The 288,358-nt window shown below is 37.9% G+C and overlaps 1 protein-coding gene across 1 annotated transcript; it reads left to right on the plus strand.

Annotated features, from left to right (window-relative positions):
* The first annotated feature begins 54,640 nt into the window (after nucleotides 1-54,640).
* LOC149235385 (zinc finger (C2H2 type) family protein) lies at nucleotides 54,641-243,292 on the plus strand. Its single transcript, XM_089372096.1, has 5 exons — nucleotides 54,641-54,826; nucleotides 55,008-55,116; nucleotides 55,205-55,267; nucleotides 196,031-196,157; nucleotides 242,721-243,292. Exons 1-4 carry the CDS (start codon nucleotides 54,742-54,744, stop codon nucleotides 196,149-196,151), a joined length of 378 nt encoding a protein of 125 aa, XP_089228222.1. The 5' UTR covers nucleotides 54,641-54,741; the 3' UTR covers nucleotides 196,152-196,157; nucleotides 242,721-243,292.
* The last annotated feature ends 45,066 nt before the right edge of the window (nucleotides 243,293-288,358 follow it).

A 288,358-nucleotide genomic window follows, 5' to 3' on the forward strand; every position in this document is an offset into this window, starting at 1 on the left:
TGGAGTTTCTTCCTCATAGGGAAGTGGAATTTTCTATTGAGTTGGTACCAGGGCCAACACCAGCATCAAAGGCACCGTATAGAATGAGCACTCCAAATTTATTGGAATTGAAGTTGTAGCTGAAGAAAATGCTTGACAAGGGGTACATTATGCCAAGTGTACCACCTTGGGGTGCACCAGTGTTGTTTGTGAAGAAGAAGGATGGTACTCATAGATTGTACATTGATTACAAGCAGTTGAACAAGGTGACCATCAAGAATAAGTATCCATTGCTAAGACTCGATGATTTGTTTGACCAGTTGAAGGGAGCAACAGTGTTATCAAAGATTTATTTGAGATTTGGATATCATCAAGTATGCATTAAAGAAGAGGACATCTACAAGACTGCTTTTCGGACCAAGTATGGGCATTATGAGTTTGTTGTAGTTCCTTTTGGTTTGACTAATATTCCAGCTACTTTTATGTGCTTGATGAATAGTGTATTGTATCCTTATTTGGACAAGTTTGTTATTATATTAATTGATGATATATTGATATATTCTAAGAATGAGGAAGATCATGTTGAACACTTAGCAAGCGTATTGAGATTGCTAAGAGAGCATCAATTGTATGTCAATCTTAGTAAACATAGATTCTTTTAGACAAAGGTACATTACTTGAGACATGTTGTTCCCTAGGAAGGCATAGGAGTGGACCCGGAAAAGATATGGGCTATCATGGAGCGGGCAACTCCTAAGAATGTGGATGAGGTCATATCATTCATAGGGCTAGTAGGTTATTATAGGAGGTTCATCAAGAACTTCTCACAGATTACATATCCTATTACATCATTGTAGAGGAAAGAAAAAATAAAATTGAATGGACAGAGGAATGTGCAGCAAGTTTTGAGCAATTGCTTGCAAATGATCCAATGTTAAAGATTGCAGATCCAGATAAAGAGTTCATGGTGTGCACAGGTGCTTGCAAGAGAGGACTTGGTGGAGTCCCAATGCAGGAGGGACAAGTGGTGTGCTATGAGTCACAGAAACTAAATGATCACAAGCATAACTATGTGACACCTGACCTTGAGTTAGCAACAATCATTCATGCATTGAAAATGTGGAGGCACTATATTCTTGGCAAGAGGTTTGTATTGATGAGTGATCATAGTGGCCTGAGGTACTTGTTTGACCAACCAAATCTAAATGTTAGGCAAGCTAGAGGGTTGGCTACTCCAGTGAGTTTGAATTTGAGATCTGATACATTAAGGAGAACAGGGTTACAGATGCTCTCAGTATGAGAGTGCAGGTAAACCATGTTGCAGCTGTGAGCTATTATGGGACAAATTTACAAGATCATATTTTACAGGCAGGACAACAGGATGACAGATATCAACAGATTAGGCACATGTTATAATAGGGTACAAGTGATTAGGATGTGGACTATTGCCTCACATCAAATGGCTTGGTCAGATTCAAGGATAGGATGTATGTGTTGGATGATAGTGAACTCAAAAATATTTTCTTGAGGGAGTTTCATGTCAAGCCATATTCAGGTCACCCAGGATGTGAACAAGTTCTACTATTGGCCGAATATGAAGAAGGAAGTGGTAGATTTTGTTGCTAGATGCTTGGATTGTCAGCAGGTGAAAGTTGAGTGTAAGCACCCAACTGGTTTGTTACAACCTATTCTAATTCCAGAGTGGAAATGGGAGGTCATTTCCATGGATTTCATTACAGGTTTGTCGAGGACATCGAAGCAGCATGATTCCATCATGGTTGTGGTTGATAGGTTGAGCAAGGTAGCTCACTTCATTCCAGTGAAGTCTACTTATTCATCTAGTGAGGTGGCACAGGTCTTCATCAGGGAGATAGTGAGGTTGCATGGTGTTCCGAAGAAGATTGTGTCAGACAAAGATGCCAAGTTCACTTCTAAGTTTTGGAAGGAGTTATTTGCAGGATTGGGTACAAAGTTGGCCTTCAGTATAGCTTATCATCTATAGACAGATGGACAAATAGAGAGGGTTAATATGATATTGGAGGATATACTAAGGATGTATGTCCTGCATCAGCAACGGAAGTGGGAAGAGTATCTTCCACTGGTTTGTTGAAAAGTGTAACTAGGTTCGTTCTTCATAATGACATGTGTAATTGTGATATTGTGTAATTGATGAATAGAAGAAAAATAAATTATTTTTAGTATTTGAATCATAGGTTTCATGATCAAGTAATTTTATATTAGTTAAGTTTCCCATTGTGAACCTTTAGGTTTTTTCATCTAGTTATAAAAGTCAATTTGAGTCAATGTCATGAAGGACCCTTCTTGGGCATGTTACATTTTTATATGAGTCATTAAATGTTTAAGAAGGACCTCCAAGATCAAGCAAGGCATGTCCTACAAGTCAGCTACAAGATGGAATAAAATATCTTCACCAAATGACATGTCGGCTCACCCTCTAACAAGTCGGCCTAATTGATGGGGAAACAACTATAAATAGAGCAACTTGGATTTCATTTAGAGTAGAGATTTTCGGCCAAGCAAGTCTACAATTAGGAGTGTGAGAATAACTTAAAAAGAAGTCTCATAAGCCAACAAAAGGAAGGAAGGAAGAGTGAGGATTTTTTGGGTATGTTTTAGGGTTAATCTTCACTCACACGTGCGAAGAAAGGGACTGTTTTTGTTGTAGAAGAGGGCAAAGTATTGCAGTTCCATAGGAAGGTCAAATCAAGAGAAGACAAAGGTGTATCTCAAGTCGAGTTACCAAGGAAGACACCTCTGACTAAAGCAAAGGAAATAAAAGGACAACAGAAGGTAATATGCATGAGTTAGGGTTTTTGAACTAGGGCCGAAAAAGGTTACAGGTATGAAGCAGTGTCAAGGAAGCTGAAATTTTGAAGAGTAGCCGAGAAGAAGGAAGGAGGAAAGTTTTGACTAAAGTAAGAAGGATCTCATCAAGGAAGCTTTATGACTTGGCCTTGGAGTGGAAAATAGGTCAAGGGTCTTGGTCTTGGTATTCATCAATTGAAGTCTCTATAAGAAGAAGAATTTGTTCGGGTTTTCCTCTCAAGTGGGAGAGGCTTTGACCTTAACTGCTAGCCTATATTCTGTGTCTCTTGTCTCTTTATGGTTTATGCATTAGTAGTTGTTTGATGAAGAATAAAACTATAATAACATAAGTAAAAGAAGATCCTAATCTAAGAATTAAAAAACATTCACAAGTAGTTATCTATCATAGAGAAATCACCTAATTTCCATGCCCTAGATTTCTCAACATGGTATCAGAGCTAAGGTGACAAAGTCAAGGAAGGGCATCTTATCAAGGGACACTCAGGGATCAAATCTCAAGGAAGGCATCAAAGGGAATCTAGATGATCATCATGGAGTCAAAATCCACAGAGGAAGTATCAAAACCCTAGTTCAAATAAAGTCTACACCAACAAGAATCCTTGGAATCCTCAATTCATCTGAAGAGACCTCAAACACCCTAATCAAGTGTAATGACCAAAAGTTGTATACGCAAGGGAAATATTTAAAATATTTCGTAGGCAAAGACATCCATCGTAGGATAGTAGTTGTAAATTATATATTGTATAAGAATTGATGTAGGATGATACAAATGAGAATTAGGGTCCTGTATATATAGCCAGGTAAGTACCCTTTTCACTAACTGTTATGTCCTTAGGGACATACCTTTTCATTAATTGCTAACTAATTAATCATTAATCTTATTTGTTGTCTTTTACATTATTTGTGTTTATTTTTTTATAAATGTAGTTTGTTACATTGCCTTCCCCTTCAAAAAGTTTTGTCCTTAAAGCTTACTGATGAAGGATCGGTTCTCTTCCATTGGTCAGAATATCTTCTTATTTCTAAGCTTTCATCTTTGTTGATACAAGACAATATGATGTTTTGAGTGATAGACAAAATTGTTTTACTGAAAACAGATCAGACCATCCTAACTTAATATTTTGGGAAATATTCTAACCCTTTGAGATGTCTGGTGAATAGTTATCGTATGAATGGATTGAGCTTATTTCAGTATTATTCAAAACATAATTTTGCTTATGCTCTACATGATATAGATTTGTAGATTTATTAAGGTGTCTACTCTTGTGATTCGGATGTAGATAAGGAATTTTTCTTGTTTGAACTTCCTTAAACGTTTTTATAGAAGCTTCCTGATTTGCATCAGGCATTATTGTTGTTGACTTAATTACTGAATCTTTATTTGGGGTGTCCTCTATTTGAACGACAACCTCTGAGTACATTTTTGCTTCAATGGGATTTGGATTTTCCTGAACTGCGATATTAGTGGTATTAATGTTTGTTCCTTCGGTTTGGACTGCTACATCTAGAGATTTTGATGCTTCCTTTGCGACAAGTTCTTTGAACCTATTCATCTGTGGTGCATGTAAATTCTCAGTGCAAACACAAACAATTCCTGTAGCCCGAGAGAGAGGGTCTAGCCACAAACAAACAATCTATGGAAAATCTCCTTAATCTAGAATCAATTAAGAGGGCCTACCTCTTAGAATGCTATTCCGCTTGGTGATGGTCCTGATTCCTTACTCCAGCTATCTTTCATTTCCTTCCTTCGAATAGCTGAAACAAGCAAACAACAACAACAACAAACGTGACAACATGTAATATTGTATTCAACCTACTTAATAGGTCAAGGAACATTAAGCCATAAGATGTAAAATGACACTTCATGTAGGAAATCAATCTATAGTTGCATTAATATAAATCAGAAAGAGATTACAACCAGTGCCTTGACATTGCTGGTCTCCTCTGACGTATCCGGGTTCCCACACTTCTGCTAGCACTTCATGGATAGCCTCAACAAATGAAAGTTTAAGGTCTCTTTCCCTCTAGTCTCAAACCAAACCAAAATCACACTATTCTCCCTCAAACACACATTAGAAAGCTATAAGCTATAAATGACTTGCTGGTTATTCACACTTGCTCCAAAATTCCAACTAGCTTTTGCTTGGGAAAAAGAGAGACTTATATAGCTTGGATGGAGGGGAGATGATTCCTCTTATCATGGGAGAGGCCTTATCTCTTGGGTTGGTTCCATCCTAATAGGGGAAAGAAGCCCAAATTGACTTCCTCGGCTCCATCCAGCCCAACCATTTACCGGAATTCTGTTACGAAGATTCTAGACCTGGAAGCTTCGACTCCATATTTAAAAAACTTGCCAAAACAGGGTCGACGCGACTGAGAAAAGGCTCAGTAGCGCGGATCGGCGCTAGTCCCAATGTTAAACTCTGCAAATCGGCGCGAGGAGAGAATAGGTCATTAGCGTCGGTCTTGTAAACAGAAGTAACAGGAAGATTCTTGGGAAATGATGCAAAAGGGAATTGTTCTACTCATGAAGAGCGACATAATGGGAGTTTCTTCATGATGGGAAAGCATGTAGGATTAACTTTAGAGGTCCTCTAAGATCATGGAACGGGGAGTATAGGGACAATGACAAAATGTTGTGTAACAGATGCCCCCTAAAGGGCGAAGGCTGAACTAGAGTGAGGGGTGAAATGCTTTATAAGTGGAAGCAGGGTACCGAAGTCCGTCATCGGAAAACCTACAAGCAAGCATAGATACATATGCATCACTAAAAACTCTGAATAATGATAAATGAATCATGGTATGGATGCAACTATCCAGAGAATGACCATGTAAATGGATCCAAGGTATAGGCGTAGCCATCCAACAGAAAGGATCATAATGAAACCAAGATATGGTCGTACCCATCCAATAATGAGAAGGATCACATATAACAACTCATGGTATGGTCACAGCCATCCATCTGAAAGAGACATGTATATTGACATGACCATGTCACATTGCCTCGCAACCTGGACTTGTGTAATCTTAGCCCAGGGTCTTGTGCTCCAAACGACCCGATCAAAGTACAAAGCCTAACATGCAAATGAATGTGTTGAAGTTGAACATGTTAGGAATTCGCTTGATTATTGATCAATGATGTGAACCGTTAACAAGCACGAGAGAAACCACCAATAATGACAATGGCTCTCAAGGTACTAGCAGCACATTTCATGGAATGTGAATAAAGAAACTAATGTCGAACACTCGTGAAATCACCCGATTGAAAGCCAATGATGTGAACTTGTCATCAAGTGCGAAGAACTTGCCATTAGGGAATGCAAGCTCAAAGGTAATGGAAGGGAGTCTCTCGGCCAGCTTCCTAGATAATGAGCTAAAGTTGACAGGAAGTGACCATGTTGAAGGAGGGCCATGATGTGTCCCACATCATTGACATGATACAAAGGGATGCAAATGATGTCAAATGATACAGAGAATTAGGAGTAAGTATAACTGTAGAGGGACTCACTTTTGAACATATCGAGGACACGATTCCAGAGTTTGGTAGCTTTTGGATCCATAGGATTGGTGGTCATGATGACGTGGCAGAGATAAAATGGAAGGAAAAGATGAATGGCCCAACCCAGGAAGGTCAATGATGAAAGGAGGATATCCCAACCCGACACAAAGCAGAAAGTGTCATGTTCAAGAGTGAGTTGCCGACACGACTGACCGAATTTCCAAATTTTCCCCCACCATTTCTGGCAGGTACCCCAATTATTTTTTTATCGCAAGCTTGAAGGGGATAACATATGCTTGCACTGTAAGTTCATCCTTCGGATGAATCCGACCTAATAAGTTTAATAAGCCCTAGGAAGGAGAAGCTCACATTTGTCATGGCGACGAATCCAATGTCGTTTAATGTTTTAACGAGTTCGATAAAGGTGCAACTTGGTATCTTTTTCATGTTTAGAGAGTTTGAAAAAAATATGGAAAAGAAAACTCCACATGGTCCCTATTCGTACATTTGTGTCTTTCGAGCCCGAAAAGGTAGAAAACGATGCTCGAGAGAACCGCTTGACCATTTCAGTCAAGGAATACCATTTTCGTAAATAGTGAATCCCAGCCCAAAAAAGGGGTAAGTGTATACTAGGGGCACAATGTTTCGCAGCCTTTTACGAGTTCAAAACGTCAAGAGCTCAACAATATTTTCGTGTTTAAAGAGTCGAAAAAGAGCTTAAAAGCGTACCCCAATTTTTATTCTCTTTTACGAGTCAAAAAGGGAAAAATACTCGGTGATCTTTTCATTTGATTTACGAGTCAGAAAAGAGCTTAAAGGTGACTCGTCCTAGAGGAACGAGTGGTATAAAGGGTAGCAACTGGTTCCGTCAATGGAGGAACTACTCAAAACATGTAATGGTCAAGAGGTTGGATAATAAAACCATTCATTGTTGCGGTTCCTCAAGAAAGGAAAAAACAACAAAGTGAAATCATATAATCGGCCAAAGAGATGGTGGCAATGGAATAAAACAACCAAGGCTCATCTAGCAGAAATCAGCTGATTAAAATGACGATCACAAGATGTAAATTGGGCATGGGTTCATTTTTACAGAAGCTTGAACCATGGAGAACTCTACTTGGATTTAGTTTCATGTTTACACAAGTTGAAACGAAAAACTATGCTTGAGATAAGTTTGCATGCCCCCAGCATAATGACTCAAACGAGTTACATGCCCCCCAAGCTTCATTTCATTCAGTTAGGTGGATGGAATGAAGGTTCACTTTCGAGATCCAAGAAAGACTCGACTGGGATTTTATGAGATCGTAATCAAATACTCGATTTGGAAAAGGGAGTTGGTTCATTTTTTAATGAGGTTTACACAGTAAAAGAACTATCCTCGGACATCTGTTTCACTTTTTAACGAGGTAGATACAAGAAAAAACTATCCTCGGACACCTTGATTCATTTTTTTAACAAGCTTGACACAAGACAAGGAACTATGCTCAACATCCATTGTTTCATTTTTAACGAGGTCGACACAAGACCAAGAACTATCCTCACGACTCCTTGTTTCATTTTTCAACGATGTTGAAACAAGACCAGGAATTATCCTCACACATATGTTCATTAACCATATGATAACATGGCTCCCAAGAGGTCTTCACTAGACGGAAGAACCATGCTCCGGTAGGAATACATGTCATTTGGTACCAAAGACAGATCGAGTTCCAATGCCCCTAGTACATAATGTACAATACCATATGTGTGATCATCAACATATGTGGAGACGGAATGGGTAGCCACATAATTGACCTGTGGCGGGGAAGGTACTGCTTACAAACAAGAGCCGATAGGGGACGATGGTTGCAAAGGAGGCAACTGGTGACAAATGAACGTTAATTTATCAATAGTCACAATTCTCCCTTCGTGCGGAAAACAAACCACATGGAAAAGTGAAGAAACAAGAGCTCCAATGACATAAACATAGCCGCGTCCAAGGAGAATATTGAAATCTAACAGACCTTGGATTACGATCGTGTCTATATAGACAGTGTTTCCTCCCAAAGTAATAAGGAACTTCAGAAGGACCCTTAAGGTTTGACTAGTTCCTCTGTTGAAAGCCAACAGATTCTAATTGACAGGCACAAGCTGTGGGGAACCCAAATTTTTCCAAGTAGTTGAAAACATGATGCTAACAAATGCGCATTCATCTAATATGGTGCCATGTACTACCATATTATAGGCTTGTACTGTGATCTGGAAAGGCACATAAGATGGAAGGCGGAAAACATTTAATTTAATCCAATCAAAAGAAACGACAGAACTACTTGGTGGAAGTATCATATGATTCCCTCCATGCTCTACAGGAATAGGAGAAGGACTCTCCTGAACAACTGGGACGGGGGGTCACTCTTCGATTCATGAGAATCTGAGGAGACGAGAAGAACATGGGTAGTATGATCACTACTCTCTTCGAGAACAGAGTGAACAACTGAAGGTGGAGCCAAGTCGACACTCTTTCCGACCAATGGTTCGTCAGGAATAGACATAAGAGAGTCATGCTTAGGAAGAGCAGGATGGGCAAGAGATGAATCCAAGTCAATCTCTTTCACATAACCTACATGGGAATCTAATCTTCCCCTTCTTGTTACAATTGCTAACCAAAGGTGTAGCATCAACATGATCTCTAGAGGTCGACGGGGATGGTCGATTTAGGTCTTAAGACCATACCTCTAAGACTCTGGGAATGCCAGGACAGTCTCAAAGGAGATGGTCACCCTCACACAGCTTGCAAGGGAATCTGACCTTCTATGGAGGATTAGAAGGTTTATTTACAGGATGTGCATTTGAAGTAACAACTGCATGGTTGGCCTCTCACTTATTTGACTTCTTCTTCTTCTTCTTAGCCTCCTGGTTACTAGATTTGAAACTTTCACCAGGCGAAGTAGAAGAGGAGGGTGAAGAAATGGGGGAAGAAGGCGAGGGGTCAACCTTAGAATCATCATGACATGATTCGAATGAAGGAGACGTTTGGACAGGATTCGGGACGCTCGGGACCACCGAGGTCGAAAACAACCAGACAGGTAGACCAATGGTTAACCCAGGAAGGGACAACGTCGCCATATAAGGAGCACTAGCGTTTCCAAAAGAAGGAAAAGGACCAGGATTCCCATCCGAGGGGAACCCTTGACTGGTAGACTCTGGGAATGTTGCCATTGGAATCGAATTTTAAAGAAACACTAAGGAAGATAACTTTTACCAGGAATATTTCGTGGGTAGTTAATTTTAAAACGCTAAAACAAAACTTTGCCTTTTCATGTTTTAAGAGTCAAGAAAAGGATGAAAGGGACTCTAGTTGCTTTCAAATTTAAAACGAGCTCGAAAGGACAAGCGCTCAGTGATCATTTAAATTTAAAGAGTCAAAAAGGCCAAAATGAATACTCAAGATAATCTAGGCAAAAGGGATTACCAAGTAACTGTGACCTGCAAAACACCTCACGGCAAACCGAGAAGTACGGGCAGGCTATCTCCCCGAATGTTGTGTTCGGTGTATCAAGTTTACAAGGAGGAAGACTCGGCTTCCTATGGATAAAGGATTGCAAACCTAGTGGGGTCTCCCTTTATATACGCGATGGTACGGGGAATACAAGTCTGTAGTAGTGCTGTCTAATGCCGAAGCGAATGACAATTGCTAGATTTAAAGACGTCAGAACACGTCTGTAGCTTAGACCACTAAATGTGAGCATTAAGTTTCAATGATTCCTTAGGTTAATTCAATAAATTTTAACTGTTGATCCTGAATTAGGTTTCAATTTCAATGCCCTAACGATGTCATCTGAAAACTCCTATATGCAGTTGTATGAGAAAAGAAATCTTTCTTCGATGAAAGTTAACACTAATTGAGGGATAGAGAGCAGACAATCAATGCAACAATAAAAGAATGAAAACTTTCACTTATGCATGTCCCAAATGCACTTAATCTTCCCTTAACAACAAAATAAGTTTCATTTCATTTCCATGCCTATGATGATGCAATTATAGCTTCTCAATAACGCTACTAATGCAATAGTTTCGCTTAAGTAAACTAGAATGATGTTCTTATTTTCATAAAATGCAAAATGAATCTTCCACATAAAGCACTTGAATGAAAGTTTTCACAATTTCGAACAAACAAGCATTGATCAAATCCGAAGCATGATAAATGAAACTAAAACTAACTTCTTCTCTGAATCAAACAATCCAAACACATAAATGCTTCAATGGACAAACCAAGTAATGTAATCTATGCTCGGAACGAGAAAAGAGACACTCGAAATAAGGGAATAAACGAGACTCTTTCACTCATTCAATTGAAAATGAAGTAATGAAGATGTTGCGACTGAAAGATGGATTAAATGAAGCAGAAAATTAGAAACTTGACACAATGAGTAAACAAACAAATGAACGGTAATTGACCTAGATGGCCTACGGTCATAGAAACCATCTAAAAGACTCAAAAAATCAAGCAATGAAACTTCAAGCCAATCAACCAATCAAAACCAGAAAACAAAGCATCCTAGTCACTTCTGGGTGGAAGAAGAGAGTGTGAGGGTCAAGACACACTGGCATTGGAATAGGATAAATTCTGATTTTTTCTCAACTCAGAGACAGAGTGATTGCCTAACTGACAACTAGTACCGATCGGCACGACCGACACAACTGGCTAGACTACAACTAGCGCTAATGGGCTGACCATCGCGACTGCCCAGGCTACAAGTAGCGTTGATCGAGGGATTCAAAGAAAAAATAAAAAAGAACTTCACACAGGGCCAAACTTAACACATCAGAGGGTGGGCTAAACCAAACAAGCACACAAACTAAGCTAATGAAGCTTTCCAGTCAGGGAGAACATAGGCAAAATGAGCTAAGAGGCAGAAATTAAGAGGGCAAGACACACTGGTTATGATCTAGGGTAAACCCTTATCTTCACCTACAGGAATAGGCGCAACTGCGAAATTGACAACGCATGCCAAAAGGGGGTCGGCGCGACTATTTTTGAGAAACTCGCGTTGATCGGCACGACTGTTAGAAAAATAAACACGCTGACTGAGGATTCAAGGAAAAAAAATGATTCAAAGGCTGAAACCAAACTTTCCACTACAAATTTCAGACTCGGAACAGTAAATCAGGCAAGGCAGAGAAAACTAAAGGGAAATGGTGATACTAGAAAAGTTCACACAAAACCATGAAATGGCAATCAATTAAATAGAAGGATTGGCTCCCCAGCGGAGTCGCCAATTTGTGGTGCAGGTAAATTCTTAGTGTGGACGCAAACAATTCCTCTAGCCCGAGAGAGCGGGTCTAGCCACAAACAAACAATCTATGGAAAATATCCTTAAGCTAGAATCAATTAAGAGGGCCTACCTCTTAGAATGTTATTCCGCTTGGTGATGGTCTTGCTTCCTCACTCCAACTATCTTCTGTTTCCTTCCTTCAAATACCTGAAACAAGCAAACAACAACAACAACAACAACAACAAACGTGACAGCATGCAATATTGTATTCAACCTACTTAATAGATCAAGGAACATTAAGTCATAAAGATGTAAAATGACACTTCATGTAGGAAATAAATCGATAGTTGCATTAATATAAATCAGAAAGAGATTACAACCAGTGCCTTGACGTTGTTGGTCTCCTCTAACGTATCCGGGTTCCCACTTGTTGGTTATTCACACTTGCTCCAAAACTCCAACTAGCTTTTGCTAGGGAAAAAGAGAGACTTATATAGCTTGTATGGAGGGGAGATGGTTCCTCTTATCATGGCAGAGGCCTTATCTCTTGGGTTGGTTCCATCCTAATAGGGGAAAGAAGCCCAAACTAACTTCCTTGGCTCCATCCAGCCCAACCATTTACCGGAATTTCGTTACGAAGCTTTGAGACCTAGAAGCTTCGACTCCATATTTAAGAAACTTGCCAAAACAGGGTCAGCGCGACTGAGAAAAGGCTCAGTAGCACTGATCGGCACTAGTCCCAGTGTTAAACTCTACAAATTGGAGTGAGGAGAGAACAGGTCATTAGCATCGGTCTTGTAAACTGGAGTAAAAGGAAGATTCTTGGGAAATGATGCAAAAGGGAATTGTTCTGCTCATGAAGAGGGACATAATGGGAGTTTCTTCATGATGGGAAAGCATGTAGGGTTCACTGTAGAGGTCCTCCAGGATCATGGAACGGGGAGTACAAGGACAGTGACAAAATGTTGTGTAACATCGTCAATGATTTATTTTTGTCCCTAAGTCTTTTAATCTGTTTGAGCAGATTTTGATTATGATTTTTGAGATGTAAGCATTCCTCATTCTCTGAGTCAACTTTATTTTGGCCTTCACGCCTCTTGTCTTTTAAACACTTGATTTGTTCTACTAATGTTTGGTTAAGGCTCTTTAAACGTAAATTTTCTTCTTCTTGTTCTAATAAATGCTCCTTGAGTTCCTTCTTTGATGCTTTAGCTGTCTTGACTTGTTTGAGTAGTTTTTCTTGGTGATCTCCGAGGCGCGAAATTTCTTTGTCTTTGTTGCAGGTGACTTCTTCAAGCTCTTTTTGCTTCTTTGATATAGTTTTCTCGTTATCTTGAAACATCAAGTCTGCGATATCCTTAAGGTCTTCTAATGAAGATTTTATTGATTTTGATTTACTTGTTATGTCTGGAAACGCAAGCATCTTCCCTTTATAAGGAAACATCAAAACTTGTTTCCTTATGTTTAACATGAATGTACCCAAATCCTTAAACCAGGGTTGACCGAGTATGATGTCAGTCTTTTTATCCGTCCTTACAACATGAAATTGAGATATGTACTCATAATGACCTATTGTCACTTGTAGATCACTAATTTTATACTCCTTTTGGTCAAAATTATTTTTCTTTATGCCAATTCTTAGTCGTGGAATTAATAACTGATTTTCCAAGTTCATGTTGATATCAATTTTATCGTTGTTTGGGTTGATGGTGACATTAACTTCTCTTCCTTGGATACTTCCTTTTAATGTAATTACTCTGTGATCTGTAACTGAAAGACCATTATAGGAAAACCTTTCTTCCTTTGTCATTTTAGAATTGAGTTCCATCATTTTTTTCAATGATTGATCCCATTTGTTTTGACGAGATGACTTAAGGTATTATGTAATTGCCCTTTGTTTTATTTCCCACTCATTCACTATGTGTGGGTGACTTTTTTTTTATATAGTGGGTATGTATCTGTCAATAATTAAAAACTAAGGAAACAATTAAAAATATATATTGTTTTTTATATTTTAAAAGGATTTCATTCAAATGTTTTAATTTTGTGATGAAATGCAACTGTATGGTTGGTCACGAGGAGTGGAAAACGACATGAATGAACCCCTCAATCCCCTAGCGAACGAGCACATAATGCATATGATAATTTTTTGTGGCGAGTTTCTAATCTTATGGAGTGACTGTCGTGTTGTTTTATTAGTTAATTTTTTTCTCGACAACAAATGTGTATTTCCGATGAATTCCCCGTGGCAATGTGGCTGATAGAGTAAAAAAACAGAATTTATAGCAGGATGGTGGTGGAGAAAAAAGTGGTTGCCTGTGAGTTGTGTGTTATGGAAGTGCATAATGCAACTCAGTGTGTGATCTGAAAATGGGGCACTTAGGCTCCTTGAATGTTCCCAAGTCTTATTGATTAACCAATGCAGAATTGATAATATGCTTGAAAATAAAGGTGTATGCTTGTGTTTGGTTTTAAACTGTTTATATACTGTGAATTGATTTGCTTAAACTGATATAAGGCATATAACATTGGAACAATGCAGCCAACAACAAACACACATAAGACAGCAATTTAATACGGAGTTCACCCAAAACTCCTGGGCTACATCTCCTTGAGCTCTAGTCAACTCAACTAGGCTCTCTGGGATTATGGTCTAAGTTCTTTTTACAAGCTCTTGGCTCAAATCCACTGTTTTACACAGAAACAATGGGTTTAGACACCATTTTATCCCTGGCTCTAAAGCTCTCAACTTTCTAGCTCTAGTTCTCGCTCTAGCTCTCACTTTGGCTCTCGGCTCTGGCTCTGGCTCTTCAGCTCTGGCTTCTTGGGCTTTGGCTTTGTCTTTCTGCAACCTTCAGCTCTTTGGCTTTTCACTTGATCTCCAAGTGACCCCAAAGGCTCCCTCGACTGCTCTGCGCATTAGATTTTTGCTCTCTCTTCTCTCTCATCTTTGCATTTGCTTTCAGCATTCAGCTTGCTACTCAATTGAGCTCTTTTGGCTCCTTTGAGGCCATCTTTTCGGCTTCCCCAACCGTTTCCCTACGTTCAATCATTTCTCTTTGCCTCTGTGGCTTCTCTGCATTGTCCATTCGACTGGCCATCTGGCTCTGTGGCTTTCAAAAGCCTCATCATCTGCCAAAAACGCCCATTTGTAGCGTGGAATGATGAAAAGGAGCTGTTACAAGGGATTAGGGTTGTTTCATAGGCAAAAACCCAAAAACTGGAGAAAATTTCATTACACAGAGATTTCTAGAAAATACATTGTCGGACGTGAAATTCCATTCAGTCGCCCCTAAAATCCCTCTCGGGTCCGCCATTAGGCATTATATCGCATCGCATTAGTGTATTGGTCAAAATCCAAAATACACGGGAAAACAATGAAAACCCCGTTAAAATCCTTTTTATCGGACTTCAAATATTATCGCATCCACCCTATAAACACATTGGGTCCACCTTGGGCCGCTTTCACAGCTCCACCGTCGATCTACATAATATCCGATCTAACAGTCCTCATTCAATTTCGGGCAGCTTAAGGATACAGAGGTTACCCGCCCGAAAAATGCAGTTTCCCTGTTCCTCTACCAAGCCACGCGTCGTTCATTGGCTGGGATCGGGCTGAGCCAACCCAAAACCATTTTTCGCTTGAGGCCTACCCGAAATCCGCATTTACGGAACTCAAAATTTATGCAATTGGGCTTCGAATTCTCCTTTGGGTCCATTTTTATCGCTTCAGCGTCTTTCCTTTGTGTTTCAGTTTTTTACATCGAAAAGCATTAATACACAGAAAAGTCTTGTTTACCGGAACTCAAATTTTATAAACCCGCGCCTATAGAATCCATCGGGTTTGGCTATCGCAAGTCATATGTATATCGGCCCCGCTCTGTTGTACTGCTTTGACGCGATATTGTGATGTGACTTGTCGCAATCGCATATCGCAAAGTCCCAAGGTCTTTCCATATGGCATCGCCAATCCGATCATCGATGATCCGCATATCGCATGATCGCAATCGTCGATACCATGGTTCCAATATCGCATATGTGTCTGCCTCTGATCCGATTGATCGGATCAGAATTTCCTCCGCCTCTGCTTAAATCCGGCCTTTGCCTTTTTTCGATGCGATTTCCCTTTTTAAGGGTTTCTTGCCATTTTTAGGGGTTTTTGCCTCTTTTTCCAAAGAAATGAGGCATCTTCTTTCTGCGCTAACTTCTGCACCCTAAGTCCATTTTAGCCCATTCAACTTATAGTAGATTCAGAATGAAAAGATCTCTAACATGGGGCTATTTCCAGGAACTTCCTTGGACTTTCATTTTTCCTCTGTGAGTAACACTTAGACTTAGGAGTCTATCCAAAATCCATCTTGGATCACGCCTTCCCACTAAAAGAACTTTTGGTCTCCAAAAGACTGATATACTGATCTGAACAGTACCTGAGAGTAACAACACCCTCTTCTTTCAGCCTCCACACACTTGCCTTGCATAGTGCCCTTGAACCAAAGTCTCTGACCACTTCCCTTCTTGGATGGGCTGGTCTTCCTGGGAAGAACTGTCTTCCTCCTTGCCTTCCTGTAGAACTTCTGTTGAAATGGTCATAGAAGGTGGTTTGAACTTCTTTGCCTTGATCATTGATCGAAGGTGGCTCAAACAAATGTGAAGTTCATCTGCTCCACAAACTTTCATTTGTATATGTTTGACAAGCTGTCAACAACAACTGTTAACGACAATAGAAATACAAACAACAACTGGATGGCCTAAACTCCTGCTTCAACAAAAGAAACAGATTTCACAGCTTGTGAACACCTCCATGTCTTACATTTGCATACAAATGATGGACTAGATAACAAGCCCATAAAACATCCCTTTAAACAAATGACCCTTCAAGTCAATCATGTAGAAAAAGACCATTAGGAGTCTTTTTAAAAAAATGAAACATTTCATCATTATCTCCATCTTGGAGACCAAGTTAACTTCTCCCAAGTCAACATTGCATCACATGCATGTCAAAGCAATCAACCCTGCAAGTTAATTACACATACATGTTCAAAACAAGGAAAACATCAACATCCCTATGTCCATGCACATCATGCTCATGCATGCATCTCATCCTTCAACTTTCACTTAATTACAGTGTACTTTCGAAGCTGAAATGAAATACAATGTAGATGCATCAATAGACATGAAATCTTAATCGGATAAGAACTCTAACCGTTTCTTACCAATCCCTTTCAAAGGTACTACCTTTGTCTGCACATCAGCATCATCATGTGAATCATTCTGAGACACATCATCCATGGAATCTTCCTTTCCATTTCTGCCATCTTCTCTTTCCACTTTCTTCAACTTTTGTGGAAGCATTGTTGGATTCAAAGTCCAACATTTTGCAGCAAGATGTCCTTGCTTATGGCAGTAAGTGCACTGCATGTGCATCCTCTTGACAGCATGATTTGCCTTGTCCAATGGACCTTTGGCTTCTTGCTTCTTTTCCTTCAAAAGTTTCCTGTATGTGGCCATTCTCTTCCAACATCTAGAAACATTATGGTTATCCAAACCACAAAAGGAACAAGCAATTATTTTCCCATCTCTATGTGGAAATTTATCATGCTTTGCACAATCAAAAGGAAAATGTTTAGAACCATATTTATACCTGCCTCTTTCACCTTTATTGCCTTCATGAGGAGGTGAATTGAATGAAGAAGTGGCTCCCTTTGGAACACCATCAATCTCTTCAAGGCTGTTAGAGTCTCTCCAACTCTCTGGTTCAAGTGTGTGCTTCGGAACACTTGCATCCTGCAAACGTTGTCTCAAGTTATTACATTCCTCCTAAATACAATCTTCACACTCTGCAATGCAACCCCTTCTTGGAGCTGTTTTAATGGCCTTCATGGCAGCTTTGGAACTTTCTCCATAAGCTTGTCCATAGCCAAGACCCAAATACTTAGGCCTTTCCTCAATCATTATTGGCTCAACAATACCTTGTGCATGTCTACCCAAGCCTTTTCCTTCATAGCCCATCTTGGACATTAACTTGGAACCTATGCCTTTGATATGTTTTTCAAAAGAACCAATATAAGCATCCTTAGAGGAATTTGAAGAAAAACTGGAATGGTTTACCTCTTCTTTAAGCTGATACTTGACTAAGGCTTCTTGGGTAACAAAGAGTTGTGTCTCCAACTCATGCGTCCTTCTCAGGTTCATATTTGCAATATGAAGTTGCCTCTCTATTTCCTGCAATTTATCAGAAAGCAACTACTTCTCTTCCTTCATGGAATTCAACTGCTCTCTAAGTATGCTGCTCTTTCTTCCATCCTCATACATTTCTCTCACCATATTCATCATGGTGGACAAGTGTTGCTTCAAGCCTCCATCATAGAGTCTTGTGATGAAGGAGGAATTTGAGGATTCACTTGTAGAAGTTGTCATTATACCAATAAACAAAAGAACTTCAAACAAGATTAACAAAGAGCTTATTCACCAACCTTTTGCAACAAACCTCTTGTGCTCCAAGGATTGCCTTGAGGCCCTTTGGGATAGAAGAATGCCTTCAGCCCTTCTTCCTTCTTGTCCTTCCTAGACTGAGCTATCAATAGCTTTCCCTTCACCTCTGCAATATTAAACAATAGTCAGTCTGCAAAACAAGCATACAATCAACCTCTGGCTGTTTAAACACCTTTTAGACAAGCAATATTTGCTTTTTCAATCAAGCATTCTGATATAACCTTCTTTGAAGGTGGGGTTAATCAATTTCAGGCTCTGATACCACTTGATCTGAAAATGGCGCACTTAAGCTCCTTGTCTAACTTACAAGGACCTCTCCCACTTCCAAAGCTTAAATATTCCCAAGTCTTATTGATTAACCAATGCGGAATTGATAATATGCTTGAAAATAAAGGTGTATGCTTGTGTTTGGTTTTAAACTGTTTATGTGCTGTGAATTGATTTGCTTAAACTGATATAAGGCATATAACAGTGAAACAATGCAGCCAACAACAAACACACATAAGACATCAATTTAATATGGAGTTCACCCAAAACTCCTGGGCTACATCTCCTTGAGCTCTAGTCAACTCAACTAGGCTCTTTGGAATTATGGTCTAAGTTCTTTTTACAAGCTTTTGGCTCAACTCCACTGTTTTACATAGAAACAATGGGTTTAACACCATTTTATCCCTAGCTCTAAAGCTCTCGGCTTTCTAGCTCTAGCTCTCACTCTGGCTCTCAGCTCTGGCTCTGGCTCTGGCTCTTGGCTCTAGCTCGTGGCTCTGGCTCTGGCTCTGGCTCTGGCTCTTCAGCTCTGGCTTCTTGGGCTCTGGCTTTGGCTTTCTGCAACCTTCAGCTCTTTGAATTTTCACTTGATCTCCAAGTGACCCCAAAGGCTCCCTCGGCTGCTCTGCACAGTAACTTTTCGCTCTGTCTACTCTCTCGGATCTGCAACTACTTTCAGCATTCAGCTTGCTACTCAATTGAGCTCTTTGGGCTCCTTTGAGTCATTTTCCCATCTTTTCGGCTTCCCTAGCCGTTTCCATGCGTTCAATCATTTCTATGTGCCTTTGTGGCTTCTTTGCACTGTCTGTTCAACTGGCCATCTGGCTCTGCGGCTCTGTGGCTTTCAAACGCCTCATCGTCTGCCAAAAACGCCCGTTTGTAGCGTGGAATGATGAAAAGGAGCTGTTACAAGGGATTGGGGCCGTTTCATAGGCAAAAACCCAAAAACTGGAGAAAATTTCATTACACAGAGATTTCTGGAAAATACACGAACGTGAAATCCAGACGTGAAATTCCATTCAATCGCCCCTAAAATCCCTCTCGGGTCTGCCATTAGGTGTTATATCGCATCGCATTAGTGTATTGGTCGAAATCCCAAATACACGGGAAAACGATGAAAAACCTGTTAAAATCCTTTTTATCGGACTTCAAATATTATCGCATCCACCCTATAAACACATCGGGTCCACCTTGGGCCGCTTTCACAACTCCACTATCGATCTACGGGATCTCCAATCCAATGGTCCTCATTCAATTTCGGGCAGCTTAAGGATATGGAGGTTACCCACCCGAAAAGGTGGTTTCCCTGTTCCTCCGCCAAGCCACGTGTCGTTCATTGTGTGGGATCGGGCGGAGCCAGCCCAAAACCATTTTCCGCTTGAGGCTCGCCCGAAATTCGCCTTTACAGAACTCAAAATTTATGCAATCGGGCTTAGAATTCCCCTTCGGGTCCGTTTTTATCACTTTGGCGTCTTTCCTTTGTGCTTTAGTTTTTTACACCAAAAAGCATTAATACATAGAAAAGTCTCATTTGCCGGAACTCAAATTTTATAAACCCGCGCTTAAAGAATCCATTGGGTTCGGCTATCGCAAGTTATATGTATATCGGCCCCACTCCGTTGTATTGCTCTGACACGATATTGCGATGTGACTTGTTGCAATCGCATATCACAAAGTCCCGAGGTTTTTCCATATGGCATCGCCGATGTCGATTCGTCGATCCAATCATCGGCAATCAACGTATCGCATGATCGCAATCGCCAATTCTATGGTTCTGATATCGTAGGATCGATGGATCGAAATTTCCTCTGCCTCCGCTTAAATCCGGCCTTTGCCTTTTTCCAATGCAATTTCCATTTTTAAGGGTCTTTTGCCATTTTTAGGGGTTTTTGCCTCTTTTTCCAAAAAAACAAGGTATCTTCTTTCTGCGATAACTTCTACACCCTAAGTCCATTTTAGCCCATTCAACTTGCAATAGATTCAGAATGAAAAGATCTCTACCATGGGGCTATTTCTAGAAACTTCTTTGGACTTTCATTTTTCCTCTGTGAGGAACACTTAGACTTAGGAGTCTATCCAAAATCCATTTTGGATCAGTGTGAGACGACATATTTAGGTGTCAAATGATAGCCAAAATGGTCACAAGGGTTTTCGGTAGTGAACGAATAGTGAGGACAACAGATACAGTGACTGGGAAGGCGATGGCGATAATTATGGTATGTCGGGGCTCGACCAGAGGTGGTCGATGGTGGCTATGCGATTATTGGGCGGTGGCTATACAATCGTGGACTGTTGTTGTAGCTAACTGTGGGGGCACTAACTGTGATGCAGGCGATGTTTTCTATGCAAGCTGCGTGTAGTGAGGGTGTGCGCATAGGCTGCGTGTGACGAGGGTTGCAGAGAGCTGCAATAGGTAAGGTGGCGACTCGAGATCAGTGACGGTGGATGGCCACTGTGGTTGGGGCAGATGTGGTCGCTGCCATGGGTAGCATCATCCCGATAGGTACTTTGTTATATATATAATATAATAATAATAATAATAATCCTTTTTATGTAAACTTTTTTTCCTTTTTCTTTTTTTTTTTGGTTATGAATTCATATATATTTTTTTAATGGGCAAAGGCCTAACAACAAGCTGAAGAAACTCCAAAACTAGTAGCGAAATGCTAGAATCACGATGGAAACGCATTTGACGATAGGTTGATGGCCAAAGGCAAGATCAGACGAAGCTCTGATACCGATGTAATGACCAAAAGTCGTATACACACCCGAATTATTTAAAATACTTCGTAGACAAAGACATCCATTGTAGGATAGTAATTGTAAATTGTGTTAGGTCCCTATACTACTAGTGTAACCTGTTATTGCTATTACTACAACCCCCTTATTATATTTTTGTGACCATGTAGTCCCCATATTGTTATGATTGTGCCCCATAGAAGCCCACTATTGTTATTATTGTGCCCTTACATTATTATTCTTATGTCGGCTCTGATTATATTATGACCCCTTAGACTCCGATATATAGAAAGGAGGTCTTGTCATTTGTATCATCCAAGAATTGTTCATTTGTGTAATGTAAAGGAGGTTGCCCCCTCAAAGAGGCTGAATTCTGAGGTTTTTATCTTTCTTTTCTATCTTTTTATGAGCTGGTTTCATAACATTTGGTATCAGAGCTTTGGACTTTAGGGTTTCGCTGCTCCAAATAGGTCATTGTGGAATTTTCGCTATAACTTTTTTATCTACGACGTTTCAGAAGCTAACAAAAAAACCCATTTGAGACGAAATCTCGTTGAACCTTGGGTCTGAATTTCTGATCTTATCTGATTATATTTTTAGATATATGATATGAGGAAGTTAGGGTTTTTGCAGACTCCCAAATTACATCTTAAATAGGTGACCTTGTGAAAATCGTCATAACTTTCTCTCTCTGCATCAGATTGAAATTTTGTAAGAAGTCACAGAAAGAGGATGAATTGTAGTTTTCTATGTATATTTTTCAGATCTGAAGGTCAAAACAGTGACATGTGGCACTTCATACAAGTTCACTCTTCTGAAAAGGTATATAACCAGGTCATCTTGGGAGATTGTGCATAACGCTTTCTTGGAGAATCCAATTTCGATCAGATTGGTGGCATTGGAAAGAGGACACAGAGGGTTACGGAAGGTCGCGATTTCAGAACTGAAAGATCCGAAATTACAGAGTTACAATCATTTCAAGATCGAGCTCCTAAAATCAAGAAAAGGCAATATGAGGAAGTTTGATGGCAAGGATCTGGTAAATTGGATACTACAAATGGAACAATATTTTGATCTACATAAGGTGCAATTATTACAAAAGGTACGTATTGCATCTTCATATTTAGAACCGGATCAATTTTTATGGTATAAAGGGCTTTGTTCTCGTAAACCACTTGTTACGTGATCAATTTTCACGGAGGAAATGATAGCACATTATGAGGATACAAAGAGAAACACCTTCTTTAGCCAATTGATAAATCTCAAACAAAAGTGTTAAATGGCAGAGCACATTGAGGACTTTCAAAAATTGAATATAAGGAAAAATGATATTCCAGAGAAGCAGAGGATTGATGTCTCCATAGGGACATTAAAGGATAACATTCAACATGAGGTTCGTCTTTGGGAACTTGATTCATTGGAGAAGGAATTCAGGTTGGCAAGAAAAGTTGAAAGCAAAATTATGGCAACAAGGAATTCTACCTCTCAAAACTATAAAGATGGAAGTTTTGTTTCTCCTAGCCTTCCACAACCTACAAGGGTGACACCACAACGATTGGAAGAAAAAAGAGCAAAAGGACTTTGTTACAATTGTGAGAACAAATACATTAAAGGTCATAAGTGTGCTGAGAAGAAATTATTTTACATTGATTGAAAAGAGGAGGAAAAAAAGGATCAAGAAACATCAAAAGAAGAGGATATACACCAGGAACCAACCCTAGAGAAAGAAGAAATGAATCCGACCATATCTTGTAAAGCATTGGCAAGAATTACCACTCCTCAAACTCTCAAGATAGAAGGACATATCAAGAAGATAAAGGTTCAAGAAGTGAAAAATCACATCGAGAAAGAAGAAATGAATCTGACCATATCTTGTAATGCATTGGCCGGAATTACCACTCCTCAAACTATCAAGATAGAAGGACATATCAAGAAGAAAAATGTTCAATAAGTGAAAGATCACATCGAGCATCAAGAAATGAATCTGACCATATCTTGTAATGCATTGGAAGAAATTACCACTCCTCAAACTCTCAAGATAGAAGGACATATCAATAAGAAAAAGATTCAAGAAGTGAAAGATGACATCGAGCATCAACAACAAGTTCTCTAACTTTTAAAGGATAACACCACTTTGGTGCAGAATCAAACGAAACAACAAGCAAATCAACATCGCAGTGAAAGAAGTTTTGATGTAGGCGATTGGGTATTTTTACGGCTACATCTCAAGCGAGCTATTTATGAGAAGGAAATGTTGGAAATACTACATGCACTTAAGAAATGGTGACCTTACCTAATGGGAAGACACTTCAAGGTAAAAATGGATCATGATAGCCTTAAATACTTTTTAGAACAAAGATTATCTTTAGAAGAACAAAAAAAATGGGTCACAAATATGTTGGGTTATGACTTTGAAATCATATACAAAAAAGGAAAGAAAAATGTTCTTGCATATGCACTCTTGAGAAAGGATGAGGATGTGGAAGCATTGTTTTGTGTTATTTCTATTATCCAACCAGATTGGATAAACGAAGCAAGGGATGAATGGAAGAAGGACGAAGAAGTTTGGCCACTCATTCAAAATTTGTAGAAGATCTCAATTCAAACAATATTGCCAGAACTTGACGAGGAAGGAAAAATCATATTGGAACCTGGAGGAGTCACAAAAACAAGAACCCGACAGCTGCGAAATCGATCAATTTTAGAGTATCTCATCAAGTGGAAGAACTTACCCGCTGAAGATTCCACATGGGAGGACAAGAATTTTATACAGAAGCATCAAGAATTACTCAAGCGTTGAGGACAACACTTTTTGAAGGAGAGGGGCATGTTAGGTCCCTATACTACTAGTGTAGCCTCTTATTGTTATTAGTACAACCCCCTTCTTATATTGTTGTGCCCATGTAGTCCCCATATTGTTATTATTGTGCTCCATAGAAGCCCACTATTGTTATTATTGTTCCCTTACATTATAATTGTTATGTCGGCTCTGATTATATTATGACCCCTTAGACTCCTATATATAGAAAGGAGGTGATGTCGTTTGTATCATCTAATAATTATTCATTTGTGTAATGTAAAGGAGGTTTCCCCCTCGAAGAGGCTTATTTGTAAGGCGCTGATCTATCTTTTTTATCTTTTTGTGAGGTGGTTTCATAATAGTGAGACTATCCTTTCCTGGTTCGCAGTGTATGTTTATGCTATGCGAAATTTATGATTATGGACAAAATTAATTTCCCTGGACCTAGTGGAATGGTCTAGAACAATAGAAGGCAAAGAATGTAGAGTTTTCCTTAGAGAAATTGAAGAATGGAAAGAAGCATTGTTTTGTGCTATTTCTATTACCCAACCAAATTGGATAAACGAAGTAAGGGATGAATGGAAGAAGGACGAAGAACTGTGGACACTCATTCAAAAGTTGCAGAAGATCCCAATTCAAACAATATTACCAGAACTTGACGAGGAAGGAAAAATCATATTGGAACTTGGAGGATTCACAGAAACAAGAACCTGATAGCTACGAAATCGATCAATTTCAGAGTATCTCATCAAGTGGAAGAACTTACCCGCTGAAGATTCCACATGGGAGGACAAGAATTTTATACAGAAGCATCAAGAATTACTCAAGCGTTGAGGACAACACTTTTTGAAGAGAGGGGCATGTTAGGTCCCCATACTACTAGTGTAACCCCTTATTGTTATTAATACAACCCCCTTATTATATTGTTGTGCCCATGTGATCCCCATATTGTTATTATTGTGCCCCATAGAAGCCCACTATTGTTATTATTGTGCCCTTATATTATTATTGTTATGTCAGCTCTGATTATATTATGACCCCTTAGACTCCTATATATAGAAAGGAGGTCTTGTCATTTGTGTAATGTAAAGGAGGTTGCCCCCTCAAAGAGGCTGAATTCTAAGGCGTGTATCTTTCTTTTCTATCTTTTTGTGAGCTAGTTTCATAACAAATTGTATATTGTATAAGAATTGATGTAGGATGGTACAAATGAGAATGAGGGTCCTGTATATATAGCCATGTATACCCTTTCACTAACGGTTATTTCCTTAGGGACATACCTTTTCATTAATTTCTAACCAAATAATCATTAATCTTATTTTTTGTATTTTACATTATTTGTGTTTATTTTTATATAAATGTAGTTTGTTACATCAACCTAAAGGACTTATACATCAAGCAAGGCCAAGAACGTCGTCATCAATATTCTAAAGAGATCTCTCTCTCATTGAAGCAAGATCCTTACTATTGAAGACATCATCAATAATTCATCACTGATCTTCATCAACAAAGACTCCACCATCAAATGATCCAAAGGAATCTCCCTCTCTATGGGATCAAGGATCACTATTGAAGAAGACTATCTTCATCAAGGAGAAGTTTTATATTCTCTATATCGTCATCAACATCAAGGAAGCAACAAGGAGAAGGCGCATCCTATCAAGTAAGTATATTTATGTCCACATCTGAATTTGTCAAAATGTCTTTTTGTAAGGAAAGCAACAAATTGGTTGGGGCATCAAATTATCTTGCATGGAAGAAAAGAACAAATTTGAATCTCATTGAAAATGAGGTTATGGAACATATCAAAGGATCTATCACCAAACCAGCAAAGGAAGATGCTTAAGCACTTGCAAAGTATATGAAATGGGAAGTTAGGGCTCAAAGGATTCTCATAGAATCCATCAAGGATCCCCTCATCCCATATGTATCAAAACTCGAAACTTTTAAAGAAATCTATGAGTCTATGAAAAACTGCTAGAGTTGTATTCTGTAAGCACCATTGGAGAAGTCATCTCATTAAGGAAAGAACTCTACAAGCTAAATATGTCAAGGGAAGATGGAAGAGCCTCATACTTTATGATGATATCTGAAATCAATGATCAACTTTTGGATATGGGTGAAGTCATGTCTGATAGAGAAGTGACTACAGTTCTAATAAATGCACTTCCGGAGGAGTGAGGTAACTTTACTTCAAGTATTTATGGGAAGAAAGAAGCTACTCCATTCCAAGATCTATGGTCACTATGCAAGATTGAAGAATCTAGACTAAAAGTCAAATCTGATGTGCGAGCAAGTGAGCAAAATCAAGCTTATGTTACAATGACAAGAAGAAAGGGAAAATTTGGAAGGTCTGGTTCTCGAAAAAGGAAAATGGACATGGCTAAGATTCAATGCTATGGGTGTCAAGAATATGGGCACTACAAAAGAGAATGTTCTAAGATCAAGAAGGACAATAACAAAAGAGGAAGAGAAGAAGTCCATATCACCGAAGAAGTGGAGGAAGCTGAAAAGAAGAAGTCCAAGAAAGAGGAAGTAAGATATCTCTACTATGAATGAGATAGTATTCCTCACCTAAGTTCTTTTCAAGTTCATAAGTCTTATGTTGTAAGATATGGCTATCACGATTCACTAGGAAAAAATAATGAGATGCATCATGGCATCATAAAAGCATTAAAAGCAAGAGCTCGTGACATCATCATAGAGAAGCATGAAAGATGGTTGAAATTGAATATATGGTAGTCAAGTATGAAGGATATAACTCTTGGGAACCTCATTGGAAACATGGCACTTATGGAAAGGAAAAAGTCATCTAGGACAAATATCATCATACATCAGTCAAAAGGAAACATATGTTGGGTGGGGATACTCTAGATCCTCAAGATTCTTTGATGGAATCTTCATTGAAAGGTTCACCGATCAAGAGGGGAACCAAGTGTCTTATTAATAATTCCAAACATGTGGAATTCATAGGATGATGGTATGATGACATAAGAGGCAAAGCAAATTAAGGGATTGAAGTTCTTTTCAATCAAGGAAGTTGTTGAAGGAAGTCTTGATGACATAAAGGAAAATGAGGTATGTATGCTTACATTCGATATTGTAGAGTCTTGTCATATGGTTGCAGGTAACATGGATAAATGCTTTATTATGAGAGCATAAACAAAAGGAAGGATCTCCTCCTTTGAAGGAATACAAGAATGCATGGGTCACACATTCACTAGATGAAATCAACATAATATACCCTCATATGTAATATGAGGTGGTTGACAACAATTGAATGAATTTTGATTGGAGATTCCTAGGAATGAAATGTGTGAAGAAAGGAAGGAAGAGATCATGGAATATGCAACCATGGAAAATGCAATCAACATCCAAGAACTAAGAAATTTGACTAAAGTATCTCCATGAAAGATATGTACACTTTGATGAAGTCTGAAAAAGAAAGAGACCCTTGACAATATATATCTTTGGGAGATGTGTCGACATGTATGCAGGGTGTTGATGCAAACGAGAAGATGTCACAATGAAATACCATCACAAAGGTAATTTTGATGTAATGTTCATTTCCTTATTTTTGAACAAATATCTGGATGGGCTTATGCAGGGTTGCTGAGGGAAGATCTATGGATATCTTCCACCACGGATGCCCATGTAGTAGGATGAGATATCCTTAAGGAAACATGGCATGAAGAAGGTAACATGGCATGAATGAAGGCAAGATATGCACTAATGTATCACTTTCTGATGATGACATAAATAACTCATGGATGGAAGTGATGGACAGTCTGTGCCCTATGAAGAAGTCCCAAACATTAAGACTCTTGAATAAGAAAAGAAGTTCATGACATTGTGAGGAGGAGTTCTTCAAGCATCTAGTTGTCCCATCATCTCGACCTGAGGAGCTACTATAGGTCCCTAATTAAGAGGGAGCATGGAAACAAGTTTCTTACTTAGAAGAAACTTGGAAGCAAAATTCCTAAGCCAAGAGGGAACTTAGGTACATTCCTTCCGTAGGAATGAGTACATTCCATTATTGGAATAGATATGTCCTCCCTAATTAAGAGGGAGAGATAGACACATCATTATTGTCTTCACTTGGGAAGACAAAATGGAGGATTGGGTAAGCTTTTAGCATCTAATACTCTTTGAGGATGATTTAGGGCATCCAAGATAAGAGTAGTCGTAGAGGACTGGGAATCCAAGATAAGTATAGTCCTAGTGGAACACACCCTGAGAACCTGGGTGAGGTATGTTCTAAGAGAGACAATGATGAGGATGTTTATACATCATTGGTCTCACCAATATTGAGCTCAGATCTCGTGGAGAGATAAATTTGTTAGTCAAGGCATTGCTATGTTACAATGCTGGTTGATATGATTCTAAACAGATGGGTTACCAATCTGACTCTTCTTATGAGAATTCTTCAGATTGAGAATGACCAAGTACCATTATGAATACCTCCGTAGTTAAGAGGGAATGTTGAAAAGTGTAACTAGGTTTTGTCTTCATAATGACATGTGTAATTGTGATATTATGTAATTGATGAAAAGAAGAAAATAAAATTATTTTTAGCACTTGAATCATGGGTTTGATGATCAAGTAATTTTATTTTAGTTAAGTTTCCCATTATGAACCTTCAGGTTTTGTCATCTAGTCATAAAATTCAATTTGAGTCAATGTCATGTATGAAGGACCCTTCTTGGGCATGTTACATTTTTGTATGAGTCATTAAATGTATAATAAGTCCCTCCAAGACCAAGAAAAGGCACCTCCTACAAGTCGGCTACAAGATGGAATAAAATATATTCACCAAATGACATGTCACTTCACCCTTTAACAAGTCGGCCTAATTGATGGGGAAAAAACTATAAATAGGGCAACTCGGATTTCATTTAGAGCAGAGTTTTTTGGTCACGCAAGTCTGTAATTAGCAGTGTGAGAATCACTTAGAAAGAAGTCTCATAAGCTAGCGAAAGGAAGTAAGGAAGAGCGAGGATTTTTTGGGTCTGTTTTAGGGTTAATCTTCACTCACATGTGGGAAGAAAGGGATTGTTTTTGTTGCATAAGAGGCCAAAGTATTGCAGTTTCATAAGAAGGTCAAATCAAGAGAATACAAAGGTGTATCTCAAGTCGAGTTACCAAAGAATAGACCTCCAACTAAAGCGAAGGAAATCAAAGCACAAGAGAAGGTCATATGCATGAGTTAGGGTTTCTAAATTAGGGCCGAAAAAGGTTGTAGGTTTGAAGTAGTGTCAAGGAAGCCGAAATTGTGAAGAGTAGCTGAGAAGAAGGAAGGAGCAAAGGTTTGACTAAAGCAAGAAGGATCTCATCAAGGAAGCTTTGTGACTTGGTCTTGGAGTGGAAAATGGGTCAAGAGTCTTGGTCTTAGTATTCATCAATTGAAGTCTCTATAAGAATAAGAATTTGTTCAGGTTTTGCTCTTAAGTGGGAGAGGTTTTGGCCCTAATTGATAGCCTATATTTTGTGTCTTTTGTCTCTTTATGGTTTATGCATTGATAGTAGTTTGATGAAGAATAACACTATAATAATATAAGTAAAATAAGATCTTAATCTAAGAAGTAAAAAGCATTCACAATAAGTTATCTATCATAGAGAAATCACCTAATTGTTATGCCCTAGATTTCTCAACATGGTTGAGTTTGCTTATAACAATGGTTATCAAGAGTCACTGAGGATGAGTCCGTTTGAGGCAATATATGGGCAGATTTGTAATACTCCCATCAGCTGGAGTGATCTAGTGAACATGGCACTTATTAAACCAGACATTTTGGTAGACATGGAACAGGAAATGCAGATTATAAAGAAAAATTTAAAGGCAACGCAGGACAAACAAAAAAGTTATGCAAACCAACACAGGGCATTTAAGGAGTTTCAAGTTGGGGAGCATGTGTATTTGCGCATCAAGCCCAAGATGAGCTCCTTGAGGATTGGGTCATGTGCCAAGAGTGCACCTCGATATTATGGGCCTTTCCATATCCTGGAGAGGATTGGACCAGTGGCCTACATACTTGCGTTGCCTCAGACAGTAAAAGTCCATGATGTTTTCCATGTTTCATTACTTAAAATATATGTAAAGGATGTTGATCATGTTATTGATTGGATTGTATTGCAGGTGGAACCAGAAGGAGAATTCCAACTGGAACCTCAATGCATATTGCAACGGAAATATCTCATGCTCTAGAAGAGAGAAATCGAGCAAGTTAAATTGCAGTGGAAGCGTTTTGGGCCCGATGAAGCTACATGGGAGATGGCTGATTAGATGTGGGCTATGTATCCTTCATTGTTTCTTGGTTGAGGCAAAGCAATTTTGGTATATGTACATATTAATGTATAGTTGTTATTGTAAATACTGCAATGAGTTGTGCTATAAAGCTCCAATAAGCGGTATGGTTGTCATCTTTGTCATGATGGTTTTTCTTTTGAGAAGGATGTTCATTATAAATACTACAATGAGTTGGGTTATGAAGTTCTATGGGTAGTATGTTTTGGTTTTCAACAGTTTTTGGTTGGTTGTAGGTGTCATAGAACATTGATGATGGTGTTCCCCTAAGGGGGAGGGATCTGTAACAACCCCGAGTTAAAATGTCATGTAATAAAGTTAATAAAGGAAAAATAAGACCAAGGTCATGGGACACGTATTCCAAGCTGAATGTTGGCCCAATTATTCTATTGGGCATCACTTGTTGTTTATTATGGCTAAGGGAAAACTGGCAAAGGCTTTAAAAAAGCAAAAAAGCATTATTGGCATTTATTTTATGAAAATAAAGGAAAATATGAGAAAAGGAAGGTGAAAGATCACATGTTGCATGTGAGGAGGAAATTGAAGGAAAATGGAGGAAACATGACGAAATCAGAGGCATCAACAATAAAAAGACATCAAAGCATTGGTTTGGGGCCTTCTGTCAGTTCAATTTCAGAGTTGGTTTCAGAGAGGAGAAGAGCACCAAGAGGAGAAGGAAACCAAGCAAACAAAAAGGAAAGTGAATGAAAGAAAGGAGAAAGCAAGGAAAGGTTGGATCAAGCATCTTCAGCAAGAAGACTTGCGGGTAACATGTTGCATGTATGATTCCTAGCCAGTTTTGGCATGCATGGTATATGCATGTGTGTATTTGGTTCATTTCTTATCATTGGCATGGGTTTTGTCAGGTTTCAACAGTGGTTTTAGCCTTGCCTTGCCATTTCCGGATAGGCATGGTGTGATGTGATTCATTCTTGGTTGAGCTTTGGATTGTCAGAAGGTTTTGGATTTGGGTGAGGAGGTCTAAGGAAAATCCCAAGGATTGGGGGTGGAAATGGTTTTCTCCGGGAAGCCTCAACAAGTGGGTGGAGACAAGAAAATCCCTGAAAGGATGGTGAAATAATTTTAGGCATCTAAGCTCGATTCGGTTTTGTGATCTCAGGACTAGTTTAGGTGAGATCACGGTAGTGTGAGGGTGGTGGTGGTTTAACCTCTAGATTCCCTTGGTTGTTTTTGGAATATTTTATCCCATGAGATCCCACATTCATGATTGGAATATGGCAGAAGGGTGATTGGATGAAAGAAAGATTTGGTTTAGCCTAATCTATTGTCGGGTAGTACGTGGAAGTCCCTAACTTGGTTGGTTTTTGCATATGGTTAATAAGAGCTAAGCTCCTCTCGTCTTTATAAGTAAATTCACTTGTTGTTATGTGGATTTAATGGTTATTCTATCATTGTTAATTATCTAGTTATATGCTGGTTATAAGCATGGTTCTTATCACCTTTTAATTAATGACTGATTAGTTAATGAATGCACTACCTAATTGATATCATGACAACTATTGTGAGAGGGAATTAGTCCTTCTTCGTAAACCTCAAATAATTTTTAGATCTCTATGTTCATATATGCATTCATGGCATGTAGGTTGCATGTTCATTGTGTGTTTGATGGAATGACTATCATGGTTAGACTTGGTTAGGTCAAGTGCTTCAGTAAGTATTGCATTGGAGCCTTTGTCTCCACGTTATTTATAATTTATGGAAGTTCCATTAAGTTTTGGGTAGAGGTCTAGATCCTAGTCCTGAAAAGGTGGCTTAGATATCACGGTCATTGGCATAAAACTGCTTGAAAGAGATTTCAATCGTTGGGAAGCAAGCCTATGGGAGTGACTGGAGGGTTAGAGTTACTTGGAGGCGTTGTCATGGGAGCGATTGGGGGTCTAGTTCACTGAAAAATAAAGTTATCTCAAGGGTTGGACACCTGGAATGGTTGGTTAGTTTCTAGGGGTCCTGTAGAACTCGAGGGAAGTCAGTAAGGTCTTGTTATGTCAACTCCATTTCCTTAAGGTCATCTAGGAGGTTGAGTCATGTCATGTTTACCCCAAGCAAGCAGGTGAAAGTGGGTAGATATGAGAGGAGGCACATTACAGTTGACCAGAGCCCCTAAAAAATGAGAAGGGGGATATAAATGAAAGCTTTGTTTGACCCATATTGCGCCCATGCCCACCAAGAAATTACATTGGAATCCCCCTGCCACATAGACTTCTCAGCTCAAGTTGAAGGTGAACAACATTCTAGACTCCTTATTATAATGGACAATGAACAAAAAGGTGGGCCATTGATTCCTCTTCATTATTGTAAAAGGGTGCACTAGCTTGGCCCCTTCAATTTTCTTTTTCTAATATTATTCCATGTGGGAACTTTATTCTTCCAGAGACACCACATGAAAAGATGAGATTTCACTGGACTCCTTATTTTCCAAAGGGGTTTCCACCACCATTGTTGTTCTCCCCCAATCCAATTAGAGTTGTGTGTATCCCAACTTGGGGGTGTAATCCCCAAAGGGAGAGAAGGTCCAACATAACTTGTCCAAGTCTTCTGTAAGCCTGATATGTGAACTTATGAGATCATTAATGTAGCCGTTCCAATTGTCAACAAAAGACTTTCGAATGTCTAACATTCTTGTTGAGGCCCATCCTTGCTACTAAATATTCATGGAGAGCGAGCTTGGAACTTGGTTAAGAGTGAAGACCGCTTTGTTATTTAGGAACCCAACCAGATCATGTGGAAGATGATATCCTTGCCCAACACCAAACCATGGATCTTGCCCAATTTTTTACCTGTTAAAGGAAATGATTCAAATATTCCTTTTCAGATGACAAAGTTACTAGAGTGAGGCTTGTTAGGACTTCTGATCTAACCCACCATAGAGTTTGGAAGGATATATTTGTTGAGAACCACACTAGCCCAGAGATTGTCTATGGAAAGGAGTATCCAACCAACGTTTTCTGCCAAAGCCTTAGCAAAAAATGGTATATTTTTAGCCCCCAACCACACCAGGCCTTTGGGATGGCAATTCGATCCCATTTAACCGAAGGAACTACATATTTCTCTTTTGTTCCTACCCATAAGAACCTCAACCAACTCTTTTGAATCTTCTCCAATATCCCTTTGGGAATCCATGAGATAGACATCTAGTAAACCCAACTAACCTCAAGCACATATTTGATAAGGACAAGCCGACTCGCTCTAGAAATCCATTTTAGACTCCATGATTTAAGCCTCTTTTCTAACTTTGCTAGCAACCAGTTCTAGTCTGGTTTCAATAGGAATTGGGCTTCAATTGAAAGTCTGGATGCTTTAAGTTGTCCTCAAAGGCATACCTATTAAAAGGAAAAAAATATTTAAGTTTGTAGCATTAGCTTCTTCAATAGCATGAGGAGAAATGGAGGATTTCTACCTGTTGATTTGCGTTCCAATTGCATGGCCAAAAAGATCCAAAGACGAGTTTAAAAAATTGAGAGAGCACCATGCTTTGTTGCAAAATACCATAATGTCATCTACAAAAAGTATGTGTGTAATTGTAAGATTGTCCACAACCTCAACCTCTTTGAATTCACCCCTACAGCCTGCTTGAGCCTTCCGCCACCAGGAGAAAGGAGGGGGGACAAGGGGCACCCTTGCCTCAAGCCCTTTGATCATAAAAAATCCCGACGTAGAACCATTGATTAAAAATACGAAGGAGACTGATGTGAGGCATCCGATGATCCATGAAATAAAGGGAACCTCGAATCCCGGATGTGTTAACATTAGTTGAAGGTAAATCCAACTCACCTGATCATAGGATTTTGACAAATCACATGTGTAAGACTCTAGACAAACTAAAGGGGAATACCTAAATTAGTTTATCTTTGTTTGAAGATTATTGAACTCTCTATTGACAAAGGCCAACCATATGAAGATGGGACCTCATCTCCCCTACCCCCCGCCCCCCTGCATCACTCTCAATTCCTCGACCTAATTTATCTCTCAAAAAATAATTGAAAGCGATATAGTAAGATCCATGCACAAAAGTTAGGAAAACAAAATTGCAGGTATATGAAATAAATAATGTGTATGTAGATATGTGGATTTTCACATACGAAACATGTGAGATTCAAATATAGGAAGGTATCAAAACAAAATTTGTAGCAAAAAAATAGTTTATATTGATAAATTTGATCATCAAAATACGTTTCCATTATACATGTTTCTTGTAATATATACAATCAATTCTTTTTATGTTTCCCAGTTTGTATAAATTTCATGATTGGCACGTCCATTTCTCGATTCTCTTCAATCGTTGGGCCCTCCTTGGTGTTGATTGAATATGCATGCTCTGCTCTAACATGTTGTATGTCTAGTCATGTACTCTGCACGACATGTAGTCTATTGTAAAGGGGCATTAGATGCAATAACAAAAAGGGTTAACTTGATATGGTTAGTTATTATTCATAGAAGTAATTCATTAATTCAAATATCCTTACAATGTTCTTTACCAAGTCAACGAGTCAATAACATTGGTTTGGATAACATGTATTCTTCTTCTTGTCAAGCATCCTCATTTACATGGTCTATCATTGAAACAAGAAAAGTTATAAGTACATCACCTACAAGTAAATATTAGTAATCATAATTCATACTTTTGATTTTATAGCCATAATATTGCCATGGCCAAGCTGCACTACACCATTGTTGGGCTATTGTCCATCATTAGCCTCATTATTGTTGTTGCTATCATGTTTAAAACAAACAAACACGTTAATTTTTGGGTGAAATAAATCGTGAATATAATTTACAAGTAACCAACAATTAAAGTTCGTTCATTTTTAATTTACCATGTTGTCCAAAGGAGCAGATTGTGTTTTTACCCATGCTTTGTCGATGTTCAACGACAACTTGAAATTTGAACTTGAAAGCAAATGTGAGATCTTTTTCGATGATTATAGTTTTGAAGTGAACCCCCTTAATTACATAAGATCACAAATTTTGCTTATTGTATGCAATTAAATAAAAATTGGATGATGAGAAAAAATGGTATTCTTTAATTATTTGGTACTTACAACTTGTGTTTTTAGTTACACATAACCACCCTAGCCATGTTTTTCTAATCTTTCCTTTGTTGCTTTTGACATGTCTAAGAGCCTACAAAAAGTTTCGAATAGGTTATATATCAAATTTTTTATGTAGAACTAAAGAAAATTAGCATATTAAATTCAAAATATCATATACCTTTTTGGACCAAGTGGCTTTTTTCCTTCTTTTCTCATTTTCTTCTTGAAGATTTGCACAAGATAGAGTTTTATGATGTAAAGGGCAAGATGAGTTGAGGATGGCAAGCCATGCAAACTTTAGTTCAATATCATTACTATCAAAGTGTATTCATAGCGATGGCTGGACCATCCCTACACAAAGAGAAAACAGATTTTGCATTTGAATCCCAATATGGTATAATTTGTGTGTGATTTTTTTGCCATTCTATTTTACTGTGGTTTGCTAGCTACCTTCAAAGAGATAATGAGGGGTGCCCAACATGTTCAGTGTGCAGAGGATGTTGACATTGTGCAAGGGATTTGGGCATTGAGAGGGTTATAGTATAGCGTTTGGATACTTCCAACTATACCATGCAACAAACCCTACGATTTATAGAACACTATATAACACAAACTATAATTTTTGAAATGTAGTTGATAGGTACATATGTATTTTGTGAGACCAAAGGAAAATGACGAAGTGTGCTTTCATAGAAAATAACTTACTATTTGATATGTTGGAGTGTGTTCGAGTACATAATTCTTAATTAATAGCAGATTTAGTCAAAAAACGAGAATAAGCGAGCATGTTGGGTTTAATAAAAGGAATTATCTCTTTGATGTGTTCTAGCTTGTTGGACTACATAATTCCTAGTTCTTAGTAGTAGATACATCAAATTTTGATACGTTTAGACTAAACACTATCTATTGTTTTTAGAAGGGCTCTATTGAGACTCTCAACCATAATGAGAAACAAAAGTGGAGACAGAGGGAAACATTGTCTAAGGCCCTCTTCCATGTCTTAACACTTATGATGCAGATTCATTGAATAATAATTGAAAAGATATCCAAAAGTCCATCTTTACCCGTTTCACCAAATGCAAATTGAACCCCAAATGAAGCGACATCATCCTCGAAAAGAGCCAGCTTAATCGAATGCAACTTTTTGAAAGATATAATTTGATAAGTAGGGCATGAATTTTTTCCAACAACGCCATGAATTTGCCTACGAGAAAGAAAACCAAAAAAATCATTGGATTTTGCTTTTGGAAGAAGTTTCTTAACCCTCATAGCAAATACTTTTGAAATAATTTTATAAATGCAAATGCATAAAAATATAATTGTGTATTGATCAATAGACTTTGGGTTATTGACTTTTGCAATCAAAGCAATAAAAGTAGAATTGAAAGTTGCTAACATTGTGCTTGAAATTCTAGATTCATTTAAATCTCTCAATAAATCTTCCTCCATTCATTCGTAGAATCCCAAGAAGTTTCTCTTTATTGTTTTCTTCTAAAAACATATGATTTTCATCATTTATAAAACCTAGAGAAAGGGTGGTCCATCGTAACCACCTCTAGAATAGTCACTTGTTTCTCTTCACTGTACATATTTTGAAGGTGATCTACCTCAAAATGAGCAAATGTCATTCAAAGACATGCCGATTGAACCATCCCATTTAGGCATCTGTCAAATGGTATTAAAATTCTTATGATGATAGTCATACTTATCAAATAACTTATTAATATTGCCCTTTTTTAAGCCTCTTTAGTGGCCTACAATTTTCTTCTTCATTAAATCCTTTACCTTCTTTCTAAAATCCTTATTAGAAAAGATTTCCAAATTAGACGAATACATTTCCTATTATTGTGATTCCACATTCAAAAGAACTTGCATTCCTCAACCTTTTTTCTATGAACTCGTCATATTGAGACATGCTCAACTTTTTTAGATTTCCAAGAAATTGTAGATTTGCTGATTTTGGAGGAGTGCCTTCAAATCTACTCAATCCTTTATAATCAACTCCACGTACTCCTTATCCTCCAATTAATTACCAATAGAGCTTGAATGATCAAGAGAGTCCTCACTTCTTCCATTGTCATATATCTCCTAAACATTTTGCCTCCTTTCCAATTAAAATTTTGCAGATAAAAACCAATTTAATTCTTTGCTAGAAGAATGAATTACCTCTAAAATCTCTTCCAAAATAGCACTAGGAGACTCCAAATGTGTGAATGAATATATATATATATATATATAGAGAGAGAGAGAGAGAGAGAGAGAGAGAGAGAGAGAGATATAGAGAGAGAGAGAGAGAGAGATATATATATAGAGAGAGAGAGAGAGATATATATATATATATAGAGAGAGAGAGAGAGAGAGATATTCATTCACACATTTGGAGTCTCCTAGTGCTATTGTGGAAGAGATATATATATATAACGATAGGCATTATATTGTGAGGTTCTTGTTGGTGACATTGTTGAGATTCATCGTCCTCAATAGGTGTCGCAACCTCTGCATTCAATTGGGTGTTGTGTATCTTTTGCTTGTCGATTGACAGACACAAACTCCCATCGTGTGCTAGATCATTCCACTGATGTAAAGGGGTACTATGCCTTAATGGTAGAAATGGTCTTAAGATAGGACCTCTCTGAGCACCCTCTTCGTAACGCGTGGCCCTTCTTCGAACTCTATTTCATTGGCATGGCATGGGGAGCATACTACTATAAAGAAAGAACTATGAAGGCACCTATGCCCGACCTAAGTTACCAAACAGGTAAGATGGGAAATCTGAACAACTGCTTAAAGGATGACACCAAGACCACCAGGCTAGCCACTAGAGATCACAAGGAAATGAAAAACATAAGAAAATGGGGAGCTACCATAGGAAACATCAACCAACAATTCCCCACCCAACACCCAAGAACACCATTCACCGAAAATGAACAAGACCAATATTTTGAAGAACCAATGGAACCAATATGAACATATATAGTTTATTGTTGATCTTGCTTGCCAGGAGACCTGGTTTTCAAGCAAGATCCATGTCTAACTGCGATGGTTGCCTGATTTTCACAACTAGACTTATTCTTTTCTTTATTCTTTTATTCATTACACTATCCTTTCTTACTTGAAAAAAGAGCATTCAAGTATAGGAGTACTCCCAATGAAGCAATGTGCATAACATGATAATATATATGCTCATACTCGGATTTGAGAGATAGGCTTCAATGTATACCAAAGTATGAAAGACTAGCTGCTTCAAGTAATGTTGTGTCAGGAGTTTTTGGAGAAGAGAGTGCTGCTTTGATATGATGGTCGTTTGGAACTAGTTTTCAATGTAGTCATAATATCCTTGGTTCCCTTGCTCATCCATATCCTCTTTTATTATTCCATGTAGATCTATTACTCTCAGATGGTTGGCCTCTTGAGCGCAAGAGGGATTCGTCGGTAGGCATGTTGAGAACTCCTTGTTCCCAGTTTTTGTTGATTGTTTTGCATCGAGCTAGACCCATGACTTAGTCTCCTCAGTAAATCGTCAAAGATGATCATGAAGGCTTCTAGATCTTCTTGTAGGGATGGCTCATGGGTCTTTTTCTCTTCTACCACCTTAGGAGGGGAAACTATATTATTGACTACTTCCAAGGTTTGTTCTTCCTAAGAGGTAGATACACCAACTGCTGCTAATATTTGAAAAAACTCTCGAGTAACATTCTCCAATAGATTCTTGAAAATTGTTGTTGCTTTTTTGGTTGGTAACTTCGGTCAAACACATGGATTTGTGTATGGGGGGGTCTTATAACACCCAAAAGCAATTGAATTTTTGACTTCTAAACTGTTGGGTCCCTATAATACTAGTGATTACCCCATTACTATTGTAGTTATACCCCTTATTTATATTGTTGTGCCCCTATTACCCCCATGTTGTTATTTCTGTGCCCCATAGAATCCCTCTATTGTTATTTTTGTGGCTTTATATTATTATTGTTAGGTCGGCTGGATTATATTGTGACTCCTTAGACTCCTATATATAGAAAGGAGGTTTTGTCATTTGGATCATCAAAGAATTGTTCATTTATGTAATGTAAAGGAGGTTGCCCCCTCGAAGAGGCTGAATTCTAAGGCGTTGATCTATCTTTTCTATCTTTTCTTGAGTTGGTTTCATAACATTTGGTATCAGAGCTTTGGATTCTAGGGTTTCGCTGCTCCAAACAGGTCATCGTGGCATTTTCGCTATAACTTTTTTTCTGTGACGTTTCAGAAGTCGCAAAAAAAACCCATTTGAGAAGAAATCGCGCTGAACCTTGGGTCTGAATTTCAGAGCTTTTTGCGTGATATTTGCGGAGATATGGTCTGAGGAAGTTGGTCTTTTTGCAGACTCCTGAATTACATTCAAAACAGGTGACTTGGGGAAAATCGTCATAACTTTCTCTCTGGGGATCGGATTGAAATTTCGTAAGAAGGCACAGAAAGAGGACGGACTGTATTTTCTTGTATGTGTGTTTCAGATTCAAAGGTTGAAACAGTGACTCGTGGCACGTCGTACAAATTCGCTCTACTGAACTAGTCTAAAAGCAAGTCACTGTGGGAGATTTCACATAACTCTTCCTTGGAGAATCCAATTTGGGTCAGACTTGTGGCATTGGAAAGAGGACACAGAAGGCTACTACAGGTCGCAATTTCAGAACTGGATGATCTGAAATTACAGAGATACATCAGATTCAATATCAGGCTTCTATAAAGTGAAAAAAGGTGTGTAGTTTTTATTTTTATTTTTGTGTAAGCTTGGTTTAACGGAATTCAAAGGGCATAGTAAAGCATTATTATCGGTAACTGATGCCCCGAGGAAAGAAAATGCAAACACCTAGTAAGGAACCTAAAAGCTCTAGCATGACTCATGAAGAAGAGGAAGAAATGCTACATGATATATCAAAATTACAAGAACAAGTGCAACAAATGTCACGCTCACAAAAGCTAACAGAAGCTAAGATAAGTGGCGTGGAATCTAAGATAAATGGCGTGGAATCTAAGATAAAGGGCATGGAAGCTAAGATGGATGATTCGAAGACAGATTTGAAGAGAGACATGGCAGATTTGAAGACAGATTTGAAGACAGACATGGCAGATTTGAAGACAGATTTGACAAATTTTCTACAAGAAATACTTACTAATGGTGAAAAGGTTGTAAGGAAACTCATGATGTGAACAAAAGAAATGTTAATCATGATTCCATAGACGCTAATGTTGGATCGAAGACCCACCATATTCCAAAAATCGATATGAGGAAGTTTGATGGCAAGGATCCCGCCACATGGATATTACAGATGGAGCAGTTCTTCGATCTCAATAATGTGCAAAACACACAAAAGGTACGTATGGCAACTGTATATTTGGAACCAAATCAGTTTGTATGGTATCAATGGCTTTGCTCTCGTAAAAAATTTATCACTTGGGCAATTTTTACAGAAGAATTGATAGCACATTATGAAGATACAAAAAGCAACACTTTTTTTAGCCAATTGATAAGTCTCAAACAAAAGGGTTCAGTAATGGAGCACATTGAGGAGTTCCAAAAATTGAACATAAGGGTAAAAGATATTCCAGAGGAGCATAGGATTGATGTGTTCATAGGGTCTTTAAAGGATAATATCCAACATGATGTTCGCCTTTGGGAACCTGATTCATTAGAGAAGGCATTCAGGTTAGCAAGAAAAATGGAAAGCAAAATTATGGCAACTAGGAAGCATACCACTCACAACTATAAAGACGGAAGTGTTGTTTCCCCTAGTCTTCCACAACCTATAAGGTTGACACCACAACAATTGGAAGAAAAAAGAGCAAAAGGGCTTTGTTACAGTTGTGATAGCAAATACACTAAAGGTCATAAGTGTGCTGAGAAGAAATTATTCTACATAGATTGTGAAGAGGAAGAAGAAAAGGAGCAAGAAAGGTCAAAAGAAGAAGATATACTCCAGGAACAAAGCCTAGATGAAGAACAAATAAATCCAACCATATCTTGTAATGCATTGGCGGGAATTACCACTCCTCAAACCATCAAGATAGAAGGACAAATCAAGAAGAAAAAGGTAATAGTGTTGATTGATTCAGGAAGCACCCACAATTTTATTCATTGTAAGGTAGCAAAAGAATTGAATTGCTTCCTATATCCAGCACCAGAGTGTCAAGTGATGATTGCAAATGGAGGAACAATAAATTGCTCTGGAAGGTGCCATAATATCAAGCTATCCATGGGAGAATATGTATTGACTAGCCCAATGCTTTCCATTCCAATGGGAGGTGCTGATGTTGTACTAGGAGTCCAATGGCTACAATCCTTGGGTACAATAGCTTTTAATTTTCAAGAACTTTTCATAAAATTTTCTACGGAAGGAAAGGAAGTTGAATTAAGGGGTATTTAGGGAAACCAGGAAAGATAATCAGCTCTAATGGTATGACAAAGCTTCTAAAAAAGGAGCAAAGAGGTGTAATTGCACAATTATGTTCGCTAGATGTTTCCACATCGGAATCATCTATTTCTCCAGATCTCCAAAAAGTCCTGGACAATCATTCCAAGGTATTTGAGACTCCCAAAGGTCTCCCACCTATGCGTGATCATGATCATGCTATTCATCTGATTCCAGGAAGTGTTCCTCCAAACATCAGGCCGTACAGATATCCCTATGTCCAAAAAAGTGAAATTGAACGTATGGTTGCAGAAATGCTAGAGGCTGGTATAATTCAACCAAGTCAAAGTTCTTTCTCTGCTCCAGTAGTATTGGTGCACAAGAAGGATGGATCATGGCGCATGTGTCCGGATTATAGGGAGCTCAACAAGCTCACTATTAAAGATAAGTTCCCCATTCCTGTCATTGATGAATTACTGGATGAATTGCATGGATCAATTTACTTCACCAAGTTGGATCTTCGTTCGGGATATCATCAAATCAGAATGAAGATTGAAGACATTCCGAAAACGGCATTTAGAACTCATGAGGGTCATTATGAATTTTTGGTCATGCCTTTTGGCCTTACCAATGCACCTTCAACATTTCAAGGTTTGATGAATTCAATTTTCAAACCATTCCTTAGAAAATTTGTGTTAGTATTTTTTGATGATATACTAATCTACAACAAGTCTTGGAAGGATCATGTTGAACATGTTGACAGGGTGCTACAACTATTGGAGGAGAAACAATTATATGCAAAAAGATCCAAATGTTTCTTTGGAGTCCAGGAGGTGGAATATTTGGGTCATATTGTATCTCATGAAGGAGTTAAGGTAGACCCTAGCAAAATTAAAGCCATTAAGGAATGGAAAATCCCCACATCCATAAAGCATTTGCGAGGATTTCTTGGGTTGACAGGGTATTATCGCAAGTTTGTTAAGAATTATGGGAGAATAGCAGCACCTCTAACAACATTATTGAAGAAAGATGCATTTTCATGGACTCCGGAAGCAACAAAGGCCTTTGAACATCTTAAAGAGGCAATGTGCCAAGCACCGGTCTTAGCTACACCGGACTTCACAAAAACCTTTATTGTGGAATGTGATGCTTCAGGAAATGGAATTGGTGCTGTTCTAATGCAAGATGAAAGACCCATTGCTTTTGAAAGTCGTCCAATCAAGGGAAAGTTTTTAAGCAAAGCTATTTATGAGAAGGAAATGTTGGCAATACTCCATGCACTTAAGAAATGGCGACCCTACCTAATGGGAAGACACTTCAAGGTAAAAATGGATCATGATAGCCTTAAATACTTTTTAGAACAAAGATTATCCTCTGAAGAGCAACAAAAGTGGGTCACAAAGATGTTGGGTTATGACTTTGAAATCATCTACAAAAAAGGGAAGCAAAATGTGGTGGCAGATGCACTCTCAAGAAAGGATGAGGATGTGGAAGCATTGTTGTGCGCCATTTCTATTATCCAACCAGATTGGATAAACGAAGCAAGGGAGGAATGGAAGAATGGTGAAGAAGTGTGGGCACTTATTCGAAAGCTACAACAAGATTCCAGTACGTCTGATACATTTAGCTGGCAAAATGATTCATTATGGTACAAAGATCGCTTATACCTCTGTAAGAATTCCCAGCTAAAACAAAAGATTCTTATGGAATTGCACACTTCTCCCTTAGGAGGGCACTCGGGATTTTTAAAAACTTACCACAGGGTTAAGAAGGAATTTTTTTGGGATGGCCTTAAATCAGATATTCAAAAGTTTGTGGCGGAATGTTTGGTTTTCCAACAAAATAAAGTTGAAACAATTAAGACACCGGGTCTATTACAACCTTTATCCATTCCAAGCCAACGTTGGGAGGAGGTTTCAATGGATTTTATCACAGGTTTACCCAAGTTCGAGGGAAAGAGTGTCATCATGGTGGTAGTTGACAGACTTACCAAGTATGCACATTTTTGTGCATTATCACATCCATTTAAAGCCAGTACAGTTTCTACTGCATTTATGGAAACAATTCAAAAGCTACATGGAAACCCAAAGATTATTGTAAGTGACAGAGATCCCATTTTCACTGGAAATTTTTGGACAGAATTATTTTCTTGTCTTGGTACTCAGTTAGCTCATAGCTCATCTTATCATCCTCAATCTGATGGGCAAACTGAGATAGTAAACAAATGTTTGGAAGGATATCTTCGTTGCTTTGTATATGATAAACATACACAATGGGTCAAATGGTTGCCTTTGGCTGAATGGTGGTATAACACTTCCTTCCATACAGCAACAAAAATGACCCCATTTATGGCACTTTATGGGTATCAACCACCATCCATCACATCATATTTAAGAGAAAATTCTAAGGTTCAGGCAGTGGAACATCACATCGAACATCAACAACAAGTCCTCCAACTCTTAAAGGATAACCTCGTGTTGGCACAAAATAGAATGAAACAACAGGCAGATCAACATCGCAGTGAAAGAAGTTTTGATGTAGGTGATTGGGTATTCCTACGGCTACAACCATATAAGCAAATGTCCCTAAAGCAAGCTAAGAAGGATAATAAATTATCACCAAAGTATTATGGTCCGTACAAGGTGTTGCAAAAGATTGGTACTATGGCATACAAATTGGAGCTTCCTGCAGCTTCTCGATTGCACCCAGTTTTCCATGTTTCATGTTTAAAGAAGGTTATAGGCGACAAGCTCCCATTGCAAACAATATTGCCAGAACTTGATGAGGAAGGAAAAATTATATTGGAACTGGAAGCAGTCACAGAAACAAGAACTCGACAGCTACGAAATCGATCAATTTCAGAGTATCTTATCAAGTGGAAGAACTTATCCGCTGAAGATTCCACATGGGAGGATGAGAATTTTATGCAGAAGTATCCAGAACTACTCAAGCGTTGAGGACAACACTTTTTTGAAGGAGAGGGGCATGTTGGGTCCCTATAATACTAGTGATTACCCCATTACTATTGTAGTTATACCCCTTATTTATATTGTTGTGCCCCTATTACCCCCATGTTGTTATTTCTGTGCCCCATAGAATCCCTCTATTGTTATTTTTGTGGCTTTATATTATTATTGTTAGTTCGGCTGGATTATATTGTGACTCCTTAGACTCCTATATATAGAAAGGAGGTTTTGTCATTTGGATCATTAAAGAATTGTTCATTTATGTAATGTAAAGGAGGTTGCCGCCTCGAAGAGGCTGAATTATAAGGCGTTGATCTATCTTTTCTATCTTTTCTTGAGTTGGTTTCATAACATAAACCAATGAATGAACCTGAAGCAGTCACAGAAACAAGAACTTGACAGCTACGAAATCGATCAATTTCAGAGTATTTGATCAAGTGGAATAACTTACCTGCTGAAGATTCCACATGGGAGGATGAGCATTTTATACAGAAACATCCATAACTACTCATGCGTTGAGGAAAACACTTTTTTGAAGGAGAGGGGCATGTTAGGCCCCTATAATACTAGTGATTCCCCCATTACTATTGTCATTGTAGCTCTTATTGTTATTATTGTGCCCCTATTGTCCCTATATTATTATTAGTGTGCCACATAGAAGCTCACATTGTTTTTTTTTTAACACAGTCGGCTATTTTTTTATATTGCAAAAGAGAAAAGGAGTGAGCTCCTTGTACATTTGGAAGGAGGCTGGTTCAAGTGTAGTGCACAAAATGGGAGTGCAGTCCCAGCATCCGCACTTGTAGCCTTAGTTCTATAAAAATAAAAAACTAGTATGGCATATTGCCTTACAAACTGTCCTAGGAGAAAACTATATTTGCACTGCATTAAACGAAAGACAAGATCACCAGAACTGATTTACTGATTCCTCTTGCTGAGGGCGATGCTTCTTGCTGTTCCTGGTGGATGTTTCCCCTTGCTGGCTTTGATTGAGGGTCTTGATGTACTCGACTATTTCTTCAAGATGCTTGCATTTGTCTTTTAGATCTTCTATTTCAGCTCTCTGTTTATCTATGTCTCTTTGCATGTACACATTGGCTGTCTTCATTTCTGCCCTGAGGTCCTTTAAAGCTTGGTTAAACCTTCCAATCATGAACCTATTGGCCCTGCAAGTTGGGCAACTATCGTTCTTTTCTGCTCTCTCTAAAGGATTGCAAGCCATTGTATTGCTTTGAGTTGTTGTAGAGGTTGTCTCTTTTTTGATCCCTGTGATGGCCCTCTTACTTTGATGTGCTCTGTTTTTTCCTCTGTTCTTGATGGCAAAGTTCTGGCTGATGGAGTCCACTTGATGAAAGATCCCCAAAGCTCTGAGAGAACCAAAAGAGCACTGATCTTGCTTTGTGTTCCAATAACAATCCAAGGAGTTGTCTTGAGATGAGTAGCTGGCCAGAAGATATTGATTATGCGAGAGGTAGAGGGTGTTTAGAGAATTTGACTCATGGAAACCAGAAGATTGAGGATGTTGGGGAGATGATACTGCTCTCAAAATGAGGGTAATTCTTAAGAACCAGAACCTATGAATTAAACAGAGGGGGGCAGCGCAGAAGTGGAGAAGGGCTATTATGAGATTCTGAGTGTTTGGAGTATGAGCGAGAGATATACCAAAGGTGCAATCAGCTGGGGGAGAGCACTGAAGAGCGACTAATGACAACAAAGTTATACCACGCTGAGGTAGATTGAGCCTGAATATACGAATTGAAGGGTCGAGAGAAAGAAGTTGGTGAGCTGTTGAAAGCTTCAGGATGGTAATGGGATCATCAGGAGGACTGCGGGCAAGGGGATACAAAGAAATCTGATCACTTAATAGATAGCCTGAATGTGAATAAGCTGGACTTTCTAGATAACGAAAATGACTGTGCTCTTCGACCAATTTATTGACCTTAGAGCGGAAGATTAACCTGCTACTATAGGTGAATATCATGATGTAGATCACCTTTGCACTTGTACAACTGCCCATTATAGAACACCTTGCACTTGTGTGACATTTTCGATCCTGAAGCTTGTGACTGATATGACTATTATCGTCTTTGCTCAGAGGTAAAGGACGCCTGTGATCCTTGTCAAACGTGCTATGAAGCTTTTTGGGGATTGAGTTGATTTTGTGCTCTGAGTCTTGCAGATTACACTTGAGATCCACTGATAACAAATCTTCTTTGTATTCTGCAAACAATCTGAATCTGGGAATGAAGATTTGATCATCTTTATCTTTCCTTTTGTTATGCTTCTTTCCACTTTCTCCTTTCTCAGTCCTCATCATAGTTGTGGAAATCATGGTATGTTTATGATATAGACTTCGTTGTTTTCCTTGACAGTCCCAACTGATCTTTCAAGTGCTTTGTTGGCATAGTTATCTGCTTCCTTGTTTTGATTTCTCAACACATGATTGAAAGTTGTTTTCCCATTTGGATCTGATCCTCTGACATTATTAATAGCGATACTGAAGTCCTGCATTTACCATTGCTGCTATGATGATTGTTGAGTCTCCTATAATGTAGGGTCCATCGCAAAAGAAAGATTGTATGCTTTTTGTTGTTTGTCATTTCTTCGAGACTCCATTCATATGTAATAATTGTTTTCCCATTTGGGTCTGTAATTATTCCACTTGCACCTGCTTTTCCTGGGTTATTCTTTGATGCCCCATCGAAAAAAAGATTGAATCTTTTTTGTTTTTTCCTCCATTCTTCCAATTCCTTATCGTCTAGCCTTAACTTCCAATTTTTGGCTGTGAGAACTTTTTTCTTTTTTGTTGTTGCTTCTATCTTTTTTTTTTTCTAATATTGCTTTGCTGTACCAATCTTTCTCTTCTTGCTATGGGCTGTTCTGATCCACATTTGACATTCCATTGAAGCATATTATTTCTGATACTAGGCTCCATGTTTTTGAAAGAATCTTGCATATTCTTGGTTTTTTTTATTTGAATATACATTTGTTTCTGGCTAGCCAAATTTGCCAGCACAGAATTGAGGGGAGGCAATTCCAGATCATGCTTATTGTGGCCTTGTTTCTCTTTGAATACGGGTAGCTCTTCTCCCAAGTTTTATAATGTGCTGGTAGCTAATTTGAAAAATTATATTTATTTCCAGCGGACTTGTTATCTGGGTCCAGCATTCTCTGGCCACCCTACAGTCCATGAAGAGGTGTTGAATTGTTTCTTCCTCCATTTGACACATGACACACCTAGAAGGCCCTTGTATTCTTCTTCTTCTTCTTTTTTAATTTTCATAGGTTAGAATTTTCCCTTTAAGAAGAGTCCAAATGAAAGCTTTGATTTTAGGAAGGCATTCTGTTTTCCAGGTTACCTTCCATAGACTCCAGTCTTGTTGGTTTTGTTGTTCTTGGAGGATGTTATACCCTGATTTCACCGTGTATTCCCCTCCATTTGGGTCCCACACAAAGTCATCCTGATCCTCTCTGTTTATGGGAGCTGCTCCTAATAAGTGAGATTTTAGTTTCTCCCATTGACCTTTTAATCTTTTTGGAATTGTTGGTATTTTCCATTCAAGCCAGTTATCATGATCCCACTCAGAGATTGAATATAAATTATTTATCCTTCTCTCTTCCATCCAAAAATGGAGTCCTCCTAAATCTCACTTAAGATTTAGAGGATCTCTTCCCATTATTCGATCCTCCCAAATTGCAACTGTTTTGCCATTCCCTGGATTTTTAGAAATTTGATCTCTAATAAGGGGAATTATCTTCTTTACAAGTTTCCAAACTTGTGTGCAAGGCCTGACTGGAATGGATTCAATTATCAATTTTGTTCTATGATGATTTAGATATTTCATGGCTAGAAATTTTTCCCACCAGTATTCCTTTCCACTTATCATTCTCCAAATTATTTTTATCCCTAAAGCAATGTTCATTTGGCCTGGTAAGCGGATTGCTAGACCTCCTTTTTCATAAGGGAGGGTGACTTGCTCCCATCGTACTAGGCTGAATTTTTTATTCTCTTGTTTTCCTCCCTACCATAGGAAACTTCTTATTATTATTTCCATTTGCTTGTGTGCACTTGTCGGGGCCAGAATGATCGCATATTGATAAATGGGAAGGGCTGAAAGGAGTGCCTTAATCATGATCACTCTTCCTGCCAAATTAAGCCACATCACTCCCCAATTCTAAATTTTATCCTTCATTTTTTCCACTTGTTTGCTCCATATTTCCGCTTTTACATTTTCCTTAGCTAGGGGCAGCCCAAGATATGTAAAGTGAGTCCATATTTCTTGTATTGGAATTTCCAGAATTTGTGATATGTGTTGCATAGCTCTTGGAGAAGTTTTCCAACTATATATTTTGCATTTAGTATTATTTAGCATTCCTCTAGAGGCTTGAAGAAAATCATCCAACACTTTTTTAAATCTTCTAGCTATTATTCTTGATGCCCCTCCCAAAAGAAGGGTATCATCTGCAAATAATGAGTGATTTATATTTTTAACCCCTCTTGCTATCTGTATACCTGTTATTTTTTTCCCTTCTTTGATTTTCCAGTGTTGCACTTAAAGTTTCTGCCATGATGATATAGAGGAATGGAGATAGAGGACAACCTTGTCTTAGCCCTCTTGTGCTCTGAAAAAATTTACTGGGCCTTCCATTTATTAGAGGTGCTATCCATGGGGTTGATATACAAGCCTGAATAGTCTCTATTATATCTATTGAGAAGCCAAATTTTTTTAGTACTGCTGCTAGATAATTATGATTAACTCTATCAAAGCCATTTGCCATATCTAGCTTTACTATCATTCATTTCTCTTTCCTTTGAATGTTGTTGTGAATAGCTTCCTGAACAATGATCACATTGTTGAATTGAGGCTTCTGTGATCCATATCAAGTTCGTGAGAAAAACTTTTTTGTCGTAAATCACATGATAATACATTTGTCAAAGCGTTTCAAACCAACGAGTGTGGTTCATCGTCAAGACAAGTTGAAGAATCAGAGCATGGCTGCAAATTAAATAGGGAGAGCATATCGTCCAATGACTAGGTTTGACTGAAAAATGGCTATATTATTATTGTCCAGTGTAACCTAATATAGCTGTTTTTTCAGTCAAACCTAGTCGTTGGACAATCTGCTCTCCCTATTTAATTTGCAGCCATGATCTGATTCTTCAACTTGTCCTAATGACGAACGACACTCGTTGGTTCGAAACGCGTCGACAAATGTATTATCATGTGATTTACTCCGAATAACTTTTTCTCATAAAAATGATTACATTGTCTGTGATTTTCCACTTGGGAACAAAGCTGCCTCGATTTTCCGATATGATTTCTAGAAGAATTTTCTTAATTCTATTTGCAATAATTTTGGTGATTATTTTATAAGAAGAGTTGCAAAGAGAAATTGGTCTATATCTATTGAAAGTTATTGGGTTGGACTCTTTGGGTATGAGTGCCAAATAGGAGGATTTTGTATTTCCTCCAGATTTATTTTTTGAAAAGCATTTTTGATTATTCTCATAAAATCTTTTTTAATAATAATCCAATGCTGTCTGTAAAAAGCCATTGTAAACCCATCTGACCCCGGAGCCTTGTCAGGGTGAAGACTCCAAACCGCTTCCCTGACTTCATCCTCAGTGATCTCTTTACTTATTTCTGTGTTTTGTTGATCACTTATTTTTTTATTTATGTGCTACAAAAAGTCTTCATTAACTGCTTGTTGATCGTTTGCTGTAAGTAGATCTTTAAAGTAATTGTGAGCTGCAATTTTTAATTCTTCAGCTCCCTTTATCTCTTGCCCATCTACTTGAATCTGTTCAATCTGATTTCTTGCCCATCTTATTTTCATTGAATTATGAAAAAAAGTTGTGTTTTTATCTCTGGATTTCAGCCAGAGACATCTAGACTTCATTCAACTTTCTTCTTCTTCTTTTTCTATTTTGCTTGTAAATTTCCAAGAAGATTTCCTTTTCTTGTAGGTAATCTTGTTTGCTTTCTTCTTTGTTTTCTTTTTCTTTATGAATGTTGTCCATTTTTTTTTGTAAATCTGTTTTCCTAGCTTTGTCTCAAATATCATTTTCTCTTGCCCAAATTTTTAAGTGCAGCCTTAAATTCTTTAACTTTGTTTCACAAACATAATGGGGAGACCAATGATACTTTTTGTCCAGCTCTCTTTGATTTGGTTTCCAAATTCTTCATTGCTGTCCCAACTCGAATTGTATCTGAAAGGGAGCGGGCCTTGATTTTCCAACTTACCCATGCTCAATACCACCGGCTTGTGATCTGAAGCTGTTGTGTGGACGATCTTGCTTTTCACAGAAGTGAATTCAGCTGCTATGTTTTCTTGTACTAAGATTCTATCCAACCTTTCCTTGATATTATTCTTGCCTATTCTTTTATTACTCCATGTGTACTTCCCATTGCTTGGAGGAATGTCGATTAGTTTATGTTGTTCCATTATTTCTTCAAGGGCTTCTCTTGACGGGTCTATATGATAGTTCCCTCCAAATTTTTCTTCGGTGTTCCTTATCAGATTTAAATCTCCTCCAAGGATTAATTTCCCGTTTTGTCTTTCTGCTAGTTCTTCTTTTATCGAATTCCAACAGTGTTCTTTTTCTCTATAGTGATTTGGAGAATATACATTCATGAAGCAATATTGTTCCTTTGTGTTGAGATCTCTCAAATCTGTTCTGATCCAATGTTTGCTGATTTTTTGGTTTATAAGTTCCCATTTTTTTTTCCCATATGGTGCATATTCCTCCTGATGCTCCTGTTGCCTCTAACACTGTTCCATCATAATTTCTTAATTTTTGAATCAGTTTTTTATTTTCTTGATTGCTTGTTTTGGTCTCCTGGATCATATAGATGTTTGGCTTTTCTTTGATTAAAATATCTCTAGCTGCATTGGCTTTGAAAGTGGTACCAAGGCCGCGACAATTCCAAGAGACCACTATCATTATTTACTGTTGTGCTGGTGGGAACCTCCCTTTCCTCTTTGCTGACTTTTTTCGTTGTTTCCTGTATTTTTCCCAAGGAAGGATTCCATTGGTTGTTGAGTTCCTAATGCCATTTCTTTAGCCGCTACCTCGTCTCTTATTTCCTTGTTGGATTTTCTTCCCACTTTTTTTTGCTGATCCAAAGTTTGGGGGTTTTCTTTAGCTTGATTTCTAGTTAATATGTGGTCCACTAAGGGAGGAGGTAGAGGGGAAATAGGAATAGAGGAAGAGGGTATGTGGGCAAGGGAGTTGGGGTTAGATATTGGGGATCTGGGAGAGGGTGGATCATTAGGGTCTTCCAAGGGCCCAAAGGGATTCGTAGATGTGTGGAGTGGGGAGATAACCTTCAATGAGGGCTGAGAAGTAGTCTCATTTGGTTCTTGAAACTGGGAGGCAGTTGATATTGGCTGCTTATTGATGGGTTTTTTCCTTTTTACTTGTTCCCATGTGTTCTCTTGTTCTTCTACATTTTCATTCTCTTTTTTTTTAAAGACATCTATTAGCAAAATGACCATACTCATGACATACCTTGCATTTGAATGGTATCTGCTCGTAGTCCAGCTGCTGTATATGTGTCCACTGATCTACCTTGATCTTTATTGCCTCTGGAAGGCCTTTTCCAAGATCTACTTCCACACATATTCTAGCACATGCATGCATGTTATCCTTTGGTTCGCATCTGTCTATATACTTGCCCACTGCATTTCCTATAGCTTTGACCGAATCATCTCCCAACAATGTAGCAGAAGGTGTGGTAGTCTGACCTAGACTAGGACTGCGCTTGGCACATCCATTTCTGGATCGAAATCTGGAGTCCACCTATTTAGATATAAACCTCTGGAATCCATGAAGTATGGTCCATTTCTGAAGATCAAATCTCTATCTTCCTTTGATTCGAAGAGGAAGGTATAATATCCCCTTCCACAAAATCGTATTGCTATTTTCCCCTGAATGGTTGCATTCCAATTTCTTTCGACCCATTTTTGTACTGATTTGGGTGATGGCCATAACCCCGTGAACTGCCCAACTAGTCCACGTTCTGCCAATGAAAGAGCTGCTCTTCGAGGGAGAGCAGGTGGGAGAGAGATCTCTGGTATGTCCTCAAGCTTCTTTACAAATTTGTTGATTGTTGGCCTGTTCCTTGGAGCTCCATTCGCAGCAATCAGGGACGCGAATGCTTCTTCGTTTTCTTCAGTTCCTTGGTGCCTGGATGAGAGGGGGTCGCCCTCCTCAGAGGGGTGCATGATTAGAGAAGACTCAGCAGTAGGAGGCTGCCGAGAGAGGCCTGCAAAATCAGGGAGGCGACTAGGTTTGCACAGCTGTCAGGCAGACTCAATACCGGTGATATATTCATCACTATTGTTATTGTTGTGCCCTTATATTATTATTGTTAGGTCGACTTTGATTATATTGTGACCCGTTAGACTCCGATATATAGAAAGGAGGTTTAGTCATTTGTATCATCGAATAATTGTTCATTTGTGTAATGTAAAGGAGGTTAAGCCCTCGAAGAGGCTGATTTTGAAGTCATTGATCTATCTTTTCTATATTTTTTTGTGAGCTGGTTCGTAACAAAACTACTTGCAAAATTAAAGCACACCACATTTTCTTGAAAAGAAACATACTGAGGCAACAAAACAAGGCTTTGGGAAACCTACTAAAGTGGATGTGGCATGTTAGAACCCTTTTCAAATATCTTGAAATGAAGGCATCTTTGTGTCTTACTATCTCTCCTCCCCCAAGTCACAAATGTTGGCAAAGAAAATAACTAAGTTACCAATGCTTTAATCCCTTTTTAGCACCTCAGTGACAACAATGCTGAAAATGTTGGTCAAAATAAGTATTTGGGAGTCCAAATAAGCAGAAATCCTAGGAGGTTTGATAGCAAAGAGTTTTTTTATTTTCCACAAAATAGGCACTCATGGTCGTTCCAACACGGACTATACTGGGGTTTCCACATGAAACCAAATAAATAAAACAGGTTAGACTGACAATGGCTGGATATTTTAAGAAGAAACTAAACAATAAAACATGTCAAACTAACAATTGAGTGCCCTATTAATACAAAAAAAAGTATTTGAACTTACTCGCAGTGCAAACAGTAAAATTGGCCCATTCCAGGGAGATCTTCATCGATGGGTAGAGGCTTTCTTTCGTCCTCCGACTTATTATGCAAATCCTCGTAGACAACATCGTCGCGTATTGGGTTGCTAAGGTAGACAAAGAATGGTGATGTAGAGAAAATTTAAACACAGAGAGAAAGGATATCTTTGACGAGGAATTTGGCACGACGTGCAGATTTGTTAGCGAGCCTTCTCTTCTTCACTCTTTACCTGCTACTACATGCAAAACTCATGTCGCCATTGCATGTGCAGTTGGATATTTGACCTCTCGACCTTTGGTTAACTAGCCCAGGTTCGAGACTTCTTAAGGTTTGGAAATGAATTAAAAATGTTATTATAACCCACTATCCACATTCACATCCTTGTTTGCGTCGCTCTATATTCATCTACACTTTTATCAACTTGTCTTCACCATTTTAATTCAAATGCTACTTTTATTTTTCATAGCAAAAAATAAATCACATAAACCCTTCATTCATTTAAACCTATTTTATTAAACTAAATAATCTAATTTATAGAAAAGAATAAAATTTCAATTCACTACTTTAAAAACATCCCTACATGGTCATTTTACCCATTTAAGAAAACTCTACTTTACCAATACTTTAGCCTCTTATTCCTCATGCCTTCCACATTCACATGCTTATTTGCGTGGCCCTATATTCATTTAGACTTCTATTAACATGTCTTTACACCGTTTTAATTGGCAAAAATTAAATCATATAAATCCTTTGTTCATGTGAACCTATCTTATTAAACTAAATAATCTAATTTATAGAAAAGAACAAAATATTCAAAAAGTCTCAAAATTTAGTCGGAGTAAATCTTGAAACCCTAAATTTAGATATGGGAAAGAGTGTTCTCACTGTTTGAAAAAATTTCAAGCGAGGAAAATTGACGTCACATGAGCCAACTAAATATATACCCTATATATATGCGCCCATAAACCCTGAGCTAAACCTCTCGGGCCGACTGTCTTTTTTTTGTTTTTTTTTTTTTCGTTTTTTTGTTTATCGACGCAGGAGGCGAACGGAGAAGCTCAGAAAGAATGGGTGGGAAGTGCCCTCACAGAAGAGTGAAGAAGAGAAGGCTCGCTAACAAATCTGCACGCCGTGCCAAATTCCTGGTCAAAGATATCCTTTCTCTCTGTGTTTAAATTTTCTCTACATCACCATTCTTTGTCTATCTCTCTGTGTTTAAATTTTCTCTACATCACCATTCTAAATTTTCTCTATATCACCATTCTTTGTCTATCTCTCTGTGTTTAAATTTTCTCTACATCGCCATTCTTTGTCTATCTTAACGACCCAATACGCGACGATGCTGTCTACGAGGATTTGCAGAAGCCGGAGGACGAAAGAAAGCCTCTACCCATCGATGAAGATCTCCCTGGAATGGGCCAATTTTACTGTCTGCACTGCGAGTAAGTTCAAATACTTTTTATTTTTCTGTATTAACAGGGCACTCAATTGTAGTTTTGTGATCCTTAACAATTATGTTGCATTGGGCAGTCGATACTTCGCTAATATTTCAATCAGAGACGAACATTTCCAAACCAAGCGCCACAAGAAAAAGTATGTACTTCCAAGCTAGTCCTAATTATGCGTTCTATTAGAGGGTAATTTGCCGTTTTCCTTTTGAATTGTACTACCAAATTCCAGTAATGAAAATAAATTCAATACAAAGATCACATGTCAAAAAAATATATGAATAACAGATAAGCTGTCGCTACGAGGATAAGGGTTAGCAATAGTTTGGCCAAAATAGCAAAAACTAGAAACCTAAAAACCATTTTACTACAGATCCCTGTTACCATTGAAATAAAAGAGACGAAGGCATTTTAACATCATCGACAATTCTCAGGGAGTAACATGAGCCTGTCAAAGCCACTGAAGACCAAAACACCGTCACTTAAACATTTTTTAAGGCAGCATGACCCCTAGGCACCAAAGCCAGAAATCTACCCTCGCAATCGACCAATGGGGTGTGCAGGGGTGGACATAACCCCAAACCCTCAAGAAAATTAGCTTCCGAAATCAAGAGCTGCAGGACACAACAAAAAGAAGCCCATCAAGGAAGCCATATTGTGTGGACGGAGTCTAGTGTATTCATAATATGTAAGGTGCCCCTTATACCAGAAACCTCCAGAGTCCAAACATAATCAAATCCTAAAACAAAGATACAACTGCAAGTTGAACACTCAACAAGCTGCCACATGACAGCAGAGACCGAAGACAAGACTGGCTGAAATAGAGATGCCATCCCTTAGAAACCTTTGAATGATAAATTTTGTTTCCACAGGGATATCCAAAATATGACACCGAGGTTGCATCCAATAGGAGCAAATTAAAAGAACCCAAAGGCCAAAGCTACTAAGCAATTGACCTCAGGAATTCCAGTTGGTTCGGTAACTTGTTGCCGCAAAATTCGGCTCGAAGTAAAGGGTGTAACGTGAAAAGATAAATGTTCCAAGTGAACACATAAGGCCAAAAAAATTTAAATCTACTTAGTCTAATGATGTTTTAACTTATAAATATTTCGATTATTGATTAAGGAGGAAAAAGTATTACACTTGCAGTTGCACTACAAAGAAGCTATGTCATGGAAAGACACTTCTCTCACAAGATTTAATTACGTATCGATTATCTAAGTGCATAACCAGTTCCAAAGGACCTTGCACCAAAATAATTAAATGATTGTTCTAATAAACCTAATTATCTCAATAACAATGCTGATGCATTTTGAGACCTCAAATAACTCTCATTTTCGATACATCTCAATTATTTGCACTATATTCAAGATACAATTTCAACATACACAATTTATCCTCATTTTATTTGATGTGAAAGGTATCTATGAGGAGAATATTAGGGCCAAACATAGAACGAATTGACTCAGTACTCATTGGCGTCCAAAGAATGGTTAGATGAAATTTATTTTAGCAATAGAAAATATAAGAGAAATACAAATCACTCCATACAACCAAATAATAATTAGAGCAATAGCTATTTGATATATTCTCTGTCAGAATTGTTCCTTCAAGAGTTCAATCCCAAAGGGGTCCGGGAATATTTAGATTTGCTGCACCTGTCTTCCAAAGTACAGCTCTCACTTTCAAGTCAGTACTTGTTAGTTCGATTGGGGTTGTTCCTGCAATATTTTACAAATCTGCGCACAAAATTAGCATATCTTCTCCAAAAATTAAAAAATTAAAGATATTAAATTTAGAGTTTTAATTGGTGCCTTAGTCCACTTGGGAGATATGGAGGAAGAAGCATGACGTTGAAAATATGGAGATTATTAGGGAAGTGGAACATTGAATCCTACTAATCAAAATATTCAAATGTGAAATCTAAATACAGATACGAGTGATCATAAGAATGAATTCTCAGCATTTAAGTATTCACTATAAGTCAAAGAAATAGAATAATTTTCATCTTAATCAGATCTGCTCAGTCAAGTTCCGGGTTTGAAGAATTTCAGATAATCATCATACCTACCCAAAGGCCTAAAGGAGTTACCTTCATGCCCTAGGATCCTTATCCTGTATAACTCTTGGAGATTAGAAGGAAATCTGCAGCATAACTACACTATGATTTTATTTGAGTACACAAGGATGCTGATTAGAAAATCCCACATGAAAGGAAGAAAGAAAAAGAGAATGGTGAGAGAGACAAGAAACTGAAGAACAATCGATGCTTGAATTGTTCTATTACTCCTCCTTTATGCTGATGATCTGTTCCAGATCTGAAGCCTCAGGCTAAATTTTTGCATGCTTTTACAAATAATTATGTGCTCCAAAATTATTATGCTTTTCTCACAAACAGATCTGATAAGCATGTGATCTATTCCCTAAAAGAAATTCTACTTGCATGAACCCGAAGGGCAATAGGCCAGAATTGGGTACTTCTTGATGCTAAAAATTTTCACTGTATGAACGACGTCGTTAGATGCAATTATGGCATCTCATGCACACTGGACTGAAAAAGAATTGCAACAACATCTCATGCATGGGAAGTTTGGAGTTGTAAAGAGCAATGGGTCTAATAATTGACTCCATGAGGTGAAGTTTGGACAAGATGTCCTGAAACTGACTCTGGAAACACTATCTCTCAATGAGGGCGAGTGAACCATATCCTTTGTTGGATTGAGGTTAGAGGGCCTCTCGCATACCAAAACAAGGCACCATGGACTGTATTCCCACGTAGGTGTAAGCTACGGTGATCTCAATCTTGACACACTGATAGTATAAATGTAAGTTTGTAAGAAGATTTCTTTGATGCATTGAAGACCAAAAACGGGTAAAGGCAATTGTGATTCCTAATAGAGGCGTGGAATTCAAATAGGTATGGCAAATAAGGCAGATCTACGAGAACATGCAAAGATTGAGGTAAAAGATGTAGAAAATTGTGCCAATCTGTAGCCCTCCCAGTTTCAAGGTTTTATCATAAAGTTTAATGCCCTCAGCCCCAAACAGTTAGCTGATATAAAACTTATAATGCTAATTAATTTGAAACATTCACAGGCTATTCTACTTCCATTTTACTTTCAGCTGGTACAAAAAATTTATGCAAGCATTTAACCCACCGGAGACAAGTGTTTTTGGTCAAATAGACCCTGGGAAAACCCACATGGGGAAACCAGTCTTCAAAGAGGATTTATTAGCTTCTTAGGAAAATTAGTACAGCCATTAATAAATACAATTTTTTACTTATCTCTCCCTTGGAAAGAGTGTCTTCCTTCTCCTAAAATTCTGGGCCACAGACTGTCCTCGCTGTTCAGAAATTTTCAGACCTCTATACAACCTTTACAGCCTAGAAATTAATGCTTGGTTTTGACTGTTCTTTCCTAGAAATTCGTGCCACAGATTGCTGTTGATTGCCTCGAATTATGTGCACTCTGAAGCTTTTCTCTGCCATGAAAATCACTGAACCAGGCCTCTGTTTATACCTCAAACAGTGTGCAGGAATGCGCTGGCTGGCTCCTCAATTTTCGTGCCCTTCCCTTGAGCTTGAACTCAGACTCCTAGAAACTCGGGCCTGCTGTAGCAAATATTCTCAACTGTAGATCTCTTCTTCTCCTTGAGCCTCCTCCTCCTCTCCCTCCTTACTCTCCTTCTCCAAATGCTTGTGTGAAGAATGAATGAGTTTCTCTTGCCTTTTCTCTCTTTTTGTTTCTCATTAGATAGGAGAACCCTAATCTCAGCCCATGAGATCAATGGTGGAGATCATTCCCTCACTTGACACCCTTTTAATGAGGTCAACAGTGGAGATCATTCCCTCACTTGACCCCCTTTTAATGTGGTCCCCCTCATTAATGACTCCTAGTCACTTTATAACTCTAGTTCTGTACCTTGTACTTTTTCTCCACATCAGTCTGCTTTAACATATAAAGTGTCTTTAATATTAGAAAGTACTTTAGTACTTTTTTCTCATAAAGTCACTTTAAGACAAAGTGACATTAATATAAAGTACCTAGTACATATACCACATGAAGTGACTTTTTCTTTGCGACTTTAATATAACCCATAAAGTCACATGCCATTAAGGTTATTAAAGTGTCTTCATAGGCAAAAAGGCTAATTCACTAGGAAACACTTCCTTGGTATCCTTAATATTTTTAACACTCCCTCTTATCGAGGAAGGTGTTTCTCACCACTCCCATCCTATCTCTGAAATACACTTGCTTTCCCCTTGGCAATGACTTGGTGAGAATATCTGCAACCCGTTTATCAATGGATATATATGGAAGCCTCACTGCTCCTCTATGAACCCAAATCCCTGATGAAGTGGTATTTGATCTTTATGTACTTTGACCGATTATGAAACGTGAGTTTTATGCAACTCTGATTATCACAGTATATTGTAGTTGGTCTCAGCCTCTAACCAAATAAGCCACATATCATCTTGCGAAGCCAAATATCCTCGCAACTGGCTTGACTCGCTGCAATATACTCAACCTTCGCTGGGCTCAGTGCCACTGAGTTTCCTGCTGAACCACAACACAATTGTCAAACTCAACATGAAGCAACATCTGGAAGTACACTTTTGGTCACTAGCATTGCTTTCCCAGGCTGAGTCTATACAACTTGTCAACTTGACTCCTTCTCCTCGGATATAGTCTAGACCATAGTCAACTGTGCCCTGTAGGTACCTCAACGCATGTTTTGTAGGCACCTAGTGCACTCTTATGGGCTCCATCATAGACTGACAATGTATTCATTGCGAAATAGATATCCGGTCTAGTGTTGACCAGATACATCAAAGAATTGATCAACTGACGATACAAGGTGGGGTTCACCAATTGAGAATCTGAAGCATGCAAATTGTTCCAGTTGGTGATCATAGGAATATCCTTAGGCCTGCAACCCTCCATTCAATATCTCCTTAGTATGTCCCCTACATACCTGCCTTGGCCCACGAAGATATGCCCATCCTCTTGCCAAAACTCCAACCCCAAAAAGTAATGCATCAATCCCAGATCAGTCATATCAAACTCAGAAGCAAGGTCCCTCTTGCAGTGTTGGATGAGTATGTCCTGTTCTGTAATAAACAAGTCATCCACATGCAAAACTAGAATGAGTGGATTGTCACCAACCATGATAAAATATAGGTTTGGATATGCATCACTCTTATGGAAAGCCATCTGCTGCAAGTAGGCATCTATCCTCTCGTTCGATGTTTGCTTCAGTCCATATAACTCTTTCTTAAGCCTACACACATGAGACTTTCTCCCATGCACCTCAAAGCCCTGTGGCTGCTCAATGTACACCTCCTCCTGTATAACTCCATTGGGAAAGGCGGTCTTCACATCCATCTGGCGAATCCTCCAACCCATCTCAGCTGTTATAGATATCATTTCTCTGGTATAAGGAGCAATTGGTGCGAAGGCCTCCTCATAATCAACTTCCTCTACTCGTGAGAACCCTTGCGCCACAAATTGAGCTTTGAACTTCTCCACATGGCCATATACAACATGTTTGATCTTGTAGAGCCACATGGAAGTCACCATCAACTTCCCCTTAGGTATCGACACTATCTCCCACACATCATTCTTCATGATGGAGGCATACACCTCCACCATGGCATCCCTTTAGATTTGCTGACTAGTGACCTCCTTATAGCTAGCTAGCTCTATCTCCACTACATTTTCCACATAGCCACCTAACCTCTATGGTGGTTTGCTCTCCCTCATTGACCACTTGGGTTTCCCCATTGCCTCTTGCGCTTCCTTCAGGGTCTCTCGAAGCCATTTTGGCTTTCTCTTCTCTATAGTAGCCTCTTCTAGTGGTATGGTAAAATCCTTCACTAGACCCTCTCCTCCAGATGAGGAAGCCCCTCTTGTGGTCTGTGGTAAACCTATACTTTGATATCTTGTGCCCGGTGATACCAGACTCTGTGAACCTGTCACCACAGAAGTAGGTGATCCTTCTAACCCTAGTGTACTACTTGAAGATCCTAATACTTGTGGTGTGGCCCCTTGTTGAAGAGCCTGTTGCTCTACTTGATCAACCTCCTGGGACCTCCTTAAAGCCTTCTCCTCCTCAAACCTCACGTCCTTAACTTTCCTTAGTGCAAGAATGTATATACGGTAGGCCTTGCTGGTCTCACCTGTAAACCACAAAGATACCCTTCTCTACAGTGGGTTCTAGCTTCATCCTCTTCTCCTTTGGGACGTGTGAATATGTAAGACATCCAAAAATATTGATGTGCCCAATCTTAGGCTTCTTCTCAGAAAAAGTCTCCTTAGGATTCTTACTCCCCGAGACTCTATGTGGGCTCTTGTTCTACAGATACACTGCAGTGTTACATGCCTCAGCCCATAAAGAGAATGGTAGCCTCTGATCATGTAACATAGCTCTAGCTGCGCCCACTATGGCCCTTCTCTTTCTCTTTGCCGTTGAGAAATCCATTAGGGCAGGAACTTTGGGTTTTACTTGAATTGATTTCTCTTAATATGACATTATCTCGTGACATTTAATTATTAGTTCTTCTTCCAAATTATTTTGTAATCAATAAACAAGAGGGTCACAATATGTAGGCACACAGCTAGGGTAAAACCAGGAAAACCCAGTCAAGAACTCTTCCTTCAGTAGATTCAAATTTAAGTTGAGATGACCAAGACCCTTAATACCTAAACCAAAGACACCTTCCATCCATCAAGTCAACCTTGTTCCTAAGTGACACATCATGTTTCGGTTCTGCAGTCATATCATAATCTAGTCCTATAGTCTTGTCAAGCTTCGATTTTGTATTCATGATATACTTTAATCTTATAGTCTTGTTATGCTTCAGTCCTGTGCTCATGCCATATTTCGGTCTTGCAATTTTGTCATGCTTCAACTTGTAATAACTTCGTTGCCCTCTGCAATATATCCGAACCTCTGTTTTCTGTCTTTGTTGGTTCGAGTTCACATTGGTATTTATAGTCGTTTCTGACTGTAAATGAGTTGACATGAATAATTTGTGGAAGTCGACTTGTGGAGGATCAATTTGGAGGCCGACTTGCAAGGTGACTTGATGGAGGAGGTTTTGACATGACAAAATAGATTTTTATTTTGGACATCATTAACCCAAGAAGGGATTCTCTACATGATAAATTTGATTTTGACTCAACAAAAATCCTAGAGCACTCAATGGGTGCTTGGACTTATTGAACATTGACCCAAGCATGAAACCTATGCTTTAATAAGTCAATTTATTAATAATAATTTTTTCTTTTGACAAATATATTATATCAATACTCAAGTACAATTATGAAGACCGACACTAGTTACATTCTTCAACACTCTGTGTTAACTAGGGAGGTATTCATAATTACGTACATATGCAGGTACATGGAAGATTTCAAAATGAAATGAACTACAAAGAGTTCCAGCATCTTCAGTGCTACGAACTATATACCTAACTAGTGTAATTTATCCAGGTGGGACTAAGATGGATTCAAGCTTTTAGCCAATCTAGGTACTATCAAGCTTACTTGCTAACAATCAACCCAGGGATATAGGTGCGTATCAAAGGTTGAAGCTCCATGACTAACACCACCCTCCCTCTTTAGGATCTAGACATCAACACATAGTCCGACCAGATGTCCTCCCAAGCATCTTGTCATAAGATGCTTCAACTCTCCTTGTAAACTAAATCGGATATATCCATTTGTTAAAGCATGCTTCCAAAGTGTTCAATCTTCTAGTGGATAGATTTTCTTGTACAAACACAACCCTAATTAGTAATAAACTTTCAAATATACATACAGGTAAACACAAACCTTCGGGGTCCTCATTCATTCAGATGCTTCTTATATCATCATCAAATTATCCAATCTACAACTTATCAGAAGCTTTCTTCTTCTTTCATTTCTTCACAACACCAAATACATCTTCATATTTCCTCAAGTCTTTTGTTTGCAACTTTAGGAATATTTATTAATTGTACTTTTGCTTACTTCAAAGTATTCATAATATGCCCTCCCTCTCAATTGGAGAGATATACCCTTTCTTCTATCCAAACTCCCTCTCAACTTAGGGAGATCAACCACTTCCTTCTTACAATCTTTCAAGGCTTTATTTCTTTCTCATGCCATCAAGGTCATCTTGATCATCATCACTCTTATAACTTCTTTCATCAAGCTCATCAATATTATCATCCTTAACTACGAACATCCTCAACATCTGCAAAAATTCAAAAATAGGTACAACCAAGTACATGTATACAAAAACATGAAGTCAACTATATCATGTCATCATAATGAAAGCATCAAGTTCTTCAATCTAGTTAGGTTCATAATTAGTAGGAGACTCATATTCTAGACATCAACTTCTTGCTAGGGTTTTGTCATAAAGCCTAGACTTCATTTTCGAAACACAAAGCCTTAGGTATCAACAAGTCAATTAAATAATAATTCAATCATAGTCTTATGCATCTAGGCCTTCAATATTACTATCAAAATGATAGACTCTACTAGAATTTATTACAAACACTAGATTTTCATTATCAAGGCTAAATCATATTAACAATCGAAAACAATATCATCATGTCTCAAACATATTAATGATCATATTAATATATGCATATCTAGGGTTTCATCAACTTATCAAAACTCACTTCGGTACATCCTAGACACAAACATCAATATATCAAAATTAGATATACAACACTTTTAATCAAGCTAGGGTTTTGATTATACGAAAGAATGCACACCTAGGGTTTCATTCCTAGGACATGGGTTCTGCTTATAAACCCTAATTTACCAAAACCTAATAGTCTAGGGTTTCAATTCATTAGCAACAAACCCTAACTTATCTAAGGTTACAACTAGGATTTTGTCATAATAATACCAAAACCATAAATATTACGAGAATAAACTTTTCATCATTGGTTCTTTATTAACAACCCTAAGAGGACTAGGGTTTCAATATTATTGTCAACATATCCCGAGCAAGGATAGAATTTCATTGTACAAACCCTAAGTAGACTAGGGTTTCATTGACATACCCTTAGGTTAGGGTTTTATAGTGAACCCTAAGATTAGGGTTTCATGAAGAAAGTAGATAATATGATGAGGGTTTATTTAATCAAGAGATTAATTACCCTAACAAGAATCTTTATGATTCAAAAAAAACCTAGACATGAGAGAGTTAGTAAAATCAAGTAGAAATTTAAACGATCCTACTTTCAATGAAGAACATTTTTTACATACCTTGCTTCTTTTACAACCCTTGTAGGGTTTCCTTTTAAAGCTTCTTTCTCCTTTTTGAGTTCTAGTTGCAAGCTTCTTCTTAATATTTATATCTGCAGTCTTAATTCTTTAAGGAAAATTCTTGAGTCAACAATAATAAAGAGATCAAAGTAGAATACTTATCTATTGTGAGAGGGGTTTCTTTTTGTAGAAGCTCATTATTGCTTATATGTATCTGCAACACTTGCATGACAAGTATATATATATATATATATATATATATCTATATCTATATATATATATATATGAACTAGAAATTTTCAAACCCTAAGTCATTTTTCAAAATATTAATTCTAGGGCTTCCAATTTATCCCTAGAATGCCTTCAAACTTTAGTGACTAAAAGCTAAGGTTTGCTTAGTACTTAAAGATCAACAACTTTCAATAATACAAAAACTACAAGTTCTTGAATCAATAAAGAAATTTCAAAGTCCTATACCAAATTAGCAAGAATGATTATGCATACCTCAAATTATACTTACCTCAATTCTTCAAGATATAGGATGCTTGTTGCATTCGTTGCAAACTGAAGATATAAAGTTAGATGATTGAAACATAAAATACTTGACCTTTGAAGAAATCTTTATGGCTTTTTCATATGTTGGAGCAAGACATTTGAACAATTTCTTCTTCACTGTTGTAGATTGCTTCCTTCCTTGGGACATAGATACTAAGCTTGATACTTCACTTATCACTGTAGTTTAGGACTTCTGAATTGGATCTTACTGTGTTCCGGGGAATGAAGATATATTTAACCAAGATTGATGGACTGTCCTTCTGGATAGGGCTTTCTTCAAACATGGTTATGTACCTCAAATGTTAATCATTAAGGAGACTACCAATGTCGGCTCTCTTTCTTACTGATCAGGCTTGAATTATATTTACAGGACAACATCCTTTCAATCTCATGGCTTCTATACTATTCAGGACTGTAGATATTAGGTATGTTGACAAAAGTTCGGCCTTGAGTAATTTATGTGCTAAGATCTTCGACTTCTTCTTGAAGGTGAAGTTGACTTATATTTAAATCTTTCAATGTATACTTATGCTTAGAATCTTGAGGGAGGCTTGGCTCCCTTCTAGGGTGACTGAGATTGCAAGATACATTTTTTTATCAAGCTTGTAAGGCCTCGCATTGATATTGGTCCTTTATGTGATATACAAAGCATAAATTTAGTTTCCCACAAGTGAAAACACTCTTGAATTTTAACTCTATGAGATGACACCATAAATTCAGATCTTTTAATGGAGATTTCAGACCTTGAGAACTAAACTTAGACCCTCGCTCTTCTTACCAAGATACTCCCCCTGCTGTAGGCTATTAGATTAGATCTTCGGTCCTTTAGAACAGAAAAGAATCTTTGCTATTTATGCTTAGGTCTGCAGTATAGTTACTATAGAGATAGTTAGAGTATGTGCCTAGAATTTGGTCCTCCTTGTCCTTAGTAATTCGGTCCTAGGTGGATGTCCTTCTTTTCTTGTTTTGAAGCCAATGGTGACCTTTTTCCCGCCCTTACACGAACCTAGCTCTGATACCATGTCGAGAAATCCATTAGGGCAGAAACTTTGGGTTTTACTTGAATTGATTTCTCTTAATATGACGTTATCTTGTGACATTTAATTATTAGTTCTTCTTTCAAATAGTCTTGTTCTTATCATCAAGACTAATGCCAATTAATAAACAAGAGGGACACAAGATGTAGGCACACAACCCAAAACCCCTCTTCCTTCAGTAGATTCAAATTTAAGTTGAGATGACCAAAGACACCTTCCATCATTTAAGTCAACCTTGTTCCCAAGTGACACATGTTTCGGTTATGCAGTCATATCATACTCTACTCCTATAGTATTGTTAAGCTTTAGTCCTGTATTCATGCTATACTTTGATCTTGTAGTCTTGTTATGCTTCAATCTTGTACTCATGCCATATTTTAGTCCTACAATTTTGTCATACTTCAATCTGTAATAAATTTGTTGTCCTCTGCATGATATTCGAACTTCTGTCTTCTGTCTTTGTTGGGTCGAGTTCACATGGGTATCTATAGTTGTTTCTGACTGTAAATGAGCCGACATGAATAAGTTGTGGAAGTTGACTTGTGGAGGATTAATTTGGAGGCCAACTTGCAAGGTGACTTGATGGAGGAGGTTTCAACATGTCAAAATAGATTTTTATCTTTGACGTCATTAACCTAAGAAGGGATTCTTTACATGATAAATTTGATTTTGACTCAACAAAAATCCTAGAGCACTCAATCAGTGCTTTGACCTATTTGACCCAAGCACGAAACCCATGCTTTAATAAGTCAATTTATTTAACTATAAATTTTCCTTTTGACAAATATATTATATCACGACTCAAGTACAATTATGAAGACCGACGCTAATTACATTCTTCAACATCTGCCACCCCATTCTGTTGGGGGTTATAAGGAACTATGTACTCCTGATGCGCACACTCCTACAAAACTCCTTCATCTCCTTCATCTCCTTGGAGGTATACTCACCTCCATTGTCTGATCTCAACACCTTGATCTTCTTGTTGAAGAATTAAGGGCACTGGTGTTTGTTAGGATTCTTCACTGCTTGATAACAATTTGTGAAGCACTTTTACAATTATCTTAGCTTGATCTTCTTCTTCTTATTAGTGTGTGTGTTTCATCAAACTACTACCAGAAACATAAAGACAAGAACACAAATGTTGGATCTTTGCCAGGGCCAAAACCTCTCTCTCTTAGAGAGGAAAACCATTTGGTAAGTTTCTCTTATTGAAGCTTCTTATTGATCACTGCCAAACCCTAGACCGTTGACTAGGATGTCCTCCAAGCACAAGTCAAGTCCTCTCCTCTTTTCTACTCTTTGTTCCCCGGCACGTAGACTTCCTCCTTTCGACACTTTGCTCCCCAACACTTCATCTCCTTCTTTGTTTCTTGTCTAGAGATAGACCTTCCTTGAGTGAGCTTTCTAGATGAGTTGTTCCTCTTCTATCCTTTGCTCAAGTAGACTTCTTCAAACGAGATCCTTCTTGAGATATGGGTGTATGATTGTACTGCTGTTTTGTTGCCCTAGTTTTCTCACGTTTGGAGGGTACCCTTAGCAAATTAGGGTCCTTTCACCTTTGCTAGAGAGAGAGACTTCTTCGCTTGACTTGGGAGGCCTTGTAGGCCTAATATCTAGCCCAAACACCAACGAATCTTGCACTAAAAGGTTATTGTTGTTATATCCGCAATCTGTCCTCCTCCTCCTCGCACGTGTGACTGTTTCTAGCCCTAGAAACAATCCCCTACACTTCAGTCTTCTTCCTCCTTTCTTCGCTTGTCTTGGAGACCCTTAGACTTGCCTTTATCCTTCACTTTCTTGACTTCCACCTTCGTTGATTTCAGAGCTTGCATTATATGCTTTATGAGGGAGTGGACAACCTCTATATATAGAGCACTGTCCCTCCTCTAGGCCGACATTCTGTCTTCAAGACGACTTGACCATATCTTCATTATTTTTTTTGTTTTGCTTCATTTGGACGACGTTGCTGCATGGAGAGGACTTGGACTTTGCTTGGAGGTATTCCTTTGTTAAAATTGGCAACTAGGGCCAAACTCCATATGGGTCACCTCATTTATGGTAGCTGATATTTTTCCTAGATTCCTCTTGTCGAGAGGTGTAGGATTGATTGAATGATCATTCGATTCCAACAAGTATTTATTGGGATATGAATATATTTGTATTTTCTTGACAAATTGTCAAGGTTGGCCAGTAGTTAAATGTGTGGCACACATGTCCAATGAATCATATAAATACAAGAGAGGTTGATTCATTTTCTCATCATCTCATCTCCACATCTCTTCTCTCTCCTAGTCTCTTGGGTATGCATAGGAGGAAGAAGACTCTCTCATGTGGGAAGAAGAAAGAGGACGCAGTTAGGGCAGCACACTGTGATGTGGAAGAAAGAGGATGCAGGAAGGTACAACAACACGTTTTGGGTGCTAGAGCACTGCGTTGACTAGCATATAGGCTCCCTTGATTGTGGATTTGTGTGGGGAGTCTCTTTCTTACTAGCCACGATTCAAATCAGCCTTGTTGACCTCTGTTTGACCACTGTTTTGGGGCAGTGTTGACTGGTTAGGGCTGACTGCAGGAGTTGATATATTGACTGCTGTTTTGACCATGTTTTGAGGACTATTTTGGGCTGCTACTTATTGCTGTTGAAGACCGAGTTCTTCAATTTGACTAGAAGTCAATCTGGGACTGTTTGACCAAGTTTGACTTTGCTGACCCGGGGTTTGTTGCTTTGCTGATATAAAATTACAGAATTATGATTTTGTACTATTTCTCTCTGTTGAACTATTTAAGATAAAAGAAGATTTGATCAAAGGGTTTCCCTGCATTGGGGTTTGTCCTTGGCTAGCCGCCACATCTTGTGTCTCTTGTCTTGGCTTGTTTTCTGTCGATCGTTTAATGTTCTATCTACACTTTACTTAATGTATCGCTAATAAAAGAAGTAAATTGGTCTAAGCATAGAACATACCATAATTTAACATCCTTTGACCTTTATAGTATTTTATACATAGTGTAACATGCCCTCAAAGGGTCTTACATAAATACATTAACTCTTGACTTCCTAGAAGCACTTTAAACATGTGCTTGACCTAATTCAATGAGCAAGAAACTCATTGACAAATATCATAAAAATAATTTCTATTTTCTTGAATAAATACAAAAGTCAAACTTACATTTATGAAGACCGAACCTAGTTACATTTCCTTCAACACTTCTTCCCCGTTTGGTTCTCCACAAGAGCCTTAAACTCTTGGAACCTCTTAAAGACCACATCCTTGGTCTTCAGAAAGAAAATCCAGGTCTTCCTAGAGTAGTCATCAATGAAAGTCACATAGTACTCATGTTCGCTCAATGATACATGAGACATAGGACCACACACATCAAAATGTACCAAATCTAGGATACCGGTTGCTCTGTTGTCACTACTTGGGAAATGTGTCTTGGTGTCCTTTCCCAAAGCACACCCCCTTCACACATCATGATGATCCGTGCTGAACTCAGGTAAACTTGTAACCATCTCCCTTAGCATCCTGAAAGCTCCATGGTGCAAGGGCCATCCTCTTTTGCCATATCTCACACAACTCGCTACTGTTGGTCTGCGCCACTAAGGCTATAGTACGTTGAAACATAAACTAGTAGAGTCTCCCACTGCGGATTTCAATCACTCTAGGAAACTCGATACTAGATCCTTTGGGATAAATGAACACTTGTCCACCTCGGAACACCACCTCATATCCCTTGTCCTCAATATTGGACACTAAAATCAAGTTCTTCTTCGGCTTAGGAACATAAAAAACATCTGTCACTTTCAGAGGATGTGAAGGCTCCCTCTGAAAGGATACTGTCCCCACTCTTGCTGCTTTGACCTTGGAGTTATCTCCAAGCACAACCTCCAAGTCAATATCATCCTTTGTGAGACTCGTGAAGTGCTCTCTCACTCTAGTCATATGGCAAGAAGCTCCACTGTTTATGAACCACACACCAGAATATGTGACACTAGGGGAAAGGTTCACCACTAAGGAAAACTCTGTCAAATCTAGAGGCGAACTCATCTACCTCTGCCAAAACTGCTACACCCTTCTTCTTGTTGGGACACTTAACAATATAGTGACCCAACTTCCCACAACAAAGCATTTCACTTTGCTCATGTCCTCCTTGGCCTTTTGTTTCCCCTTCTGTTGCTTGGCTCCACTATAAGACCCCTTCGTGGCCTTCTTCTCGCCCTTAGTTGCGACGTAAACATTCTCCTCTTCACTTACCCCACCACGCTGACTTCCACTCTTGACACTCCCCTTGGTCTCCTCCTGGATGAAATCATTCCACATCTTCCTCTAGTCTAGAAAATGCTTTGGCAACAATGGCATTTATGAATCCATCCTGACCAACTGGTCCTCAGGGATTACCTCTCCCATGACAACCAACTCATCTCTCACCTGAGTGATTTTGGTGAGGCATGTGGTCACCAAGTCGGTTTTGATCATCTTGGTGTTTCTTAGCTTCTGCCTCAAGAACATCTTGCTATTCTCATTCCAACTCTGGTGTAGTGTGACTAGGGACTCCCACATCTTGTAGGTAAACTTCTTCCTGGTCACCTGAGAGAATAAGTGGTCTTTGATGGCATCAAGAGTGATTCTCCTTGCTTTCACATTCCTCTTGTTGAAGTCCACCAACTTAGCTGGATCAGTAGGAGGTTGCACAAGACTCTCTGCTGTGTCGCACACTTGAACTTCTTCAAGCAATAACATCATTCTCTCCTTCCAGGGGCCAAAATTTTCGGCCCCACTCAATCTGTCTTCCACCCTCAAACCAATTGCCATGACCATCACAACCAACACTAAATTTGAGATCTGTAAATCCCAAAATATGCCTCCCTCTCAACAACAAGTCTCTGGGTATTTGAAGGTAGTTTTGGTTCATTGTTCACAGTCTTATAGCATAAGGTAGTTCGCTGGTTGTTTTCTTTTCAACTGAAAGTGTCATTGTAGGTTCATAGGCTCTCATACCATGTAGAAAATTGTGCCAATCTGTAGCCCTCCCAGTTTCAAGGTTTTATGATAAAGTTTAATGCCCTCAACCCCAAACAATTCGCTCTTATAAAACTTATAATGCTAATTAATTTGAAACATTCATAGGCTATTCTACTTCCATTTTACTTTAAGCTAATATAAAAAATTTATGCAAGCATTTAACACACAGGAGACAAGTGTTTTTGGTCAACTAGACCCTGGAAAAACCCACAAGGGGAAAACTAGTCTTTAAAGAGGATTTATTAGCTTCTTAGGAAAATTATTACAACCATTAATATAAACCAATTTTTACTTATCTCTCCCTTGGAAAGAGTGCCTTCCTTCTTCTAGAATTCTGGGCCACAGATTGTCCTCACTGTTATGAAATTTTTAGACCTTTGTACAACCTTCACAACCTAGAAATTTGTGGTTGGAGTTGACTGTTCTTTCCTAGAAATTTGTGCCACAACTTGTTGTTGATTACCTCAATTTCTGTGTAGTTTGGAGCTTCTCCCTGCCACGAAAATCACTAAGCCAGACCTCTGTTTATACCTCAAAGAATGTGTAAAAATGCTCTAGCTGCCTCCTCAATTTTTGTGCCCTTCCCTTGAGCTTGAACTCAACCTCCTAGAAACTCGACTTCCTGGAAACTCGAGCCTTCTAGAAATTCAGGCCTGCTGTAGTAAATATTCTCAGTTGTAGATCTCTTCTTCTCCTTCAACCTCCATCCCTCTTCCTCCTTACTATCGTCCAAAATGCTCATGTGAGGAATGAATGAGCTTCTCTTGCCTTTTCTCCCTTTTTGTTTCTCATTAGATAGGAGAACCCTAACCCTATTGATCAAGGGCTGAGATTAGATCTCAGCCCATGAGATCAATGGTGGAGATCATTCCCTCACTTGACCCCCTTTTAATGTGGTCCCCCTCATTAATGACTCCTAGTCACTTTATAACTTTAGTTTTGTACCTTGTACTTTTTCTCCACATAAAGTCACCTTAAAAATATAAAGTGTCTTTAATATTAGAAAGTACTTTAGTAATTTTTTCTCATAAAGTCACTTTAAGACATAAAGTGACATTAATATAAAGTACCTAGTACATATACCATATAAAACGACTTTTTCATCATGACTTTAATATAATGCATAAAATCACATGCCAAAAAGGTAATTAAAGTGCCTTCCTAGGAAAAAAGGCTAATTCACTAGGAAACACTTCCTTGTTACCCTTAATATTTTAACAAAAGAAATGCTTGTGTGGATACAGTGCACTACTTTGGCTCTTCCCTTTTGGGAAAAGATGCTAAAGCAATGAATATAGAAGTTTAGTGAGAAATTTATGTTGGTAGGACTCGTTGCCGCCTCGCTTGCACACTTGGGTTAGTGTGGGAAAAATCCTCAACCCCACAAGGTGTGATTTGGTGGCAAACTAAGAGATGGGGTTGTCACCTATTCCCGACTCTCTTCGTTAAAACTCTTTCCTAGTTAAAGCTTAAGAGGGGTGGTCCCTAAGAAAGTTAAAGGAAATGTGAGTTTCTAGGAGACTAAAATGAATAGAGAGCTTATCACAATCAATTTGATTCCATGATATGAACAAGTAAGGAAATATATATGAGCAACATTCAATGATTCATTAAAAAAATATACAATTATATACTGGTGCTTAAATAAATAATTGATCAAAATAAATAATATGTACTTGCTCAAATATGAATTTCCAAGTAAGATGACAAACAATTATGCAAAAAGAAAAATGTTGAGCAATAAATGAAATATTACTTGCAAGATGAAAATATTGTACTTATAAAGAAATGCTAAAGTAAAAAAGACAATATCATCCCATAATCATGAGCTAAACATCAAAGTACATGAGATATCAACTTAGCAAGAAAAGTAAAGATTACAAATGAAAGATCCACACTCCTTGCAAAATGCTACTTGAAATATTGAATAATGCTTGCGAATGAGATTCAATAAGCCCAAAATTTTTACTTGCAAAATGTGAATAAAGATTGTACTTGTTAAGGGGAGTGCTCAGATGATAAGAGATAATAACATCAAGGAATAATGAGAGCATCCATAATGACAAGTACTTGAAATTAATAAAATTGCAAGTAAATCTAAAAGTACTCAAAGATGATTAAATTAGAATGATATGCAATCTATTTAATGTGAAATGCAATTATCTTGGTAGATTTTAAGTTAAATGCTTATCTAAATGTAATCTTTCTTTCAACTATTTTGAAATAAGTCTCTAGTGTGAGTTGTGGAGAGACACCCAAAAGAAAGACAACTGATGTTGTATTAACGATCTCTCCCCTGGAATTCCAACCACTCGATGCTTCTGGCGCTACAAAGATTGTCGCTCTGACGACTGTAAGGTCATTGTGTTAGCCACAAAAGAGGGTCCATGTTTCGCAAACTGGGTGACAAAGGGGGTTCCTAAAGTTTTTCAACCAAATTGTGCTTGGAGGTAAGTTAATTAAAGATGCAAATTAATACTAAAGATGCTTAGATGAAATGCTTATGTGAATATTAGTGTGTCCCAAATATTGATATCAATGCTTAGAAATGAGAGATAGTGCTCAAGTAAATGGTACCAATGTCCTTTGAATGGAAAATGAAAGTGAAAGTAGCTCCACAAGTTCAAAATAAATTTTGCTTGCAATAAAATAAATTTGCTCAAAATGAAATAACACAAAAAATACTCCAATAAATAATCATCAATAATGAAAATGCCACGTAAAATAGATTGATAGAAATGTTGAAACAATGAATTCAAGAACTTGTAGAGCCATGTAAAAGATGATTGAGATAGTTCAAGTTTGCCAAAACAAACATGTGATGCTTGCTCAAAAATAAAAAATTACATGTGTTGTAATTTGTAAATGGATTGCACAAGTATTTAAAAATGGACATGGCAAAATATAAACAAATCTCAAGCATGTACTAAAGCAAGAAAACTATGGAAATTATGTTAGATCACTAATCATGAAATGAACTCAGCAAGTGAGATTAGTCAAGAAAATTAGAGCAACTAACTAAGAGACTAATCACAAGCAAATATTCTTCCTTTAAATGGAGAGAAATGATACAATGAGAATAATTTTCAAGCTCCCTAAAAGAAATCAACCTTTTATTAATTTAATTAAGAGATGAAAGTCCTTAAAGGCCTCAATCAAACTCAAGGAAAATCTTTACAATGAAAGCCTTAGACAATAGATTTCCTTGATGAACTATTTGATACAAATGGGGCCAAAGAAAAGCTTTGAAATCTAAAAATTAAAGGTCCTCTTTACATATAAAATTTAATTTGAAGAGAGGTAAAATTTGCACAAAGCGAGAGGAACTAGGCTCCTTAGGCCCATGGCCTCGTGAGAGAATAATGTTGCCCTCAAATGGAACTCGACCTTCCCAAAATGGAGCCCCAAAGCCCACAACCTCCTTGAATGCTGATCACAAAATGTATTTCCAAGGTTCTTCAAACAACTTGTTAAATATTCAATACAATAAATTCTGCAAGTTGTCACAAGAACAAATTAGTGAGGGCTGCAAGATAAACCAAGTGTTAGCTATGAAATTATCCAAGAAAATAGCAAATGTATATACACAATATAATCTACAAAGGGTAAGCTAAAGAGTATGAGTAAACTCTCATCTTTGCTTAGCCATCATTCAAGCTCGTAAATAACAAATAAACAATTATGAACACAAAATTATAGTAATATATTAAATGAAGTATGCTTTGAAATATGAGACAAGGCCAAAAGTCCCTGCAAGACAAATCGAAAGATGGAGGCTTAAGAATTAACAAATGTCTTCGAGTATTTTCGAGAATGGGTTGGTTCCTTCAAGAACTTCCCCACGCTTGAAGCTTGATCCAAAACAAAATCTTCTACACAACTTCACATAAACAAATTTGATCCATATGGATTTAATCACATGTAATGATGATAAATTTTTAGAGATATATTGGACATCAACCAAAGTGTTCTCTATCTAGAGCAAGTAAATAAATCTCATGCCAATGTAAAATAGCTATACATCAACACAACTTGAAAAACATAACGGAAATAATAACATAAAGAAATGAGTAGACAAATGAAAACAAATGACCAAGATATTACCATACATTATGAGAACAACACCTCAATTGTAACCCTGAAGCTTTTTATTGATATTGCAATTGTATAAAATAGCAGAACTTCTGCAAGCACAACAATTCGTTTTCCAATAATACAATGTGAGAGTCTAAAACTCATATAAATAAAAGTGTGGGAGCCAATCCCAAGGCTCAATGGTGAGAATTTCAAGGCAAGTGAGTGACAATCCCAATTCTAAACCGTGCAACAGGAATTTCCCAAGTGGCAAGTTGAATTCATCTAGAGAGGCCCACACAATCCTTGAGGAGTGAACTCGTTGAGGTGAGGGAACAAGTGTATGCGAGAGTGAAGTGATGGGAGACCACTCTCCACTCATCTCTCGTGGAACTCCAATTTAAAGCCCACCAATTGGTGAGTCTTCTCCTCCAAACTCGAGCTATCCCCTTAAAAAACGTAGTTTGCCTTGTGGAACTCGTGGCCCCTCTAAGAGAATTCAATTTCTTTGATTTGTGGCTTAGGTGGAGCCCACATCACTTTCTAACTTGACTTTGACTTTTAGATGAATTTCCATCTCATTTCCACATCATTTTGGCATGTGTGGATATTTATTGTTCGACTAATTTATTGCCACATTTTCCATTAAACTTAGGAAAAATGAGTTTTGAGGGTCTAGAACTTATTTTTTACCCCTCAAAGTGTGTCTTAGTAGAAATTTGAGGGCGAGAGGTGTAATTTTGAGCACATATACTCCAGACAACTTCCTTAGACATCACTTATTAGAATTTACAATCATAATTTATTAAAATTTTCGTCTTGCTGGAAATTTAAAAAATTTAAACACTGAACCCTAGACCTAATTAAATTCTGCGAAATTTTTCGAGTGATCTAGTATGGTAATATACAATGATTTTAGACACTAAAACTCACCCAAGGCCTTGCCATCAAGCCACACTTCGGCTTTGAGGTTATTGCTTGGAGGAATAAATACGATTAATTATTAAGTGCTAGAAAGTATCAATAATCAATCAAGTAAAAAAACCTTCTAGAGTAAACTCGCATGATGACAATGTCCCAAGTTACCTACGCTTATTACATGACTCAATTCATCACACTAACATCACTTTACAACATCCTCGTAGCTCTTGTAGAATATGAGTACAATATAGAAGAAGATAAGAAGAAGAAGATAGATTTAAAAAACTCTGATGATATATCAACTTTGATGGTACATGAAGCTTCTGGCATATCCTCGAGCATGGAGTCTTCAAGTGATCTTCAATGGTCAACATTTGGCTCCACATGGGGATGCGTGTTTGACAGGGAGCGAGAGCATGCAAGAACCTAGAATCTGCGTCCACAACAAAAAGGCCTGTATTAGTAACGTTCGTTCAAAATATCATCATATAAAATCAAATACTAACATGCTGAAAAATAAAGGACTACTCTAATAGCATAAAATGGAAATTTATTCTAAGAGCATAAAGTAAAACTACTCTAATAGCGAAAATGCCAAAGGTCAAGGTTTGAAATACAATACAAAAATGCCCCATGGAATCAAATATTTTCTTTGGAGAACAATTTGAGCATTTGGCCATTGATAGGAAGTTCAAGTGATTGTCCATCCAAGCCTCAAGGTGCTCAGATGGTAGGAATTCTGTCAAATTCTTTCTCTGATTATATATGGCCCAAGCCATAAACTATCAAACTTACCGTGATTGCTTGGCTTTTCCTTGCTGCGATCCCACAATAAAACCATATCACCGATAGAGAAATTCCTATTTCTAGATGACTTGTCAAAACTCCTTCTCATTCCCCTCAGTCAAGATTTGGGCCAACCCTTGGCCCTTCACTAGCTTGGTAGGTCTAATGTCTAAATCATATTCTTGAATCTTAGAGACCTACCTAGCCCTCGTTCCTAAGCAATCAGTTTGGGTTAGAATATCTTTCACAACAGAGTGGGGGACAAAAGCAATCACTCTAGAAAACCCAACATATGTTTTGAATTGCTTAAGGGACTTGACCAAGGCTTAAGCCTGCTTCTCCATGGTGCTATTTTTTAGCTCAAACCCTTAAAGGGATCTACTCATAAAAGCAATAGGTTTCTCACATCTCTCTTTATTCTTTTGAAGTAGCACCCCCGCAATAGTATCCTCAGATGCAAAAGAGAAAATCAAGAACTCCTTGATAATCAGGGCTAACAAGAACAGGTGCTCTAGCAATGGAATTGATAATTTCTTGAAAAACCTTTCTACCCTAATTTCCCCAAACAAACTTAGCATCCATCTTTAAAACAGATTGAATAGGCTTAGCAATTTCGGCATAATTTTTGAATGAACCTTCTAAGAAAGTTGATCTTTCTTAGAAAGGATTGAAGGGTCTTAATATTATGAAGCAAATGGATCTTTTGAATTGTCTCAACTCTCTCAGGATCAAGTTTGTAGAAAAGTTAATGATCTGTACCAATGTTGTTAAAAGCGCGAGCGGGATTAAATCGGCGCCGGGAATAAAGCGGAAAAAATTGGAAAAAGCGGGAAAACAGCGGAAAAAAGCGGGAAAAAAGCGTTTGGTACAAAAATATTCATTTTTTTTCAATTTTTTTAATATCTAAACCATCTACAACATAAAATAAATACATTGACACATAAATATGATAAAAAAACTAATATATAAGATGTTTAATATCATTTCTAGCGCTAAAAACACACATAACATTGAATCATGTCCTGAATAGTAAGTCCTGACTCCTGAGTCCCAGCTCAGCCTCAAAATATCAACAAAAAATATGATAATGTATCTCATCATGTCATAATGTCATATACAATAAAATGAGGTCTAATCCTATTGATTTCCTTTGCCCCTCTTGCGAGAAAATGCCACAGCTTTCCCTTTCCCTCTAGATGTAGATGTTGGTGCTTGTGCTGGTGGAGATGGCAGTGGAGTCTGATGTGCTCTAGAAGTAAGAGCTATAGGAGGTAGACCACGTCCTCTACTGGTGGCAGGGGTAGCCCGAGTAGGTGGTGTCACCTGGAAACATTACAATCTCCCAATCCTGAAATCCTGAAAAACTGATAAGTCTGCTGGATTTTAAATGAAATCTAAAATTCTACTTTTTCCATATGAAATCCAATGAGGCTGGAACCACTCTCAAACATCCTGAGTCATTTCATGGTAATGTTAAAAATTTAAGTAAAAGGATGAAAATGGAGATTAAGGAGAATGTCACTTTTACTTTAAGAATTTAACATTACCATGAATAGCATATCCATACTAGGGCCTAGACTTGATCATTAAGCTGCCCCACTCAAAAATTATTTGTTTCTTTCAAAAAAAATTACATGAAAAAACCCAAATGACCAAATGAAAAACCAAAAAAAAAATTAGAAAATCATGCTGCCCTGACACCCCGAGCTTTTTTCCGAAAAAAGCGGCAAAATTTTTTTTAGGCGCTTTTTTCCCATAAAAAGCGCGATTAAATCGGCTTAGGGAAAAAAGCGCGCTTTTTTGAAAAAATCGCGATTTAATCGCGCTTTTAACAACACTGATCTGTACCCTTAATCCAGTTTACAAGTTTGCATGTGTTTGTTTAGGCACAACCCACATGTTTTTTCATGTTGATATAAATTTCAGTATACATTCATTGCAAATATTAAAAGAGTACTTTTACTATTTTTCACTTTCCTATCAGCTGGTAATTAAGACAAAATTTAGGCAAGCATTTACACATATGAGACGCTTATTTTTGGTCAAGTTGACCCCAGAAAAACCCCACAGCCTCTTGGGAAAAACTGGTCTTCAAAGGAAGATTTTATTGCTTGAGAAATTATAAAATAAGTACAATTTTTTTCACTGTACTTACCTCCCTTTTTTTTGTAGCATTAATTGCAATTTTTGGAAATTTGTGCCATTAAACAATTTAGATTTTCAAGAAATTTAGTGCCCCAAATTTCTATATTTTTCTACAGCTCAACTCCTTGAAATTCGTGCCCAATCTCGACCTCTAAATCTGTGCAAAACCCAGCCTCGGTTCTTGTGCCTAAAGGTGAATTTTCTGTCTAAAAATCTTGCCATATAACAACAAAACCCCTCGATTTTCGTGCTACCTGAGTTTGCTGTCCCAAAATTCCTGCCTCAAATTTTGGGATTGACAGCAACAAACTTCTCGAAATTCAGGCCTATTTTGCTCCTCTAATTTTGTGCAACAACTTCTCGAAATTCATGCCTCCTTGCATCGAATTTCGTGCCCGTTGTAGCTACTGTTTTCCTCGATTTTCATGCTGCTATGGCTGCCTCCTCCTTTGAATTCGAGCCCTTCTTCTAGCTGCAAGTTCTCTCCTCCTTCATGAAGTTTTCCTCTCCTCTCTTCTCCTTATGCTCTTTCTCAAGTGTGAAGTGAAGAATGAGATCCCTTTTCTCTCTTTTGTCTCATTGGAAAAGATTGAATCCTTAAACCTAGGATCCAATGGTTGAGATTTAATCTCCAAATTTCAAGATGTGTGGTTGAGATTAATTCTCCTTAATGACCACCTTCACATATTGGCTCCATCACTTAAAAGTCTCCCAGTACCTTTTTCAAGTTGTGTACTTTTTCTATTTTTCTCATAAAATGATTTTTCAACTCACTTTAATATAAATAAAGTACACTATGTATTTTACACATAACGTCACTTTATAAAATACAAATGACTTGAATGTCAGAAAAATACATGGTACAACACTTCTCAGTACTTTTTTTACCCAGGACATTAATATAACTCATAAATGTTACAAAGACAAAAGTAATTAATGTGCTCATTAGGCTAAAAGGGATAGAAGCCTAGTAACACTTCCCCTTGGTACTATTTCAACACTCTCTCTTACCGAGGAAGGTGTTGCTCACCACTCCCATCTCTTGTCTCTGAAGAAAACAAGCTTGCTTTTTGGCAAAGACTTGGTGAGAATGTCTGCTACCTACTCTTCAGTGGATATATACTCAAGCTTCACAGCCCCTCACTGAACCTAGTCTCTAATGAAGTGGTATCTGATTTCTATATGTTTTGTTGGAAATAGTACCAAGGAGAGGTGTTACCAGGATTTTATTTCTTTTAGCCTAGTGAGCACAATAATTACTCTTGTTTTGGTGACATTTATGAGTTATATTAATGTCATGGGTGGAAAAGGTACTTAGAAGTGTTGTACCATGTACTTTTTCTAATATTAAAGTCACTTGTACTTTATAAAATGCCTTTATGTGTAAAGTACTGTATGTACTTTTCTAATATTAAAGTGAGTTGAAAAATAACTTTATGAAAAAAATAGAAAATGTATACAACTTGAAAAAAGTACTAGGAGACTTTTAAGTGATGGGGCCAATGTATGAGGGGGGTCATTTGAGAGAATTGATCTCAATGACACATTTTGAGATTTGGAGATTAAATCTCAACCATTGGATCTTAGGTTTAGGGATTCAATCTTTTCTAAGGAGACAAAGAGGAAAAATAGATCTCATTTTTCACTCTACACTTGAGAGAGCATGAGGAGAAGAGAGAAGAGAAATCTTCAAGGAGAGAAGGAGAGATATCTAATGAGAAATTGCAGCAAGGAAGGAGACACAAATTTCTTGGAGGGTACACAACAACACAGATTTTGAGGAAGAGGGCAGCTACAACATGCATGAATTTCGAGGCAAGGAGGCACAATTTTCAATGGTTGTAGCATGAATTTTGTGGAGTTGTACAAGACAAAATTCTAGGAGGTTTTTGCTACTGTTAGGCTTGAAATTCAAGGCATGAATTTCGAGACATCAACCACTGTTAGCGCGAATTTCAAGTCAACAGACATGCACAAATTTCGAGATAGACTGTTTCACTTTCAACACAGATTTCGAGGCACCTTCAGCATAGCTTTCTAGGCAGATTTTTGGGCACAATTTTCGAGAAGCTGGGTTGTGAGAAAATGCAAAAATTCTAGGCATGAGATTTTTGTGAAAATTTGAAAATTACAATGGGCCCAAATTTCTAGAATTTGCATTGCTACAACTGAAAAGGGAGATAAGTATTGTGTTTATTTTATGTACTTAGTCTAAATTTCTCAAGCAATAAAATCCGCCTTTGAAGACTGGTTTTTCCCAAGAGGCTATGGGTTTTTCTGAGGTCAACTTGACCAAAAATAAGTGTTTCATCTGTGTGAATGCTTGCCAAAACTACATGTTAATTTTCAACTGATAGGAAAGTGAAAAATAGTAGAAGTACTCTTATAATTTTTGGAATGAATGCATACTAAAATTTATATCAGCATGACAAAACATGTGGGTTGGGCCTAAACCAACACATGCAAACTTGTAAACAGGGTTAAGGGTGCAGATCATAAATTTTTTACATGCTTTGACCGATCGTGAAATAATGGATTCTCAGAGAGTTTAATACAACTCTGATTATCATAGTAAATCGTAGTTGGTCTCAACATCTGACCAAATAAACCATGAAGCATCTTGCAAAGCCATAATGCCTTGCACCCTGCCTAACTAGCTGCCATATACTCTGCCTCTGCGTTGCTCAATGCCATTGACTTTTGTTTCCTGTTAAACCATGACACAACTACTGAGCCCAATGAGAAACAACATCCAGAAGTACTCTTTCGGTCACTGACACTGCCAACCCAATCTGAGTCTGTGCAACCAATCAATCTGACTCCATCACATCTGACATAGTCCAAACCATGATCCACTGTGCCCTGTAAGTACCTCAACACATGTTTTGCAGCCACCCAGTGTACTCTCCTGGGCTCCATCATAAACTGACTCAATGTGTTGACTGCAAAACAAATATCCGGTCTAGTGTTGACTAGATACATCAATGAACCGATCAGTTGACGATACAAAGTGGGATCCACCAACTCAGAATCAACATCATGAAGCTTCTTCTAGTTGGTGATCATAGGAGTAGCCATAGGTCTACAACCATCCATATGGAATCTCCTCAAGATATCTCCTGCATACCTGCCTTGGCCCACAAAGATGTGCCCATCCTCCTGCCAAACCTCCAACCCCAAAAAGTAATGTATCAACCCCATATCAGTCATATCAAACTCTGAAGCAAGATCTCTCTTGCAGCACTGGATGAGACTGTCCTCCCCTATAATAAACAAGTCATCCACATACAATACTAGAATGGGTGGATCGTCACCTACCAGGATAAAGTATAGGTTCGGATTTGCATCACTCTTTTGGAAACCCATCTGCTGCAAATATGCATCTATCCTCTCGTACCATGCCTTCGGTGCCTGCTTTAGTCCATACAAGGCTTTCTTCAACCTACACACATGAGAGTCCCTCCCATGCAACTCAAAGCCCTCAGGTTGCTCAATGTACACCTCCTCTTGTATTACACCTTTGAGAAAGGCAGTCTTCACATCCATCTGGTGAATCCTCCATCCCATCTTAGCTACTATAGATATCACTGCTCTAATGGAAGAATAACGAGCAACCGGTGCAAAGGTCTCCTCATAGTCAACTCCCTCTACTTGTGAGAACCCCCACGCCAAAAACTGGGATTTGAACTTCTTAGCATTGCCATCTGCAACATGTTTGATCTTGTAGAGCCACTGGAAGTCACAACTGACTTCCCATCAGGACGTCGCTCTACCTCCCAAACATCATTCTTCATGATAGAGGCATACTCCTCCACCATGGCATCCCTCCAGATCTATTGTCTAACGACCTCCTCAAAACTAGCTGCCTTTGTCTCCACAACATCTGCCACGAAGCCACCCATCCTATTTGGTGGTATGCTCTTCCTCAATGACCACTTGGGTCTCCCCACTGCCTCCTGAGCCTCCTTCAACGTCTCCCAAAGCTATCTTGGCTTCCTCTTCCCTGCAGTAGTCTTTTGTGGTGGTATGGGAAAATCCTCAACTGGTGCCTCTCATCCTAGCGAGGAAGGCTCTAAAATAACCAATGGAGATCTTGAACTTTGAGACACCATGCTTGATGAACCTGCACTAGGTGATCCTGTACTATGTACCTGTCACCCCTAAAGAAGGTGAACCTCCTGATCCTGATGTACCACCTGATGCTCCTGAAACCTATAATGTGGCCCCCTGCTGAGGAGTCTGCTTCTCTACGTGATCAACCTCCCGAGACCTCCTCAAAGCACTCTCCTCCTCAAATTTCGCATTCCTCAGGACAATCTTCCTTTGTACAGGAAGATATATATCGTAGGCTTTGCTAGTCTCACTGTAACCCACTAGGATACCCCTATTTGCAGTGGGCTCTAACTTTGTCCTCTTCTCCACAGGGACATGTGAATATATAAGGCACACAAATATCCTGATGTACCCAACTTCTGGCTTCTTGCTGGTATACACCTCCTTCGGAGTCTTGCTCCCCAAGACTCTGTGTGGGCTCCTGTTATGCAAATAAACAACAATGTTACACGCCTCGGCCCATAAGAAGAAAAGTAAACTTTGATCATGCAACATTGCTTTAGCTGCAGCTGCACCCACAATGGTCCTGTTCTTCCTCTCTGCCACCCCATTCTGCTGAGGGTTGTAAGGCACAATGAGCTCCCTCTTGATGCCAACACTCCCACAAAAATTCCTCATCTCAACAAAAGTGTACTCGCCCCCATTGTTTGTTCTTGACACCTTGATTTGCCTCCCTGTCTGGTTCTCCACAAGAGCCTTAAACTCTTGGAATCTTCGGAATACCTCATCCTTGGTCTTCAGGAAATAAAGCTAGGTCGTCCTGGAGTGGTGATCAATGATGTGATATTGTACTCATATCCACTCAATGAAACATGGGACATAGGACCATATACGTTAGAATGAATCAAGCCAAGGATACCTGCAACTCTGCTGTCACTGCTCCAGAAAGGTGTCTTGGTGTACTTTTCAAAAGCACACCCCCTGCACACATCATGATGTTCTGTACTAAAGTCAGGCAACCCTGTAACAATCTCCCTGAACATCTTGAAAGCTCCATGGTGCAAGTGGGCCATCCTCCTGTGCCACAACTCACATAACTCATTGCAATTGGTCTGTGCTACCATAACTCTAAGACGCTGAAATATAAGTTTATATAGTCTGCCATTGCGAGCTCCAATCACACGAGCAAACTCGATACTGGATCCCCTGGGATATATCAACGATTGTCCCTTTCGAAACAATACCTCATACCCTCTGTCCTCCAAGTTAGAGGCTGATATCAAACTCTTCTTCAACCCTGGAACATAAAGAACATCTGTCACCTTTAGAGGAGGTGATGACTCCCTCTGAAATGAAAATGTCCCCATGCATGTCGTTTTGACTTTGGAGTTGTCGCCAAGCACAACCTCTAAGTCAATATCATCCTCCAAGAGTCTCGTGAAGTGTTTTATAACTCCGGTCATATGGAAGGATGCTCAACTGTCTATGAACCAAGCACGAGAAGATGTGACATGAGTGGCTAAACTCACCACCAAAGCACACTTTGAATCAAACATAGCCACAAAATCATCAACATCTGTTGAAGCTGCAACTCCCTGTTTCTTCTTACCCTTCTTGTTGGGACACAGAACAACATAATTACCCATCTTCTCACTAGCAAAGCATTTCACGTTGCTCATGTCCTTCTCCTTAGCTTTCTGTTTCCCCTTCGTCTGCTTTGCTCCACTAGAAGACCCCTTCTTGCCCTTAGCTGCAAGAGCAACATTCTCCTCTTCACCTCCCCCACGACTCTTGCTGCCACCCCACGCACTCCTCCTGGATGAAATCGTCCCACACCCTCCTCTAACCAGGAAAGTGTTCTCTGGCCACCAAGCCATGGATGAAGCCATCCCACTTCTCGATGAACCCATCTAAGGCAATCCTAACCAACTATTCCTCTGGAACAACCTCTCTAATGGCAGCTAACTCATCCTTCACCCGTGAGACTCTGGTGAGGAAAGATGTCACACTGTCGGTCTTGGTCATCTTGGTATTGTGTAGCTTTTGTCTCAACACTATCTTCTTGTTCTCATTAGAAATTTGGTGCAAAGAGACCAAGGACTTCCACATCTGATATGCATATCTCATCCCTGAAACAGGAGGGAATAAATGGTCCTTAATGGCATCTAGAAGGATTTTCTTTGCCTTCACATTCTTCTTGTTGAACTCCACCAACTAAGCTGAATCAGTGGGTGCTTGCACAACTGCTTCAACTACATCCCGCACTTCCACCTCCTCCAGTGAAAGCATAATGCGCTCTTTCCATGGGCCAAAGTTTTCAGCCCCCATCGATCTGTCCTCTACTCTCGAGTCTCAACCCAGTAGCCATGACCCCACAACCAACAAAATGGAGCAAATCTGGAAGCTAGAACCTTCCTCCCTTTGAATTGTTGAAGTCTTTAGGTTTCTATCAAAGTTTCAAAGGTTTTGGTTCACCATTTGAAGACTTTACATGCTTGCTGCCCTCTTTATCAGTTGAATGAAATTGAAGATCTGAGACTCAATTTAGCTTTGATACCATGTAGAAAATTTAATGATCTGCACCTTTAACCCAATTTACAAGTTTCCATGTGTTTGTTTATGCTGATATTAATTTAAGTATGCATTCATTGCAAACATTAAAAGAATACTTCTACTATTTTTCATTTTCTTATTAGCTGGTAATTAAGACAAAATTTAGGCAATGATTCACATACATGAGACACTTATTTTTGGCTAAGTTGACCCTTGAAAAACTCCACAACCTCTTGGGGAAAACCGGTCTTCAAAGCAGGATTTTAATGCTTGAGAAATTATAAAATAAGTACAAAACTTTTCACTGTACTTATCTCCTTTTTCTGCTGTAGCATTAATTGAAATTTATGGAAATTTGTGCACATTGAACAATTCAAATTTTCAACAAATTTGGTGCCCAAATTTTCTGCATTTTTCTACAGCGCAGCTCCTTGAAATTCATGCCCAAACTCAACCTCGAAATCCGTGTAAAACCTAACCTCGATTTTTGTTCTTGAAGGTGACTTTTTTACCTCGAAAAGTGTGCCAAACAACAGCAAAATCCTTCCTCTATTTTTGCGCTGCTAGAGTGTGTTGTCTCAAAATCTGTGCCTCGAATTTCAGGCCTGACGACAACAACCTTCTCTTTGAAATTTGGGCCTGTTTTGCTCCTTGAATTTCATGCAGCGATTCTTTAAAATTCGTGTCCTTGCCTCAAATTTCGTGCCTGCTGTAGCTGTTGTTTTCGTCAATTTTCATGCTGCTGTGGGTGCCTTCTTTTCCTTGGAATTCTAGCCCTTCTTTTAATTGCAAGTTCTCTCCTCCTTCATGAAGTTTTCCTCTCTTCTCTTTTCCTCGTGCTCTCTCTCAAGTGTGAAGTGAAGAATGAGATCCTTTTTCCCTCTTTTGTTTCCTTGAAAAAGATTGAATCCCTAAACTTAGGATCCAATGGTTCAGCTTTAATCTCCAAATCTCAAGATATGTGGTTGAGATCATTTCTCTCAAATGACCCCCCTAACACATCAGCACCATCACTTAAAAGTCTCCTAGTACCTTTTCTATTTTTCTCATAAAGTGATTTTTCAACTCACTTTAATATTAGAAAAATACACTATGTACTTTACACACAAAGTCTCTTTATAAAGTACAAGTGACTTTAATATTAGAAAAATTACATGGTACAACACTTCTAAGTACTTTTTCCACCCATGACATTAATATGACTCATAAATGGCACAAAGACAAAAATATTTAATGTGTTCACTAGGCTAAAAGGGATAAAAGCATAGTAACACCTCTCCTTGGTACTATTTCAACAAATCTTGATCGCATCCTTGGAGATGATGTGACTAAGTAACTTCCCCTTCAATCACTCTAAAAACAAATTTAGCAGGGTTTAAGGAGATCCCATATTCTCTACACTTATTAAAAATTTTCCTTAGATGATCGACATGAGAAACTCCATCTTTAGAAAAAAACCATTAGGTCATCTTGATAAATCTCAATAAATTTCCCAATTAGGCCCGTGAAAGCATAATCCATGGCCCTTTGAAAAGTTGCCCCAACATTACTTAGTCCAAAAGGCATCCTTAAATATTCAAATGTGCCCTATGGTGTGGTGAATGTAGTTTTATGTTTATCCTGCTTCTTCACCATGACTTGGTTGTATCTAAAAAAATCCATTCAACAAGGACACCATTCCCGATCCTGTTACCTGTTGTAAAGTGATGCTAGTGTGATGAATTGAGTCGTGTAATAGGTATAGGTAACTTGAGACATTGTCATCAAGTGTGTCTAATCTAGGAGGTTATTTTTACTTGCTTAATTATTAGATACTTTTTAGCACTTAATAATAAATTGAGTTTTTTCGCCCATGCACAACCCAAGGCCGAAGTGTGGCTTGATGGCAAAACTTTGGGTGAGTCATAGTGTTTAGAGTCATTGTGTATTAACATACTAGATCACTCGTAAAATTTTGCGAAATTTAACTAGGTCTAGGGGTCAGTTTTTTAATTTTTAAAATTTTCAGCAGGGTGGAAATATTAATAAATTATGATTGTAAAATGTAATAAGTGATGTCTAGGGAATTGTATGGGGTATGTGTGCTCAAAATTACACTTTTCATCATCAACTTTCTTGTAAGACACACTTTGAGGGGTAAAAAATAAGTTCTAGACTCTCAAAACCCACTTTCCCTAAGTTTAGTGGAAAATGTGGCAATAAATTAGCTCAACAATAAAATAAATGGAGAAAAATGAATATCCACACATGCTAAAATGATGTGGAAATGAGGAGAAAATTCATCTAAAGGTCAAAGTTGTGTTACCAAGTGATGTGGACTCCACATAAGCCACAAATCAAGCAAATCGAACTTCTTAAGGAGTTGACCACAAGTTCTAGTGACATATCCCACGATTTGTGGAAGCGAGCTCGAGTTTCAAGCACAAGTTTTGAGTTTGGTTGGAGTTTTGATAGGGTTCACTTGAGTGAGTATGAGAGTGGTCTCCTATCACTCCACTTTACTTTCCCACATGTCCACAATCTTCTTCAACGTGTATCTCTTCAAGGAATGCATACTCCTCATTGGGGAAATTCGACTTGCCACTTTTGGGATTTGATTTGCGTTGTTTGGCATTTAGATGCCACCCATTTGCCTTGGGATTTTTTCCATTTGCCTTGGGATTAACTCCCACACTCTTAGTTATATGAGCTTTGGGATACTCTGCTGGATTGTACACTTGTTTTCAATTATTACACAAGACTTTGGGGTTATATTTGAGGTGTTATTTACATCTTGTATGGTAATAATTTGATCTCTTGCTTTCATTTTCTACTTTATTCATTGTGCAATTATTTCCATTATGCTCTCCAAGTTGTGTTAATGTATAACTATTTTACATTAGCATGAGGTTGACTTATTTGCTTTAGATAGAGAATGCTTTAGTTGATATCCAATATATTTTTAAATTTTTCTCATCATTGCATGTGATTTAATCCATATGGATCTAATTTGTTGATGTGAAGTTGAGTAGAAAATATTTTTATTGGATCAAGCTTCAAGTGTGGGGAAATTTTCGGAGGAATTAACTCACTCTTGAAATATTCGAAGGAGAACCCACATTTGTTAAATCTCAAAGCCACATTTTTCAAGTTGTCTTGCATGATTTTTTTGGTCTTTGGGCTCATATTTCAAGCATAAGTCATTTAATATTTATTTTTGAAAAATTGTGTTTTATTAATATAATTTTGCTATTTTAGAGCTAAATTATTGCTAAGCAAAGATTAGAGTTTACTCATACTATTTTTTTAGATTTAGGCAATAATGGTATGTTCTATGCTTTAGAGCAATTTTACTTCAATTTCTTATTAGCCCATTATCAATATTCAAATTAGCAATCATATCAACATGATAGTAAAATGCAGATAGAACATAAACATAAAAAGTAGAAGACAAGCCAAGACAAGAGGACACAAGATGTGGCACCAGCCAGGGACAAACCCCAATGTGGGGAAACCCTTGATCAAATCTTCCTTTAGTCTTCAATAGTTCAACAGAGAGAGTACAATTTACAAATTTGATAATTTATAACAACAACAAAAGAGTCCTAATCAGAAAAGTCAACGTTGGTCAACAAGGCATATTTGACCCTCAACAAATCGGTCAACTTTGGCCTCCAAACAACAAGATAAAATAGCGCTCAAAATAGTCAAATTCAACCCAATCAAAGTCTGGTCAAACAACCCACCTGTGGTCAACCCTAGCTACAGTTAATGCTGGTCAACAATCAATGTTTAGACTTGATTTCTGTGCCCAGAAATGTGGCATGCCCAAATAGAGATAACCCTCACAAAAATGCAGTCAAAGGAGGTCAACGCATGCGGGTCAACGCTTTGTCAAACTGTTCAGAAATTCGGTCTCCTGAAATTTCGGCCTCCTGAAATTTCAGACGTGTGGAGAGAGAGGCCCAAAATTTCGTACCCAATCAATGAGGAGAGAGAGAGAAGTGTGAAGATGAGTGTGTCCAAATGAGGCTAAGTCACCTTCTATTTATATGCAATGTTGAGGATGAATAGACGTGACTGTTGGGCTTCTGAGCCTACATAAGTTCGCTGGCCGACCTTGACAATTCGATCATAATCAAAATAAATTCATAACTTCATTTGTACATGTCAGAATCGGATGATCTTTAGATCAATCTTACACCTCTCGGAGAGAGGAATCCAAGAAAAATATCAGCGGTCATAAATAAGACGACCCATGTGGAGTTTGACCCTAGTTTCCAATTTTAACATCTTTAGCTTAACCTTTGTAGATTACATTGCACATGTATATTTGCAATTCTCTCGATTAATTTCATAGCTAATACTTGATTTGTGTTGCAACCCTTTTTAACTTGTTCTTGTGGCAGCTTACAGGATTTATTTTCTAAAACATTTAACAAGTTTGCAGGACTTTGGGCTCTCATTTTGAGGCTAGCATTTGAGGAGATTAGGAGCATTCGGGGCTTTATTTTGGTAAGGCCGAGTTCTCTTTTAAGGCAACACTTTTCTCTCTAGGTCGTGGGCTAAGTGAAGGCCTAGCCTTTCTCGCTTCGTGTAAATCTCTCTTCCCTTCACATTTGATTTTTATATGTAAATCAAACCTCCAAATTTTTAGATCTTAAGGCCTTTCTTTGGCCTCATTTGTATCAAATAACTTATCAAAGAAAAGTCTATTGCCTGAGACTCTCATTGTAAAGATTTTCTTTGAGTTTGGTTGAGGCCTTTAGGGGCTCTCATCTCCTTGTAACTAAACTAATAAAACACTGATTTCTTTTTGTGGGAGCTTGGAAATATTTTCCCATGGTATCTCTTCTCTCCATTTAGAAAGAAAAACTTTGTGTGTGGATTGACTAGTTTCTTAGTTAATTTCTCTAATCTTCTCTAATCTCACTTGCTAATTTCATTTCATGTGTGATTAACATAACACTCATAATGTTCTTATTTTAGCACATGTTCAAAATCAGTTTATAGTTTGCCATTTCCATTTTATTCAATGTTTGTGCATTCCAATTACAATACATGCAACTTTAATTTGAGCAACCAAATATTTCATTTTGACAAATTTAAACTATTTTACTTTGCTCTACAAGTTCATGAAAATATTGCTTCAATACTTTTATCAATCCATGTTCATATGACATTTTGGTTGTTGATGGTTATTTCTTGAAATATCTCTTGTGCCATTTCATTTGGAGCAAATTTACTTTATTGCAAGCAACATATTTTGGAACTTGTGGTTTTACATCAAGCTAATTGTTTCACATTTCATTTCCATTGAAAGTTATTGGTGATATTTACTTGAAGATTTTTTCTTATTACATTTTTTTTTGAAAACACTAATGTTCACATGCATCTCATTTAGACATCCTTAGTGTTAAATTTGCATTTTTTAATTAATTTACCTCGAAGCATAAGTTTGGTTGACAAGACTTCTTAGGACCCTCTCTCTCGCCCAAGTTGAGGAACATAGACCCTCATTTGTGGTTAAAATGGTGACCTTGCAGTGGTCAAAGCCACAGTGTCTGTAGCGTCGGAGGCATCAGGTGGTTGGATATTCCAGGGGAGGTATTGTTAATACAACCTTGTTAAAATTGGCAACTAGGGCTAAACTCCATGTGGGTCTACTTATCCATGGCAACTGATATTTTTCTTGGATTCCTCTCGTCGAGAGGTGTAGGATTGATCTAAAAGTCATCCGATTCCGACAATGTATTCATGGAGATATGAATTTATTTGTGTTATGGAACAATTCGTCAAGGTTAGCCAACAACCAAATTGCCCCCACTTATGCTCAACATTTTAGTATATAAAGAGGTGGCTTGTTAGCCATTTGGACACACACACTCTTGTGATCTCTCTTCATTCTGTTTTGGGTTTGATGAAGATGAGATCCAGAGAGAGTGACCTAGGTGATAAGCCGCCCTATGGAGAAGCCTTATCACAGTGGATGATGAAGTCTAATCCTAAACGCTATCATGAAGTCTACTGCTAAACGCTGTCATGAAGTCTAATTAAACGCTGCCATGAACTAAAGGTTATCATGGAGTCTAATGCTAAAGGCTGTCATGGAGTCTAATCTGAAACGCTGTCATGAAGAACGCTATCATGAAGTCTAATGCTAAAGGCTGTCATGAAGTCTAACCTAAACGCTGTCATGAAGTCTAATGCTAAACACTATCATGGAGGATCTATCCTACCCTAGCCTCGGTAAGGAAGTAATCTCAGTCACGTAGCCGCAACACTTAAGGCAACAAGAAGGGACACTTATATATACAACCATTATACGCTGTCCTTAAGTATCATGAAGAGTGCTAACTATAACCTAGCTGCTCTGCTAGGCTGCAAGCCATAGCAAGCAGCTAAGGTTGGTAAGATACAATATTGCGGTGCAATGATGGTGTAGTATGGTGTATGGGCAGCATGGTGCAATAAGGTGCATGGAGCATCATGGTGCAGTATGGTGTATGGGCAACATGGTGCAGTAAGGTGCACGAAGCAACATGATGAATGGTGCAACATAATGCACAGTGACAATAGTGCAACACAGTGATGCATAGTGCAGCATGATGAATAGTGCAGCATGATGATGAAGAGCAACATGTTGGGTACAACATGATGAGGGACAACTCAGTGATGGTGCAACATAGTGATGATGGATGTGGTGATGGTGCAACACAATGATGATGGACGTGGCGATGGTGCAGCATGGCGCAACAAAGTGATGATGGACGTGGTGATGGTGCAACACATTGATGATGGACTTGACGATGGTGCAGTAGAGTAATGATGGACGTGGCGATGATGCAACACAATGATGATGGATGTGGCGATGGTGCAACACAGTGATGATGGACGTGGTGATGGTGCAACATAGTGATGATGGACGTGCAACACAGTGATGATGGACGTGCAACACAGTGATGATGGACATGGTGATGGTGTAGCATGGTGCATCACAGTGATGATGGACATGGTGATGGTGCAACATGGTGCAGCACAGTGCTGATGGACGTGGCAATGGTGCATCATGGTGTAGGACAGTGATGATGGACATGGTATGATGGTGCAGTATAGTGATAGGTACAACAAGGTGACAGAATCACCTGTGTTCAGATTAGCTACCTCATGTGACATCTTCTTAGAGAAGATCTCTGCTCTTATTTTGACAAGTCAAAGTGTTGACTTCTGATGTATATGTACTATCTCTCTCTCTTTGCTGAACTATTGAAGAACATAAGAAGGATTGATCAAGGGTTTTCCCACATTGGGGTTTGTCCCTGGCTGACGTTACATCTTCTGTCCTCTTGTCTTGGCTTGTTTTCTGCGATTTATGTTTATGTTCTATCTGCGTTTTACTATCATGCTAAATGTGATTGCTAATCTCGAATTGATATTGAGCTAAATGGAAAAATTAAAGTAAATTGCTCTAAGCATAGAACATACCAAAAATTAATATGGTATCAGAGTTGAGGTGAAGACAAAGCCCAAGCAAGAGTGAAAGAGCAATCACCGAAGACAGTTGGGAAAGGACAAAAGGATCAATGGATTCCTCATCCCTCTTCTAATTCACCAAGGGTGAAGTTGAAGCAGAGAATATTATCAGAATGGCACAATGGAAGTTTCTGATGGCCTACAAAACTCTTCAATGGAAAGTCTGGATCTAAGGGTGGAAGGAAAGGCAGATGCCTTGTTTGTGATGAGTTCGACCATTATGCGAAGGAGTGTCTAAGGTAGGGACACATCACTTGATGATCGGAGGAATGACAAGTAATGTGGGTCATCAAGGAAATAACTGACTCTTCAAAGAAAGCAAGGAACCCCAAGTATGAAGAATCAATTGTTGTTTCTTATAAGATAAAGAAGCGTTATCTTATATTGGCCCTCTCCTTCAGACTCTTTGGGAATTTGGCTTATTGATTGTAGTGCTTCAAGGCACTTCATCGGATTGAAGGGTGCTCTCTCTAATTTGGTAGAGATGGAAATAATTGTGGGATTATACTTGGAGTCGATGCCGCCTATCCTAGAAAGGGTGTAGGGAATGTTACCCCTCAATTGAATGAGGGTAACTCAATTCATTTACAAGAATCTCTTTTATGTACTTAATCGCAAGAAGTACCTGGTGTCCATTTCGGCAATGGAATTCAAAGGTTTCAGGGTGGCATTCATCTATGGAAATGTACGTGTTTGAAAATAGATTTTTCAAAGATGCTTTTACTCATGGGTTCAAGGTTGGCAATTTGTATCAAGTTGTAGAATGTTCCATTGGGGATCATGTTAATTGACATATCTCATCTATAGCACCAGAGGTCTACTTATTATAGGACCCTACCCGATGTGAGTCAGATGATGACTGGGATGCCTGAATTCAAAAGGAGCATGAAGGTACATGTATGAGATGTACCGAAGAAATTTTTTACAAGGGGACCATTCCCCTCATGTAGCAGGTCCACAGGGTTGGAACAACCCGAGGGGTTTGAGATTTCATGATCGGGAATCTCATGTATGTAGGTGGAAGAAATCCATCTATGGCTTGAAGCAAATCACCCTAGGCGTAGTATGAGAGGATTGATAACTGTCTGATGAAGCTGAGATTCACTAGAAGTGAAGCCGATCCAAACCAATTCTTGAAGGTTGTGAATGATAGACCTCTCATACCGGCGCCTTCTGAGGACGACCTCTTTCTGACAGGTGCAGACCCTCTCATTTACAGAAGTAAGCGGGAGCTGGATTCCGGATTTGGAATGGTAAACTGCAAGCCCGTGACTACGTCAAGGATCTTAACTTTCAAAAGTTATATGGTAGTGATGCCGGACCAGATTCGGGAAATGCCTCTGATGCCGGACCAGATTTGGGAAATGCCTCTGAGTTTCATAAACTCATTCGCATTGATGTTCTTGGTGAACTTCGGTTTGGATATATGTTTTGCAGTTAGCATGTTGGACCCATACTTTGGTTGGGCCTCACTAGATTGGTGACAAGAATCTTCTCAGATATTTTCGAGGCACAATCTCTCATGGATTGAGATACACTGCCGAAAATATGAAGTTGCTTGATTATTCAAATGCTGACTAGGCAAGCAGTGTGGAGGATCTCAAGAGCACTTCTGAGTGTTGATTCTCTTTGGGTTCTGCTCGATACCCTGGATGAGCAGGAAGCAAAAGACGGTTGCTTTGAGCACCGCTGAGACCGAATACATAGCTACGAGTATGATCTCGTGTGAAGCTGCCTGGTTGTGGAAGCTCTTCAGTGAGCTATTTGTACACATGATGGATACCACCGTGATCTTTTGTGTCAACCAGAGGGGGATTCGATTATTGAGGAATCCCGTATTCTATGATTGCTCCAGCATATAGACATTAAATACTACCTTATCTGGGATATGGTACGTCGATGAGCGAGGAGGCTCCATCGCATTGAGACTGATGTACAGGTCGCAGACATTCTGTCAAAGCCCCGGGGAAAGGTCAAATTTGTGACTTTCCCGAACGACTTGGAGTCATTGAGAGACCCTCTTATGAGGGTCCTGCATGATGCATGCATTGAGCTTTGGGAGCTTCGGGGGGCTTGGGGTACTTCTTGGAGCAACAAGCGACCATAGGGCGACTCACCCTCCCCTAATGGTGCACTGTGTACAGGGTGAATGGTTCAGCCTTCCCCTGTGATACCCCGTGGCGACTTATGGACAGGATGAGTGGTTCTCCTGTCGAGGCATCCTACCCATGCAGTCTGGGACTCATGGGAAGTACCTCTCATCTGGCCAATGAGCAGGGAAATGGGGTTAGGGACCATAGTAGTATTATCGATGGACGCATCGTTGTATCTACTGTACTCCCTATGCTAGGATGACCTCCATCGATTTGGGATCAGTATGAGTGGTTTGAGACACTCTCTTGTGATATTGATCTGGGATCAATGAAACTGATCAGTATGAGTGGTTTGAGACACTCTCTTGTGATATTGATCTGGGATCAATGAAACTGACTTCGGGTCAGTAAGAGTGATATAACTCACTCTCTTTTGGAACTGATTTCGGATCAGTAAGAGTGGTATGATACACCCTTTATTTGGAACTGATTTTCGGATCAGTAAGAGTGGTATGATACACTCTTTATTTGGGACTGATTTCAGATCATTAAGAGTGGTATGAGACACTCTCTTTTATATGGGACTGACTTCGAGTCAGTAGAGGATGGTATGAAACATTCTTGATCACTTCTTCTTCTTCATAGTTCAGCAGAGCAGAGTAGAGCAGTGCAGGGCACTAATGGCAGAGATAGTACAGTCTGGCAGATGGATTAGCAGATGTAGTTCTCCCTAGTTGAGAGGGAGTGTTAAAATTGGCAACTAGGGCCAAACTCCATGTGGGTCTACTTATCCATGGCAGCTGATAATTTTCTTGGATTCCTCTCGTCGAGAGGTGTAGGATTGATCTAAAGATCATCCGATTTCGACAATGTATTCATGGAGATAAGAATTTATTTGTGTTATGGGACAATTCATCAAGGTCGGCCAGCAACCAAATTGCCCCCACTTATGCTCAACGTTTTAGTATAAAAAGAGGTGGCGTGTTAGCCATTTGGACACACACACTCTTGTGATCTCTCTTCATTCTGTTTTGGCTTTGATGAAGATGAGATCTAGAGAGAGTGACCTAGGTGATACGCTGCCCTATGGAGAAGCCTTATCACAGCCTATGATGAAGTCTAATCCTAAACGTTGTCATGAAATCTATATTAAACGCTGTCATGAAGTCAAATGTTAAATGCTGTCACGAAGTCTATCCTAAACGCTGTCATGAAGTCTAATGCTAAAGGATGTCATGAAGTCTAACTAAACACTGCCATGAACTAAAGGTTGTCATGAAGTCTAATGCTAAAGGCTGTCATGAAGTCTAATCTGAAACGCTGTCATGAAGTCTATCCTAAACGTTGTCATGCTATCATGAAGTCTAATGCTAAAGGCTGTCATGAAGTCTAATCCTAAACGCTGTCATGAAGTCTATCCTAAACGTTGTCATGAAGTCTAATGCTAAACACTGTCATGGAGGATTGATCCTACCCTAGCCGCAGTAAGGAAGTAATCTCAGTCACCTAGCCGCAACACTTAAGGCAACAAGAAGGGACACTTATATATACAACCATTATATACTGTCCTTAAGTATCATGAAGAGTGCTAACTATAGCCTAGTTGCTCTGCTAGGCTGCAAGCCATAGCAAGCAGCTAAAGTTGGTAAGATACAGTATTGCAGTGTAGTGATGGTGCAGTATGGTGTATCGGCAACATGGTGCAGTAAGGTGCATGGAGCAGCATGGTGTAGTATGGTGTATGGGCAGCATGGTGCAGTAAGGTGCATGAAGCAGCATGATGAATGGTGCAGCATAGTGCACAATGATAGTGGTGCATAGTTCAGCATGATGAATAGTGCAGCGTGATGATGAAGAGCGAAATGTTGGGTACAACATGATGAGATACAACTCAGTGATGGTGCAGCATGGTGCAACACAATGATGATGGACGTGGTGATGGTGCAACATGGTGCAGCAAAGTGATGAGCGACGCGGCGATGGTGCAACACAGTGATGATGGACGTGGTGATGGTGTAGCATGGTGCAACACAGTGATGATGGACATGGCGATGGTGCAGCACAGTGATGATGGACGTGGCAATGGTGCACCACAGTGATGATGGATGTGGCGATGGTGCAGCACAGTGATGATGGACGTGCAACATGGTGTAGTACATTGATGATGGACGTGGTGATGGTGCAGCATGGTTCAACATAGTGATGATGGATGTGGCGATGGTGCAACACAGTGATGATGGATGTGGCGATGGTGCAACACAGTGATGATGGACATGGTGATGGTGCAACATGGTGCAACACAGTGATGATGGATGTGGCAATGGTGCAGCACAGTGATGATGGACATGGTATGGTGGTGCAGCACAGTGATAGGTACAACAAGGTGATGGAATCACCTGTGTTCAGATCAGCTACCTCATATGACATCTTCTTAGAGAATATCTCTGCTCTTATTTTGACAAGTCAAAGTGTTGACTTCTGATGTATATGTACTATCTCTCTCTCCGTGCTGAATTATTGAAGAACATAAGAAGAATTGATCAAGAGTTTCCCCACATTGGGGTTTGTCCCTGCCTAGCACCACATCTTGTGTCATCTTGTCTTGGCTTGTTTTCTGCGATTTATGTTTATGTTCTATCTGCATTTTATTATCATGTTAAATGTGATTGCTAATCTGGAATTGATATTGAGTTAAATAGAAAAATTAATTTAAATTGCTCTAAGCATAAAACATACCAAAAATTAACAAACCTCAGCTGTTTTTCTTAGGTATCCTTCCACAACTCACACTAGAGACTTGTTTCAAAATAGTTGAGAGAAAATGTTACATTTATATAGACATTTAAATTAAAATTTACTAAGATAATTGCATTCCACATTAGATAGATTGCACATCATTCCAATTTACTCATTTTAGAGCACTCTAAATTTACTCGCAAATTTATTGGTTTCATGTACTTGTCATGATGGATGGCCTCACTATTTATTAATGTAATTATCTCTTGTTATTGAGTACTTCTTTTAGCAAGTGCAATGTTTAGTTAAAATTTTGCAAATAGTATTTTTGGATCTATTGAATCTCATTTGCAAACATTGTTTATTTTTCAAAAAACACTCCTTATTTTGCAAGTAGTGTGGATCTTTCATTTGCAATATTTAATTTACTTGCTAAGTTGCTATCTCATGTACTTGATGTTTAGCTCATGATTATTGGACGATATTCTCTTATCACTTGAACATTTCTTACAAGTACAATATTCTATTTATATCTTGCAAGTGATATTTCGTTATTGATCTAACAATTTTCCTTTTGCAAGATTGCTTGTCATTTTATTTGGAAATTTCTATTTGAGCAAATACATACTATTTATTTTGTGTAATTATTCGTTTTAGCACTAGTCTATGATTGTATATTTTTTAATGAATCATTGAATATTGCTCATATATTTTTCATTACTTGTTCATATTGTGGAATCAAATAGATTGTGACAAACTCTCCATTCATTTTAGTCTCCTAGAAACTCACATTTCCTTTAAACTTCTTGGAGACCACCCCCCTTAGCTTTATCTAAGAGAGATCTTTAACGAAGAGAGTTGAGAATAGGTGACAACCACATCTCTTAGTTTGCCACCAAGTCACACCTTGTGGGGTTGAGGATTTTTCAAGCGAGGTAGCCACATTTTTTGGTGCCGTTGTCGGGGACAAGTCCTCTTGTATCTGGAATACGAATAACTTTGGTTTTTGAATATTGGCTTTAGAGTTAGATCCGTACTCAAGTGGCGACTCTACTTGGCTCAAAATCTGCAAGAGTTTCTACTAGGAGGAATCCAAGTGGTCTAGTTAGCCCCTTTCTTGAGCCCGAAAGTGATTGATGAATCTCATGGGAAGGAAATGCCAAATTTTTCTAAGGATGGATTTGAGGATGCTCCTATCATTTTGCAAAGTAATGATGTGTTTTGAGGTAACAAGGACCATCACCCTTTCTTTATTACATTATTGGTCATTGTGTTACTTTTGCATAATTGTATATTTGATTTTGGGGCATCATCTTGTGTCATGACCAAGAAAGTTATGCGTCAATTAAACTTGAGGATATTAGACCTTTATAACAAGTTTTTTGCCATGGATTCTAAGATTATTAACGTTTGTGGTTTGATAAAGGATCTTCAAGTCCGCTTGGTAGCGCACTTTGATATTATGATCACCATGGATATTGTGGTGATTGATGTGCTTGATGCTTGGGGTATGTTGTTTAGAAAACTGGGGAGATGATATAGGTGGTAGTTTGCAAATGGATCTAAGTTATGCTACCATCCCTAATAGTGAGGGCATCATGGTTAGATTGGATATAGAGTTGGAAAGAAAGTATCATGTGGAGAATCCCAAGAAGCCTTATAATGAAATTGTTTATGAATCTGATGATTTGAGAAGTTATGCTATCTCGACTAACTCTATTGCTCCTTTGGAGAAGGAAGTGGAAAGTTAGAAGGATTAGATTTGGCACATGAATGTCCATGGTGCCCACTCAAAATTTGGTAAGGGTGCGAGAATTGTCCTTACCTCACCCCTTGGTCATGTATTCAAGTTTGCGTATAGGCTAGAATTTGATGCCACTAACAATGTAGCAGAATATGAAGCTTTGTTGTTAGAACTTGAGCTGGCAAAAGGCTTGAGAATTAAATTGCTTAGCATCAAGGGGGACTCTGATTTAATCATTTTGCAAGTAAAGAATCAATTTGCTTGTAAGAATGATATATTAAAGAAGTATCACAATGCTGTTTGGGACAATATGGAGTATTTTGATGGATTGGATCTTCAAGCAATTCCAAGGGAGGAAAGTAAGCAAGCTGATGAGCTAGCAGTTGCTGCATCCACTTTACAGCTTGTGGAGAAATTGATGGATGATAAGATGAAGATGGAAGTAATTTTTAGACCATCAGTTCCTCACAATATTGGGCATTGACAAATCTTTAATGATGAAAGCCAAGTGATTCGATTTTTGAATAATATGGAGAAATTCTCGGATTTCAAGGTTGGCTACAAAGAGGAAGGTTGTAACTATGCAGAGTGTAAAGAAGTCTCAAATTCCATTCTAGGGATTGTGTAGCCATGGAACAAATGTTTGATAGGCATGATGCTGTGAAGAAAAAATAGGAAAAGAAAATCGACCTAGGGAGTTCATTGAAGTAAACATTGGTACCAGTCAAGATCCAAAGGTTATTATGATAGGAAAGGATATCACTGAGGACGACAAGGAAAATTTGGTAAGTTTACTTCAAGAATATAGGTTTTTTTTGGCATTCTCTTATGATGAGTTGAAAGGCTATAGGGAAGATGTTATGGATCGTACTATCCCTCTAAAGGATGAGAATGCCAAACCCTTTAGGCAAAAGCTTACACAAATAAATCCTAAGTTAGCCCCCGTGGTGCAAAAGGAGTTGCAAAAGATGCTGCAAACTGGAATCATAACTCACACTAAGCATTCCACATGGTGTTCAAACTTGGTTATTGTGAGAAAGAAGAATGGATCAATCAGACTATGTGTAGACTTTCGAAATCTCAATTTAGCATGTAAAAAGGAGAATTACCCTTTGCCTAACATGGAAACTTTATTGCAAAGGGTAACAGGATTGGAATGATGTCCTTATTGGATGGATTTTTAGAATACAACCAAGTCATGGTGAAGGAGGATAGACATAAAACTACATTCATCACACCATGTGGTACTTTTGAATATTTAAGGATGCCTTTTGGGCTAACTAAAGCTGGAGCAACTTTTCAGAGGGCTATGAACTATGCTTTCAAGGGCCTAATTGGGAAATTTATTGAGATTTATCAAGATGACCTAATGGTTTTTTCTAGAGACAAAGTTTCTCATGTGGGTCATCTAAGGAAAAATTTTAATAGGTGTAGAGAATATGGAATCTCCCTGAATCCTGCTAAGTCTGTTTTTGGAGTGACTGAAGGGAAGTTGCTTGGTCACATCATCTCCAAGGATGGGATCAAGATTGACCCTGAGAGAGTTGAGGCAATTCAAAATATCCCTTTGCCTCACAATATTAAGACCCTTCAATCATTTCTAGGAAAGAACAAATTTCATAGAAGGTTCATTCCAAATTATGATAAAATAGCTAAACCTATCCAATCCCTTTTAAAGAAAGATGCTAAGTTTGTTTGGGGAAATGAGGGTAGAAAGGCTTCCCAAGAAATTACGGATTTTATTGCTAAAGCACCTGTTCTTGTTAGTCCCAATTATTCTAAGGAGTTTTTGATTTTCTATTTTGCATCTAAGGACATTACTACGGGGGTGATGCTTCAAAAGAATAAAGAGTGATATTAGCAACCTATTGCTTTTATGAGTAGACACTGTCAAGGGTCTAAGCTAAAATATAGCACCATGGAGAAGCAAGCTTATGCCTTAGTCAAGTCCCTAAATAATTCAAAACATATGGGGGGTATTCTAGAGTGATTGCGTTTGTCTTCCACTTTGGTGGGTCTCTAAGATTCAAGAATATGATTTAGACATTAGACCCACCAAGCTGGTGAAGGGCCAAGGGTTGGCTCAAATATTGACTGAGGGGAATGAGAGGGCATTAGGATTGATTTGTTAAAATAATTTGAACTCAAGTTCATCAAAACTTCAAAAGTTAAGTTAACTAGAATGGTATAGTGACATTATTTACTATTTGCAAAATTTGTCATGTCCTAGCCATTTAGTTGGCCATAAAAGAAGAGTGTTGATACTGAAGGCAGTATTGCCTTATGAAAGATGGTCTGGGTTGGGGAAATCCATATGGGGTGATACTTAGATGCATTGATGAAGTTGAGGCCAAAAGGCTTCTTTCTGAGTTTCACTCAGGATTTTGTGGAGGGCATTACACTGTGAAAACTACCACCCATAAAATCCTGAGAGATGGTTATTACTTGCCTTCCATCTTTTTTGATGTGCACAAGTATGTGAAACGGTGCCAAGTGTGTGAGCTATTCATTGGGAAGAAAAAGTTAGCTTCTTTGCCCCTAAAACTAGTGGTCGTGGAAGCTCCCTTTCAACATTGGGGGTTTGATATTATAGGGAAGTTCAATGAAAATTCAAGTAATGGCTACTCATGGATTATAACCGCCACTAAATATTTTACCAAATGGGTAGAGGCCATTCCTACAAAACATGCCACCGACAAAGTAGTGATGGATTTTCTAAAAGACAAAATTATCACTCGTTTTGGTGTCCCAACCAAGATCACAACTGACAATGCCAAAGTTTTTAGCTCTTCTGAATTCTCATCCTTTTGCTTTAAATATGGTATTGTCTTATCCCACTCATCAAACTACTATCCTCAGGGTAAAGGTCTAGTCGAATCTAACAATAAAAATTTGATCACCATCATCAAAAAGATAGTAGGGGATGACAAAAGGGCTTGGGATAACAAGATTAAGTATGCACTGTGGGCTTATAGCATCACAAAGAAGAGTTCAACTAGTAGAAGTCCCTTTGAGTTAGTTTATGGCTTGGATGTCACCCTTCCTGTGTGCTTAAAGCTCTCAGTTTACCAACTTCCACAAAGCTTTACATTTGAGAAAGATGCTGTGTAGAATAGAATTAATCAAATTGTAGAATTCAATGAAACCAAAAGGAAACCCTTTGAACATAGTTGCAAAAATCAATCGAAGGTTAAAAGAAGTTTTGACACAATCTAGAAATAAGAGTTTTTTTAACAATGATATGGTTTTATTGTGGGATTGCAAGAATGAAAAGACGGGTAATCATGGTAAGTTTGTAGTTTATGGCTTGGGCCATATATCATCAGAGAAGTAGCTGGACAAAATTCCTACCATCTGATCACCTTGGACGGAGAAACCACTTGAGCTACTTATCAACAACCAAATGCTCAAAATGTTCCACAAAGAAAATATCTGATGCCATGGGGCATCTCTGTATTGTATTTCTAACTTTATTCTTTGTCATTTTTGTTGTTGTTAAGTAGTTTCATTTCTTGAATAAATTTCCATTTTATGCTACTAAGTAGTTTTTAACATTTAATTTTTATATGATGATATTTTGGACAGACGCCGCTGATATATGCCTTTTGTTTGTGGATACAGATTCCTGATCCTTGCATGCTATCACTTCCTATCTTGCACACATCCCCATGTGGAGCCACATGTTGACCATTGAAGATCACTTGAAGACTCCATGTCCGAGGATATGTGAGAGGCTTCATGTACCATCAAAGTTCATATATCATCAAAGTTTTTTAACTCATCTTCTTCTACATTGTACTCAGATTCCGTAAGCTCTACGAGGATGTTGTAAAGTGATGCTAGTGTGATGAATTGAGTCATGTAACAGACTGAGGTAACTTGGGACATTGTCATCAAGTGAGTTTACTCTAAGAGTTTTTTTTACTTGGTTAATTATTAGGTACTTTCTAGCACTTAATAATTAATTGAGTTTTTTCCTCCATGCATAACCCAAAGTCGTAGTGCAGCTTGATGACAAGAGCTTGGGTGAGTCTTAGTGTCTAGAGTCATTGTATATTACCATACTAGATCACTCATAAAATTTCGCAGAATTTGACTAGGTTTAGGGGTCAATTTTTTAATTTTAAAAATTTCTAGTAAGGCAGAAATATTAATAAATTATGATTGTAAAATATAATAAGTGATGTCTAGGAAAATTGATGGGGTATGTGTGCTCAAAATTACACCTTTTGCCCTCAACTTTCTACTAAGACACACTTTGAAGGGTAAAAAAAACTTATAGATTGTCAAAACCCACTTCTCCTAAGTTTAGTGGAAAATGTGGCAATAAATTAGCCCAACAATTAAATAAATGGAGAAAAATAAATATCCACACATGCTAAAATGATGTGGAAATGAGGTGGAAATTCATCTAAAGTTAAAGTTGAGTTACCAAGTGATATGGACTCCACATAAGCGACAATTCAAGCAAATCAAACTTCTCAAGGAGTTGTCCACAAGTTCCACTGACATATCCCACGATTTGTGGAAGCTCACCCGAGTTGTAAACACAAGTCTTGAGTTTGGTTGGAGTTTTGATAGAGTTCACTTGAGTGAGGTGGAGAGTGGTCTCCTACCACTTCACTTTACTCTCAGACATGTCCACAATCCTCTTCAACGTGTGCCTTTTCAAGGAATGCGTACTCCTCATTGGGGAAATTCGACTTGCCACTTGTGGGATTCGATTTGCATGGTTTGCATTGGGATTGTCACCCATTTGCCTTGGGATTCTCTCCATTTGCCTTGGAATTAGCTCCCACACTCTTATTTATATGAGATTTGGGCTCTTACTTTATAATCTTGATACGTGCTATTGGGTTAAAAATAATCTGTTGGATTACACACTTGTTTCCAATTAATATAAAAGACTTTGGGGTTACATTTGAGGTGTTATTCTCATCTTGTATGGTAATATCTTGATCTCTTGCTTTCATTTTTCTACTTATTTCATTGTGCAATTATTTCTATTATGCTCTCCAAGTTGTGTTAATGTATAACTATCTTACATTAGCATGAGGTTGATTTACTTGCTCTAGATAGAGAATGGTTTAGTTGATGTTCAATATATCTCTAAATTTTTCTCATCATTGCATGTGATTTAACCCATATGGATCTAATTTGTCTATATGAAGTTGTGTAGAAAATATTTTTATTGGATCAAACTTCAAGCGTGAGCGGAAGTTCTTGAAGGAACAACTCACTCTTGAAATACTCGAAGGAGAACTTACATTTGTTAATTCTCGAAGTCTTATTTTTCAAATTATCTTGTAGGATTTTTTGGGCTTTGGGCTCATATTTCAAGCATAATCCATTTAATACTTATTTTTCAAAACATTGTGCTTCATTGATATAATTTTGCTATTTTAGAGTTGAATTATGACTAAGCTAAGATGAGAGTTTACTCATACTCTTTAGCTTAGCCTTTGTAGATTATGTTGTACATATATATTTGCAATTTTTTTGATTAATTTCATAGCTAATACTTGGTTTGTCTTGCAACGCTTTTTAACTTGTTCTTGTGGCAGTTTGCGGGATTTATTTTTTAAAACATTTAACAAGTTGTTGCAGGACCTTGGGCTGTCATTTCAAGGCTAGCGTTTGAGGAGATTGTGAGAATTTGGGGCTCTATTTTGGCAAAGCCGAGTTGTCTTTGAGAGCAAACACTTTTCTCTCTAGGCCGCGGGCTTAGTGAAGGCCTAACCTTTCTCGCTTAGTGCAAATCTCTTTTCTCTTCAAATCTGATTTTTATATGTAAAGCAAACTTCCAAATTTTCGGACTTTAAGGTATTTCTTTGGCCTCATTTGTATCAAATAACTCATCAAGAAAAAGTCTATTGCCTATGGTTTTCATTATAAAGACTTTCCTTGAGTTTGGTTGAGGGTTTTAGGAGCTTTCATCTCTTTATAACTAAACTAATAAAGGCTGATTTTTTTTTGTGGGAGTTTGAGAATTTTTTCCCATGGTATCTCTTCTCACCATTTAGAGGGGGAAACTTTGTGCGTGGATTGACTAGTTTCGTAGTTAATTTCTATAATCTTTTTCTCGAATCTCACTTGCTAATTTCATTTCATATGTAATTAACATAACACTCGTAATCTTCTTATTTTAACACATGTTCAAGATCAATTTATAATTTTCCATCTCCATTTTATTCAATACTTGTGCATTGCATTTACAACACATGCAAGTTTTGTTTGAGCAAGTAAGAATTTCATTTTGGCAAATTTAAACTATCTTACTTTGCTCTACAAGTTCATGAAAATATTGCTTGAATAATTTTATCAATCCATGACATTTTGGTTGTTGATTATTATTTCTTGAAATTTCTCTTGTGCCATTCCATTTTGAGGAAATTTACTTTATTGCAAGCAACATATTTTGGAACTTGTGGTTTTACATCAAGCTAATTGTTTCACATTTCATTTCCATTGAAAGCTATTGGTGATATTTACTTGAAGATTTTCTCTCATTACATTTTCTTTGAAAACACTAATGTTCACATGCATCTCATTTAGGCATCCTTAGTGTTAATTTGCATTTTTAATTAATTTACTTCCAAGCATAAACTTGGTTGAAAGACTTTTTAGGACCCTCTCTCTTGCCCAACTTGAGGAACATAGACCCTCTTTTGTGGTTAACACGGTGACCTTGCAATCATCAGAGCCAGTCTCTGCAGCATCAGAGGCATCGAGTGGTTGGATATTCCAGGGGAAGTATCTTTAATACAACTTCAACTGTCTTTTCCTAGGTATCCCTCCACAACTCACATTAGAGACTTGTTTCAAAATAGCTGAGAGAAAGATTACATCTAGATATGCATTTAACATAAAAATTACTAAGAAAACTATGAAAATGATGTTAAATCGCCAATCATGAAATGAACTTAGCAAGTGAAATTAGTTAAGAAATAGAGCAACTAACTAAGAGACTAGTCACAAGCAAAGATTCTCACTCTAAATGGAAAGAAGGGATACCATGGGAAGACTTTCCAAGCTTCCTAAAAGAAATCAACCTGTTATTGATTTGGTTATAAGAGATGAAAGCCCCTAAAGCCTCAACTAAACTCAAGAAAAATCTTTACAATGAAAGCCCTAGACAATAGATTTTCCTTGATGAACTATTTGATATAAATAAGGCCATAAAAATACCCTGAAATTTGAAAATTAAAGCATCTCTTTACATATAAAATATGATTTAAAGAGAGGTAAAATTTGAACAAAGCGAGAGGAACTAGGACTCCTTGGGCCCGCGACCTAGTGTAAGAATAATGCTGCCCTTAAATGGAACTCGACCTTGCCAAAATGGAGCATCAAAGCCCATGGACTCTTTCAATGCTGATCACAAAATGTATTCCCAAGGTCCTGCGAACAACTTGTTAAATATTCATTACAATAAATTCTGCAAGCTGTCGCAAGAACAAGTTAGTGAGGGTTGCAAAATAAATCTAGTGTTAGCTATGAAATTAGTCCAGAAAACAGCAAATGTATATATACAATATAATCTACAAAGGCTAAGCTAAAGAGTATGAGTAAACTCTCCTCTTTGCTTAGCCATCATTCAAGCTTTTAAATAACAAATAAACAATTATGAGCACAAGAATTTGACGTAATATATTACTTGAAACATGCTTTGAAATATGAGCCAAGGCCAAAAGTCCATGCAAGATAAATCGAAAGATGAGGTCTTGAAAATTAACATTTTGGGTTTTTCTTCGAGTATTTTCAACAATGAGTTGGTTCCTCCAAGAACTTCCCCTTGCGCTTGAAACTTGATCCAAAACAAAATTTCTACATAATTTTGCATAAACAAATTAGATCCATATGGATTTAATCACATGCAATGATGATGATTTTTTAGAGATATATTGGACATTAATTAAAGCATTCTCTATCTAGAGCAAGTAAATAAACATCATGCCAATGTAAGATAGCTATACATCAACACAACTTGAAAAACATAATGGAAATAATAACATAATAAAATGAGTAGACAAATGAAAACACATGATCAAGATATTATCATACATGATGAGAACAACACCTCAAATGTAACCCCAAAGCATTTTATTGATATTGCAATTGTACAAAATAACATAGCTTCCGTAAGCACAATAGCTCGTTTTACAATAATACAATGTGAGAGCCCAAAGCTCATATAAATAAGAGTTTGGGAGCCAATCCCAAGGCTCCTTAGTGATAATCCCAAGGCAAGTGGGTGTTAATCCCAATGCCAAATCATGCAACTTGAATTTCCCAAGTGGGAAGTCGAATTCCTCTAGAGAGGCCCACAAAATCCTTGTGGAGGAGTTAACTCATTGAGGTGTGGGGAGAAGTGTATGTGAGAGTGGAGTGGTGGGAGACCACTCTCCACTCATCTTTCATGGAACTCCAAGTTAATGCCTACCAATTGGCGAGTCATCTCCTTCAAACTCGACATATCCCTTTAAAAAATGCAATTTGCCTTTTGAAACTTGTGGTACCCTCTAAGGGAATTCGATTTTCTTGATTTGTGGCTTAGGTGGAGTCCACATCACTTATTAACTTGACTTTGACCTTTAGATGAATTTCGACCTCATTTCCACATCATTTTGGTATGTGTGGATATTTATTTTTCTACATTTATTTAATTGTTGGGCTAATTTACTACCACATTTTCCACTAAACTTAGGAAAATCAGAATTTGAGAGTCTAGAATTTATTTTTTACCCTCAAAGTGTGTCTTAGTAGAAAGTTGTGGGTGAGAGGTGTAATTTTGAGCACACATATTCCATACAATTTCTCTAAATATCACTTATTACAATTTACAATAAAAGTTTATTAAAATTTCCGTCCTATGAGAAATTTAAAAAATGAAAAAACTGATCCCTAGACCTAATAAAATTTCGCGAAATTTTACGAGTGATCTATTATAATAATATACAATCACTCTCGACATTAGGACTCATCCAAGACCTTGCCATCAAGCCGCACTTCGGCTTTGGGGTTATTGCTTGGAGGAAAAAACTCGATTAATTATTAAGTGCTAGAAAATACCAAGAACTAATCAACTAAAAAAAACATCCCATAGTAAACTCACTTGATGACAATGTCTCAAGTTACCTAGGCCTGTTACATGATTCAATTCATCACACTAGCATCACTTTACAACATCCTCGTAGACTTTGCACGGTCTGAGTACAATATAGAAGAAGATGAGAAGAAGAAGATAGAGTTAAAAAACTCTGATGGTACATGAAGCTTCTGATATATCCTCGGGCATATAGTTTCAAGTGATCTTCAATGGTCAACAGGGCTCGTCAATTTGTCAGTATGAGAAGATGATGTCATACTCAATAGTTACATTTGAGTTTGTTTATACTCTTATAAACTTAAAGTGCACGACTTAACTCAAATAGCCTATACATGTCATATGGCAAGTTATGGATAGGTGTTTATCTTTACAACAATTAATATCCTCAAAAAGATTGACATAATCCTTTTTTTCGTGGGAAAAAGTTGTACCTTTTTTATTGATGCTAAAAGGCATATATTTTGTAGAAACTTGTAAACAACATTCAAGATTATAGAAACACTGAGGTATATATAATAAAATACTTAAGCCCCAAGGATTTAAGGCATCTAAAGACAAATTCTCGCAACTATGTACTTGGAAGATTTGGTCCAAAAATGCAACACTCTCGTATAGGGAAGGTAGACCACATGAGATAATTATAGAGTGGAAACTATCTAGTCTTCCCTAAAACAAAAAATTAGTGAACAAAAGTGCTCCATTACCCATGTACAAGTGTGTTGAATGGATGTTGGGATATTCATGCTGCATTTGCAAATAAAAACAAGTGTATTCATGATTTAGGCACTTTAAATCTATCCAATGCTCATAAACCTAGTTCATAAAAGAAAATCCTAGACCCCAAACTGATATGAGACTAGGGTCATTTTTACCCAAAGTTCGAAAAGGTCCTTTATTTTTTAGAATATAATGCATATAATGGGGGCTAGTTGCTAAGCCTCCTATTGCCACCCCTCTGATGAACACTTGTTGCTTAACAAAATAGTAGAAACAATAGAGAGACCAACAACTACATTGCCATCTATTAGAGTTGACACGGGGGAATGGAACCATGCATATAGTAAACCTCAAGTTCTCTTAAGAACCACCATAGGGGAGGGACCTTGGATGAAGGAAACCAAAAGAACTTTGAAAGCTAGTTGGCTTCCTATGGAGAGTTGTCAATGAACAAAAAACCAAGAGACATCGTCCTTGCTACAATTACCTCTAGGATGAATGGAAGGCTTTGTCAGAATAAACTCAAGTATGACATTTGCTGGAAAATACTTTGTTAGTGCTGGCTGCTTCCACTTGCATCCTAAGCCCAAGAAATTTGTGAAACCACTCTTTTGTTTCTTATCATGACACAACCCTTTTGCTAGCGAATGTAAGAACCTTGATTAGAGACTAGGGTATACGTTTTCATCTTTTAATAACAAAATCAAATATTCAAAGAAATCATATCTAGTATGTTTAGTGAAAAGTTAATAGTCATGAATCAATCCTCTATTAATTATTTATTGTTTTTGAATTATTGGAATGTGAAGGGAGTACTTATTCCCTTCACGTCCTCACATGAAATATTTTTACTCTCATTTCCTTTTTATCTTTTTCTTTTGAAGATAGATGGAATGCTGTTTGACTGGTTCTCCCAATTTGTGAATTTGTTTTTGTTCTTGTATGCAAATTACCAACATGGTATCATAGCCATGGTAAGAGTTAGCATCTGAGACATAGTGAATGTTAAAGAAGTTTGCTTGAAGGATTGTGCTGGTATACCAAGAAGGTATCATGGCCAAGGAATCAATTGGTACATGAGAAGTAAAAGAGCAAGTGTAAAAATTTGGAAATTCCATAGAGACAACACACAACTTGAGACACTAATTTCAAGGCAGAAAGCATGCTTCCTAAGGCAAGTTAACATTCTCAAAAGATGACTCGATTCGTGCACAAAATTTGAATCGTAAACCTTGAGATATAGAATTGATGCATAGGGAATCAAGGTGCAAAATCAGAGACACAAAAACTTGCACAGAAGCAGAACAATCACCTATAACTAGCAATCTGTTTTTCCTTTTTTTAATTTTCTGAATTTGGGATAAGAGGTAACAAATTTTTTTGATAGATGCTTGTAGTGAGTGTGAGCAAGTGGACTCAGTGAAAAGAACACAATACTTTGGCTTAGCTGTTGTAACTGGGGGGATCTATCCTGCCAAATTCTCCCAGGACTTGCACTTTGGGCCCCAACCACAAGCAGTCCATTTAAGTGCACTTGTTGGCCAGGGGAATTTTAACCTTGGTGGGGTGGGGGATAATAACACCCTTTCTTTGGCAACAAATTATGCCCTTGCTGACGCAGGTAAAGGCTTTTTATTTTCCAGCAGAAAATTAGATTTTTGTGGCAGTATAAATTCCTGTAGCAGCATAAAGTAATTTTTAATGGTAGAAAAATTTGGAGGTAGAATTCTGTGTAGTAAAATATTCCAGAAGTAAATCATTTTCATGTTGGAGTTTATGAGGTATTCTTTCTCGAGTTGAAGGAAGTTTCTGTTGTAAGTTTGTATTTTAACGACATACTCCCACAAATATTGTATTGGAGCCCAATAAGAAATTCACCAATGAACATAATTTCAACCTATGTTGCATGAAATGTATAAGAAACTGGCATTTAGGCCTGTACTGGTAGCTGAAATGCTGAAACACGGGCATCATATAATCATAAATGAGAGTTAATATAGACTTGGTTTTACTTCTAAGTTGTCATCTATGGGTCTTATTCCTTTTTTTTTAATTGCAAGATAATGTGTTATTCACTTATTTATATACGGCATTTTGGCCGACATTTTCATTTTTGGGAGGTGAGATCTCTAAACGTACCTGTCTTGGAAAGTACGGAATGTTTCGGCATTTCATGCAACATAGATTTCAACACATGGATGTAGTGGATGATCACCATTTTCTAAAAGACATGTTTATTGGTAGTGGTGACTGGTAGAGTTGTAAGAGAAACAAATGAGGAGGAATCTCAATTATCCCCACCAAGTAGTCATGGAGCAAGATGATTGTTATAATAGGAATAGAGAAGTAATCTTGCTTGTCAAGATGTCTGCAATTGATGCAATGCTTCCTCGAGTTGAGGTTGTAAAAGGTGCATATATGGTATGCAACTGAATATGGGAGATGCACCAAACTTCAAATAAAGGTATTGGTTTTTCTTTAAAAGCATGTTTTCAATGAAAATGGAGGAAGAAGAGTCTATATCAGAAATACATAAGAATTCAATTACAAACCATAAGAAGAGGTAAAAAGAGGATATTTGGTTGTAATTACAATAAAAAGTCTTCCTTCGTCATTTGAGAATTTTGTGGATACTATAAACTCTCAATAGCACTTTTGAAACTATTGATACAACTCTTGAGAAGTTGTCCAAGTGATTGCTATAGGACCGATGGAAGAAGCAATTTGGAACAAACAATGGCGTCTCTAAAAGTGATTTTGCAACAAAATGGCAACACAAACGAGAGTAGTAGCCAGGAGGAGGAACGAAAGATATCTACAGAATTAGAGAAAAGCAAATCCTAAACAAAGCCTTTCAAGGTTTTAATGTGACAAAGTAGTGATTTCGAATATATAGTGTAGAAAAATAATGTGGAATTTTGATAATGAGAACTGTCCAAAAAAAACAAGACGATATTATGGAAAAAAGGATGAAAAATAAGAAAAAGAAATGGTGTCTTTTGTTGCTTCCCAAAAGAAGGAAAATTTAATGTTAATACTTTGATTATGGTGCTTCAAAACATGTGACTAACATACTTGATTGTTTTGTTTTTGACAAATCAAAGTTATATACAATCATTTTGGGAGATGACACAAAATGTTATGGTCAAGGAAGAGACAATTGTTGATGTTTGTAGCTTGGGTAGATACTTCTGCACAGGCCTAAGTGTCTAGGTCTGCAAAGGTCACCCAAAGTCTCCTTAGGACACTTGCTCAAGTGTGAGCAAGTTGTTAATGTAGCTTAGCCTAACTTAGGAAAAACACATAATTAAGTATGTTGGCTATTGAGGTAAAGAAACTTAGGAAAAGTAAAGTAATTTACTGTAGTGATTATGTTTTAATCTCAACCATTGATCTCAAGTGAGGTGAGATATAGTTTGGGTTGTTAATCACTTTGGAGATTAGGGTGTGGGATTCAATTCAATGTAAAATTATAAAATCAAGGCTAAGGGGAGGAGAAAGACACACCATACAACGACACTAGCTATTGAGAGAGGGATTTTCTCAAGTGAGGAGTGTGATACTCAAGTGTGCTGGGTTCGAGGAAAGTGCACAATTCTAGCATTGGAGATCCAAATTAGCCAAGGAAATTGAGGGCAGATCTAGGGCCTAATTTTTTGGATCAAATCCACGACATATTGTAAGTGTAATTTTCTTCAGTTGGGCCATTATCCTAGGACGAGAGCCCAAGTAGGTTCTCAGTTATTAATGAATAACTATTGATTGGGTAGAATTTGTTTGTGCCACTTGTGTTTGAGTTTGGTGTAATTTTTCCTTTTGCTAATTGTGTTAAGAACTTAATCATGCCTTTATTTAGTAGCTTTGTAATTTGCTAGGTTAATAAAGTTTTGAGTGCTAGGTTCAATGGAAATTTAACATGGTATCAGAGTGAAAAACTCTGAAAACCGATCTCTGAATCATGCAGGAAGCTATGTTCATACAGGGATCACTATAGCCAAGTTGGGCTGTGACTTTACGAGGCGTAAAAGTTGTTTTTGTAGGATCGCAGAGGGCTATATGACATTAAGGTTGAGTGGAATGTCCGATAATTATTTAAAACAATAAGGTCCATATGGTATGACGCAGCAGTCGAAGCGAAGTTTAAAAAGAAAAAGAGAAAAATAAAAAAGGGGCAAAAAGGGGTTGGACAACAATAGTGGCCGATAATTAAGGATCAATCGCTTACCTATTCTACAACTGTTAGCCAAAGGGCTCATGCCATGATAAATTCGGTTGAGTAACGATCCTAGAGTCAACAGGTCTGCACGAGGTTAGGACTGGATGCGACATAGACAGGCTAGCTTGTAGAGAGTCGCATCAACAACCATCAGGAGTTGAGGCAGCGTGGGGATGTGGACAAGGTGGACATGCCGTGTGAATTGCAATAGGGTGCAAGTTGAGTGGGGAAGTCCATGAGACATGCCATCTATTGGAGCAGCAGAAAACTAAGCCACAAAGAGACTGAACACAAGGTTATGGCAAAGAGGGGGCCAACATGATTGGGTCAGGAACCACAAGCAGCTGCCTAAGATAGGGTTGTGAGAAGGAGCCAACAAGACTATTGATAGACTGTGGCGGAGTGTCGCATGAGGAGAGGCCGCTGTTGTAGGGAAGACATGGGTTGTGGAGGAGGTACAACATGAGCGACAAGGCCCAACAATGACAATTGTTGTGTGGTTGCGGAGGAGATGCGGGGATGCCATAGGGGTAGTTGATTGACGCCAATGCTATCCACGCGTGAGAGTCGGACTAGTAGAGGCTGCGGGGTGTGTAGCGTCGGATGGTCGTCGGGTAAGAAAAAACAGTCTGTAGACGATGGGTCAAATGGGCTTAAGGGGGTGGCAAAGTTTATACTATTGTGAGCGTGTATGTAAGGCAAAGTGTCATGCTGGGCACATCTGACAAGCCATGCTAAGTTCGTGTAGAAGATCCTCAAAGTAATTGTGCGATGTAGTGGCCAGCAAGGGGTTGTTGGTTGAGTTATCAAACATGGTATAAAGTCATTCAATAGAGGATCTGCTGTGATAGGCATGAGCCATAGTGGCCCACAGAGTTGGTAGTAATGGGGAGGGCCACCAACAATTTCCTACAAAGCGTATGAGTTTACCAGTAGTTTGCTAGCATGATTGGTGGAGGTTAACCCTCAGAGGAAGAGAGGGAGACTGTAGTAGTGACGGTTTGACAACAAATTAATTTTAGTGGGTGTCTCAAAAGATTGAGATAGATCCACAAGGGAGCTCTTAACTGATCTTTAAACCAACAACAATGCTAGAAGGACTTAGCACAGGGCTATGGTAGCAGACTATAGGGTTTGGAGAAAAGACGTGGTGAAGATGGATGTTAAGGCACAAGAGGCTTCTAGGAACAAGTCCAAAGAGAGAAAGTCCTCAAGGATGATTCCTAACCAAGTGGCAGGGAAGGCTTCCAGTTCAGAGGGGGCAACCACAATAAGGGACGCAGTTCTAGGATGGGAGCCAATTCTAGTAGGCAAAAGTACCTCCTCCCTCGGTAAGAGAGAGTGTTGACGTTTGTAGCTCAGGCAAGTACTTCTACATAGGCTTAAGTGTCTAGGCATGCTGAAGTGGCCCTAAGTCTCCTTAAGACACTGGCTCAAGTGTGAGCAATTTAAGTTAGGAAAAGCACATACTCAATTATGTTGGCTATTGAGGTAAAGAGACTTAGGAAAAGCACATACTCAATTATGTTGGCTATTGAGGTAAAGAAACTTAGGAAAAGCAAAGTAATTTACTTTACTTATTATGTTTTAATCTTAACCATTAATCTCAAGTGTATTAAGATCTAATCTCGACCGTCAATCACTTTGGAGATTAGGTTTAGGGATTTAGCTCAATGTAAGTTTATAAAAGCAAGGCTAGGGAGAGGAGAAAGGCACACCATACAACAACACTAGCCATTGAGAGAGATTTTCTCAAGTGAGGAGTGTAATACTCAAATTGTGTTGGGTCCAAGGAAAGTGTAAAAGTGCAACATGAGATATCCAAATTTGTTGAGGAGATTGAGGACAAATCTAGGGTTTGATTCGTTGGATCATATTTGGGGTATGTTTTAATTGTAATTTTTTTCAGTTAGGCCATAATCCAAGAATGGAAGCCCAAGTAGGTTTTCAGTTATCAATGAAGAACTATTGATTGGCCAGAATCTCTTTGAACTTTGTGTTACTTGTGTTGAAGAATCAAGGGCAATAAGGTGTAGTGTGATTCTTCTTGACTTGATAATGATTTGTGGAGTCTTTTTACTTTTCTTGTTAGCTTAATCTCCTTCTTCTTCTTATTAATGCATGTGTGTGTACTTCATCAAATTGCTACCAAAAATATAAGAATAAGAACACAAGATGTTGGCTCTCTACCAGGGCCAAAACCTCTCTTCTCTTGAGAGGAAAACCCTTTGGTAAATTTCTCTATTGAAGCTTCTTATTGATCAATGCCAAACCCTAGACCCCTGACTAGAATGTCCTCCAAGCACAAGTCAAGTCCTTCCTCCTTTCTACACTTTGTTCCCCAACACTTAGTCTTCCTTCTTCTGACACTTTGCTCCCTAACACTTTGTCCTTCTTTTGACACTTTGCTCCCCGACACTTTGTCCTGCTTTAGGGAACTGTTAGTAGTCCTTGTTAGGTATCTTCTAGAAGAGACATTCCTCTTTATTCCTTGATAGATTCCTTTACATATGAAGAGTACTGTATCCTTCCAACAACCGAACCCTTTCTGAGATGTAGTTGCAGACTTGATATGGCAGCGTTGCAGCCCCAATTTCTCGCACGTGTGGGAGGTTTCCCCTATACTTTGGTTCCTTTCTCCTTCGCTTGAGAGACTCTCTTCTTCGCTTGAGTAGGAGGCCTTATAGGCCTAGGTTACTAGCTCAAACCATGAGATATGTATGACTGTTATCTTGCTGCTGTAGTGAACGCAGATTGTCCTTTATTTCTTGCACGTGTGACTATTTTTCACCCTAAAAACCCTTCAACTTCAATTTAGGTCTCTCCTTCTTCACTGCACTAGAGGCTCCTTCTACTTCGTCTTTCTTTTCCCTTTTTTTTCGGTCTTCCTTGCTCGCTGATTTCAGAGGTAAGTTATGACGTTATGAGGGAGTGGACAACCTCTATATATAGAGGTCTATCCCTCCTTTTAGGCCAACTTGACTTATTTGCTTTGGTTGGCTTCTTTTGATGGTGCCACATGCTTGGAGGAGACTTGAATTTGCTTGGAGGAATATTCTTGGACTCTTATACAAACATATGCATGGTGTAACATGCCCTTAAGGTCTTCAACATTTTCTTTTGACTATTTGACTCACCTATAACACTTTAACATGTGCTAGACCTATTTCAATGAGCAAAAAACTCATTGACATACATTATAAAAATAATATTTCTTTTCTTGAATAAATACAAATATCAAAAGTACATTTATGAAGACCGAACCTAGTTACATTTCCTTCAACAACTTGTGATTGAGATTGGTGTAATTTTTTCTTCCGCTTATTGTGTTAAGAACTTAGTGTTGTGTTATTTAGTAGATCTGTAATTTGTTAGGTTAATAAAGTGTTGGGTGCTAGGTTCATTGGAATTTTAACAACAATGTTCATTTTGAATTGGAAGGTAAAACAAAAACATTGACATTCAAAAATGTCCTTTATAATCTAGGCTTGAAAAATAATCAAATTCCACATTATGAAATAGCTAGTCAAATTCCACATTATGAAATAGCTAATCAAATTTCACTTTTGAATGTAATATTCAAGGGAGAAGATAATCATTTTGTTGCTGTAAAGAAGTTAGGAAAAGTACTTGCATTTAGTGTATAGGAACATGGCCTTTATAGTTTTCTAGTGGGGATGTAACAACGTCACATATTTTGGTGACTAATACTGAAAGTAGAAACAATAGTAGAACAACAATATTTCATTGTGGCATTAGAGGTATCATTATGTCAATTTTTAGTATCTTATCCTACCATTAGAGCGCATAATGGTGCTTGCATTGCCAAATATGTTCAAGTAGGGAGGGGAGATATGTGAGGCATTTGTAGTAACTTAGTAGGCAATCATCACAACACAATGCAAACACCCATGGTGTTAGGTGCAAGGATTTCTTACTTTTTGTGGATGACCTCTTTGGAAAGATGAGTTAGCGTATAGATTGTTGGTGGGAAGTTTGTTGTTAGCTACGGCTACATTTCTAGATTTATAACATCCCATAATGTTGAATATTGGATGGCAACTAGGAGAATTGTAAGGTATGTGAAGGGTATTTTTGAGTATGGCATTTTGTATGCCTGGGGAGAGGATCTTTGACTTGCAACCTATATAGATTCAAATTGGGCAGGGTTAGTTGATCATAAGAAATTCACCACAAGGTCTCTATTTAGCCTTGGTAGATGTGCAATTTCATGCCCGATAAAGAATGAAGAAGCAATGTGAAGCAACTTTCCTCTATTGAAGTGGAGTATAGAGCAACAATAATTGCAACATATTGAGTTAGTTGGATTGAGGATACTCACTAAATATGCATGTTGAACAAGCTGACCCTACTACACTTATTGTGATAATTAAAGAGTGTTGAAGTTGGCAAAAAACTCCATTTTTTATGATAAAAAAAGCATGCTATAATACAGGGAAATTTGGAAGGGTCATCAGTGGTATCCTCTAAATCAAATATCTTCCAAAATCAAACAAACAATCTTATTCTTGTCCATGTAAATTAGGAAATGGTCATTCCAACCATGTCAATTAGAGGTGATATCTTCATTGTTATATGCTACTCTCTTCTAATTTAATTGTTGGTAATATGTATAGAACAATAGCGGAGAATAATGGCATTCGAGAGAGAAACTGTTTGAAATTTGAATAACATTCCATCTATTTTCCAAAAATCTTATTTGCCTAATGTTTGTTTCCAATTACTTGATAGCTATGTCAAAGGGTTCACCAAACTTGAACCTTGAAGTTCAAAGTTTAGCGAACATTAAAAGAAAAATAAGTTCTATTGAGGTTCAGTTGGTTCGATTCAGGTCCGCTTTGTTTAGTTCAACCCATGAAATGTCCCCTGAGACCTTTGAAGCTCCATATAGTCGTTAAATGTTCCCTTCGTGACCATCTAGCATATTTGTAATTCGCACAAATTTAAAAATCCGACGCGAGGGCATAAAATTTGTGTGACCTAGTACCATGTGCTCCATTAGAAGGGCCTCCATGCAACAAAATATGAGCTACGTTGGCAAGGTTACAGACACTCCTAGATTGACACAAATTACATGAAAAAGAGCGTTAGGTAATGGTTCTTGGCGATTTGATTTCAATTGCGACGAATGGCTTTACCTATGTTATACTAGAATAGGAATTTGGAACCATTAACACCTTACAATAAAACTTTTAAATATTTTCAAAGTTATGAAAAATAGTTCAGATGAGTTACATGATATTTATAAACTTATATTAGCTATGGACTTAAATTTTGTTGCTTTCATTTATAATATATATTATGAGATAAGTTTTTTTTTTAAATATATATATATATATATATATATATATAACTATAGATAATTATGAATAATTTTTTAATAATTTGAAAATTTTCAAATATACAAGGATGAACATAAGAGTGTTCGAATGTAACATCCCCAATTTTCTAAGTATTAAGGAGGCTCACCAATTTTGACACAATTTTGGCATTAGCATGCATTTTTGGCAGTTTGACTTAGGAGATGGAGAAAAATTAAAATTTTGGTGGGTGTTGGGGCCAACCACAAGGCATATGCACCCCTTGGAGGAGTACGCACTTGGGAGAGAGAGAGAATGGAGGGAAAATTCGAGCTAGTGGAGTTTGGGCCCCACCAAGGGGAAAGTGAGACAGCGAGCTTAAATAGGAGGTGAGGGCCATTGTTTGGGGTTTTTTTGACAATTTTACATTTGAACTCAATTGTTTGCTTGAGCTGCTCAACCATGTGAACGAGTGCTACTTGGCACAAGGAGATCTCAGCGCTTACTTCGGTGGACTTAGAGTGCCACCCTAGGGTAGTCACTTGATACCTTTGGAGTCGTTCCAGAGCAGGGGCAAGAGACTGCTTCCACTTCTGCACAACACAGGGATGTTGGAGGAGAATTTGTACCACTTGAGGGGACCATTCGTGGGGCAGTTCATTTGCTGGGAATTTCAGGGTTGACTTGGAGCATCATTTGCAGGGGATTTGGGGTGATGTGGAGACCAGGCAGTGAGGGAGGTTTTTGGGCCAAACATTTTCATTTTAGGGCTTGCGTAGTTTTTTGGCAGAGGCACACGTGGGTCATAGGAGCAACATAATTTGTGGGCTCGGTGGCTGGAGGAATTAAGGGAGAATTTGTGGGGAGTTTACAGGTAATTTTGGGAGCTTTTTCTGGAAGATTGGTGTAGTAGCAACAACTCATTTCTAGGCAGTGCAGTGAGCCAATGAGACTCGAAATTCACACTTTTTTGTGGGTTTTCCAGTAGTAGGGTTTTAGACCAATTCCTTTTTGGGTCCTGTGGGGAAAATTTAGTGGAGGCACCAACTGCATTTTCAGTGGATTCCAAGCATTGGTGTGGCAAAAAACCTCATTTCTATCTTGCAGAAGTGACAGAGAATTTATGGATTAGTGCAAAATTTTGTGGGCATCTTGCTTGGAGCTAGAACAATCATTCTAATTTCTACCACTTGGGTTTTTCGTTAGCTTGTTATTGCAAGCCCAGGTTCATTTCTCCTCATTAATATTGTACTCTTGTGCCTAGATTTTTAAATAAAAGAAGTAAATTTGGTGCTGCTAATTATGTGATTGGTTATATGTGTGTGTAATTGCAATTTTGTGTGTTGTTTCAAGTTACATGCTTCTGTTATTTACTGTCAATTCCATTTAGGAATATTACAGTGGTATCAGAGCATGTTCTTGGCCAGTGTGGGGAGGTAAAGCAGATAACGCCACCTAGGTACCAAGGACTTGTTTTTTAGAGGGGCCGTGGCAGGGGAAGACGTAGAGAAGGAGGGTAAGACCCATTTTCGAATATTGAGTGGGACAATTTTAGCGAACAACCCAGTCAAGGGGGCCAAAATCAAGTTTTGGAAGAGTCGCTGAGGACGAACCAACAAATGGCCAACTCATGATGGATAATGATGCAGTAGGTGATGGGCTTGCATGTGGACAAGAAACAACAGCCAATACCTCAAGGTGACGGGGGTTCCAGGGCAGGGGGAGGTAGCCACACACATTTGAGCGTCTTTTTCAACAACCTCACACCCCTCTGTGTGGGTAGACAGGCTGTTCCACGATGCCCCATTTCGTGGATGAGCCAAAGTGTGAGAGGGAACTAGACCTAGTCGCAAATTTGGTGAACTCTGTGGCCTTAGACATTGATGAGTATGAGGGGCTAGACCTAAGGATCCGAAGGGTGATGTCTTTTGGGGAGTACATTCACCTCAAGGAAAGGCATACAAGTGGAGTTGGATTTTATCACCGAGGAGGGCAATTGAGTCAGGAGGTTCAGAAGATAGCTGGGAAAGTCACCCTTCCCAACTATGATGGGTCACCCAAAAATTCAGGCAAAGCATGGGTTCAAAAGTTAGACACTTACTTTCACTTGAACCCCAAGCGAGAGACAGGTGCTATCCGGCTCGCCACATTGCACTTGGAGGGGGATGCCCAAGAGTGGTGGTATCATGGCCTGATTACATTAGGGCACATTCATATCACCTCCTACACTGAGTTTACTAGACGACTGATCGTGAGATTTGACCGGAAGGATCCCGAGCTGCATTTTAAGGAGCTGGTCCATTTGAGACAGACATGCAATGCAAAGGCCTACATTTTGGAGTTTCAGAGGTTAGCAGTAATGGTGACAGTTATTTTAGAGGCCCGACTGATTATGTTGTTTATGGAGGGGTTAGCTGATCCCCCTTATGTGGATGGGTGAGGCCTTACACTCCTACTTCGCTGATGGATGCCATCTCCAAGACCCGAGACATGATTGATGTTGTGCCCAAGACCAGGGCCCCTATACCCACCAGACCCATGGCTCCTCAGAGGAGTAGAGATGTCCGTCAACCTCAAAGGGAGATTGGACATGGACAGTTGGATGATGAGACTAGGAGGGACCTTTGGAGGAGGAAGCTGTGCTTCACGTGCTAGGAGCCTTGGGCACTAGGGCACAAGTGTACCAAGGGCAAGGCCCATTACATCAAGGTGTACTCAGATAACGAGCTAGAGGAGGAGGCTGAGCAGGAGGTAGACCATGGAGATGAGGGACCACAATTTGCAGGGGGACCACCACCACCACCACTACCACCTCATGGAGGAGGTCCATTCGTCTCTTTTGGGGGCATTCTAGTTTCACTTCGGGGAATCTTGAAGTACTTGACACTTCAGATCAGGGGCACAATGCAGGGGCAACCTGTGTCAGTACTAGTGGACAATGGGGCAACACACAACTTTATTGATGCCCAGATGGTGGAGCAGAGGGGCATACATACAAAGACATTTGAGGGGTTCTTGGTGCTAGTGCTAGGAGATTGGATGATGTAGTGCATGAGATATGTTCCCAACCCGACTCTAACTATGGGGAACTATTCTGTCATTGGCCACTTCTTTGTTGTGGATGTTCCGGACACGAACATGGTGATGGGTGTCCAGTGGTTGTATTCATTGGGGCAAGTTACCACGGATTGGCAAAAGCTAGAGATGGAGTTCGCGGGCCCAGATGGTAGTGCTGAGGGGTATGCACTCCTACGCACCTCAGACAATATCTACCCATCGGATGGAGGAAGACTTGTGGCGTGGGGACATAGAGTGGGCGGTGGAGCTTAGGATTTTAGAAACAGGGACTCAAGCACGTCTAATACATCCAGACATCCTTGCGTTGTTGGAGAGGCATCGAGCAGTTTTTAGTGAGATCCCTCTAGGCAAGCCACCAGATCAGGGGTTCGAGCACACCATTGAATTGGAGGAGGGGGTTCACGCTGTTATCACTACCCTGTATAGGCATCCCAAGGCCTACCAGGATGAGATTGAGAAAGCCATACAAGAGTTGTTGGCATTGGGGCGTGTCAGGTCTAGTACTAGCCCTTTCGCTTCATCAGTGGTACTGTTGAAGAAAAAGAATGGGTCTCTTCGTATGTGCATCGACTACTAGGCCCTAAACAAGAAGACGATGAAGAGCCGGTACCCCACACCCAAGATAGATGAGTTGATGGATGAGCTTAAAGGAGCCAAGTACTTCTCTAAGATAGAATTGCACTCAGGTTACTATCAGATCATGGTGCATGAGCAGGATATTCCAAATACGACATTCAGATGACATTATGGACACTTTGACTTTTTGGTTATGCCTTTTGGACTCCCCAACACCCCCGCCACATTTCAGTCTTGCATGAACCATGTGTTCCACAAACATCTACGCAAGTTCGTCTTGGTGTTCTTTGATGACATACTTATCTACAACAAGACATGGGAGGAGCATTTGCAGCACTTGGAACAGGTCTTGAGCATCTTGGAGGAGCAACAATTCTATGCCAAGATGTCCAAGTGCGAATTTCGGTTGACCGAGATGTTGTACTTGGGGCACGTGATAAGGGAGGATGGAGTCAGGGTACACTAGGAGAAGATCTGTGCCATCTTTGATTGGCCCACACCCAGGAACGTGACAAAGCTAAGGGGCTTCCAGGTCATATGCACATATTACAGGCGCTTTGTGAGGGGATTTTCACAGTTGGTCGAATCACTTACAGATCTCACGAAGAAAGGAGCATTTAGTTGGTCAGACGCAACACAAGAGACCTTTGAGCGTCTCAAGGTGGTCATGAGTACTTGCCTAGTTATGGCATTACCAGATTTTACCCAACCCTTTGTATTGGAGTGTGATGCATCAAGGGAGGGCATTGGAGTAGCGCTGATGCAGGGGGGTCATCCCATAGCTTATGAGAGTAGGAAGCTCTGAGACTATGAACGGTTGTACTCTATCTATGACAAAGAGAAGCTAGCCATAATGCATGCGCTAGCCAAGTTTCAACAGTACTTGGCGGGCAACAAATTCAAAGTGAAGACTGACCACAATAGTGTTTGCTTTTTCCTAAGGTAGAGGGCGCTATAGGAGAGACGACATAAGTGGGTTAGCAAGATCCAAGCATATGACTTTGAGATAGAATATGTCAAGGGCAAATAGAACAGAACATAGTGGCAGATCCATAATCTAGGAGGCCGGTGACATCTTTGATGGATATCACTCAGGATTGGAAGGCTCAACTTTTGGTTGAGTATTCCAAGGATAGGTAGGCCTGTGAGATACTAGAAGGCACATTTGGGATGTCTACTACCGGGTGATGGACGATGTCATATATTATGAGCTAAGTCACCGGGTTCGGCGAATTTAATTCTTCGGATTTGAAATTCGCCGAACCTTAAAACAATTTGAACAAATTTGTTTTTGTTCGTTGAACTTTATGCCGAACACGAACACGAAAAAATTCATTGAAGTTCACCAAAAATTCGTTTTAGGGTTTTGTGGTTCGACATTTTTCCATCGTTTATAATTAAAATAAATAAATTAAAATGGTAAGTTTTGTAACCATAATGAGTTTGAGGCTAAAACTTGGTGTCGTGCGAAAATCTACCTCACTCACAGTCACACTTGTTCACTCCACTGCCAATCGATGAGATAATCAGGCCTTTGGAATCATTGAAAAAACGAGAAAGGTTTCTGATCCGATTGACAAACTTTTGTAATGGGAACAATAATTAATCCTCTTCAAGTAATGTTTCTGCCAACCAACCCATCTAGAGGGTTGAATCATCAAGATGAATAATGAATTTGTCTAGTTCAGTTAACAGAATTCACTAACTAAAACAATGATTTTTTTTGTCAATTTATAGTTCTGTTAATCAGGATATAATTCCATTGTGATGTATCGCCAACGAAATAAATTGTAATTATCTATATGGATTTAGTGAAAGTTAATGGTGATTTTTTACTTTTTATGGGGGCATCTACATGATTAATTTGTGAAGAAATGTATAAATGTGTTTTTCAGCCTGCTTAAACTTAAATTATATGTATATCTATATACATATATATGTATATCTATCTATCTATATATATATTCGAATTTTATGCCAAATTTTATGTGCTGAACTTTATTCAAATTTCATGGTCGCCGAACTTGAACTCGAACACAAACACGAACACGAACATGAACACGAACACAAACACGAACATGATGACTTATATTATAAGGACATGATCTACTTGGTGCTAGGGTCTTAGCTCATGATTCACCCTTAGCAAGACAACCCAGATTCTTCAAGACTTTTAGGGCCATCTAGGAGCGTTTCTCTTGGAGACGTGTTGAGGCACGTACAGGAGTGCGTGGTCTGTCAGAGAAACAAGGGGGAGCCGTCACACCCTACAAGACTACTTCAACCGCTTCCCATTCCAGAGAGGAAATGGGAGAATGTGTCCATGGATTTCATCACAGGCCTTTCGGTTGCACAGGGGCAGGACTGCATTTACGTAGTGGTGGACAGGTTAACCAAGTTTTCCTATTACTTTGCCATTCCATCGAGATCTTCAACCCAAAACAGATCATAAATTTCAACTTTCTTGTGAGGATATGAGACTCCAAACAGATCAAAAATTTTGACTTTCTTGTGCTGAACTCTCCTCCCTTTTCTCGCTCTTCTTTAGGTCTCCTTGCCTTGATCGAACTTCTTTGTCGCTAGACGGATGCTTCTTTGAATGAGGCCGAGTGCTCCTATATATAAGCTTCCTTGAGTCCCCTAATAGGCCGACTTGTCCTTCTAGATAGGCCGACTTGCTCCTTTTGAAGGCTGACTTGATTGTAGCACTATGACAAGGTCTTGGAGGGTCTTTGACTCTATTTTGACTCAAATAAAATTTTCTTTACAATATGTAACATGCCTAAATGGGTCTTTCATACATGACAATGACTCAATTGACTTGTAGACTCAATCACAAGCTATAGAAGCACTCAATGGGTGCTTGACCTAAAAATAATTTTCCCTTGAGCATGAAACCCATGCCTCAAGAATAATAATAATAATTTTATTTTTCTCTTTACATCAAATACATAAAATAATGATTATATATGTCATTATGAAGACCGAACCTAGTTATGTATTATGAAGACCGAACCTAGTTATTCATAATCCATACAAGGTAGTTGGACATTCTCAAACTGAAGAATTCTCATAAGAAGAGGAGGATTGGTAAGCCATCTCATAAGCTACTTCCTTAGCTTATGCCAAAGCATCTCATCATACCAACCAACATTGTCACATAGCAAGGCCTTGACTAACAACTCTATCTCTCCACAAGATTAGAGCATAATGTTGGCGAGACCAATGACTGATAGACACCATCATCATTGTCTCTCAAGGCACATACCCCACTCGGGTGTTCATAGGGTATGTCCTTTTAGGACAATTCCTATCTTGGAATAACATATCCTTAAGGAATTTCCTCTTCGACTATTCTTGCCTATTGGTTGCCCTACCACATCCTCGAAGTGTATCAGAATCAATCTCAGATGCTTACCCAATCCTCCATTCTTTCTTTACAACATGAAGACAAGAATGATGTGTTTATCTCTCCCTCTCAACTAGGGAAGATATACTCATTCCTATAAAAGGGATATACCCAAGATCCCTCTTAAGCAGGGACTTGTTTCCAGCAAAAACTTTTTGCTCTTTGGTGGAGATCATGGTACTATCAGCTACTTGTCAGGCTCCTCCTTTTGATGTCATGAACTTCATCTTCTTCATCATAGAGCCTTCATTTTCTAGATTTTCTTCATAGGGCATCGACTATCCATCACTTTCCTTCAACGAAACATGGTGTTTGGACCAATCATCATGTCATCCTTCTTTGGATCGGAAAGTGATCTTCCAGTCCACATTTGGATTTTCTTCACATAGCTACCTATTCCAAGTCATGTTTCTTCTAGGATTGTCCATCCATTTCCATGAGTGCTAGTTGTAGGTGACATCTACAACTCTTTTTCGGTAGCCCTGTTTCAACCCAACTAGATGTTCAAAAATAGAAAAAATGAACATCAAATCAAAGTTACCTTTTATGATGGCCTTTCATCATGACTTCTGTTTCTTGTAACATCATCATCCTGCCTATTCATAGAAACATCTCCAAGACATTCAATGTCAAGGGTCTCCTTCTTTTACAGACTTTATAAAAGTCTTCATACCTTCTCTATGGAGATGTCATAGCCAATTGTTTTAGTCATAGGATGTTGATGGACTCTTCTTCCTTTCTTCACATATTGCTTCCCAGGAACTTGTATACTAGTTCCTTCATCTTTGTCAGCGACCTCATATTCCATATGAGTACATATTTTATTGATTTCATCTTCTAAATATGTGAATTAGCTCAAGACATGACCTCATGCATCTTACCAAAGGAAGAGATTCTTCATCTTTGATCATGCTCATGGGTTAGAGCATTTATCCATGCTATTTGCAACTATATGATGACATGACATAAACTATCAAATGTATACATACCTCTTGAATTCCTTTGGTCATTTAGACTTCTGTTGGACACAGATTGTCATTGATGTCAATATGGCAATATTCAAGAGGAGGAGACAGAGCATATAGGAGCCAAGAGGAGCAGACCATATCGGAGGAGCCACATATATCAGAGCAAGAGGATCCATATCGGAGGAATGCCAGAGCAAGAGGAGCCATCGGAGGAACTATCGGAGCATATCGGAGCAAGAGGAGCCATCGGAGGAGCAAATGAAGCAAACAGAGCTATATATGCCTCAGATAACATTATCGGGAGTTGTTCGGGCGATCAAAACCCATATGTGCCTTCATTAATACTATCGGGAGTTGTTCAGGCAATGGAAACCCACATATGCATGTATTAATGCTATTGGGAGTGTTTGAGCGCCCAAAATCTACATATATGCATTTATAATAATCAAAGGCCTTTTTCCTTTTTGGCGGAAACAACACAAGTTAAATGTGTTTCGGCACATATGGACCCGATGACATATATATATATATATATTTCGCCAAATCGGCGATCGGGGAATGGAGAATGGAGGATGCGATATGCGATGGACGCGATATGCGATTTAGCGCTGACCGTCCGATCTGAAGGAATAATGGACGGCGGAGATCTAATCGGCAATCGGCATATATATGCGCATCGAAGGAGTGGAGCCTTTCAGAACCGCCGAAGTGAAAGCTCCGAATTAATGTAGCCGAAATATTATGAAGCCAGTATAAAGTAGATCGGGTCCGGAAAGGGCCTTCAGCAGTGCAAAGTTCCGACTTCCGGAGCCGAGTCCCTTATCAAGTGGAGTGTAAAATCATATCGAGTCTGCAGAACTCTTGTATCGCATCGGAGGTAGCGATTGCCGAAATCATCCAGAGCCGAAATCATATTAGAGAGCAGCCTAAAGGGAGATCGGGTCCGCTAAACCTTCGCGTTACAAATCCGCCGAAGCGAACCTGCCGATATCCCGGACCCGAATTCAATATAGAGACGGGAGTATAAGAAGGCGTCGGGTCTGCGTTCCGTCGGAGGATCGGGACTATTGTTTACAGCGAGTGCCGATATACATCGGACCCGAAACCAACATAGAAGGGAGTCTAAAAGGGCATCGGGTCCGCACCTCGTTGGAGGTCTGGGCTTAAGAGTTATTGCGACCGCCGAAATCCGGACCCGCTGATAATTGTAAAGGCGGGTGCATAATAATTGAAGTCCAGCATTTGAATTAGAGCGGGGGTTTATAATGTTTTCCGTGTATTATATGATACATGGCCGCGGGGTTAAGGTATATATTAAAACCTGTGCGATGGTTGATTAAAGCGCTCGGTGATGGTTGATTAAAGGCTCGGTTGGTGCCTTCCGATGGTTGATAAAACGCTCGGGTGGTGGCTTCCGATGGGTGATTAAAACGCTCGGGCGGTGGCTTCCGATAGACATAAAAGCGGTGATAAAAAGGGTGGCTCTGATTCTATAGTGTGGAGGCGAAAATACTGTGAGGAACAGTCCCGATAGTGCGGGAGACCAAATCATGGCGATTATGATTGTGATAAGGACGTGGATGTGCGTTAAATAATGCCATCCCTGTGTATGCCCACTATCATTGGCAAAGCGGTGCTGTTACAAGTTTTTGAACTTGTGTTCTCTATGGATGACTCGATCCTTGCCCATTGATTCAACGTGTCCTGTGAAAACGAATGGACAGAGGAAGCTACAGCGACAAACAAGCCAACAGTGAGGAAGCTGAAGCAGGCGAGAAGGAAGCCAAAGAGCCAGCATGTAAGAGGAAACGAATGGACAGGGGCATGGAGCATATAAAAGCAGCAAAAACAGAGAACTGTAGTGGTTGTTCGTGAACGGTATAACCTGAGCATGAGATAGGGAAAGCAGCAGAAGAAAAGGGGGCAGTAGAAGCAGTGGAAGCTGAAAAGAGCGCAGCGGCACACCAGTGTATACCAAAGAGGTTGGAGCCTCAGAATTGAACAGGATTGAAGTCCTTGGGAGTTGGTGCTCCTAAGTCCAAGATTGGTGTCTTGGCAAAATAGAGTTGGTGCTCAGGAGGTTGGAGCGTCACCAAAGTCCAAGTTGGAGCTTGGCAACCAATTGTGACAATCTATTTATTGTATTTATTTTTCTGCACAGTTATATTAATAAAAGCATTTATTCCTGCTGTTCATTTTGTGTTCTGAACATATATGTTTTAACTAGTAAAACAATAGTGAGAAAAAGAAATACTGATTCACCCCCCTCTCAGTATTTCCAACAACTTCCACCAACAACTTTCATTCTTTGCTTAGAAGTTCTTCAACCATTCTGACATGCTGCACTCCTTTCTCACCATACCATCATCCCTCTAAACAATGGATCCCACACAAGTTGGAATGATCAACGAGACACTTGCTTCTTCTAAGTAGAGGTGAACCTTTTAATGAAGATTCCAATGAAGAATCTTGATTATCCTCTTTCTACAAATGCTCCTTTCTAATTATGATGATGATGTATGATGAATTCTATTTATCGTCTATCATGCTAGATGACTTTCTTTCAACCATATATACTACTTATGCTTTGAATGAGTTTACTAAGAGCTACTTCTTATGATGACTTCTACATCCATGTGTACTTCCACTTCAACTGTTCTTTCAAGCTTCTATACTGATGTCATGAACTTTTGCTTCAATCATATGCTTCTAAAATGATGCCATCTCCTAATATGATGCATCCTATGATACTTACAATGTGTTGACGGTGCTAGAAATCCGTCAACCAAGGGGTCTCCCTGATGTGAAGTCCCAATTAGAACTCTCACTGTTTGGAATAGGAGCCCCATCTGGAGTATCGACCCGGTTGCCATGTATTCTTATAGATTTTCCTTGGTTCTAACTGTCAGCAAGAGAGAGGAATGCAAATGTGCCTTCAAAAATCAAGTGAGTGTGCCTAGTGAGTGTTCGGTTGTAAGTGTGTCAAGGTTCTTCTACTATAGAGGGAGAAAAGAAAGTGAGCCTCTAAGAGAGAGGTAATAGTACCACCCTAGTAGAGACACACGTAACCAAGAAGGATTCGTCTAACATCCAACGGAATAGTCCACAAAGATGCGACAGTCATTACAACCAATCAACAAAAACGATCTATCTAACATCCAGCTGAATAATCTACAAGGATGTGATAACAATAGTAAGTTGTAACCATTACAACACATTCTCAATATGATAAGTACTAAAATAACCGAAATAGTTCAACTACTTTAGCACAGATGAAAGCAAACATGAATTACAAACATCCACATAATAGTCTTACAAATATTCATAATCCATGCATGAAGAACATGCTGGCCATGAAGCTTTTGTTATTAAGTAAAAGTTCCAAGACACATGCATACAATGAACACCACTAGCTATAGTAGAGGAGCATTGGAGCCACTACTTGCTCCCCAAAAGAACTAGCTTGTCTCTCAAATGCCTTGTGGGAGGAGCCAATGTGAAAAGTCCTTTGCTCATGCAATGGGGTGATGCTTCACCTCCCTTGTGACTCTTTGACTACCCTCATGACTGTTTGACTTCCTATGACTTTTCAACTTTACATGACTGTTCATCTTCTGTACATGTCCTTCAGACTTCCACTTTACAATACATTTTTGAATTAGAAATTACATAATCCACAAGAATGATGTGGCATATGACGACTCATGACATGACTTGGCATGATGCTGCTGACAAGGACTTCTTGATGAAATGACAATGACAAACCATTCTTGCTGCTCCTTTGTCTTCAACAAGAGATGTGCAATGCTTCATTTTCATGAGAGATATGCTTTGTTCTTCATATCCACCCTCCAAAGGGTTGTGAATCTGATGGAGTCTTCATGTGGTCTGATCTTTGGTCTTTTGTTGTAATCTAGTGTTCTTTCGTCCTCTTGTTTGATGATCATCTTATCTCCTCAACTCCTTAGGTGTCTTCTGGCATGTCCACTTTCTCCATCTCTTTCTTCATCATCTTGCCATAGCACGATAAAGTTGCTGCATCTGCAATCCACTCATGACAAGACGACATCAGTCTGATAAACCCCTAGTTTAAGACGCTGCATGATGATCCATTGATTGAGCTGGAACCTGGTGGTAGGCCAAGGGAGAGGCTTAGTGATTGCGCAATTGCACAACTCAGGCAGTCAAGGGTCAGGCTTGAGCCTTGAGACTGCGCAATGCACAGTTTAGGATGGGTTGTGCAGGCAGATTGCGTAGATTTGAGGCTCAGTGAGTCAGCTATAAGGTTTTGCATTGTTTTAGCCAACTACACAGTTCTAGGAGGCAAAGCAAGCTAGGTGACTGCCAGTTGTGAAACTCAAGAGCTTAAGGGTTGGGCTTGAGGTTTGAGACTGCGCAATGTGCAGTTTAGGCTTGGCTAAAGGGCATGATTACATAGTTTTGGAGGCCAAGGTCTGAACTTGAGCACTGGAATTGCGAAATGCGCAGTACTAGAAGGACAAAAGGCTAGGTGATTACGCAATTCAGGAGCTCAAGACTAAGGCTTGAGGACTGACACTGCACAATGCGCAATGCTGGCTTGGTTGGAGAGAAAGATTAGCACTGAGGATGGGGTTAGGTTGGGCTTGAGCACCGAGGTTGTGAAATGCGCAATTCTAGGAGGCTGTGACTACGCATTGTAGAGTACCAAGAGACAAGTTTGCTGCTTGAGGACTGAGATTGCACAGTGTGTAGTTCAGGGGGGTTGGATGTGGCTGAGTGGCTTGATCGGGAGCTTTTCCAATTTTTGACTTAGTGTTGGATCAGTGAGAGGAAGTTGAATAAAAGCAAGACTTGAACATGATCACACACTTAGTTCACTTGACGACACAGCACGGGACATTTAGAACACATGAACAACATACTTTCCTCAGCGTGACAACCTTTACGACAAGTGTGATACTAAAGATACACTTTGCGACGACCGTGCCGACACTTATGCGACAAAGGTTTACATGGTAAGCTTGACTCATTTACAAAAGGAGAACCTCTTGAAACCACCAAAACAAGCTTATGCACATTGTGCGACACTTAAGATGCTAGAAGACAACAGGTGCTAAAATGTGAAAGACACTTGCCATATGCGACACTAATTAGAGTGAAAGCAAGCAAAAGCGACAAACGAAAACATGAAAACGACACTTGAGAAAAGAAAGGTGTGCGAAAGCGACAGTTTGCAAAACTCATCGAAATAGAAGTACAAATGCAACTAGAAGTGATAAACTGTTGATGTTAGTGCGCATTGACTGTCGACATGGATTGGACATCGCACATGCACAGTCTTGATGGACCGTGCTATGCTTGTTCAAGCTTGCGTAAAAGAATGCACTCATGAACTTTGCGTAAAAGAATGCACTCATGAACTTTGCGTAAAAGAATGCACTCATGAACTTGTTGCACACTGAGCATGTGAGAGCAAGTACCAATCCAAGAAGGGAGCTCAAAAGCATCAACTAACCAAGAAGTGACAACAAAACGATTGATCGCAAGATCCACAGTAGGCTCCAAAATTCAAGTATAGGCAAAATTTTGGAGGGTGTTCGTCGCAATGACAACAAAATGCTTTCTAGCATGATATCTCACTCATAGTAGAGATATTTCACTTCCTCCTCCTTTGATCTTCTTCTCAGGTTCTTCCACTTCTTTGGTGACATGGGCTTCATTCCTTTCCTTTTCTTGTTGTCCTTCTTGAGTTTCAGACAATCTCTCTTGAAATGCCGATATTCCTGACAACCATAGCATCTGATTTTTGACATATCAATCTTCTTCTTTTTCTGAGGACCAAACTTCCCAAACTTTCCTTTTCTCTTAGCCATGGAAGCAAATGCTTGAACTTGTTCACTTGGTCCTACATCACTTTTTGCCTTCAACCTGGTTTCTTCAATTTTACGTAATGACCATAGTTCACTTAATGGGGTGGCTTCCGTCTTTCCATAAATGCTTGATACAAAGTTGCCCTATTTATCAGGTTGTGCATTGAGCACCTTAGTGGTCATCTCTTAGTCAGACATTATTTCTCCCAACTTTTGCATTTGGTCTTGAATTTGTGACAACCTCATAAGATATGAGGCTATCCGTTCTTCCTTTGATACCTTCATCTTACATAGCTTGGTTCTCAAAGATATCACTTCCCTTGCAGTGCTTTCTAATCTAGGTGGATATTGGTGGCCACTCGCCTATTCCACCTAGATTTCCAGTCGGTTTCATCCGTTTCCTTGATTATAGCAGCATTTACTATTTTTAGCAGTTTTTTGGGCCTTGCACTTTCAGAGCTGTTTTGATCCCCCAAACGACGTTCTTTTGGGGTATGAAATAGGCCCATAGCCATAGGAAGGGGCCTGCTGCAAATCCTGTAGTACTTAGAGAGATATTTTCAACGAGGTATCGTACGCGACAAAAATAGATCATATGACCAAGATACGATCTTGAGAAGTTGGATGCCCAACTAACCCCAACGGGGCCCACAAACTCTTGGCATTCCATCTCTTGTGGTTAGGATTTTGGTTGTTTAGGGTTTTCCCTTGTTGTTCAACAATAAAAAGGCTCTTTAGCCTCATTGTAACACAATTTAGAGGCATGTAGCTGCCACATCCCTTCTCAGAGATAAGCTACCATCGCCCGAGCTACTTTATTTCCATTCTGTAAGTATATTTCAGTTCTTTGATATTAATGAAATGAGGTTTTATTTCTGTTGCATCTCTGTGTTTATGTTTGTCTCTGTACTTTGTTGCATTCCTTTATAAGTTCGGATCAGTGGTATCAGAGCGATTTGCTCTTTTTCTGTTTTTCTTTGCATGTCGTCAACGAGGTCAAGGTATAAGGAGTTAGGGTTCGAACTGGTTGAACCTTTGCAAGACCAACCTCGCAAACCCCAACAACCTCCCATGGCGGAAGAAAAGAAAGACGAGGGAGTAGGAGATCCTTTCAAAATATTGCTCGAAGAAGCCCTCGAGCAACAAAGGAACGCGATGATGGATAACTTTGCCCAGATCCTTCGGTGGCTACCCACAGGCGACACATCTTCATCCAACAACCACTCTGGAGGTGCCACTCCCTTTAAGGTACAAGTCAACTTTGACATTCCTATATTTGAAGGATAGATAGATGCAAACGCTGTAGATAGATGGTTAAATCTGTTGGAAGGATATTTTTCGGTTCATGACTTTTCCAATCGGGAAAATATTACTTTTTCACTTCTCAAAGCTGCCCCCCATGTCAAGGATTGGTGGGAAACCTACTGTGAATAGAAGGACGAGAGGGAACCCTCACCGTTTTCAGCCGCAACTTGGAATTCTTTCCAAGACGTCATCACGAAACAATATTACCATGTCGGGAGCTATGAAGATAAAATACATAAAGTGGATCACGCTGTGGCAGGGAAGGGACCAAGATGTGCCAGAGTCAACAAATAATTTTCATACCCTTTGCAAGAAGTTGGGTATAAGGGATTGAGCGACATTTAGTACTCAAGTACTGCGCCCATCTACACAAGTACATCCAGGACGAGATGGAGTTCTTGGACATCTCCTCGCTTGGTATCGCCTATCGATAATTTGTCAAGATCGAGCATAAATTTAAATAGAAGAAGCGAGACTTTGGATCTGCAAACCGAAGTAAGGGAAAGACGTCCCCAAACCACAGAACAAAGGACAAAGCCAAGGCGGGGCAACCTAGGACAACTCACCGAAGCCGCAAGCAAAGAACAACACCATGAAGACAAAAAAGGAAACAGGGAAATGGTGTGAGTTCCATAAGAGCCCCACTCACAACACAAGTTAATGTTGAGCCAAGGAGTAACTGGTGGCCGAGCTGAAGGGTTCCGAATTAGATGCATGTTCTGATTTTGAGTCATAACTCGACATGGGGAATGACAAAGGGAAGCAAATTATTGATGCGAAGCCCAGTGCCATCATTGCCACCACCAAGATCCAGAAGATTGACCTCAAAGATCTAGAGGGGGGGGGGCGGCTCTTCCACTCATAGATGTGGGTGAAGGGTTCTCTGCTGCAGTTCATTGTCGACAGCGGAAGCCAAAAGAACCTCATTTCAGCAGAGGTTGTGAAGCGGTTGGGCCTACCGACCACACCACGCCCGCAACCATACACCATTGGGTGGCTTCATCAAGGACGAGATCTCCTCGTCAGCCAATAGTGCCGCCTTCCCTACAACATCAAGCTCTTCACAGATGAGGTACTGTGTGATGTTGCTCCTCTTGAAGTTTGTGATGTATTATTAGGCCAACCGTACTTGTGGAAGCATCATGTTGTGTATGAGTTTAGGCCTCGCACTGTTATTATTTCTTTAGGCAATAAGTTATACAAGACACTGAAGGTAGCACCGCCTACCGACATCTCTTTGATCTCTGCAAAGCAATGGACTAAGATCATTTCCCAGACCGAAAAATTTGTCTTCCTTATGATTTGCCCTTAAGGCAAGAAGAAGATTGTGGCCACATCCACGACCTCCAGACAGGTCTCCTTCGCACGACAACAACAGATGGACAAGGTCCTGAAGGAGCACAGGGACATCTTCACCTCACCCACAGGGGTAACCCTACACTGTCAGGTCAAGCACTCCATCGATCTAACCCTAGGTGCGCCACAACCCAACGGGTCGATCTATCAATGCTCTGTTTTTGCAAAATGATGAAATTAAGAGGCAGATTTAGGAGTTGTTGCAGAAAGGGCACATCAGGCCAAGTTCATCACCTTGTGGGAACTCGATCGTGTTGGATAGAAGGATGGGACCTGGAGACTCTGTATTGAATATCGAGCGCTGAATAAGATCACTGTTTGGAATAGGTATCCAATCCCACAGATTGATGACATTTTGGACCAACTCAAGGGGCCAAATATGCTAGTGATATTGATTTGAAGTCCTGTTATCACCATGTACCAATCAAACCCTTCGATGTGTGGAAGACTGCTTTCAAATCTAGGGAGTGCCTTTTCGAATGTTTGGTCATGCCTTTTGAGTTGACGAATGCCCCCGCAACTTTCATGAGTCTGATGGATGACATCTTGCGACCCTTCACCAACTCATTCGTGGTAGTGTATTTGGACGACATCTTGATACTCAGCTAGAGTTGGGAAGAGCACCTCCACCATATTCAACAGCTCCTGCAAACCCTGCGACAACACAAATTGTGTGTCAATTTGGAGAAATGCACTTTTGGTATGACCCAGGTTCAATATCTGTGGTTTTTCATCGATGAGCAAGGTGTGCATGTGGACCTAGCCAAGATACAAATTATTCGAGATTGGCCAGCGCTAACCACTCTAGTAGAGCTCTGCAACTTTCTGGGTCTTGCCAATTTCTACCGCAGGTTAGTGTTGGGGTTCTCACATATCACTTGGCCTTTGAGTCAAGTCACCAAAGGTGGGCGAAAGCAAAGTTCTTTTGGTCTGAATCCCAACAGAAGGCGTTTGTTGAGTTGAAACATCACGTCTGCTCTGCACCAGTGCTCACATTACTGGACTTGTAGCAACCATTTGAGATTGAGACAGATGCCTTCGATTATGCTATTTGTGCAGGGGGCATCTAGTGGCATATCACAGTGAGACACTTTCAGACACAGTCCGAAAGTACCCCAGCTATGACAAAGAGATGTATTCCATTGTGCAAGCCTGCCAATAATGGAAGCATTACATTTTGGGGAAGGAAACGGTCATCCACACAGACCACTGACCCCTGTAGTTCATACAAACATAAAGAAAGTTGCATAACGAGCGCCATTAGAAATGGTCCACATACCTGCAACAGTTCCATTTGAACATTAAGTAAAAGGAGGGCAACAAATTTACAATAGAGCTCTCCATAACTCAACTGACCACAATGCCTTTTAGGTGTGGTTGGGATTCCAACCACTATGTCCCATTGATGTGGTCATATCGTTTGCAATTACTCGGGAAGATTTGGCTCATGTCCAGGCCGAATCTAACACGGCTAACAACTTCATTGAGCGCATTCAGCACATCGCCAACAGGTACAAGCAGCACCATGATTAGCATCAGGTGCCACATAGATTCCAGGTAGGCGACATAGTTTGGTTACATTTGTAAAATGAGCACCTCACTGGGCTCCACCGCAAACTTCTCCTTCTTCAATATGGACTGTACACCATCACCAAGGTTGTAGGGGACAATGCCTTCGAGGTCAGCGTTCGCGTTCCACCGTTCCTTGGCCTACACCCAATATTCAATGTGGACTGGCTGCGACCATACTTTCCCCCATTATTGGACACATGCAATGTTGCTGAGTTGCTGAGATCAACAAAGCTTAACCCAAGTTGCATCGAACATGCTACAATTGACAGGATCATGGACACACAGATCAAGAACACTCTCTTGCAACGGATCCAACTATATTGAGTTGTCAAAGCAGGCCAACTCCTACGCCAGGGCAAGTGGTTTATCAGGGACAAGGTTCAACAGAAATTTCCTCACCTCACAGAGGCTCTGCACACAATGGGGACCATTGCTAACTAAAGAGGGAGGACTGATCTAGGTGGATATTGGTGTCCACCTGCGTATTCCACCTAGGTTCCCAGTCGGTTTCATCCGTTTCCTTGATTATAGTAGCATATACTATTTTCAATAGATTTTACGGTCCTGAACTTCCGGAGCTGTTTTGACCCCCTAATTGGTGTTTTTTTTGAGGTCCGCACGGGCTTTCTGCAAATTTTGTAGTACTCGGAGAGATATTTCCAACGAGGTATCGTACGCGCTAAACGAAGATCATATGACCAAGTTACGATCCCGAGAAGTTGGCTGCCCAACTAACCCCAACAGGGCCCACAAAACTCTTGGCGTTCCATCTTTTGGGGTTAGGGTTTTGGTTGTTTAGGGTTTTACCTTGTTGTTCAACAATTAAAAGGTCCTTGAGCCTCATTGTAACATAATTAAGAGGCATGCAACCACTACATCTCTTCTCAGAGATAAGCTACTATCGCCTGATTTAGTTTATTTACATTCTGTATGTAAACATATTTCAATTCTTTGATATTAATAAAATGAAGTTTTATTTCTGCTGCATCTCTGTGTTTATGTTTGTATCTGTATTCTGTTGTGTTCCTTTATAACTCCGGATCACTTACGGAGAATAATTCTACTAGTTTGTCATAAATGTCTTTTGACTTCTCCAATTTTTCTACACAAGGGATGAGAGAACCCTTGATTGATTCAATAAGGATTCTTTGAGCCCCTATTTCCCCCTTCATATATTTTGTTAGAGCTTGAGCTTCTTCTTTTGGTGGTTCGACAATTGAACCCTTAACATGTCCAATGGCTTCATTTTCTATGAGGATCAAATTTGTCCTCTTCTTCGATGCAAGGAAATTTGATGACCCAACCAACTTATTGCTCTCCTTGCAGAATGGAGTCATTTTGATAGTAGATTCAGTGATAGATATAAGGATACTTACTTGTCAAGTGAATATGCTCCTTTGATGGTGATATCTTCAACTTGATGCCGCCTTGTTTTGATGATGATGTTTGCTTCCTTGAAGATCACAATGCTTCTTAGAGATGTCCTTCTTCAAATGTGCTTGTGATGTGATCCTTTTTCAGAGAGATCACCTTGATTCTTTTGATGATGGTCATTCTTCTTCTTTGATGTAGAGACTTCAATATGATTCAATGTGTAGTCCTTTCTTTGAGTGGAGGTGGGGTCTTTGAGATCTTCTCCTTGAGTTGATGATTGTAAAATGTGTGAGCTTCCCAAGAATGCTTCAAGTGTGGAACCATTATTTGGATGAGATAGGGTTTTGTGGTCTTCTATTGTATTCCTTAGTTCCTTCCTTGATACTCCTTAGATGGGCCTTCAAGTTGCCTTTCCTTGTCTTGTCACCTTAGCTCTGATACTATGTTGAAAAATCTAGGGGCAACTTAATTAGGTGATTTCTCTTATCTTTGTTAACTGCTTGTGATGTATATTACTTAACTTGATTAACTTCTTTCTCTTGATTATAATTAGTGTTCTTATCATCAAAAAACTACCAAAACAATAAAGAACAATGAGAGAAATGGACACAAGATATAGGCGATCCAAGACCAAGTCAAACTTTCTCCTTGAAGCACTTTCTCAACCCAAGTCAAACTTGCCTTCCAACAAATTCCACTTCATCTTTGACCAAGATCTCAGACCTGCAACTTTCACTGCAATTTAGATTTGCAGTTTTTGACACTTGCCGCAAAAACCCTAGGTGGCACGTGTGATAGAATTATGGTGATTTTGTTCTCTTCGTCTCTTGGACAAACCTCTCTTCCTTCATTATTTGGTTAGTGAACTTGACTTCTTGTTGCTGAAATTCAACTTCTTTAGCAGCTCAGATATACTGTAGCAAAGTGATGCCCTAGATCTCGCACATGTGAGGAGATGAGGCCCAAAACATATTAGAAATTTTGTCTTTCTTGTGCTCAACTCTCCTCCCTTTTCTAGCTCTTCTTTAGGTCTCCTTGCCTTGATCAAACTTCTTTGTTGTTGGATGGATGCTTCTTTGAATGAGGCTGAGTGCTCCTATATATAGGCTTCCTTGAGTGCTCCTATATATAGGCTTCTTTGAAGGCCTACTTGACTGTAGCACTATGACAAAGTCTTCGAGGGTCTTTGACTCTATTTTGACTCAAATAGATTTTTATTTACAATATGTAACATGCTTAAATGGGTCTTTCATACATGACAATGACTCAATTGACTTGTAGACTGAATGACAAGCCCCAGAAGCACTCAATGTGTGTTTGACCTAAAAATTATTTTCCCGGGCCTTGAGCATGAAACCCATGCCTCAAGACTAACAATAATAATTTTTTATGTTTCTCTTTACATCAAATACATAAAATCATGATTACATATGTCATTATGAAGACCAAAGCTAGTTACATATTTCAACAACTCTTCAGGGAGGTATTCAGGTTGCATGGTCTTCCAAAGACCATAGTCAGTGATTGTGAAAACAGGTTCATGGGGGCGTTCTGGTGGGAGGTGCTTAGGTTGGTGGGGACAAAGCTTACTCCCAGTACTAGCTATCACCCCCAGACGGATGGGCAAACAAAGATTGTAAATAAGTGGCTGGAGGGGTACCTACGTAATTATGTTACCGGGCAACAGAGACTGTGGGTGAAGTGGATGCACCTCAGAGAGTTCTGCTACAACACCACCTACCACATGTTGATCGATATGTAACCCTTTCGAGCCCTCTTTGGTTATGATGCACTTTCGTTTTCTGACATGGTTTTTGGAGATAACAGGGCCCCAAGGGCAAAGGACTGAGTCCAAGAGATTCTCAAGGCTCTCAAGGACAACTTGCAGTTGGCACATAATCATCAAAAAATGTATGTTGACAGGTGCAAGTTTGAGGGATATGGTCTACTTGCGTCTTCGACCATACCGATAGTCCTCACTAAAGCAGAAGGGGGCATAAAAGCTTAATCCTTGGTTCTATGGGCCATACAGAGTGACAAGACGAGTTGCGAAGGTGGCATATGAGTTGGAGCTTCCACCAGGAAGCAAAGTACATAACATTTTTTGTGTTTCATGCCCGAAGAAGGTACTTGGGCAGCAAGTCACAATCACCACAGAGTTTCCACCATTTGATGATGAGGGGCATCTAGAACTGGTGCCAGAGGCCATTTTAGAGACGAGGGAAATGGAGCACAGGAAAAGGACCATCAAAGAGTTTTTGGTCAAGTGGAAGGACGCTACATGGGAGGGTGAGCAAATGTTGCAACATCCAACGTTGAAATTGCTTGAAGACAAGCAAATTTTGGCAGGGGGCACTGTAATATCCCCAATTTTCTAAGTATTAGGAGGTTCACTAATTTTGACACAATTTTGGCATTAGCATGCATTTTTGGCAGGGAGATGGAGAAAAATTAAAATTTTGGTGGGTGTGGGGACCACCCATATTGCATACGCACCCCTTGGAGGAGTACACACTTAGGAGAGAGAGAGAATGAAAGGAAAATTTGAGGTAGTGGAGTTTGGGACCCACCAAGGGGAAAATGAGGTAGCAAGCTTAAATAGGAGGCGAGGGCCATTGTTTGGGGGTTTTTGACAATTTTACATCTGAACTCAATTGTTTGCTTGAGCTGCTCAACAAAGTGAACGAGTGTTGCTTAGCACAAGGAGATTTCTGAGCAGAAATCTCAACTCTTACTTCAGTGGACTTAGAGTGCCACCCTAGGGGACTCACTTGATACCTTTGGAGTTGTTCCAGAGCAGGGACATGAGATTGCTTCCACTTTTGCACAGCACAGGGATGCTCGAGGAGAAGTCGTACCACTTGAGGGGACCATCTGTGGGGCAGTTCATTTGCTGGGAAGGGCTGGCTTGGAGCATCATTTGCAGGAAATCTGGGGTGATTTGGAGGCCAGGCGATGAGGGAGATTTCTGGGCCGAATATTTGCATTTTAGGGCTTGTGTAGTTTTTCGACAGAGGCAAACGTGGAGCGTAGGAGCAACATAATTTGTGGGTTTGGTGGCTGGAGAAATTGAGGGATAATTTGTGGGGAATTTGCAAGTAATTTTGGGAGCTTTTTCTAGAAGATCGGTGGAGTAGCAGCAACTCATTTCCAGGCAGTGTGGTCAGCCAGTGAGACTGGAAATTCACACTTTTTTATGGGTTTTCCAGTGGTGGTGTTTGGGACCAATTCCTTTCTAGGTTCTATGGGTAAAATTTAGTGGAGGCACCAACTGCATTTTCAGAGGATTCCAAGCATTGGGGTGGCAGAAAACCTCATTTCTATCTTGCAAGAGACACAAAATTTTCGGGTTAGCGCAAAATTTTGTGGGCATCTAGCTTGGAGCTAGAACAATCATTCTACCACCTGGGTTTTGCTTTAGCTTGTTGTTGCAAGCCCAGGTTCACTTCTCCTCATTAATATTGTACTTTTGTTCCCATATTTTTAAATAAAAGAAGTAAATTTGGTGCTGCTAATTGTGTGACTAGTTATACATGTGTGTAATGCAATTTTGTGTGTTGTTTTAAGTTACATGCTTTTGTTATTTACTGTCAATTCCATTGAATGAAAATAATTATCCTCTCTCTCTTCTTGAGAAATCTAGGGGCAACATGTGTAGATGATTTCTCTTCTTGTTAATAACTGCTTGTGAATACCTTTTACTTATCTTGATTAGGTTCTTCTTTAGCTTGACTAATATTGTGTTTCCTTCATCAAACAACTACCAAACACATAAAGAGAAATGAGACAAAGTACACAAGATATAGGCGATTGGCCAAGGCCAAAACCTCTCCAAACTTTTGACCCTCGGCACTGCAACCCTAGTCTGAGATTTTTGGCCTTCCTTCCTGCAATTCTCGACACCCTGAAGTTGATTGCACTTTTCTCACGTGTGACAAAATTAGGGCAATTTCAGCCATCGTTCTCCTTCGCTTGGCTTGAGCTACCTTCCTTGTGACTTCGACCCTCAAGATAGATTCTTTCCTTGTCTATTTCGGCTCCCTTGCGATGACTGTAATTTAGAGTTTTTGCAGTGAGATAGACCCTAGTCTCCTCGCACGTGTGAACAAAAAGTGACCCAAAAACATACCCAAAACTTTTCGGTCTTTATTCTCCTCTTCTTTGCTTATTAGGAGACTTCCTATTCACACTTCTTTTCCTTTTTCACTTGTTTGAATGAATGATGACCTAGAGTGAGGCCGAGTCCTTTATATAGGTTTCTCTTCCATGCATTAAGGTTGACTTGACATCGTCTTTAGGCCGACATGTCCATATGATAGGCCGACTTGTATGTAGCACATTAACAAGGTCTGGGAGTGTTTGTTTGACTCATTCTGTGGCTTAAATAATTTTTCTTACAATATGTAACATGCCCACAAGGGCCTTTCATACATGACAATGACTTTTAATGACTTGATGACTCAATGACCAAACCTAAGAGCTCACAATGGGAGCTTGATCTTAAAATAAATTTTCCTTGAGCATGAAACCCATGTCTCAAGATTAATAATAATAAATTTATTTTTGTCATTACATCAAATACATAAACTCATCATTACACATGTCATTATGAAGACCGAACCTAGTTACATATTTCAACACTCCCTCTTAACTAGGGAGGTATTCATAATCCATTCGAGGTACTTGGACATTCTCAATCTGAAGAATTCTCATAAGAAGAGTTGGATTGGTAACCCCTCTGTTTAGCATCATATCATCCAACATTGTCACGTAGCAAGGCCTTGACTAATAACTCTATCTCTCCTCAAGATCAAAGCATAATGCTGGCGAGGCTAATGATTAATAAACACCATCATCATTGTCTCTCTCAGAACTTACCCCACCCGGGTTTTCTCAGAGTATGTTCCTTAGGACTACTCTTATCTTGGATTCCCAGTAAAGATTATCGGTCCTTTATGACTACTCTTATCTTGGATACCCTACCACATCCTTAAGAGTATCGGATACCAGATTCTTACCCAATCCTCTGTTCTTTCTTCCCAAGTGAAGACAAGAATGATGTGTCTATCTCTCCCACTTAACCAGGGAGGATATACCCATTCCTATGAAGGAATGTACCCCACTCCTATAAAAGGAATGTGCACAAGCTCCCTCTTAACCAGGGACTTGACCAAGCCTCCCCTTAACCACGGACATGCTTCCAACAATGCTCTCAGTGGAGATCATGGGACAACCAATTGCTTGTAGGACTCCCTCTTTTGATGCCATTAATTTCTTCTTTGTTATGGAGCCTACATCTTTTGGGACTTCTTCGTAAGGCATCGACCATCCATCACTTTCATTCATGAATCATGTTAGTCATATCATCCTTCCTTTCGTCGGAAACTGATCCATTAGTCAATGTCTGGCCTTCCTTCATACATACCTACCTTCTTCCCATCATGTTTCCTTCAAGATTTTTCATCCTACCACATGAGTATAAGTTGTAGATGACATCTACAACTCTTCCTTTGGTAGCCCTGTATTAGCCCATCCAGAAAAAATCAAGAATGAACATTAAATCAAAATCACCTTTGTGATGGTCTTTTCATCATGACATCTGCTTGTTGTAACATCAATATCCTGTATACATATTGACACAACTCGAAAAATATTAAATGTCAAGGGTCTCTTTACTTTCCAGACTTCATTGGAGTCTTCATACCTTTTACATTGAGATGTCATGGTCAATCCTTCTAGTTATTAGATGTTGATTTCTTTTTCTACATGACAATAGTTGCATGTTTCATGATCTCTACTTACTTTCTTCATATATTGTTTCTCAGGAACTTCCATTCATAGTTTCCTCATGTTTATCAACCACCTCATATTCCATTCGAGGACTCATTATGTTGATTTCGTCTAGTCAATATGTGAACCATTCCTTTATGCATCTTTCCAAAGGAGGAGATCCCTTTCTCTTGATCATGCTCATGAGGTGGGAGCATTTATCCATGCTATCTACAACTATCAGAGACACGAATACATACCTTATCTCTTCCTTTTGTTCATCTAGACTTCCTTCAACAACTTCCTTGATTGAAAGAACTTCAATCACCTTGATTTGCTTCACTTCTTTTGACATCATACCATCATCCCATGAATACCATACAAGGTGGAATTCTTGGTGAGACACTTGCTTCTTCTAGTAGGTGAACCTTCCAATGAAGATTCCAACAGAGCATCTTGATCATCCTCATCCTGCAAATGTTCCTTTTGAATAATGTATGATGAGCTTTATACTAGATGACTTTCTTCTTTTCATAAGTACTACTTATGCTTCTAATGAGGTTACCAAGAGCTACATCCTTCTATAGGTGATTGCTATAGACTTCTATTTCAGCTATCTTTCATGCTTTTTTATGATGTCACGAGCTCTTGATTTCAATCGTATGCTTCTATGATGCCATCTCCTAACATGATGCATCCTATCATGCTTCTAATGATTCCTACCATGATAGCTATACTTTACAACATAAAACTTGAAAAGAACTCGGTGAGGAAGACTATCTCAATCATAGTAGAGATCTTTTACTTCCTCCTTGGATTTCTTCTTTTCAGAGTCTTCCATTTCTTCAGTGATATGGACTTCTTCCCTTCCTCTTTTGTTGTTGTCCTTCTTGAACTTTGAACAAACTCTCTTGTAGTGCCCATATTCATGACAACCATTACATTGAACCTTCAACATGTTCTTCTTCCTTTTTTGAGGACCAAGCTTCCCAAACTTTCCTTTTCTTCTAGTAAGGGCCATAAATGCTTGAGCTTGCTCGCTTGATCCTACATCAATTTTTGCCTTCAACCTGGTTTCTTTGATTTTGCACAATTACCATAGTTCATTGAATGGAGCAGTTTCCTTCTTCCCATAAATGCTTGATGTGAAGTTGCCCCATTTCTCTGGTAGTGCATTGAGCACTGTGGTAGTAATTTCCTTTTCAGACATTATTTCTCCTAACTCTAGGAGTTGGTCTCTTATTTCTGACACCGTCATAAAGTATGAGGCCATTCCTTCTTCTTTCGATATATTCATCTTGTAGAGTTCTTGAATTAACGAGATCACTTCTTCTACAATATTTATGAAGAACAATTCTACAAGTTTGTCTTATATTTCTTTTGATGTTTCTAGTTTTGATACATAGGGAATAAGGGGATCCTTGATGGATTCTATGAGAATCCTTTGAGCCCTTACTTCCCCTTTCATGTACTTTGCAAGAGCTTGAGCTTCTTTCTTCAGAGATTTTGTGATTGAGCCCTTATCATGTTCCACAACTTCATTTTCTATGAGGATTAAATCAATCCTCTTTTTCCATGCAAGAAAGTTTGGTGACCAAACCAACTTATTGCTCTCCTTGCAAAAAGACATTTTGATAGATTCAGATTTAGACATAAAGATACTTACTTGTGAAGATACTCCTTGATGACGGTGTCTTCAATCTGCTGCCTACTTGAGTTTGATGATGATATGGTAATAGGATTTCTTCTTGAAGAAGATGTCCTCCTTCAAATAGTTATCCTTGTCTTAGAGAGAGGGAGATCACCTTGACTTCTTGATGATGTTAGCAGTTCCTTTCTTGCTTTTCTTGATGTGGAGGCTTCAAGATGCTTCAATTTGTAGTCCTTCCTTTCTTGAGTAGAGATAGGGTCTTTGAGGTCTCCTTCTTTAAAGTGATGATTGGGCGAGGATCTCAAGAATCTTCCAAGTGTAGGTGCCTTCTTTAAAAGAACTAGGGTTTTGACTTCCTTCAAGAGGATGATGTGATCCTTGTCCTTGAGGTGCTCTTGAGGTCAGTGGTCCTTCTTGATGATTGATGCTTTTGATGATCTTTTAGTGCTTCAGTCCTTGAGTGCCCTTTATTGAGCTGCCCTTCCTTGACTTGTCACCTTAGCTTTGATAACATGTTGAGAAATCTAGGGGCAACAAGTGTAGATGATTTCTCTTCTTATTGATAACTGCTTGTGAATACCTTTTAGTTATCTTGATTAGGTTCTTCTTTAACTTGATTAATATTGTGTTTCCTTCATCAAACAACTACCAAAAACATAAAGAACAACGAGACAAAGTACACAAGATATAGGTGATCAGCTAGTGCCAAGACCTCTCCAAACTTGAGAGGAAAACCCACATAATTCTTCTTCTTATAGAGTCTTCAATTTGACGAATTCCAAGACCTAGACCCTTGACCAACAACCCCTCCAAGACCAAGTAAATCCTTGCCTCGCGTCAAAGTCAACTTCTTCTTGATATTGCTGCAATCTCTCCTTTGTTCTTGACCCTCAACATTGTAACCCTAGTCCGAGATTTTCGACCTTCTTGCAATTCTCGGCCTCTTGCTATTGACGGTACTTTTCCCATGTTTGACAAAATTAGGGCAATTTTTGCCCCCCTCCTCCTACGCTTGGCTTGAGCTACCTTCCTTGTGACTTAGGCCTTCGAGATAGATTCTTTCCTTGTCTTATTTCAGCTCCCTTGAGATGACTGTAATTCAGATTTTTTGCAGTGAGATAGACCCTAGTCTCCTCACATGTGTGAACAGAAAGCGACCCAAAAAAAGACCTGAAACTTTTCGGTCTTTACTCTCCTTTTCTTCGCTTATCAAGAGACTTCCTATTCACACTTGTTTTCCTTCTACACTTGCTTGGATGAAACATGACCTAGAGTGAGGCTGAGTCCTTTATATATGCTTCTCTTCCATGCATTAAGGTCGACTTGACATCTTCTTTAGGCTGACATTTCCTTATGATAGGCCGACCTGTATGTAGCACATTGACAAGGTCTTGGAGGGTTTGTTTGACTCATTCTTTTCCTTAAATAATTTTTCTTACAATGTGTAACATGCCCACAAGGGCCTTTCATACATCATAATGACTTGATGACTCAATGACCAAACCTAAGAGCTCACAATGGGAGCTTGACCTAAAATTAAATTATCCTTGAGCATGAAACCTGTCTCAAGATCAATAATAATAAATTTGTTTTTTCTCATTACATCAAATACATAAACTCATGATTACACGTCATTATGAAGACCGAACCTAGCTACATATTTCAACATCTCTCTCCATATATATATATATATATATCACCAAACTTAATGGCGAACTTCATCCGAACCTTATGAAAGAATTCAAATTCAAATTGAACCTAATTGTTGTAAAATCCGAACTCAAACCCAAACCATGTGACATAGCTTGATAGATAGTATATGTGATATTATGAAAGTCGTCAAGATTTATGGATCTATGGTGAGATTCTGAAGAGATTCATCTATGAATGATCTATTTTGCACTGTCTATAGGGAATGTGTATTGTATTTTTGTTTATCTAAAGTAAAAATAAAATTATCTTTTTTTTTTGAAAAAGAAAAACTAATAGAAAAGTCATAAAAATTGGCATTTTACTTTCTAACTAAGCATACTAGATATGACCCTGATATATTATATTTCATCAACCTCCATTAATGGTCACACTAGAAATTACACCAAGCTTATCTCTAAAATACAGAAACTTATCTGGGCTAAGTAGTTGGTTAATATGTTTGCAACTTTGAACTTTGTTCCTATGTTGCACAATATTGAAGCTCTATTTTTCATTCTCTGCTAACCATATAATTTAGTGCTAATGAACTTCTATTTGTTCCATTAGAATTTAATATTAAATACCACAATACGTAGCAAAGTTGGTGGCTGACATGGTTCTTTGATGCATTGGACGATCCTAATAAGTTTTGATATAGTGGTTGTTGCTAGCCAAAGCGGGGAGTGTTTATCATTGGTTCCCTACCATTTCCAATCTATTATTGCTTGACCTGCTTGCACCTTGACTGACCTTGTGTTATTTCTAATCTTCAATTCAAAGAATATTTTCATAAAGGTGTATTTTATCTAGAAGAGAAAATAACGTCTTTCATTCAAAGAGCCATCTTTTTGTTTGTGATGAAATTGAATGTGTCCTATGATAAAGGTATTTGCATATTAAGCCTTTTCTATGTTGGCAGTGTTTGTTTCATGCGTTTATGGTCTTAACCGCTTGGATTTTTTCGGACAATTTTAGTTTGGAGTACTATTTCAACAATTGATGGTGGTTGCTTCATCTTCTCAACTTGGGTTAAACTACCCCATTTGGTGATTTATGTTTGAGTTAGGTCATTTCTCTCATCTCTTCTTGAATGATCTCTTCATGAATATTAGCACTCGTTGAACCTTTGGCTACTTACATTAATGCAAGTACTTCTTGAAAGGATACATACGTTAAGTCTATTTCTTCTTGAAATGATTAGTTATATCAAAGTTAACAAATCACACCTTGTCTATAATAGAGTAATTATCAACAAGTTATCATTTCCACATAATAAAATAACCTAATAATGATCTAGTAACATTATTTGGAGTTACTAGAGCAATTATCTGTCCTTCTAGGTGCATCATTTTTCCCAAATATTTCCATAATAACATAGGGCATAGAAAAAAATGATTTTCCCATTGGATCTCCTTTGCTTCTCAAATCCTATTGCATTATTTTGGGTCCTTTTTAAGAAATTTGGCAACATGCATTGCTTTTTTGTTGTTTGTGTTTTAGGACCCTAATTATTGTTGGAAAATTCAAAATGGAAGCTTATTAAATCAATTTTACTTAACCTTAATATTTGCTTGTGAACTTTGTTAGTCTTCTTATGTTCTTTATTTAGATCTTTTCGTCAAACAAATATCAAGAACAAAAATAGTAGTAACAGAGGACACAAAAATTAGGCTCTCAGCTAGGGAAAAACCCCTCTAAGGGGAAAACCCGTAAAACTCTTTTCTTCTTATAGAATCTGCTTCCAATGAGACAACAAAGACCCAATCCTATACTGAGTCCTACTCCAAGTACCAAGTCAACCCTTCCAACAAGTCCTTCCTTGATCTAACACCAACTAGCTTCAAACTGCAATTTCGACTTGCCAACTTCAATACTGCTACTTCGATTTGCAACTTCGGCCCTATAGTTGTTGCAGAATCCCTAGCTTAGCTCTTCAAGAGGTCTTCCTTGATCAAGACAACTTCTTCCAAGGTCACCGAAGTTAAAACATAATATCTTGCTCTTTCGGTTACTTGATACTGCAACTTGTCTTATTGCAACTTGGACCTGCAATTTTGACCTTCTTGGAAGGAGCAAAAACCCTAATTCTTCACACATGTGAGAGAGTTAGAGCCCAAAATCAAGATTTTCGTCCTTTCCTTCTTCTTCTAGACCTTCACTATCTTCTTCTCTTGCTTTCCAGTTATAGATCGAACTTTCTTCTTGAGATCAAACTTCTTGGTGAGTGCGTCACAAATGAGGTTGAACTGCTTGTATTAATAGCCTTTCCAAGGAGTTGAATTGCCTTCTTTTGTTTGTTACATAGGATACATATTGAAATGAGTACAACAACAACTATGAAGACCAAAACTAGTTACATTTCCAACAATTATATGTAGGAGATCCCATCCAAAGTGCAAATTTGCAAGCTGAAAAATCGCCAATAGTATCTGAAGAAAACCGAATTAATAATATTCACAACAATGATACTTCTAAGTTCTTATTAGTGCATTGCTGTTGTAATTCCTCTATCAAATATGCTAGTGGTGGTTAAATCCAAGTTGTAATATTTTCAATATTATTAGCAATAAGCAATTTGTATGTAGAGGAAAATGTCTTCCTTGGAGAGGTTGACAAAGGAAAAGAAGCACTCCTATCATCCAAGGTCAATGATCTCTTGGATGATATGAAAAAGCTAGTTATAAAGTTGTAAGCAAGGGTTTTATGCTAGTTTTTTGTGTTATTCTGAGAGTATTTACACCATGTTTGGGGGTGCTTCATGAGATTTGGGGTACGTGGTTATGTCCATTCCTTGGATGGTTTGAGATGGACTGTAGCATGAGAGATGGTCTATTTTGGATATGCACATTCGGGATAGCTTGCTTAGTGGATGCTTGACCTCAAATGATTGTATGCTTGATGTTCTCTCCTTGGGTGTTGGAGATTTGGTAGTTTGGTGGACAACCTTCATTGAGGCTCCATGGAGGAGCCACTTGTTTAGAGAGACCTCTATAGGGGGTGTGGAGTGTTGTGCACAATGGAGGAGGTCTTCAAGCCCTAGTTGACATGTGGTAGCTTGGGTTCTTGTTTGGAGGTTTGGAGATGGCTTGCGGATGATTGGGGCTTTAGATAGTGTCCCTACAGTTGGTAGTTGACCATTGTAGTACATTTCTTTGGAAGATAGATGGAGTCCATGCAGGCTTTTGATGGAGTGGTGTGTACTTGCCTTGGGTAGCTACATCACCTTGGAGTCATTATTGTGCATGACATCACCATTGGAGCATGACATTTGTACTTTAGAATGGCTTTCTCACTTGTGTGGCCTAGAAGGGATCATATAGGTCACTTGTGAGGGATTACACAGACATAGTATTGTTGGCCCTCTTACCTCTCATATAAATAGGGGAAGGAGAGGGCCTTTCCTAAACAAATCCATTCACTCATTTGTCTTCACTCTTGAGATGAGATGTGACTAAGAGACGAGACTGCGCATTTCCGCTCTCCCTTTCTCTCTTTCTCTCTCTTTCTCTTGTACTTGTACTCTCTCTCTCTCAATGTGCTAAGGTTTCCTTGTTTTCTTGGGGTTTCTTGAACTATCTTGGAGTTCTAGGGTTAGGGTTTATCGCTCGGAGATTGGAGATTGGAGATTAAGGTTTCGAGAGAAAATGCTAGGCTAGATTTATGAAAAGAAGAAAATAAGACATCTTTCCTTGGAGGTTATACTGGAGAGATTCTATAGTCGGATCTTCTTGTTTGAGCTAGAGTTTGATTATTTTGCTTAGCTAGGGCATTTTTGATAGTTGGAGTTTTTGTACCAGCCTTGAGAGAAGGCCATGGGATGTAATTGTACTTCATCACGAACTTATATATGAAGTTTCTAGCTGTCTACAAGTTGTGTCATTTTCAGGTTTGAATTTCAGTTCTATTATTTTTTATGCTTTGCTATTTATAGCCGTTTGTCTTGCTGATTAGACATAAGTAAAAGGGCAATTTTGTTAAAGTGATTTGACATGTAAGGAAGAAATTAAGGGGCTGAGTTTACAACAGTAATAACTCTGTATTGGTGCATTATCAGATTTGATTATTGGTTGATAAGTTTCTCTTCAAGGGGTTGAAACTTACCTCTTTGTTTGGTATCGTTTTTCCTTGAATTGCTAGGAAGTTTGCGGCTATATTGTGATCTCTCCCCTGCTGTTTTATACTCTATATAGCAATCCTAGAGGCTGAAACATCTAGGGCTAAAATCCGGGAAACTTTCTATGAAGCAAGTGAAATTTCAGAATTGTTTGAATGCATGAAATTTCTAAACTGGAATAGGTCTTGTTGCTGGCTCGTTTACACACCTAAGTTAATGTGGGGAAAATCCTCAATCCCACTAGGTGAGGCCTTAGTGGCAAAGCTCAGAGAAGGGGCTGTCATCTAATCCCAATTCTCTCTGTCTAGGCTTTCTCCTAGCTAAAGCGAAGGGGGTAGACCCTAATGAAAGTTTCTAAAGAAAGCTTGTTAAACTAACAAGTCTAGGAGATAATTAGTAAATGAGTTAAAGCATCAACCATTCAAAAAATTGGGAAGTAAATCGAAAGAATGAATGGAGAATTTAGGAAGTACAAGTAAACATGGACATTCACATCAAAATGTAAGTAGACCAGTGCCAAATAAACTCTTGCAAGGAATGGAATATATGCTCAAATAAATGAAGTTCTTGCAATAATGGAAGATATCTTCAAGCTCCAACAAGATTATATAGAATGAAAACTGCAAAGCGAACGTTAATAAATCAAACCAAAACTATAAAATGATGACACCACTTTGAAAGGAAAGCACTTGAACAAAATTGAGAAACTTTGCCAAAAAAATTTAATTGTATTTAATAATGAAATGTAGATGAAAGAGATAACAATGATGTAAAGCTTTAAACTTGATCAAATGAGCATGAGTAAAGTACAAGAGTGAGTCTAAAGTGTGTGCAAGTAAAAGGATGTAAATGCTTTCTAAATCTATTGCATGTACTTGAGAAAGATTTCTAATAATTCAACAAGATGCTAACTTTCAAGTTCATGCAAATAACAAATTTCTAGAATGTGAAGTGGTGCTTGTGCGCCAAATGTGTTCTTGGCTTATTTTTAGTTAATGCTTATTCTAGGGTGATCTCTTCTTCTCAACTCCTTTAACTTGGTAAGCACTACATGTGAGTTGCAGGAAGGCTAGGACGAGGAGGCACTAATCCATCGTTAATGATACCCGCCTAGTTCTTCATGCAATTCGCATGATTTCGTTCCTACAAGAGGACTAAGCCACTCACTGGAACTGTGAGGTCATACGTTTTAACCCTTTATCCAAACTCAAATCAAGGAAGTTGAATGAAAGCTAGGGAAGATTGTTCTAAAATTCTATCAACCAAGCTTATGCTTGGAGGTTAATTTTAAAAGTGCAAATAGTGATGCAAAGACGTGTCTTGCAAGTAAAATAATGTCTCAAGTGTGAAATGCTTCCAAATCGCTTCAAGTAAATATTGTCATTCACAATTAAGACAATGAAATACTTGCATAAAAATGAAAGTGGAACTTAAATGGTGTTAGAAATTGGACGCTCAGGGATGAATTTCCTCATCTAAATTCTCATTTCTGACAATTTTGGAGTGAGTTTCTAAAAATAGAAAGTCATGTCTAGCATCTTAAGTATGACCTTCCAAAAATAGTAAATCACCTTGCATCAATTGGTAATCACGTATAGTTGATGGAATATCACTTAACTTACCATTAGTTCAATCTATTTCTCCAACTTGGGAAACTTTTATTACTACCATCAACATCAATCATAAGTGTCCCACATTTGATGGGCTCTTGGGAAGAGGCCAAAATGATTTTTAGAGGAATAATTCTTAAGCATGAAGATGGAGAACCTACTGCTTTTGCTGCCCAAAACAAGAAGCAGAAAGGAAAAAGAGGTCATGCTTTTTAGGAAAGCCTGCTCCTTGATTTAATAATAAATAGACATGATCGTAATTTTGTAGAGAGTAATTAAGGTGTTGCATGTGTTTAATAGTTGCGGTTTGGTACTTGTTGATGCATGTGAAAGTGAAGAGTAATTTTACTTCTGTTTATGCATGTGCAAGAAAGTGTTGTCTTGAAAAGAAGTATAATGCATAAAAGATTATGAAAGAAAAACTGATAGAAATTGAATACTGAGTATAGGGAATGGAATGATAGTTTTCTAAACTAACTTTTTTTACATCGATCAAAGATGAATTATACCATTGCATGCATTGAAGTCAATATGTATAATTATTATTACGTGCCTTCACTTTGGGATCATGAGTTGAAGATCTTTATAAAATCAATGGAAGACCTATCCATGCATTGGTTCATGATAGTAATCATCAATGTGAACTGTTGCACCGAAGGTTTACTCACCTTCACTATAAAACATTGCCTCATGTGAGAAAGATGGTTTCTGGAATGCCTGAGATTAGAGTGGATCATGATGGAGTTTTCCAAGGGTGTGCAAGTGGAAAGCATGTAAAGGGACCCTTCCCTTCAAGAAAAAATAGAACCAGTTAGGTCAAGCATTTGGCATGTTCAATGACTTCAAGACTCTTGAAGAGGTCTTCACTGGTTAAAAGCCTGAAGTTGGGCACTTAAGGATATTTGGTTGCCCTGTCTACTTTCGTGTGCCAAAGGAAAAGAAGACCAAGATGAAAGCTTCAGGTAAGAAAGGTACGTTTGTTGGTTATTGTGAAAATTGTAAAGCTTACAAAATATATGTGCCTGGTCAAAGAACTATAGAGTTTAGCAAGGATGTAACATTTGATGAAGATGTAGCTCTTGGAAAGGCAAGAGATACTCCTCCTACCGCTAATGTTGAAAGTCAAGATGATGCCTTGGATGCACAAGAAGATCCTAAGCCTGAGCTTGATATTGTTGATGAACCCATGGACCCCTTAGATCCTCCTCCATGTGACCCTCTTGATAGAAAGAGATCGTTATGGTTTTGTGACACTATACAAGATGTTGATAGACATGCTACCCTCAGAGGAACCTTCAGATAAAGTAAGTAACCATGCCGGTTCCAGGGATACGTTGTAGCGATGAAAAATATTATTCAGGCTGTACCATGCACTTTGAAGTAGTAGTGAAAGATCAAGTATGGAAAGATGTAATGGCCAAAGAATATGGTCCATCATACATAATGATGTATGGGAAGTGGCTCCAAGACCGAAAGGTAAGTCTGTTGTGACTCCTAAATGGTTATACAAAATTTAACATGGTGCAGATGGCAGTATTAAAAAATATAAAGCTAGATTTGTGGCTAGAGGTTTCTCTCAGAAAGAGGGAGTAGACTATGATGAAATTTTTGCACCTATTGCTTGATATACTACCATCTAATCTATTCTAGCTCTAGCTGCTTGCCAGGGATGGACTCTTAACCAAATGGATGTGAAGACTTCTTTTCTGCATGGCTTCCTCAAGGAAGAAGTATTTGTGGAGCAACCACAAGGCTTTGAAGTGCATGACATGAAAACTTGTTTGTAGACTGAAGAAAGCTCTCTATGGATTGAAGTAAGCCCTAAGAGCTTGGTATGCCCACATTGATAACTTCTTGATGAAGCTTTGATTTTACCAGAAGTAATGTTGATCCAAATTTCTACTTCAAGATGGTCCAAGGTGTGCCTTTGATTTTTGTGTTGTATGTCGATAACTTATTCTTGACTGATGGAGAATCTCTTATCCTATATTGTAAGAGCGAGTTAAGTTCTAAATTTGAAATTGAAGAAATTTCAACCCGCACTCTGGTTATCAGTTTTCCTTATCACTCCATGCATTTAGTTTTAAATCCAAGCATGATAAAAATTCTAAAATCTAGAAATGACAATATTTTTTGAAAACACAATTTTAGAGATTTCAAAATAGCTGAAATTACAGAAATAAAACAGAACGAAATTATGACAGCTACACAGAAAATAACACAGTGATTTTTAGTCAATGTAACCCTAGAAAACCCCCCTACAACTCTTGGGGAAAACCAGTTTGAGAGCTCTTCTTTATTTTTGAAAATGCTTTTATAGAGAAACTGAAATACACAGTAAAAATTCCAGCAACCACAAATTACAACTTATCTCGATTTCCGTGCTTGAGCTCCACCTTGAAAATTGTGCCAATCAACAAACAACCAAAACGAAATTTTTTCTAGCAATAAAACAACATTAAATGCTGTACGACCTGCCTCGAAAAACCGTGCCTAGAACTCGCTGTATGAAATGTACGACCCATACATATTTTAGTAGTACGAATGCCTCGAAATTCGTGCCCAAATTTGCCTCGAAATTTATGCCCTTGTTGCTGTCCATCTTCCTTGATTTTTGTGCCTTTCTCTTGCTGTACGATTTTGCCTTGGGATGCGTGCCAATAAATGCTGCTGCCCAGATTCGCTGAAATGTCTTCTTGCTGCTCTTCTTCACTTCCTCACTGCTCATAAATTTTCTCCTTGTTTTCTCCCCTTTCTCTCAAATGCTCATGAAAGAATGAATTGCTCTTTTTCTCTTCTCTTCTCCTTTTACACTCTAAATGACCTTTTGGGTTACCCTAAGATCTAATGGCTGAGATTCATTTAGATCTAGCGATGAGAATAAATGTGCATTTAGTTCTCACTTTCTATCTTTTAACTCGCCCACTTTAATAAAGACCCACTTAGCCTTTTATTTCCATAGTCACTTTTTCACTTTCTAATTCTTCATTGACTTTAATAAAGTCACCTTTAAATTAAAATGTAACATTACCACTTATAAAGTCACTTTTAAATTAAATTGACTTTACCACTTATAAAGTCACTTTAGGAGAAAAGTACAAATAAATTTGGACACTTTTCCCTAGGCCAAAGATCAAAGCCTTAGGGAACCACTTGTCCTCTGGTACCCAAATTTTAACACTCCCTCTTACTGAGGAAAGTGTTTCTTACCACTCCCATCTTGTCTTTGAAGTAGACATGCTTGCCTCGTGGTAAGGCTTTGGTGAAAATGTCCGCTACCTGCTCATTTGTGGAAATGTACTGAAGCTTGACAGCTCCCTTTTGGACATATTCTCTAATGAAGTGATACTTTATCTCAATATGCTTTGACTTGTCATGAAAAACTGGATTCTCCGTGAGTTTTATGTAGCTTTGATTATCACAATAAATTATGAAAGGTCTCAATGCCTGACCAAATAGACCAAAAAGCGTCTTGCGAAGCCATATGGCCTCACAAGTAGCCAAGCTAGTAGCCATATACTTTGCCCCAGCTGAGCTCAATGCAACTGATTATTGTTTCCGGCTGATCCACGACACAACTGCCGAACCCAACCCAAAACAACACCCGGAAGTACTCTTCTTATCTAAAGCACAACATGCCCAATCTGAATCCGTGTACCCTGCCAGTCTCACTCCATCACCCTGTCTATAATCCAGACCAAAATCCATAGTCCCCTGCAAGTAACGAAGAATGTGTTTTGCAGCCACCCAATGCACTCTCTTAGGTTCACACATGAATTGACTCATAGTGTTAACTGCAAAACATATATCTGGTCGAGTGTTGATCAAATACATCAATTTACCAATCAGCTGTCTGTATATAGTAGGATCCACCAACTCGAATCAGAAGCGTGAAGCTTCTTCCAGTTAGTGATCATAGGTGTAGACATGGGTTTGTAGTCCTCCATTTGAATTCTGCTAAGAATATCCATAATGTACTTCCCTTGTCCCAGGAAGAAATGCCCCTCCTCCTGCCACACCTCCAATCCCAGAAAATAATGCATCAAGCCGATATCCTTCATCTCAAACTCTAAAGCAAGATCTCTCTTGTAGCCCTCAATGAGTCTCTCTGCACCAGTGATGATCAAGTCATCAACATACAACACCAGAATGAGAGGCTCCTCACCCACCACAATGAAGTATAGGTTTGGATCAGCCTCACTCTTTGTGAAACCCAACAGATGCAAGTATGTATCAATCCTCGAGTACGAAGCTCTAGGAGCTTGCTTCAGGCCATAGAGTGCCTTTTTCAATTTGCAGACATGGGACTCCTTCCCATGCACCTCAAAGCCCTGTGACTGCTCAATATAAACCTCCTCCTGAATGAAGCCATTGAGAAATGCGGTCTTCACATCCATTTGGTGGATCTTCCAACCCATCTCTGTTGCAATTGATATAATGGAGTGAATAGATGTATACCAAGCTACGGGAGTGAAGGTCTCCTCATAGTCAACTCCCTCTACGTGTGAGAACCCTCTTGCAAAAAATCGTGCCTTGAACTTCTCGATGTTGCCATCTGCAGCATGCTTTATCTTGTAGAGCCATCTGGAAGTAACAATTGATTTACCTTCAGGCCTCGACACTACCTCCCAAACATCGTTCTTCATAATAGAAGAATACTTCTCCATCATGGCCTCTCTCCAGACCTGCTGGCTGGCTGCCTCCTCATAACTAGAAGGCTCGGTGTTAACAATGCTTGTTACCAATGCCATGTAACTACAAAACCGCTCAGGTGGTTTACTCTCACTAACCTGTCTCTTTGGCCCAACAACTGATGTGGCCTCACGCAAGGTATCTTGAAGCCACTTGGGCTTCCTCTTCCCTAAGCATACTTCTCCCACCGGAGTGAAAGAATCCTCATCATCATTAGAAGCTTGAACTCTTGAAGGTCTGTCAACTGACTTCATGCTTGAATTTGTGCCTATAGATGTTGAAGTACTGTGCGAATTGTCCATTAGTGGACTACCCTGTGAACTGCTCTGCGCACTGCCCGAAGAACCACCCACCTGACTCTGAGAGCCACTGCTCATTGATGGACCTGACGCTGTAATCGATGTATCTCCTAATCCCTGACCATTGCTCACTGATTGACCTAACATTGTAATCGATGTACACCCTGATCCCTGACCACTGGATCCCTGTGACTGACTTAGTTGCTCCTGAGGGTCTGGTGACTTTGGATACTCTGACTCTTGTGACCTCCTGAAAGCTCTCTCCTCCTCGAACTTCACATCCTGCCTGACAACCACTATTCTCTGTGCAGGAATATAAATCCGATAAGCTTTCGAGGTCTCCCTATAACCCACAAAGATGCCCTTGTTTGTAGTGGGCTCTAGCATGGTCCTGTTCTCCTTGGGGACATAGGAATATGTAAGGCACCCAAAGATACAAAAGTGCCCAACATCAGGTTTCTTCCTAGAAAAAAGCCTCCTCCAGAGTCGCATTCCCCAGGGCACGATGTGGACTCCTGTTCTGCAAGTACACAATAGTGTAGTAGGCCTCTGCCCACAAAAATTAAGGTAATCCCTGATCATGAAGCATGGCTTTGGCAACCCCTACAATGGATCTGTTCTTCCTCTCTGCAACCCCATTCTGCTGGGGGTTGTAAGGAACTGTGAACTCCCTCCTATTGCCTGCCTCAGCACAAAATTCAACAAACTCACCAAGGGTATACTCCCCTCCATTGTCCGACCTGAGGACCTTGATCTTCCTACCTGTCTGGGTCTCCACAAGAGCTTTGAACTCTTGAAACTGTTTGAAGACCTCACTCTTGGTCTTCAAGAAATAAATCCAGGGCTTCCTAGAGTGGTCAACAATGAATAAAACATAGTACTTATAGCCACTCAAAGATACATGAGACATCTGACCACTCACATCAGTATGAATCAAGTCAAGGATCCTGGTCGCTCTGCTGTCACTGCTGGGAAAAGGGGATCTGGCAAACTTCCCCATAGCACATCCTCTGCATACATCAAGGTGATTAGAACTGAAATTTGGCACACCAGTGGTGATCTCCCGCAATGTACTCAAGGCCCCATGATACATGTGCCCCATCCTGTGGTGCCAAATCTCACACAACTCTGAACTGCTAGATCTGCTGCCAGTCCTGTCTCGGGTGTTGCTACTCAATGCCATCAGGGGCTGGAATGAGAACTTGTACACCTTGGCATTGCGCACACCATTCACTCTAGCTGAAGAAGTTGGAGTTCCCCTAGGATATATACGCATCTTCCCTCTGCTAAATAACACATCATGCCCTCTGTCCTTAAGTGCTGAGATGGATATCAGGTTCTTCTTCATTCCAAGCACATATAGAACATCTGACACTTTCAAGGGAGGTTTGGGTTCCCTATCAAATCTCAATGTCCCCACACCGACTGCTCTAACCATGCTGTCATCACCAAGTACTACCTCCATATCAGTATCATCCTGTGAAAGCTCTGAGAAGTACTCTCTGACTCCTGTCATGTGGCGGGAAGCGCCACTGTCAACATACTAAATGCTAGAAGATGCTCTGCTAGTAGCGGGGAGTGCACACTCCCTCTAAACCTGTATGGCAGGTGATCCTGCACTAGTGGTCTCACAAGCTATGAACCCAAACTCCTGATCAAAGCTCTCGGAGAAGCTCTCTATCTCTGCAGAAGCTACCATGGGTTTGTCTCTCCCTTTTTTGTTCTTCTTCTCCGGACACACAACAACATAGTGTCCCAACATTTGAATTTGGAATAATCCTTCTCCTTGTTTTGCTGCTTGCCTTTACCTTTGCCTTTGCCTCCACTGTTGGAAGCTTGCTTCTTTGCTCTGCCCTTCTTGCCTCTTGCTAACAATGCCACATTGTCATCCTCCTCCACCTGTTTGGCTGCCCTAAGATGGTTCTTTCTGATCTCATTCTGAATGCAATCATCCCACAACCTCTCCCAGTCGGGAAGGTTTTCCCGTGCAAAATGCCATCCACAAAATTCTCCCAAGTCTTAGAAATACCATTCAAAGCAATCCTCACAAACTCAGTGGGTGCAATGATCTCACCTACAACTACCAACTCATCTCTCACTGAAATGATCTTTGTGAGGTATGCTGTAGCATTGTCTGTCTTAGCCATTTTAATGGCCTTCAGTTTCTCCTTTAGGACCATTTTTCTAGTCTTCATTTGAGCTCTAGTAAAGACTGGTCAAGGCTGTCCACACCACATGTGCATAAGTCTTTCCTCCCACATGAGGAATGACATGATCTTTGATTCCTTCCAGAATCAATCTTTTTGCCTTAGCATTCTTTTTGTTAAACTCTGCCAAATGTACAGGGTTAGCAGGTACTGCTACTGGGTTTTGTGTGGTATTTTACTATTTAGCATAATGCCCCAGAGTTCTGTTTCCTCAAAGATGCTCTGGATTCTTTCCTTTGATGCACTGTAGTTGCTCTGCCCATCCAACCTGTCTTCAACTCTCAAACCCAAAGACATGTTTCACTGTCCTACCAAACTGAAATTTTCAAATCTGTGGTAAAGGTTTCTGTTTTCTGTGTAAAAAGCAACTTGCTATGATTTTCACTTTGCTGCCCCAAACTGCACTTTTCAGCCAACCATGCTCTGATACCATGAAGAAATTTCAACTCGCACTCTGGTTATCAATTTTCTTTATCACTCCATGCATTTAGTTTTAAATCCAAGCATGATAAAAATTCTAAAATCTAGAAATGACAATATTTTCCGAAAAAACAAATTTAGAGATTTCACAACTGTTGAAATTGCAGAAATTAAACACAGCTAAATTATGACAGCCACATAAAAAATAACACAATGATTTTTGGTCAATGTGACCCTGGAAAAAACCCCTACAACTCTTGGGGAAAACCAGTTTGAGAGCGCTTCTTTATTTCTGAAAATGCTTTTACACAGAAACTGAAATACACAGTAAAACTTCTAGCAACCACAAATTACAACTTATCTCTATTTCTGTGCTTGAACTCCACCTCGAAAATCGTGCCAATCAGCAAACAACCAAAATGGAATTTTTTCCAGCAATAAAACAACATTAAATGTTGTATGGCCTACTTTGATAAACGTGCCCAAAACTTGTTGTATAGACTGTATGGATTTCAGCAATATTATTGCCTCGAAATTCGTGCCCAAATCTGCCTCGAAATTTGTGCCCTTGCTGCTGTCCTTCTTTGATTTTTGTGCTTTTCTCTTACTGTACGGTTTTCCTTGGGATGCGTGCCAATAAATATCGCTGCCCAGATTTTCTGAAATGTCTTCTTGCTGCTCTCCTTCACTTCCTCACTGCTCAGAATTTTTCTCCTTGCTCTCTCTTCTCTTTCTCTCAAATGCTCATGAAAGAATGAATTGATCTTTTTTTCTTCTGTTCTCCTTTCACTCTCTAAATGACCTTTTGGGTTACCCTAAGATCTAATGGATGAGATTCATTTGGATCTAGGGATGAGAATAAATGTGCATTTAATTCTCACTTTCTATTTGTTAACTCACCCACTTAAATAAAGACCCACTTAGCCTTTTATTTCCATAGTCACTTTTTCACTTTCTAATCCTTCATTGACTTTAATAAAGTCACCCTTTAAATTAGAATATAACTTTACCACTTTTAAAGTCACTTTTAAATTAAATTGACTTTACCACTTATAAAGTCACTTTAGGAGAAAAGTACAAATAAATCTGGACACTTTTCCCTAGCCAAAAGATCAAAGCCTTAGGGAACCACTTGTCCTCTGGTACCCAAATTTTAACAGAAATGAAAGATCTTCATTTGATGCACTACTTTCTGGGTCTAGAGGTATGATAGAGGCCTGGTGAAATTTTACTTTCTCAAGGAAAATATGTTGTCAGGCTTTGGGAAAGATTTGGTATGACAAAATGTAAGTCCATGAACACACTAATGGAAATGGATTTCAAAAAGTTATATTGTGAAGTTGTAGGACCCGATTTTGCTGAAATCCTTCTGAGTATCGACCATTGATTAGGGCACTGATGGTTTTAGTGAACCCTAGACTGGACATATGTTTTGTATTCAATACTCTCAGCCAATATATGACTAAGCCATCACATGCACACTGGATTGCTACAAAGCATGTGCTGAGATACTTGCATGGGACCATCAATCTTGGATTGAGATATACTACCAGAGATGTGAGACTACATGGGTACTCTGATGCTAATTGGGTTGGTAACTCTACTGACAGAAAGAAACAGATCTGGATGTTGCTTTAGCGTGGGATCTGCCATGATATCTTGGATTAGCAGAAAATACAAGTCTATAGCCCTTAGCATGACAAAAGCCAAGTACATTGCTGCTAGCATGGCTAGCTGTGAGCTAGCATGGATGATTAAGCTCTTTGGAGAGTTGTTTGAGCATGTGCTAGATACGATAGTAATATACTGTGACAATAAGAGTGGGATTCGACTTGCACAAAATCCCTTGTTCCATGACAAGTCTGAGAACAGTGAGATCAAATATCACTATATTCGGGATATGGTGCAGAGAGGAGCAACAAGACTCCATCATATTTCAACTGATGATCAGATCACTGACATACTTACCAAGCCTTTGTCGAAAGGGAAGTTCTTGGTATCCAAAGAGCAACTTGGACTGGCGAATGTGACCCTTCCTGGTGGGGGCAATCACATGGATTATTGAGAACATTGAGTTATGCTCTTACCTCTTGTTTGAGCTCCCAAGTTTGGAATGGAGCCAGGAGAGCTCTTGGGGTTGAGGGAACTCTTGGCTATAGGTTGTGCCCAATCCTTGTCTTGTGTTGACAAGTGGTAATCCCCACTACCAGCAAGTTTGGGACTTGCCAAGAGTATACCCCATTATGCATCCTACCCACAAGCTGGGCTTGTTGGGAGTACCACCCATCTGACCAATGGGTGTGGTAAAACTTGGTTGTGCACGACCCTTGACAAGTGGTAATCCCCCCAAGCAGAGGTGAGACTTGGTTGTGCACGATCCTTTTCAAGTGGTAATCCCCCTAAGCAAAGATGAGACTTGGTTGAGCGTTATCCTTGTCATGTGTTGACAAGTGGTAAGCCCCCCAAAGTCTGTGGATGCAGAGGTTTTACCACTTGACTCTTTAAGTGAAGCTTGGTTGTGCGCGATCCTTGTCATGTGTTGAAAAGTGGTAATCCCCTTAAGCAGAGATAAGACTTGGTTGTGCGTCATCCTTGTCATGTGTTGACAAGTGGTAATCCCTCCAAGTCTGTGTCAAGTTGGGAAGATCAATGGATATAGGGTGATAGATGAATCTCCCTTATGATGATTCTTCTTCATTAGATTGAGACATCATTGTTCCAGATGATACAAAGCATAGACGAACATAGATGAACAAAGAAAACAAATATCTTTGATGCATAAATAAATTCCTCCCTAGCTAAGAGGGAGTGTTGAAAATTGGCAACTCAACAATGCATTTCATTATCTAAAATCTCATCTTTGACAATTCTGAAGTGACTTTCTAAAAATAGAAAGTCATGTCTAGCATCTCAAGTATGACTTTCCAAAAATAGTAAATCACCTTGCATTATTTGGTAATCAAATATAGTTGATGTAAAATCACGTAACTTATCATTAATCAATCCTAATAGTTTAATATCGACTTAATCATCAATAATATTATTATTACTATTATACTTTATGATACTATTATATTATTATTAAAAGGAAATTTGTGTCTCTCAATCATGGCACTCAATCTTGTCACATTTAACTTCCCTCAATTAATGCATATGTTACTCTCTTTCACTTAATGGATACGTTACACTCTCTCTTACGCACTCATTAAAAGCATGGCATATTCCTATTACACACTCATAAAAGCATGTCATAAAAGATTCCACTTATGCACTCTTTAATGCATATGATGCATTCTCTACTTTATGGAATAAGTTACTAAGGCATGCGTTGATCTCCTTTATGACATGAGCTACTAAGGCATGCGCACCTCCTTAATGGCATGAGTTACAAAGGCATGTGTACCTCTCTAAATGGCATATGTAACTCCTCAAGGCATGCGTATTGCTTCTTCTTTATGACCAAAATCTATTGCTCCTCCTATATATATGTATCTCATATCATTTCATTCTCACTACTTGTCTATTGTGAAAGAAGAATTCGAACTTGAGAGAGAGAGAGTTGGAGAGACTCGAAGAAGATTGTGAGAGAGAGACTTGGAGAGTAAGAGCAAGACATGGTAAGCCAAGGTTGATTCAGTGTTGAAGGTAAGATTGATTCAGTGTTTTCATTTGTTGCTGCTACCAATGATCTTTATGCTACAACTTGTTCATATTTGGGTGAACTTACTCATTCTCTTGATCTCTCATTGTACTTTGTATCTTTGTTGAACAATTGATATCTAATAGAAGAAGAATCTGGTTGGGTTTTCCCCTTGTGGGTTTTTCCCTAGTCATTGGACCTAAATTCTCTGTGTCTTATCTTGTTCTTGACTGTCTTCAATTGTGCATTTGGTTTATGTTCTATCTACAATTGCTTAACTAATATTGCAACAAAAAAAAAGTTTTTGAATAAGTAATTGTTACAACATCGAACATTAGAATTTCAACAAATGATGCCAAGAAATAGCTGAAAATTAGGTGTTAAAATCAACAAATTAACATGAGATATGGAGCAACATTAGCATGTGAACATGATCATGAAATAAAACTATGAAATAAGCAATGAGAAAGAACATATATCAGCAAGAAAATGAATAATATCAACTAAGAAAGATGAGTTATATCAGCTGCTAAATCAGATCTAAAATTGCTCCAAATGGACAATGTAAAGTGAGAAATGGAGTTACTCAGTTAGCCCAAGTTAGAGTGAAATGTTAGATCCAAGGTTCCTTGGGAGCGGGAGCAGAGAGTAACATTTTCAAAAGCTTCCGTTCGTGAGTGAATCAGGAGCGGATTTTTATATAACATATATTTTTATACATATATGTCAACAAAAGCATGTAGAATGATGAATTAGATATAAAAAGCATAAAAACATCGATTGAACCATATAACATCAATCATCTAGAAGTTATAATCTTCATCAACCACATCCACAAGTTAGTAACATACAACATACCGAGTCTCATGATTCATCAATCTTAAAGTTTCAAGCTTTCAAAATTTGATATATGACATTTATCGTCATTGATCACTAAAGTTGTAACTTGTACTTGTAACCATTACCATTACCAAGTAACAAAACGATAACAAATAATATGTAACATGAAATGAATGTTTCAACTTTCAACTTTCACGAAGCATCATATTCATAATTCATTACCAATGAGTTATAATTGCTACCTTCAAAATTCAAACTTAAATTTCCATATATTGTTTACAAAATATATCATAATAAATATGAGAGAGTCAACAATTATAAAAACTACTAGAAACTAGAAAAGACAAGTAAATCTATTATCTATCGCTATTGCCTGGGCCTCTTGTCGCCACGAGAATTGTCTTCTGAGAAAGCATGTAGAATGATGAATTAGTTATAAAAAGCATAAAAACATGGATTAAAGCATATAACATCAATCATCTAGTAGTTACAATCTTCATCAACCACAGGTCCACAGGTTACATGTTTTGATTTATATAGCATGCAAGGGTGCACGTAACCAAAATAGGATTGAGTGCAATCCATATCTGAACCGAAAATACATCAACAAACAGAGTCTAGATGGCCTCTTAAATTCAAAAAAATCATGTTTCAACAAATACCTACATATCATCAAAATCATTGCCTATCTTGGGATCTTTGTCATTAATGTAACCCTCTAAGCATTAATATAAGATAGAAAAAACATAGCATGTCAAATCAAGATTTTGTTTGAGTGATCGGTACATATTTAGTAGGGTCATGATAGAGGAGTTTGACAACCAATGTCACTAACATCAAGGTACATAGAGGGATTGATGCTCTTGATTAAATACGAGTTCCATACCCTAGTACATGACAAAATCCAATGGAAACATTGCAATCCCCCCAATCCTGAAATCCTGAAAAATTGATAAGTCTATTGGATTTTGAGTGAAATCTAAAATTCTACTTTCTCCATATGAAATTCAATGAGGTCGGAACTACTCTCAAACATCTTGAGTCATTTCATGGTAATGTTAAAAATTTAAGTAAAATGATGGAAATGAAAGATAAAGGAGAATGCCACTTTTATTTTAAGAATTTAACACTACCATGAATTGCATATCAATATTAGGGCCCCACTAAAAAATTATTGTTTCTTTGAAAAAAATTGCGTTTGGAATGTGTTTGCAAAAAAAAATTTGCGAAAAAAAGGTAGGGAGTGGATTATTGTTAGGGAGTGCATTCCTAGGTTTGCTTTCGGAGTGCGCTTCAGGAGCGATTTCGAGGGTGGGGGGCGCTCCCCCCAACCTTGGTTAGATTTGTGGCATATAAGAAATGAAAATAAAATTGCAGAAAATTAAATCTACTTGAATGAAATAAGCAAAAAAATCAAATCACACACATGCAAAGGATCCTCTCCAAAAGGTAGAGGGGTGGGATACCAAGAGGATAATCCTCAAGCTCCCTCAAAGAAACCTTTTTGTTTTGTTTTATTAAAATGAAGAAACCCTCTAATGGAAGGAGGACTTTGATCTTTGAGGGGCGTTTACAAAGAGCTCACAAAGGCCACCTCTCCTCAAATAAACTAAATGCAAATGGAAGAAAAATTACAAATGCTTATAGTAAGATACAATGAGAAACCCCAAATCAGATACTTCGCTTTCCTCAATGTGTATAATTTCTCAACTCATGAGTCTTCAAGAAGAAACTCCTAGAAATGTAAGATGAGAGAAAAGAAATGGTTTGTAAAGAAAAGTTTGGATAAGAAGGCTCCAACAATGTGTTTTTGATCTTCAAGCAATCTTCCTCAAATGGAGCTCAACAATCTCTCTAATCCTCCTAGAAATCTCCGCAAGGCAAAAAAAGAAACAAAATTAGTATAATGGATATTCACAAATGGTAGTATACAATATGAAACTTCTTCTCTTGCGCAAGAAAGGAAAGGCTAGGCCTTTCCATAAGCTCTTAAAAGCTAGATAAAGTCAACCAAAGCACATAAAATTGATCAAGAAAGATTTGAATTAAATTTGTGATCTTAGCAAGCTAAAGTTAAGAAAACCCCTTTCTTCAAATTCTTTTGATGAGATCTTTGAGAGTAGCTTTTGGTATGGGCCCTTCTACTCTAGTTCTTGAGAGTGAGTTCATCTATATGGAGAGTTACCTCACGCTCAAGCTCCTTCAACAAATCGTTAGATCTCTACACACTTGAAAAATATATTAGCACCCACAAGGGATTAAATTATAGAATGGAGGAGAAGGCTGGAGATTCAACCAAGAATCTTCTAGTGCTCCTCTTCCTATAGTATATTTTTAACCCAAAAATTATCCAAGGTAACTTACATACATTAATCTAAATAATGGCAAAGTGAGAGCTAACACAATCTAGAACCCTTGTAGAAAATCAAGCATAGAAAGTTGAAGTACTATCACTTTACAATCATAGAAGGAGAACACCAACATGAGATTGAACCCCAAAGTCTTTTATTATAGCATGAAAGAAGTGAATACAAATTGCAGTAGAGTCTCTCCAAGCACAATAGCTAATTCCTAGATGATTATAATAAAGCCCATGGCTCACTTAAATAAGAGAATGGGAGAAAATCCCAATGTAAACCCTAATTCCAAGTGGAGAGTGTAGAAACCCTCAAGAGAAATTCGAATTTGCTAAGTGTGGAGCTTCCAACCAAGTGTAGAAGTCGTTTTTTTGAGATGCGGCAACATTTTCTTCTTCCCTCATATGCCAAATTCGAATTTCCTCTTAGTTGCTACCATGTGTGATGAATGGTGGGTGAGATGGGGAGCAAACTCCATGAAATCCTCATCAAACATGTCACAAATCCCTATTGTGATGACACCACAACAAACTAAACCCAATCTGCCCTATGTAGAAGATGCCAGGACTATTACGCGTGTAGCTGAGAGCTGCTGTGTATAGATGTTGAGGAAAGCGCTGTGCGTGCAAGTGGATGAGAGCGTATGTAGAGTGGAGACATATCTCCACAAAAATTTCATCAAAATTTTTGTTAAATCTTCTAATAGTTCTTCTCTGATTTCCCTTGAGATATTCAAGCCGCGTTGACTGTCTTTGGGCCTATGTGGACATTAGATTTGGCATGTGCATAATTCCTTCTATACTATGCGTAGGTAATGAGGTGGGATCCTCCACTCATCCCTCTTTAACATTAGGCTTTAACTTTGGACAATATCCCAAACAAATTAAATTTCACCTTTAGAAATTTTATGTGTTGAAAATTTGATGTTCTATGTTTAAGTTGAAACAATTACTTAGAAATGAAACTCCGTCAAGTCGCAATATCAGTTAAGCAATTGTAGATAGAACATACACCATATAAACCATATGCAAAATAGAAGACAACAAAAAACACAATGATACACAGAGAATTTAGGTCCAATGACCAGGGCAAAACTAGTGAAACAGGAATCACCGACTTTCCCGAGTACTCGCGATTATAACTCTGCTCGCTAGGCGAAAGAGCCGACTCAAAACTCTGTGAGTCAAACTCGCGTTGGCTGAGTTTGACTCGGGGTCAACGCGAGTTTGACTTGCGAGTCCCCGAGTTTGCCGATTACATCCGATTTTCCCGATTTGTGGTTGCAGACTCTACGGGTACGACTTTAATTTTAGGTTTGCGGGCGAGCAGGGATTTAGTTTTAGGTTTGACATGTCGGTTGATTTTGTTTTTTTAAAACAGCCCACTTCGTTGTCACAGTCCGCAAATAGAGCCGCTGTAACAATCCACAGCCCACTGAAGCTAACGCCGGTTGATTTGTTTTACACTGTCTAGACAATAGTCTGCAAACGCAAACACAGCCACGACTCATAACTATTTGTTTTACGTTGTCACGACTCGCAGTCCGCAGCCCGCTGAAGCCTGAAGGCTGAAATGCAGCCGACGTCGGTCATTGTACAACAACCATAGGGAGAAATATAGCAAAAGGACGTGTACAAAATATGTGACCAGGCCCCAGGCAGACTATAGTAGTACTTGGGCAGGTGGAAAACAGGCTTAGGCAGCAGTTCGTGTGGTTGTATTTAAACGCAGTCCGTTGAAGCTTGAAAAACCACTGCTGTCACACAGTTCGATGTGACTGTGTTTTCACGATATCTTAGCCATTGCCACTATCCATCAGGACGACTCCAGGAACGAGGAAGACTCCAGCTGCTATTGACTGGGATGACTCCCACTGCTGTTCATAGTCACACTGCATAGTTTATCACCATTTCGTATCACTGTTCATGCCTCAAGGTCGATGACGCCTTTAGGCTTTAGTTTTAAACTTTTGTTAATTCGACTCTCGAGTACTGTCTTTAAAATTTAAACTTTAAACTTAATTCAAGATGCAGTATGACAAATTTGTATTTTAAAGTTTACTGCTCTGAAAAATTTGTATTTTATAGTTTACTAGAATACAAGCAATTTTAATTTTTTTTATTGTCTTTTACAGGAGCCAAATTAAACAGAAGGCACAACTCCAAATCTTAACAGAAGACACAATTTAAACACAAGTCCAAAACAACAACAATGCCAAGGGAGAAGGACTTTGCTTGGGCTTATTGTGACAAGATTCCCGGAGACCCCAAGCTCATTTGTAAATTTTGCAAAGCAAAATGTAGTGGAGGCATTTATAGATTCAAGTACCACCTTGCACAAATACCCGACCATGATATAGGTCTCTGCAACAAGGTTGACGAAAATGTCAAACACCAAGCAACCTTGGCCATTGATATGTTGAGACAGCATAATGCCAAGAAAGCAAAGCAGAAAAAAGAAATAGGAACTCTTGGAGTTGACGATTTTTCTTCCACTACCCCCATGTCATTTCCCTCTGTTGAATCCTCAATGATGTTCCCAAGTTTCCCACACATGCCTCCAAGTCCAAGTCCAACTCAAGGCCAAATGAGTCCTTCTACATTCAACACTCGAGGTGGAAACATAAACACCTTTTTTGCTCCCCACACTAAACCTGGTTCCCAACCTACCTTGGATGCCAATGGGTGGAAAAAGAAATCCATAGTCAAGCAAGGAAGGCCATTGCTAACTTTTGGTACTATTTTGACATACCTTTCCATTGTGCTAGAAGTCCTTATTGGCAAGCTATGATTGATGCAGTCGCTGTTGCAGGTCCAGGGTTCAAAGCCCCTTCATCGAAGAGCGTTAGGACAGATATGTTGTTAGAGAGTGTTGAAGATGTCATGCTTGTGCTATCTAAGTTTCGTTCATCATGGGTAGAAACATGGTGCACCATCATGAGTGATGGATGGACAGATCAGAGGAATAGAACTTTAATAAATTTCCTTGTATCTTGTCCAACAGGGATAGTGTTTTTCAAATTAGTGGATGCCTCAGATAAGGTTAAGACAACCCAACTTATTTGTGAAATGATGGAGGAAGTCATTCAAGAAGTGGGAGAAGAACATGTTGTACAAATTGTCACTAACAATGCAACTAATTATATGGTTGTTGGTAGACTTTTTGAGATTAGGCACCCCACTATTTTTTGGACCTCTTGTGCTGCCCATTGCATAGATTTAATGCTTGAGGACATTGGTAAGCTTCATTGGATACATGAGGTTGTTGAGAAGGCAAAATCCATAGCCAAATAACTATACAACCACACTATTGTACTAAACACGATGAGAAAATACACTGAAGGTAAGGAAATTGTTTGACCTGTAGTGACTAGATTTGCAACAAATTTTGTATCTTTGCAATCTATGGTTTAGCAAAAGATAAATCTGAAGAGGATATTCTTGGGACCTGAGTGGATGGCATCTAAACATTCCAAGGCCCTTGAAGGCATTGAAATTGTTGCACTTGTGTTTAATGACGGTTTTTGGAAAGATGCCGAAGAGATTATTGCTATGACGGAGTCCCTTGTTAGAGTTCTCAAGTACTTCAAGTCTTTTAACTTTTTCATTTTTAAAATTTCATTTTAAGCTTCTTTTCATTTTCAATGTTTCATATTTCTTTAAGTTTGAAAGCGCTTGAACTTTCAGGATGGTTGATGGTGACAAACCCGTTATGGGTTACATTTATGAGGCGATGGATCTCGCAAAGGAGGCCATCAAAAGAAGATATGGGGATGAGGAGGCAAAGTATATGCCACTTCGAGACATTATTGATGCACGTTGGGATAGGCAATTGCATTCCCCCTTACATGCTGCTGGGTACTTCTTAAACCCACAATATTTTTATGATAAAATCAAATTTAATGAGGATGGGGAGGTTGGCAGAGGACTTATAACATGCATGGAAAGGTGCTTCCCTGATCCAGATTTTCAAAGTCGTGCCTTTTCCCAACTACAAGATTATAGGGCGCCAACTAAATTATTTGCCCATACCAGTGCTGTACGAGAAAGGTCTAAGATGTTCCCAGGTACCCTTTGAGGCTTGAAGGCTTCATCAATTCATTAAATTTGTTTAAAGTTTAAAATTTATTTTGTATGTTAAATGTTTTATTAAATTTTGTTGTATTTTTAAGTTTTTACTATTTAGTATTTAGTATTTACTATTTAGTACTTCTACTCACAAACCCTTGCCACTTGCTAGGTCTTTGGTGGCAAAACTTTGGTAGTGATACGCCAGATTTGAAGAGATTCGTCCGTCGAATCTTAAACCAAGCATGCAGTGCTTCAGGTTGTCAGCGCAACTAGAGCATGTTTGAGAAAATACATTCTAAGAAGCGTAATTGATTGACACAAAAGCGCTTAAATGACCTTGTATTTGTCCATTACAATCTACAACTTCGCAACAAACAAATACTAGGTGAGAGATTGAATTTGAAGGTTTCATAATCTGATTTGCACTTTAAAGCTTAGTTTAAATTCAAACTTTAATTCACATTTCAATGTCTCATGATAATGACAGGTTTGGATCATTCACCAATCGACCTTGAAGAGATAGATCTGCAAACTACAAATGCAATAGATTGGGTCCAATTAGAGGAGGCTCCTCTTTTTAGCTACATGAATTGGACAACTTTGATTGTCAAGCAAGCGAAGGAGTGGGAGGAATCGCTTCTAGTTCTCACTCTTAAGAGTCTTAGACTCTTAGTTATTGATTTTTTTTTTTTGCTTTTTTGTTTTGTTTTGTTTTTTGTTTTTTGTTTTGTTTTTTTTTTGGTTTTGTTTTTTGTTTTTTGTTTTTTGTTTTTTGTTTTTTGTTTTTTTTGTTTTTTTGTTTTTATGTTTTTGTGTTTTTTTTTTGTTGTTTTTTTTTGTTTTTTTTTGGTTTGGTTTGGTTTTGTTTTGTTTTTGTTTTTTGTTTTTGTTTGTTTTTTGTTTTTTTGTTTTTTGTTTTTGTTTTTTTTGTTTTTTGTTTGTTTTTGTTTTTTGTTTGTTTTTGTTTTTGTTTGTTTGTTTTTTTGTTTGTTTGTTTGTTTGTTTTGTTTGTTTGTTTGTTTGTCTTTTTTTTTTTTTTTTGCTGATTAGTATGCAGTTTTTTGTAAACTTTTAGAAGCAAATGCTTCTGGTTCTATGTAGTCATTGGTTAGGAGTCAGGACTCAGTGCTTTGGATCATGTTTGGACTCAAAAGATATATGAGATACTTATTCATTCATGATACGTTCGACATCTATTGATATTATGTATTGTTTGGACATGGCTTTATTGAATATCAATGATTTTTTTTTTTTAAATTCAATGTGTGTATATTTTTATTTATTGAATTCATCGATTTTTTGCCGATTTTTTTCTGAGCCGATTAAAACTCTTCGCTCTTTTGCGTCGCCGATTTATTGCCGATTCTGAGTTTGGTAACAATGGGCAAAACCCACTAGGGGAAAGCCCAACCAAATTCTTTTTCTATTAGAAATCAGTTGTTCTTCAGAGAAAGATAATACCAATGTTACCAAACTCAGAATCGGCAATAAATCGGCGAGGCAAAAGAGCGAAGAGTTTTAATCGGATTGGGAAAAATCGGGAAAAAATCGGCAAATTCATTAAATAAAAATATACACATATATTGAATTAAAAAAACCATTTTTCATTAATATTGGGTAAAGGTATGTCCAAACAATGCATAATATCAATAGATGTCCAAAATATCATGAATAAATAAGTATCTCATATATGTTATGAGTCCACACATGATCCAAAGCACTGAGTCTTGAGTCCTTAGAAGCATATGCTTCTAAAAGTTTACAAAAAAGTTAAAAACTGCATACTAATCAGAAAAAAATCAGCAACTAAGAGTCTAAGACTCTTAAGAGTGAGAACTAGAAGCGATTCCTTCCACTCCTTCGCTTGCTTGACTTTCAAAGTTCTCCAAGTCATGAAGGCTGAAAAGAGGAGGCTCATCTAATTGAACCCATTCTGCTGCATTTGTAGCTTGCAAATCTAACTCTTCAAGGTCGATTGGTGAATGATCCATACCTGTCATTATCATGAGACATTGAAATGTGAATTAAAATTTCACTTTGAAGTTTGAACTTTAAACTTTTAAAGTACGAACTAGATTATGAAACCTTAAAATTCAAGCTCTCGAATCTCACCTTGTATTTGTTTGTTGCGAAGTCGTAGATTGTAATGGACAAATACAAGGTCATTCAAGCGTTTTTGTGTCAATCGGTTGCGCTTCTTAGAATGTATTTTCTCAAACATGCTCCAGTTGCGTTCACAACCTGAAGCACTGCATGCTTGGTTTAAGATTCGAATGGAAAATCTCTTCAAATCTGGCGTATCACTACCAAAGTTTTGCCACCAAAGACCTAGCAAGTGGTAAGGGTTTGTGAGTAGAAGACTAGAAGTACCAAATTAGTAAATAGTAAAAACTTAAAAAGAAAAGAAAATTTAATAAAACATTTAACATACAAAATAAAGTTTAAACAAATTTAATGAATTGATGAAGCCTTCAAGCTGGGTACCTGGCAACATCTTTGACCTTTGTCTTATAGCACTGGTATAGGCAAACAATTTAGATGGTGCCCTATAATCTTGTAGTTGGGAAAAGACACGACTTTGTTGTTCTGGATCAGGGAAGCACCTTTCCAAGCATGTCATAAGTCCTCTGCCAACCTCCCCATCCTCATTAAATTTGCTCTTATCATAAAAATATTGTGGGTTTAAGAAGTACCCAGCAGCATGTAAGGGGGAATGCAATTGCCTATCCCAACGTGCATCTATAATGTCCCAAAGAGGCATATACTTTGTCTCATCATCCCCATATCTTCTTTTGATGGCCTCCTTTGCGAGATCCATCGCCTCATAAATGTAACCCATAGCGGGTTTGTCACCATCAACCATCCTGAAAGTTCAAGCATTCAAATTTAAAGAAATATGAAACATTGTAAATAAAAAGAAGCTTGAAATGAAATTTAAAAAATGAAAAAGTTAAAAGACTAAAAGTACCTGAGAACTCTAACAAGGGACTCCGTCACAGCAATAATCTCTTCAGCATCTTTCCAGAAGCCATCATTAAACACAAGTGCAGCAATTTCGATGCCTTCAGGGGTCTTGGAATGTTTAGATCACATCCACTCAGGTCCCAAGAACATCCTCTTCAGATTTATCTTTTGCTCAACCACAGATTGCAAAGATATGAAATTTGTTGCAAATCTAGTCACTGCAGGTCGAACAATTTCTTTACCTTTAGTGTATATTCTCATAGTGTTTAGGACAATAGTGTGGTTGTATAGGTATTTGGTTATGGATTTTGCCTTCTCCACAACCTCATGTATCCAATGAAGCTTACCAATGTCCCCAAGCATTAAATCTATGCAATGGGCAGCACAAGAGGTCCAAAAAATAGTGGGGTGCCTCATCTCAAAAAGTCTACCAGCAGCCATATAATTCGCTGCATTATCGGTGACAATTTGTACAACATTTTCTTCTCCCACTTCTTGAACGACTTCCTCCATCATTTCACAGATAAGTTGGGCAGTCTTAACCTTATCTGAAGCATCCACTGACTTGAGAAACATTGTGCCTGCGGGACAAGATACAAGGAAATTTATTAAAGTTCTATTCCTCTGATCTGTCCATCCATCACTCATGATGGTGCACCCTGTTTCTACCCATGATGAACGAAACTCAGCTAGCACAAGCATGACATCTTCAACACTCTCTAACAACATATCTGTCCTAAGGCTCTCTGAGGTAGGGGCTTTGAACCCTGGACCTGCAGCAGCAATTGCATCAATCATAGCTTGCCAATAAGGACTTCTGGCACAGTGGAAAGGTATGTCAGAATAGTACCAAAAGTTAGCAATGGCCTTCCTTGCCTGACTATGGATATTTTTTTTCCAACCAGTGCCATCCAAGGTAGGTTGGGAAACGGGTTTTGTGCGGGGAGCAAAAAAGGTGTTTATGTTTCCACCTCCAGTGTTGAAGGAAGGAGTTGAAGGACTGGCATGGCTTTGAGTTTGACTTGGCCTTGGAGGCATGTGTGGAAAACTTGGGAACGACATTGAGGATTCAACAGATTGAGGTGACATGGGGCTAGTGGCAGAAAAAGTATCAACTCCAACATTTCCTATTTCAGCATTTTGCTTTGCTTTCTTGGCATTATGCTACTCTAACATATCAAGGGCCAACGTTGCTTGGTATTGGACATTCTCGTCAACGTTGCCGCAAATACCTATATCATGGCCAGGTATTTTTGCAAGGTGGAACTTGAATCTATAAATGCCTCCACTGCATTCCTTTTTGCAAAATTTACAAAGGAGCAAGGATTTTCCGGGAATCTTGTCACAATAAGCCCAAGCAAAGTCCCGCTCTCTCGGCATTGTTGTTGCTTTGAACTTGTGTTTAATTTGTGGCTTCTGTTAAGATTTGGAGTCTGGCTTCTATTTAATTTGTGGCTCCTGTGAAAGACAACAAAAAATCAAATTTAAAAATTATCCAAAAATTTAAAATATGCTAGAAATTTAAAAAATTAAATGAAGACAGATGTCAGTGAACATAATACATATAGAAATGTTGCCTTTCAAATTTCAATAAAACCAGAAAACATGCAGGCAGCAGAACCCTGGTTTTATTCAATGGAGCACAACAGAGCTCTGAGGTTGGTCATGACTCATAAGCTTTCAAAAGGGCCTAACACCCCAGATCTGAAACTATTATTCTAAGGATTATCACATCTGAAATTTAATAACAAAGGGCCTGAAATAAAAGATTGATGATGATCTATCTTGGCAGTGAGGGTTTTTAAAGTCTGGTCACTGGTGCAAGTCTTAATTTTTAAAGGATACCCTTCAGCTCAGGTACCTAATCCTCCAGCTGCATCCACATGTGCTTCTTGGACCAACTTCCAAGTTCCAATCACTTTTATTTTCTTATTTTTAATGGCACTCCCTTCTACTAGGGGCATTAGGAGGCATTGGGAATCTAAAACTGATTGAAGAATAAAACCAATTGAATTAAGAACCCCTCTTTTTCCTTTCTGCTGGACCAATGCCATCAATTTGGTCTGCCCCCAAAAGAAAACACAGGGATTGATGCTGCCAGTTCCTGCCATCAGGTAACGTCCAAAGAAAATTACAGCATATCCAAGTGTTGTTACCTTTGGGCAGCCATCTCTCTATCATAAGGCACATACAATTTTGGAAGAAATTAGACTAATCACCCATACCTCTAACTTTGACATATGGACAAAACACTCATATCTATAACTCTGACATCTATAGTTAGACGGAGACCTATAACCCTTGCATATCCACCATTTACTAATTCCAACCACTCCATGTTACCAAATCACATAAAACGCTAAGCCGAGGCATCAAGCACCACACCTAATCAAAACAGAGGATTTAGTCAAAGTTGCCAATCCCTACAAAAAAAAAAAAAGCATATGCTTCTATTGGGAAAGCATTTATGCCTTGGAGCTGTAGATTACTTATGTCAAATTACACATTTGTAATTTACGACTACGTCACATATGCTTCTATTGGGAAAGCATTTATGCCTTGGAGCTGTAGATTACTTATGTCAAATTACACATTTGTAATTTACGTCGCAATATGCTCGGCAAGCGTTGTATATCTCTCCAGTTTGCAACATTGTAGATTACATATGTCGAATATGATTTGAGAAATGCATGGAGCTTGGTTAGTGTAAATAAAACCCGAGCTTAGACAGGTTTCAGTACATTATACGTGATTACTTGGCCTGAATCAAACCTGAGCTTAGACCCATTTCAATACTTCATACGTGGTTAGACAGGTTTCGTAGTGTTTCGAAAGGTGCACAGGTCCAGAGTTTTCTGTTTTTGTTTTTGACGAGTAAGACGCGGTTCATGACAGGAGGCGTAACCAATCACAATGGCAATAAAAGGCTTGATATAGGAAACCCGAAACAGTCCTTTGAAGCTCGCTGAACAAAAGATAAGTGCTAAGTTGCTAACTGCTAGTGCTACCTCTTTGTTACGTCAAGGCTGGCCGCTGAAGGCTCACGCAGGCTCTGCGGCTTCGAATGCTGCTCTGTGGCGCTGCGGTGTCGAGTCTGTCGACTGAAGACTGCAGACTCGGGCGTCGGGACTGTGAATCAGCAGAATATCCTTGCCGCAGAAAGTTGAAACACCAGTTATGCATGCTCAGTATCACCGTTAAACCGTTCACGACGCACGTTATAAACGCGTCTGTCACAAACCGGAACCGAAAACCCTATGCAAAATTGGCGGGACTCGCCAAAAAAACGCAGAGTCGCGTAAATCGCAGGAATCGCGAGTCAAACTCGCGTTGACCACGAGTTAAACTCGGTCAACGCGAGTTGACTCGCAGAGTTTCAAGTCGGAACTTTTTGCCGCCGAGCCGATTCATACTCGCGATTAATCGCCAGAATCGGCGATTCCTGTTTCACTGGTTAATACAATGAGAGAAAGCAGAAGTTCACCCAAATATGAAGATCTTTGATAGCAACAACTGATGCAGACACTGAGTCACTTTGGCTAACCAAGTTATGCTCTTACTCTACAACTCTCCCTCTCTCACTCTCTCAATCCTTCTCTAGCCTCTCCAACTCTCTCTTTCACAAGTTCAAAGTCTCCTTTCACAATGCACAAGCGAGTGAGTAGTGAAGATGAGAAGCACACACACACACACACACACATGTAGAGGAGGAGCCAGGTTTTTGAGCCATGAAGGAGGAATAACTCGCATACCTTGAGGGAGAGTTACATATGCCATTTAGGGAGGTACACATGCCTTTGTAACTCATGCCATTAAGTAGGTATGCTTGCCTTTGTAACTCATGCCATAAAGAGGAGTACACATGCCTTGAAGGAGAGAGTGTAACATACGCATTAAAGAGTACGTAAGGGGAATCTTTTATGATGAGACTTTAATGTGCGCAAGAGAGTGTAAGAGGAGTACAATGAATCCATTAATAGAGAGAGAGCGAGAGAGAGAGAGAGAGAGAGAGAGGGTATGAGTGCCATCAAGGAGAGAGAGAAGTGTGAAGTGGCATGATTGAGTGCCAACTGCCAAGAAGGAAAGATGACATGTATTTCCCTTTTAATAATAATATTATAGTATCATAAGGATAATAGTAATAATATTAATGATAATATTGATGATTAAGTAAAAATTGAGCAATTAAGATTGATTAAGGATAAGTTAAGTGATTTTCCATCATCTATACTTGATTACCAATTGAAGCAAGGTGATTTACTATTTTTGGAAAGTCATGCTTGAAATGATAGACATGACTTTCTAATTTTAGAAAGATTCTAGAATGGTTATAAATGAAATTTTATTCAGGGAAATTCATCCTTTAGCTAATAGTTTTCAACATTGTGGGCCTTCAAAATTTCCACGTGATGCCTTTTTTGACTTGATTTACTTGGCACATGGACTTGGCCCCACTTGGTGGGCCTCATGTGGCTTGACACATCACCTTTGACCTCCCCTTGAACCTCCATGTCACTTGCTTGATTTCTTTCGACTTTGGAAAAAATAATAAGTTTTTGCAATTACATTTTTTCTTGATTTTTTGCTCATTTTTGTCACTAACATTAGAAAAATTGGCTTTTGAGGGACTAAAGTTGTTTTTTTTACCCAAAGTGGCCCTTAGGATAATGCTGGGGTCCTGAGGATGAATTTCGAGTAGTCACACGCACCAAAGATTTCCTAAGGCCACTTATTTACATCATTACATAGAAATTAATTAAAAAATTCCGTTTTGCGGGAATTTTTTAATTATTAAAAAATCCTACATAGACCTAGTCAAATTCCGCGAAATTTTAGGGATGACCTAGCATGGTAATATACATTTACTGTAGATACTACGATGGACTTAAGGCATGATCTTCAAGCCGTCACCTTGACTTTGGGGTATGTGGTGAGTGAAAAAATCTAGAAAATTATTTGCTGCTAAAAAGTGGGAATAACTAACCAAGTAAACAAACTCTCCAAGGTGTATTCGCTCGCTGATCGAGTCTCAACGTCCTAGGTTTGTTACATGGTTTTATTCATCATGCTAATCCTCGGGCATGGAGTCCTCAAGTGCAACTTTAGCAGTCAATAGGTCTCATGTCACTCCTAGTAGATGGTGTTGGAAATTTCTTGGAAATCCCCTGTAATGCAAAGTTTGAAATTCTACCTCAACTTGGAAGTTCATTGAATTTGTTTCCTGTGAACTTTCAGGCTTGGGGCCAAATCTGAATGTAAATTATAATAACATATATTTCATTTATGTCCAACCAATTACACAATATAGTGCAAAAAGATAAACACAAAGAAAATGTAATTCAAGGGACATATTTATCAAGCCCTTTAATAGATTCATTGGTGTCTTAAATCTGCCCTCATAGATTCTATATGTTTGTCAAACCACTTAACAAAATATGTTCACTGTCATGTAAAATCAGCATGCACAGTCAGCTCTAGAAACTTTTCAATCATCATGAGAACATAAGATGAAAATCAACTCTGTAAGAACAAAGTTTGGACAACAAGACACTCTTCTTATATACAATAATGATAAGATGAAGTTACAACTTACAAGTACATACCAAATTTTTTTCCAAATATGATACCAGGTAGTCTTACAAGCTTATGACAAATTAGGACTCTCCATTGGTCTCAAAACACTAGCTAGGGTATCCACCATAAATAGCAAACCCTAACCACCATCTCTTCCTAGATGGAAATCACTTCCAACCAATGTTGGTTGTGCCACCAATGATCCACCACTAGTAAGTATACACATCGACAAGTTGTTTTTGGTACCTACACTTGCTTCATAAGTGTACACGAGAGAACAAGATAGTCTCCCTTTGTCTTGTTCCCATCAATCATTCCAAGTAGTACTAGGGTTTTCAAAGGCCATAAAACCCAAGTTTTTTTTTTTCTCACAAAATGACAAGGAGAAGTGGTCTCTTTAGTCCTTTAAGGTTTCTCTCAAACCCTAGCCTCCCTTGCCTTCTTAGGGCAAACAACAACCTTAATGGCTTGCTTGCATCAACACAAGAACCCTAGTGCTCAAGACACGAGAGAAAAGTACAAAGAAGTTGATTACATATGAAAGAGACAAGTTCACTATGCCTCTCACATCTCTAATGATGATGATCAAAGTGATGATTGAAAATACTCTCTCCCATATATATATATATATATAAAGGTAATTGTACAATGTCCACAGACAATTACTAGATAGGTCCAAATGTGAAGCACGCTCCAACTCTAATTGACCCATGTCAATGTGAAAATTCCTAAACTCGGAATCCTTACTGCAACAAACTGATGTTACTTCTACTTGTTAATCCATGCAAGTTATTTATGGTGTTCTACTGTAAATATCAAAGTAAATACAATTGTATCCTTCACTTTATTAAATTATATGCGGAAACAACAAACAGAACATGAAAGAGATACAACACATCTACACAGTTATTTTTGGACAAATGTCCCCGGAAAAACCCAATGCGGGAAAACTGGTGCAACACAGCTCTGAGGTTTTTATTATTATGCAGTGGTATTTCCTGAATACAACTTCTGGATGCCTTCCTGACAATCTTGTTACAGAGAATATCATTGGCAGAGAGATTTGTGAGATTACCTCACACTATCATTGGAAGTCCTGGCTGATCCAACCCTTGAATGAACAACCCCTGGATGCCTCTGCGTTGCCTTTGCGTAAGCCCAACATCACATTGTCTAGGATTTGCATCACTCTTCCCGGATGATCGATTTGCCTCTGAGATTCAGACTTCTACTCTCCCGGTCTCACACCCTGGCTTCCAGCTACAAAAATTGAACCCTCCAGCAAATTTCGTACTCCCTCAAGGCTTCTGTGCTGCCTTTGCGTGGGCCTACATAGCTATGCGTCAACCTCTTCTGGCTCAGCGCTGCCTCAACTCCTCTGCTGAGTATTCCCGGATCAGTAGAAATCTCCAATCAGAACTATCCCTGCTCCTCAATGCAAAAGCTCACTTCGAATTTCTCACCGACAGCTGCTCTGCATCAAAAATTCGATCTTCTGAACTATGTGTGTGTGTGTTCTCCAAGTGCCCATCAAGCCTTCTCTTATAATCCTCTCGTTGATCATTCAACGACCCAGATTAGATTCTAATCAATGGCTAGGATCATATTGACTTGATTTTCGCTTTCTTCTAGAAGTTTCACCCACAGTTTAGATTAATACCCTTTAATTATTTTAATTTCCTAAGTTTAGACTTAGGGTCCCATTAAAAATAATTAATTTTTTTAATAAGACTGTCTCTGGGTGGAATTTCCCAAAACGATTCCTGGGTATTGGAGAATGCATGTGTCTAAGCCTCCCTGCAAAATTTGAGACTTAGAGCACATCCAGTGCTACCAGAAATCAATACTTCCTCTTAGCGAGGAATGTGCTCTAGCAATGCAACTTGCTGAAGCATTACTCTGTTCTGTAACATCTCCTTCTGCGGTGCTGTTGTCTCACATCCTATCCACCAACAACTATGCAAATGCTACATCTATACTCCTGCTGACCCTGCCGCTATCAACATTGCATCCATATTGCAACTCCCTCTTAATTCTGCATCCGTGCTGCTACTGGCACTGCCATTGCCACTGCCAATACTGCATCTGCACTGCAACCTTCTCCAACTGTTGCTGCCACTGCATCAGCAACGGAAAAACATCCGAAATTACTGAACTGGTGTTCAGTATGATGCATCTCACTGTTGGAGTTTATACCCCTGTTGACCCTGCCACTGTTAACAATACATCCGTACTGAAACTCCCTCTCAATTCTGCATCTGTGCTGCTGTTGGCACTGCCATTGCCACTGCCAATACTGCATCTGCACTACAACCTTCTCCAACTGTTGCTGCTACTGCATCGGCAACGGAAAAACATCCGAAATTATTGAACTGGTGTTCAGTATGATGCATCTCACTGTTGGAGTCTGAATGCTGCTAGTCTCTGCGCTGACCCAATCTCTGGCGCTACTAGCCACTGCCGCTGTCACTTCGATAGTCCTCTGCATCAACTGGCCCAGTCCATCCTACTAGTTCTGTTTTGGGCTCCCATAGCAAGGAATTGATCCGAGAGTTGGGCTCCTCAAGGATCCTGCCCATCCGTAACTCTTTCGAATTACAACTCTAAATTAGCCCACCTCGCTTTTGGAGTGCCCATCTGTAACTCTTTCGAATTACAACTCTAAATTAGCCCACCTCGCTTTTGGAGTTATCTCGACTGTCATGGCAAGCTCATCCTCCTCGATCTTCACGATTGCAACCTTTAGATCATGCTCCTCATCTTTGTCCTTCTTCCTGAGAGTACACTGTGTTGTGTAGTGATCGAATTCACCGCACCTGAAGCATTTGATCTTCAAAACATCTTTCTTCTTCTTCCGTTGCTCCTGTTGCCCCTTGGATGCAAGCGCTGCATTTTCATCCTCCTCCTTGGGCTTTGAACCACTGCTGCTGATTCCGTCAAACCTAGTTTGGCAAAGTCGCCCTGCCTAGGATGCTCTGGACAAAGACTTGCCACTCCTCAAATACTGAATTTAAGGTCAGTCTTACCATCTCGGAACCTTGAGGGGTTGCCCCACAACTGCCAATTCATCTCGGGTCTCTTGAAGCTTCGTGAGGAATGGATCAATATGTTCCCCCTTTTGCATCTACGTAGATCTCATCTTCTGCTCCAAGTATGTCTTTCGCTGCTCGGAAGATCCTTGATACAATGTCGACAATGCATCCCACATCTACTTCGCAGTGTTTCTGCCAGCTATGTGACAACCTATATGATCCTTCACTCCATCGAGGATCAACCGCTTGGCCTTCGCCATTTGTCGCTTATACTTCTTGAGCTGATCTGGATCTGTGGGCTTAGCTACCACGCTGTCGACGTAGACTTTGAGAAAATGCTCATTTGGAAGGCATGACATCCTTGCCTTCCAGATCACATAGTTGGATGCCCCATCCAACCTATCTTGATTTCTCAGTCCATTGGTTGCCATCTCTGCTAATCGAAAAGTTGAATAACCTCCTTTCTCCTTTGTGCAGCACTGGCCTGGCCTACGAACTCCTTTCTGGAGCTTGTAGATCTGCTGCTGCTTAGCTAGTGAGAATTCAGACTCCTTGGTTGGAAGTTCTCTGAGGAAGAATTCCCTCAACCGTGTCTTTCTCTTCCCTCTGACGTCTTTCTGCCCAACAACTACCTGCAGGAAAAAGCGTCCCACTAGAAAAACCCCTCTTCGTTGAATCTTCTGCTGCACTGCTCCCTTTGCTGTTGATTGATTTCGATATGGAAATCTTACCTCTTTGTCAACTCACTCAAAGAGAGATTTACCATGAAAATATAGACTTCCTAGCCTGAACTGCGCGAACCCTCTCGGGATTCGATTCGCTGCCTATGCAACACTTCGACTTCACTTCTTCCTTCAGCGTTGCGCTCTTCCGACACTGCTCTCTTGTTTCATCTCAACTCTGATACCATGTGAAAATTCCTAAACTCGGAATCCTTATTGCAACAAACTGATGTTACTTCTCCTCCTTGTTAATCCATGCAAGTTATTTACAATGTTCTACTGTAAATATCGAAGTAAATACAACTACAGGCTTCACTTAATTAAATTATATGCTGAAACAAGAAACTGAACAGGAAAGAGATACAACACACATCTACACAGTTATTTTTGGACAAATGTCCCCGGAAAAACCCAATGCGGGAAAACCAATGCAACAACTTTGAGGGTTTTATTATTATGCAATAGTAATTTCTGAATACAACTTCTGGATGCCTTCTCGACAATCCAGTTACAGAGAATATCACTAATAGAGAGATTTGTGAGATTACCTCACACTATCACTGGAAGTCCTAGTTGATCCAGCCCTTGAATGAACAACCCTTGGTTACCTCTGCGCAGTGTCTGCGTCAGCCCAACGTCACACTGTCTAGGATCTGCGTCACTCTTCCTGGCTGATCGATTTGCCTCTGAGATTCAGACTTTTACTCTCCTGGTCTCACACCTCAGCTTCCAGCTACAAAAATCGAACCCTCTAGCAAATTTCGGACTCCCTCAAGGCTTCTATGCTGCCTCTGCGTCAGCCTACGCTGCCTTTGCGTGGGCTTGCATAGCTCTGCATCAGCCTCTTCTGGCTCAGCGCTGCATCTCCCGAATCTCTCTCTGCCTCCTTTGCTGAGTATTCCCGGATCAGGAGAAATCTCCAACTGGAAATATCCCTGCCCCTCATTGCAAAATCTCACTTCGAATTTTTCACTGACAGTTGTTCTGCTTTAGAAATTCGTTCTTTTGAACTGTGTGTGTGTGTTCCCCAAGTGCCCACCAAACCTTCTCTTATAATCCTCTCGTTGATCAATCAACGACCCAAATTAGATTCTAATCAATGGCTAGGATCATATTGACTTGATCTCTGCCTTCTTCTAGAAGTTTCACCCATAGTTTAGATTAATACCCTTTAATAATTTTATTTTCCTAAGTTTAGACTTAGGGTCCCATTAAAAATAGTTGATTATTTTAATAAAACTGTCTCCGGGTGGAATTTCCCAAAACAATTTCTGGGTATTAGAGAATGCATGTGTCTAAGCCTACCCACAAATTTTGAGACTTAGAGCACATCTGATGCTCCCAGAAATCAATAGTCAAGCTTCATGGTAAGTACATTCTAGTGAGGGCCCTATTGGAGAAAATGTAACTAGGTTCGGTCTTCATAAATGTGATTTTGATTTTTGTACTTATTCAAGAAAAGAAAATTTATTTTGATATTATTTGTCAATGAGTTTCTTGCTTATTGAAAATAGGACAAGCATATTTTTAAGTGCTTCTAGAGAGTCAAAGTCAAAATATAATTATGATAAGACCCTTTGAGGGAATGTTACATCATGTATGACATCATACAAGGTCATGGGAACACCTCCAAGCATGGTCAAATCCTCTCCTAGCACCAATGAAGTCTACAAGCAACAAAACGATGAATAAAAGTCAAATTATAGTACAAACTGCAAGTTGGCCTAAATGACAGTCATGTCGGCTTAAAGAGGAGGGACAAACCTCTATTTATAGAGGCTGTCCACTCCTTATTTGTACACACAACAAAAGATTTGAAATCCGCAAACAAGAAGGACGAAAGAAGCCAAGTTGAAGGGGTTTACAAGGGCAACAAACAAAGAGAAAGAACAACGAAGGAAAACATAAGTTTTCTAGGGTTTCTGTAGCCACACATGCGAAGGTGACGGAGGTTCCCTGCGGTCATTACAACAACAACAAGTATCTTGGTTTTTGGGCTAAGGAACAAGCACTATAAGGCCTCCCCAACCAGTGAATAAGAGGGAAAAGACAACAAATAAAAGGAGGTTGTTTTAGGGTTTATGCTCACACGTACAGCGAGTAAACTTTACAGATTTGACAATCGTTAAGGGCAGTAGCATGAGAAGCCTCATTCGGATATGCATCTAAGTCTACAAGGTATCCCAAGTAAAGCGAAGAAGGTCCTCCCTACAATGAAGTAAAGAAGCCCTCATATTCTAGGGTTTCCTAACTTAGACAAGCAGCACAAGGAGGACCATGTGCCGGAAGCTATAGTGCAGAAAGAGGAAGGATTTGACTTGGGCTTGGAGGATCCTAGAGTCAAGGGTCTAGGGTTTAGTAGTTGTTCAAATAAGAAGCTTCAATAAGAGAAATCTTACAAAGGGTTTTCCTCTCAAGAGTGGAGAGGGTTTGTCCCTGGCAGAGAGCCAGATTTTGTGTTCTTGTTATTTTGTTTTGATAACAGTTTGATGAAGCACACACATATGCACTAATAAGAAGAAGAAGACGTATAAGCTAACTAGAAAAAGTAAAAAGACTTCACAAATTGTTATCAAGTCACGGAGAATCATCACAACACTACTTTGCCCTAGATTCTCTAACATTGTATCTGAGCGTAGGTAACACATCAAGGAAAGGGAAACTCAAGAACACTGATCAAAAGAAGCATCTACAAAGTTGAAGCATCAAGCATAAGAAATCTCAACCACTTCAAGATCAAGAAGGGTCTACAATCCATCATTCATCAAGAAGGTCTAGAAAGCTAGAAGAAGAGCCTTATATAAAGGCATCTACAAAGAAGAGCAAATCTATATCAAGCTACAAGTCTTCAAGCAAACCTCAACACCAAGCAAGTCCACTTGAAGAAGGCAACTTGAAGGACATCAAGATCTAGGGAAGACAAGCCATCAAGCTTTCAAGGAGAAAGCAAATCCATCAAATCTCAAAATCTATCAAGTAAGTACATGTCCCCTTCTGAATATACATCAATATCTTTTTGCAAGGAAAGCAATAAGTTGGTAGGCACCAATAACTTTTTTGTATGGAAGAAGAGGACTGATCTACTTCTCATGGAGAATGAACTCCTAGAATATGTCAAAGGGAACATGACTATCCTTGCTAAGGAACAAACTCAAGCCTTAGCCAAGTACAATAGCGATGAGACGAGCTCAAAGGATTATGATAGAATCAATCAAAGACTCTCTCATTCCTTATGTCTCCAAGTATGAGACATCAAAAGAAATTTATGATAAGATAGTGGAGCTATTCTCAATATCCACAACCGGAGAAGTGATATCTCTCAGGAATGAATTATACAAGATGAAGATATCAAAGGAAGGAATGGCTCCCTACTTCACGAAAATCTTTGAAATGAGAGATCAACTTCAAGAGCTTGGGGAAGTCATGTCTAACAGAGAGATGGCAATTGTTGTACTCAATGCTCTACCTGAGGAGGGGGGGAACTTCACATCAAGCATATATGCTAAGAAGGAAGCAACCACTCTCAATGAAATGTGGTCTCTATGCAAAAACAGAGGAAACCAAACTTAAGGCAAAAGAAGATGTGGGATCAAAGGAGCAAGCATTTGCTATCATGGCCAAGAGAAATGATAAATTTGGCAAGTTTGGTCCACGAAGAACAAGCAACAAAGAAGTACTGTTTTGGATGCCAAGAATATGGACACTACAAAAGGGATTGTCCTAAGCTTAAGAAGGACAACAATAACAAAATAAAGATAGAAGAAGCTCACATAACTCAAGAGATGAAAGAAGAAGGAAAGAAGCAAAAGAAGGAAGATCCTCCAGATCTCTACTATGACTAGGTCAAACTCTTCACTTCTAGACTTCTTTCAAAGTTTTGAGTAGAATGGGAGCATGTAGGAATAAATTAAATTGCATGGCTAAAATCACCCTCTAGAATCTAGCAGCATGAGGTACATAGAGTTCTAGACACTCATGTAGATGTAACATTTATGGGAAGAACACAAATGCATAAGTAGAAATATCTTCTAGAATATAAGAGCATGGCAAATATAGCTCAAGATATTCATGTAGAAGGAGCATACTCAGTATAGGACCTCATAAACGATGAAAGAAGACTTGATCATAATAAGAATCTTAGAAGACCTAAATCATCAAAGGAAGGAAACATTTGCAAGGCGAGGATCTTTAAGATCCTATGATGGAATCTTCAAAAGAAGGTTTGTGAACCAAGGCAGATATCTCATTGGGAATCCATTCATGGGATTCAAGAAAAGGATGATATGTAGGCAAGCTAAGATGAAGCAAGAAGGGCCACACAAAAGGATGATCAAGGAGGATCAAGATGAGGTATGTATGCATCAAAGTTTAAATCATGTTTTCAGTTGTATATTATTAAGTCATGGGTATAGTTCTATAACATGATCAAGCATGAACGAATCTCTTTCACCAAGAACATCCTCGAAGGCATGTACCACAATGCAATGAAAGCCAACAAAAGAACATTCTCACATAAGAAGCATAAGATTGCTGACTAAGAAGCAAGAAGAAATGCTGACAAGTCCGGAAAGCAAGCAATGAAGGAATGCTTCCACAAGAAGCATTAGGTGGTTGACCTATCTATTTGAGAAGAAGCTAATGAAGAAAGAGATCAAGCATGTGAAGAACACCATGATCACCAAGAATCACTATTTGACAAAATGCCTTGAAAGATATCTCCCGAAAGAAGGCAGGACAACTCTGAGAAAGGAAGAAAGGACCCTTGACACCTATGAAGGCCTTGGAAATATAAAAGGTGCATATAACTGATTCTACTCTATAAAGATGTCGTGATGAAGAAGCCATCCAATAAAAGGAAAAGCAATGTTGAAGCAATATCAGGATGAAGTCATGATGGGCTACTAGGTCAAAGCATATAACCTAGCAAGTACGATGGAACATCCATAAGGAGAGCATTCCGAAGCATGGACAAGATGACAAAGGAGTAACCAAGATGACAAGAACCTGATAGTCACTTTTCACGAAGCAATGACATGACAAATCAAGAAGGATCGATGCCTTACCGAGAAGAAGTTCTATCGAAGCCTTCATGACATCAAGAAAGGAAGAAGATCATGCAGCTGAAGGACCCATGAAGAAGAAGCTGCTGATAAAGGAAAGAGTCTCCAGTTAAGAGGGAGCTCTGACAAGTCCCTGATCAAGAGGGAGTTTTGGATCACCCCTGATTACAAAGGAGTGACAATTATGTTTTCCATTTCATGGGTCATGCACTAGATCAGGACTGACAGCTGTAAGTCTAGATGAAGGCCATGAATGGAAATGTAGACACAAGATAGACACAACATTCTTGTCTTTAGTTGGGAAGAAAGAATGGGAGGATTAGGTAATCATCTGGCATCCGATACTGTTTGAGGATGTGTAGGGCATCCAAGACCAGAGTAGGCAAGAGGACCGATATTATTGGAGGGTTGGGAACCCAAGATAAGAATAGTCCTAGAAGGTCATACTCGAGAACACCCGGGTGGGTATGTACCTTGAGAGACAATGATGAAGGTGTCTATAAATCATTGGTCTTAACAACATTGTAGCTCATGGTCTCGTAAAGAGATGGCGCTGTCAGTCAAGGCCTTGCACTATGACAATGTTGATGAATATGATGCTATAACAGATGGATTGCTAATCCGGTTTCTCTTATGTGAATTCTTCAAGATTAAAAATTGCCAAACACCTTATAATGTTGTATGAATACTCCCTAGTTAAGAGGGAGTGTTGGAGAAAATGGAACTAGGTTCGGTCTTCATAAATGTGATTTTGATATTTGTACATATTCAAGAAAAGAAAATTTATTTTGATATTATTTGTCAATGAGTTTCTTGCTCATTGAAAATAGGACAAGCACATTTTGAAGTGCTTCTAGATAGTCAAAGTCAAAATATAATTATAAGACCCTTTGAGGGCATGTTACATCATGTATGACATCATACAAGGTCATGGGAACACCTCCAAGCAAGGTCAAATCCTCTCCTAGCACCAACGAAGTCTACAAGCAACAAAATGATGAATAAAAGTCAAATTATAGTACAAACTGCAAGTCGGCCTAAATGATAGTCATGTCGGCTTAAAGAGGAGGGACAAACCTCTATTTATAGACGTTGTCCACTCCTCATTTGGACACACAACAAAAGCTCTGAAATCTGCAAACAAGGAGGAGACAAGGAGGACAAAGGAAGCCAAGTTCAAGGGGTTTACAAGGGCAACAAACAAAGAGAAAGAACAATGAAGGAAAACATAAGTTTTCTAGGGTTTTTGTAGCCACACCTGCGAAGGTAAAGGAGGTTCCTTGCGGTCATTACAACAACATCAAGTATCTTGGTTTTTGGGTTAAGGAACAAGCATGATAAGGCCTCCCCAACTAGTGAAGAAGAGGGAAAAGACAATGAATAAAAGGAGGTTGTTTTAGGGTTTTTGTTCACACGTGCAACGAGTAAACTTTACAAATTTGACAACAGTTAAGGGTAGTAGCATGAGAAGCCTCATTCGGATATGCATCTAAGTCTACAAGGTATCCCAAGTAAATCGAAGAAGGTCCTCCCTACAATGAAGTAAAGAAGCCCTAATATTTTAGGGTTTCCTAACTTAGACAAGCAGCAAAAGGAGGACCATGTGCTGAAAGCTATAGTGCATAAAGAGGAAGGATTTGACTTGTGCTTGAAGGATCCTAGAATAAAGGGTTTAGGGTTTGGCAGTTCAAATAAGAAGCTTCAATAAGAGAAATCTTACAAAGGGTTTTCCTCTCAAGAGTGGAGGGGGTTTGCCCCTAGTAGAGAGGAAAATTTTGTGTTCTTGTTATTTTGTTTTGATAACAGTTTGATGAAGGACACACATATGCACTAATAATAATAAGAAGAAGTATAAGCTAACTAGAAAAAGTAAAAAGACTTCACAAATTGTTATGAAGTCACGGGGAATCATCACAACACAACTTTGCCCTAGATTCTCTAACAGGTCTCAAGGTGAGTGCTCCATGCATGTCATATCACATGAAGCACCCTAAGCACGGTGAAATACTTTTGGAGTAATACCAAAAGCCAATAGATGGTTTGTTCAACTTCCAAAAAGTCTAGGCCATGCCTTAAACAAGTGCTCCAAAAATTTGTCTCAGGAAGTAATCTACCAAGTAGGCCTTGAAGAGCGTTGTTATCTGATGAAGTATGCATAAATGATGGCAATCTTTATGGTAAACAAGGCCAGTGATTTCTAGTTCAAGTATTTGGAAAAAGTGGTCAATGATCCCTAAAGTCTTAGGAAATATAAAAATATTTTTCATGGACCATACAATAAGTTGGACATTGGGAGATAAATTGCTCTTTAGTCTCAACTTGTTGTCTCTCGTTCATATCTGCCAACAAGGACACTCTATTCACATATTTGATGGCAAAGTTGAGGTCAGGAAGGCATCAGACCGCTCACTTGTCATAACTGGGATTGAAGAAGAAAGATTGTTGATGCTGTAAGGAACCTCTGCTCTTGCACATAATTGTTTATACAATTCTCAATATGATGAGGTACAATTCCATCTAGTTTGTTATGGCATGCTAGATTTGGACATTTGAATTATGGCAACCTTCGTCTCCTGAAGAGAAATGGTGTTAATGGTTTGCCCACCATTCCTAGAAACCTTAAGAAGTGTGAGGCTTGTATTCTAGGAAACACAACAAACAACCTTTCCACGATTCTCATTCCAGGGAACATAGGAAACTGGAACTTATTCATTCTGATTTGTGTGGCCCAATGCCTGTTTCTTCTGCCAATGGAAATAAATATATGATGACTTTTATTGATGATTACACTAGAATGTGTTGGGTTTACTTATTGAAGAACAAATCTCAAGGATTTGATACATTCAAGGATTTTCATGCATGGGTTGAAAATGAAGCACAATCTCATATTAGCTCTATTAGGACTGATAATGGAACAAAATACACTTATAATGAATTTAAAAACTATCTTCACCAACATGGGATCAAACATCAAACAACCGTGCCATATATTCCCCCAACAAAACGATGTAGTTGAAAGAATGAACAGGACAATTTTAAATATGGTACATTCTATGATGCTTTTCAAGAATGTTAAACTTATGTTTTGGGCTAATGCAGTTCTATGTGTTGTATATATCAAGAATAGATGTCCATCTAATGCCATCAAGAACAAGACTCCCTATGAAATGTGGTATAGCCACATTCCTTCGGTGAGGCATCTCAGGGTTTTTGGTTCCACCTGTTATGCCTTGATACCTAAGGAACAGAGAAATAAACTCGCTGCCAGGAGTCGAAAGTGTATCTTCTGAGGGTACTGTAATATCTCTATGATGAAGTTAATAAGAAGTTTATAATCTCCAGAGATGTGATTTTTCTTGAATCTTCCAAGGATGACAATGCTATTGAGCGGCAACTTGATCGCTTGGATAGATTCAGTCGTACAAAATCTTTTCAGGAGTTTTATAATGAGATTCCACATCTTGAAGGGGGGATTCCTATATTGGACCAATATGAGGAATCTTCTTTTGAAACATTCTCTCCCCCACATGAAGCTCCAACCTCTGAATCTGTTGACACTTTGGGTGATGTGATTGACAGAATTGGGAGTTTGCATATTGATTCCCCAACTCAGTGACCTGAGTAGCCTGGGCCTTCTGAGAAAGGTCCTCCCAAATGGCTGATAAAGACACTTGAAGATGTTTGTCTTGATGAGGTTTGGAAAGACAGGAACTAGAAGTTCCTTCAGACAAGATGGAGGTGATGTAGAAGATTCTGATTCACCTATTGATATGGATTTCTCTTATGATTGTGAATTAAATTTTTCTACAGATTCTGAACCAACTTCTTTCAAATAAGCTGCTTCTAAGCAATGCAGAAAGAATATGATGCCCTGATAAAGAATGGCACCTGGAAGCTGGTTGATCCTCCATTAGGAACCACACCAATTGGCTGCTAGTGGGTCTTCAAGAACAAGTATAAAGTAGATGGCTCACTTGACAAGCATAAAGCCAGGCTTGTGGCTAAAGGTTTTGCACAAAAGGAAGGGGTTGACTATGAGGAGACTTTTGCCCCGACAACAAAATGGGCTACCATCCGAACACTCTTTGCCTTGGCAGCATAAAACAATTGGAAAGTCCATCAAATGGATGTAAATACTACTTTCTTGAATGGAGATCTAAAAGAAAATGTTTTTATGTCCCAACCAGAAAGATTTGTTGTGAAGGGTCAGGAACAAAAAGTATGCAAGCTTGTAAAAATCCTTATATGGACTCAAGCAAGCACCTTGAGCCTGCTATGAGAAGTTAACAGAGCATCTTCTGAAACTTAACTTCAAACACTATGATCTTGATTATGCAACTTTGTTTGTCAAGAAAGTTGGCAAAACAATTGTATATTGTGTAGTGTATGTAGATGATCTTCTAATGACAGGGAAAAATGAGGACTACATTGCATCCATAAAGAGGGAATTGCGCAAAGGCTTTGAAATGAGAAATTTGGGCTATGTTCACTACTATCTTGGTATTGAAGTAAACAAACATCCAAAGTTTATATTTCTCTCTCAGAAGAAGTACATTGAAGATTTGTTGAGCAAGTTTGGCATGGATGAGTGCAATCCTTTGACTACAATGGAACATAACTTAAAGCTCACATCCACTGAAGGAAAATAATTTGAGGATGCAACGAAGTATAAACAACTTGTAGGAAGTCTCAACTACTTGACTACTACCAGACCAAACATTTCATTTGTTGTTGGAATCCTCTCCAAGTTTATGCAAAAGCCTTGTGAGGGTCATTGGTCTGCTGCAAAAAATGTTCTAAGGTACTTGAAGGGAACTCAAGACTTTGGGCTCAAATATAGACAGGTGGGTGACTTCATCTTGGTTGGATACTCTGATTCAGACTTCGATGGAGGTAAAGAAAGTGGAGCATAGAGTCTTGGATTAGGGGTTGTCTCCTGCAGGACACGCAAATAGTTAGTTCCAAGAGATTCCACAACTGAGGCAAAATATGTGGCTGCAGTTGAAGCAACAAAAGAAATTGTGTGGCTCAGGAAAATTCTGGAGGATTTGCAGGTGAAACAAGAGCAGTGAACTCCTCTTTTGATTGACAACACTTCTGCGATAAAGTTGGCCAAGAACCCAGAGTTCCATGATCGAACCAAGCACATAAATACAAAATATCATCTGATTCAACATCATGTTGAGGCCAAGACAATACACCTGCGGCATTGTTCCACAAATGAACAGATTGCAAACATCTTCACCAAAGCACTTGGAAGAGACAAATTTCAAAATTTCAGAATGATGCTTGGACCCACCAACATCCCCTTCAGATTAAGGGGGGAAATGTTGACACCTAATCTGAAAGGATGGGGATTATTGTAAAATATTGTAACATAGTTTCAGTTGTGATTAGTCATACGTTAGGGAGGACCAAGAGACCTTGGAATTGGAATCCCAAGGGTCGGTCACTCATGTATATTACATTTACTGAGTAATGCAATCGACACAATTAACATTGTGGAGTTACCTCCTGGCCTAACACACACTTTGTATTCATTATTCTTGAGCACAAGTTTGTGAGCAAGAGAACTTGTGGAGGAACAAGCGAAGGGTTTTCTTCTTGTGCGAGTTATTGTGGAGAGCAATTTCTCTTTGGAGTGCGCATAGAAATAGGGAAATTCCCTATTTAATAGGAGCTCAGCCAGCACTAGGAAATAGGAGGTTATTTCCTAAGGATTTGCGCTAGGAAATCAGAGCCTCTAGTGTGCATAGAAGGAGGAAGCAGATCAGCTATCAAGCAGGGGTTTCAGGCCTAGGACAGGCAGTAGAATCATTGTATTTTCAGATTGAAACTAGCTTGTATTTGTATCAGATCCATTCCTCATTTTTCTTCAATAAAATTCTGAAGCAAGCGAGCATTTTTCCCAGTTGGGTTCCCTAGAAAATTGTTGTGTGAATTTGTGCAATTATTTCTGTTCTATTCCTTTGCTATTTGGTAAATAAATTGTGTCTATTTGAAAAGAAAATTGTTTTCAGATTGTTCATATTATCAGATCAAAAATTTTGTGGATTTGCTACATTAATTAACAGAATATTAGGGCAACAGTCATTGAGGGTTTGGAAATTTCACTTGATTCTGGAAGATCTAGCCACTCTTGTAGTTTCAGTGTTCAACTAGCTGTCGGAAACACAAGTAACCTTTTTTAGTCAACAATGAACATTACCTCAACTTTGGCTGTCACATGGTTTGGGTTCGAGTTCAGTTTGGAAATGATTTGGTTTGGTTGAAGTTTGAATTTTTTGATGAGGTTCAAATGAGGTTTTCCATTAGGTTCATCCATATGCATTTTCTATATATATAAATATATAAAGTTATAAACTTAAAATGAAATATAGTATAAAATACTGAGAAATCAACATCTATAAAAATTAAAAATGCTATCATGGACTTGGAAATTGCAAGGATATATTACTAGCTTGACTTGCGACATGAGGTCATGAGCTTGAGCTATGAACTTGGTCGCTGAACCTCAATTTTTTTTTTAAGGTTTGCTGAATTTCGAAGCTCAAGGTTGAAGTTCACCGAACCTTGCAACATACTGCCTGAGTGAACTTCTATTTATTTTGTTGTGTAAGGGACAAATCTGAAAATGATTGTTTCAACTTAGTGCAATTGTCCTTGTAATTGGTCCATTTTGTAATAAATTCTTTCTACTTGATTAATTATCTTTTCTGTAAAATGCTAAAGGTTATATATTGTGCGTTTGTAGATGGTTCTTACTGGCTGAAGCATAGGCTGCCTTCACTTACTTATGATGCTCTTGTATTTCTATGGATTCTTCCTTCACTTCTGTAGGGTAAAGCAAATGCAAGGACCTGCACCTCATACACAGCTGGATGCTGAGCTTGCTGCTGGTATGGGTATGCCAGACAATGGACCAAAATTGCAGGATACTATTTTCTCTATGTCACTTTGACTGCTGGTAAGCATCTGTGTGGCAACATTGTTAGCTATAATAGTAATAACATGTAGGTTAATGTTCTACACACTTAATGTAAGCAACAATATAGTATTTTCGATATTGTATGTCAAGAGAAGTGCCTTGTAATGGACCTAATTTTATGCATTTAAATTTTTGTGAGAAAAAGATAGAACTGGGGCATTTATGTGTGTGTAAAATTTAACTGCATATATTAACTTGTAATGCCTTTTTGTCTCCAATATGAGTCACCATGTTTGAGGTATAGCCCAAATGTAGGGCAGAATTGAAGATGAAACATCAGAAACTTAATGAGGCTTTGCATGTTTTTGTTCTTCTGGTTTTATGTATTTCAGGGGCTGCTACCTCCACCATTTGTCACAGTAGGGGTTATCTTCTATGAGTGCAATCTGATGCCTTGAGTTTTTCATTATTTGCACCGATAACTTTTTGTCAGGGTTTATTTCACTATGAAATCTCAGTTAAACAGTAGAATGACGTTCGGTTTAAGTTTTATCCTATGTGGCAGTGTTTACTGAATTGCACTTTCTTTGTTTTCTACTTCCTTAACTTCAGATATTGCTTTATGTTTGGGCTTTTTGCTTAGGCTTTATCATAATAGGTAAAATAAAGTTATGTTACAGGTTTTTTTGCATGTGAATGGTGGCCACTGGATGGAGACTTTGCCTTCGGAGTTGACACATATCCAAAACACACATATAGTAGGACTGTTGTTAGAGTATTTATAGAGATTTCATATCACATGAATGATGAATCTTAACCATAATTTGGCCACTTTTTATGAAAATATTTTGTTTTTGTTTTTATTTGTATTAGATGCTTCTTTTAACTATTAATATAACTAAATATGTAGCTCCTGGGGGTCAGTGCAATTGGCAATGCCCGTGGAAATGAAGTGTTATGTACGAGGAATTTCGAGGTTCAAATCGCCCTGATTCACCTATGCCCATGGAAGGGGCATACATAGGCACCTAGGGGTTATAGTGGTAGCAGTTGGAATCCGACTTTATGTCACACGAGTACAAGTTTAGCTCAGTTTCCGATTCCTCTAGATACAAAAAAATGACTAAATATCTACATGTTGGGCACTTATACCGAAAAAGTGGGTTGTGTGACTTCCACCATAGCTATCAATGAGTTGGCTTTAAAAGCCTTAAGAGCTATCAATATTTAAAACTGTTCAAAACAACACGAGTCCTATAAAAATTGCCACTTGGGCATACAACAATAAATTTATTGTCCTGAAAGGCCACTTGGCATAAAAGCATCACTATCAAGTCCTGCCATAAATGTAGGTAATGAAGTGATCACACATAACCATGAAAATTATTCAGGTTGCTGTTGGGATCAAAGTCACATGGTTCAGATTTGAGTTCAAATTCAAGTTCAATAAGGATGAAATTCAGTTTGAGTTCAGTTTTTATAATGAGATTCAACTAAGGCTGGCTGTTAAATTCATCATTAAATTTGACCATATACATATTAAAAAATATATTATATTTTAAAATATATTTACATATCATGTATTAAATATATAATAAATAATATTTCATATTATTTTCTCAACTGTGGTTCACAGTCACTGAGTGGCCGCTACATACAGGGTAATAATCCGGGCAAATCCACCCGAAGGGATCTATCCGCCGCTTATTTGGTCGTGTCTAACCCCAAAGGATTCGAGGAGATTTGACCCCGTGACCTCCCAATTGGCATGGTACTTAGCAACGGGAACTCGACCAATTGTGCTATCTCTTGGGGCTAATAAATAATATTTCATATATATATATATATATATATGCATGCTTGATATAGTTTACTTAGTTGAGACAACTTGATACCGGTGGGGTGATTGAGAGGACTCAACAAAGGACTCAGACACTAGTATGGCTTGGGTTGGTCACTACCTTCTCCCCTCTATCTAGACTCCACATTGAATCATAGTATGCTAGTTGCAACATGACATTGCAAGAGGTTGCAACAATGATAAGGGTCCTGGTTGATTGTTTAGCGGCAACAAAAAATCGTATGCATGTTAGTAGTGGGTGAGCGATTGCATGGGAAACGTCTGGGATTGAACAAATGCTAGAGAAGGAAATTGTATGGAGAGGGAAGAACTCAAAGACAAGTGGAATGTGATTAGAGTTTTGATTGGGATTTGTTGAACTTAATTGAACCTCATTTTTATCTTTGAGTTTGTTGATTTTAGAACTAGATAGATAAGATTAAGCTAACATTGTGATTTAGGTTAGGATTAGGCCCAACATTCAGCGAATGATCATCTTTGTCATTTGAGGCAGACCCCTATTTGTCATTAAGTGGTTTGATGTCCATGTTAGTGGTGCCCTATCTATCATTCTCAAGTGACCACGTTCTTTTCAAGAGTGCAAAGGCAAGGGCTGAAAAATTATTGTTCAAAGGTGTGAAGGGGTGATAAGAGGTCAAAAATGACATTGCTTCTTGCCCTTCTTGCACAACTTGACCAATTCTGTGCTTCAGACACCCATCATTTTACTGCCACTGACAAAGCCATGGATGGAGTCACACCATTCAACCTCAATGGGTGGAATACCAATTTTCTTCTAAGTACAACCATTGAAGCCTTTAAAGTCTTATTCATAATTTTTGTTTGCCCATCAATTTGAGGGCAATAGTTGTTATTGAATGACAAAGTAGTACAAGTTAATACAAAATGTCACCTCCAATACTAATAATTCTTAATTCGTGTCATTGACAATTTTAGGTAGTTCATGCAATTTATAAATGCATCCCCTAAACACAACAAATTGATGGGCCTTATACGTGATAGTAATGGGACTAAACCAAGCTCTCTGACCGGTTTATATTTAGCTTGTTTCTTTTGACATTATGGATGAAAATGTAGGTGCTTCAATACCTCTTTGCTGATGAAGCGTTTACCACTTGTGAAAGCACCCATGTTTCCAAATAGTGTAGTTGTGGTGTAGCACCACCATGCATGTTCCACCACTCGAAAGCAAACAAATTCCCCCTGATTGTATGGTTGGTTCCAATGACACTATTGCAAAGGATGTAGTCGCTCAACTGTGTCTATATGGTGTCACGCTCCTTCTCATTAGGGACCAATTTGTCTAATGCTTTCTTATACCCAACCTGAACCTTTGGATCTTGGTGTGGTTTCTTTTGGCCCCCTAACCAAGTTACAATGATGGGAGGCATGATACATGATACTATTCAGATGTCAGAACATATGCTAAGGCATGTAACAAAATGTTTAGCATTTCCCATCGTTTTTCCACGTCTACACCAACATGATTATCCAAGCATCTCTAGGCTCAATAGTGACTTTAATCTGCCCCAACATGCTATCCATATGCTCTTACACCTTCCCAATTATTGGTCATTCTGAATATGAAAACTTGATCTTGTGATAAATTGGCTTGTTGAATTGCAAAACATATCTAACATGTGACCAAAAATGGTTGTCAAGAAGAGTCTCCTTCACTACATTAGCACCATCTCTATCAATTCAAATTTCATCCCTTACATTGCTTATTACCATAGTACTTGTTACCCACCAAAATGGCTAATCCTACAAGAGAAATTTTTTCTCCCATTCTTCACGTCTAACCGACCAACCATGCAGCCTCTGACAATCACCACTAGTTGATGATGTGCCATTATATCTTTGCCACTTGCCTTAGTCATATGCTTCTCGCCCATCCAGTTGGATGTGGATGAAGTTGGGCTTTTGATCAAAAGATACTTTATTCATTTTTCGGTTGGGTGCTTATGCTTGTTTGTGTTTGGGCATTTGATATGGATTATGGGGTGAACTAGAAGAAGTGGGGGTTTTGACCTTGATCTTGTTCCCTCAACTTAAATGGTGGGTTAATCTTCGACCCTAGTCTAGTGGGACCTCCCCTAATGGCCCAAAGGAGACACTACTTGGGAAGCCCTGATTGAGATAGTGTGGTTCCATCTATCCCTATTCCATGCTTATCACTTTCCATCATACATTACAAACCCTCTTATCTCACATCCGTTCTTCGAGTTCAATTGACTACTGGTTCTCTAGGATTTGACACCCACATAGCCTCATACTTGGGTAGGGCTCGAAACTTTGCCCTACGAGGTTGATGTAGCTAAAAGAAAAAGAAAGAGCATATCATGGCCACAAAATAAAATAAAAGAATATCAAAAAGCAAAAGATGGCCAGGACATACACATTAGCACGTGGGCAAAAAGCCTATAAAATGAGCTCTACCTCTCATTGTGGCCAACATCTAGTTCTTGAGGACATATTGCTCCTTTACATCATAAAAGGAACCCTTGGATGTCCCAACCCCGATGAGCAATGATATGAATCATCCTTAAGGGGTAATACAACTGCTATATATCCATTCAAAACAAGCTCTAACCCTTTGAGCTACAAGCAACATACAAAGAAAGATCAAGCAAAAGTAAAAGGCGCACAAGATGGGTGGAAAAACAAAGGCTGAGTTGGTAACTTGTGCATCCACAATTCCTCTCTCCTCACATCTATACACTCAGGACGTGGATCCCCATTACACTGGTCCCTTTGACCATGGCACTTGGCCATGAAGTCTTCTCTCCTCTGTGCCATCATTATTCACTAACACCTATCAATTGAAGGGTGGATTGAGGAAATGTTACTACCTCGGAAGCACCTAATAGGGTTGTCCTTTAGCCACTCCTACCTAGGGATGACACACAATTGCAAGCTCAAGGCCTAATTTTGGAATGGAATCCTTATTTGAAATGTTAAATAGCCCATTATATTCAAGCTTGGTTCACTTAGATGTAATAATGATTATTGTCCCTAATGACTCATTGCTTTCACTAGACTTTATGTTGTGATTGTCAAGTTGCTCAACAACCCATGACCTACGGACCTTACCCATAGGTACCTGGTCCCCAGAGAAGTATATTGGCACCCACAGGTGAAGTGTTGAGAGCCTTGGGTCTTTGAGCAACAATAGCACATCATACCTACCCCTGGGCACCTCCTACTCCCAGGACGTTTTGCCACTTCGCACTACATTTGATGATCCTTCAGGATGATACACCTAGACCAACACACCCTAAGGGTGACCTTAACCTTAGCACCTTATGAGGGATGGTAGTTAATTCAGGGCCCAGATGAGGATGGTCTCACCTTCAGAGACATGGAAGGGCTAGTACCACCTTGAAAGCCATCAATGTTGGAGCAGAGATGGACATTATGAGTAGTTAAAGACCCAAGAGACCCCTTTGTGGCACTCTAGGTGGATTTTGGGGACCATAGAGAGCCATTGACAGAGATGTGAGGGCCAACCCTCAAAGGATGATTTTTAGGTGCTTCTACATCACACTTGGCATTCTAGAGCACCAATGCTTGACATTTGGAGCCTCTTATATGGATGACGTGAGCTTAGAAGGGCTCAGTACTCACTTATGTGGGCTTTCTTTTTCTTTTATGTCTAAGCTAGTTGGGTTGGCTTGTAACCCAAGGGTTTCGTTGTAATTTTACTTGTTAGTAGGGGCTTTAAGCTAGTAATTATGGCTCTTCCTCCTCATATAAATATAGGAGAGGACTATTTCATTTTCATCATCATCTCTTGGACTATGTTGACCCTCCTTAGAGAGATTTTAGCCTCTTTTTCTTGGTGAAGATGTGATCTATTGGATTGTTATTGTTCATTGGAGCTATTGGCTTGAATTTGGAGAAGTTGTCTTGGATCAATAAAGGATTGTTCATGCATATTGTCTTGTAAGTGACCTTGTTTATTGAATATTTTCTGATTTTATGTCTAATTTATGGAATAAATTGATGATCTAGGGTTTTTCTATTGTGCCCTAATTTATTGAAAATCAATTGCATAGAATATAGATCTCATTATTGTATGCATTACTCATGTATGATATGTGAATGGCAATCCCCTTGGTGTATCTTGATTATAGCTCTCCCAAGTGACCTTGATCCCTCACAAAGGCAATAGTTAGGGTTTGTGCTAGGGCATCAAACATCCTTACTCCTTTGCAAGTTATAGCTTATCTTAAGCATCCTTAGACTCCATCCACCCAAGGACTAGGCATTGGCCTTGTCTAGTTGGTGATCAAGTCATCTTTTATCCATAAATTTGAATTTTCTCTCTTCTCTAATTTGGCCCTTATAAGGTCATAGGCCAAGCGACCCAACTAGGGCTTTGTGTGAATTAAGTAGGAAGATGAACTTTTGGTCTTAGAAGGTCTCAACATCAAGGGTTGCAGTTGTTGCCACAAAATCATTCCCCTTGAGGCTTGGTGGCCATTCCTCTCATTTTCATCCATAATTTCTCTTGCCCTAGGAGAAAACCCTAGTTTGGTTATAGCTTCCACTTGGGGGCTTGTTGAAGGTTTCATGTGCCTTTACCTTGCTAATAGTCATTATTGGAAACCTTTTCATGGCATCTTGACCTTAGGTCATCCCAACTCACAATATATCAATCAAACCCTAGGTTTTACATTGCCTTCAATTTGGCCTCTACTTGGGATGAGAATTGCCTTTGCTCATAGTTTGAACCTTATTCTTAAGCTGAGCCATCCCTAGGTGTGCTATTCTGTCATCTTGAACCTCTCAACCTAGAATATCTATTAGGTGACCTATATATCGGGACTCCTCCCATTGGTTAAAGTCCATAAAGGGCAGAGGGTAGTAGCTGTGGTGATAGTGGGGTAGTACCTAATTGTTGTCACTTGGTCTAGTGATCACCTTGTAGGGTAGCCCTCTACAAGGCTTGCTAGATTTTGCGGCAACATTTCTCAAAGCTGGTCTCACCTTCAATAGGCGCCTAAAGGTGAGGTAATAACCAACAAATCTAGTTTTTGCAATCTTAAGCAACTACAACCTGGAGGAAGTGCCATAAAAGAAATTGACCCTTGTATGCCCTCTGACAAATTTGATGAGTCGCTTCCCTTTCTTGTGCAGGTCATTAAGCCATCCACATTCTTTATGCTTGACAATATCATGCATCAAGAGGTTCAACGTGTTCATGAAGAAATTGGACCGAATGATGTGTGGATAAATTCGCTTAATGATTTTTCCCACTCCCTTACAATTTGTCGCATTATCAGTGATTACTTGAATTGCATCACAAGGGCCAACATCATTAATTGTTTTCAATAGGTGGTCTGGTTTTTTTAAGATGGAATGTTTGAGGAGTCATGCATTGTAAGAAACACTGCACCACTAGTAGAAAAACCAAGAACATATATCATATGTTGGTTTTCAACATTTTTCCAACTATCTGGTACAATGGATACCCCAAAGTCCCCCCACTCATTTGTAAACCGTGTCATAGGGCTTTTGTATCCTCTAGGGGCTTCATTGATGGCCTTAACCACATCTTGCCAATAGGGGGAGCGAAGAACATTGAATGTTATATCGCAAGCATAGCGAAGTCACATTTCTTTTACATCCATCTCATCCCTCCCACCAATATTAAGGGAATTTGCTATTGTTCTTCTGTATTCAGAAGTTCCAGAAGCTCCATGAGGAGATGGAGATGTGTGGCCACCAAATCGAGATGTTGCATCGGATTGAAGCTTTTGTATTTTGTGCTGTCTCCTATATTTTGATGTATGGATTTTGCATCATACCTGATCGTTGAAGTTGTGGTTGTTTTTAATTATTTCTCAGGGTCAATAATTTATTTTGTTCTATTCTTGTCTCTTCTCATTTGATCTTGTGGGTTTTGCATTTCTTCCTTTCATATATTAGAGAATATTGAGATCTTAAGGGCACTTGCTACCAATTGGATTAGCAAGGTTACTAAGGTCCTGGCAACCTGCTGGATGGGCACACAGAGGGTAGGGGTCCATTGTCACCTAGGCCCAAGCCCCCCTTATTAGGCCAAACATCCTCCTAAACAACCAAGGGAGGAGTCCCCAAGTTAATTCCAATAAACCTCAATTAAGATTAATGCCTTATGTGGTATAACTTGGAGTGGAGGTGTTCACTTTTTGGCAATTACTTTGCTGTAAATTTTTTGGGTGTACAACAGAAAACTAAACAACAATTTTAATAGCATCAAAACATACAAGATATAGTATATAACCTATGGAATTTGGTCTAGAGAAAATAATCTAATCAAATATTTTTTGCATTTCTTCCTTTCATATATTAGAGAAAATTAAGATCCTAATGGCACTTGCTACCAATTGGATTAGCAAGGTTACTAAGGTCCTGGCAACCTGCTGGATGGGCACACAGAGGGTAGGGGTCCATTGTCACCTAGGCCCAAGCCCCCCTATTTAGGCCAAACATCCTCCTAAACAACCAAGGGAGAGTCCCCAAGTTAATTCCAATAGACCTCAATTAAGATTAATGCCTTACGTGGTATAACTTGGAGTGGAGGTGTTCACTTTTTGGAAACTACTTTGCTCTAAAATTTTTGGATGTACAACAGAAAACTAAACAACAATTTTAATAGCATCAAAACATACAAGATATAGTATATAACCTATGGTGGAATTTGGTCTACAGAAAATAATCTAATCAAATATGTACATAGTTTCCGATTTGGTTGCTGATTAGAAAGATACAGTCAAAACATCTTGCTGTTCTATATATCAGACTGTAAAGTCTGCATAAAATGCAGAGACAACAACCTATGTAGTGTATAACAACCACCTTACAAGTGTCTACACATGTCCAGATTGTGAGTCTAGAGGTGGAGAGGTATGTGGGTCAATTTTGAGGCTTTTGGGGTCTCCCCTCAACCTAAAATAGCTGAAAAAGTGCTAGAAATCACTTTTTAGAATTTTGGTTGAAACCCATTTGGTCGATTCACGTAGAAATTTCAAGATTTAGATTTGTATGTTAAAGATGGTTGTAATTATCTAAAATTTACTCCAAAACCAATAAAATGCATAATTGAAGTACAAAGAGAGTAAATGGAAGAGGTTTGGTGATAGATGAATTCACTTGGTGTCGATGTTTGTAGCTCGGGCAGGCACTTCTGCACAAGCCTAAGCGTCTAGGCGTGCTTAAGTTGCCCAATATCTCCTTAAATACTTTCTCTAGTGTGAGCAAAGTGTCTTTGCGACTTAGCCGAAGTTAGACTCAGGAAAAACACATAATTATTATGTTGGCTTATTGAGCTAAAGTAAACTTAGGAAAAATAAAGTAAATTACTTCAAAGATTATGTTTTAATATCAGCCCTTGATCTCAAGTGAGGTAAGATTTAGTCTCAGCTGTCAATCATTTTGGAGATAACGGTTAAGAATTTAACTCAATGTAAAGTTATAAAAGCAAGGCTAGGGAGAAGGAGAAGACAGAAGTGCTGCAAAAAAAGATTGAGAAAGGCTTTTCAGTGAGTGTGTTGGGTCGAGTTAAGGGGTAACAAAGAGATCCAGATCAGCCAAGGAGGGCTTGATCAGCTGGATAAGATCCTGTTGTATGAAATTCCTCAGTTGGGCCATTTTTCCAGGAAGGGAGCCCTAGTATGTTCAGACGTTTAATGAAAAACTGTGATTGGGTATAGCCTGTTGTGTCATTTTTGTGGTTGAGATTGGTATTGTTTGCTTTCTGCTGAATTTATTTGATTAATACCCTAGCTGGGGCTTTTATTTAATAGACATAAATATGCTTGGAACTAAATGTTGGTTTGCTAAAGTACGAAAAACTAACATGGTATTAGAGCGAGAACTCTAAGGTACTGATCTCTGAATCACAGGAAGCCAAGTTTGTACGTGATTGTCGGGGTCTAGGATCAATGGGGATTGCATGAGACAATTTTTTTTAAGGGGCAAAAGTAAATTAGCCGAATGGTTATATCACTGAAGAGAAATCTTTTAAGGAACGGGGTCGGTTGTTTTTAGTAATTAGAAGGGGATGATTTAAAAAAAATAAAAAAAAGAGAGGGGGTGGCAGACATGCAATTGAGTGGGCCAGTCGCTAGTCGCTAAGGAATTTGGTGGTTGATAGTTTCCCGGTGGAGTGGTGGTGAAGACCAGGTAGGGGGGGCCCTCACATAGGGCCACACTTAACCGATAGTCGACTAGACCACGACAATAGGAGCTCTGGGTAGAAATTGGTCGAAGGCGACACGATAAAAGCAAGTAAAAATGACCGACGATTGCAAGTGTAAGGGAGGGCGTCAAGGAACAACGCCAACAATATATGGGTTAGGCAGTGGACGGAAAGGTGGCAACACAAGTCAACAATGTTGCAACCATTAGCCCGCAAAGAAATAACAACTGTCACTCGAGGAAATGGATGTAGGGACAAAACCATGTCGAGGGTTGCGAGTGGGTTGAGACAAGAAAATGATAGGCAAACACATACACATAAGGGAACAAATGGTGAGGGTGAGTAGAGTCGAACGATCGACACAACAAATCCAATGGATACTTAATCACAAACACAAAAGGATTTGGTTATTGGGTGTAGACAACCGCTAGAAGAGGTGGACAACAACAACTACAAGGACACACCATAAAAAGGGGATGATAGGAGTGAGTGTAGTAGGTGTAGCAGGCCAACTTGCGGCATAGGAGTGGTTGGGCTTAGTTGTAGTGCATAGAGACTCAAGCAAAGTCTGTAATAACCATCAGAGTCAGTTGTGGATGTGGGCAGAGAAAACCTAGTTGTAGCCACACAAGGATCACAACTATTGTCAATAGAGAGAGAACTGTGGGTACACATGGTTATAGTTAGGTGCCATAAGGACGAGTAGCTGTTAGCAAGCCAACCACACAACTAGTCAGATAGACTAGTAGAGGTAGTCAGATAGTAGGCTAGAGAAGTGGTCAGGGCCTGCAGGAGTTTTGCTACTGTGATTGGCAAAGGTCAACACTTAGAGGGAGAGATCGTACTAATCAGGATATGATAATGCTTTTAGTTGATTTTTAGATGGCATCAATCGATCCTAGGTTTGAGGACAAGTTAGACACGGCTTAAAACTTCAGTCCATGGAAGGGGAGGATAGCATTGGTTTTCAAGGAGAACAACCTATGGGAGTTTGCAACCACCTAGGTTACAGATTCTTCAGACTCTACAACTCTGGCAGCTCACGAGTTGAAGGATATGAAGGCTAGACGTATCATCATGGATGGGGTGAAGAATCATGTGATCCCTCACATATCAGGGAAGGATAGTGCCTTTGAGATGTGGACCGCTCTGATGAACTTATATCAAAGTGAATCAAAATCGAAAAATGGTGTTGAGGGACAAGCTCAGGAACACCAAGATGATTGAATTAGACATCATGGCGTCATACCTCACAAGGATTGAGAAAGTTCAAGATGAGCTTGGAGTTGTTGCGATAACCTTGCCAAATGATGAGCTTGTAAGGACAACCCTGAACAAGTTCTGAAGATTGTGGGATGACTTCACCCAGAAGGAGATCTGGGAGAAATCTTTGTCTTGATGACAACAAAAGAGTGGGGATGATGAGAACCTTACTTTTGCCAGTCGGGCAACGAGGAGCAAAGGTTCGAGCAACAGGGGTGACGAGTCAACCTCACAATTGAAGGACTTGACTAAGGTTAAGTGTTTTTCCTGTGATAAGATGAGACACTACACTTCAGAGTGTTCGAAGAGGAAGAAAGGGGGAAGGGCATGTAACTAGTTGTAGTTGTGTTGGTAGAAGTTTAGGAGGAGTTTGCCAGGAAGTTTGAGACTGAATTCGTACTTGTTGCCTACCTTACCTCAGGCACATTACCAGTGGGTATGTGGTTGCTAAATAGCGGGGCCATAAGGCATATGACAGGAGTACGAGATTAGTTCAACAACTTGGCTACATGGAACTTAGAACTGCATGTGGATTTTGGTGATGATGCCAAACATGCAGTTAAAGGTGTTGGAACAATGATATTTGAACTTGAGTCAAGAGGTAGGATGGAAGTGAAGGACATGTTGTGGGTGCCAGAACCTAGGTGGAGTTTGCTCGCAGTGTCCATGATGGAGAAGAAGGGGTTCTGTGTTGCTTTCTAGGATGGGAAGGTACTGATCAAACCCAATAGATCTAGCTCTGATGAGGCACATGCCATAGGGGTTAGAGAGTGCAACATGTATGAGGGTGAAGGGACAACCTATTCGAGTAAAGGCACAAAGCAAAGAAATGACAGAGAGAGTTAGCCTTTAAGTTTAGGAGGGCAGGAGTAGTTAACAAATTCCTCCCAATCTGTCAAAAGGGTCTCTTGGTATGAGATGACCTTACAAGATGTTCAGGAGTTGGAGGCTTCTAGGAACCAGGCCAAGGATTGTAAGATTTCGAAGATGCTTCTAGATCAAAGGGTAGGGAAAGGTTCTAGTTCAAAGGGAGTAGCCAAGGAAACAGATGTAGGATCGAAGCCATGCAAAAATTACCTCCCTCGCTAAGAGGGAGTGTTGATGTTTGTAGCTTGGGTAGGTACTTCCGCAAATGCCTAAGTGTCTAGGCGTGCGGAAGTCGCCCAAGATCTCCCTAGATACTTGCTCTAATCTAAGCAAAGTGTTTTTGTAACTTAGCCTGAGTTAGACTTAGGAAAAACACATGATTATTATATTGGCTTGTTGAGCTAAAGTAAACTTAGGAAAAGTAGAGTAAATTATTTAGTGATTATGTTTTAATCTCAACCCTTGATCTCAAGTAAGGTGAGATCTAATCTCGGGCATCAATCCCTTTGGAGATTAGGGTTAGGGATTTAGCTCAATGTAAAGTTATAAAAGCAAGGCTAGAGAGAAGGAGAAGACATCAAAACAAACATAAGATTGAGAGAGGCTTCTCAAAGATTGTGTTGGGTCCAAGGAATGAGTAGCAAGGAGATCTAGATAAACCAAGGAGTGTTTGGTCAGCTAGATCAGATCCAATGTTGTATTTAATTCCTTAGTTGGGCCATTTTCCTAGGAAGGGAGCCCTAGTAAATTTAGAAGTTTTATGAAGAATTGTGATCAGGGAAAATCTGTTGTGTCATTTTTGTGATTGAGATTGGTATTGTTTGCTTTTCGCTAAATTTATTTGGTTAATGCCTTGGCTAGTGCTTTTATTTAGTAGACGTAAATCTGCTTAGAACTAATTGTTAGTTTGCTAGGGTACGAACAACTAACATTTGGATGGTTGAAACTGATACAAGTGTAAAATATACTAGAAATGATACTTTTAGTCTTGTACCTACGCTTGGTTATATTTAACAATTTGCACAAGTTTTCCCAAGGACAACTTTCTAAATAAAATGAACAATTAAAATTCAGCAAGCTAATTTACCCTAAAGCTAATTGCAAAAAATGAAAAGTTTTAGATTCTTTAAATAAGGAATGGTTGCTAGATTATATCTATATGCCTTTACTTACCTCGCCCTTGTCAGAGCACGAAATTGACACGTTGTTATGTTAATACCCAATTGAAATAAAGGGATTGGGTTTGGTCATGGACAGGAATTGCCTCCATTATTGACTTAACTACCTTGGTAATTTTTGAACCTACTTAGGAGTGACCTCTCTCGAAGTGGTGTCTCTAGCCTTCAAAGCCAATGTGTGATGAATAGACCTTGCACAATTTGAAGCTCCCTCTTGGACTGGTCCTGTTGCTTGGATCGATCGAACTGCAAAACAAATTGACAAAGTGGGGTTGCCCCCTAGTGTTCACCTTCCACGTGACTATGTAGCCCCTCAATGGCAAGACCTATAAACTTTAGCATGATTTTACTTATCCCCAAAGAAAACTAGAATAAAACCCCAGGGCATAATAAAAGAAAAGAATGAAAAGAAGAATCACTCCACACAATGCATATTAAAAGCATATACGAAGGTTTGCAAGAATGAGCTTTTTTATTATGATAGCACTATTCTTAAATAACAACAACCATAGAATGAGGGGCGGCTAGCCTTTTATATAAAATTTGGTAATGACTAGCTAACAACTAGTTTTGACTCCTCAAAATAGTAATTTACTAGTCATCCACAGGTTGGAGATTTAGTAATTTTTTCATAAAATATCTCAATACATTTTTCTAATTAGCCACTAAGGGGTTGACTTGGATCAAATTTCCCAATTTGGTCCACAATCCCCTTTGCTAATGGCCGATATGGTTAAAAGAATAAAATAGTATGGAATAGTAGTTCAATGTTACACTCAGTCACCCTTTATGTTGAAAAATGTAACTAGTTTCGGTCTTCATAATTGTTGTATTCATTTCAATATGTATCCTATGTACCAAAAAAGAAAGGAAAAATAAAAAAATATTATGATTAAAGCACGGGTTTCATGATCATTATTGATGGTATTTTAGGTAAAAGCACGTTCTTTGTGCTTCTAGGGCTTGTTAGGTCTTAGGATTTATTGTCTTGAGTCAAAGGAGTCAACATCATGTTTATGAGACCCTTCCAGGCAAAAATATATTTGTAAAAAGAATTATTTTTGAGTCTAGAAAGTCATGGAATCTCCAAAGTACAAGTTGGCCCTGGAAACATCAAGTCGAGGAATTCGACCCCCTTGAGAAGGCTATATAAAGGAGCAGTTCAACCTCATTTGGGACACACACCCCACAAGTTTGATCTATCAAGAAAAGGTTTGATCTGTAGCTGAAAGCAAGAAGAAGAAGAGCGAAAGTCAAGAAGACGCTGGAAGGACGGAATCTCTTGTTTTTTGGGCTCTATCTCTCTCACATGTGCAAAATTATAGGGTTTTGGGCTAAAGGAAGAGGCTGAAGTTGCAAGCGGACGAAGTTTAACATCTTGTAGCTGGAGGGAAGGATACTTTATCTAGACCTCGTTGACCTTAGGAGGAGCTATTCTGCTCTAGGAAGGTCTCAAAAGGAGGTTGATCTAGGGTTTCCTTGGCCAAAATTGTAGGGTCGAAGTTGCAGGCTAAATAACAGTATTGAAGATGGTAGGTCTAAGTTGTAGTGTGTATGTCATCAAAGAACACCAGCACAAATTTCCGTAGATATGGATGGAATACCTCATTCATGCTAGCTTCGAAGGTTGCAGGAGCATTAGCTAACTTAAAAGGCACTACCTTAAACTCGCAATGACCTTCATGTGTTCGAAAAGCAGTCTTTGTTATGTCCTCTAACCTTATTTTGATTTGGTAGTATCCAGATCTCAAGTCCAATTTTGAAAAGTATCTAGCTCTATGAAGTTCATCTAGCATTTCATCTATAAAAGGAATCATAAACTTGTTCTTAATCGTTATCTTGTTCAACCCTCGGTAATCTACGCATAGTCTAAATGATCCATCCTTCTTTCGGACTAGAACCATTGGAGCAACATAAGGGCTTCAAAATTGTGAGTCCAGAAATCATCTAGAAATCATCCTCATATTGTGAGTCATCATTAATTTTCCCATCTATCATTTTCCCTGAATAAGAAACAAGTTCACCATCATTCCTATAAGCATCACAAACATCACTGGTAGAAATTAGAATGCCAAAACTGCTCAATATCATAGGATTTCCACTGTTTAGTGAAACAAACTGGCCAATTTTCTTCAAGGCTGATGGTTGAATGCTCAAATATTTTTGCTTTGCAATATATTGCTGCTTTGTCTCTTGACGAATCTAGGTTTGCTTTGGAAATCCAAGCTGATGGTGTTGATTTGTATCCCTAGAGGAACTAGATTCTAATACAGGTACATTTGTTTGCAAAGCTTTATACGTCTGAGTCAAAGCATTGGGTAAAACCTTTATATTCTATATTGTAATCAAAGTAGTGCCCGATCTTCCTTTCTCTTTCACATGGCCCTTTTGTTCATTCATCTTCTTTTGATATTTAAGGTCTTCTTCTTTTCGTAGCTTTCAGGCCTCATAATCCATGTCTCCTTTAGTATCCTACACGACCTCTGTTGGATGATTATTGTTGTACAATGTTGAAAAGTGTAACTAGGTTCAGTCTTCATAATGACATGTAATTATGATTTTATGTAATGAGATGTAAAGAAGAAAAATGAAATTATTACATTGACTTGCTTCACGGGTTTCATGAGCAAGAGATTTTATTTTTGAGTCAAGACTCCCATTGAGAGTCTTTCAGATTTATTTGTCATCTAGTCATAAAATGATAAAGTCATTGTCATGTAATGAAGTCATGTTACACTTTGTAAAAGGTCAAATTTGTCTATGTAAGGTATTCTCCAAGGCCTTCTTACTTATCCTCTTGAAGTCGGCCTACAACGATGGAAGAACATGCTAGAAGAAGTCGGCCTAACTTTTGAGATAATGTCGGCCTAAAGGACATGAGAACAAGTGTATATATAGCCTAACTCGGCCTCACTTGAAGACAAGCAACTCGACTTGCATTCGATCAAACAAAAGTGTGAAGAAGAAGGGCTACAAAGTGAAGTGTGAAGAAGTGATAAGAAGAGTCTCTTCTGGGCAGCGAAAGAGTATTCTTCTGGGCAGCAAAGGAGGATTCTTTTGGGGCAACACATGAGTATTCTTCTAGGGAAGCGAAGGTTTCTTCTAGGCAAGTGAAGGAAAGGTTTCTTCTGGGCAATGAAAGAAAAGGTTTCTTCTGGGGCAACAAAAGAAGGATTCCTCTGGGTGATTGAGATAGAGATCTAGAGACCAAGTTTCTCTAGAGGAGACCAGTGAAAGCCTAGAGACCGAGATTCTCTAGGGAAGCCAAGAAGGAGCAGTGTGAAGGATAGAGATGAGTTTCTTTAGAAGGAGCCAAGGAAAGCAGTTCGAGATCAAGAGGAAAGTCGAGAAAGAGAAGAGGCAGAGCATCAAGGTTAGTGACAAGGTTTTTTGGAGGATACTAGAGTCAAGGGTCTGTGTCATGGTCTTAGTACTCATCAATTGAAGATCTAGAAGAATAATTTTGATCGAGTTTTCCTCTCAAGAGGTGAGAGGTTTTGGCCTTGGCTGAGATTCGAGAAGCCTACATACTATGTCACCTGTCTTTTATTGTGCATATTGGTAATTGTCTTGAAGAAAAGAACACAATGATAACATAACGAAGAAAAAACTATAAGCTAAGAAGTAAAAGTGTATCACAAGAAATTATTAAGAAGAGAAATCTTTTAATTATCCATGCCCTAGATTTCTCAACATGGTATCAGAGTTTAGGTGCTGAAGTCAGAAAGGGGCATTCAAAGCAAGTTGACACACGAGAATCGAGCTTTAAAGAAGGATCAAAGAAAGTCAAAGAACACCAAGCCATCCAACCAAGAAGACATCAAGCATCGAGGAAAGATCATAGCAGATTCAAGGGCTGCCAAGGTCAAGATCTTCAAAACCCTAGATCCAAGAAATTTACACCAACAAGAGTCTTCAAACCATCTTCAAGAAAGAAGGAAGACTAAATCATTCAAGGAGGATCGTGATTCAAGCTCTCTCTCATCAATCTCTCAAGAAGCAAATCCTCTATCGACATCAAGATTAAGGAGGAAGCAAGCATCAATCTCTCAAGGAAAGCAATAAATTGGTTGGGGCTGCAAATTTCCTTGCATGGAAGAAAAGGACAGACCTAAATCTTATTGAGAATGAGGTCAGGGATCACATCAAGGGATCAATAACCTAGCCTCCAAAGGAAGATACTCAAGCACATACTAGATTCATGAAGGGAGAAGTAAGTGCCGCAAGGATTCTTATAGAATCTATAAAAGACTCTCTAATCCTATATTTATCTAAGTTGGAGACTGCAAAAGCTATATATGACAAATTGGTAGAGTTGTTTTCCGTAAGTACTGCAGGAGAAGTAATCTCATTAAGGCAAGAACTCTACAAACTGAAGATATCCAAGGAAGATGGAATAGCCTCATACTTTATGAGGATATCAAAAATTCGAGATCAACTACAAGAACTAGGAGAAGTCATGTCTGATAGAGAGATGACCACAGTGGTATTGAATGCACTACCAGAAGAATGGGGTAACTTCACTTCAAGTTTATATGGGAAGAAAGAGACTACTCCATTTCAAGATCTATGGTCACTTTGTAAGATCGAAGAAACCAGACTGAAGGCAAAGGTTGATGTTGGACCAAATGAGCAGAATCAAGCATATGCTGCTATGGCAAGAAGAAAAGGAAAATTTGGAAAGTTCGGTCCTCAAAAGAAAAGGAAGAACATGGATAAGGTAAGATGCTATGGATGTCAAGAACTTGGGCACTATAGAAGAGATTGTCCTAAACGTAGTAAGGACAAGAGGGATAGGGAAGAAGCCCACATTACTGAAGAAGTGAAAGAGCTTGAGACAAAGAAGCTTAAGAATGAAGAAGTAAAAGATCTCTACTATGATTGAGATGATCTTCTTCACTAGAAGGTACTTTTCACTTGTAATTTATAGATAGGAAGCAATATAAATAAGATAGGATGCATCATATTAGAAAATAACATTCCAATAGAAGCATTAGAATTAAGAGCTCGTGACATGAGAAGCATAAATAATGTCTGGAAGAAATCCTATTGAGTACAAAGAATAAGAGCTCTTGGAAACCTCATTGAAATCTCAAAGTGATACTTATAGAATAAAGTAGAGGTCATCATCGACTGGGATCATCATACAATAATCAATAAGGAAACATCTGCCGCGTAAGGATATGAAAGATCCTCAAGTTTGTCTGATGGAATCCTCATCAAAGGGTTCACTGATCTAAAAGGAAGGCAAGAGTTTCATCAGGAATTCCAACTCGTGGGATGATGGTATGATGACTTAACATGAAAGCAGCTAAAGGAAGTCTGGACCGAAAGGAAAAATGAGGTATGTCTACTCTCATAAATTATTATGAAAGACATGTCATATGGTTGCATATAATATGGATCACTGTTTCCATCTTGGGAAATATGATCATGAGAAGAAGGGATCTCCTCCTCCGAAAGATTGCAGAAAGGCATAAGTCACACTAGATGAAATCAACATAATATGTTCTCATATGAATCATGAGGAAGTTGACTACAATTGAGGAACTCCAATTGGAAGTTCCTGGGAATGAAGTATGAAAAAGAAAGGAAGAGATCGTGATAGTATGCAACAAGGGTAAAAGGCATTCAACCTTTGAATCCAAGAAGAGTTGACTAGAATATCTCCCAGAAAGATATGAAGACTCTGATAGGAGTTAGAAAGAGATGGAGACCCTTGACAAAGGATACCTTTGGGAAATGTGTCAATTTGCCTACAAGATGCTGATACCTACAGGAAGATGTCATGATGAAAGACCATCACAAAGGTAATTTTGATTTAAGTGTTCATCTCTTATTTTTGAACTAATATCTGGATGGGTTTATGTAGGACTGCCAAAGGGAAGATCTGTGGATGACTTCCAAGAGGACCATATTGAGGGATGTAAGATCCTTTCGGAAAATATGGCATGAAGGCAAAATGACATAAAAGCAAAGGCCAGATGGAAAATACGATGGATCACTTTCTGATGAGATGAGGACATAACTAACTCATGGATGAAAGTGATGGATGGTTTGTGCCCTATGAAGAAGTCCCTGAAAGATGAAGACTCCATGGCAAAAGAAATTGATGACATCGATGAAGAGAGGAGTTCTTCAGGTAGCTTGTTGTTCCACATGAGGAGCTACTGTAGGTCCCTAGTTAAGAGGGAGCCTGAAAAAGAAGTTTTGGGAGCTTGAAAAATAAGGAAGAAACTTGGGAATTCCTAAGCCAAGAGGGAGCTTAGGAACATTCCTTTTGTAGGAATGAGTACATTCCTTATTGGAATATGGCCTCCCTATTTGAGAGGGAGAGATAGACATGACATTTTGGCCTTCACCTGGGAAGACAGAATGGACGATTGGGTAATCATTTGGCATTCGATGCTCTTTGATGATGAGATAGGGCATCCAACAGAAAGAGTAGTCCTAGAGGACTAATATTCCTTGAGGGTTGGGGAGTCCAAGATAAGAATAGTCCTCATGGAACACACCTTGAGTACCCAGGGAGGGATGTTCTGAGAGAGACAATGATAAGGGTGTCTATAAATCATTAGTCTCGCCAGCGTTGAGCTCAGATCTTGTGGAGATAAGGAGCTGTTAGTCAAGGCCTTGCTATGTAATAATGCTGGATGATATGATGCTATACAAATGAGTTACCAATCCAAATTCTCCTTATGACAAATTCATCAAATTGAGAAAGTCCAAGTACCATTATGAATACCTCCCTAGTTAAGAGGGAGTGTTGAAAAGTGTAACTAGGTTCGGTCGTCATAATGACATGTAATTATGATTTTATGTAATGAGATGTAAAGAAGAAAAGTAAAATTATTATATTGACTTGCTTCATGGGTTTCATGAGCAAGATATTTTATTTTTGAGTCACGACTCCCATTGAGAGTCTTTAGGATTTATTTGTCATCTAGTCATAAAATGATAGTCATTGTCATGTAATGAAGTCATGTTACACTTTGTAAAAGGTCAAATTTGTCCATGTAAAGTATCCTCCAAGACCTTGTCACTTATCCTCTTCAAGTCAGCCTACAATAATGGAAGAACATGCTAGAAGAAGTCGACCTAACTCTTGAGATCATGTTGGCCTAAAGGACATGAGAAGAAGTGTATATATAGCCTAACTTGGCCTCACTTGAAGACAAGCAACTCGACTTGCATTCGATCAAGCAAAAGTGCGAAGAAGGGGGGCTACAAAGTGAAGTGCAAAGAAGTGATAAGAAGAGTCTCTTCTGGGCAGCGAAGGAGTATTCTTATGGGCAGTAAAGGAGGATTCTTCTGGGGCAGCAAATGAGGATTCTTCTAGGGCAGCGAAGGTTTTTTCTGGGACACTGAAGGTTTCTTCTATGCAAGCGAAGGAAATGTTTCTTCTGGGCAATCGAAGAAAAGTTTTCTTTTGGGGCAACAAAAGAAGGATTCTTTTAGGTGAACGAGATAGAGATCTAGAGATTGAGTTTCTCTAGAGGAGACTAGTGAAAGCCTAGAGAACTAGATTCTCTGGGGAAGCCAAGGAGCAGTGTGAAGGATAGAGACTGAGTTTCTCTAGAAGGAGCCAAGGAGAGCAGTGCAAGATCAAGAGGAAAGTCGAGAAAGAGAAGAGGCAGAGAATCAAGGTTAGTGACAAGGTTCTTGGGAGGATACTAGAGTCAAGGGTTTGTGTCATGGGCTTGGTACTCATCAATTGAAGATCTAGAAGAAGAATTTTGATCAAGTTTTCCTCTCAAGAGGTGAGAGGTTTTGGCCCTGGTTGAGAAGCCTACATACTGTGTCACTTGTCTTTTATTGTTAATATTGGTAATTGTCTTGATGAAAATAACACAATAATAACATAACGAAGAAAAGACTATAAGCTATGAAGTAAAAGTGTATCACAAACAATTATCAAGCAGAGAAATCTTTTAACTATCCATGCCCTAGATTTCTCAACATACAGGAGGTACCAACATTGCCTTGATGTTATACGGCTCATTTACTGTCTAATGACTACTCTTGCTTCTGGGATTTATGGCTATTCTATCTATCTGAGTGTTAGTTTTAGTTTTTGTGACTGAATCATATATAATAAGGAGAAGACCACTACTACCACTGCTTTCCCCAACCCCTAATTCCCCAACCTTGTATAAGTATCTTTCCCCAGTCCTGTATCCCTCTGGATTAAAAAGAAGCCTTTTCGTGTAAGACAATCTTGACCTGAGCGTTGAAGCGAGGGAACACTATCCCTCACTTTAAAAGTATTATATGGGGCATTAATTGACCCTGTTGATGATGATGTCTTAAGTGTCTGTGCCCTTTGAGGCGTTGTTCTCTATTGAACAAGTTTTTCTCTCCTTTTCGGAGGATATAGCCATGGCTAATCTCTTGTACTTTGTTTTTTGTCTTGGGCTTACCATCAATATCACCTAATTTGACTTTCCTGCAGCTAGCCCAAAAATCATTGACTGCTTTCTGTTGTGTGCCCTTATTCCTCAATTTTGATCAGTCTTGGGAGTCACGTGTGTTTGACCCCTGTAATCTTTTGCAATCTATGATCCTTACAATCTAATCCCAGTGCTATTTTGTCTGAGGGCATTGAATTGAACAGGTAAATGGTTATTGCTGCATGCATTAATCCCAAGTGGGGCAAGAAGCTGAGACATCACCTATTGGTCCATTGAGCAGTCGTGGTTTGCTTGGCCTTTTCCCAAAACAATTCATTCTCCATTGAGCCTTAGCTAAAGACCCTAGGTATGTGACATCAACCCAATTGCTCACAGGCTTGCAGGGTGAGCCAACTTTGATACCACTATATTGTCCTAGGGTAATTTTTTTCCCTAGGGCTTCTCTGTTTGGCTAGGATTTCCTGTTAGTCAGAGGAGTTTATATGATAACAATGCACATTCATTTATTTACAACAAGTATCATTGAGTAACATAAGATTTCCAACAAGAAGTAATATCTTCAACAACAATATTATTCTTCAATTCAAATCACAACAATTTAAGGATGATCGTCCAATAAAAATGAATGTATCCCACCAATAATTCACCAATACCACACTGATTTGTAATGTTGGTAATTCATTAAATCCGTAACTAAGCTATGCTAATTAACTGAGTTTGCTATAACAATTTTATTATTTGTTATGATGTTTTGGCTTATTGTGTTAGGCCCAAATTGTCTTGGAGACCATCCGCGAATCAGGAACTATGTTTGCTAGCTTCAAGAAATCTTCACGGCTGATTGTAGTAGGGATCAAATTGTAGTAGAACTCGGATGTAATAGAACTATAGTGATATCTTTGCTGCTACAGTTTATACCATCAGCCTATGGCCTTGCGACCCTTGTGGCCTTTGTAATCTACGACAAATCTTAACCTTACTACACCCCTTTGTTTTCCTCCACGAACTATATATCATCCCTAAACGAGACTTTGCCTTTGATTAGGGAGACACCGAAGTCCTTCAACTAGATGTAAACCCTTAATTTGCACTGAACAAACAATTGAGACTTCGCTCTAACAGTGATGACCTTCTACAATTTCTTGAACAATGATTGTAGCCTATTAGTAACCAAAAAAATTGCTTCAAATTGGGTAAACTGTTTCAAGACGAGTGTTGTTCCAGAGTAAGAAAATTGGGTGTCTAAGTAGGGTGGGATCACCTCCAACAAAACTAATCAAAAGAGAAAGGGTCTTAAAACCCTTAGAGCCTTATGCTCAAGAAAAATCAGAGATATTCCAATCCAAATTGATGATGCCAAATGATTCCAACTCCCCTTTATTTTTATATTCCCAATTTGGGCTTTTTGCCCCAACTGGCCCAAAATTTACCCAATGTGGCCAATTAGTAACCAAAAGAATTGCTTCAAATTAGGCAAATTGTTTCAAGATGAGTGTTGTGCCAAAACAAGAAAAATGGGTGTCTAAGTAGGGTGGAATCAACTCCACCAAAATTAGATGAAAGGATTTGATAGGGGGGTTCACCTCCACTGAAGCTATTCAAAAGAGAAGGGGTCTTACAACCCTTAGAGCCTCAGGATCAAGAAAAATCAGAGATATTCCAATTCCAATTGATGATACAAAATGATTCCAACTCCCCTTTATTTATAGATTTTCATATGGGGTCCACTATAATGCTCGCAACCCTCAATTTGGGCTTTTTCCCCGACTGACCCAAAATTTTCCCAATGTTGCCCCAAACAATGGATAATTAGGTTTCCACCTTTATCAAGATTATAGCCTATGGGGTTGGATAGGCTACTTCATCCCCCCGTTGGCAATAGATCAATTGGGAACATTACATTAATAAGGTCAACTTAGAAAAAAGTCCTTACAATGCCATATTTAATATAGTATACCTACAATAATGTCTAATTACCCTTCAGATGATACATACATAATAATGGAAAAATAAACACGATAAAAGGCTAACAACGATATAAATTCTTATCTAACAAAGAGGTAGTCTGTAGTGATGGGTACCTTATCCTTCAATTCTGTTGTGTGCCCTTATCCTTCAGTTCAGGTGCATGATCAGTCTTAGGAGTCACGTGTGTTTGACCCTTGCAAACTTTTGCAATCTTGGATCCTTGCAATCTGATCCCAGTGCTAGTTTTTCTGAGGGCATTAAATTGAACAGGTAAATGGTGATTGTTGCCTGCATTAATCCCAAGTGGGGCAAGAAGTTGAGACACCACCTGCTGGTGTTGTTTCCATTGAGCAGTCATGGTTTGCTTGGGCTTTTCCCAAGACAATTCATTCTGCATTGAGCCTTTCTTGAAGACCCTAGGTCTGTGACATCAACCCAATTTCTCATAGGCTGGTAGGGTGAGCCAACTCTAATACCACTATATTGTCCTAGGGTAATTTTTTGCCCTAGGGATTCTCTATTTGTCTAGGATTTCCAGTCAGTGAGACGAGATTATATGATAATAGTGCACATTCACTTATTTATATAGGCATTATTGAGTAGCATATAGTTCCAAGAAGTAATATAGTCAATAGTAGTATGATTATTCAGTTCAAATCACAACAATTTAAAGCTGATCTACCAATAACAATGAATATATCCCACCAATTATTCAGCAATACCACACTGATTTGTAAAGTCGGTAATTCAGTAAATCATTACACTATAACTAATCTATGCTAATTAACCAAGTCTGCTATAACAATTTTATTATTTGCTATGATGTTTTAGCTTACTGTACCGGGCCCGAATTGTCTTGGAGACCACATGTGGATCTTGTATTGTGTTTGTTGTCTTTAGGAAATCTTCACGGTTGGATGTAGACTGTAGTAGGGCTCGAACTATATTAGAACTCATATGTAATAGAACTGTAGTGATATCTTCGCTGCCACCATGATTATATCATCGGCCTGTGTCTCTGGTTTGTGGTCCTGCGGCCTTTGCGATCTACGGCAAACCTCAACCTTACGACACCCTTCATTGTCCTCAATGAACCACAGATCGTCCCTAAACAAGACTTTGCCTTTGATTAGGGAGACACCAAAGTCCTTAGACTCTCAATTTGCACTGAAAAAACTGTCAAGACTTCACCCTAATAGTGATGACCTTTTGCGACTTCTTGAATAGTGATTTTAGCCAATTAGTAACCAAAAAAATGCTTCAAACATGGCCAAGCTGCTTCAAGATGAGTGTTGTGCCAGAACAAGAAAATTGGGTGTCTAGGTAGGGTTGGATCAACTCCACTAAAGTTAGACGAAAGAATTAGATGGCGGGTCCACCGAAGCTAATCAAAAGAGAAGGGGTCTTAAAACCCTTAGAGCCTCAGGATCAAAAGAAATCAAAGATATTCCTATTTGAATTGATGATTCCAAATGATTCCAACTCCCCTTTATTTACATATTTTCTTATGTGGTCCACTCTAATGTGAGGGGTTGCGAGTGAAACCCCTAATTTGGGCTTTTTGCCTCAACCGACCTAAAATTTATCCAATTTTGCCACCAACATTAGATAATTGAGTTTCCCCCCTTTATCAAGACTATAGCCTACGGGGTTGGATAGGCTACTTCATCCTCCCGTGGAAAATTAATCAACTGGGGACATTACATTGATAAGGTCAACCTAGAAAAGTCCTTACAATGCCATATTTAATAGGGTATTTACCTACAATAATGTCTAATTACCCTTTAGATGCTACACATATAATAATGGAAAAATAAACACCATAAAAGGCTAACAACATTATAAATTCTTATCTAACAAACATGCAGTCCGCAGTGATGGGTACCTTTTTATGGTAAGATTTTCTTGCAGCTAGCCCAAAAATCATTCACAGCTTTCTGTTGTGTGCCCTTAGCCTTCAATTCAGGTGCTTGATCAGTCTTGGGAGTCACATGTGTTTGACCCTTGCAATCTTTGATCCTTGCAATATGATCATAGTGCTAGTTTGTCTGAGGGCATTAAATTGAATAGGTAAATGGTGATTGTTACCTGCATTAATCCCAAGTGGGGCAAGAAGTTGAGATATCACCTACTGGTGTTGCTACCATTGAGTAGTCATGGTTTGCTTGGCCTTTTCCCAAAATAGTTCATTCTCCATTGAGCCTTACTTGAAGACCCACATCAACCCAATTTCTCATAGGCTCGCAGTGTGAGATAGCTCTGATACTACTATATTGTCCTAGGGTAATTTTTTGCCCTAGGGCTTCTGTATTGGGCTAGGATTTCCAGTTAGTCGGACGAGATTACATGATAACAATGCACATTCATTTATTTATAGTAGGCATCATTGAGTAACATAAGATTTCCAACATCAAGTAATATCCTCAACAACAATATGATTCTTCAATTCAAATCACAACAATTTAAAGATGACCATCCAATAACAGTGGATGTATCCCACCAATAATTCACCAATACCACACTAATTTCTAATGTTAGTAATTTAATAAATCAATACACACTGTAACTAAGCTATGCTAATTAACCAAATCTGCTATAGTAATTTTATTATTCGTTATGTTGTTTTAGCTTACTGAATTGGGCTTGAATTGTCCTGGAGACTACCCACAGATTGGGTACTATGGTCGTTGGCTTCAAGAAATTAGGGCTCAGACTATAGTAGAACTTGGATGTAACAAAATTGTAGTGTATCTTTGCTACCACCAAGATTATACCATTGGTTTGTGGCCCTATGGCCCTTGCAGTCTCTGCGGTCTGCGAAAAACCTCAACCTTACTACACCCTTTGTTGTCCTCAACGAACTACAAATCATCCCTAAATGAGACTCTGCCTTTGATTAGGGAGACACTAAAGTCCTTAAACTGGATGTAAACCTTCAATTTGCACTGAACAAACAGTGAAGACTTCACCCTAACAATGATGACCTTTTGCGGCTTCTTGAACAATGATTGTAGCCAATTGGCAAGCAGATGAATTGCTTCAAACAAGGCCGAGCTGCTTTAAGATGAGTGTTGTGCCATAACAAGAAAATTGGGTGTCTAGGTAGGGTGGGATCAACTCCATTGGGATCACTTCCACTGAAGCTAATCAAAGGAGAAGGGGTCTTAAAAGCCCCAGTCTCAAGAAAAATCAGAGATATTCCAATCCACATTTATGATGCCAAACAATTCGAACCGCTTTGTCTATAGATTTTCTTATGGGGTCCACTCTAATGTGAGGGGTTGCGAGTGTACCCTAATTTGGACTTTTTGCCCCAACTAACCCAAAATTTACTCAATGTTGCCCCAAACATTAGATAATTGGGTTCCCCCCCCACCCTTGATCAAGACTATACCCTATGGAGTTGGATAGGCTACTTCGTCGTCCCATGGGAAATTAATCAATTGGGGACATTACATTGATAAGGTCAACCTAGAAAAGTCCTTACAATGCCATATTTAATATAGTATTTACCTACAATAATGTCTAATTACCCTTTAGATTCTACATACACAATAATGGAAAAATAAACACAATAAAAGGCTAACAACAATATAAATTTTTATCGAACAAAGAGATAGTCTGCAGTGATGGGTACCTTTTTTTGGTAAGACATTGAAAGGTCCTTACATGTTCTAGCCAGTGAGGATTTGAAAGATCTTGTTTGGGCATGTTATGTAGTAAGGATTTGTAAGGCATTAAAGGGTGATTAGTTCCAGGCTTTGAGATTTTAGTTGTTGGTTGAAGTGTGGGGGGTGTTAAAATAAGGTGACCCTTAAGGGAGGGGTGATTTGTTTTAGGTTGTGAGATGCCTCGTGTTTTTGCTTGTTGGGCATGGTGTTCTAGTGAGGACCATTATATAAGACAAGTTGTAAACTTTCGATACATATACATTGTATTTTAGCCTTTAGGTCCTTTGTTCAATAAATTTCTCTTTTCCCATATTTATAACCTTTTGCCTACAATTGTGATTCTTATTAAAAACTCCTTATCTTTAGGTATGTACCTCTATCCTCCAAAAAAGACTTTACTACCAATTTAAGGTTTCTCCATCTTTTTTATAAGTTGTACAAGAGTGGGCTGAAGAATGTAGTATTCTTTTCTATGTCATTAAAGCTTTCTTTGACAATATGTACATAGCTTTAGCATAGAAAAAAATGAGTTTCATACGAATGGCTTTAATACATAGCCTAATAGATTTCGACCAATCTCCTGATATGGTGCACTTAGTTTCTTATAATTGCTTTTCTTCATACAAGGGTCTTAATTAAAGGGCCTTAGAAGTGTCTTCAAGTTCCTCCAAAATAGAATGGTTTTGGTTATGAAAAATGTCTCAATATGCTGTCCCATAACCTTGTAGAAAGACTATAATTTGAGCGTTCACATCCTCCCACTAGGTAATCCACCAATCCCTTGCCATTGGGTATAGGTAAAAATTTTAGACAAATTTGATGCAGGGAATCTTGTTAGGGCATTTTAATGAGAAACATTCATGATTAATGTGTTCAATGTGTGCACATCATCTGCACTCTCCCCCAAGAGATGGGTCACCAAATGGGTTGATGATAATGCAAAGTGGCCATGGCATTAATTTGCATGGGTTGATTACCAAAAGAGACAAAGCAAAATACTTTTTCTTTGAAACCATTACTGTATCCAACCTTTTGAATGATCCTCTCTCCACCATTGTTAAAATTATTCTAGGTAAACCACAAGTCAACAATGTCATGGCACTGGTATTGATTGGGCTCAGAAAACTCTAGCTAGGTCTTGAAGGTTCTTTAGGCTTCTTTTTCACCAGGCATGACCCTCACAAGCAATGCCCATTACCTATCCTCTTGATTTTCAGACTATATTAAAGTCCTTGATAGTAGAGGCATAAATGTTGTTAGGGCTTAGAATTCTCCCGTAAATATTTAGTAGAATCCAAACTAACGTTTGCATGGGGTTTGTACCACACTCAACAACCACGATTACATGTTGAGGGTTTATCAAGTTGGGAACCCTGTTGTTCCTATCAAGATGATTTGAGTACATGTATTTAACACTTGTGTAACAAACTAAATTTATACAAAAATAAACACAAACAATGTAAAAAGACAACAAATAATATTAATGATTAATTAGTTCGCAATTAATGAAAAGGTATGTCCTTAAGGGCATAACCGTTAGTGAAAGGGTACTTACCTGGCTATATATACATGACCCTCATTCTCGTTTGTATCAACCTACATCAATTCTTTATATAATATACAATTTACACTTACTATCCCATGCATGTATTTGTCTACGAAGTATTTTAATATTTCTGCTGCGTATACAACTAGTGGTCGTTACATTGGTATCAGAGCCACGTTTGATCCGACCTTTAGCGATCTACCTATCGTCAACCTTATTACCATCATGATTTAGGCGTTCGTCAGTCTTGGAGATTCTCCATTCCACCAGATTCGCCGTCAGGCCTTTGGCCATTGAAAAAAACAAAAAAAAAAAAAAATAAAATAAAATATCAAGTTAAAAAAAAGACAAGTATATTATAAAAAAAATTATTACAATACAATACAATACAATATATATCTATATATATATATATATATATATATATATTAAAAATAAAAAAAAAATAAAAAAAATTACTGCAGTCGTGGTTTGACCCTACCTGCGTAGATCAACAACCACTTATCCGACCCTCGTTTGTTACATTGTTCCATCCCAACGAGCAAAGTTATGTGGAATTGACTGTTTGTTCCATTTAATGCCTGCGAAGCACTGTTGAGTCGACGTTATCTAAGGGAAACAAAGCTTTGTGGAATTGGTTGTCTAAGGCAAGTGAAGTTCTGTTCTAGTTGAGGTATCGAATTTTGGATTTGATGTTGGAGACCAAACCTCCCTTTTGATTTGATTTTGGGCACCAATTACCATTGAAAGACAACAAGTTTCCTGTTAATATCGATCCTTTGGTTCTTAGCACAAGACGTTATTCAAGAAGCAACAAGGGTCTTTTCTAGTCGTAAGCATCACAGTGATACTTGATCACACCAAAGTGCGTGAAAATCACATCATGCCATTTCCTCCTGCAATAGTTCATGAGGCAGATCGATGATAGACATGGGTCGCCTTTCCTATGGTAATGTATCTTGACCAAGCGAGGTATTGAAGTTTGGCATTCAGATTGATTTTAGGTTCATAGCAATTCCTGTAGTTGCTGGTTAGAGTGTCTGAGCTAACCCTAGGCTAGAGAAGTTGACTTCATGCTCCCTTTCACCCGTGCTCCCATCACAACGACATTGTTGACTTACCTGTGCGTGTCCAGTTGTGGTTTCCGTCAACACTGAATGCTGCGTACAGTTGCCGCCATACCCCCATGCTACCCACAAGCCAACTTCCACCCTACCATACTGTTGTCCCACACAACATTGTAGGCTCTCGATTCCGACAAATAACTGTGGTCAATAAACGTGACCCAAGTCAAACACTGTTCAGACATTTCGATCTGCATATAGATTGGCTGGTAATATAAAGTTATAATAATTACATTATAAACTTAAATAATTTAATTAATTAATTATATTAGATTAATAAAAAAATAAAAAGAAAGAAAGAGGAAGAAAAAAAATTAGAAAAAAAAGGAAAAGGAAAAAAATATAATATATATATATATATATATATTTAGAAGTAAAAAAATAAAAAATAATAATAATTAATTAATTAATTAAATTATTTAAAAAAAGGGCGATTACATAAACCCTAAGTTCATCTTGACAAAACAAATGGGATCAATCATTGAAAAAAAATGATGGAGCTCAATTCTAAAATGACGAAGGAAGAAAGGTTTTCCTATAATGGTCTTTCAGTTACAGATCACAAAGTAATTACATTAAAATGAAGTATCCAAGGAAGAGAAGTTAATGTCGCCATCAGCCCAAGCAATGATAAAAATTATATCAACATCAACTTGGCAAATCAGCGATTAATTCCAGAGCTAAGCATTGGTGTAAAGAAAAATATTTTTGACCAAAAAGAGTATAAAATTAGTGATCTACAAGTGACAATAGGTCATTATGAGTACATATCTCAATTTCATGTTGTAAGGACGGATAAAAACACTGACATCATACTCGGTCAACCCTGGTTTAAGGATTTGGGTACATTCATGTTAAACATAAAGAAACAAGTTTTGACGTTTCCTTATAAAGGTAAGATGGTCACGTTTCGAGACATAACAAGTAAATCAAAATCAGTAAATTCTTCATTAGAAGACCTTAAGGATATCTCAGACTTGATGTTTCAAGATAATGAAAAAACTATATCAAAGAAGCAAATAGAGCTTGAAGAAGTCATCCATAGCACAGACAAAGAAATTTCGTGCCTCAGATATCACCAAGAAAAACTACTTGAACAAGTCAAGAAAGCCAAAGAATCAAAGAAGGAACTCAACGAGCGTTTATGAGAACAAGAAAAAGAAAATTTACGTTTAAAGAGCCTTAACCAAACATTAGTAGAACAAAGCAAATGTTTAAAAGACAAGAAGCGTGAAGGCCAAAATAGAGTTGACTCAGAGAATGAGGAATGCTTACGTCTCAATAATCATAATCAAAATCTGCTCAAACAGATTAAAAAACTTAAGGACGAAAAGAAATCATTGGCGAATAGGTTCAAAGAACTTATTGCAAAGGAAGCATCAAAATCTCCAAATGTAACAGTCCAAACTGAAGAAACAAACATCAATACCACTAATCTCACAGTTCAAGCAAATCCAAACCCTATTGAAGTAAAAACGTACTCAGAGGTTGTTGTTCAAACAGAGGACACCCCAAATAAGGATTCAGTAGTCAAGTCAACAACAACAATGCCTGAAGGAAATCAAGAAACTGCAATAAAAACGTTAAAAGAAGTTCAAACAAGAAAACATTCCTTATCTACATCAGAATCACAAGAGTAGACACCTTAATCAATCTACAAGTCCATGTCACGCAGAACATAAACAACAAAGTTATGTTCCGAAGAATATTGAAGTGATCTCAATCCACTCATAGGATAACTATTCACCACACAACTCCAAGGATCAAAAGATTCCCAAAAGATTAATCTAGGATGGTTCAAACCGTTTTCAGTACGACAATTTTGTCTATCGCTCAGAGCATCATATCATCTTGTATCAACAAATATAAAATCTTAGAAAACGAGAAAATATTCCGAACGACAGAAGAGATCCGATCCGTCATCAGTAAGCTTTGAGGACAACTTTTTGAAGGGGAAGGCAATGTAACAAACTAAATTTATATAAAAATAAACACAAATAATGTAAAAAGACAACAAATAAGATTAATGATTTATTAGTTAGCAATTAATGAAAAGATATGTCCCTAAGGACATAACCGTTAGTGAAAGGGTACTTACCTGGCTATATATATAGGGCCTTCATTCTCATTTGTATTATCCTACATCAATTCTTTATATAGTATACAATTTACACTTACTATTCTATGATGGATGTATTTGTCTTCGAAGTATTTCAATATTTCCACTGCGTATACAACTAGTGGTTGTTACAACCTGACCAAATAATAGATAAGTGTTTTCAAAGCAAATTTCCAATAATTTGGACTTCTAAACACAAAACATCCACTCTGTCTATTAAAGACAGGATCTGACAGAGGATAGGTATTTTGCTAGGGTCACTCAAGCATTGAATATTCCATGAATTTAATTTGATAGGGAAATCATGACGTTGTGCATCTTCATTTCCTTTCCTCTTAGGTGATTGAGAACACCAAAGGAGTTTAAACTTACAGTGGGTTTGCAGAAGTAAAGCAAGCATCCAAAGTAATAGGTTGTGGTTATTGAGTAGGCATCAATCGTTTCCCCCAGTTGGGAGTTGAACAATGATAGAGGAGATGAGCTTGGCAATTTTCCCCATCTTGTTGAGAGGCTCCAGGTCTTAGTGTTGCTAACATCACGATAATATCTTCAAACTCTGATTTTTTCCACTTGCCAATATTAACGTGATATTTTTAGATGGCGATGTTGTTACGATAATATCACACAATGATCGAAAATATTGCCAGCTGGTTGACTATGGTGCTTTAAGTCACTTTTTTTGGGGTTTTTTTGGCTCATTTTGGAAATAGAAAGAAGTGTTTTAAAGCAAAGAAGAGCTTTCTTCCTCTAGAGGAAAAGCCTTCCCCTTTGCCTGTAAAACGAGTGTAGGAAATCACTAGTTTATGTATCTAATTGCAGTGTAGATGGCTCATGGTGAGAGGTACTCTTATTGTACTTTTTGTTGATATTTTGAGGCTGAGTCAGAACATAGGATTCAGGACATGATTCAGTGTTGGTGTTTGATGTAGCACTTCATATCATATGTATCTTATATATTAGTTCTGTTTTCATAATTATGTGGTAATGAATTTATTTGATGTTGTTGGTTTAGATATTAAAAAATTTGAATATTTTGTATCCCTTTTAAATATATTTTTTTGGCTCATGTTTGCCAATTTTTGTTGCTATTATCCCCATTTTTACGATTTTTTGCTTTTTTGGAACTTTGCTGATTTTTTTCGATGTTGATGTCAGCAACATTGGCTAGAAGGGAATGGTATCAACTCCTGTTATTGGGTACTTGTCATCATCACCAAGTTCAACTTGGAGTATCAAGTCCTACTTTTGTTAGACTTGAAAATAACTCCTGGGCTGTTGTCATGTGCCTAGATGCTCCACTGTCCAAGTACCAAGCATTCCTCAGAACTGTATTGGTAGACAGGGAAGATACTATTGAGAATTCTCAAACTTCATAGCAATCTCATCCATCTGAGTTTCTGCAGAGGTCACTACTTGTTTCGGCTGTTGCTTCCCCTGCCTTTCTTCTCTAAACAGTGTGATGCATAATTTCCTTCTTCCCTGGCTGTGAGGCTGACTCCTCACTCTCTCCCTTAACCTTGCTGGGTCCTTTACCTCCACCCTTCTTGGCTTGATCAATTAGGGATAAGTTGATGTCACTACTCTTCTTGCTGGCCTTTGACTCCATTTGAGTTTCCTCGTGGATATAAGGTTCCCAAAATCTTTCAAAATTAGGAAGTTTCTCCCAAGCTCAAATACCTTTGATGAATGATTCCCATGATGTTAGGAATCCATTTAGTGCCACATTCACCAACTCTACATCTGCATCCTTCTCTCCAACTGCTATAGATCTGAGTTTGTTCCGCGATATCATCTTTCTGTTAATGTTCTCACTCTGGTAGAATCTAACCAGGGAATCGAACATCCCCTTTGTCATTGTCCTGTAGTTCTTCGATATGTGAGGAATTACATGATTGTTCACGGCATCTAAGATCATCTTCTTGGCCTTCACTTTTTTCTTCTGATGTCCTGTCAACTGCTGTGGATCTATAGTTGAAGGCACATCATCTTTGACCCAGAGATCATCAATGCTACCTTGATCCAACCTATCATCAAATCTAAGGTTAGCTACTCCTTCAATAAAAAAAAATGAAACCCTATAAGTGCTGGTCCTTGATTTTGTCAGTTGCTCTACTGCTGTAAATCCTCGAGGGTTACAAAAAAGTTTGAATACCATCCAACCCATCTAAATCTAAGGTCCTTGATTTTGTCAGTTGCTCTACTGCTGTAAATCCTCGAGGGTCTCAATCAGAGACCAGCTCTAATACCATGCCAAATTTTCCAAAGGCCCTAGATGTTTGTTGTCCTATGTTGCTTATAATAATAAATCATATTTGAAATTATTTAATCACAAAAATGAATATTTCTGAACATGCAACAATCACACATATGGCTGGAAAAATGAACAGCGGAAGCAATAAATACAGTGATTTTCCCCTTCAAATCAGCTTATTATTTCCATGATCAAAGCTTAAAAGTCATGTCCACTGTATGGTGTAACTTAGCAGCTGTACTGTAAACAAAATACTACAGAACAGAGAATTATAACGTGCTGAAGAAGTATGGCTCTGCTGAAGAAAGAAGGCAGCGGTTGCTTTTGTACAACTGTACGATGCTGCTGCTGTACAGATTCCTTGCCATTTGATATAGCAGATTTACACTTTCTTCCCTAGGATGCACTGTCCTTCTCTTGGTCTCTCTCTGTTAAGTTTAGGTATGTTCTATGCTAGAGCAATTTATTTAAATTTTCACAGTTAGCAATCACATCAGCATTAAGATAAACTGCAGATAGAATATAAATATAAATCGCAGAAGACAAGCCAAGACAAGAGGACACAAGATGTGGCGCTAGCCAAGGACAAACCCCACAATGTGTGGGGAAACCCTTGATCAATTCTTCTTTTATGTTCTTCAAAGTTCAGCAGAGAAAGGTAGAGAGAGAGATAGTACATTTACAATAGAAGTCAACACCTTGACTTATTTAGATCTAGCATAGATCACTTCGTATAACGATGAGATCAGTTGAAGACATTCTGCTTCAACTGATTCTCCAAGGTGACTCCTTCACCTATCATCATGCTGCATCCCGTCCATTTGCTTCACCTTACCGTGTAGCACCATCATGCAACATCATGCATCATCATGCTGCTCATGATCTCATACATCACGCTGCCCATTCTCATGATCTCATTTATCATGATGCTGCCCGTTGCATCATTCATCACAGTTGCACCATTGCTGCTCCTTTACTGAGATCATGCTGGCTGTACCTTTTGAAGTTGTTACAACAACATCTTTCCAATGATGAGATCTATTTATATCTTCATTGTGCTCTTTGTTAGATAACTTCATTTAGGGCTTCATTATTATAATGACAGTTTCATCATGTTACATAAACACTATATATAAACTGTAGTGATAACTGAGAGATCACTGTTGTGACAACAATTGAGAAGCTCGTCCTTAAATTGATGCCGAGACATTACTGCTGAGCTAGCAAGAGCACATATATATACTGATATCCTTTTTCATCCATCATAGCCTACATAATTTCCAGCCTGTATGGTTTCCCTGCCCAGTGTATAAAAGATGAGAGCATTACGTTCACTGTGTACATTGTGGCTAGATTTGACTACGTGTTAAGGTTTAGCGTATGAGTGTTGCGTTCCCTTGACATCGTTCATCCCTTGATTGCGTTGTGTATTGGGGCTTCTGGACAGCCTGTGATGCTGCGTTCCCTTGACAGCATTCATCCCTTGACTGCGTTGCGTATTGAGTCTTTTGGACAGTGTTTCCATTTATATATTGCGTTGGCATACATATGAAGTGCGTGTCATATTAACCTGCGTTATATTATGTTCACTGCATTTCCATTTATATTGTGTTGACAGTTTTTATGACCAGCGTATTAATCTTTATGCCCTGCGTAACCCTTGACTGCATAAAACCATGAACAACGTATTACCATGACAGCGTTGTACTGCGGCTTACCTCTTCATCACTACGGCTTGATGACTGTGGCACCCTTGACTGCGTATGAGTCTTTATGACCAGCGTATCTATATATATAAACATGAACAGCTTTATGACCAGCGTATATATATAACTATGACCTTCCGTTGCTGCGTACATTATTGTAGTGATAAGCGTATTAGCTCCTTATTATATATATCAATGACAACGTATATGTGACTCTATTAACAGCGTATATCCTTCTTGTTTGCCAGCATAATAATATCTTCCTTACTGTGGCTAAGAGTCTTCAATACGGCATTGGATTAGGGCATCCTTCATTAGTGCCTCTCCTTCTCCAAAAACCCAAGACGTGGAGAGGAGATCACTTGAAGAATTATGTGTACAAATGACTTCAAGTCCTTGCCAATTTATACTAAAACGTATAGGTTAAATAGACATGACGTTTGGGCTTCTAGAGCCTACATAAGAGCTGGTCGGCTTGATAATAATCACTTAAACAAAATAAACTAATATCTCCATAAGTACTTATCGGAATCGGATGATCTTTGAATCAATCCTACACCCCTCGACGAGAGGGTTCCAATAAAAATATCAGCTGCCATAAATAATCCGACCCATGGAGTTTGGCCCTAGTTGCCAATTTAACACACACTCTCTCTCTCAAGTGTTCTCAATTGTGTTTCAACTTCTTGAAAATGGACCTGGCTGGTGGTTCCGAAACGTCGACTATAATACTTAAATATGTGGGTCCTCCTCTATCTGTCAGGCCAGGGTAACTCCAGAATGGGCAGAGAAAAACTGATTGCTTAATTCATTAGCTAACTATCATTTATATACATAAATGGGACGGATCAGTTCATCTTCTTGATGACTGTTCGTGTTCCAGTTCACCCATCCGTTGAGGATTAGGTGTCAACATTCCCCCCCTTAATCTGAAGGGATGTTGGTGAGTCCAAGCATCGTTCTGAATCTTTCAAGCTTTTCTCTTCCAAGCGCTTTGGTGAAGATGTCTGCAATTTGCTCGTTTGTGGAACAATGACGGAGATGGATTGTTTTGGCCTCAACATGATGTCGGATCAGATGAAATTTAGTATTGATGTGCTTAGTACGATCATGGAACTTTGGGTTCTTGGCCAAATTTATTGCAGAGGTGTTATCAATCATGAGTGGAGTTGATTGTATTTGTTTTACCTGCAAATCTTCAAGAATTTTCCTGAGCCACACAATTTCTTTCGTTGCTTCAGCTGCTGCCACATATTCTGCTTCTGTTGTGGAATCTGCTGGTACTGATTGTTTGCGTGATCTCCAGGAGACAGCTCCTGATCCAAGACTCATAGCATATCCTGAAGTAGATACCCCAGTTTCTTTGTCTCCATCGAAGTCTGAATCAGAGTATCCAATCAAGTTGAAGTCGTCCACCTGTGTATACTTGATTCCAAGGTCTTGAGTTCCCTTCAAGTACCTTAGAACTCTTTTTGCAGCAGACCAATGTCCCTCACAAGGCTTTTGCATAAACCTGGAGAGGATTCCAACAGCAAATGAAATGTCTGGTCTGGTAGTAGTGAGGTAGATGAGACTTCCTACAAGCTGTCTATACTTTGTTGCATCCTCAAATTCCTTTCCTTCAATAGATGTGAGCTTCAAGTTTTGTTCCATTGGAGTAGAAAGAGGATTGCACTCTGTCATGCCAAATCTGTTTAACAAATCTCCAATGTATTTCTTTTGAGAAAGAAATATGGATTTTGGATGTTGGGTTACTTCAATGCCAAGATAGTAATGAACATAGCCCAAATCAGTCATTTCAAAACTTTTTCCTAATTCTTTCTTTATGGATGCAATATAGCTTTCATTGTTCCCTGTCATTAAAAGATCATCTACATATACCACAAGATATACAACTGTTTTGCCAACTTTCTTGACAAATAAAGTTGCATCATCAAGATCAAAATGTTTGAAGTTGAGTTTCAGAAGATGCTCAGTTAGTTTTTCATACCAGGCTCGTGGTGCTTGTTTGAGGCCATACAAGGACTTCACAAGTTTGCATACTTTGTGTTCATGTCCTTTCACAACAAATCCTTCAGGCCGGGACATAAAAACATTCTCTTTTAGATCTCCATTCAAGAATGCAGTTTTTACATCCATTTGATGGACTTTCCAACCGTTCTGGGCAGCTAGTGCAAAGAGTGTCCGGATGGTGGCCCATTTTGCTGTGGGGGCAAAAGTTTCCTCATAATCGACCCCTTCCTTCTGTGCAAAACCTTTTGCCACAAGCCTAGCTTTGTGCTTGTCAAGTGAGCCATCAGCTTTGTACTTGTTCTTGTAGACCCACTTGCAGCCAATTGGTTTGGTTCCAAATGGAGGATCAACCAGCTTCCAAGTGCCATTCTTTATGAGGGCATCATACTCCTTTTGCATCGCTTCTTTCCATTCATCATGAGAAGCAGCTTCTTTGAAGGAAGTTGGTTCAAAATCTGTAGACAAGTTCAATTCACAATCATAAGTAACATCCATATCAACAGGTGAATTAGAGTTATCTACATCACCTCCATCTTGTCGGTTTGTATTTCTGGTTCCTGTTTTTCCAATTTCATCAGGATGAACACTTTCAAGTGTCTTTGTCAGCCACTTTGGGGGACCTTTCTGAGATGGTCCAGGCTGCTCTGTTGATTGAGTTGGGACTGAATCAAGATTGAGTCTCCCAATTCTATCAATTACATCACTTAAAGCATCATCCGTTGTTGGAGTTTCATGCAGGGGAGATTGTTCTTCAGAAGAAGATTCCACATGTTGTTCTAGTATAGGAATCCCCCCTTCAAGATGTGGAATCTGATTATCAAACTCTTGAAATGATTTCGGTTTTGTGAATCTATCCAAGCGATCAAGTTGCCGCTCAACAACACTGTCAGATTTGGATGATTCAAGAAAAATGACATCTCTAGATACAACAAACTTTTTATTTACTTCATCATAGAGACGGTATGCTTTAGATGTGTTTGAATACCCCAGGAAGATACACTTACGACTTCTAGCACCAAGTTTGTTTCTATGTACCTTTGGTATTAAAGCATAACAGGTGGAACCAAAGATCCTGAGATGTTTTACCGAAGGAACATGTCCATACCACAATTCATAAGGAGTCTTGTTTCTTATAGCACTAGATGGACATCTATTCTTTATATATGCAGCACATAGAACAGCATCAGCCCAAAACATTATCTTTACATTTTTGAAGAAAAGCATGGATCGTACCATATTCAAGATTGTTCTGTTCATTCTTTCAGCTACACCATTTTGTTGAGGATTATAAGGCACAGTTGTTTGATGTTTAATCCCATGTTGGCGAAGATAGTGTTCAAATTCATTTGATGTATATTCTTTTCCATTATCAGTGCGAATAGACCCAATATGAGATTGTGCATCATTTTCAATCCATTTATGAAAATTCTTGAATGTTTGAAAAGCATCAGATTTGTTCTTCAATAAATAAACCCAACACATTCTGGTGTAATCATCAATAAATGTCATGATGTATTTATTTCCATTTGCAGAAGGAACAGGCATTGGACCACATAAATCTGAATGAATGAGTTCAAGCTTCCTATGTGCTCTTGAATGTGAATCATGAAAAGACTGTTTGCTATGCTTTCCTAGAATGCAAGCATCACATTGCTTATGTTTTCTAGGAATGGTAGGCAAACCAACAACACCATTTTTCTTCAACAAGCGGAGACTATCATAGTTTAAATGTCCAAATCTAGCATGCCATAATAAACTTGACGGAAGTGTACCTTCTTCATGATGAGAAATATATGAGAAATGTTGTGCATGAGCAGAGGTTCCTTGCAGTTTAAGAAGTCTTTCTTCTTCTATTCCCCTCATGACAAGTGAGTGGTCAGATGCCTTTCTTACCTCAAGCTTTCCATCAAACATATGAATGGAGTGACCTTGCTGGCGGATGTGGACCAAGGACAACAAGTTTCTCTTGAGCTGTGGGAGATATAGAACATGATCCAGAAGAAAGTCTGGAAGACCAGGCAGTTTAAGCCTGATTGTGCCAAGCCCTGATGGCTTGATTTTTGACTGATCTGCAAAGTATACTGCTCCATCAACATTGTCAGTGAAATCTTCAAAAAAATCTTTCCTATGAGTCATATGACAGGTTGCTCCTGAATCAAGCAACCAATCATTTTTCGAAGAAGCAAGTGAAGCATTAAACAAATCTTCATTTACTCCAATGTTACATTGTGCCTCAATATAGTGAGCGGATTCAGGTGCTTTACCTTTGTCTGTGTCATCAGTTTTACCTTTCTGCTGATTTCTTCTCTGCTCAATTTTGTCCCATGGTAGCTTGCATGTAGAAGCATCATGTGATCCATTTCGTTTGCAGCGAATGCAATGCAGATCTGCCTTTTCTGCTTGAGAATGTCTGCCCCCCTGCCTCTGAAGTATCTTCCTCTTCCTCTTCGTCCACCTCTTCCTCTTGTAGAATCTTGAGCAGGATGCTTTTCTTTATGAGCAAGGCAAACAGTCTCTTCAGAAGATTCAGGGACTGTTTTCCTTCCAAAGGCTTTCTCTCTTTCAGCAAACTTTTTCACAAGAGACTCAAAGGTTATGTCTTTAAGATTTCCATTTGCTTGTAAAGACTCAAGATAATTTGAGTAGGTAGGATAGAGTGCTTTGAGAAAGGCAATAAGCGAGATATCCAGCTCAACCTTAGTGGATTTAATATCATGCATTATAGACTTTATTTCAGATGCAAGAGCAAGGGGATCATTATTTTTCAGTTCAAGAGTGAAGAGTTTAATCATGAGCTGAACAACTTCAAGTGCAGAATGTGAATCATAGAGTTCTTTCAGCTTTTGTAAAGCTTCAAAGGCAGTGGAATAGGATGAAATATGACGACTTACTTCTTCATTTACAGATGCTGCGATCAATGCATAGGCTTTGCTGTTCTTGTTTTCCCAAATGACAAGTTCTTTATCTGATGTAGGCTGCACAGGGTCTTTGTCTTCTTCTCCGACACACACTCCTTTCCACAACTCATTGTAGATGAGGGTGTGTTTTACCATCCGAGACCATTCAGAATAGTTCTCCTTGCCAGTGAGAACTATTCCGACCATTGAGATGATTGAATGCATTCTGTAAAAAAAAATTACTTCTGCTAAAAAAAATCCTTACGTTACAGCCTTCAAATCCTTCTGATATTTGCTAAAAGCATCAGCATTTCATTGTACATATCACTGCAATACTACTATGTTTTGAAAAAAATGCGCAAGGGAATATATCACTTCAATGTATTAATATATCACTTCAATGTATTAATATATCACTTCAATATATCAATTTATCATGTAACACTAAAAACACTCTGACTGATATAACTTTGAATGCTTTGAAAACTGCCTTGAATGATATATATGAACACTTTGAAAAAAACAGCGCAATGCTTTGAAAAACTGTTTATATAGGTGGCACAAACCCTAGCTCTAGGGCTTAATCAGTCAAATATCTTGTTGCCTGCTTTGCAACCGCACATAATCCCCAAGTATTCCAAAGCGTTTCTAATTGCAAAGGCTTTCTCAGATTTCGGATTATGGAGATGAAAGACATGGCCTTCGCCTTCTATCGTAACCAAATCCGCATTTTTGCCCACCTTCTTTAGATCTTCGTAATACAAAAACACAACGATCCGTCAGCGTATCCTTCGTCTTCTGCACTTCAGGAATCTGAGTGGTACTCCTCACCGCCAACGTTTCTCCATTTTAGAAGAAATGAACAAATCTAAAGCGCGTCCACAGAGGGAATCAAGAGCATCGTCAGAGCCTGGGGTTCTCTTACTTCAATAGCGACACGGTAATGAGCAGAATTATTTAAATGGAAGCTCTGTCAGGAACTTGCTATGATCAGAGAATGAATGAAACCCCAATCATGCTACATTGGAGATCCAGTACAATAATCTACAGCACATAAATGATAAATGTATGCACAACTTTCTATCGCTGCTGCAAATCTATGACAATTTTTTTTTTGTACACACCAGTTTATCCTGCAACTACGGGCACGATGCAAGCAAGCTATATCAGCAGATGGAATATTAGTGCGGGATTGCCTTCAAAAGTTATCTTACGCAACTTTGCTGGACTATACTGCAACTGTCGTCGAATGCATTGATAAGCTCAACAGCACAGATCATTATTGCTCGCCGGGTTTGTTCATCAGCGTTCAATGCCAAACAAATGGATCTTCATCCAAGCCGTTATCTCAGTAAGAAGTACAGGACATTGTGAGCACAAAATCCAATTTCTAGCTTTAAATTATGTCAAACAACGAACACATTTTATTGTTAGAGACTTCAACCTGTCATTTTGCTCAAACACGCGACGTTCCAAGAATCCTCCTTAACAGGTAGTGCGGAAAGATTTTGGCCTAATGCTTTGTCAGGGTTACCTGTCTCAATGGAGATGAATGTTCTTGGGCAGATTGATAGAAAAGACTGGAGAGCTGTTGCTATGATTCGCGCAAGAAGTGGGCAGTTACTTTGATACCATCGATTCCAAATCTCCGTTCACGTAGATTGCAACACGTAGCTCTCAATTGATGGTCGAAGGGAGAGCAGCGCTCAGGACAGAGCGGCACTCAGGAGAATGCAGATGCGCAGGATATGATGAGGTCGACAGTAAATGACAGAGATTTCATGAGGCAGCAAAAACGGATGCGCAGAGATTCAATGAGGTGCAGAGAATCACGCAGAGGACAGAGCGCTGGCAGAGGCAGAGGAGTTACAAGGCACGCCAGAAAAAGGGACCTGGGACCTGTGCTCTGATACCATGTCAGGCCAGGGTAACTCCAGAATGGGCAGAGAAAAACTGATTGCTTAATTCATTAGCTAACTATCATTTATATACATAAATGGGACGGATCAGTTCATCTTCTTGATGACTGTTCGCGTTCCAGTTCACCCATCCGTTGAGGATTAGGTGTCAACACTATCAAACAACAATTCCAACCACAGAAATCTTAAAACAACTCCCACCTTGTTTTATTTATGCTTTGAGAGAAATAACTAATCTCCTCAATCGTAGCAACTAATTTCCTGTATTTTAGCAACTAATCTCTTTAATCATAGCAACCACCTTATCTCAACAATGAGATGTATGGTGCGATTAGAGAAAATCTAATGCACTAATATTCTAGAATCAGTAAGAATATTTCATTTAGATTTGTCATGAACTACTTGTATTTTCACACCTAACCTGTGCAAGAAGCTCTTGTTTGAGCTACATTCCTCAATAGATTTAGGGTGGTTTTGTGTTGAAGGAATGAACCCTTCAGCTCAGTCTATTATTCTTGGGATTAAGCCATTACCTCGGAGGGGAATGCTTTGGGTGCATATGCAGGTAGGAACAGGAAGGCCTGGCAGGGAGGAAAGTTTTCAGCCTACAAAAATTACAAGTACATAGAAGGCCATTGACACAACCTTTCCAATACCGACCCAAGTGAGTAGGGCAAGAGCATGAGGTCTAGATTCAACATCTAAAGTATGACCATGTTTATTATCAGAACTTAGATGGCCTGAATTTTGAATAACTATAGAATTAAAAATCAAAAAGTTCTGTAATTTCATTAAATTTTTTCTTTGGACATATTGTTGCCGCCTTACACACACACTTAAGTTAGTGAGAAAAACCCTTAACCCCACAAGGTGTGGTTGGTGGAAAAACTAAGAGATGGGGCTATCACCTATTCCCAACTCTCTCCGAGGCAAGCTAAGGAGGGTGGTCTCTAAATGAAAACCTAAGTTAAAAAGATGATGTAAGGTTTTTAGGAGATGTCAAGGTTAATTTGGATTACTTGAGATTATGAGCAAATACAATGAGCAATATGAAATGAAATATACTTCAATAACCATCAACACATAAGATAAAGATGAGCATATAAGACCAGTGCCTTCAATATTGCTTTAAAATAAATAACACTTGCTCTAAAATGAAATGTTTCAAAGTGAAACACAAGTAACCCTGTCAATCAAGAAGATGTTAGCAAGATTTAAAATTGCTTCCAAAGAAATGCTTTCAAAATATAATCATTCACAATGCTAGAGCATGTAAGGAGGCAAATAAAATAACTTGCAACATGAAACAAGCTAAAACTTCACTTTGCAAAATGAACAATATGGTACTTGCCCAAGTGAGATAATCAATTCAAAACATTTTCATCATGACAAGTATATAAATAATTTGCAAGTAAAATAGCTTGAAAAGTAAAGTGTGTTAATATGAAATGCACTTAACTAAGGTTAGATGCAATTATCTTGGTTAATTTTAAGCTAGATGCCTAATCTAAGTGAGAGATCTTCCTTTTGAACTCTTGCCAAAGGGTAAAAATTGGGGTGATTGTAAGAAAGTGGCACTGAGAATATGGCGGTGTCGTTAACGATACCCTTCCCCTCAGTCTTACGAGCCAACATGTGCCTTCGTTCCTACAAGGGGACAAGCCACCTCCATAACTGCAGGGTCACACACTCTTTACATTACTTCGTACCAATTGGAAGAATTTTCCTTATGCTTGGAGGTAAATTAGAAATGCAGGGTAATCTAAAATGCTTAAATGAAATGCAAGTAAGTTCTCCCAAAGAAATATTAAATTTTCAATGCTTCAAAGTAAGGAAATGGTGCTCAACAATATATTGCAAATATAACTTTCAAATGGAGATTAGCTTGTAAGTAAATTAGAATGATGCAATCAATTTGCTTGAGAAACAAAGTTGTTTCAAGTAGACAATAGAATGCTCCAATACTCAAGATAACGATGTAGCATCTAGAAATGAAGCATGACCTCAAGTATATATGAAACAATTTGTTACACTAAATGGAAATGAATTAGTAAACAAAATTAAATTTTGCTAGAAATTAAAATGCTTGCATGTAAAGAGTAGATTGCTCAAAGTAAAGTGTTTGTAGCTCAAGGCAATATATAGAATAGAGAATGCAAAGCCTTAAGTTGAATTGTAACAAATTTATCTAAACAAAATAAAAATGTGATGAGTGAGGTTGTGTAAATTTTAAGCATACAATTAAAATGGAAACCAAGAGAATGCAAAAGTTAATCCACTCACATATTTCTCTCCCTAAATAGAGAGAAGGAATGCCATGGGTAAAACCCAAGCTCCCACATGAAAATTAGATCTTTTATTAGCTTTTTTAAATGAGTAGAGTTGAAAAAATCTGTTGATATGATGATCTCTGATGGTACAAGCAACCTTTGGTACATTCTTAGGCATGGAGTCTTAAAAACATATTTAGGTGCCACTCCAGTGGTCAACCGAATAAATCTTCAAAGTCCTCGTATATTGATTTTTGCTGCTGGAATTGTATTATAACTATTCTAAGACAGCCATCTATGAAGGACTTCATTTTCTTGAACCTGTGAGGCCTTACAACTCTAGGAGGCTATCCACGATGTTCTGTTGTTTTAGCATTTTGTCTTTCTATTAAAACATTGTGAGTTTTCGATTGTTTGTGTTTGAAAAGCATCTACCTGCCTTTAATGTATGCATTTTTTTATTTTTTTCAATGAAGAGAAGCTAAATATTTTTGATTTACGCCGAAAAATCTTCTCAAAAGACTTTATATGGATCACAGAAGCCTAAATTCAACAAGGTGATGGGATTTATAAATTCACAAAATGCATGTGGATTAAGATAAGGTAGGTCAATCTTAAAAACTCTAACCCCTAGTATTATTCTTTTTCCAGCTTAGGAAGCCTGGGAAAACCGCTGATTACTTTCCCTCATTTTGAGGATGGCACCTAGGGTATACCCTAGAATCATCTGGGCACAAGGCAAGTCAACAGCAAGACTTGAAGCCATTACAACAGTATACTCTAAATGTACTCAACATGTCACTTATGGGAACTGAACCTGGGTGGAGAGGATAACAATCATTTCAAATTATCAAGACATCCAAGTAATTTATCTCCATCAAAAGGATTTATAAAACCAAAAAATGTACATGCAATCTGTAGATTAACAAACACTATTGAAGTTTCCAAATTCTTTCTCTCTGGACAACTCATTAGGGTATTTTTGATTTTCCAAACATGAATTTTAAGTGTTTTATTTGAGTCAAAGAAGACTGCAAACTAATCTCCTGTCATTAATTTTGAACATTTTAAGGGAAGTAATCTTTTTTATGGACAATAAAACACGCCACTGACAATCGTTGGTGTTCTAAATCCTCAAAATATACGTATATTCTTGACAGATAATGTTAACCCGCTGTATCGACTATTATTGCAATTTAGATTAATTTATTAGGTGTGAATTAATTATTTGGAATTCATCCTTTGTTTGGATTTGTAATAACCTGATTTTATTTACTGAATGCGCTGAAGTTCATTTAGAGGCAGCATATTGAGCCATGATTTTGATATTTAGACACGTGGGTTTTATAGGTTCACAAGCAATATCAGTTTTCATTCGACAGTCAACATACGTTGAGCAAATCTGGCAATACTGCTTTTGGAAGTCAGATTTTTGGGTTTAAAGGAACTGTTTCCAATAGAAATTCAGGGAAATGTTTTAGATAATCCCTCAACATTGATTTAATGAGGATTACTGAGTGTAATTTTAGTTGGGCCTTTGTACAATATGACCAGCGACCATCATCTTGGTTATCTACACATTAAAGGTTGCATGGTAGAGGCAGCAGCCTTTTGCTCAGTGTGTTTTGGTTTTCTTGACAAAGCACTGGATGGAATATTCACTACAAATCCGTTGCCTATCGTTTGAGAACCTGAGTAACTATATGTTGTATCTTCCTATTATGCTATTCAGATTACTTGAGTTGAGGTTGTAAGATGTAACAAGAGTTGTAGACAGATTTAAAGTGCTCTTGGATTTATATGCATTGATCGTTTTTAGGGGGGTATTAATTTGGTGCTGTTGTTTCAGTTCATGTTTAAACATATATGCGAATTCAGTGATCGGTTTGTTTATAAGCAAAATTAGTAATTTTTGTATTTCATCTCAACCTTTTTTATCACGCTGTGCGGATAACGTGACTTGGGATTCTTACATTGATAAAATCTTGTGTGCATATAAAATGGTTTTAATTTTGTTCGCATTACTGGTTATTAGGAAGACTTGTGGTTTGGTGTTGGTCTGAAAATGTTTGTTTAGACAATCGGCAATATGGTAAGGTTGTCTCCAAAACTTACGCCTCTCCAAAGGGGAAAGCTTAATTTATGGCGAATGCTATTTCCAACCCTATAGCATTATAAATGCGGCTGACAAGCGAGGGAAATAGCGCTCGCCCTCTCTCTCCACGCTCCATCCATTTGTTCACGTGCTGTGGAGAGAGAGGGCGAGCGCTATTTCCCTCGCTTGTCAGCACGCATTTATAATGCTATGGGGTTGGAAATAGGATTCGCCTTAATTTATGCCCAAAATATGACATTCTAGAAGGACGTAGACTTCAGTTTCAGATGTATTCATTAATTCTTATATCTTTGGTAGAGCTAAGCTCTATGTTTTGTCCTAAAATATGTCCATATTCTATATGTGCAATTCTACTTCCAGATGGGAATTAGCGAGCGAATTGTAGAGGTAAGGATTCCTTGAAGTGCCTTCCAGCTACCATCTAATTTGTGAAAGAACACGGACAATGAAATCGTGTAACTTGTGAGAGAACTATTGCATTCAAATGAGGTAAAGATCGGGTAACAAATACCAATGGCCCTATGCCAAAGCTCTAAGTATAACTAGGAGACAAAATCATATTGTGTAATGAACATAAACAAAGATAATTAACCACACGGACCACCTTTTTGACGTACTATTTATACACTTCATGTCATATTTAATACATCATTAATTCCTTTATGGATTTTCATTTTGTTTAGACTGGTAATTTTATTAGTTTTCAAACATTATTGTTTATAATATTGTTATGACAACCCCTTTTGGGGCAGTTTCGCAAGTGTTTGGAGACAAGGACAAGGCCGCATAGCTAGTGTTTCTCTGCTTAGTTCAATTATTGAATTTTGAAATGTGTGAACTAATTATTGTATTTGAACAAGGGCTACTTTGTAGATATTCTTGCTTATTTTAAGTATCCTTAAATTAGAGTAAGAAACAAATAAGACATACATGAATCAATGAATAAAGTGTTTTTAGTAGCCAAAAAATACTTCTAACCTGAGACTTAGTACTTGAACGTTGAAACCAAAATTCTAGAACCATACTTCCAAACAAAAAAAATGTTTCTATTAAAAGTGGTAAAAAAAATATTGAACGTTGAAACCAAAATTCTAGAACCATACTTCCAAACAAAAAAAATGTTTCTCCAAAAAGTGGTAAAAAAATATTGATATCGAATGTTGAAACCAAAATTCTAGAACCATACTTCAAACCAAAAAATGTTTCTACCAAAAGTAGTAATATATATTGTTATCTTGCATTGGAAATCTGCTAACTAAAACTGCTAACATATACATATGTATAACCTCTCATTAAATTCTATTTTTACACAATATTACATTTGTTGGAATACATATGAATATGTTGGAGTAGAGATTTTTATCAAACACAATAAACAAACTAATAAATTAAGAAAATATTGACGTCGTAATGTTTTATGTAATAAAGACACAATTACCTTATTAATTTTAGGTGTTATAATTTTTAACAAATGTAATAAAGACACAATTACCTTATTAATTTTAGGTGTTATAATTTTTAACAAAATTACGATATATATTTTTTTAATAATGTGTTTTTGAATGCATAATAATTTAAAGACATTTCAATTAATTTTTATTTGATTTTAGGCAAAATTCACTAGTGACAATTTGACCATGACTTACATAACTAGATTCCAATGTATTGTAAAAAATATAAAAAATTTACATTTGCATTAACTACCCTATGACATTTCAAAATGAATAAAGTATTCGACAGAATTAATATTAAAAATGTCATTTAAACAATATAAAATTATAATTTAACTAACCATTACATCAAAGACTTTGAAAATAAATATGATTAAAATCTCTCGGTTAAAAATGGGTATTTCAAGAACCAATAGATTAAAAGTTATGTAATCTAATGGATATTTCAAAGTGTATTTCAAGAACCAATGGATTAAAAGTTATGTAATTTATGTTCAGAATGAAATGTATTATTTATTATTTGATAATTTAACTTTTGTATGATGTAATATGTTATTTGATAGTACAGTTTTATAATTGTATTATTTTAGGAATTGAAATTTAATATAAATTTTAAAATGCAAAACAATTAAGCAAATATATTTAATATAAATTTTAAAATGCAAAACAATTAAGTGAAGGTTCAAAGATACAGAATAATTAAATACAACAAAAACTAAAAATATAGGCCATATTAAAAGTTTTAGTTAAAAAAATAATTTCCAAAATATTTAACATGAATTTGGGGAGACGCTTAAGCCCATTGCACCTTCTTACTTTTCTTACTTTTAATTTTAGTTGAAAACGTACAAAATTCACCAAATCCACTATTTAAAAAAACCTGTATTGCTGGCTTGATTTAAAGCATCATTAGCACAACATTTTATCGTACCATATTTATGATATTTGATATTTATTAAAAAGCTAGATCACTACAGAATAAGACTCTAACCAATCAGAATGTAAAAAAATTACATTTAAAAAAATAAAAAAATAAATTAAATTTTTTCAAAGGTAAAAATTAGATAAGGTCATTTAATTTTTGGTAAATTTAAAATTAATTTCAGTGTCACTGTTTTTTGAATGAATGTTTAATAACAATGAAAAAACATAAATAGTAACTATTCTCTTATCAAATTGAAACTCAAATTATAATAAGTTTTTATTAATTCAAAACACTATTAATATCGAAACTAAAAAACATAATTTAAAAATCAAAATAACTCGAATCTATATGATTCATATAATACTCAGGCATAACGAACAACAATAAAATACTAATACGTGTATTTATAAAGTCCCTTAATGCCACATGTACTTGAGTTTGCTTGTTATGTGTGGCCCATTTGTTCCACAAATATAATAAATGAATTCCTAATACTTTAATGTTATGCTGATTTCCAGTACAATGGAAGAATAAATGTAGACGTTGAGCTTGTCAGCGCACAATACGAAACCGCCAATGTTAGCCGATGCTTGTGAAGGTACACAGTACGAATGTTCTTTCCTTTGATTTTTATGAAAAGGTTCAATCCGTCAACGTACATATTATCATTACAGAATAAGACTCTAACCAATCAGAATGTAGAAAAATTACATTAAAAAAAATATTTTTTTTTCAAAGGTAAACATTAGATAAGATCATTTAATTTTTGGTAAATTTAAAATTAATGTCAAGGTCAATGTTTTTTGAATACGTTATTACCCTACTACTGCGGTAGGGAATAATAATGATTTTCAGTATATGAATGATATGATTTCCGGTATAGAGTGCTATATTTAGTTGTCAAACATTATTGTTTATAACAATAGTACAAATCCTTTTCAATGACACCTCTATTGTTGTTCGAAGATATTCATCTTTCAACGTATAATGATCTGATTTTGATTTTTCTATTTTATATGCATTCGTTATTTATAATTATCTAACATTATTGATTGTAACATTAGTAACCCAAAAAGGGATAACATAAGGAAGAGGGGTGTTCTGGGGCCTTCTAGATGCCAGCTCTGTGAAGCCCAAGAGGAAACAATGGAGCACCTTTTTAATAATTGCAGTTTCACCCCCTGTTTGTGCGATACTTTTGCCTTTATTTTCCAACAGACTGACAGGGACCAAGGGAGTATTATGGGGTGTTTTGGGGCCTTCCAGATGCCAGCTCTGTGAAGCCCAAGAGGAAACAATGGAGCACCTTCTTAATAATTGCAGTTTCACCTCCTGGTTGTGGGATACTTTTGCCTCTATTTTCCAACAGACCGACAGGCACTAAGGGAGTATTATCAATACTCTAACCAATTGGAGACGTAACTTTTCAGATTATGAATCTCTGGGCACTGCTTAGGCTCTTACTCCAGGGTTCATTATATGGAATGTCTGGAAAGAAAGGAACAAAAGAATCTTCAAGAATGAAAAAGGTCCTTCCCAACGCCTTTTTGAGCAGATCTTAAACCAGATTAAGGAGAAGGTTGGCACCACAGTGCGGAACCCCCCTAAGAACCCACCATCAGTTGTCGAATTGCGGATTCTTCGTTAGCTAGGTATGTAGGGGTTCATTTCTCAGGAGCTGGATAGGAAGGTAAGGAAGATGGATACTAAACAGGATTTCTGGCACCCTCCCCCTTGGGGTTTTTTGAAATACAACATTGACGAGGCTTTAGAAGGCAACCCCGAAATTGCTGGCTGTGGAGGAGTGTTAAGGGATGAAAATGGAAGCATTCTTTTCATCTTCCATTGCCATTTAGGAAGAGCCACTAACAATTTCGCGGAACTAATGGCTATGGAACAATGTCTAGATTTCATGAAGTAGGATAACCGCCAAAATGTGATTGTCGAAGTTGATTCTGAGCTAATTATCAACAGAATCAACAGTGGCATGGCGCCGGAAAAAGTCTCTAGACACTGGACGCTGATCCAGGTTTTTCAAAGGATTCAGCTTCACCTCCAGTGCCTGCGCACAATTAGTTTTAATCATGTGCGAAGAACGATCAATAAATTGGCGGATATTCTAGCCAATCAAGGAGTGATCTGTACCGAGAGCAGGGTCACAATGGGGTGGCAAGAGATGCGTCAGAATAGATTAAAGGCGTACTGTCACGACCAAGCTGATGAAGATAGGATGGTGTTTTGTAACAGAGCCATGGAGGCAGGTTCCAGATGATAGGTTTCATTTTGTTTCACTTCCTTTTTCACAGTCTGGTCTTAGCGGATGGCGGATCAATGGCGACCTCCGCATACCAGATAAATATAGATACAGATGCTCTAGAGGGAAGCTGCTCGGAAGACTCAGGTAACGGAGGGTTGGACGGAGGGTTGGTATAGAAGGATTAGTGCGAGGTGCCGGAATCCGGGCTTTCTCGACAGTCGTAATACCCTTGGTTGTCTTTCTATGGACACATTACCGTTCTTGGGGCGGTATATGGTTTATCGCATGCATTTTAAGCGGGAAGCGGTTTTGACGAAATGGGAGCGATTCCATTCATTAAGCTACACATGGCCAAGGGGAGGGATGGAATACCGCCCTCATCGCGCGCTAATGTTCGGTGATTTAGACCCGTGCGATATGAGCCTTGGCCGTCGGATTAAACAAGGTGGATCTACGGTTAGGAATGATCGTGCATGTAGGTGGGTCCAGGGGGTTAAGCGCTGCGCTTCTAGGTACCGCGATATCTTCCACTACCGTTGGATCAGGAGAGGAGATTGGACGGTGGAGATTAAAGATGCAAGTCTGGATGAGGAATATATTCGTTTCATGGCGGGAATCGTTGATTTGAGCACGTTCATCAGGTTCGTGGGTTATTTCCCTAGGTAGACCCAATATCCTTTCAAATTGATACCCTTTTCATTGCGGGCCCGATTTTAAATGTAAAGTGGGGGCTTGTTGCTAGCCCAGTTTGAATCTCATCCGTTGGATTTTAGTGGGATGATAGAATGGTCTTAACATTTTCTGTCTTTTGAAAGTTCTGAGGTTTTGTAGGTAGGGTTCAAGGTTTCGGCCTTTAGCTTAATGCCCTTGGCCCACAGTTCCTCGTGGGCTCTTGTCTTTTATGTAATTTATTTTCCTTATTAATGAAATAAAAGGTACGACTCTTGCTTCAGCAAAAAAACATTATTAACCCAAAATCCCCATGTTCTTGTTCGAAGATTTTAATTTACTACTAGATAGTGATCTGATTTCAATATTTGTTGGTTAGACGCTTTTACAGCCTCATTGATCCCCGGGTTTGGCCATTTCATCATTCACTTACCATTGGATTGTGACTGAAATTTTAAGTGGGTATCTTGCTTCGAAATATTTAGAACCCTTCTTGTGAAATTAGTTTTTACTCTCAAATGATGCCAAAAGTTTCCTTGAGATCTGCCACAACATCAATAGAAGAATTCAAATGTGTTGCCAAAAGAATCATTGAGAAAGTAGTTGCTTGCTAAATGATAGGAAATCACTCATGTAAAGAAAATTCATTACAAACATGAACTATTAATCTAAGGGAAATCTCAAGAAATTGAAGGCATTCTATAAGTTAATATAGTGTCTTGTAAGTTAATCATAAGCTTCTACTTGTTAGCGAGAGTTGCCTAGAAAACTTCCTTCTGATCAGAATCCAATGATATAGTAGGTTATTTTCAATTGATCTAAAACTCTAATTGAATTTTCAACAGTCTAAGCCAATTTAGGATTTGGAAAACCCTTAAGGCAATGTTCCACCATGTACAAAGATTAGATCATAATTGAATTCTTCTTATCCTTGAATTTTCTATTAAGTTTTTATCACAATATTTATCAGAAAAAAGAGTTATGTGCTAAAAAAATTAGCTAAGTACTTACCATCAGAGGTAGTAAAGCCTAGGCTTGTTCATGCTTATTCATATATATTTAACCTACAACCTATCATCGAGTAAAATGTTACATAAATTATTGGTATCTTTCACTAAGTTGAATGTTATGGAATAATCAATATCAGAGTATCAAATAAAAAAGATCAAAGGTGTCATGAAAGGTCAAATGTCATGGAAACTCATAATAAGTTATAAACTTATATTTTCTTATACAAGTGACTCTATTGTAATAAAATTTATATAATAAACATTGAAGGAGATAATGCTATTGCAATGTCCATATGGTGAGTGTGTCGAGGGTTTTCTAGTTCTAGTCACTGCTTCAGTTGCATGAACCAATAATGATTGATCCACTACGAGAAAAGATTCTCAAAGACTGGTCTAGCTTAGTGGTGTCCTATGAGGATAAGCTTAAAGATTCTGGCTTTCAATTTGTGCTTTCTCTTGGGAAGCTCACTACCCAACATAGAGTTATGACCTAGACCTCGAATGGAAAGTAACAAGTGAAAAAGGTATCCTATAATATCTTAATTAAAGAAGATGTTCAGAAATCTTGGGGCAACTCAATTAGGTGATTTCTCATTTGGTTAATTGTTTGTGATGTCTTTTTACTTAAATTGATTAACTTCTTCTTTAACTTGATTATTATTTTGTTTTCTATTATCAAACAACTACCAAACAATTAAGATCAAAGAGACGAGGACACAAAATGTAGGGTACTAGCCAGGGCCACAACCTCTCCTCTTGAGAGGAAAACCTACAAGAATTCTTCTCTTCTTATAGAATATTTAAATTAAGAATTCCAAGACCTAAGACCCTTGACAAAGACCCCTCCAAGGGCAAGTCGACCTTGCTTCTTGATGATCTTTCCTTACACAACTTACAACAACAAAATTTGACCTTCCAACAACAACTTTGACCCCAAAAACTTCTCCAACAACTTTGACCCTAGCGACTTTTCCATCAACTTCGACCCTAGCAACTTTTCCATCAACTTCGACCTGCGCAACAACTTCCAACAACTTCGACTTTCCCAACAACTTCAGCTTCCCAACAACTTCCAACAAATTCGACTTGCCCAACAACTTTAGAAACCCTAACACGAGAGAGAGAGGTCCAAAACTTTGATCTTGCTACTTTTTCTGGAGATCGAACTTGCCCCTTGTTGTGTCCAAATGAGGTCAAGTTCCTTCTTATATATAGGGTTTCCATGGGTATGAATTGCTTTCATGAGGTTGACTTGATTTTCATGTAGGCCGACTTGCTTGACAAGGTCTTTGAGGGTCTTTATGACATTTTTGACTCTACAAATTTTTTCTTTACAAGATACAACATGCCCAAAGCGGTCTTACATGTATGACAATGACTCTTTTGACTTGATAATTTTATGACAAACCTAGAAGCACTCGATGGGTGCTTGACCTATAAATAATTTTATCTTGAGCATGAATCCCATGCCTCAAGAATGACAATAATAATTTTCTTCTCTTTAATATCAAATACATAAAATCATGATTACAATAGACATTATGAAGACTGAACCTAGTTACATATTTCAACACTCCCTCTTAACTAGGGAGGTATTCATAATCCATACATGGTACTTGAACATTCTCAAACTGAAGAATTCTCATAAGAAGAGTCACATTGGTAAACCATCTATTAAGCTATTATTTCAACTTATCATCTCATCATACCAACCAATATTGTCACATAGCAAGGCCTTGGCGAACAACTGTATCTCTCCACAAGATCAAAGAACAATGTTTGTGAAAAAATGACTGATAGAAACCATCATCGTTGTCTCTTAAGGCACATGCACCACCTGGATGTTCACAAGGTATGTCCTTCTAGGGCAATACCTATCTTGGAATAACACATCCTCAAGGAATTTCTTCTTCGACTACTCTTACCTATTGGATGCCCTACCACATCCTTAAAGAGTATCAGAAACTAGATGCTTACCCAATCCTCCATTCTTTCTTCATAACATGAAGACAAGAATGATGTGTCTATCTCTCCCTCTCAACTAGGGAGAATATACCCATTTCTATAAAAGGAATATACCCAAGTTCCTTCTTACCTAGGAACTTGCCCAAGCTCCCTCTTAAATATGGACTTGTTTCCAACATCAGCTATAATCTCTTTGGGGAAGATCATGGTACATTAGCTGCTAGTATGGCTCCTCCTTTCGATGTTATGAAATTCAAATTCTTCATCATGGAGCCTTCATCTTCTAAATCTTCGTAGTAGGCCATCAATGACTTTTTCCATCACTTTCTTTCAATGAACCATAGGGTTGTACCAATAGTCATGTCATCCTCCTCTTCATCGAAAAGTGATCTCCTAGTCCACATCTGAATTTTCTTCATACAACTACCTCTTCCAAGTCATATTTCTTTCAGGATATTCCATCTAATCACATGAGTATCAATTGTAGGTGGCTTCTACAACCTTCTTTCGGTAGCCATGTAATAACCCCACCAAATGTTTTCAAAAATCAAGATGAACATCGAATTAAATTCACCTTTTTAATTATGGCCTTTCATCATGACATCAACTTCTTGCAACATCAACACCTTGCACATGTATGAACCCATCTCCAAGACATCCATTACCAAGATTCTTCTTTTGTAGTATACATATCAGGGTCTTCATACCTTCTTCTTCCATGGAGATTTCATAGTTATTTCTTCTAGTTATCAGAGGTTGATCACTTATCTTATCTTACATGACTATAGTTGCATCTCTCATAGACTCTTCTTCCTTTCTTCACATATTTCTTCCCTAAGAACTTCTATACATAGTTTCTTCATTATAGGAACCATAATTGTCAACCACCTCATCTTCCATATGAGGTCATATTATGTTGATTTCATCTCATCAATATGTAGAAGAGTTCAAGGCACATTGTCTACATACCTTCATGCATCATTATATTGGAAGAGATGCTTCTTTGATCATGCTCATGAGATAGGGCATTCAACCATGTTATCTGCAACTATATGATGACATGACTTTATCTATCAAATATATACATACCTCTTCCTTTTAGCAACTTTATTTCCTTGCTTGAAGATGAAAGTATGTCAACCAACTTGTCATGTTGCACATCTTTGTCATCATACCTTCATCCTTTTAACCTGTAGATCCCACATAATGTGGAATGTAGACAATCAACGAGACACTTTCTTCTTCCAAGTAGATGTGAACCTTCTTATAAAGATTCTAGTGGAGGATCTCGATGATCCTCATTCTGCAAATGCTCCTTTCTAATGATGATGTATGATGACCTTTCTTTATCTTCTATCTTGCTAGATGACTTTCCTCCAACCACATATACTTCTGCTTGGTTGTCCTTATATGCTTTCAATGGAGATGCCATTTCTATCATGATGACTACTATAACCATGTAGACTTTCTACTTCAACTACCCTTTCATGCTTCTATGATGATGTCATCTCTATCTTGCTATAATGCATCCTATCATACTTGAGGTGCTTTCTGTACAACTGAAAAGAGCTTAGTGAAGGAGATCATCTCAGTCATAGTAGAGATCTTTCACTTCTTCTTTGAGTTCTTCTTTTCTCATTCTTCCACTTCTTTGGTAACATGGGCTTCATTTATTTCCCTTCTCTTCTTGTTGTCCTTATTGAGTTTGGGACAATTCCTTTTGTAGTGCCCATATTCATTACACTCATAACATTGTATCTTTGACATATCGATCTTCTTGTTTTTGGGAGAATCAAACTTTCCAAACTTTCTTTTTTTCCTAGCCATGGCAGCATATGCTTGAACTTGCTCATTTGATCCAACATCACTTTTTTCCTTCAACCTAGTTTCTTCAACCTTACATAATGACCAAAGTTCACTGAATGGAGTGGCTTCCTTCTTTCCATAGATACTTGATACAAATTTTCCCTATTTATCAGGTAGTGCATTGAGCACAATGGTGATCATTTCTTTATTAGACATTATTTCTCCTAGTTCTTGTGGTTTCTCTCTTATTTGTGACACCCTCATAAGGTACGAGGCTATCCCTTCTTCCTTTGATACCTTCATATTGTATAGTTTGGTTCTCAATGATATAACTTCTCATGCAGTGCTCACGGAAAACAATTCTACCAGCTTTTCATAGATTTCCTTCGATGTCTCCATCTTTGCTACATAAGGGATGAGTGAATCCTTGATTGATTCTATGAGGATTCGTTGAGCCCTTATTTCCCCTTTCATATACTTCAATAGTTCTTGAGCTTTCTCTTGACATGGTTTAGAGATGAAGCCTTTTACATATTCAATAACTTCATTTTCTATGAGGATCAAATCTATCCTTGTCTTCCATGCAAGGAAATTTGATGATCCAAACATTTGTTGTTTTCCTTGTAGAATGAAGTCATTTTGATAGTAGATTATGACAGATATAAATATACTTACTTTTCAAGTGAAGATGCTCCTCAATAATGATATCTTCAACTTGATGCCTTATTGATGATGTTGCTTCCTTGATGATCTTCTTCAAGGATGTTTGGGATGTATTCTTTGCTTCAATGTGAGGGAAATCACCTTGATGTATTTGATGATGATGGAAACACTTCTTCTTACTTCCTTGGATGATAATGTAGGATGTGGAGGCTTCATGTAGAATCCTTCTTTGAGAGAGGTAGGGTCTTTGAGGTCTTCTACAAAGTTTTGATGCTTCTAGATGATATGATTCTTGTGATGAGATGAGTAGTCCTCTTTGATGCTCCTTAGTTGCTTTCTTAAATATGATGTGTGGATTGGTCCTTCTTAATGATCTCCTTGTATATGGTCCTCATATATCATTCTCCAATTGATGATCTTCAAGCTGCCTCTTCTTGTCTTGTCACCTTAGCTCTGATACCGTGTTGAGAAATCTACGGGAAACTCAATTATGTGATTTCTTATACTTTGATAATTGCTTGTGATGTATTTTTACTTAACTACCAAGTTGTTTTATATCATCAAACAACTACCAAATAATGAATATTAAAGAGACAAGAGGACACAAAATGCAGGTTGCTAGCCAGGGCCAAAACCTCTCCTGTTGAGAGGAAAACCCATAAGAATTATTTTCTTATAAAATCTTCAAATGAAAAATTCCATGACCTAAGACCCTTCCAAGACCAAGTCAACCTTCCTTCTTGATGAGATTTCCTTACACAACTTACAACAACAAACTTTGACCTTCCAAAAATAACTTTGGCCCCAATAACTTCTCCAGCAACTTCGACCCCATCAACTTTTCCAGCAACTTTGACTTTTGCAACAACTTCCAACAACTTCGACTTGCCCAACAACTTCCAACAACTTCGACTTGCCCAACGAATTCCAACAAATTCGACTTGCCCAACAACTTTAGAAACCCTAACACAAGAGAGAGAGAGGTCTGAAACTTTAATCTTGCTTCTTTTCTTCTTATCCTTGATTTTTGTCCTTTTCTTCAGGTCTTGCTGCTTCTTTCTTTTGGAGATCGAACTTGCTCTTGTTGTATCCAAATGAGGTCGCGTTCCTTCTTATATATAGGATTTCTAGAGGTACGAATTGCTTTCACGAGGCTGAATTGATCTTTCAGGTAGGCTGACTTGCTTGACAAGGTCTTAGAGGGTCTTTATGACATTTTTGACTCTACAAAAAATTTCTTTACAAGATATAGCATGCCCCAAGGGGTCTTACATGTATGACAATGACTCTTTTGACTTCATAATTCTATGACAAACCTAGAAGTACTCAATGGGTGCTTGACCCATAAATAATTTTATCTTGAGTATAAAACCCATGCCTCAAGGATGTCAATAATAAATTTCTTTTCTCTTTAATATAAATTACAGAAAATCATGATTACAATAGGCAGTATGAAGACCGAACCTAGTTACATATTTCAACAGAAGCGACATGGGATATCTATGGTGTTAGTCCAATAGTGTCATAAACCTGGTTCTCATTAAAAGAGTATAATTACTACCTCCCTTGGTTGGTTCATTGTTATGCAACAAACTCAAAATAAAATAAAAGATAGATCAACAACTTGATAAATAACCTCTTTGAGGGGGCAACCTCCTGTACATCACATAAATGAACAATTCTTGGATGATACAAATGACAAGACCTTCTTTCTATATATAGGAGTCTAAGGGGTCACAATATAATCATAGCCTACTTAACAATAATAATGTAAGGGCACAACAATAATAGTAATGGGCTTCTATGGGGCACAACAATAATAATATGGGGGCTACATGGACACAACAATAATAATAAGAGGGCTACACTAACAATAACAATAAGGGACTACACTAATATTATAGGGACCTAACAAGCCCCTTTCCTTCAAAAAGTGTTGTCCTCAACACTTGAGTAGTTCTAGATGCTTTTGTATAAAAAAATCTCATCCTCCCATGTGGAATCTTCAGCAGGTAAGTTCTTGCACTTAATGAGATACTTTGAAATTGATCGTTTTTGTAGCTGTCAGATTCTTGTTTCTGTGGCTGCTTCAGGCTCCAATATTATTTTTCACTCCTCATCAAGCTCTAGCAATATTGTTTGAACTGAGAGGTTGTCACTGATAACCTTCTTTAAGCATGAAACATGGAAAACTGGGTGTACTCGGGAAGATGCAGGAAGCTCCAATTTGTATGCCATAGTACTAATCTTTTGCAATACCTTGTAAGGACCATATTACTTGGGTGATAATTCCTTCTTAGATTTCTTGAGGGACATTTTTTTGTATGGTTGTAGCTGTAAAAATACCCAGTCGCCTACATCAAAACTTCTTTCGCTGCGATGTTGATATTCCTGTTGTTTCATTCGATTTTGCACTAGAGTGAAGTTATCCCTTAAGAGTTGGAGAACTTGTTGTTGATGCTTCATGTGATCTTCCACTGCTTGAACCTTAGAATTTTCTCTTAAAGATGATGTGATGGACGGTGGATGATATCCATAAAGTGTCATAAATGGGGTCATTTTTGCTGCAATATGGAAGGAAGGGTTATCCCACCATTCAGCCATAGGCAACCACTTGATCCGTTGTGTTTGCTTATCGGATACAAAGTAACAAAGTTATCCTTCCATACAATTGTTCACTATCTTAGTCTGTCCGTCAATTAAGGCTGATAAATGTACGAGCTAATTGAGTACCAAGATAAGAAAATAACTATGTCCAAAAATTTCGAGTGAAAATGGGATGTTTGTCACTTACAATAATCTTTGGGTTTCCATGTAGCTTTTGAATTGTTTTCATAAATGCAGTAACAACTGCACTGGCTTTAAAAGGATGAGATAGTGCACCAAAGTGTGCATACTTGGTAAGTATATCAACTACCACCATGATGACACCCTTTCCTTCACACTTGGGTAAAATTGTGATAAAATCCAATGATACCTCCTCCCGAACCTGACTTGGAATGGATAAAGGTTGTAACATACCGAGGGTCTTAATCGTTTCAACTCTATTTTGTTGGCAAACCAAACTTTCTGCCACAAAATTTTGAATGTCAGATTTAAGGCCATCAAAAAAAAGTTCCTTCTTGACCATGTGGTATGTTTTTAAAAATCCTAATTTCCCTCTTAAAAGAGAGGTGTGCAATTCCAAAAGAACCTTTTGTTTGAGTTGGGAATTCTTGCATAGATATAAGCTATCTTTGTACCATAATGAGTCATTTTTTTAGACAAATGTATCTGATGTATTGTGATCTTGTTGCAACTTTTGAACAAGTGTCTACACCTCTTCATCATTCTTCCATTCCTCCTTTGCTTCAGTTATCCAGTCAGGTTGGATAATGGAAATGGCATAGAGAAATGTTTCCACATCCTCATCCCTTCTTGTGAGTGCATCTGCAACAAAATTTTGCTTCCCTTTTTTTGTAGATGATTTCAAAGTCATAACCCAACATCTCAGGGACCCATTTTTGTTTCTCTTATAAAGATAATCTTTGTTCCAAAAAACATTTAAGATTATCATGATCTGTTTTTACCTTGAAATGTCTTCCCATTAGGTAAGGGCGGCATCATTTCAGGGCATGTAGTATTGCTAACATTTCCTTCTCATAAATAGGTTTGTGTAAATACTTTCCCTTGGTTAGACGTCTCTCAAAAGAAATGGGTCTTCTTTCTTGCATTAAAACAATACCAATTCCGTTTCCTGAGGCATCACATTCCACCATAAAGTTTTTTGTGAAGTCTGGGGTAGCTAAAATCGGAGCTTGGCACATTTCCCCTTTAAGATGTTAAAAATAATTAGTTGCTTCTGGAGTCCAAAACAAAACATCTTTCTTCAGTAATGTTGTTAGAGGTGCTACTATTTTCCCATGAGTCTTAACAAACTTGCGATAATACCCTATCAACCCAAGAAATCCTCGAATATGCTTTTGGGTTGTGGAATTTTCCATTCCTTGATGGCTTTAATTTTGTTAAAATTTATCTTAACACTCTCATGAGATACAACATGACCCAAATATTCCACCTCATATACCCCAAAGAAACATTTGGAGGTTTTTGCATACAATTGTTTCCCCTCCAATAGATTGATCACCCTGTCAACATGTTGAACATGATCCTTCCAAGACTTGTTGTAGATTAGTATATCATTAAAATATACTAACACAAATTTTCGAAGGAAGGGTTTGAAAGTGGAATTCATCAAACTTTGAAATTTGGAAGGTGCATTAGTAAGGCCAAAAGGCATGACCAAAAATTCATAATGACCTTCATGAGTTCTTAATGTTGTTTTCGAAATATCTTCAATCTTCATTCTAATTTGATGATATCTTGAACGAAGATCCAGCTTGGTGAAGTAAATTGCTCCATGTAGTTCATCCAACAATTCATCAATGACAAGAATGGGAAATTTATCTTTAATGGTGAGCTTGTTGAACTCCATATAATCCGGACACATACACCATGATCCATATTTATTGTGTAACAATACTACTGGAGTAGAGAAAGAAATTTGGCTAAGTTGATTTATACCTGCCTCTAGCATTTTTGCAACCATACGTTCAATTTCACTCTTTTGGGCATAGTGATATCTGTAAGGTCTGATGTTTGGAGGAAAGCTTCTTGGAATCAAGTGAATAGCATGATCATGACCACAAATAGGTGGGAGGCCTTTGGGAGTCTCAAATACTTTGGAATGATGTCCAAGATTCTTTGGAGATCTAGAGAAACATATGATTTTTATGTTTGAACATCTAGTGAGCATAATTATGCAATTATGCCACATTGTGCTTTCTTCAAAAGCTTTGTCATCCCATTAGAGCTTATTATCTTCCTTGTTTTCGATGCCCCTTAATTCAATTTCCTTTCCTGCCCATGAAAATTTCAAGAAAAATTCTTGAAGATTAAAAGTTATTGTCCCCAAAGATTGTAATCATTGGACTCCTAATACGACATCAACACTACCCATTGGAACGGAAAGTATTGGACTATTCAATACATATTCCCCATGGTTAATTTGATATTATGATACTTCCCTGAGAAATTTATAGTTCCTCTGTTTGCAACCATCACTTGACACTCTAGTACTAGATATAGAAAGCAATTCAATTCCTTGGCTATCTTACAATGGATAAAATTGTGGGTACTACCATAATCAATCAATACTATTACCTTTTTCTTTTTGATAAATCCTTCTACCTTAAGAGTTTGAGGAGTGGTAATTCCTGCGAATGCATTACAAGATATGGTCGGATGCATTTCTTCTTTCTATGGGGTTGGTTCCTGGTGTATGTCATATTTTTTTTATGTTTCTAGTTCCTTTTCTTCCTCCTGTTTACAATCTATGTAAAATAATTTATTCTCAACACACTTATGACCCTTAGTGTATTTGCTATCATAACTATAACAAATCCCTTTTGCTCGTTTTTCCTCCAGTTGTTGTGGTGTCAACCTTGTAGGTTGTGGGAGGCTAGGAGCAGCAATACTTCCATCTTTATAATTGTGAGTGACAGACTTCCTTGTTGCATAATTTTGCTTTCAACTTTTTTTTTCCACCTTGAGTGTCTTCTCCAATGAATCAGGTTCCCAAAGGCGAACCTCATGTTGGATGTTATCCTTTAAAGTCTCTATGAAGACATCAATCCTATGATCCTCTAGAATATCATTCATCTTGATATTCAATCTTTGGAAGTCCTCAATGTGCTTCTTCATTGAACCCTTTAGTTTGAGATTTATCAATTGGCTAAAGAAGGTATTTTTCTTTGTATCCTCGTAATGTGATATCAATTCTTCCGCAAAAATTGTCCAAGTGACAATTTATTTAGGTGAACAAAGCCATCTATACCATACAAACTGATTTTGTTCTAAATATAACGATGCAATGTGTATCTTTTGTGTGTGTGATACATCATGTAGATCAAATAATTGCTACATCTGTAGTATCCATATTACCGAATCCTTGCCTTCAAACTTCTTCATATCTATCTTTGGAATGTGGTGGGTCCTAAACCCAATGTTGGAGTCTCTAAAATCATGTTTCATATTCCTTTTGTTCTCATCTTGATTTTCATGGAGTACCTTGTCACCTCTAAGAAGCATTTCTTGTAACAACTTTTTCAAACATTCCTTCAAACATTCCATGTCTACTTTTAAACCATTCTTCAAATCTTTCATGTTTCCTTTCAATTTTGATTCTATACCATCCATCTTAACTTCCAGTTCATTTTTGGTTAGTCTTTGTGAGAGTGAAATTTGTTGCACTTGGTCTCGTAATTTTGATATATCATGTTGCATTTCTTCTTCTTTTTCATGTGTCATAGTATAGCTTTCTGGTTTCTTACTAGGTGTGTCCATTTTTTTGTTCCAAGGCATTTCAAAATCAAATAAAAATATCTATGCTTCAATGAAGCAACAAAACTGTAGCTTGTTGACTTAATGTAAATTACACAAATGTATTTGCAAGTAATATTTTATTAATATATATGAAATGTATAAGTGATGAGAAATGTTACAATGAGGCCCTGCTTATATACATAGGTAGGTGTCCTTTCATGATTGGGCATGTCTAAAAGACATGCCTTTTCACTTAACTTAATGACTATTTAACATAATAATTATTTTGATTATCAATTATTTACATTATTTATATTCATTTTATTTTATATAATTTATATTCATAACATTGCCTTCCTCTTCGAAAATCTTTGTCTTCTAAGCTTATTCACTAATAATATCTTCCTTGCCCATGTCTTTCCATCATGTGTAAGTCATCGGTATTATTTTCTTGGAATTAGATTATATATATATATATATATATATATATATAATTTTATTTTATTTACTATATATAAACTAATTAATTAATTTTTAGCAAATTAAGTTTAGAAAATTATTATAAAGTAACTTTAACAACATTTATAAAGTAAATTTATAATTAATATTTATATTATTTTCCTAATTTATACTTATGTTTATTTTATTTCCTAAATGACTACCCATCGGACGTGTGCCAAATGACTTGTATCTTTTAATGGTTACATCTCAAATTTCCATCACAGATAACTCATGCAACATTTGTGTCTTGTACGGCCTCTCTTTGATACTTCAAGCACAAGTCAAGGACATGCTTGCTTGCATTAGGAATGGAAGCGTCTGAATTTGGTCGGCCCTTCACGTTGCTTCCGATTTCTGTGCTAATTCTTCAAATTTGCGTTTAGCGAGGTCCACAAGATCCACTTCTTGGTGCAATAATGTGTTGAGATTGTGGTCTTTCTCTTGTTTGGGGTTGGGATTACATTCTTTTTCTGGTTTTGGATTGGAACTGCGTTCTCATTCTGGTTTTGGGCTCGAACTGCGTTCTTTTTCTGGTTTTGGGCTCAGAATAAGTTCTGTTTTTGGTGTTGGGTTGGGACTGTGACCTCTTTCTTGGTTTAGGGATCTTGGTCACGATACCCCTGGAGAACTATTGATGCTTTGAATACCGCTGGAGTGATTGATGTTATTCTGAGTAATGGTTGACCCCATTTCGCTTACTTGGGGGGATTTTCGCCATCACTAGTCATCGATGGTGTCGTGATGCCTTTGCGCTTACAGTATTTGTGGGTGACAACAGGAAGCACGATGCAGATGATTATTTCGATCTCGTCAATCGTACTTCCTCTGTGGATGCCATTGATGGGCAATTTTCTTCTGAGGGTAAATACAAAAGTTCCCATGTATTTCACGAGTTCCTCAAGTAACCTTTCTAAACTACTTTTTGCTTTGCATGAACCATAGTTTTTCTAGGGCCTTATGGATGGTTGTCTAACGTTTATAGTGGTAACAATATGAGAAATTTCCCGTGCATATGTGTCAAGAATTTCTGCTGGAAAGGATTGGTTTTGTGGGGATTCTTTAGTCAACATGGTATACCACTCACGAAAATTCAATATCTTTTCTCCACTCTGAATCTTTGCTTCAATGTTGAAGTCATCAACTAGAAACGAAGAATTATTATCAGTATCTCTCTTTGCCATTGCATCTATTGCGACTTTGATATGAGAAAGTAGATTTTGGGCATCCACCTCATCCTTTACAACCCTTCTTTCACAACAACTTTCCTTATCATAATTCTTGAATTTGTGAAAGTTCTAGTCAATATGGGTATATCCATAGGCGTAACTTCCTTTATTTTGCAAGTTCTGATTGAATCAACAAGAGAGGTTGTTGCATCGACTTATTTTTCATTGTTTTGTTCCTCATCTTCTTTTTTCATAGGTTCAATTTCTTGTGGTTCCATATTATAATATTACAAGTTGAAGATATCATTTTTTTTACATTAATTTCACCTTCTATTGAAAGTGCTAAAACTAATGGTTTGAAAACCTTTAGGGACTTCGGAAAGGATTATTTTATTTGTTGTATTTGAAGTGTCATGCAAACCTCAAATGAATTTCTCTCATACTCTACATCACATGTACTTAGGAGTGGTGATTCTTCATCAAAAGTATTTTCTTCGTCTTTTTCTTCATATTCCCAATTCGATTCGGATTTTGAGTGGTCTTCTTCTTCTTTAGTTTTTCATATACCCACTTTGACTATCCTTCTCATCACAATTGTTGTTGAGATCATCTTCATATTCATGTGGATCTTATTCATTATGATCAAGTTTATCTTCACCATTATTAAATGTAATGTTTTGTGCATTATTCTCATCATTTTGATCATGGTTTTCTTCCTCCTCTTCCCATAATACACTTTTCATTTTTCAAATATATCATCTTCATAATTATCTTCATCGACATCATTTTCATCTAGACCTTCATCTTGATCTATATCATCTTCATATTCATCATCATCTATTACATCTTCATTTTTTGTATCATCATTCTGATCAAAATCTTTTTCTCTTGCTTCACTGTGTTTCAATTCTTCACCATCTTTATCATCTTCCTTATTATGGATTTCTGCATAACTTTTCTTTAGACATGTAACTTCTGCACATGATTTTTCTAATTGTTGAAATGCTTCTTGAATGTTACTAAACTTCTCAATGAATCTAGGGTGAAAAATTAACGGCATATTGTGCGGCGGATAACGTTCGAAGGCTCACATGGCTCTGATACCACTAAAGAAACAAAATTTTAGCTTGTTGACTTAATGTAAAATACACGAAAGTCTTTGTAAGTAATATTTATAATATATATTAGATGTACAAGTGATTTGAAATGTTACAATGAGGCCCTGCTTATATATTTATGCAGGTGTCCTTTCATCATTGGGCATGTCTTTTAGACATGCTTTTTCACTTAACTTAATGACTATTTAACATAATCATGATTTTGATTATTTATTATTTATATTTATTTTATTTTATATAATTTATATTCGTAACATTGTCTTCCTCTTCGAAAAGATTTGTCCTCAAACCTTATTCGCTGATAATTTCTTCCTTGCCCACGTATTTCCAGTGTGAGTAAGTCATAGGTACTATTGTCTTGGAATTAGATTTTATCCATTTCCCTCGGAGATATATATGTGTGTGTGTGTATTATACTATTATTTTTAATTTAATTTAATTTATTATATATAAATTAATTAATTAATTTTTAACAAAGTAACTTTATAAATATATTATAAAGTAACTTTATAAATATATTATAAAGTAACTTTATAATCAATACTTATATTATTTTCCTAATTTATAGTTATGTTTATTTTATGTCTTAAATGGCGACCCATCAGACGTGTGCCAAAACAGTTTGTCTCTTTCAATGGTTACATCGCAAATCACCATCACAGATAACTCATGGGACATATGTGTCTTGTTTGGCCTCTCTTTGATACTTCAAGCACAAGTCAGGGACGTGCTTGCTTGAATTAGGAATGTAAACACCTAAATTTGGTCGAGCCTTCATGTTGCTTCTGGTTTTTGTGCTAATTATTCAAATTTACGTTTAGCGAGGTCCACAAGATCCACTTCTTGGTGCAATAATGTGCTGAGATTGCGGCCTTTCTCTTGTTTGGGGTTGGGACTACGTTATTTTTTTGGTTTTGGACTGGAACTACGTTCTCGTTATGGTTTGGGCTCAAACAACGTTCTTTTTCTGGTTTTGGGATCAGAATGAGTTCGGTTTTTGGTTTTGGGTTGGGACAACGACCTCTTTGTTGTTTTGGGGATCTTTCTGATGATACCCCTGGAGAACTATTAGTGCTTTGAATACTGTTGGAGTGACTATTATTATTCTGAGTAATGGTTGACCCCATTTCGCTTACTTGGGGGGAATTTTCGTCACCACTAGCCATCGATGGTGTCATGATGCCTTTGCGCTTACAATATTTTTGGGTGACAATAGGAAGCACGATGCAGATGATTATTTCGATCTTGTCAATCGTGCTTCCTCTGTGGATGCCATTGATGGGCAATTTTCTTCTGAGGGTAAATACAAAAGTTCCCTCGTATTTCGCGAGTTCCTCAAGTAACTTTTTTTGAACTACTTTTTTCTTTGCATGAACCACATTTTTTCAGGGGCCTTATGGATGGTTGTTTAACATTTAAAGCGGTAACAATATGAGCATTTGTCTGTGCATCTGTGTCAAGAATTGTTGTTGGAAAAGATTGGTTTTGTGGGGATCCTTTAGTTGACATGGTATACCACTCACCAAAATTCAATATCTTTTCTCTACTCTGGTTATTCGCTTCAATGTTGAAGTCATCAACTGGAAATGAAGAATTATTATCAGTATCTCTCTTTTCGATTGCATCTATTGCAACTTTGATATGAGAAAGTAGATTTCGGGCATCCACCTCATCCTTTACAACCTTTGCTTCTTTCACATCAACTTTACTTATCATAATTCTTGAATTTGTGAGAGTTCTAGTCAATATGGGTATATCCATAGGCGTAACTTCCTTTATTTTGCAAGTTCTTATTGAATAAAAAAGAGAGGTTGTTGCATCGACTTCTTTTTCATTATTTTGTTCTTCATCTGCTTTTTTCATAGTTTCAATTTCTTGTGGTTCCATGTTATAATATCGCAAGTTGGAGATATCATTTTTTTTTACATTAATGTCACCTTCTATTGAAAGTGTTGAAAATGATGTTTTGAAAACCTTTAGGGACTTTGGAAAGGATTATTTTATTTGTTGTATTTGAACTATCACTAAACCCTCAAATGGATCTCTCATACTCTACATCATAGGTACTTAGGAGTGGTGATTCTTCATCAAAAGTATTTCTTCTTCTTTTTTCTTCATATTCCCAATTGGATTCAGATTTTGAGTGGTCTTCTTCTTCTTTAGTTTTCATATACCCACTTTGACTATCCTTCTCGTCACAACTGTTGTTGAGATCATCTTCATCTTCATGTGGGTCTTGTTCATTATGATCAAGTTTATCTTCACCATTATTAAATGTAATGTTTTGTGCATTATTCTCATCATTTTGATCATGGTTTTCTTCCTCCACTTTCCCATAATCCACTTTTTCTTTTTCAAATATGTCATCTTCATAATTATCTTCATCGACATCATTTTCATCTGGATCATCATCTTAATCTATATCATCTTCATATTCATCATCATCTATTACATCTTCGTTTTCATTATCATCATTCTGATCAAAATCTTCTTATCTTGCTTCACCTTGTTTCAATTCTTCACAATCTCTATCATCTTCCTCATTATGAATTTTTGCATAACTTTTCTTTAGACATGTTGTAACTTATGCACATGATTTTTCTAATCTTTGAAATGCTTCTCGAATTTTACTAAACCGCTCAATGAATTTAGGGAGAAAACGTAACAACATATTGTGCGGTAGATAACGTTCAAAGATTCGCATGGCTCTAATACCACTGAAGAAACAAAAATGTAGCTTGTTGACTTAATGTAAAATACACAAATTTATTTGTAAGTAATATTTATAATATATATGAAATGTACAAGTGATGAGAAATGTTACAATGAGGCCATGCTTATATACCTAGGAAGGTGTCCTTTCATGACTGGGCATGTTTTTTAGACATGTCTTTTCACTTAACTTAATGAATATTTAACATAATAATTATTTTGATTATTTATTATTTACATTATTTTATTTTATATAATTTATATTTGTAACATTCACTATGCCCTTTGAATCACTTCAAATTGATTTTTCAAACAAAAGTTATGCAAATTTTCAAAAACTACACACATTTCTCTTGCTTTTTAGGAGCTCGATATTGAAATTGTTGTATCTCTGTAATTTTGGATCTCCAAAGTCTGAAACTCCGTCTTGTGGTAGCCCTTTGAGTCTTTTTTCCAATGCCACAAGTCTGACCAAGATTGGATTCTTCAAGAAAATGTTGTGCCCAATATCCCACAATGACTTGATTATAGATTGGTTCTATACAACAAACTTATACAGAGTGCCACGTGTTACGGTTTCGACCTCCAGCCTTGAAAATGATATATGAACCTTGATTACAATCCTTGGTAAGAGTTGGAGTCATATTTAACCTTATCTAAGGCCATTCTTGGGGACTTATAGTTGACTTATAGTTGAGAAGGCCTTGGAAACCCTTATGATCAACCTTCACTCATCTTGAATAATATATTTAGAGGAATGTTCACAAATACAACTATAGATTGAAGGGTTAATGGGCCTTGGTCCTCTATAGTTATGTTCATAGAGTGGATTAAAGATAGTTGGTGATATGAATTGAAGTTTGATTTTATTTTAAAGAAGATTTTTTAGTTATATTCTCAAGAAAATAAAAGAAGTTTATAATTCTAAAATAAGGGCCTTGGTTCATGGGAAGAAGAATCATTTTCCTTGCCCCCTTGAAGCCCATACTGAACTCAAGAATGGATTCAATCTCTTCGACCTTGATCTTCGTAATACTTCTAAACATTTCCAATCACTTTTGACAGATAATATTTTAGCCCATATTTAGAACAATTTACTAGGGAGAGTTCATTTGTGATGACTATAATAAAGGTGTGGAGGTCAGTTTCTCTTTTACTCAAATATCTATAAAGATAGACTTGAATGAAGTTCTTTCGAGCATAATTATTTTGGAGTGGGAAGGCTCTTAATGGAATCAAGACCCACATTATGAGAGCACCATGTTCTAATGTTGGTTTTGTAAAGATCCAATCCATCTAATAGTTGTCTACCCGAATTTTAATGAAGGCATAAACAAGTTCTCGATAGCAGTGGAGAAGTTGTAGGTTATGTTAGCACTAGATTTGTACTTTCAAAAAAGGTCAAAATGAGTTGAAGGGAAATTAGCTGTCTCATTTTATTGTAATGTTTTAAGTATATTTTTGTAGAAAAGGAAAAGAGTTAAGTGTTGGAAAACATAATTTTTATTTTGTGTGGAAAGAAAAAATAGTTAGGGTTTAGGACATGTCAAAAAGTTTATTAAACAATCCCTAACATCCTAACCAAGTTTTGCGGCCAATCACATCAATTTTATCGAAGACAGATAGCGCTACGAAAATATTTTATAATGCCTATATGTGGCACTACAAAAATATTTTCCAGCATCTATAGGTCGCGCTACGAAATATCTACAGGATGCTTTGAAAATAAGTTTTCTAACTACCGCATCAATGATTTTAAACTCTTAAATTATTTTTGGAGTAAACTAAGTCATATTGCAAGTTGATGTGCCATGAAGGAGGTCTTCTAAGAGTTTTTATAAGGTTTTAGAGATAACCTAAAATCTCAACTTGTGCACAAAGGGTCATCTTCAACAAACCTAGAAAACCTGTTTTGCAGTAGACGGTCGATTTTTTTCACCGTTTTTTGCAGCACAGTGTGAGAAAGAAACCCTGTTATCATTTGAAGCATGGGAAAATCTGGGCATATCAGGGTTTTTGAACCTGTTGGCATTGAATGGTTCCAAGCATATGAAGAGTTAATCCCTACTTTCAGAAACACGGGATGGGAACCGATTTTTTTTCGTTTCAATGGTTACAATTTGAGTTGGTGCCACGATTTCATCAATTCTTTTGATGGAAGCACAACTAGGGTAAGAGATTTGCAATTTCTAGTCACTGAAGAGTCTATTGTAGAAGCCACATGTTTACGAACTAAAGGGGAAAACTGGTTTAGGAAACAAATGTGACAGGGTGTGGATTTGAATTTCTTCTTGAAAGAAGACTCTCAAAAACCTCGTTGTAGTGTTGGAATATCTTAGAGCCTGCTAAATCCAGAATGGAGGAATGTTGTAAGGACAATCCAAATGTTTTTTACTTGTGAAGGTACTCTAAAATATACTTGTATCATATGAGATTCCTTTGTCATTTGGTTGGTTTTAGTAAGATTCTTTTACTATACTTTTCCATCAAATCTTGTTAAAAATTATCACGAAGGCCAAAACTAGGAGATAATTATATCCTCATGACATTTGTCATCATGGTTTAATTAAGTTATTGTACACCCATAAATTAAGTAAGCATGTAGAACAATTAATAGAAAGAACATGGAAAAACCATGTACCTAGAAGACAGAGGAAAGGCAAAACAAAGAACCCTGTTGAAACCCTAGCTATAGAGGTAGAAGTTGAGTCCAACCATGAAGCTCCTATTGAAAAACATGCAGAAAACCATGTTATAGAGACAAAGATTAGGGTTTATAAGAGACAAAAGAAGAAACAACAAGTACAAGAGGGTAAAGAATCATAACACATCGAGGTAGAAAACAAGAAGGGAAAACATCTAAGTAGGAAAACAGGGGAAATTAGCAGAAAGACAGAGGAGAAAGTACAATACTTCAGAAAGGCAAATACTGGGCCTACAAACAATATGAGACTATATTTTAAGGCCAATTTTAACCCTAAGTTGAAAGAACCCATAATTATTTATGAGGATGAGAGTGTAGGACCTTCCAAAAGCAAGGAAAAATCTGCAAAAAAGGTAAAAACAAAGTCTTCAAAAAAGAGAGAAAAGAAAACCCTAGTAGCTCACAGTACCATTCAAGAAGAGAGCAAGAGGGTTACTAGGTCAATGGCAGGTCATGATAAGTTAAACATGCTTTCACAAGCAGCTGAAACAATGGAGGTTTGAGTAGGTCTACACTTCTTTATGCAAACATTGTATTAATCTAGAAACAAGGGAGGTTCACTTGTTCTGCAAACCCTAATTTCTTGTTAGATACCATGAGCCACATCAATGGATAGTTTTGACAGTCTCAAGAACAAGTTAGTAAAGAGGATATGATGAATACCATTTTTATGGTTTAGTCACACAAATGATTTTTTTTGTGGTTTTTGTTATAAAGTCAACAAGATAAAAGTGCCTTCAGAAGTGGAGACAATTATGATTTTGGTTGCATGATTAGAGGCAATTTTGCAGGTTCATGTATCTTAGATACAATAACAAATAAGGTATATGTATTGTAATGATAGTGAACCATGCCTAGAATCGAGTAAGCAGTTTCCATATCTGAGTTTTTAGTTATTTGAATCCAAAAGCTTTTCTAGAAAAGCAACATATATCTCATGACCAGTTTCTATAGATATTTTGTTTTATGTCTATATTTAGGATTGGAATTCGAATAACATTATCAGTAGGGATTAGACTTATTTTGTAATGTAAATTATGAAAATATTGTAATATTTTGCAGTTAGATTTTCTAGATATTGTGGATATCAGATTTTGTATATTTTCCTATATAATATATGAAAAAGGAAGACTGAGGGTTGGAATTTTTTGGAGAAACCTTGTGTATTGTGTATACCTTTTGATATTAATAGAATTTGTTGTAAACAGTGTTACATGTGCAATTTCCAAAGATTCATGTGTGAAAGGTTTCCTGTCAGTTCTCTATTGTGCTTATTTTCTCCTTAGTCAAAACTTTGATTGGTAAATATTCAGTGTTTGAATAAAGCATTTATGAATTGGAATTCTTAGCAAATGCTCATATTCATGTTATTCAAATTACTCATGTGTTTTTCAGCTTAGATGTCACTTACATAAATCATATGGTTTCTTTGTTTTTTATGTTTACTCTCTACTGTCTTCTACCATATCTTATTGATGATTTGTCTAAGAAACTTAAAGCTATCTTGCCTCTTTTAAACTTGTTCATATAACTTGTAGCTAACATATTTTTCTTGTCAAAGACTCCATGCGCAATCAATTTCGTATGTTACCAATTAAATCTAGCCAATGAGCTTATTAACCTACTCCTAAAGTGACCTTTAGTGGTAGAGTTAAGGATAAATTCCTCTCTAGATTGAAGGGACAACTTTCAATCTCAAATCGGTCTAAAGGTTTTCTCAGTGAGTTTCCTTCGACAACCAAGGAAAACTTATGAGTGATAACAGGTTCCTTGGACAATTTTCAGTTGGTTTAAAAAGGTGAAGAAGATGGAGTATACACAAATAATAGGAGAATAACCATTCTCCTATGGCCTAGGACTCACACCTATATCAAAGAAGCAAAACTGAAAATTCCTCTAGAGTGCTCTCTTTGGAAGATTCAAATCTATCATGAGGATTGTTGAGCATCTTGACCTTGCATGTGAAATAGTGGAATCCCCATCCCTAAGGAATATTGTTGGAACATACCCTTCAAATTGATTTTCACAAAGGTTGACTTGATGGAAGGATATACTTGTTGAAGATTAATGTAGCTATGGTTGACATTTTTCATTGCAAACATGAAGAAGAAATAATTTATGGTCACCTATAAGTCAGCTCCATTAGGGATAATTAGTCCAAATGTGCCTCATATAAATACAACCTCATTGGTATTCATTTTGGCATCATTGCATCATCAAGTTCAGTCTGCAATTTTACAGTTCATCCACATATGTGAAGATCAAATAAAGGACAAATTTCGACTGCATTGACTCTTTCCTTCAAGGCTTGTTGACTACTCTTGACTTGGGATATTTCGACATCTATTTGTCTTCGAAAAACTTTAGAAGTACATACCTTCACTCGTTGTGATTTCACTCCTTTTGTGTGACGTTGACCTGGGTTGACCAAGGGTTTTGACAGTGATTTTTTAGTCGAGCTTCTATGGACAATTAAAGACTATTTTTGGCCCCTTGCGATAAGGATCTCAGGCCAAAATTTTGGCCTCATTGTGAAAACCTCATTCATTGGACAAAAGTTGATTATCTCTCTTTTTATTGGTAGAGTTTGACTGGTATTTCATTGAAAGTTGTTTTAGATTTGTTGGACTAATATTGGTGTCTCTTGTCCCTTGTTTATTGTATATTGTGATCTCTGTTTACTGCTCTTGTTGAAGAATTGAATGGTTGAAGTTTTTCATGTATGGATATTTGTTGATTAAAGTATTAAGAAGAAATTGATTTCATCAATAGAAGTAGTTATCAATTGTGAAAAACTATTCTAGACATTGCAACACTAGAATTCAACATGGTATCAAAGGTTTGGTGAAGAATAAAGTGTAGAGAGATCATCTTGAAGAGCATCTAAAAGGTACTCTAAGAATTTTTGGGTTATGTCCTTTATTGTGACCAACAATCTTCATCATGAATTCTTCCTTCATGAAGACAGAAAGAAAGCTTGAAGGAGCCATTAACTACAAGGCTTGGAAGGCAAGGGGTGAAATCATTCTTGAAAGGAACAAAGTCTTGGGAATTGTTACATGTAAAGTTATTGAACCATATAATCAAGCAGAAAAGGAGAAGTTTCATGAAGATGATACTTTTTCAAGAAGAATTTTATTCCCTATATTGTTGAGCATAACATTGCTAAAGATATGTATGATGCCATCATTGGATTGTATACCATTAATAATGTAAATCAATCCATCAATCCAAGGGGACAACTTCGTAATATCAAGATGAAAAAGAATGACACAGTGGAATCATATTTGGTCAAGATATATCAAATTAGAGACCAAAATCAAAGCCATTGATGAAGAAGTGTTTGGTAAGGAATTGGTAGTTGTTGCTTTGGGTGGTCTTCTTAGATCTTGGGATTCGTTTGCATCAGGTATTAGTGAAAGAGAAAATTCTCCAACTTTTGACAAGCTATGGGCAACATGTACTCAAGAAGAGTCAAGACTCTATTCTAGAGGAGACATTGAAGATCCAAGTATAGAAGCATTTGCAGCTCATGCGAAGGGAAATAAGAAGAAAACAAATTTTGGCAAGTTTCAAAGAAGTGCAGGCAAAAGACAAGGACCTAGATCTACTTCAAAGAAGGATTCTACTTCACAAGGAATACCTCCTCCATGTCCACATAGAAGAGATAGAAGAGATAAAAGAGATATATCAAATGCTCAATTCTTTTGTTTTCAAGCTTATGGTCATTACCAAGCTTAGTGTCCTTGAAAGAATCGAAGAGATGACTATGAAATGGATGACGATCGTAAAAGAAGAAGGAATCATGCATCTAATGTTGATCTAAATGAGCCATCTTGAAAGAGGAGGCATAGGAAACAATTGGATCAACCTGGTCTACTGTGTATGGAAAGATGATGTCGACCCTCAAAATTCAGAGTCGGGGATGCAACGGCGGGCTGATGTCAACCAAAAGCCTAATATTAACTATATAAAATCAAAAAATTACACTAGTATGGACAAACTAATAGCTTGGAACCAATCATAGATGTGACTACGTAATCACTGACATAATAATAAACAATAAAGAAAAGATAATAATAGTAAAAAAATAGCAAAAGAAATATAAAAATAGTAAATAAATAATAAATAATGAAGAGAATATAATAATAATAAATAATAAACTAGAGTTCTAAATAACTATATATAAAAGTAAAAGATAAAAATAGTATGTTGATTGAGGGCTCGAGGGTGGCCAGCTGTAGAAATATTATGTGTAGCTGAGCCTACGGTTGGGTGGAGATTCGTCCCCAAAATTTTGTTGCGGTTACTGGGATTCAAATAACGTTCAACTCCAAAATCACAAGTAAGGAATATCATCACTACAGGTAAGTTGTCTCTACTCATGATTTCCGAAAATTCTATGCTAATTAGCTAGTTGGTGTGTTGATTATTAATCTCATAATCTCATAATTAGTTTTTATTTTAATTGCGGGTTGTTACACATATCCTATGATACATTTGCATCACTTCTCTAGGATTAAGAGGCATCAATAACAATGTTTCCTTCAATGTCATTCTTCTTCTTCTTTCTTCCATGCTAGTTGTACCATCCACACTGCAATGTTTGCATTACATATTGCCTTTGTTAACTACTTAGGACCGAAGTCTTCTCTGATAAAGGATTATATTAAAAACTCAATTGCATACTTTTTGTAGATGATTCCAACATTTCTTTCACGCATTCCAAGAGGGACATCCTAGATTTCCATGATACTTGTTTCCTCCTCAAGTACTGAGATGGGAAAGGATTTTTTGCATGGATGGAAGACAGGAAGCTTGAAAAGCCATGGTATTCTCTACCATTTAAATCGTCAATTAGACATAAAATTGTCTCAAATGAATTAAGCACTTTTCTGTTGTACTCCTCTATTCTACTTTTATCCCAATCCATTCCCTCTTAGCATTTAAAAGAAGTTTAAGATTAAGATTTATTACAGCTAGGCATTTGAAGATCATTACTCTTTTGGCATCATACCCAAATGGATCCAATGATGTTTCTAGACAACATTAAGTGTACTGTTGGTGAACCTTATTTTTTTTAAGCATCCCTTTTCCATACCAATCGATCTTGAGGTAATGGCAACTTAGCCTTCAAAATAGTATTTTACGTATGTTTACTAAATGGAATGTACTCTCCGCTTGGACTGGATCACTGAGGCTCCAATTGATGGAATATAAATCAAAGGAAGAGTAGGAACTCTCCTGGTAGGGACCCTTTAATAACATCGACTTCATCCTACAAGAGTACAACTACAAATATGATCTTATTGTGAATGATAATGGTGCATTCAATCTCAAGCTAATATTTACTTACAAATGACAAAGTATGGGGATAATACTCAGGGCCAACTTAAGCTATTGCATGATTTTCATGAATAATTATCTCTAACTTATCGATGCTCATGGGAGATCTCCTTATATCTTCAACCCACATTCCTCTTTCTTGTCATCCTGGTCACAGTCGTCTGGGGAACCCTTGTGATTTAGGCCACCGCCATGCATTTTATCTATTGCCTTAACTCAATTTGAATTCTAAACAGAGTACGAATGGTGCAATGAAAAACCCAAAAGAATAAATTTCAAGGGCATGAGATTAAGTTACAGTTACAAGAGACTTTTGCTTGATAAAAAGAGTTGGGAAAATGTGTATTTCTTCCTCATGAGAGTGACTTGATATTTTATTATATGTTTGTTTGGATGATGAAGCAGGGTAGGAGAATCTATGTGACAAGGAATGATGTGAGGATGCGATTGGTGTTGTGAGGGGAGCCCAAAGGTCATAAGACTGAAAATCGCAATCATAGAAGGCAGAAGGGGATCCATTACAATTTTTAGAAGTGATCTGCGATGGGGGTCAGTTGCAGATATCATGGATAGAATGGAGTGATTCGATTGTGAACTACGATGGTTATTTGCGATGAATGGAGGCTGTAGTTTTGATATGTGATGATCACAAACCGTTGTGATGGGATTAAGTCACATATTTTCTCTACAATTTACGATGAGGTAGTGATATGCCATTATTGTTTGTTCTATAAATTCTATTTCTATTTTCCAAGAAAGGAATTGTTGTCTGGACAATAACAAGGTTATAAAAACTCAAATGTAAAATATAGTTTTCTCTAACAAACCACTAAAGAAAATTCCTTGGCTTCAACCTTAGTGTTGTTATAATGTAGATAAGATTGATATGGTATTGCTTCTATAATTAGAGAGCAAAGTCTCAAAAGAATAAGATATTGGCATTTAGATGAATAATGAATTTGGACCATAGGGTAACAATTTAAGATGTAAGATTGATCTCATTCAGAGGATATCATGTTTCTAAAGGAACATCTTGGTAACCTTCATCTTCAACCTCCTCATTCAACATATGCTTCATAGTATCAATATCTTTAAGTATGGGTCTTGCATTGGATGTCACATTCACAAAATGCATAACATTAGTCTCCTCTTCTTCATTTTGCAGATCCTCACATTCATCATCACCACATTATATAAAACCATGTTTTGCCCCTACTTCTTTATCAACACCTCTGTAAGCAAAGAAAGTATCTTTCTAGGCAGAGACATTAGTGTCCACTGAGTTGGAGCCAATTTAGTCCTTTACCTAGTAATTATGCCACTTGTACTTGACCTAGTGAGATGACCTTAGAAATAGAAATTTACCAATTATGGATGTTGTGAGGCCAAGAATAGACAAAAAATAGTGGTCATGACTTTGATTTGGTAAGCACCATGAAATTTAGCTTGATCAAAGTCCAAGTCAACAAAATCTCCCCAATAACGCCCTTATGGTCTCCCAAGAATACAATATTTAATGTTTCTTTTATTTGAAAGCATGTTTATGTGAAGATGCAAATATTTCAATGCCCTATATGATTAAAACAAAGATGAGCTTTACAAAATTTAATGCTGAATCTTTGAATGCACAATGGAGGAAAAATATTGCAAGTGCAAGGTAGTTGAGTAAGCTAGTTTCCACAAAATAGATTTTGTAAAACTTCACCATGGCAATGCGATTATGCTAGAAGCTGAAAATTAAGGGATGAAAATCAAAGTAAAGCATGGGTAAGATCTTCATTGGTATAATACAAAATTCATGCCTGAAAATTGCAATGCATAATGTGGTAGTATAAGACAACTCCGCAAAATTTAATGCATTCAGAGGAATCAAAACTAGGATGAGACATGGTGGGCATAAAAAACCATAGACCTTAATGATAGCTAGGTCATCTAAGTATTTCACCATTTCAAGCCATAGGAATACCTATTAAAAGCTTGAAGTATAAAGGGGGGCCTAAAATTTAGGTATATAGGCTAAAAATTTTGGGGGGAGTTATTGTAGCTACAACAACACCTTGACAACTTTAATTGAGAAGATGGAGATTAGTTAAGTCATTCTTGGAAACCCATTATTCACTTTTTGTGCTCTAAATGTAACCTCCCGTCGGCTGATGTTACAAACCGCTCATTTATCCCTCATGTCAATAACTCTCCCCCTTCATCCCTCACATGATCCCCTTCTATCCTCCTTGTATTTCTTGTTCCCTTTAACCACACCCGCCTTGCCTCCCCCACCTTCTTATTAACTTGATTCCCTAAATCCATATATTCCTTACTAAATATTTTATTCCTACTCCTTTATTCTAATTTCATAATATTTTAACCTAATTTCAATTAAATTTGATCTAATTTAATTTAATTCTAATTATAATTGATGTTATAACACTATAATATAATATCTTTTTGCTAACTTATTCTATTTTAGTATCGCTTGAATTCTAATGCTTTTATTTAGATCATTTATTTTAATATAATTTCTATCCCCCCATTTTCTTCTTCATATATCATTCATGTTACTATTTAATTCTTAATCCCAGCTAAACTTTGTTTTTATCCATTTTATTAAATTATTTTAACCCTATTTAATTCTAATTGAACTTTGTTTTTAACTCATTTTTAATTAATTTTACTTTATCATTTTTAATTTAATTTACTTTATTTCTCTTTATTTTATTTTAATCCAATTTAAACTATAATTATAACCATTTAATCTAATAATGTTATTATTTTATTTTATATTTTTAATGAGTCCCCTTTTCTCCCTGATATCAATATAAATTTAACCCAATTTATAGTTATTATTTTTACTCTCATAAAGCGTGTCCTCATCCTTAACCCCTTCTTAATCACCAAATTATTTTTATCAAATATGTTAATTAACGTTAATTAATTAATTTCATTTATTCTAACACTCATTTTTCCTTCCAACTCTAATAATGATTAGTAATTTAATTATTAATTTATGAAGATTTTCGGAAAAAATCACATTGCCAATGTTTGGTTGATGAGTTTCGAACCATTTAGTGTGGTTCATCTTCAGGACAAGATGAAGAGACACTCAGAAGAAGGTTAAATAGGAAGATAGGTCATCCTAACGATTAGAGGAAAACGACTAATTTGTTCATTTAATTGTTTTTAAATATAATATCTTTAACATTCTCATTCTTCTCCTCTATCTTAATGATCATTTCTCCCTAAAATTGATAATTGATATTACATCATTATATTAACTCATCAATGCTCTCATTCTCATCCAAACGGTTATATCCCATATCTATTTATTTGTGGTTTAGCGCTCTTTGTAACATCGTTCTAAGCTTGTTGTCCCTGAAGATGGGTGAAGTGTTCACGTGAAACGTTTGAAACCTTAACAAAAACATGCAATATTCCATAAGCTCTCCTCATCATCATATTGTGAACTGTGAAAATCTTCAAACTAAAAAACCAAATATTTTTAACCACTTACAAAATTAGTAGACTATCCAAAATATAACCATCTTTAGAAAAAACAAGCCTATCTACTACAATGTTGCAAAACAAAAAGTTGCTATCGAGAATTATAGGAAGTCAGGACTCTGAGGAAGTAATTGGTGCGAGATATTTGGTATTGGAGTATCAACCTCACACTGAGGTTGGAGTTTGGAGTTGGAGTATCAACCTCACATTGAAGTTGGCTCTCTAAATTTGTTGTCATGGTGTTGAGCCTTTCCAAGAATACACATTGATATCATTAGGCCTGTTCAATATCATTCAAAGAAAAAAGGATATTATACCTTTCCTCTTGTTTATCTTTTAAGACCCTACCCAAAAGGGTCTTCATTTACCAGTGTAAAGAAATGGAGTTAAGGTATTGTTTCCATTTTCACCTGGTGTGACCAGGGTCAAGAACCCAATGAGAAACCTCCCCAGGGATCTTTGAATCTGAAAAAAATTGGTTGTCCATAGTAGTAAGGGACTTAAGATGAAAAGTCTCATTATAGGTTTTAGGAGCGATAACTAAGTGGAATATATATGTGGCTTCTGGCACCTATTGTTGGGCATGATTTGGATCTTGGGGGCCATGGCCCCAGCCTCCCCGAAAGCTACATATAAGTTGTCGTGGCATGTTGTACAAAGGAAGATAACACCAAGGGTATGGACGAATTTTAACTGGAACATAGGAATGGAAACTATGAATGGTCGAATAAAACTAGGAGTGGAAATTCTACAAGTCGAACCCATGATACCAATAGAGGACAGGTGAATTGAAAAGCAGAGAGGTAAGAGAATCATCACGAACATGGGAGAGAAACAAGATTTTGGCCCTAATATGCCATCCATGCAACCAAAACCTAGTAAATACAATAATTCTAATTGAACAGATACTAATCATCTCATTAAAAGATGAAATGAGAATACAGGAAAGAGATTCAGGAAATACCCTTGACGGGGCACCCTTCTACAACCCAATTTAAGTTAATTGTTGTAGGACTGGAGGAAGCGCCAATGACTTAGTTATTAGAAGAATGCACCTCATCCAATGAACTACCCCTTCAAAGCAATCAGTGCTATCCTTTAAATTGCCTCTCCACTCATGTTGTAGTTACAATATCTTACACTGCCACAAAACCAGACTTTTGCCCAAATAAAAAGAAATCACCACAAAGTTGGTAATGAACACAACTTCTCTCACTCTGATAGGAAACAGAACAAAGTTCCCCAAGAATACCGTGAGGCTATCTTGGACTAGCCCCTTGTCGCCAGTGGCACCCCTAAAAGATCCCACATGTGGTGGAGGCGCGAGCATTTTCCACCTTAGTTGATGCAAAGAACGAGCATGTAAACCAAGGTGAAGGATCGAATATCACTTTCCATATTAATTAAACAATGAATTTTTGCATGATTGTGCATGCCACCCTCCTCATAAATGATTTTCTTGACGATGGGGTGGCGGGATCACCTCCCAACCTCATGACCTTCCTTGTTTTCCACCTCGATTGGGGAAATTTGATTTCTAATTATATGTTTATTAATTAAATTTATTTATTTTTTATATTTGTATTAATTATATGTTTATGAAATAATATGATTATGGATATGAATTATTATAATTTAAATTTATTTTAATGTGATATGTTTATTATGCATTTTAATTTTATTAATAAAAACATATTTATAATATAACAAATTGAATTGTTTATTATTATTATTATTAAATTTGAATGAAGTCAATATTATGTTTATTACTATTATTATTATTTAATTTAAAACATCATTTCACAAACATTACAACATTTTCTTCACGCTGGGTTGTAAATATTTGCTCTTGGTAGATCTAAAGTTAAGATGGATCTATACTGGTTTTATTAAAATTATAATTTTAAATTGATGAAATTTTTTTTTTTTCGTAAACATTGGATGGAGATTTGAATTGGTGACCTTTTCGCATGGAGTGCCTTAATAATGCACCCATTCACCATCAATCGAAAACCCTAAGATTAATTGATGAAATTGTTATTATTAATGTAAAAATAGATTTAGCGCCACCAAATATATTTATTATAACATAATCATATAATGTTAACATTTAATATATTTGATTTCATTAATATAAAATGATTATTACCAAATAATTGATTAAGTCATTTCAATATCAACTACAATAAAATTATTAACTATCAATTAAACTATCAATTATGTTTATATTGAGTTAAAACTTAAGTATTCAAGGTATAAATATAATATATTAATTTCAATAAAAAAATTAATATTTTAAAACAATTGTGTATATATTAAATGGAAGAAGTTTAAATGTTATATATTTTTTACTTTTCTAATATATCATTATCTAAATTCAATTACACAATCTTTACTAAAATTGTAATTTTGTAATTTTCAATTGATAAAATTTTGTAATTTTTATTCACATATATCATCGATTAAATATTTTTTTTTCTAAAATTTTAATTTTGAATTGATGTAAATATTGTTATTAATCTAAAAATAGGTTCAACGTCATCAAATACATTTATTATAATATGATTATGTAATGTTAATATCTAATATATTTAATTTTATTAATCTAATAATAATAACCATACAAATTTATGTTTCTATTATTTTGAACAACTCGAATATTTTCAATTAACAATGTCAATTGGGGTTATCTTGAATGCTTGTTATCTCCCTCACCTAGATTCATTTCCTTGTGAGTGACATGATGATGAGAGACGATTATTTCCCTTGAAGAAAAAAAAAAATTTATTAACAAAATTTTTGGGTGTAATATTTGACAAGGAAATTACTCAATGCTTATTTTGTCAATCTGGGAGTCATAGACTTAGAGGCACTACATAATTTGTTTTGAGACGGGACCCAAAAATACCTACTAACTAAGATATCTCTATCTTCCTAAAATAATTTCATATAGGACAACATCAAGACAAGTAACCATTGAGCTCTTAGTGTTGCCTCCTCCTGGGCTGGTTGACCTAATGTCTCACTCAGTTCTCCAATGGACAAAGGGACTCAAGATCTCACGGTGGGTTTTAGAAACAAACGACTTCCATTGAGTTCTTACTATTGGCTCCTCCTGGGTTGGTGGACCTAATGCTTCACTCAGTTCTCCAGTGGACAACGGGACTCAATAGATCATTGGGGTTTTTAAAAACACAAGGAAGAAAAACAACAATCTAGGTTTGATAAAACATTCTTTAACCTCTAAACAACATTGCCAATCTCACATAGTTCAAGAAATTTCATAAAGGATTCAAGCTCCTCTGAGTACAAAGACTATTGTTTGAGTTATCAGGTGATAATACTACAAGCCAAAAAGTTATACATCAATTCTTGATGGTGGTGAAACCAATCTCTATTTTGAATTGTGAAAAATAAAAGATAACTCGGCATGTCAATACTTAGTAAACAAAATCATACATTATATAAACCAAAAAACAGAGTGTTTACTAGTATACAAATTCAAACCACAATGACTATTAACTTTGTTGACCATATACAATCTTAATCAAATGCATGCCTTTGGATCTCAATATCTAGATAAGAGAAACACTGAGGTATGCCATGGATCAACACTCTGTTTTGAAATAAATATTCAACATGGATTAATTAATATTTCTACAAGGAAATACAACCAAAGTTTGAGCGATCTATATGCCAATATGAAACAAAGCTTGTATATTTAAATGGGCTTGTACAATGATGAGAGAAATTTGATCCAAGCTTGATAAACCAAACATACAACACACAGATATATAAAACCACTATTCCATAAACCAATATGATTGCTACAAAGTGAGGGCTAATTATAATATGGAAACCTCTACATTAACCATAAAGCATCATCCAATTTTATCAGATCTATGCCTTGAAATCGAATGTGAATACTATGCAATAGTAGATCTACTCAAATATGGTAAAAAATAAGCATTATTAGCAAGAAACCCTCGTATCAATCAACCTGGCTATGAAAGAAATCAAATCAACAAAGGAAGCAGAGGCACTCACAAACCAAACTCCACACCACTCTTGTACTATAATTCACATTGTAATAAAATGGATAGTGCACTGGGTCGGTGGGCCCAATCCAACTAGGAGTGTTGCTTCGTGAAAGAGTCAATTCCACCCACGAACTTATTCAGTAAACAGATTTTATATCACTAACAACTTTTTCTCATTGATAAACCATAGTTTTTACATGAATAAAAGCTCAAAATGGATTGATTCCCAATGGTCACCACATGGGATCATCCCATAGAAATAAAACATTAACAAACTCTCCCCTTCAACCTCTCCCCATCGAATTGGTTTTTACTCATGAATTGATATAGAAAGGATCAAGAGGGAAGTTGGAACTATTTTCCCCAAAAATGTCCCATCAAATCATAGTTGATTCCACAAAATATTAATTTGTTGGTATCCCTAGTAGTAGATATGATCGCAGAAGACTAATTTAACATGGCATTAGTTATGAATAACTTGATTTGGCTCATTCTATTAATTGGTTGCTCAAATTGAAGAATCGTTAGTCAATGGTGTAGCCATAAATTACCCTTTGAAAGAACCATGAATATCTCTCAATCCACAAATTTTTTGGAGGAAATTCTCTCAAGTAACCTAATTAGGGATGTTCTAACCCATGTTTTAGTTTTTCCAAATTATGATCCAATTGCCCAAAAATCATGTTTGAAGTTGACTTAGTTCTACTCTATGTGAGTTTTCTTATTCATTGATCATTACCTGAGACCTAAAATTGACTTAGGTGCAACATGAATAACATAAAATCATGTTGTCGACACTAGAACAAAACCCACGTCCCGAAATTCTCCTTAGAGTTGTGTAGGTATACCAACCTTGGAGGCTAGTTACATGACCTGCAGCTAAGTGATAGGAACTAGCTAGACAAAACCATCATTAGTAAGAAATCAAGCATTATCCTTTTTAATCCATTAAAAATAAAGGAAAATAATAATAATTAACTACTTCAATATTCTCAAGTTTATTATAACACATTTATGGAAAATTTGGGTAAGAAGGGAAATGGATTGGTGATAGTATGTAGTAAGATGAACCAGAAAAGTTGTTTTAAATGTTAAGTGACAAATTGATGACCCAAAAAAAATATAAACATTAATTATCATACATATTTTACAAAATCTTTTAATCTTAATAAGTAAAGGGTAGTAATTGTGTAGAGAGGCGTTGTATAGCTTGGTATAGGGAAATATGAGACATAATGTACACTTAACTAAAAAAGTAATAAATAATAATAATAATAAGTTAATTTAATTCACTTTACTATATTTTGAAATTTCATTTTTATTAATAAAATTGAAAACTATTTCTTTTAGAAAAAAAATCATAATATGCATATCATATTAAAATAAATTAAAATAAAATTTAATGGATGAGTATTCATATTTGAGCTTTGTTTTTCAAATGCATCACATTGAAAATATTTTTGCCAACTTATGGTTTATCTTTAGGACAAATGGATGATAAACCACACATAATGGTTCTAAAAATCAACAAGAAAAATCTCAATGTGATGGATCTTAAAAAAGAAGCATAGCTCATTTCAAATCACATAAGGCTCAATTATTAAATGATTCATATTCTTAACATCATATCTCAAAAATTCGCATTTAAATTTAATTAATTTTGAAATTTGACATATATATATATATATATATATATATATATATATATATATATAATATAAAGATGTGAAATATATACCAGTCTATATCCATTTAACTCTAGATCTATTATGCGTTGAGAGGGATCAAATCCCTCGAGATGTAAACCTTCTTTTTGGAGTCTCAAATTTGAGAAAAGGTTTGCACCTCGAGGGATTTGATCCCTCTTGGCACATGATCAATTCGAAGTTAGATGGATCTAGACTAGTTCTAGTTCAAGTAAAAATGTCACATTTTCATATTATTATTATTATGTATATGTTTGAGATGAACTTCATACATTCAAATTTAAGTAATATGTAGATTAAAACACTAATACTTTAAAATTCATTAACAAGGAAATGACATTTAATCTTCTGAAAGAACAAATCAATCACATTGTTTACCACATATATTTGCAATTGGATAGATAATAATGCATACTCTGGTATTGTCAACCTAATCTATGATATTTTTTAATTGTTTTTAAATAGATCATTTTTATTATGAATTCTTACAAATATTATGATCAATAAATTTACATAGTTAACTATTCTTATTTTTTATGATACAGTTATGTTGTCATTTTTAATTGTTTGCATTTTAAAATAGCGCATTTAATTAATAGATGAAATAGTCTATTTAATAGACTATTTAGATGAAATGGTAAGTGTTATCAAAAAAGTAAAATTTTCTATTAGTTAAACTAACATTTTTCCTAGCCACCAGATTATTTAACTTAACTTGAGATTTGATTTAATGCCCCACGTAGTTGAGTATTCCCTCTATAGTGTGGTGGTTGGTTATAACAATGGTATCATTTATTTTGTGTTGATTATAAATTAGGGAATCAGATTCTTATTATTGATGTTAAATTGTAGCAGTGGCATTATTTGTGTTGCTTTGAAATTAGGGTAGTCTAGCTTGTGTTGATTGCAGATGACAATAGTTGTGGCAAAGACAAATTGGGTAAATGATGAGAATATAAGACCAAATTCTATGTTGAAGACCTGATTAATATAAATACTTGTATAAGAATATCAAGTCTCTAGTGCAATAACCGAAGTGCGTTGATGAAAGCTATGCTTATTTTATTGTCATTTTAGGAGTCAATTTTAGATTGGTGTTATTATAAATCTCGAGGAATCTTTAAAAAAATCTCATATTTTTAAAACTTCGTAGATATTTAATCAAGATTTTAAATGCAAAAGTGTATTGAGTCTATTTCTTGGTAGAGTAATAAGAATGATTGGAATTCATTGTAATAATATCTATAAAAAAAATGTGAATTGAAATAATAATACTTTAAAAATCATTAACGAGAAACTGAAATAATCTCATGAAAGAGCGAATAAGTCACATTGTTTGCCACATATATTCACAGTCACACAGATAATAACTTAATCTACGATAATTTTTACTGTTTTTAAATAGATAATCTTTATTATAAATTCTTGTAAATATTATGATCAATAGATTTAAATAGTTAAAGATCTATTTTAACTATCTTAATTATTTATGATATAGTTATGTTGTCATTTTTAATTGTTTAATTTGTATTCTTAAATAGTGTAATATAATTAATAGATGAAAAGGTATATTTACATTTTATTATTAATGTGAAATGGTAAGTGATATGGAAAAAGAAAGTTATCTATTAGTTAAATTGTATTGTCTTTTTAACCTCAACTGTAATCATCCTTTTGCATATAATTACCCTTCATTTAAAAAAAATAGCCATTGGATTATTGGCCTTGACTTGGGATTTTATTTAATTCCCTAGGAGGTTGATTTTTGTCTTTGTAGTGTTGTGGTTGGTTATAGTAATGGCATCATTTGTTTGTGTTTATTAGAAATTAGGGCAATCTGGTTTTTATTGTTGATCTTAAATCATAGCAATGGCATCAATTATTTGTGTTGATTTGAAAGTAGGGCAATCTAGCTTGTGCTTATTGAAGATGACAATAGTTGTGGTAGAGATAAATGTAATAAAGTATTTTCCTTAACCTAATTTTTGCAATGTAAATATTTTCATAAAAAAATTATGGGTTGAGTTAAGGGACATGAATTTCATAGACAGAGGAGGGTAATTGTTGGGGATTTAATTTCTATGACAGCCAAGGAGGCTAGTATGTATGCGTTTCAATTTAGTTGGAACATACCATTAAAGAGAAGGTTGGACAAAAGGATAGGGGCCATGCTTCCTCAGAGGAAAATGCAAGCCAAAGAGGACAAAAAGTAAATAAATGGGATGGTGTTGTCATTGAGAAGTTATGGCCAGAGTATGAAAGCTAGGAGTGGGTCATTGATATTCAATCAAAGGACAAGAAAGGGAGAGACATGGCACGACACACAAAGGTCAGGAAGATCCTGCATTGTTTGTTGGACAATGTTAAATTTTTAGATTATTCTATGTTGTATCAATTACTTTAGCCCAAATAAATACTTCAATTAGAAATATTTCCAATTACAATTAGTCATTCCGTTCATCAACAGTAATTGAAGATAGAAAAATAAATGCAATGACAAAGGAGATAGTCAATACATCAACAAGAGACACCAGGTTTGGTCAAAGACCAGGGAAAAACCCCACAAGGGGGAAAACCCTTTGAAATTATTCTTTTATTAGATTGCCATAAAATGTTCAGCAGAGAGTACAATGAGCCCAATACAATATCATCAGAAAAACAACCCAATAACATTTAGAAATAAGTTTCCAGCATCAGAATATATCAGAGAAATTTTTTCCCGTATGCGGTCAATTTCAGTCAAACTTCCTAGTGGCATGCATGAGGAGTTGTGTGAGCGACTAGAGGCTTCTAGTCGCACCCTTGATGCCTACAATCCAGTGAGTATGGTTAAATTTTCCCTATGACGTGTTTGTGACTGTAATCTAAAAACCATAAAATAGATGCAAGCCTCGGACCCTGTAATTTCAAACTTTTGCAAACTTCTGTTGTTGTCCTAGCCTCAGACATATGCAAGCCAATTAATGAAGAAGAGAAGAAGAATATGCTTGGTGATTTCCAAATGAGATTGAGGTCACTTGTATTTATAGGCTTCCAAGGGTGTCCAATTTTCTTTAAGGTTGACCTTGTTCAAATGTGCATATGTGGGATTTCCTTCATAAGTACACTTTCCCTTGTCTGATTTGAGTGAGCTTTAGGTTGATTTTGATCCTCTTGAAAAGAGGAATTCATTTAAATCATCATCTCCATCAAATGAGTTTTCTAAAGTGGAATTTTACCGTTGTTTCATATTTTAACACTCCCTCTCAACTAGGGAGAATTCCACGTGTCAATGTTTGACCATTGATCAACATGTCATGAATATCCTGTCATCATATCATGTCCCATCTCTGCTCAACTCTATCTGCTGAAACATTATTGAATATAAAGAAGAAGAATCATCAAGGAGCTAACGCTACCACCCTCTACATCGTCAGAGAGCATATCTCAATCCGAAACCACGTCGGGGAGTACATCTCAACCCATAATCTCTTGGGGGAGCTAAATATCTCTGACCCCATATCGAGCAATAGGTGATATAAGGGAGCACATCTCAACCCAACATATTTCCTACCTATATTCCCAACAATTACCCTCAAGAGTCATTTGGTATAACACCTGCATCATAATCCAATCTTGGGTGAGATACCCGAATTACCAAAAGATAAGGATCACACGCCCCCAAGCCTCCTCAACCCGTTGGCCAAATTGGGAGGGACAATCCCAACAAGTCCAGCTTGTGGGTATGTTCCAACTGGGGTATACTCTACAAAGACCAAGATAGGGGAGCAACATCTCCAACCCTATGGGTAACAGATAGGGACGATACCCTATTTTCTAGATATCCCTCAACCTCAAGAGCCCTCCATCTCAATTCCTCACCCTGGGAGCTCAAATAGGGAGGAAGAGTTGGCTCAGTGTCCTCGATCAGTGATGCCCATTATGAGGAGGGATCACATCCATCAGTCCAAGCTTCTCTCTGGGGACCAAGAAATTTCCTTTCGGCAAAGCCTTGGAGAGAATATTTGTTATCTGCTCATTTTTCGACATGTGATGGAGTCTAATGGCTCATCTTTGCACCATTTCTCGAATGAAGTGATATCGGATCTCTATGTACTTGGACTTGCCATGAAATACGGGTTTCTATTCTAGACATATCCCACTCTTGTTGTCATAATATATATCATTGTACTATCTAGGGCCTACTCAAATAGTTCTCCAAAAATCTTCCTCAACCAAACTACTTCGCATCTAGCCATGATAGCGGAAATATACTCTAATTCGGTGGTACTCAATGCTACAGACTTCTTCTTCTTTCTCATCCAAGATATCATGGAAGATTCAAGACTAAAACAACATCCAGACATACTCTTCATGTAGACAAGGTTTCCTGCCTAGTCAACATCATTGTATCCATGAAGTTGAACATCTCCAACAGAATATCTTAGACCAAGTGTGTTTGTCTCATGAAAATAACTCAAAATGTGTTTAGAAATGGTCCAGTATGCATGGAGAGGCTCATTCATGAATTGAATCAATGCATTCACTGCATAGCGTATGTATGAACGGGTGTTCACTGGGAACATCAGAGCCCTAATCAATTGCTTATACTTAGATAGATTTTCTAAATCAGGTCATGCATCTTCTCCACATAACTTCTTGAAGTTCATTTCCATCGGTGTGGGTAGCGACTTACATTCTGTCATTCCAAATATTTCCATTAGCTTCACAACATATTTTCCTTGAGAAAGGAAAAACTTGTTGGGCCTTTGCCACACCTGAAGGCCTAGAAAGTAATGCATGATTCCAAGGTCCCTCTTGAATTCAGAGACTAGCTCCCTCTTAAAATCGATCATCAGGGGCTCACTTCCCGTTAAGAATAGATTGTCAACATATAAAACCAAAATTAACAACATACCTTGGACTACCTTGAAGTTGATGTTGGGATCAACATTGCTTCTTGTATATCCCAGCTTCACCAAATAACTGTCTA

The sequence above is a fragment of the Pinus tabuliformis genome, chromosome 8, assembly GCF_031772625.1.
Source record: "Pinus tabuliformis cultivar Carrire ecotype Pingquan chromosome 8, CPIR1, whole genome shotgun sequence".
NCBI classification, from domain to species: domain Eukaryota; kingdom Viridiplantae; phylum Streptophyta; class Pinopsida; order Pinales; family Pinaceae; genus Pinus; species Pinus tabuliformis.

Bases quoted from the DNA above. Each gene is read 5' to 3' on its own strand.
- LOC149235385 (XM_089372096.1), top strand. From the start codon at position 54,742: ATGGGTGGGAAGTGCCCTCACAGAAGAGTGAAGAAGAGAAGGCTCGCT. The intron at 54,827-55,007 runs ATATCCTTTCTC...ACGACCCAATAC, and splicing joins TGCCAAATTCCTGGTCAAAG to GCGACGATGCTGTCTACGAG. The intron at 55,117-55,204 runs GTAAGTTCAAAT...TGCATTGGGCAG, and splicing joins TTTTACTGTCTGCACTGCGA to TCGATACTTCGCTAATATTT.